Below are 245,783 nucleotides of genomic sequence, written 5' to 3'. Positions count from 1 at the left end.
CAATTTAGTGATCATCCTATAGCTAACAATAAATAATATTTCTATTCTATAAAATAGAGCACCAACAAGGTGTGCTAAATAAGAAGGAGGTCTGAAGACTAAATAAGAAAAGTTTAGCCATCTTAAGATGCTAGAAGAAGAATATTAGGGGTCCCCAAGACACACGCACACATACTGAATTCAGATATATGAAATGTCTTACCTACTAATCGAGCAGAGGGAAGGAAATTAGTGGCTGTTGCCCGAGAACTTGGGATATACGATTCTCTAAGTATGGAATAAAAGCAGACTATCAGTTGTTTTCTTTTCAATTTAATAAGTGTATTAAATTGATCTGTGCTCGTATCAGCTCTAAGCAGAGAGGAGACAGACCTTTAACTTCATTGGATTGGAGAATAACACATAATTCAAATGCTTCAGGGAGTGAGGTTGGTGATTACTGTTTGGCATCCAAATGTAAAATTAGGTGAAGGATCACTGTATAATCAGAAATACCCATGTGTGGGAGCCAGTGGACGTTCAAGCTGGAGGTGGGTGGAGCACCGCCCAGAGCAAGGTGACAGGACCCGAGATCAGGGCAGCCCTGCCTGTGGCCTTGGAGCCCGAGCCACGTGGGGTAGCTTTTGCACAGTAGCACAGCCCCACCCAGCGGAGGGTATCCAAGCCCAAGCAATGCTGGAGCCTGAACAGGGTGTTAAGTAGTCAATTTGAAGATGTTTGTGTTGCTTGGTATCACGCTCTCTGTTTCTAGGTATCTTCTCCAAACTCTAATATATATGCCCATGATGTGTGTGTGTGTGTGTGTGTGTGTGTGTGTGTGTGTGTGTGTGTGTGTGTTGTGTTGTGCAAGGCAGAGCTCTACTTTCTCCTGCCCTAGAGGATACTGGGGGTCAAATCCACATATTTCCAAGTCCATCCAGAGCAAACCTCTTTCTTATCTACTCCTCTCCTTTGGGATTGAAGTACTTTTAGGACTTTTGTGGATTGTGTCTGAATACGAGTTCAAATTATACTACTTTTCTAATTTCAGAAGTAACCAGAAGGCAACCATGAGCTGAGCTAGTTTTAAGGTGCCCCACGAGATCAGCACTGACTATAGGTGCCATCTTCAGCACCAGTGGTCTGGGGCAGGTGAAGTTAGCTGCCTCATCCGCTGGACTCGAGGAGCACTGTGCTCTTATTTGGTCATGTCACCTGGCAGTTCATGTGTGTATATGTTTGTCTCTGCCCTGAGGGCTGGGAGCTGCTTAACCAGAAGCTCTGTGTTTCATATCAGGGTATCCAGGCCTGGAACATAGTAAGTGTTGGATAAATGTGAGTTAATACAAGTCTACACCGGGGGAAATGTACAGTGGCCTAGTACATAGCATTTTTCTTTTTTGAGATTTTAGATAATGATGCTCAGAATTCCAGGTATGCTTTCATAACAGCAAAATCTGAGAGGTTCTTTCTAAATTTCGGCAATAGGTTAAAGGCATTTTTAAACTTTTCAATTAAAAAATGTTGGCAATTAGAGCCCTTCTTTAAGAAGCATACAATTTCCATTTTTCTTGTTCTACCAATTTATTTCCCAGTTTGTTTCCAAGTCCTGCGTCAAATAATGCTTTTCTTCTATGTTATTCATACATAACCAGGATAAGAGATAGAGCAGTCTTAAGTTGAATAGTATACCAAACAGACTTGCAAAACTTATGAATGTATATTATCAAGTTTCGTTCTGTGCATTTGTGACATGAACTTTTAAAAACCCATCATACAACATTATATAGCTTGAAACGTAAACTGAGGGATCGATTCTACAAAATCAATGAAATAAAAAGCTCCAAGTGACTACTTTTACAGTTGACAGTTTAAAAGAATAAGAAAAACTTCTACTCTCAGTGCACACATCAAATCTCACCCCAAAATACTGGGCAGCCCATGTGGAGAAGAGGAAGGGGTACATGATCAGCAAAGTTTGAGTCATGCCTCCTATAACCACCAGAATCAACATTGCTTTCAGCAAAGGAGGTTGGGAAAACTAGATATCCACATGCAAACTATGTTCCCTCTATACTACCTTTGTTGAGTTTTTATCATGAACGGATGCTGGATTTTGCCAAAAGCTTCTTCTGCATCTATTAAGATGATCATGTGATTTTTTAATCCTTCTTTTCGTTAATGTGTTGTATTATGTTGATTGATTTGCAGATACTAAACCATCATTGCATCCCTGGAATAAATCTCACTTGATCACAATGTACGATCCTTTTAATGTATTGCTGAATTTGGTTTGCTAATATTTTGTTGAAGATTTTCACATCTATGTTCATCACGGATATTGCCTGTAATTTTCTTCCTTTGTAGTGTCTTTGTCCTGTTTTGGTTTCACGGTTATGCTGGTCTTATATAGAATGAGTCTGGAAATGTTCCCTCCTTTTCAATGTTTTGGAATAGTTTGAGAAGGCTAGGTATTAACTCTTCTTTAAATGTTTGGTAGACTCCCCCTGTGAAGCCATCTGATCCTGGTCTTTCGTTTATGGAAAGTTTTTTGATTAATGATTCAGTTTCATTGCTAGTAATTGGTCTGTTTAGATTTTCTATTTCTTCCTGATTCAGTCTTGGAAGATTATATGTTTCTAGGAATTTATTCATTTCTTCTAGGTTGTTCAATTTATTGGCATGTAACTGTTCATAGTATTCTCTTAAGATTGTATTTCTGTGACATTGGTTGTAACTTCTCTTTCATTTCTAGTTTTATTTATTTGGGTCCCTGTCTCTTTTTTTCTTGATGAGTCTGGGTTAAGGTTTATCAATTTGGTTTATCTTTTAAACAGATCTTTTCATTGACCTTTTCTATTATTATTGATGGTGGTGGTGGTGGTCTCTCATTTACTTCTACTTTCTTTCTTTCCTTCCTTCTGCTAACTTTGGGCTCTGTTTGTTCTTTTTCTAATTCCCTTAGGTGGAAATTTAGGTTGTTTATTTGGGATTTTTCTTGTTTCTTGAGTAGGCTTGTATCACTACAAACCTTCCTCTTAGACTTGCTTTTGCTCTGTCCCATAGATTTTGGAAAGTTATGCTTGTATTTTCATTTGTCTCAAGGTATTTTTAAATTTTTCTCTTTGATTTCTTTGTTGACCCATTGGATTTTTAGTAGCATGTTGGTTAGTCTCCACATGTTTGTGTTTTATTCCAGTGTTCTTCTTGTAATTGATTTCTAGTTTCATACCTTGTGGTCAGAAAATGATACTTGATATAATTTCAATTTTCTCAAATTTATTGAGACTTCTTTTGTGGCCTAGCATGTGACCTGGAGAAAGTTCCATGTGCACTTGAAAAGAATGTGTATTGTTTTTGTATGGAATGTTCTGTAACTATCTGTGAATTCCAAATGGTCTAACGTGTCATTTAAGGCCACTCTTTTCTTATTGATTTTCTGTCTGATCTATCAACATTCATTGATGTAAGTGGGGTATTAAAGTCCCCTATTATTAATGTATTACTACCAATCTCTCCCTTTATGTCTGGTAATATTTGCTTTATATATTTAGATGCTCCTATGTTAGGTGCTTATGTTTATGAACATTATATATCTTCTTCTTGCATTGACTCCTTTATCATTACGTAATGCCCTGCTTTGTCTTTTGTCACAGACTTTGTTTTAAAGACTATTTTGTTTGATAGGAGTATTGCTACCCCAGTTTTCTTCTCATTTCCATTTGCATGGAACATCTTTCTCCATCCTTTCATTTTCATCTGTGTGTATCTCTAGCTCTAAAGTGTTTCTCTTGTAGGCAGCATATATATGGGTCTTGTTCTTGTTTGTTTGTTATTATTCATTCAGTCACTCTGCATCTTTTAATTGTAGAGTTACTTTTAAAACGATTTTAAAGGTAAAACGATTTACCTTTAAAACGATTATTGATAAGCATGTACTTATAGTCATTTTGTCACTTATTTTCTGGTTGTTTTGTAGTTCTTTCCTTAAAGTTCTTAATTTTTATATATTAAAATTTATCAATCTTATCATTATATTCAATGCTTTTTAAAATTTAGTCAAAAAAAATTTTTCCTAACCATGTTCATGTTTTGGCTTTTACATATTAGTCCTTAATCATTTGGAATTGATTTTTACATATGTTGTGAAGAAGGAATACAACTTCATCTTTTCCCATATGGACAACATTTTCTCTTCTCCTATTAATCAAATTGTCTCTCCTTTCTCCATTATCTGTCATGCCACTTTGGTCATATACCAAACTTCCATAAACATGTTTTGCTTATCTTTGCACCATGTCAGACAGTTTTAATTACCATAATTTCATAAGAAATCCTGCTGCTTGGTAAGGTAAATCCCCTCCTCCTGCTATCGTTCTTCAAAAATGTCCAGGCTATCTCATTATTGTTTCATGTAGACTTCAGAATAATCTCATCAAATTCTACCAGGAATACCCTGTTGAAATTTTGGGTGGAATTGTATTAAATCTATCCATTAATTTGAGAAGAACTGACATTTAATAATATAAAACCACCACCATTTTGTTGGTCAGAAATACGTGGGTCAGGATTCCGAGGAAGCACAGCAGAGACGGTTCTTCACATACCGTGACATCTGGCCTCAGGTGGGAAGATGGAAAGACTGAAGGGGACTCAGTAGCTCACAGCAGGACTCGTCTGAAGGCTCCTTCATTCACATGTCTGGCTGTTGAAGCCGGCTGTCTGCTGGAAACTCAGCTGTGGCTGTCATTCAGAACATCCATATATGGCCTCTCCATGTGGCTGCCTGGCTTTCTCACAGCACAGTGGCTTGGTTCCCGGAGAACCAAGAGGAAGCTGTATCACCTTTCACGGTCTAACCTGGGAAGTTACGTAGTATCACTTCCAGCCTAGAATCATAAACCCATTTCTGGAGGGAGAAATACCAGTCGCTTTCTAAGAAAGTAGATGGGATAGTAAATACTGCTGTGGCTATCTTTGGAAAACACAGTCTGCCGCATAAGTCTCCCTGTCTATTCACATGGTATCGCTCATTTTTATGTGTTTTTAATTATGACTTAATAAACATTTCTAATTTTCCCTGTAGAGATAGTGCATGTTTAGCTAGATTTACTACTCAGTACATTATATGCTCCATAACTATTGTTAATGATGGCTTCTTATTAAATGTGTTTTTAGTTGCTTGTGATGTAAAGAAATGCAACTGCTTTTGAATCCAGCCACCTTGCTAAACTCCCAACTCCTAAAATAATTTATTTAAAATTGTTTTGACTTTTTAATGTGATTATATCATCTGCAAATAATGATACTTTTATTTCTCCTTCCTAATCTTTATGATTCCAGTATTTTTTTAATCTCATTACACTGCATAGAACTTCCAATAAAATTTCAGTAGAAGTGATAATAGCAAGCCTCCTTGTGGCATTTTTTAATTGTAAGGGAATAAATACAGTCATCCCTCGATATCCACAGGGTATTGGTTACAGGACCCACACGGATACCAAAATTCCACAGATACACAAGTCTCATATAAAATGGCTTAGTATTTACATATGGACATACTCCCTCACAATTTAAATCATCTCTGGATTACTTACAACACCTAATGCTATGTAAATACAATGTAATTAGTTGCTGGTGTGTAGCAAATCAAGTTCTGCTTTTGGAATTTTCTGGAATTCTTTTTCCTAATATTTTTGATCTGCAGTTGGTTGAATCCGAGAATGCAGAACTGCAGATACGGCAGGCCAACTGTACTTCTACTGTTTCCACATTTAGAATGCTGGTGCTCTGGTTTTTAAACATACTCTTTATTGTTTAAGGTATTGCCTTCTACTTCTGATTCACTAAGAGATTTTGACATTAATTAGAATACTATCAAGTACTTTTTCTACATGTACTAAGAGAAACATGTAGATATTTTTCTTTTTTTATACACAATGTCTACTTGATTTGCTAGTAATATTGTTTAGGATTTTTGTCTCTGTTCATGAGATAAGTGGCCTATACTTTTCCATTCTCATACTGTTCTGGTTTGGTTTTGGTAGCATAGTTATACTGGCTTTTTAGAATGAATTGGTATTCTTCCTTCTTTTCCTATAACTCTTGCTAAGAGTTTGAATAAAATTGGGACTGTCCTTGGAATGTTTATTAAAACTTGCCTATAAAACCATTTGTCTTGTGTTTTCTTTGTGGGAAGATGATAATCACTACTTCAGTTTCTTTAATAGCTATAGGGCTATTGAAGTCTATTATTTTTCAGGTCAATTCTAGTAAATATTTTTCCAAGCATTTGTCCATTTATGCTTTCAAATTTGCTAGCATAGAATTGTTGATAATATTCCAGTAGTAACTCTTTATTCTACTTTATCTGTACTTATGTCCCCCTTTATATTCATTATAGCATTTGTGTTCTTCTGCTCTTTCAGTTGATCATTTGTGGCAGAAATTTGTCTACTATTTCTTTTCAAAGATCCAGTTTTTGCTTTGTTGATTTTCTACATTGTAATACCTTTGATTCTATTTCATTAACTTCTGCTCTTTTTACTATCTCTTCAACTTAATTTAGGTTTATTCTGTCATTATTTTTCTAATTCTTAAGATATACACATGGCTTATTCATTTTGAGGCCTTCTTTTAGACAGATTTAAAGCTAAAACTTTCTCAAGGATTAAAAAAGTGAGAGAACTTTCCCTTTTGCTGCATCTCACAGGTCTTTTTGTGTAGTTTTCATTATCATTCAGTAACTTTCCATTGTGGTTTCTTTTCATTGTGAGTTATTTAGAAGTTTGTCTTTTAATTTCCAAATACACAAAGATATCCTCCTTGTCTTTTTGTTATTAAATTTTAACTCAGTTACACAGTGGCAAGAGTCCCTTCTATATGGACCTATTCTTTGAAATTTATTGAGGTTTTTTGCCTGATACTTGAGTCAACTGTAAATGCTTCACGTGGACTGAGGAAAAAATGTGTCTTTTCTAATTCTCGGTTGCAGAATTCTGTATGTATCCATTAGATTAAGGTTATCAGTTTTGTTATTCAGATTTTCTATATCTTTTCTGAGTTATTGCTGACTTATCGAAAATCAAGAGCATGGGTTGAAAGCTGCTTCTGCAATACCAGGTAACCATTTTATCCTTATAGTTCTGCCACCTTGGGGTTCAAGTATTTTGAGGTTATTTTGTTAGATACATGTATTAAAATTGCCACATCTTCAGGGTTTCCCTGGTGGTGCAGTGGTTGAGAATCTGCCTGCCAATGCAGGGGACACGGGTTCGATCCCTTGTCCCAGAAGATCCCACATGCCGCAGAGCAACTAAGCCCGCGCGCCACAACTACTGAGCCTGCACTCTAGAACCTGCATTCCCCTCTCAATAACAATATAGCATTCTTTTACTTGCTTTGTTCTTCTCCTCACTAATGTCCATCATGTTGATATTATCTAAACTTTTTTTCTTTCAGGTGTCTTATTGAAGTATAATATACATATAATAACAGGTACACTTTTAAGGTTTTTTTACATATGCATACACCTGTGTTACCACACCCTGGATCAAGGAATAAAATGTTATAGATCAAGACACAGAAGCCAGATGCTTGCTTTGTGCCTTTGCAGTTAACACACCCCAAAAGACTACCGTTATTATAAACTCCTGTCACCAGAGGTTAGTTCTACCTGTTATTTAACTTCATATAAGTGGAATCAACCAGTATGTTCTCTTTTGTGTCAGGCTTCTTTTGCCCAGCTTAATGTTTCTGACGTTTATTCATGATGTTGTGTTTATCAGTATTTTGTTAGTTTTTATTGCTGAGCAATACTTCATTGCATAAATATAGCACAATAGTTTTTAGCTTCTCTTGTTGATGGGCATTTAGGTTGTTTCCAGATTGGGGTTATTATCATTTTTATTGGGTTGTTTGGGGCGTTTTTGTCTTTGATATTCTTAGATTTTTGCAATGAGTGTATATATATTTTTTCTTCCCTCTCTTCTTCAGCTTTCTATGAGCTGTTTAAGTATAAACTTTATCTTCTCTTTTTAGTATTAGGAAATTTACCGCCACATTTCTTCAAGTACTTATTTTCCTTTTATTCTTTTCCATTTCTGAGACTTCTGCCATCCAGATGTGAGCACTTCTATTCTCCTAGTTTTTATATTTTTATTTTGTATTTCCTACTTACTGTTGTTTTCTTCCTTCTCAAAGATTTCCTCAATCGTGTTTTCTGAGTCATTAATTCATAACTCAGCTGGATCCATTCTACTTGTCCTACCTATTGTTGTCTTTCTTTCAACCTTTATATTTGTTGTACATACTTTTTTGTACATTTTAAATGTTTTCTCATTTGGGTCTTACAGTTTTAATTTCTTTCCTTATCTCTTTAAATTTGGCTAATTTAAAATTCCTGCTTCATCTGTTTTAACATTTCTGCTTCTTTGGAAAATGTATTTCCAGCATGTGATTTTCCTTTTGAAGCGGTCGTATTCCTCTAATGTCTTGTTATTTTGACCAGTGAGCTCACTTCCTGTGGGAATGTCAGACAAGTACCGTGAAAGGCGGTGCGCTCGTCTGTAGGGGCCACGTCAGCTCAAGGGGTGGAGAGTGCGGGTCCAGGGCACCCATCGATCAGTCACTTCCACACTCCAAAAATCACCCCCTGCTTGGTGAGAAGCAGCGTTAGGAAGAGACACTTTTCCACTACAGTGCCCAGGCCTGGGGCTCTGAAGCGGCAGGGCACAGCAGGGCCTGATGGAGATCAGTGAGCTCCACCCGTTTTCTCAGCCCCTCACCACTGCAGGGGTTCTGTGTTGTGGCCTTGAGTTTGCTCATGCGCACCCTAGGCCCAGAGATGTGAACGGAGGGGCAGGCACTGGTTCCCTCAAGGCAATGGCTGGTGGGAGCGAGAACAGACCCACCGTGTGTGCTTTCCCTCACACAGCCCTGTGGGGCTGTCTGCTGCCCATGACCAAAGACACGGCCTCCCCCTACACACAGCAGCTCCAACAGCTGCCCCATGACACCAGGGTTTGCTCACCGTTCTCTCTCTCCATCCTGGGAGTGAATTTGGGAGGAGGGACCAGCAGTCCTGATGGTTCAGCATCATTGTTAGTACCAGCCCCCGTCTCCTTGACAACTTCAAATCTTTAAATCAGACAGAGCAAGTGCCATATACATTGGATCTACCAGTTTTTCTTTTTTTACGCGGGCCTCTCACTGTTGTGGGCTCTCCCGTTGTGGAGCACAGGCTCTGGACGCGCAGGCTCAGCAGCCGTGGCTCACGGGCCCAGCCGCTCCGCGGCATGTGGGATCTTCCCGGACTGGGGCATGAACCCGTGTCCCCTGCATCGGCAGGCGGACTCTCAACCACTGCGCCATCAGCGAAGCCCGGATCTACCAGTTTTGAATCAGACTCTGTACGCTTAAAGCTTCCCCGTTTGGGTCAAAACTCAAAATCACTGTGCAGGAGCTGTAGTATTATCCTCACCTTGCAAATGAACTGTGTATTATCAGCTGTGGATAGGAAATATGCATGAAAAATGTAAAGTGATGCAATCACAGACTTCTTTCCCTATTGCAATGGTACCAAGAGATTAAGCATTTTCCCCAATTTTAAGTCAAAGTATTAAAAGCTTCCTTTCGGCCTTTACTGCTGCCCCTCCTCTCTTTCTGTGCAAAGCAGTGTCACGTTTATTTTAGTCAGGTTCTCACAGTGCCTGCTGCTGCCAAATGTGGGCACTAAGAAACAGGAACTGGAAGGAAGCTGACAGGTTATCTGTTGATTTGTGCTTTTTACACAGGATGGGTAATGCAAACTGGCTTCTTCTGTTTGTTCCACACTGCTGGGGTTGCAGCTTATATAACTTTCAGAATTTAAGGTTCTATTTGCAAAAAGCTACATCCTGCCTCCCAAAAAGAATAGCCCAAATAAGGTTCTTAGTAAGCAATGGATCTTGCAAGTTTAGGCTAGAATCTTTGTTCCATGTCAGTGCTGGTTATATTTTCAAATCACATCTAAAATACTGCGGTTTTATTCCTACTCTGCTAAACTAAAAAAATATTCTAAGGATTTTAAAGTGTTTTTAAGCAGTGCTTTTTGGTTTCATTCTTTATTTTTAGAACCTAACAAAAATCTATTCTCATAAAAAACTACTTATAGTAGTGGCATTTTGACAAAGTCTACAGAATTTTAGCCTAATTTACATTATGAAATTCTGTAGCTTTTGTTAATAAAGTATTTTCCATATTCATCCCCTCATTCATTCATTCATGTAAATAAATATAAACTGAACACCTGCTTTGTGAGGCATTGTGGGAGGCATGGAGTCACAAGCTGAGTCAGAAGTCCTGTTTTGAAGCAGACAGTGGGAACAATGACTTTATGCAAGTGAGTATAATACAAGGTGAAAAGTGCAAGTGATATAAAAGTGAAAAGAAAAAAAAAAACACGACTAAAATTGGTGTGGAAACTCAAAGAGTAAAGACTTTCCTGCCAGCTGGGGAATCTGACACAGCTTCACGGGAGACGTGACATTTGATCTTAGCCTTTTAAAGCAGGCAGAAATGGAAACGTAAAGGTGGGTGGAGGCACACGGGTGGAGGAAAGTTAGAGAATTCAATCAAAGAGGCAGGAGAAGAAAGGGCACGGATAAGCAAGCCAGAGAATGTGAAGAAGGTACAAGGTAAGTTGAGAATAGTGTCCAACAAGGACCCGTGTCCTTTATCCTCTGGCCTTCTTTGTGTCTAATACAGGGAGCCAGGCAAGGATTAGCCACAAAAACAAACAAGAGGATGTTCAAAGTTTCAAGACATCTTAGAAGCTCATAGTATAACCTCTCTCTATTGGCCACCAGAGAACGGATTTGCTAAGCTTAAACAATTCTCTCCATTTTCCCAATAAACATACCGGCCAACCAACGCCAGAGCACATGAGCACAGGGGCGAGTGGACCTCCCTCCAGCACAGGCTTCTCTGGCTTCCACTCGGCGAGTTTCATACTGACCAGGATCTGGCTGTACTTGTTCCTAAAACATCTGTACCGCTTGGACTCCTTACTGTAATTATAGAATTTGGTTAAATACTAAGGACAGCGGTAAGATGAAAAATAATTATTTCTATAAGAGCTAAGTTGGATGCTTTGCAAAGAATTAGAAACAAGGAGTCACAAATTGCTATTGAATCTGGTGAGGTGAGTTAACTACAAAAGAAAGTCAGAAATAACAGAAATTTGGAAGAATTCTTGGATACAATGGTAAAGAAAAATCTGGAAGAGGTTGAGGTTTAGATCGCTTAGTAAGTGTCTTAGTTTTTGCTCCACTTCCAGAAACTGAAACTGGAAATTGTCCAGAGATGTGATTTATGCCCCAAAACATAACATCAGTGAAGGAACTACCTTCAAAAAAGGCCTCAGCCCTTATTAAGACACTGGGTAATGAACACATATTTACATATTTGAAATTAATGGTAAAAGTACATATATTTTTTAATCTTCCAATTAATTTTTTGATTAATTAAACTATCATTGAGAATGCTGGTATCTGCTCAGACCAACTACTCTGTCTTCACAGCCATATTTCTCTATGATAAGCAGGTGGGTTCTGACAACTGAAGGCTTTCATGTCATGGGAATAAACCCACACCAGGAAGTGATCTTACTTTATTCTCTGACAGTACTATTTCCAGTTCTAAACGCAACTAGACTTAATCACAAAGTCTAAACGCAGATCGAATAAATTCAGTAAGCATCTAACCTCTTATTTTTAATTTGGGAACATAATACTTTAACTTCTAGTTGTATCATGTTTTTCTCTTAAATCAGCTAGAACGTTGGCCAGTGGGGCAGGGATTGGTGGTTGCCTAACCGAACCCCTTGCTCCTTTCTGCCCGGCAGAGGCCTGTGTTACTAAACGTGCAGTGAGCCCCGCTGCAGGACTACAACCCTTCGCTTCCCTTGTAGTCAACACACTGTTCTGTCCAAGGACCTAAGGGCAAGTTGATAGGCTGCTCTTTTGGGAAGCCTCCTGAAAGGGGCAATAGACAGCTGGGGGAGTTCTCTTCCTTCCAGATGTCCACGTGGCAACTTGCCGAAGGAAGAATGCATCAAAGAAGGATGGGCACTTGAGCCCCTGAGGACACTGTCAGCCAGGGACTGCACCCCACCCCAGGGTGGCGGTGGGGAGCTTGCTGGCTGTGGAAAAAAACAAAAAACAGAAAAAGAAACTCTTCTCTCACTGAAGCCATTATTATTTTGGACTTTCTACTCTGCAATCATGGCTTTTCCTAAGAGATATAAGAGGTAACGTTTTATAAGAGGTATCATATCCATATACTGATTCTTTGCGATCCAATCTTTACAAATAACACCAGAAAACGATTAAAAATAGTTTTCCACTTTATAATCTGTCTCTTCCCAGGGTAAGCCAAGGGAAGAATGTTCTAACAGAGTATCTGAGGAAGTCATGTTTCCAGAACTGCAAGCAATCTGCTACCAGAACACCAAGCATTGCTGCCCAGAGGAATGAACCAAATGGGACGCAGACGCTCCAAAGGCACGGCTGCGGGCACGGGTAAGGCCACAGGGAAAGAGACGTCATTGGAAAAGAAGAAATGCATGAAAGAATTTTTCCCTTGGAGTCTACATTAAAGCACATACATTTCTCTTGGCTTTCATGTGAAATTAGTTAAAAAGAAATTTATTGAACGTTACCATATGGATCTTTTATGAAACACCGTTTTTTTAAAAAAGCAGATTTTTTTTCTGAAGCAGATTTCCCAAATGCAGAAGGAGCAAATGAAACACAAAGATGAACGTTGCTGGGAACAGTTAAAACAGTATCATGCCGAGCCCCTCGTGTCTCGCTGCCAAACCTAAGAATCCCAGGTCTTGGCATGGTCTTCCCTACATCCTGAGCCTATGTATGAGACTTGTTACCTGAGTTTTATAAGGAATTTCCTTGAGGAATAACTTCTGACTTAAGAAAAATAAGCTCTAAGTTCCCCAAAACTAAGTTTCCTAATTCACAATGGCCTTTTATCATCCATTCCCCTAACTTCCTGGATCACACAGGCCAACAACAGGTGGCAAGAGGAAAAGGTCTGCTCCCAAACTGATGGATTCTGTAAGCTAAGATTTTCTTCCGGCTGCTAAGGTTATAATTTCTTGTATTTTCCATTTTCATAATTCAAGTGGAGAAAGGGCAATATTTCACCAACTGACATTCAGTCAAGACAACCTGTTGAGCCGAAGAAGAAAAAGCATCAGGTCACCCAGGCGTATTTAGCACCTCTATGCAGTGCTTTGCGAGACTTAGACGACTTGCTCAATGTCTGTGCCTTTAGCGACCTCAGGACTGTGGATGTGCACCTCCACCAGAAACGGATGATCTTTTTGGAATGTGGGAGCCTTAGTTCTGACAACAAAACTCACTTTCCAGCACATCCCCCTCCCCAAAGGGAGAGAAGCATTGCAAGGACACAAAAGAGTTAATGCTTTAATGAAAGAGAGATACATTTCTGAGACTGTAAGAATAATCAATCACTGATAACATCTAATAGACAATGAGCTATGTACCAGGTACACAGAGAAGACTGGGCACTCAATCCTCTCCCCAACTTTACAAGGTGGGTATACTTATCCCCAGTGACAGCGGAAGATATGGCCTGGAGGCTGTCCCAGGTCCCTGCAGCTGTGCAGGGTGAGGCCAGGGCTGGCTCCAGGTCCATATGACTCCAGAGCCCTATGCCCTTAACCACTTCGCCACGTTCCCCGAAAGAACCGTGGTCACACCTCGTATGGCAGGAACAGGAATGCCAGTCATTATTCTTACTCATCAATCTGCCGAATTTGAGAAACATCATGGGTCAAGCAGCAGATCCCAGGAAATGGGGGTAGACAAGGTGCAGCCACAAGACTAATGATGGAAAATATACTCATCATCTGTATTAATCTAACACTACAAAGGAAAACTGGTGACCTGCAATTAAATGGTCAAATTCTATTTTTCACTCCATTATTTACAGAATACCAAAGAAAAGTACTTCCAGCTATTCACTTCTCAAAAAGATTTTAGGAAGAGTGGGGAAAGGCTCCAACTAGGTCAGCTAATTATTCTACTTGTTTCCTCTGTTTTCAACACCAGGGGCTGCCTCGTCCCCCAGACTGCTCAAGGCCCTAAATACAGACACCTCAGGATCAATGTCTGCCTGCAACCTCAACTTCCCTCTTCATCACCCACAAACGGATCACCTAGCCACTGCATTCACTCACCTCTAACACAGGTACAACAGCAGTATTTTAGAGAAAGACAGATTAAATAATAAATGTTTGGAGAATAGTGCCTGTGACATAGAAAGAGCTCTTTAAACGGAAGTTACAGAGAAATCTGTTCTATCAGTCATCAATGAGGGCTTAAAGGTGATACCAAGAAAATGACATAGAGTACAAGAAACCAGGAAAAACGGAAGAAATAATTCCTAAGATTCCTGCTCTTAGAATTCTTCAGAATACTGGCATGTCCATTGCTTCAAATTAATTTGGGCTATCCAGAAACTTCTGAACTTCCTAGACCTATTTTTCAGATCTCTAATGAATGACTTTCAGAAACTACAAATTTATCTGCTTCTATTTCAGCATTTAACACATATTTTGTCCCCATGCTTCTAGCGTAAATAACATCCCATGGCTTATTTTATTAATGATAGCAATTTGCTAACAGTACTTAATAAACAGTTTTTTTTTCTTTTTCTTGTTAATCATAGTTTAATTAGAAAACTTTTTCCTAAATAATGAGTGTGTATATATGTGTATGGTGTATGTGTAGGTATATGCAGGATCTTAGTTCCCCGATGAGGGACTGAACCTGGGCCACAGCAGTGAAAGCGCCAAGTCCTAACCACTGGAGCACCAGGGAACTCCCAATCTTAAGTTCTGAGTTCAGAACTACATGTTAGTTAAGAGTTATGTGAGGAGGTCTTGACAGAGTTGTTCCTGCTAGATTCTTCACATTCCTGTTCTTCATGATGTTCTGAGCTGAGACAGAATTTGAACCCAGGCCACGGTACATGACCATAAACACTATTTCTTCCTTTTTTATTACACAACATTTCAGAGGTTGAAAGGTGAAAATAATAAAATATAACACATTTATAAATCATATGGAAAGGAATTACTATCACTAAAAATTGCAAAAAGAAGCTAATCACAAAATTATACACGTTTACTACAAATATTCCTTCACTGATGTGTATGCTTTGAAAAATAAGGATTTGTATTGATGAGCCAAATTTCACGTAAAAATTTTTTTAAAAAAGGAAATCAGAACACAATGTCTTCTTTCCATTCCTAAAATTTATATTCATGAGACTGCTAAAAGCCTGTAAGCAGCAATTATTAGTCAATTTTCAGTTGCTAAAAATATTTTATTTTATTAAATAACTGATAAATAGGATTTTTACAAAACACATTGCATAGAAAAAAAAGAGTTTGTGTTCCCAGGACTCTCTATGCCCTTTGATGCAGAGGCTTAGCACGTCTTCAGGGACAGGTCTACACACAACTTGCTTCAAGGTTGGCTCACCTGTCCGGTGGCCGCTGGCTTTGGGGCAAAGCATCTCAGAGCGCTCATGAAGAGTTAAGTTGCTGCACAAGGTTTTCAAGACATTTCAAATAATAGGCATTTAGAGGAGTTTCTTCTGAGTTTAAGAAAGCTGAGACAGAAAAATTAGAGCACAGAAGAGCAATTTATTAAACTTTAGCACTGCACTGAACAGTAGACACACACAAACACATGTGAATAGGATTATCTGTGACAAAGTTCTATTCCAATTCTTGAGTGCTAGCATTATAAGAATATTTTTTAATTTAATATTTAAAATATTAAACATTTTAAAAATTAAGAAGTTATGGAATTTATTTTTAATTACTGGTTTAGCCACAGAGTGTAAACAAAAATCAATATACCTCCATAATGGATACTATTACCTACGACCCCAAATGAATGCCTTGCTCTTTTTACGGACCACCCCTCCTACCACATAAATTCAAACATTCACTGCCTCTAGAAACTCATGGTCATAGCTAGAAACAAACCAAAGGGGGGGGGGAACCCCAAACCAAACCACTTACAAAAAAATTACACTATAAAAACATAAAAATTAATAGCCAACAGACACAGTACAGGAAAGACACAGTTCAGTACCTTAGCAGAAAAAAGGTTTAGAGAATAATGCTCATTGAAAACTGGTATCACTTAAAATGAAAAATGCACTTTGAGAGGAAAACCCTGCCTCATATCATGGTCACATCACAGGACCGAGTGGATGCAGGGGCAATGGGATCTATTCTTGGAAGACTGTAATTCAACTCCCTGACGTTAGATCAACATTTTCTGTTCAAGGTCAGTTCTAATTGGGCCTAGTTCTTATCATGTAAGAACATACTTCAGCACAGTGGTGGCCACCGGCAAAAAGAAATGTGATACAAAAAAATGAGTTGGAGAAAGATCACTGACACGTCAAGAAAATACTGTATCTCAAACATTCATCTATTAGAACATTTTATTATTTTAAAAAATGTTACAATGAAAAACATGGACCAAGTATTGGCACACTTCACAATGCCTCAGCATAAAAGCTCCTCAAACTCAGTGTAGAACATCAGTGTAGAAAACTGCCATTTTGCTGTCAACTGTCCAAATGTATCATTAATCAGAGAACTCAGGGAACAGCTTCCAAGTTTAACTATAATCTCTTTAATAATAAAACTTACTTTTCTTTGCTGTGGAATATGCTTCATCCACTCTTCTTTTTATTGATGGATTTTTCAAAGTTGTTTTTGCCTAGGATAATATAGAGCAATCCATCAATTAGATTTATTCCCATGTGTTTAATTATCAGGATAGCACAATACTAAGTCTGCGCTTGTTGACTACAGTATTAAACAGGATACTACCGAAGAGAACGATGCAGCTGGAGAGTCTACACTACTCCATCCCACTGTGCCACCGCCCACATCCTTCCCTATCTGACTTGAGTTTTGCTCTACTGTCCCATGTTCTTCCTTCCCTGCCCTTTTCCCCCTTCTCCCCTGATCTCAATTTGCTATTTTAAACTATACCATCTCAGTTTCAGTATTTCATTATTTCCTCAAACCTCAGATTTCACATCAAGGATACACAATACTAGCAGTCGGTCAGTTGGTCAACAAGTATTTACTGAGCGATTCCAAAGTGCATAACCCTGTGCTGAGCCCTGGGGGTACAGGGGTGACAGTGACAAGAGCAGCCTCTGTCCTCACAAGTGCTGACACCAGCCAGTGCGCACCAGGGACGGCCAGCTGCGTGAGCACCGTTTGGGGATGGCCATCTATCCTAACACTGTCACCTGGCCACTACTCAGCCACTAGGTACACACAGGTATTTCTCTCAGGAGTGAGACGTCTGCAATCAAAGAGAAGACCAGAGGCCAGAGAGAGCAGGTGCAAGTCCCACCTGCTGGCCGTTCCCCTGGGGCCGGCCCTGTGTCACAGCCTTACAAGGACTGAGCTGACTTCAAAGTTCAGTGATGACGTGTCCTACAGAAAGGTGAATCTCACAACTGGATAAAACTTCATTGTTCGGCCTGATTTCAAGATGAGTTTTTCCTTGACACGTCTTTTAGAAGAAACAGTTCATACTAGCATTGTACCAATATGGCAAATCAAGTTATATTCACAGGGAGAATTCACTCGAGAGAGAAACACTTGAAACTGAGACACCTCCTATTGAAATGATTACATGAAAGACTTTGACAGATAGTTTACTAATGGTTTGAACGCACAAAGGCAACACTATCTTTGACTCTGATTTTTTCCTTTCTGACAGTCCTCTGACTTCCGGACAGCCTTGGTGTTTGCCCCCTAGGGACAACAATGATTTTAAAAACTGACCTTTTGGTAATTGTGAATCAACGCCCAAAGCGCAGCTGCTCCAATCCTCTGAGCATTTTGATTCTCACTTTCCAGACAGGAAGCTAGCACACTAATGACTTTTTCTAATAATAAGCACATTAAAAAAAAAGTTCAGTCCCAGACAATACATTGTATTCATATCTTAGACTGGTGAGATAACCCCTTTTTACCCACCAAACAAATAAAAAGTTGGCAAAAGCAATCTTTTATAACATGTGGTATGTGGGAGAACCACCTGGAAACAAATTGTTTTCACAGCAGGCACAGAACCGTCAGGGAAGCCACGGCTGCTTAACTTTTTAGGCCCTAATTCAATAAAGGTACATTCATTTAAAGACAACGATAGAGCAGAAGTAAGCCACTACACAATGAGTTTATCAATGAGCCGTTCAATCATATCTCACATTTTCACATGCAGGAAAATAGGACTTGGTCTTATGATAAATTATAAAGACATTACACAAACATATCAATAGCATGGGCTACTATATAAAACAGTAATCAAGAAATACCCTATTAGTTAAGCCTTGTAAAAAAGGACTAAACATTTCAAAGGCATGTTTGTGTATGTGTGTGTGAGAGAGAGAGGAAAATGTTTTTTAAAGGCGTAACAACACACAAGATACAGCCCCTCTGTGCAAAGCTGGCCAGAGGATGAAAGACTTACAAATTATCTGCAGCAGCCTACTCATTTTAAAGTACAGATGTCTAGCCCCAAGGAGATCGTCCAAGTGTTTCAGAACAATACATGAACCTATTTTACTACTTAACTGTATGGATCATTAAATTCTATCCAATTATTTTCCCTCTAAAATGTGTGATTTTAAAAACATGCTGCATTCTTAGGGGTGAAACACTTGTTATTGGGAACTCTCTCTATGCATTATCCCCACCTCAGTGAATGCACCTAATGAAACTGTAACCTAGCTGAGGGTACACTCTGTGTGTCTGCTCACTGATGAATATTCACATTGCAAGTTTATTGTAGGGGCTCAATAAATACTAGTTGGATGAAAGATTCCATAACTAAAGCAAACAAAAATGATTTCAAGTAATCTTATTTAGCATTTTTCGAGAAATTTTAAGAAATTTAAAATCTTTTACAGAAAAAAAAAAAAAAGCGGCTCCATAAAGTGAGCTGTGTGCAGCAGAGGGACAGACAGCGTGGAAGTGAGGTGTGGGCGCTGCCACTCTCTGCCGACTACCCCCTGCTGCCTCACCACCTGCTCTGCACTCCCCGCCACCTCTGTATCATAACCTACCCAGACCCAGGCTATATATATACAACTGTTACCTGATGCAATTCATCATGTGAGGTGATGGGTGGCAGCTGGTACTCTTAGGGACCATCATCAAATGGGAGGGTGATTTCTGTGTTCTCCAACTGAGTATCATCCAGGCATGTTTCCATACTTTTTATCAGACACTCAGAACATATAACCCATGATCTAAATAAGTTTATATAACTCCTTCAACCAGTTACTATCTCTTAAAATTTTTAATAAAGTACTGTATAGGTACTGTATAATGTATAGGTCACTTAATGTAGTGTCCCCTCTGATAATGCAAGTGGATCAATTTTTTTTAAAACACATTTTATTGTGAAATATAATATGTCTACAAAAAAGCATGTAAAACATTTTTAAGTTTAACAAATAGGTATGAACTGAACTTGCACAGAAACATAGAAATAACCTCGAGAACAGACGTGGATTTATTTTTATTTATCTGCTCGAAATTATCTGAGTCTCCTGAATCTATGGATTAGTGTCTGACGAAAACAGTTCTTAAAATGTTTAGCTGTCCTCGCTTACATTTCCTCTCTTCTCCTCTCCTTTGAGGACTTCAATTAAACATGCAATTAGACTATCCCAATGTATCTGCTATGTCACTTACCTTTTTTTTTTTATTTTAAACCCTTTATTCTTTTAATCCTTTCTCATCTTTTTTAGCTGTCTGTGCTGCATCTGGATATTGTTTTTCTGATCTATCTTCTAATACCTAAGTTTTCTCCTCCACTGCACCTAACTTGCTGCCAGACATGTATACTGAGTGTTTAATTTTGGCTATTGAAGTTCTAGAATAGTCCTATCTCATAGCACTTCCTACAGTGATGGAAATATTTATATGTATGTGGTCTAATAAGATAGCCAATAGCCACATGTAGCTAGTGTGAGTAACAAACTGAATATATAGTTTACACTTAAACACCTATAAGTGGCTAACTGATTATCATACTCAACAGTGAAGCTCTGCTTGGCTCTTTTTCCAAATCTTTCAATTTTTCAGTTTCCTATTCCCAGCAAATACTTTCAAGTTTGTCATTTATTTATCTAAATACTGTATAAATAAAGTCATTTCAAATCTGTGTTTTAGAATTCCAGCATCTGAAATCTAGGCAGATACGTTGGTATTTTTCCCCCTGCTCTTTCTCACTCATGTTGCCATTTCTCCTGACAAGCTTGGTCATCTTTAACTGTATACTGGCTGATGCTTTTGAAAAATTATTTGTGGAGGTTCCCTGAGGCCTAGTCCAAACTTGTCCTCCATCCATCAGAGGGCAGTTTGCTTCTGCTCAGCCCCCAGCGGCACTGTCAATCGAGGATCAGCTCCAACCAAGGTCATGGGCCACTTGTCTATGTGTGTCTGGGGTGCAGAGCTGTGAGGGGCAGTCTGTGGTGCCCATTCTCACACTTGTTTTTCTTTTCTTTCTAGTTGCCTGCATGAGGTTTGGGGCACCAATTTAATTCTGATTCATCCTCTTCTAAGAGGCTAGTTCTTTGGGATTCCTGCTCAATACCTGCAGGATGGTCCATAAGACTCCAGAGATTCCCGGCGTCTGTCCCCTCCCCTCTTGGCACTCCTGGACAAAAGTCCCAGCACACAAAGCTGGCAAATGGCCTGGGAGCTAAAGAGCCTTCTACAAACTTCTTACCTCTCTGGGCACACACTTTCAATCAAAATTGGCCTAGAAGTTTCCCACTATGTTTTCAGTTCTTTGATTTTTTAAGGTGAATTTTAATATATTTTATCTAGCATGTTCTTGTTTTCAGAGAGGAGACCTACCCTGACATGACCAGAAACAAGGAGTACTCTGGATCTGTTTAAACAGCAAAGTCAAGCCCCACTGCCCACTCTACTCCTGGCCATCTAGACTGGATGTTTGGGTGCTACTATCAGAGTTACGCAGCCTTGCTGGGAAGATTTTCAAGCTGCCTGACCCTGCCAAGCATTCCCTCTGGATCCCCAAGTGGAGACGGAGGCAGTGCCTGCGACACATCCATGTAGAAACGGCACAGTTGCTGCTTCCTACCCTGCCTTGAAGGCCCCTGATCTCACATCTGTGGGGCTGGGGAAAGCTACTTCTTTAAGCTAGTGAAGGAGAGAGAACATTGCTGATACAAGGAAATGTTTAAAAATAAATCCTGAGTGATCCAGCCTTTTGGCTCTCTGAGCAGCACCCTGGCAGTCAACAGTAACAAGCATCTTATGAAAGGCAGCAAAAAGGGAGCCCAGAAGAAAGCGGTTGACCAATTTTCTAAGAAAGATTGGTATGATGCGAAAGTACCAGCTATGTTCAATATAAGAAATATTGGGAAAATACTGGTCACGAGAACTCAAGGAACCAAAATCACATCTGATGGCCTCAAGGGTCGTGTTTTTGAAGCGAGCCCTGCTGATCTGCAGAATGATGAAGCTGCATTTAGAAAATTCAAGCTAATTACTGAGGATGTTCAGGGCAAAAACTGCCTGACCAATTTCCATGGCATGGATCTTACGCATGACAAAATGTGCTCCATGGTCAAAACATGGCAGACCATGATTGAAGCTCACGTTGATGTCAAGACTACCGACGGTTATTTGCTTCGTCTCTTCTGTGTGGGCTTTACTAAAAAATGTAAATTAGATTCGGGAAGACCTCTTATGCCCGGCACCAGCAAGTCCACCAGATCCACAAGAAGATGATGGAAATCATGACTGGAGAGGAGCAGAAAAATGACTTGAAAAATGTGGTCAATAAATTGATTCCAGACAGCACTGGAAAAGACACAGAAAAGGTACATGATGTTTTTGTTAGAAAAGTAAAAATGCTGAAGAAGCCCAAGTTTGAACTGGGAAAACTCACAGAGCTACAGGGTGAAGGTAAAAGCTGGAAAAGCTATTGGGGATGAGACAGGTGCTAAAGTTGAATGAGCTAATGGATATGAGCCAACAGTCTAAGAATCTGTTTAAAATTCAGACTTTTAATGCTGACAAATAAAAGATCTTATTTGTGGAAAAAAAAAAACAAAACCCTGAGTGATCCAGAAATGGAAAGTGCAGACTTTTCCTTCAGTTCCCTAAAGCCTGACCTTTTCCCAACTCTCTCAATAATAAAATTGCAGTTAGCAGTCCCCAAAGAAAACACTTATTCTGAGAAAGGTGAATGCTAACAGGTGATGGCAGGAAGAGGAACAGACGCCTCACACAGGCCGTCTCACTGCTCTCTGAGGTAAGGCCCTAACGTCACCCTCATTTCACAAACGTAAGGACTGAGGGAGACACAGCGAAGGAGGATGGAAACCTGGAAATAAGTCGCTGGAGCGCCCCCCTCCCAGCCCCTCCCCCATGGCAGCTACACAGAGTCAGCAGAGGGGCCACGGGAAAGGAGATCATCGTTCATTTAGGTAAGTTAAAGGCTGGCTGAGCTTCTAAAATCTTCCCCTGCATTTCTAGCAATTCAATAATTATTATCAGAAAAATAGAATCATGACTATATACAACAAAATGTAAGCAGAATCCTTTCCACTTGGAAAACTCCGCGTTTCATAGAAAAACACCTCTAAGAAAAGTTTAAGTGAAAAACATGAATGGAAAGAGAATTAATACATCTGGAGCATCTACCATGTACCACAAACAGTGCCAGGCAGTTTATGTGTTAACAACTGATTTCTACTGAAGTCAAGAAAGGAGAGACCATTTTCTAGATGAAGAAAGTGGACCCAGAGAAGCTGCCCCAGGCGACGCTGCGGGAGCACACGAGGGCCTGGCATCCGGCACCAGGTACGTGGGAGACTAGAGCCCACCTCTTGTCTTTTCATGATAACACACCTCCTCATAAAACTTGAAATTCACACACCCCTCACAGAAACAGCACATGGTTGCACAAACAGATGTTTCCATTTCGCTCCTTCTGTTCCAAAATTTTTCTGAATCCTCACCGATCCTCGTCTCCATCTGTCCTGAGATCAGAGAATGGAGTCGCTGTGAAGCTACTGTCACCATGTGCTGTTGGGTCCTGAACTCTGCTGACTGCTCAGTGTGGCTCTCAAGCTCACACACCCACTGGGCACCCACTAGTGACGGGCGTGAGTCTAGCTGCTCCAGATAAACATGAACAAAAGAGGCAGAAACCTCTTGACGTGTAAGAGCTTATGTTCCAGTGCAGGCAGACGAGGAACACACAGATATACACTGAAAACACAGTGTAGCAGCTGGTGGTAGTGCTATGGGGAAACGTAAAACAGGGGAGGGGGCAGAGGGTGAGAGGGCCGGGAGGCAGGAGGAAGAGGTGGGGTTACCACGTGGACAGGCTGGTCTGGGCAGGCTCCACGGACAGGGCAGTGCCCGCTCAAAGGCGTGGAGGAGTCAGAGGACCAGGACGAGGGACGGGAGGAGGGAGGTGGGGCCCAGGCCCACCTCGGTACCACCTCCTGGATCCAGCCTGGCTGTTGTGCGGCGACTTGTTAACCCGGGAGACTCAGCAGCAACTCAGGGGTGGGAATCACACCCGATTCAATTCGTCCCTACAGCTGCAGCCTCCCACAGTGCCTTGAACGTGGCGCATGATGAATAAGCACCTGGCACATTATTTATAAACTATCCTGTGTTTTCACCTGAATAACCACACGTATAAATGGACGCGTGTGGTGTACAGGCAGAATACTCACCATTAGCCAGGATCTTGGGCTTATTGGCAGGGCTGAAGCAAATGTTATGAAAAATAAGAAGAGGTAGATAAGGGCTGCTCTTATGCTTGAATTTGCTCATCTCTGTAAGTAAGTCTAAACAGCCATCGAGCCTCAGGATCATTTGCTGCCCATCTTCTCCAAACGATATGTTCAGGAGTAACTTCAACCAAAGAATGGTCAGATTACTGAGATGTTTATTTCCTCCTTTTGGCAATGTTAGAGACAGGAAGTTCTGTAAGAAGTTACTCTGTGGATAAATAGAGAGAATATCATTTTCCTCTTGAGTCTTTTCATTATTTTCCTAGTCCCTCAGAGATCACGTACTAGCATTCTGCTCCTCTTTTCCCCAACTTTAATTTCTCCTTCCTCCCAATACCTTCCAAATACTCCATCTATACTGTTTCCAGGTATAAGTGAAAAGGTTAAGGAGTGCTTAAATTTTAATTTAAATTTTAAGTGCTCAAATTTTAATTCTCACTAATCCTTTCCTGATGATGGATACAGTAACTAGTCAACTCCTAGTTATTTAGGGTTGATCATTCAGTTTGGGGATTATTTCAGGCTTCCTGAGTTTTCTCTTTCTGTCTGCCTTCTGGCAATTTTGCTCCTCATTTAAAGCGATCCTACAGGAAAGAAAAAGAAACAAAACCTCAGTCAGTCTTGGACACCAGTTAACAACTCTGGTAGTACCAACGACAAGTGTTTTTTAAAAAAAATCTGTGGGTACATCTTATATTCACTTTACCCCAGCTGCTCATCATTACAGATGATTTCTCGTGGCTACATGTCATTCTTGTAAACTTATAGATGAGAAAGCTCCATTACTTAACTGTAAGAGTCATTTCAACCTCCAAATAAAACCCCTTCTATAAAACCACACCAAACCCTGAACTATGTGAAAGACAATAACTTATTGCCTAGAATAATCTGTATGCAAACAAGGAAAGAGGGCATAAAAGTATTAGATCAAGAAGCAGCCCAGGACAGCATGGGAACCACAGGCATTTGGATCAGGGCACAGAAGTACAATCGCTTAACTTTCACAACTCTCCAGAGTAGCTCATCTTTCTTCCTGTTTAACAACCTATTCTGGCTTATTTCTTGGGTTCCCCTACACCTAAATCAAAATTTTGGCTTGAATCTATAAAATAAATTTGGCACTTTTACATAAAAGGACTGAGTACAAGAACGAAACGAGCTACAGAAACATTAGCAACACCACCCAAGCAACAAGTAAACTGCAGAACTGCATCCCACTCTGCCCTGCCCTTGCCATCACTCACATCTCTTCCCACCTCTCAGCCCAAATTAGTGCTTTTTAGATTCATCCCTTGTCTTTCCCATTCAGCTAGATTCTGCCATGATCTTGGGGATCTGGAGTTGACAACAGTGATAAAATATATGATAGTACTCTAAATTGTAAATATGCTCTGGGCAGTCCTTCTTTTTGCTGGGCCTAAAAACATTTTTAGACGATTTCTTGCACTGGGTAGGATGCAAAGAAATATGCTGTGGTAGAGAGAAAAGAGATTATTTTAGAATTTTAGTTGTACAATAGCATTAGCTACATTTTCTAATAACTACAGATGAGTTATGGGAGGTGTAGCTGAAAGTGTCCAGGGCTCTTCATAACAATGAGCAGAGGAAGGCTCGGAGGATTCCTAATTAGAGCAGAGGAAAAATAACCTGACTGATCTGCACCTGAAATGGAAATCTGATGAAATGGAGTCCGATCACACTTATATCAAAATACGCTTAAGGGGACTTCCCTGGTGGCACAGTGGATAGTACTCTGCGCTTCCAATGCAGGGGGCCCGGGTTCGATCCCTGGTCAGGGAACTAGATCCCGCATGCATGCTGCAACTAAGGAGCCCGCCTGCCGCCACTAAGAGCTGGTGCAACCAAATTAGTAAATTTTTTTTTTTTAAAAAAAGGAGAAAAACAAAATATGCTTAAGTACCTTACCAAAATCATAGATTGGGGGTTGAAATATCTTAGAGATCATTTTGTTTAATCTAAAATTTTTTTGAATGAAGAAACTGAAGCTTAAAAAAAATAAGCGTCAGCTCAGTCACACATCAGATCCAAGATTAGCATTTATATTCCACTTGGGAATTCCTACTTTGCTTCCTACCAGCGTGCTCTCCATAAGGAAGTGGCAGAAAGCACTGTCCCCCCCACCCCCGCCCAACAAAATCCAGTTGCGGATGACTTCACACACACACACAGCAAATATCCAGCCATGTGCTGAGGTGAGAGCAGTAGGTCCCTGATGTGCATGGCGTAAATATTCCCACCATGGCTGATTTCAAGATACCACCAAGATGTCAGCTGGCTTGCAAAATTCCTGAAAATTAACAAAAACACTCATGAACCAGCGTGAGTTAGCTCCAACATACCACTGAGAAGATCTTTGTTTAGTAAGACTGCTATTTATTTAGAGATTGCACTCAAAGTGTGTTTGTTTTTGGAGGGGGTGGTGGCTGGCGAGATGATACAATAGAGGAAAAGGAGACTCAATTCTTATGAATGTGGTCAACTTTTGTAATTTACCTTGGCCTTCATGTAAATGAAAGGGAAGCATTCAAATTACTATGTACTAGTAAGTAACAGATAATCTGATCATATTCAAATTTTAAGGAATCTTCCAAATTAGGGATCCTGTTTACACGCACCTAAATACAGCCTAAGGGAACACGTGTACTGGGTTTGCTTAAGCCAACCGTCCCTCTTAAAGCACCCAAGTTGAAACCAGCGGCGGGAAGTCACGTTCTGGCACAGGAGTCTCAGGGACTGAAAAGTCACCTGTGTGCCACAAAGAACTTAGGTCTAACTTGAGGAGGGGCCGTCATTTCATAAACCATTTGACAATGTAAATTGAACTAGAATTGTTATGCTCAGTTTGGTCTGTTTTTTGTTTGCTTAAAGACCAATATATCGCTTTTATGATCTCAAATAAATGTAACACAGTTGTCTTTCTAAAACCATCATCTTTTTTTTTTTTTTTTTTTTTTTTTTGTGGTACACGGGCCTGTCACTGTTGGGGCCTCTCCTGTTGCGGAGCACAGGCTCCGGACACGCAGACTCAGCGGCCATGGCTAACGGGCCCAGCCGCTCCGCGGCATGTGGGATCTTCCCAGACCGGGGCACGAACCCGTGTCCCCTGCATCGGCAGGCGGACTCTCAACCACTGCGCCACCAGGGAAGCCCTAAAACCGTCATCTTTGAGAGAAAGAAAATACAGTCCAAAAGCTAAGAAGACAAACTAAAAGGGAATGGTGTGATCATATTCTAGCTTCTGTCACTTTTCATGTATCATCTATCAACAGGCTTTAAACAAAGTGAACCTCCTGATCCTTTTACAATCCTTTAAAATACAATGCCTTAAAATCATAATAATTAATCCTAGAAACTGAGTTCTAGACTTTTCACACATGTCCTCGGTTGCAAGGATTATTTTACTGAGTCTCTTTTTTATGATAGGAAGGAGAGTTTAAGTACTCACTTTTTGAATTACCCCTTTACAGTCATGAGACAAGGCCAGGTTTGAAAGAAACATGAAAACCATCTGCTGGACTGCAGTGTTCTCGAGAGGCACCTGGGAAGCCATCTTCAGGATACACAGCATCAGGGAGCTGCCAGGGGCCCCTCGATGTGCAGTTTGAACAGGATATTGTCCGTAACTTGACCAACAGAGAGAACTGCAACCTTGAAAAACAACAGTCCATCACAACGTCATCTCAGCTCCACGCTTTAGTTCAACAACCTGAGTGGTAAAGCATGTCTGTCTATCAAAGGACTCGGCCATTAGCCTGTGAACTGCAATGGCACTGAAGGCTGGTGCTGATATGTCTGCATCTGATCTAATGGACTGAGGGCCTAATGACCTCAATAAAGCATTTAAAAACACTGTGGTCTAATGCCTTCATTTTCCAGAAGAAAAAAATGAGGACGATAACCCTGGGGTGGGAGGACAGGACAAACGCCACCAGCCATGTACGCTAAACGGCATCTCGGGGCTCAGAGGTGTCAGTGACTTGCTCAAGGTCACACAGCTCACAAGCAGTGAGCGCCAGCAGTAGCATCAACTGGTTTTCCAGAGTCCAGTGTTTACTCAGTAATTTAAACAACCATATGGGATTTATCAAAGGAGAAAAATAATCATAAAAGAATTAGAAATGCATTTTACTGTATTGTAACGTAAGCCTAAGGTGTGATTAGCTTGTGAAAGTCCATGCAAGGAGGCCAACTTAAGTACAACTAGATCTGAATCAAATACATTCTGTAAAATAAACTCATAAAAGTAAACACAAATAAATAGAGTGATCTTTCCTGTATTCACACTACATAGCAGTATCCAAATACCAAGGTTTCCGTTCATGTTACATAAAACTATCACTAAATGATGCAGGTTTGCTTGGAAACAAAAAAGACAGGAAAATAAAAAGCTTCTTCCTCAATTAGAACCACATTCTAATATTTGCATCAACTGTAAGTATGTAAGTAACATAGATTACGGTTTCAAAGATTTATCGTAAAGTATTGGGTTGGTCAAAAGTTCGTTCGGGTTTTTCTGTAGCATCTTATGGAACAACCCCAAACTTTTTAGCCAACCCAATATATGTTTCTTTTGCTCAGTATTTTGCAACGGATTCTTTTCTTCCCCTAAGCACACTTCCCTAAACCCTAAATTAAGGAGTGAAGGGTGGGGTAAAGAAGGATGATGTGCAGAGGCCACACTTCAGAGACCGCCGTGCCCCGCCGGTCACACTGCGAGAGGCCGTGAGCCGGGGTGGGGGGCAGTGAGAGCAGAAGTGGGGACGAAAAAGTCAACAGCAGCGGCCTGAAAACAAGGATGACGCTGCCCTGCAGTGCTCTCCATACAGCACAGAGCCTGAGGCTCTGTTCCCGCCAGCTCACACGGCCAGAGGCACACGGAGTGGGCGACAGGACGGGCGACAGGACAGGCGGCTCCAGGGTGGAGGAAAAAGCCACCCCCAGCACACAGCAGTGACAAGATGGCTGTGAATGTTCTCAGTTCCGGTCCTTTCTCTGTCTGTCTTTTGATACCGGGAGAATCCAATCGCTACGCTGCTGACTGTTGCTAGAAGAAGCACGCAAACCTTAAACTTGCTGACTAAACCTTAAATCTGTGACCCTAAGTTTACATGGAAAATTCACACTGCCCGCAATGCCCCCCACTTCCTTCCCCTCAAACAGTTACCTCACACCTTCTCCTCTCTTCCCAAGTCACCTCCCCGCTTGCTCTGCTCTCTCTTAGTTGTTGGCCTCTAACAATGCAGGGCCCCGGGAGGTTCTCAATAAAAAGTCTGTCAAATGCAGGAATGAAAGAGGCACCCCAATGATACCAACTGTCGCCAAGCCAACCGAACCCAGAACTACCTTTCACCACACCAGCCTCCTGTTCTAGAATCTCTTTAAGTTTTAACCTTAACCTGTTTTTAAGGTCTTCCATCATAATTTTCACTCTCAATTTTCCTCTTAAATTCAACGTTCCGCTGCCATATAATCGCGACAGTTTCTCCCTCTCTATTCCCTGAGCTGTCTAATGACTCTTCTGTCTCATCAAACATATACTAACGTAACTGCTCGTTCTTATAATACCTGTGAGAAAGCATACCTCTAACCAACATACCCTCAAATAAGTGGAAGAAACACTTCAAAATGTGTATTCATTTTTCCACTTTAACAACATTACATAAGATTAGTATTGTAGTATATTTTTGAAAGGCAGTGTTGGGTTCCATTTACCATTTGGAAAATTTGCAGTATAGACACAAAGCAGCTGCAGGGCAGTTTGCATCAGTGAATCATCCATCAGAAGCCAAGGCCAGAGAGAGTGCAAGACAGGGACGAGATGAGCTTCCAGGGCTGCCTCCTGCAGTAGGAAGGAAACAAGGGCAGCATTAGTCTGAATAATGAAAATATAAATTAAAATCAAAGCCAAAAAACTTGTCACCAACATGAGACAAAAACTGAATTGATTTTTGTTCTGATTAGAGAAAGGAATCCTATGGACAGATTCAGCACCTTGCAACCCAGACTGCCCTGACCACAAGCCTGACCAGTCTCGGAAGTCCCTGCAACACTGGGGTGACCAGGATACGCAGCTTAGGTCAGAAATGTAGAAAAACAGCTTCTGAACATGTAAATTAAGCAAGACAGTGATATCTTGCAACATTAAATAAACTCTTATAAATGCTATGATATGGTTAAGAAAAGGGATTTTCTGGTTAAGGAAACATTCTGATCAATTCTGAGTTCTCCCCTCCCCCCTCTCTCCCTGTGTGTATGTATATGTATATATATCTAATATGTGTAGCTAGACAGATAGATCAGAAGTAGATTACTGTTTTTAAATAAGTTGAATATGATAAATTTCAGTCAAAATATTATGCTAAATCAATAATTCTTAAGTAACTCAGTTTTTATTACAAAGATCAGTTACCGCTGGGACAATATTATGGATAAAATATAACTATTGGCAGTAAATGCAACAATTTTTTTAATGAACAGAGTTACTAGGCAATTTGTAGACCCATGTGCACACATGTGGGCCTTCACATAATGCCCTACACAATTTTATGGAGTATCAATACTCCGTAAAGAGAGTGGGCGGGTTATTCCCAATGTTACTCCCCACTCTCCACAGGCTTGGAGCACAGCCCTACGCCAGCCGCAGACGACCCTGCTTACTGTTTCACACAGAAGACAGACACGATGAGGTACGGGCTCCTGCTCTACTCCGCCGTTCCCTCCACACAGTTGATCTGTGTATCCCTGCGCTCACCCTTCCTGCCTGGCAGTGAGGAACAGGTGCTCTTTGGGCAGAGACTGATCCGCCCATCTGTGTTCTGGAACACAGCCCCGCGTGCCTCCCTCAGGGATCTTTACCCATCTATTAGTTCTTCCCTTCTTGTCTCTTTAATAACTAGGCCCCGATTTGCTCATTTCTGTTTATATTTAAGCACTTTACATGTTAGGAGTAAACATACAGACTAGCTTCCTTTGATGCTATATTCCTAAATTATAACTGCTGCTTTTCAGAACCAAGCTTCTAGGAAGAGTACTCTTAATGCTGTCATTTCCCAGCTATTATTTAATCTTCAGCTTACTTCAATTTCTTTTCTGAACTGATGAGGCTGGTAAAATCGCTCCTACCTTTATGGCTGTCAAACCCTCAGGCACTGTGGCAACTATTAAGGGCTCTTTGTTCTTTGCCTCCATGCAGTCCCTCTATCCTAGATCACCTCCAAACTCTCTCCAGCATTCCCTTCTCAGCTGTTTTCTGTCTCCTCTCCAATAGTTATATTTTCTGAGGACATGACCTAGGCTTTCACTACATGCCCTCTTGGGAAATGTCAACAATAGTCACGGCTACAAACACCTCTATGCACTGCTAGCTCCGAAGATCCCCAGCCTGCACCGCCCCTCAGAGTCCCAGAGCCGTGTAACCCGCCGACTACCAGCCATTTCCCACCCCGAGAGCCCGAAGACACTTTACACTGCGATGTGCGAACCCAACATAAGGATCCCTCACAGCTACAGGCCACTCTGTTAGGCTCGCCTGCGGTAGACTTGAGCCTGGACGTCGTTCTACATGTCTCTTCTTTCTCCTCAGTCTCTCGTATTTGCTCCCCTCCCTCCTTCCCCGCTCTCCCTGCCCGGCTAAGGTCTCGTCACCTCTTTCTGCACCAGCACATTCACCCCCTCTAACCTTGCCCGCTCTTCATTCCATCTACCTCACACCCCCGGTGACCTTTCCGGTATGGAAACTCCTCTGTGTCATATGTATAGACAGCGGGGTGGGGTGGGCGTGGGTGACTTGGTGAATCACCACAAGAGTGACCAACAGTTAGTGATGGGAGTGTGTCACACACCTCAGGTAAGCTGGAACAGGGAAAGAAATTAAGGATCTTTGCCCCCTAGAACTATGTCTATTCTCAAGAGTAATCTAAATATTCTTCTTTGGATTTATTCCTCATTAAACAACTTGGAAATGCAGAAACACATGACTTATGGAGAGATTACACTTTCATAGTTGGCTGATGTGTTACAAATGTGAACACTACACTTACAACCAGTACTCAGGCGAGCATCTCGGAAATCCACAGGCAGATCCTACTTGGAAAGTGTGCTGGCGTGTTGCCTGAGTGAGGTGTCACAGATGCATACTAACTGCACCCAGTCACAAGGACCCTAACAAACTCAGTAAATGACACCTCTATTTGGAGTAAAAAGTTTGTACCATTGGGAATCTTAATGAAATCTATCAATGCTTAACTCCCATCAAAATTGCTTTGAAATGTAAATTGTTAGTCATGTGTCTTGAACAAATTATTTTACAGTTTAAGGGATATGTGTTCAAGATGTTCATTTCCTAGATATAGTATATATTTTCCAGTTTTATCACAACTAAAAACAAAAAAGGTAAGAAATTTTTTTAAAAAACGAAACTTCTGTAATTTATCTTCATCTTACTCATTTTCCATAGTAATTCTGTGTGGAAGCTAGTTCTTCAAAAGTGTCGTATCACTATGACCGAGCAAATCAAAGTGTTCCAGACACTATATCCTGTATAACAGCACCAACGGCTGTGTTAAATGACAGCGTCAATGCTCACAGACAGAGCAAAACAACAGAGGGGCTGCAGCAGAGCTGGGAGTGAAGAACCTCCTGGACGTCAACAGGCCCACACTCGGCAATAGCAGTAAGCGATTTCTCCTCTGAAGCAGGAGACACCCTCATCTTCTTTCCTATGCATGCAGACACCTCTACTTATCCCCTTGGACAGTTGTCTAACAACCACCTTTGAAAAAATTCTGCCTTAAGATACATACATAGCCGTGGGACTTCCCTGGTGGCACAGTGGTTAAGAATCCGCCTGCCAATGCAGGGGACATGGGTTCGAGCCCTGGTCCGGGAAGATTCCCACATGCTGTGGAGCAACTAAGCCCATGCGCCACGCTCTAGAGCCTGCGAGCCACAACTACTGAGCCCGCGTGCCACAACTACTGAAGCCCACAAGCCTAGAGCCCGTGCTCCGCAACAAAGGGAAGCCACTGCAATGAGAAGCCCACATACTGCAAGGAAGAGTAGCCCCCGCTCACCACAACTAGAGAAAAGCCCACGTGCAGCAACGAAGACCCAACGCAGCCAAAAAAAAAAAAAAAAAAGACATACACAGCCATTCATTCCATCTTAGTTAAAAAAAAAACAACCGAAATGGCTACCAGTAGAAAAAAAAGAGGCTCAAGTTTGCTTTAGCTTTGCTTTAGACTTAAGTTAAAGTTTCAGTGATAAAGTTAAAACGCCAACATAAGAAATGTCATCAGGGTTGAGAAATTATGATAAGATTAGGTGCATCCATTTCTGAGAATGGACACTGAGCTTACAAACCAATCAACCGTGCATCAAAAAAAAAATTCGAAGAGTTTTCCATTTTCCCAAATTATCTCATATAAAATTTAAACTATTTAATAACAGCACTATCAAAATTTTGAAAAGAAGCTCTACTTACTTTACATTCTTCATTTTGATAAAGACAATTTCTTAGGAGCTGCATGGCAATGCTTAACTCTTTAATAAAACCATCTTCCTGTTTAAACAAAAAGCAGTTGAAAAATGTGAACAACAATAGCATATTCCACTTTTTACATACAGTAATTCCTTCTCCCCTGGGTCACATTACAATGCAGCTATGCTCTCACTGTGCCTGATCGCCATAGCTTTGAGGGAACTGACAGGCTAATGATCTCTGAAAGATGACCATATCTCGAGAAGTGCATCCACCAAGAAAAAGCTATTTCTGTTCTATCATGCACGGAGGAACTGAGATACATAATAAGCTCCATGTTTCATCTCGATAAAGTGAAGCAGGTACTGACTGGTTTTCAGTCATATCAGGTGTTGGCTGACACTCTCAATGATGAAGTAAAGGGCCTCTGCATGAGAGGAAAAAGGAAAAGAGGCAAGAAAAGAAACTGACAAACATATAAGCCCCTGGACCAATGAAATTATCAAATATGGCTTTTTCTTGGTTTCTTATCAAAGGCAGCAGAAACTAGTTATTACACAGACCGCTGCAATAATGGTCTTAGATCTATGTATATATATTATATATATATAAATATAATAGATATACTTATAAACATATACACATATTCATTTTCTCGATAAGCCTGTGTGGCAGATCTTTTTAACCATAGTTATTAGTATTAACCATTGCTATTATATAAAAACTGTGTTATTTCCAATAGTCCAGATATAGAAGCAACCTAAGTGACCACTGACAGATGAATGGATTAAAAACGTGTATATATCCAATGGAATATTACTCAGCCACACACACACACACACACACACACACACAAAGTCCTGCCATTTGCAGTGACACAGATGGACCTTGAGGGGACTATGCTAAGTTAAAGAAGTCAGACAGAGAAAGACAAATGCTGCACGATTACACCCACATGTGCAATATAAAAAACAAACAAACAAACCCCAAATAAATGAACAAACCAAACCAAATAAAAACAAACACGGAGATACAGAGACCAGAGCAGTGGTTACCAAAAAGGGAAGGGATGAGGGGGAGGGCAAAAAGGGTAAAGGGAGTCAACTCTACAGTGGCAGATGGAAATTAAACTTTTGGTGATGAGTATGGTGTAGCGTATACAGAAATAGAAATATAATGTTGTACACATGAAACATATAATGTTATAAACCAATGTTATCTCAATATAAAATATAATTTTTTTAAAAACCTGTGTTATTTCAAGTTTACAGTGAAAATGCAGCTTGAACATGAGTCCAGCAGACTCAACGCTTAAAAGAGACATTCAGAAGTCACGGAAGGAAATAAACACGATTAGGAATATGAGCTCTGCAACCACCCAGATATGGGGCAAACAGTGGCTTTATCCATTACCAGTTATGTGACTGTGGTGTCATGAGTGTGCAGGGGATAATAAATATGAAATGTTTAGAATAGTGCCTACCATATAGAAAACACTTAGGAAGTTATCTCATTCCTAGTGAACCTATGAGAGAAAGATTTTCTTTTTGTAGTATAAAAATGTATCATGCACACTCCAAAATGCTTATAACAACAACATATAATATATAAATCTCATTAAAAGATTTTCAAGTGAGAACTAAGACAGACAGACACACACACACACACACACACACACACACACAAACCCCAAATGCAAACCTGCTAATGTAGAAATCCCATTAATTTATTTGGCTGTACCTTTCTTCTAAAACAGACACTCATTTCAACCAAACATTGGTGTCATTTATAAGCACAAGGATACTGGAGAGACGGTCTCTACGTATGGCCATTCCTGCCTCCCAGAATTTGAGAATTCAGTCACCTTTTTCTTCAGTGCTGCCCTCCCAGGCCTCAGAGATTCCAGGTTCAGCTGTGCATGAACGTGCTTCATCTGCTCCACGCAACTGTCTATTAGATGGGCTGAGAGGGAAAATCCAAAACAATCAAAAGGATATTCCATTTCCAAAAAAGTTAAAACTACACATAACAAACTCTCAAAAAAATAATATTTTCTATTTCCAACCAACTTCATTTTTGCACTTTCAGTGAGACGTTAATGAATCAGAGGATAAAAACGTAAGAGAACTAAAATGCTAAAGCCCACTTGTTTTCAATTTAGTATGATACCACCCACGTCTCATTTACGTTGGAGGCGTGCAGAGTTTGTTTCAGTAGCAAAGTCACAACTCAAATTAGTGGGCTCGATGTTGCTGCTTGATGTTCTCTTTCATCTCTAAGACCTGTGTTCCCTGATTCCAGATGAGAAATTAAGACACACAAGAGGGGAAATTTCTATGAAAATATAGGATCATCTAATGCAGTTGTTATTACTATCAAAAGTACGTGATTTCTTCACGTGTGCAACATGTGCTTGTAGTTAGTATTATGAAATTGAGTGATGTGCTACTTTTAAAAGCTTCTCTAATATTTAGATATAGATTCTCTGGAGTCAGAATCATTACACAAAAAATAATCTACGTGTGTAATCTTTTTATTTTAAAAGTAATGCATGTTTACTATGTTTCTGTACAGGGAAAATAAAACCTGTATTTTTTTAGTGACACTAAAGTTCTTTACACTTTGAGTCCAAAGAAAATTAAAATGAACAGGGAGTAAAATATACGAATTGAAAGCATGCCATAAAAGGAGCTGATGTGCCAGGTGGCTCACCCTTCAGAGCGTGTTTCTGTGCTCTTCTACTGACGGCCAGAAGCGACATCAGCGCATTCACAGCGACTCTTTTCAGGACATCTCTGGAGGATTTTACTTCATAACACTGCAAAGAACATATATCAAACAGCCTTCGAGAAAAACTTAAGCTGGAGCAAAATGGTTGTGAATAAAAGATGCATTCCATTTAAAAGCTATGGTTAGTTTTCAACTATTCCATGAAATTCACTGGAATCTGATGAATTATTAAGATTTGAGAATGCTGTGTGGATAAGACTGAATAAGAAATTTATAATATGGAAAAGACCAAAAATCATTCTCAAAGACTCATCATCTAAAGAAAAAAGCTATGTTTAGTACTAACACATAGCAAGTTTATACACTTAAATTCACCAGGGAATATATGAACACGTGTAATTTATTTAAAAGGGCCCTTGGAAAACTGGAATTGGAGAACTGTTATCAAATTCCTCCTGTCTTCTTCTTGAGACACATTCCCCTCCCTCAATTTCTACTCAATGTACCCCTGTATTTCAGGTGATTTGGTTCTTTCCATCTTTCATTTCTATAGCAACATTAACCTATCATGTGGCATGTTTTTCAAAAAAATATTACTTAATTTTTTTACTCTCACATAAATGAAAAAATCACTTGTACTTTTGAAAATGCTGATATTTTGGTATATTTCCTTTATACATTTGAATTTATGAGTTAAAAATCTTTCATTATAAAAAATTCAAGTATGTGTAGGAGTAGAAAAAACAGGATAACAAACCCTCATACTCTTTTAAAACACTTTTGGCTGAAGTATTTTAAAGTAAACAGTAGATATCATAAAATGGCACACTCCAGTATACATAACCATAAACCCATTATCATGCCTAAACTACTTATCAATAATTTCTTGGAATCAGCTAATATGCAGTCAAAATTCAGATTTTCTCTTTTGTCTCAAAAACGTCTTCTCACAGTTGGCTTATTGGAATCGGGACCCAATGGAGCATTCACATCGTATCTGTACATTATATCTCCTACGATCACCTGCCTCTTCCCCCCACCCCACCCCACCCACCAGGGTTTTTCACTGTTGTTGTTGAGAAGCTGAATAAACCAGATCAGTCATCCTACAGAATGGCTCGCATTATGGAACAGTCTGTTTGCTTCCTTGTAATGATTTTAATTTGTCTTCTCTCCTCTGTTATTTCCCATTTACTGGGTGTTTTAGCTCTAAAGGGTTGACTAGATTCAGCTGAATTTTTCATGGTAAGATTCTCATGTGGATATATGAGTACATTTTTATTACAAGTTCAAGGGGTTCATAAGCTCAAGTTGAAGAATCTAGAAGTTCTTCATTTGGTTTATAAATATTAGATATCATTCAAATTCATAACTTTTCCTTCTACCAGTAATTTAAAAATGATCCAGCCTTACAGTATTATTAAAATTAAGCTTAAATGACATAACTTTACAGAAAATATAGCACAGCATAATTATACAGGTGCAACTCCATTTACAATTCCAGCCCGGCCTACACTTGGCAGCATGACACTGGAGGAGCCTGCAGAGTGGGGGGGCCTCCCAGCCCTCCCACCAGGGGCAGTGATTCCATCTTAAATATCTCACTTAGGTCGCTGCCTCGAATCAGGCAGGTCCTGTCTGGCCAATGTTAGATATTAAATGGCCAGGCCAGGGATGCTTGATAAAGACCATGCTGAGTGTGACCATGAGAAAGGGGTGAAAAGGCAGTGAAGTGTTATAGGATGATGAATATCTATGGAGTATAATCATTATAGTTAACTATGAGAATCCCAATTTGTCTATAAACAATCTTCACCATTAATAGGAAAACTGCTCTCACAAACACATCCTTATTGAACTTGCACATATTAGTGATTTGAGAAAAACAAAACTGAGCTCATTGAAAAACACTACTCATCTACTATCTGCAGCAATAAGGGAAAAAAGGAGGTAAGACTTCTAGGGAAAGAGCTGTGCACACAGATGTGTCTTTTATTCTCTCGTGAAATCTCATTAAAATGAGAGAAATGGGATTAAACACACACACACACATACACACACACACACACACACGTGCACGTGCAAGTCTGGAAACTAGAAAGTCGATGGATGAATGGCCAATGCATTCGCAGGCTTGAGAATTCTAAGCGGCGAGTGAGAAAAACTGAGTATCACCCCAGTCCATACACTGAATTGACAACGGCTGAGGAAACTTAGTACCATGTACCCCGGGAAGTGAGAGTGAAGGAGGACTGTTTGAAAAATCTCTGAGAAGCAGTTACATGGGACCAGATTCTTCCCATAAGGCTCTGTGCAGCCAAGCCACTCTTCCTCCCCAATCCTTGTAAAAAACTGGAGGTTTAGTCTCTGGAGAGGATGAGTTAGAAGGATTCTAAACTGGCAGAGATTCGGCACCTGTGTAGGTGAGGGTGTTCTACTGAAAACAACGAAGGATTAAGTGAAACTGTTCAAATTAAATTCTAAGACCCCAGCTCTCTCCAACTTTGCTGCAAAACAGTTGGCAGGTGGGTTTTCAACCCCAGGCAGGAGGTCGGAAGATTCTGCTCTCGGGAATGTGACAAGCTCACCGAGACAGGGTCACAAAATGACCCAGCCAGATCCCTCCCGCACAGAGCCTGCAGCTCACCAGCGCCGCTCACAGGCTCAGAGCATCCACCTGCTTTACGTCTCGCAGTTTGAAATATAGCAGACAACCAAGATTACCAGACATCTGACAAAAGCTCCCACAGCAGGGGATAGAAAACAAAATAATGAGAGGAACAAGAAGAAAAGAGAGATTATGTAGGAAGAAGAAAACTTAACAAAAGTTCCCAGCACACAGAGCCTATAAAGTGGAGGGAATGTCAATGAAGTAATTAAAAAACAGGAGTTTACAGATGAAAAGAACCCCCGAGAAAGCCCAGCACAACAGAAGAAAGAGACCCACACCTAGGTACTTCATCAGGAAAATGCAGAATATTAGGGACAAAAAATAAATTCTAAAAACTTCCAGGAGAGAGATACCAGGAATCACAATGACTTCAGAATTCTCTACAGTAACATGAAAAGTTAAAGGAAATAGACGAATGCTTTTAAAACTCTGAAGTGAATGTTTTCCAGTCTAGCATTCTCACTTGGCTAAACTATAAATTAAATGGAAGCATGGCTAGATTTCAAAAAACCCTCCTATGCACCTTTTCTCTGGAAGCTGCTGGAAAAGAGACTCTACCAAAAGAAGGCACAGGGCACAGAGGGTCACAGGAAAAGGCAGAGAGGTGAAGGAATTCCCCAGGAAGGAAGTGAATGGAGACCCCAGGATGACACTGGGCACCAAGCAGGTCAGAAGGAATTGGGAGTGATTTCTTCCAGAAGATGAAGCTAATATAAGTTCTGACATTTCTGAATATACTAGGAAGACATTCAATGGCTGGCAAAGAGCAAGGGGCTTTCCAGTGATAAGAGAAAACTCATCAAATGAAAAATAATACAATTACCTCTAAGGAAAAAGAAAGCTGGGCAGGAAAAGAAAGGTGAACACTGCAACATGGTTCAATTGTGTATAACGTTTTCACAGTTTAACACTACACCCTGCCTAATCCTAGTCAATGTGAAGCTATATAATACTGGGGGAATGAGAGGGGAACTCACTGCGGTTGGGCACGTAGGTGGCACATGGAAAGAGAGTTAAAAGTCTCATTTTCCACACCAGAAAATCAACAGAGTCCAAAACTGAATAATCAAGATAAAGAAATACAAGCATGTTATTTAGAGACACAGAAGGGAAACTATAAAATAATAAGCTAGGGCTCCCCTGGTGACGCAGTGGTTGAGAGTCCACCTGCCGATGCAGGGGACACAGGTTCGTGCCCTGGTCTGGGAAGATCCCACATGCCGCGGAGCGTCTGGGACCGTGAGCCATGGCCGCTGAGCCTGTGCGTCCGGAGCCTGTGCTCCGCAACGGGAGAGGCCACAGCAGTGAGAGGCCCGCGTACCGCAAAAAAAAAAAAAGAAAGAAAGAAAGAAAGAGAGAAATAACCTCTAGTAAATCCACACACTTTTCAACATAGACCAAAGGCCAGAGCACAGGATTTAATTTGGTCTCCCACTTAGCTCTTACTGCAGACTGACAAAGAGCTGCAGCATCAGAGCAGGACACCCTGTAAGGGTGAGGAGCCGGGCGCAGGAGGGGAGGCTAAGATTCCACATACGACAGGTGAAGTGACAGACGACTAGCTACTGGATGACGCAGACATGCAAAACAAGAGGATACAGAGCGAAAAACCATAGGCAGAAAGAAAATAAGAGGACTCAATGTAATTTGTTTAAATGTTACGCAGTTTTTGATATAACTCTTTCTATATACTAGGTGATCTAGGCTTTTTGCTTTCTTTCCACAAGGTACTAAAGTAGAGAAAAGCCTCTTTAATTACAGTGAACATTCACTGACACAGCAGAATCTCAAATATATAACAAGTCTTCTCTCCAACAGATTTACTGTTGAATTTTACCACTCACTAAGCAGTAGTGCAAAACATACCTCCTAAAATGTGACATAAGAGTTTGCTGTTTCCTTGCATTACTATCCTTAGATATCATATCAAATAAAAAGAGTAAAAATAATCCAACATATCAATTACAGACAAAACCTATTATAGAGATAGCTTTTACTAATCTTGTTATCTATATGTATTTGCAAATGAAACATACTGAGTATCTCACTAGAGAAGGCAAAATCTCCATTAAGTCAAATGTGTTCAATATTTTTTTTTTTTTTTTCGGTACACGGGCCTCTCACTGTTGTGGCCTCTCCCGTTGCGGAGCACGGGCTCCGGACGCACAGGCTCAGCGGCCATGGCTCACGGGCCCAGCCGCTCCGCGGCATGTGGGATCCTCCCAGACCAGGGCACGAACCCGTGTCCCCTGCATCGGCAGGCGGACTCTCAACCACTGCGCCACCAGGGAAGCCCAAATGTGTTCAATATTTTATGTTCAAAAGACAGCTAACAGTTTCTGAACCTGAAAGCACCTCAAAACAGAATTAGAAAAATTATGGAAAAATAAACATACGTGATTTAAGAGATGAGTACCAAATGCAAACTTTCAACATGTACCATCTGTAGGATACTGCTGTAAAGCAGCCATTACAAAAGATTCTCTGTCAAGACATTTTAAATGAAGTTACAACAGTATAATTTATCAGGAGACGGAGAATTTTAGAGCCAGCAGAAACTGAGCAATAATGTAATACAATCCAACCATTTGCATTGAAGAACAGAATCAGAAAAGGTTAAGTGATATGCCTACGGTCACACGTCTAATATTTTTTGAGCACAGTTTTACAGAAAATTTAAATACGCCTTTGAAGGGCAATTTCAGAATACTATTTTTTCTGATAATTTAAAGACTATAGTTTACTTTGCTTCATATAACTCCTGGCACAATTCATGGCTCACATGGATATATATTAAGAAACATATGTGATTTATTATAATGTATTGCTGCTTAATGCATTCTAACAATATTTTAATTCACATATCATCTTTATGCAGGGCACTGTAAAGAAAACACAGTATCTGCAGTTTAACAAGTTCATTAATAAATGCCCCATCTCATGTCAGGCATAAGTTTTTCTCATAAACTGTCATAGGTACAATTCCTTTCTCTCCTTTGTCTTAAATTTCTGTGCCCTCCTAACAAAAGTCACATATTCATATTCTACTGTTTACATGAGCAAGAAAAGTATGATTTATTAGGAAACACGATTTAAATAACTGGTTAACATATCCATATCCACACAGATCTTATATCTTTTGTAATGTGGAAGAAATGGGGAGGAAAGTCAGCTAATCATCAGGAAAACCACTGAGATACCCTCTGTTTCCCTGAAGAGGAAAACATGTTGGCACGAGCAAAGGCCCCTCGCCCAGGAGAAGAGTGTTCTGCCAAAGCCAAAGTTGGGAAACTAGTAATGATTTCTGATCGGGGCTGGGGAAGAACTCCGGTAAAGTGTAAGTTTTAGTTTCCTGCTTATAACACAGTGGTCCTTTGGTATCCACAGAGGATTGGTTCCAGGATCCCCGTGAATCCCAAAATCTGCAGAGGGTCAAGTCCCTCACATAAAATGGCGAACTATTTGCATATAACCTAGGCACATCCTCCCATTTACATTAAGTCATCTCTAGATTACTTCTAATACCTAATACAATGTAAATGCTATGGAAATAGTTGCTGGGCATACAGCAAATTCAAGTTTTGCATTTTGGAACTTTCCGAAAATTTTTTTAAAACCATTTTCAATCCACATTTGGTTGACTCCACGGAGGCAGGACCCGCAGATACGGAGAGCCAACCATATTCCTTAAAGTGCAAAATCGGACTCAGTTAATCATGGGGGAATAAAGCCTATTGTTGTGATGGTGACTGAGACAATCAGAACAGTGTCCAGTTTGGGTTCTAAACTAAGAAAAATCGAGTGGAATGAGTGAGGGAGGAGCTACAGGAAGTGGTGGCTTCCCAAGAATACGTGTCTTTGAGGAATACTTTGGGGACCTGTCCCCTAGAGCTCCAGCTCCTGAGGAAGCTGCTGAGACAGAAGACGACGTGTCGGGGAGCCCCTACCACGCTCTTTCCTGTGCCGTGAAGACCACTAGAGTCCTCTAGGCGAGGGGGACAGAAGTCCCCGTGCAGCCCGCGAGCCCCTCCACGGGCAGCTCAGGCGGGGCCAGGGGTTGCCCCTGCCTCGGCCACTTCCGCACCCCAACACAATCAGGCTGTCATGCCAAACACACAAGGGGCCATACCAGAAGGACCTGCGCGACCACAACGATCCCGGGCATGGGAGGAGCAAAGATCCCAGAACCCTAGGTAGGCCCCAGGGACGGCGGCAAGTGGGCAGAACACACGCTGACTGGGAAACGCGGCTGGCTGCCCGGGAAGCAGGAGCAAACCCTTCGATGTGCCCACCCACCACTGACCCACCTTTCAGTGAGAAGACAAAAATCATAAAACCGTATGATGATTTTCTTTTAATTTTAACTTTATTAGAGTATAGTTGATTTATTAAATGTGATTATTAAAAAGAATTCTTAATACTGAAAAATCTAGTAATATTCCTATTTGTAAAAAGCTGTGCAACTCAGGAAACACTTCCCGTTTTTTTTTTAACTGTTAATCTATATATAAAATAACAATACTTCAGCGGCTTTAGAAAGTTTTCGATGAAACAAAATTCTTGGTTCATATTTTAGGATTGCAAAAAATAAGTTTGCAAGATAAAATAGGCAGCAGGGTTTGGAAAGGGGGCATTTTCTCAGAAATATGCCAACCACGTCTACCTACCTCCATGGACATACACCTTAAATATATAGCTCATTTACAGTAGAAGCCAAATGCCATTGAGGTAAAAATATTTTCAAAGATGTAAACATGTCTTGAAAGTGGCGATAAATTATGAATTATAGCTGTATTCCTGAAACATGATCATTCTGGTCATGATCCGGCAAACTATTTTGATAAACAGCCGGATTTAAATTACTAATGTTTCATTTCGAATTTTTACATCACGTGTATTAAAGAAACCGATCAGCATCAGAGGAATGAGACTGGAGAGGAGATGGTTAATTTAACTTTATATGTTTTTCTATTATTTAAATGGTCATAATGAGCATTGTTTTTTAATTCAAGTGATTGAAAAAAACTCTTACAAGACCAAGACTGAAAGTCAATTCATTTAAAAACTAAACCAAATCTTGAAAAATTAAGAAATCACATACCTGAAGAATTACTTCATTAAGTTGTTCTAGAGATTTCTGACTTTCCTGGGTTTTATCAAGAAGTGAAGCCATCATTGGACTGTGGCATAAACTTGTTTTATCCTTATCCTGGAGATACCTTTTTGCTTCTTCAGTCAGGAGAATAGAAAGGAATTGCAGGCTGGCAGTACACAGAGTGCGGCAGGTGCTAGACAAACCCACACATTTGCAGAACATATCTGAAAGAGAGAATAATTCCATATGTAAATGACTGAAAACTTCTTCAAAATTAAAGAAGTTAATCAGATTTATTTGAGTAATGAAGTTTATAGTTTTTTAATTTCTAACGAAGTAAAGCTTATTAGCACACGAATAACCGTAGTGTTTAAAGGTAAGTTAAACAGTACTAAGACAACCTACTGATGAAGGAATCTAATTTTCATTTTGTTCTTTTTATATAGGTTCTTTTTTTTTTTTTTTTTTTTTTTTTTTTTTTTGCGGTACGCGGGCCTCTCACTGTTGTGGCCTCTCCCGTTGCGGAGCACAGGCTCCGGACGTGCAGGCTCAGTGGCCATGGCTCACGGGCCCAGCCGCTCCGCGGCATGTGGGATCTTCCCGGACCGGGGCACGAACCCGTGTCCCCTGCATCGGCAGGTGGACTCTCAACCACTGCACCACCAGGGAAGCCCTACATAGGTTCTTTTTTATATGAATGTGAGTGTGTGTGTACAAGTGTACATACACACAATATCTGCTAAGATCTAAAATAAGAGGATTATATATAAATGAGTACTGATCCCTCTGGGGTCTACTGGGGGACCCAAAAACACTCTAGAGTTTTTGAGTTTTTATTTCAGTGCTAACCTTAAAAAATAGTTAATGTAACTATACTCTGGATTATCTAGATTACTATTTTACAAATAAGTGTGATTGTTTTTCTGTTTTCAAACAAGTTGATGCTAAACAGTACTTAAAACAAGACCCAGCTTGCAGTGTTGACATAATGTAGGAACAAAGGTTTCAAAGTAGTTCAGAGAGAGAACAAGAGTGATTATGAAGTGATCTGCAAGTATAACAGAGAGGAAAGAATAGGCAAACAAACTCAAAAGAATCTAGACTAAAGCAGTCATTATTAATTTCCTGTTGTGAGCACTGATTTAAATTTAATCAAAAGAATGTCTGCTATATTACGTTAATTTTATTAATTTGACTGCACTGGTTTATAATTTTGTTGTGTTTTATTTTTATATTATTTTGGACTTATACTTGTCCAAGAGTTATAACCATAAGAATTTCTACCTAGATTCAGGCTTATAGAAATTATGTTCTTAAGTAACATAAGAAAAGAAATTTAGTCAGCAGGTTTCATGGGAATCATTTAAATGATGTCTAAATATTAGTCAGATTTGAGAAAAAACTGTTATAGATAACTTAAGTTACAAAGTGACTTAATATTTTTAAATGTATATGGGCACATGGGAAGGAAAATTATAAGAGAAACAGAAAACAGACAAAAACAACCCCTCAGTAAGGAATATCAATGATCATTCTTATTAGTTATATTTTCATCAACATTGCGATTATCAAAGCTAACAGTATATGTAGTATGTTGTTTTTTATTAGCACCATTATTATATAAAACCACGTGTATATTTTGTAGAAAGAATGTGAATTTAATATGTCTTTATTTTATCACTAGGGAAATAGTGTCAGGTAAACAGGCTTAAATCACGGGTCAGCAAACTTTTTCTGCAAAGGGTCAAAGGGTAACTAGGTATTTCATGCTTTGCAGGTCATGGGCCTTTGTCACAAATATTCACCTCTCTACCGCTATAGCAGGAAAGCAGCCATGGGCAATAAGGGAATGAATAAGTGTGGCTGTGTTCCAGTAGGATTTTATTTACCAGATCAGGCAGTGGCCAGATCTGACCAGCTGGCCTAGGTGCCCCATATGAGTGCCATAAAGCATGCTGCTCTGTACTACTGGTGATTCAGATGATAAAGTAGTTTCCCCCTGCCCCACACCATGGACACAAGAGGAAAATATTAATCACTCACTTGGTCAATCTCTTTCAGTTTTTATTTCTTTTAACAAAATAATAATCCCTAAATGGACATTATTCCCCTTAGGGTAAACTCAGAACTCCTATATCCAGATAACTAACAATTCTGTTTCTTGCTGAACATGTACTTCCCCATAACCTTTCTTCAAAACTATCACTCTGGTGACAAAATGTACCATACATGTAAGTTTACAGAATGACCAAATGATAAAATGAAATGTGAAAAAATAAGTCAATTGAATTAGTGGAAACTTAAAAGAACTCAATTTTGAATACATTTTAACTGGCTGTTTTTAAAAGGTAACAAATGTTATTTATATACATTTACGTAAAAAAAGGCTCTTGCTATGCTAAAATTTAGAAGAGACTTTATGAAAAATTAAAGACAGCAGTAATATAAAAAACAATCATTTGTTTGTTGTAGTAGGCAACTACTATATGGAAAACATCTTACAAAAATAATTAACTACAGTATACCCTTGGCTATCAGAAAATCCTCACGTCTCAAGACAAGACACCATTTTATTATAACTTTCTAAGTTATCATGTAAGCAGGATATTATATAGGCAGCTTTACCCACTCACAATGCATATGTGTGAGAAAAGAGGTGGGTTTCTACATCAACAGAAGAAAATCTATCTCACTGTTTTATAATCACATCATACGTATCTTCATAACGCCACAGGCTTTTCTTACTTGTTTTTATAGTATCTTGACACGTTTCATTTTTTTTTAAATGCGTTTTTTGGGTTCCTAAAGAGCATTGCAAATTTCTCGAAGCAAGTACCTTGTTCCTCTTTCATATACCATGCCATAACTACTTAAATTTAGAGAATACATATAAATTATATATAAAATCAGAAATAAGGGATTATCTTAATTTTTACTAGCAGAACAACCCCAAACCCAGCGAGACTATCTTCTTACCGACCATCGTCGGCCAGTACCTGGCCAGACCCATCGTAATAGATGGGAAAGAGGCAGGGCCAGCTTTCCTCAGGAGTGTAGCCAGAAGGTTAAATAAATGTGTCCATGTCTGATAAAAAGCCGATATTAACTCTATATCTATAAAATTAATCAAAACATTTCAAGTTATTAACACAAAGAAGAAAAACCTCACCGACACTTCATTACACATAAAATAAGAGGTATGTATTCATCAAATGAAGACAAATGTAATTCAGCATGATCCAAAATTTATTTCAATTAATTTCTCCTTTTCATTGCTTTTTAAAGATCTCTCTTCCACCCACCCTCCTACAGATAAATGAATACACACTCACACATCCTCCTCTTATTAAAGCATATTCAACAATAAGCAGAAACTGGCAAATTGAATATTAAGCCATAGCCTCAGAACTACATATTGGGCACATCATAAAAACATGTCATTGCTTGTGCTACTTCTATAAAAGTGAAGCTTCTCCTGTTTTCTTTATCCCCTCTAGCAGCTTTGTGTAGGGGTGAAAGGGGAAAACATAATGGCCAAGGTCACAGCAGTAAAGAAAGGAAACTTCTTTGAAGAACAGAAAAGAGTATTTCCCCAAAAGGAAAACTGTGATACAAAAGAGGATTCTGCAGCTTTGCCTGTGTATGGCTAAGGGTGCAGCAATTAACCTTCTAGAGGAAAAAACAGCTTTTCCCTTCTCTCTACTAGGCAAATGGGAGCTGGAGGGCAGTAGCTACCTTAGGACAGTCATCTGTGGCCACACCACCAGCAGTTATCTGCCAACTGTGTCAAACTCATTACAAGGAACTGAAGGCTCCCCGCTCAGTGTTCTTCAGCACCCATGAGGCACTGGGAAAGAGCATCTTCCAGGGAGTTTGGATTGTAGCAACCTTGGGTGTTTCTCAACCTTTTTGTCATTATCAGCTCTATAAATAGAAGTCTTTTTAATCATATGTCACCTTATCACAACCCCCATGAAATATTAACTTCACAGATACCATATATCTGTTTATGTAATATCTATATATTTGTACTTTACACATAAAAAGAGTAAATATAAAGCTTGCTAGCTTTATTTAATATAGGCTTAAGATGGTCAAATAAAATATTTAAGTTGAAAGTTAAATTAAAAACTAAAAAGCTATTCACATTTAACTTTATAACTGTGCTTGCTGAATAATTTTAAAGTAATTTATTTACACATATAAATTAAGATATATAAAATTATATATGAAAATCATCAAATCATACAAATATATACCAGAAGTATAATCAATGTTTTATAAAATCATTCAAAACTGTTATTTTTCCAGAAAAAAATTTAATTTCTTAAAAATTAATTATTTTAGTTAATGTTTAATGTTTGAAAGATATGAGAAAATAACTTTTAACTTAACCACCTGCTAAATACACATTCAGATATTACTGACATTTTTTCTTTTCAGCACTTGGTGTAATTAATTACGGGTTAAATAACTTTCATATACTTAGATATTAAAATATATAACATTTTTATTTCATTTTCAAAGCCCCAAATCAAAGCAAGGAAATCAATAAAACATCCACAAGGCAGCTGGTGGCAGCCAAAACATGCAGGCCACCTCTTGTCATGTGACTTTGGGATCAAGCATTAGATCAAAAGCACTCCAGTCACAACCATGCTCGCACTGGCTTTTTAGCACTGATCTTGCATATTTCTCATACATGTTCCATGAGCTCAATGTCAAAGCTTCTCAACTGATACCTAACAAGAGAAACTAAATACTAAGGAATAAGATTTTATTGAGTAGAGTTGAGCTTTTGAGGGCCACAAGCCACTCTAACAGCTAAGATTTTTCTCCCCCATCCCTTTCCCTCAAGAATCACTTTTTGCTCCTTGTAGGGAGACATCACCCTTGTAGAGAACACATGGTGTAACCTGATTAGCTTAGTCAGGACATCACTGTCACTTGTAAAATTTCCATGTAAGTAATTACTGCTGCTCTAGCACTGGGATAACTTAGTACTGATGAGACACTGAGGACCAGCTTTGTTGGGCATCATAAACCACTTCACTTACCAGACCTAAACCCTGCAAATCCATAAATTCAAAGGACTAAATAAGAATGAACTGATGGGCAAAGAGAATTATCACATGATCTATTACTTCATTATAAACTATTTTAGACAATTATCATATCTTAATTTTGACAACGAACCTTATTGTTTTAATTTTCTCCACTACTAAGCTCTATGTTCAACGTTTCATCAAAGTATGTTTTTTAAGAATTCCAGGACTTCCCTTGTGGTGCAGTGGTTAAGAATCCGCCTGCTAATGCAGGGGACACGGGTTCGAGCCCTGGTCCGGGAAGATCCCACATGCCGTGGAGCAACTAAGCCCGTGTGCCACAACTACCGAGCCTGTGCTCTAGAGCCCATGAGCCATAACTACCGAGCCCGTGTGCCACAACTACTGAAGCCCGTGCGCCCTAGAGCCTGCACGCCACAACTACTGAGCACACGCACCACAACTACTGAAGCCCGCATGCTCTAGGGCCCACGCACCACAACTACTGAGCCCGCGTGCTGCAACTACTGAAGCCTACAGGTCCAGAGCCCGTGCTCCGCAACAAGAGAAGCCACTGCGATGCGAAGCGCACGCACCGCAACGAAGAGTAGCTCCCGCTCGCTGCAACTAGAGAAAGCCCGCGCACAGCAACAAAGGCCCAACACAGACAAAAAATAAAAAAAAAATTCCAGACCTTAGGAAATTTCTGATACTGTATTCTAAACTTACTTAAACTTGTTATTTAGCCATAGACTATAAGAATAATTACTATCTAATACTTAGTGCACTTTCTAACGTTTCATAAAGAACTTTACCCTCATTTAAAATGACAGCACAGGGAATGGTCCTTTATTATACTACATAATTGCCTCAAATGGTCTCCTGGAACCACTTAAAATATCCAAACTATAAAACACACTATAAAAGGCTTCCAAAATACTGGCAAAGAACAACCCAAAATGTGACCTTGATCTGAATACCTGGTGCAAGGTAAGATACTCCTCCTCAGTATTATTTACTTTCATCCTAAACTAAAAAAATAAAGCTTACCTGATATATCTTTGGTGCATATGGTGAGAACTCTGATGATGTTTATGGTAAGAGGTTTCAGAAGCTCATCCTGAATCACAAGGTCAGGATCTACCAATAAACATGACTGAAGAAGCCTGGACAAAGAGGACAGGTATTCTAGGAGAAAGGATACCTATTCGAAAAAGGATATAAAGTAAGACAAAGCATGTCATATGAAAAGTCCACCTCAGTGATAAAGTATTTTAGTTCTCTATGCATTACAAGAAGTCACTTCTTTGTAACATAAGTTAATAAAAAAGTAATAAAATATTCACCATAATTTTTAAAGACTAAAATGAATACACAGAAAGCATTATTTTTCTCATAAGCTTGTCATTAATGGCCACATTAACACCGTCAATTATAATAATACCAAACAAAGCAATATTTCCAAAACCAAATTCTGAATTCTATTTAGAGAAAGAAAGTCTTCATATTTTTCAAGTAGCTAAATTGCAGAATCAATTCTCTGGAAGAAGCAAAAATGGCAGTCCAAAATCATAAAATCTACAATTTTGTAAAGAAAGATTATAAAATACTCTTTAAAGTGTACAACTGAGGGGTGGGAAAAGACAACTTAATAGCCTAGTTATTGCTACAAATAAAATGCAAACATGTCCAATGTTTGGCCTCAACTATCCTTCAGCATAAAAATACTATTCTTAGTTACAAAAGAAAAATTAAATCTTCCCCCAAATTACCAATAAAAACATCTCTGGAATGTTGCTTGATACATACTAATACCATAAGAAGTATTAACTGGCAAAAGTACTTTAAAAAAAATTCTCTGGATATGTAATAATTTAAGAATAAACTGCGAGGACTCATTTGTCCACTATCCCCAGGCAATGAGACAGCCCATATAAATGAACTTTACAGAGATATTCTGAAGCCTCTGTCTCGTTCTGTACACACGTGTGCGCGCGCACACACACACACACACACACACTCACAGTTTTTCCTCCCACCTTATTCGGCTGCTGTTGTGAGAGCAGGGACCATTGGGCGTTTGTGGAGGCATAGTGCCTCTATGGTAAATGGCCTCAGACTATTTCCAAATAGTTCTTCTGTCCTACTGCTCTTGATGAAAGGTACTCCCTTTATCTAATCTGCAGATATATTTTACATAAAAGTATAGGTGGTGCTACGCTTTTCCTGTTGGGTAGAATGCAAGCAGTTTGTGAAATTTAATTTCCTTATTGCTGTGAAGTATTTTTTGATCCCTTCATAGACTACACTACTGAAGTTACAGCGAGTCTCCCCTCTCCAGGTATGGTGTAACCATAAATAGATAAACCATGGGAGGTGAGGAAGCATTAGAGAGAGAACAACTGAGCTGTCAAAGATTCTTTTGTAAATTACCATACTGAAGATGTAATCAGCTATTGATATGGTAGTTCACAAAGTAACTCTTTTTTTATGTTTGAAACTCCTTCTTCAAATAAATAGACCAACCAACCGACCCCATGCTTCAGAACCCTCGTACCTTGGCTGCCTGCAGGCTCGCCGTGCAGAGTCCTGCCCACACACTCTGCCCTCGACCCACGGCCTGTTTCCTCACCTCCGAGGCATCTGCTCACATCTCACCTCCAGGAGGCCTTCTCTGACCACCACACAAGAAAAACATCAACCTGTCTCCCCTTTACCCATCCTCATTTATTTTTTCCACACCATCGTCACCATCCGATAAAAGTTAAATTTTATTTACTGTTTACTGTCTGTCTCCTGTACCGAGGACACAGACTTCATGTGGGCAGGGGTATGTGTCTGCTTTGTTCACAGATGCGTCACTAGCACCTACAACACAATGTGGCAAAGCAGATGCTCCAAAATTTTTCTGGAATGAATGATCTTCTATAAGGACAAAAAGGCAAGAACATTCAGTCTACATAAGGCCAGGGAGTGCAACAGTAAGAGCGTGGCTTCTAGAACCAGCCTGCGTGGGCTGGAATCTTGGCTCTGCCCCTTACTGTGTGAGTGACCCTGGGCAAGTTACTCATCTCTGGGCTCCAGTCACTTCCTTTATAAAACAGGGCCGCTAATGGTACTTCATGTGATTGATGTGAGGATTACATAAATTCACACAAACAAGCACACATGAAGGTTTGTTACTGTTATTATTCATTCATTCCACAGGGACTGAATGAGCACCTGCCATGGGAAGGGCACTGTGCCCGACACTCAGGCCCTGCCTTCATGGAGCCCTGAACCCTCTAGCCCCACCTCCGCCTCGCAGATTCTGCTCTGGCCACTGCTTTCTGCTTCTTGAATAGGCCAGCTCTCAGGGGCCCTGCTATGTCCCATAGGACCAGCTTCCTCACTAAGTTCAGGCCACACGTCACTGTCTGAAAGCCCCTCCCTCACTACCCTATGCAGAAAAGCCCTGCCCCCCCCACTCTGACCTCACTTCCTGTCCCTGCTTTAGTTTTTCTTCTTCGACGTCTAAGACATCATCAGGCACATATGTAGTTGCTCACTATCTACTCTCCCAACTTGAGGGAAAGGGTCTTTGCTTTATTCATTTAGGGAAGATCCTGGTGCACAGTAGGCCCTTAATAAAGATTTGCTGGATGGACAGACAGAAAAACGGAGGTGATGGCCATTATGCAAATAAGCACACTCACAAATGAAAACACTGCAATGGGACAGTGTTTGGAAGATGAGGCACAGTGTTACCCAACCTTGTCCTGGGGGTCTGCCTTATTCAGAAAGCTCAAAGGAGACAGCACACAGCAACAGAGACTGCTAGTCCACCTGTAATTACCTCTCACCCCAAATAAATCGTGTAGCCCTTCTTACAAAATCTGATTTTACGGTAACGTTTCTATTAGCAGCAACTACACTAAATATCTGTGAAGGAACAAACATAAATTTATTCTTATTGGACTGAGTTTTGAATATACACAGAATTTAGTCACTAAGTATTTCACAACTTCAATTTAGGTGGAAATGACAGAGACAGCCTAAAATCACAGAAGGGGAGGGTGGGCTATACAACATCCCCTTTTTTTAATACTGTGCTCAAAGATACCCAGACCCTTGATTAAACATTTCTAGCTGGTTAATGATGGAACCAGGAATACAATCTAGGTCTTCAAATCCCACTGCTCTTTTCTACCATCTATTAAGTAACCTATTCAAATAACCTCGTCATACCACGTATATCCTGAGAAATTTTCAACCTTCTCCTGTGGTTAGTATATCAGCAGAATTTACGTTTCTGGTATTTAAGGGTAAACGAACGCACATGCAGACGCAGGCGCTTACCTGAGCCTGAGTGTGTTCAACAGGAGGTGACGCGGGCAGCAGGGCCTGGAGCTCCTGGACGCTTGTCTCTATGAGGGTGGCATCTGCGATGCTGTGAGGGACAGAGAAGGAACACCCTTCAGATGATCAGTATGCTTATTCCTGAAGACTAATTCGTGAGAATTTAAAGTTCGGATATAACCATGAACAGAATTCAAGAAAAAGGATTTTTATAAAATAACGGAAATAATTGTTTATAAAAAGTTACCCTACAATATTTCAGAACACAGGAAAAGATCTCATCAGATAAATGTGGGAAACAAGGAATTCTAAGAAAAATATCTAATGAAACCTATTAAAAGCAGAATAAAATATCATAAAGCCCTTTCAGAAGGAAAAGAAACAAGAGCAAGACCTTGGTGGTTACGTCCCTATTTAAAACAGGAAAAACATTTGCCAGGAAATAAGTTCTGATTTAGAAAGTAAAAAATAAAATAATGAAAAACAAACAGGAAAAAAAATTAAATCAGAAATAAAGAAGAGGGATGGAAATATAAGCCTTTGCCAAGAAAGAGTCTTTAATACCTCTGTGCCCTCAATGTCACAACAGACTCTTAACTGACTCTGGAGAAGCAAGAATATTCCTAAAGCCCCATTCTGACCTTTCTGAGGCAGGACACATTCAAGAAGGAAAGACAATCAACTAGCAGTTTCCTTTTTTCAACTCTAGTAGGCATCAAAGTAGAAAAGATGACAAATGAATGTAAACAGAACAAACTCACACCCTGCTGCTTATTATAAGGGCAGAGTAAAGGAGTAATCACAACTGAGTGAAGGGAAGCAAGGCAGACTTCTTTCTTTTTAGACTGTCCTTATCCCAGAAAGAAAGCGAAAGCATTGTGATTTGGCAAAGAGGAGGAAGACATTTCAGACAGTGAATGTTCAAAGGGCAGAGACGGAGAAATGCAAATGAATATGTGGTGAACAGGAGGTAGGTACACTTGGCTAGAATAAACATATGTGAGGAGAAAAGGAACACTTAAGATAAGAGAGTATCCTAGACAACATCACTTTTAATCCTAACAGTAACCCCATTAACTAGGTGTTTATTTTTTTATTTTATTTTATTTTTTTGCGGTACGCGGGCCTCTCACTGCTGTTGTCTCTCCCGTTGCGGAGCACAGGCTCCGGACGCGCAGGCCCAGCGGTCATGGCTCACGGGCCCAGCGGCTCCGCGGCATGTGGGATCTTCCTGGACCGGGGCATGAACCCGTGTCCCCTGCATCGGCAGGCGGACTCCCAACCACTGCGCCACCAGGGAAGCCCTAGGTGTTTATTAATGACACTTCAGAGATTAAAGTTACTTTCCCAAGGCTGCAACACTAGTGAGAGAATGAACTCTAATTAGGACTTAAGTCAGACTGAATTCAATATCCTTGGCCTTTTTAACTATACCATATAGCCAATCAGAAAATCAGAAAAAGTTATGTCAGACACTGATTAATATTAGGTAAATGAAAGAACCAAATCATGATTTCCCTAAATTTTATCAGACTACTTTCTGATAAAACTCTCAGGCTCCCATAACTAAGTAACTCCAAATGAACTTTAAAAATGACTTTTCAAACCAAGGACATTATTCTGATATGACTGCTAGGGAGATGAACCCCAAAACTCCTTCTTCCATTCTGAATGACCAAGGAGACTTGCATCATGTTCCTTGAATGTGGCAGAGGACAAATAAGGTTTCAGAACTTCGGAGTTTAAAAAAAAATCAGGATGGGGAGCTGGGGAAGCTTAATAGTCAACATAACAAACCCATCCAAGTGCTTTAACATATCTAAAATAAAAACTGTCGAGACAGTTCTGGCAAAAGCAAAAACCTGCAGTCTACACGCCTCTCTGGGAGTATTTATCTCTTACCTACAAAGAAGCTCTATGAGACGAGCTTGTCGAAAAGCATTTGCAGTGTCGCCTGGAGTCGTTGCCAAGAGGCTGTCTAGGAGGCTGCACATCGCGGAAAGAAGAGGCGGAGTGACAAAAACACACTGTCTGGGCAGAGGAGCAGAAAGGGATGAATCATGAGGAAGCCGTGGAGATGCAGTTTCATGCTGACCTATTATTGAAATAAGTGTGAAAATTATCACCATTTTGTTTACCTTGTGGTTATGTACAATATTCACAAGTTTTGATAATCAGAGGAAGTTCCTAAAATTGCCAAAGAGAGATGGCTGGGAAATTCCCTTAACTGCTCAACACACCTCAACCCCGAGGCCAGGGAGTCAGACATCCAACTCCTCCAGAGTGTGAGTGCGAGTGTGTGTGTGTGTGTGTGTGTGTGTGTACATGCATGTACACAAGGGTGTGTGTGTCTACCTTGGGTAACAGTGTACTAGCCAAGACAAGAAGGGCAGGGCATGGTTTTGTGTCCCAAGCATTCAGACACTGAGGAACAAACAGATGCTCCACAATCCTTTTTTTGGAAACTCTAGGGGTCAGAAGTGTTTCAGAACTCAAAATATTTTTAGATTTTAGAAAAGTAATAAGGTACGTGTACCATATATTAATTAACACTTCCAAGGAATCTTGGGCATCAGCCCATAAGGATATAAATATTTCTGCAATGTAGCAGACACATAATCACAGCAAGCAGGATGAATACATAAGCAAATACAACCTCAAACTAGAATTGGTCAGATTTTGCAGCCAACTATATGCAGGTAAGGGCAAGTTTTACTGCCCCCTGTGTTCTGAGAAAACTTTCCATTTTCAGAGATTCTGAATTTTAGAATTGAAGATATGAGGGAACTTTCCTAGAAGACTCAGCAGCGTACTGCTAACAAGAAAGCTTAACCTGCCTCAAGATTCCCTCATGACCTTCATTTCTTATTTCTTTTTTAAAGAAACATTATATTTTGAATAAATCAAACTTACAGAAAAGTACAAGAGTACAAAAATTCCCAATATACCTTCACCCAGATCCCTAAATATTAGTATTTTACCACATTTTATCTACCTACCTACATACCTTCTTATGAACTGTGAGCTGCACACAAATGCCCCTTTAATCCTAAGTTAACTTCCTAAAAACAGGACTTTGTCTTTTATAACCACAGTACAATGATCAAAAGCAGAAAATTAACATTGATGCAGTGGTACTATCTAATCCATAGACCTTTTCCAAATTTTGCACTGTCCCACCAACATCCTTTACAGCAAAAGGAAAAAGTTCTTTTTCTTGTTTGGATCCAATTTGAGATCTGCTTTTCCTTTAGTTCTCATGTCTCTGGGTTTTGAACTGGAAGGGTTCCTCAGTCTTGCTTTGTTTTTCAGGACCCGGACATTTTGTGAAGAACACGAGCTAGTTCCCTTGTAGAGTGTGTGATGTTTGATGTTCCCTCATAATTAGATCTTCAGGACATTATATCTTCAGGACATTATATCAGGAGAAACATGATTCCTATTAGGCCCATTACGGGTGGTGTTAACTTTGGCCATTTGATGGATTAAGGTGGTGTCTACTAGGCTTCTCCATTATAAAGTCATAATATTCTCCTTTGTAAGTAACTAATTCCTTGGAGGAGGCACTTTGGAACTATTTACTGTCAAGACAGATTTGATATTTTAAACTAAATTGGGAAAATTAAATTTAGGGAATTCCACGGAAATAGTTCAACTGCTTTTAAGGGAAAATTTTATATATTCACAGAAGATGTACTACACGTCTTCAGGACTTCTAGGGCAGCATACAGAAGAAAAGAATACCAATAAAATAGGAGGGGCTTAACATTTAAGAAATTCAAAATCATTCAATATATTAAAAAAAATTTAGTATTTTATCTGGAGAGAACTATCTCAGTTATTTGTAATACTCAAATATACTAACATTTTTATTTTGTAATGATTCTTTTCAACTTTGTAGATCAAATGTATGCTTATAGATCATGAGACTCTGTTAAAGCTTTTCTTAAAAGATAAAAGGATTTTTCTTTTACAAAAGTTAGAAACTAAACTTAGGAATGAGAAGTTGGACATCTAAAGTGGCCCTGATGTACATGATAGGGAAAATTCTTGTCATCCTGCTCTAAACCACTTTGGGGCACAGTAATTCCCTGGTTAATCAAGAATTAACAGAACAAGAAATAAAAGGACTAACCAGCTTCATGGAGAAATCCTTCACTGAGAATTCCAGCTGAGGGAACTATAATCTCATTATCACTAAAAAAATTTTATCTTAACACTAACTATTTTAAAGAGATGGAATTTAGAAATATATGAAACAACAAAATTGCTTTAGTCTTAAGGCTCACTGACAAAAGATATTTAATGCTTTCCAGTACTATTCAAAGATTTGTTGGCAGATTCAACAAAAAGCAGTAAAATACTTTTTTGTCAAATACATACACTGAAGTAATTGGCAAACAGTAAAACTGTGCATGGGGGGCTTCCCTGGTGGCGCAGTGGTTGAGAGTCCACCTGCCGATGCAGGGGACACGGGTTCGTGCCCCGGCCCGGGAAGATCCCACATGCCGCGGAACGGCTGGGCCCGTGAGCCATGGCCGCTGAGCCTGCGCGTCCGAAGCCTGTGCTCCGCAACGGGAGAGGCCACAGCAGTGAGAGGGCCGCGTACCGCAAAAAAACAAAAAACAAAAAAAACTGTGCATGAATATATATTCTAAGCACAATCCTTGAAAATAAAATAAATCCAAGTCAAGAATAATGAAATCAAAAAACAAACAAAAACCGCACAACTGTATGTTCACATAAAAACCTGTATGACTGTTTGTAGCATTATTATTCATAAAAGCCAAAAAGTGGAAAAAATCCAAATGTCCATCAACTGATGAATGGGTAAATGAAATGCAGTATATCCATATATATCCATATAGTATATCCACATAGTAGAATATCATTCAATAATAAAACATGAATCACTGATACAGACTACGACACGGATGAATCTGAAAAATATTATGCTGAGTGAAAGAAGCCAGACACAAAAGAACACATATCGGATGATTCCATTTTTATGAAATTCCAAAACAGGCAAATCTATAAAGAGGGAAAGTAGATAGTGATTGCCTCAGGCTGGGGAGAATGGGGGAGATCAGGAGTGATTGCTCATGGGAACAAGGTTTCTTTTTGGGGTGATGAAAATGTTCTAAAACTGACTGTGGTAATGATTGCACAACTCTGTGAATATATTAAAAAACAACTGTACACTTAAAATGGGTGAACTGTATGAATGTGAATTATATCTCAATAAAGCTGTTTTAAAAATAGTAACGTAACACACTCTTAGAAATAAATATTCATGAAACTCATTATCAAATTTCATTTCATGCTCTGTGTCCTTAGCCACTTAAAACAACCTGAGTTTGCTCCTTTTGTTCTTAAGAGGACCAAATGAGTACTTTCTATAATTAAACTCTTTTGTATATTGTTAACATAAATTACTAAAAACCAAAACGAGACATTGTTTAGGAAGTTATGGAACAAACACTGTAATGAAAATTCAGAGTAAAGTCTTCCTTAAGCAAGTATCTCTGAAGTTTTAGAAAGCATTTTCTCTGCACATGCTTATATTTCAGTGTTTAAAATTACCTTTTTTTTAGGTAGTATATTCCATATAGGTTAGGAATTTAATGCTACTGAATAAAGGTCTATCTACCGTCTTAGAAGAAACAAAAGTTAGGCTGTAATCTATATAAATATATAAAGCGTAAAGCATAATAGAGTTGGAGGCAGTGCCTAACACAAAGAGTAAAATCGATATATTGTCATTAATAAAAATAAATCCTAGGCTACTCATCACACATTTCTAACAAAATAAAGACTCAAAATACTTTGTGTGCTTTCAAATGAAAGCACAGGCTTTGCAAAATACTTATGACCCCATTCCCATCACTTTCAAGTGGATTACTGTGGTAAATTGAGGTGTTTTCCCAAAAGGGGAAAAAAATGAAGCTAATTAATATTCATTAGTTCCTCAATTCAAACACCAAATATCTATTCTTACCTAATAGGAAACGATATGGCAATCAGACTGTTTATTTGATGGCCAAATTCCCATTTATTAGTTAAGAGTATTTGTTTTGTTAATTTCTGATATATTTATTCTATCATGTTCCGTGATATTTCGTTTTGTTCTTATCTAGACAGTTTGTTCTGTGACTTATTTAATTTGGTTCTTATCTAAACATTTACTTTTAACATATCTGCCTGGACCAACTTATAATTTTTATTTTTGAAAGTAGAATGTCTTCCTAAAAGGATACCTTGAGTCACAAACTGGTCATGTGAGGCTTCAGGGAGAGGCGCCGTGCAGGGCACTACCGGCTGAAATTCAGCACTTGCCGACGAAGCTGCCACCTGGGGATCAGTAAAGAAAATCATTCTATACTCGGAACAGTCACTCGTTAACATTACTAATTGGAAAATGAAACATGAGCAATATATATACAAGATATCCTTGAACAAAAAGGTATATTACAAAAGTACACTAGTTCGCATAACTGGAAAATGCTCCATATCTCGAGAGTTAAAACAGTGTTTTGAATGGCATTTTCTACTTCTTCTTATAGGACCTGTTACAGTTTATACAAATCAGTAACTCAAAGGAGCACAGTTTTGATTTGAAGCCCATCTAGAGTTTAAGGTCCTGATAAAGCCTCTTCCCACTTACGCTCAAATGTTGAAAGGCTAAAAAAAAAAACTACTTTATAATTCGTTGTGTCCTTCGAGATATTTTGCACTTCTTAATTCATAATAAAAGGGTTTTTTAAAGTTTCAAATGGCACACACAAATTGTAATAGTGCCTCTAAAAGAATCAGCAGAAGTATTAAAAGATTGTTCTCTACCCCTACCCATGTCACAAATGAACTGTTTTTAAAAATTAGGCAATATCTGACATTGTTCTTCAGAATACATTTTTTGGAAACATTAAACATAACAGAAATTCTGTAGAAAACAAACACAATTTCACACACAGGTTTACCAATGAGCAGGCTGTAAAAGCCTTAAAACTGAAAAAGCCCAAATTGATGTCAAGTACCTCATATGTGGAAAATACTGTATCTTCCCATCAATTTTCTTTTCTCTGAGACAGCATGAACTTTCCATACTTGGATAAGCTCCAGGCCCGTGCATGTACACAGGTAAGCTGTCAACAGAACTTATGAATGAACCCTACCACAAACCCAGATACTGTACAGCTCACGATATTTGCATATTGATTACATATCTATTCTAACGCTTAAAGTAGGTACCTTAGACTTGATATAACAGGATGAAAACAAAACCCAAGGTTATTTTCATTTGCAGTTTCTGATAGTAAAGAGAATATAAATTTGAAGAAAATGGCACACGAAATTAATACATAGTTTTTAAAAATCCCTCTTTCAACTTAGGACCTCAATCGCCTCTCACCACTTCAAATATGACATTACAATAATAAGAAATAAGTGACAGAAGCTGTAGCCAAAAAAGTAAGCTAAGCACATGAAGTCATCTAAAAATGAAGGCTGGATAAATCTCAGTCTAAATAAATCACTCATAAATAAGCATGTATAAAATGCCTTATTTGATATAACATTAGATCTACATAACAGGGAAAAAAACCTAAAGACATTTTAAAAATTATATTTACCTACAATTGGTTATAAGAGATGTGTTTAAAAAAAAAAAAAACAGTTCCTGTCAATAGACATCCAGATAACTTTTAGCATGTGAAGCAACAAGCACACACGGAGACTGACATCACAACCGTGCAGGAGCTGATGAACGAGCCTGGCTCCTGCCACAAGCTCCCTCAGATACACAAGAAAATTTAAGAGGACAAGGATGCCGGAATCCTTTATCTTTTCACTGAACATCCTTTCAGTTGGCAAACACTCACAAGCAGTCCCCACTACTGATGAAAACAGAGGTAGCATTCACTGCAGGAAAAGAAAGCTTCTGAGGGCCGCTAAATACCCGGCTCATTAGAACGCTAAGCTGCCATTCGTGACCAAGGTCAGGCATTAATAAACACCATGATTGTCCTCTGTATAGTCCAAGGAAGCGACACACAAAGTTTGAAAATTTGGTTTTAGAAGGCATCTAATGGTTGCATTATAACTTACCCCATATGGCTGAGAAAACACAAGAACTTCTTTCTATAGCAATATACTGTGTTTTAAAAATTGATTAGGGGTGATTTATATTTCTACTAGCCTATCTATATTTTTTAAATTTTCTATATTAACATATTACTATTTTAATAAATAAAGGTAAAAAAGTATTAAGCTGACTTGCTCTACTACTATGCTCAAATCCTGCTTGCTTGAAAATTATCTTCAATGGACACTCATTTGATTATATTTAATAATACACATCAATACATAAATGTATTGTCATCCTGTTCTATAAAACTTTTAACTACCATCAAATAAACGTCAATTCATCTTTCTCTAATGTCCTTTGTAATGCTTCATGACATTTTACTTTGCTGAAATGTTTTATATCTTTACAGCTGTTATCTCTTATCTCTTCAAATCCAAAACCGGACTCGGCTCTCCTGGCTAACCCCACCTGGTTACATCAGCAATCAAACTTCAGCCTTCTTCCCACCCTCAAAACAACCCCATCTTGCATCTTCTGAATATCTAAGGCATTCAGTACCACATAGCTTGGCATTCAGCTATTTCCTATTTATGCTTTATGTTCTCAAGTAGACTTTCAAACCTCATAAGTGGGTACTGAATTCTAAGACATATTTGAGTATCTTTTTAGTTCCTTGCAAATGTGTACATAATACAAAAAAGGGATTGATCCTTTAAAGCCCATTTCAATTGCCACTTCTTACACAAAATCACTGCCTATTTCATCATTCCTTCTAATCTAAGCTCACTGCACCCTGACTGTAACATCTATTTCGGGACTGATCACATCTTGCTCTGTAGTGAAGGAGCAAAACATCATGGCCAACGACCTGGGCTCTAGAGCCAAACACAATTCTGGATTCAAATAACGCTCCACCAGTTAGCAGCGCTGGAACCTTACACAAGACACTTATTCATTCCATGCCTTAATCTCTTCTTCTGTAAAACAGTAAAATGATTATCAATTTTTTAAAGACTAAGAGGACCCATGAGGAAAATTTCTCTATAAATGTTTAAATAAACTTAAAGTAAAATCAGTTTTCCTTAAATTAGTGCTCAAGGAAGTTTGAAAGAATCACATATTTCACAAAGAAAAGCTCAAAAGCAAATGACACACATTTCCTCTTTTTTGATAACTGATAAAACAGATTTTAAAAAATACAGACATAATTCTGCTCAAGAGCAGCAGAAAAGATCAAATTTTGTTCTTAGAGCTGCTGCTACAAACTGGTTTGTCCTGGGCATAAACACCTATCTAGTTTGGGTATTTCTGACAAGTAGAAATGTGATCTCAGGAGGAAAAACAACTGATACCTGACCCCTCCCCTGGGGAAGGAGACACTGAGTTGAGGGAAGCCATCTCTGAAAAGGCATTTATTTACCAGGGCAACACCCCCAAGGTAACAATGACACTCCTTACTCTACCTATAATTTACAAAACATACAAGTCACAATCAACTAAACTAATATTCATTAGATAACACCATTAAAGTCCCTAATGTGGCATTAACAACACAGAACGGATAATGATCCAGCAACAGCACACTGGATGATACGACCCACATCAAAAGACAGTGCTTTCCTCAGAAAGACAAAGTGGAAAGACAAACCAATCAACAAACTGTACCTTTTCTCAATTCTGGGAGACATACAAAATAATGATATTAATAACCAGATAAACTCATTAGCAAGATTTACATCCACTCAACTGATACCTCAATTTGTAACTTCAACATTTTCTTATACCTGAGAAAGTATTAGTTGGTCTAGGTACTGACAGTTTAGGTTTAAAGTAATACTGGTATAAGGGCTTCCCTGGTAGTGCAGTGGTTAAGAATCTGCCTGCCAATGCAGGGGACACAGGTTTGATCCCTGGTCCGGGAAGATCCCACATGCTGCGGAGCAACTATGCCCATGTGCCACAACTACTGAGCCTGCACTCTAGAGCCCGTGAGCCACAACTACTGGGCCCACAAGCCACAACTACTGAGCCCGAGCACCACAACTATTGAAGCCCGTGAGCCTAGAGCCCATGCTCCGCAACAAGAAAAGCTGCTGCAATGAGAAGCCTGCACACCATGACAAAGAGTAGCCCCCGCTCGCCGCAACTAGGGAAAGCCCGCACACAGCAACAAAGACACAATGCAGCCAAAAATAAAGAAAGAAAGAAAGAAATTTAAAGTAATGGTATAAGGAATAAACTCTCCATATTTGTCTCCTGCTGGAAAAAAGATATATAGTATATCTCATATGGTAAGGAAAACATGACAATTCGTAGAACTCGGGTAATTAGATTAATTTTTGTGAATAAAAGTCACCAATTTGGTGAGTAATTCACCAATACCAAAACTCTTCTGTTTGGAAAACAAAAAAGAAAGAAAAAAGTTGACTGTAAAAATTCTAACAGGTAATACTAATCTTTTGAGGAACTACAAGAAGGTAAATCTTACATAAGACTATATATATGAATTCTTAAAAAAAACAGATTTCACTGGTATGTATTTCTAAAAGTCTATGTGATATCCTAACATAAACAAGTTAAAGACTTTTGCATTAATAGATGTGCTTCTATTTTAATAATGATTATAATAAGTGACATATTTACAAAGTGTTTCTTGGAAAATCTAGTAGCTTAATCTGTAAGATTTATATATTATTATAGAGAAATGCAAGTTTGATTTGCTTTTGTTTTTTGTATGTAAGTTTCCTTGTATGAATAAATATAACTTGGGGACTTCCCTGGTGGTGCAGTGGTTAAGGATCCACCTGCCAATGCATGGGACATGGGTTTGAGCCCTGGTCCAGGAAGATCCCACATGCCGCGGAGCAACTAAGCCCGTGTGCCACAACTACTGAGCCTGCACTCTAGAGCCCATAAGCCACAACTACTGAGCCCGCGTGCCACAACTACTGAAGCCCACATGACTACAGCCCGTGCTCCATAACAAGAGAAGCCACCGCAATGAGAAGCCCACACACTGCAACGAAGGGTAGCTCCCGCTCGCCACAACTAGAGAAAGCCCACGCGCAGCAACAAAGACCCAACACAGCCAAAAGTTAATTAAAAAATAAATGTAACTTGATATCTACAAAATAGCTAACTCAAAAGTTATTTACAGCAATTACTATTTACCGCATACCTACTATAAGCAAAGAACTGAAGAATGTACAAAGATTTCAAAGTTAGTCTACAGCCCTTTAAACAAACAGGTAACCTAAGAAGAATTATTTTTAAGCACATATTAACGCTGTACTTCTGTGAACTAAATAACCAATTAATACAATCCCCTTTAGCATTGAATCATATAATTATTTCTCTTATTGAGACAAAGATACACACTATTTCTAGCTTGCAAAAGAAAGCATGACATCTAGTGGAACTGGAGCAATTATTCTGTTTTTCTAAATAAAGGTTCAATTTAGCACTAAACATAAACTCTTCTGAGTCTAGAGGGAAAAAAAAAAAAGTCTCTTAAAACTTAGCAAAAAGTACCAGTCTCTTGAGAAACTGTAGGAGGTGAATCTTATTAATTCCTGTTTAATTATTTAATTCTCATATTATTTTTGCTCCTGGAAGCAGTGGTGTCAAGGTTCTGCCTTCCTAATAGTTTCTACAACACAGTATATTGTTCCAAAAATACATTGCAATGCTTTCCAGTTGAGAATGATTTTGTATGCTTATAAAACAAATGAAACCTAGCATGTCATTATTTAGAAATAATTAGTGTCTCAAACTTTTTAGAACAAAGCACCTTATAAATTAAAAAAAAAAAAAAAAAGGGGGCTTCCCTGGTGGCGCAGTGGTTGAGAGTCCGCCTGCCAATGCAGGGGACACGGGTTCGTGTCCCAGTCCGGGAAGATCCCACATGCTGCGGAGCGGCTGGGCCCGTGAGCCATGGCCGCTGAGCCTGCGCGTCCGGAGCCTGTGCTCCACAACGGGAGAGGCCACAACAGTGAGAGGCCCGCATACCGCAAAAAAAAAAAAAAAAAGGAAGAAAGGCAGGCAGGTGTACATAAATTTCAGGTATTTCAGATAATCAAGACAAGCTTCTATTTGATGCAAGCATTTAGAAATGTGTTTAAAATCATTAGTACCACACTGGAATCATCTGAATGGATCAACATTCTTCAAACTGCCTTGTCCTTAAACAAAATTTCAGGGTAATCAAGCATTACTAATCATATGGGATTTGTTCTCTTTTTCTACTACTACTGATAAACATTTTAAAACATTTGAACTTCCGGTTCTATCAAAAAAGGTAGGAAAGAGGTTGACAATTCATCTAAAAGGATATTCAGGGCACTTATTTGAGCAAAACAGACACTAGTTCTGTTATAGACGGCACTTCAAATAAATCACAGTTGTTATGGTCATAACCTTATATTTCACATCTATTCTTATCCCTCCACTATGTAAATTCAAATTTTTTCAGAAATTCAAAATGCAGCACTTAAGCGTTCTTTGGAAGTACCATTGTTTCCAAAGTGGAGAGAGAACTTGGATCTCGATCTTGACTGGACATCCGAGATGGAGCCCTCCAAAACTTGAATGAGTCATCTAAACCTGTGACAACAAGAAAACCGTCAACGTGAATAGCCTTCTGGGCACTGTAACGATTAACAGAAAGAATACTCCTTACATGAAACCAATCCAGAACTAAAGAAGTGCGAAAGAAGTGTGCCTAATTTTTATTATTCTTAATTAATTTATATATACAGCATGTTTCACAAAAAAATTTAAAACAATTAGTTGACTGCGCTTTAGTTTAATCTAACACAATTTAGCAAGAGCACCAGCTCCCAAACTTCAAAGTGCAGAAGAATCATAAAGGGCTTGTTAAAGTGGTTTCCTGAGTCCTATTCCCAGAGATTCCATTCCCCAAGCCAAGGTCGGGGGTGGCGTAAATCTGCATTTCTAACAAGCTGGAAGCAGATGTCAGTGCTGCTGGTTCAAGGGCCATGCTTCCAGTAACACAGATACAGAGAAATCCAAACAATTAAAGTGGTCACTTTCCTCACAGGGACATTTGTTTAGAATGTTCAAAAACTTCATTAAATGTCATTCTCCTCTTAATGCCTCCAAGAAGTGAGCAGAAAAGTGAACTAGAAATTTACATTTAAGTATTTCAGGGTAAGGGAACTTCATGTTTGTAGTTTACTCTTAAATGGCTCAGAAAAAATATATATATGTATATATGCATATAAATAAATATATTTCACTTATACGCACATACATACACATGGTATAGGAGGGCAAATATAGTAAAATGTTAACATTTGGGAATTCTTTGTTCTATTCTTGTACCTTTTCTGTGGGAAATTATGTCAAGATTTTTTAACATTACTTTAAAATTTTAAAAATTTTTAAATTTTTATTATTTTATTTTTATCTTAAAATTATTTTTATTCTTACTATTAAATTATCATTTATTATTATGAGACATAATTATCATTTATATGCACTAAGATCTTATACTTAGGAAATCCAAGAGAATCTACAAACAAGTAGAAATGAAAAGATTTCAGCATATATTTTGATAAATGAGTAACATTCCAAAAAACAAATAGCTTTTCAATATACTAGCAAAACAAATTAGAAAATTTAGTAGGAAAGGTCTCATTCTTGTTTGCCTGGGAAGAACCTTCCAAAAATTTAAGACATTAATACAGGAAAAAACTGTAAAACTTTACTAAAGGGCATGAAATAACTTATGAAACATTAGTAAGATGTCAAAAACGGTTTCCATGAAGAATTTATAAAATAGAAAAATGCTTGGGCAATGTTTAGTGAAAGGAGGAAATACAAAAATGTACATAAGATATGAACACAATTATGTAAAACAAACAAGAGCTATACAGAGAAAGAAGACTGGAAGAAAATATACTGTAAGGTAACAAAGGCAACCTCTGGGTAATGGGACTAGAGAATGTTTTCCTGTGTACTTTTCATTATTTTTCAAATATTTTGTAACAAACACATAGGTTTTTAACAGTTTAAGAAATGTTACATTTTATTAAAAATATAAATATAATATTCTTACCATTTAAGTCATTGCCTTCAGAAGTTCCATTAAGAGCAGAACAATTCAAATCAAACGTATACCGTCCCAGGTAACAATGTTTTACCATCTGATTCAAATGTTCATAAAAATGGCAGTGGTACAAAAGAGCCTGAAGGGCAGGTTTTCCTATGAGCGACAGGCCAGAGTCCTCATCATGGACACAGGGGCCCTGTAGGAAAAGAGGGGGAGACAGTGATTTATCACTTAATTTCTTCAAAAAGACACATGTCTCCCCACATTCCCCTCAATGAAACAAATGGGTCCCAGATGTGACCATTCTCCTTTCACCTGCCCGTCCTTCCCCACATACACCAGCCTGACCCGGGCAGAGGATTTCACAGGACTCCAGGTCTCTGCTGCCTAAAAATCCACTGAAGGCAGAAGGCTGATCTAGTCTCTCTCTTGAGGGGCTAGAATGAAAAGCCTGATATCCACAGTAAAATCTGTTTGCCACTTTACTTCCCACTGAATTAACCCTTCTTCCAAGGGAATTCCTTGCATACATGCATGCATGCGTGCAAACACACACACACACACACACATACACACACACACACACCTTCCAGCAGGAGGCTGAGAAGGATCTGCCATTGCAAAATTTTAATCTCTTTGCACTTTTTTTTCAAATAATTTTTTGCACTGTCACTACTTTTCCTGGAATATCCAAATGGCAAAAATCAAGCAAGCCATTAAAAGTATGCAAAGGATCGGTTTAAAGTATGCAAATAATCACATCATTAGTTTATAAATATTTCTCTTTTTTGGAAAATGATAATCAATATAGTTAAGACTTTTCAAACAGACCATAATAGAGAGAAAAATAAAAGATAGAAAATCGAAATCTAAGTGCCAACAGGAAAGGTCTGGTCAAAGCCTATTCAAAGTTTACCATTAACTGAAATTTGCATACGTGCCCCTTCTCTCACGCCTCCTGGTCACCAAGGAAAGATGGATATTAAAACTCACTATCCAGGAAGATAAAGTAATAGTTAAACGTATAATTACAGTTAAAGATATAATTACATTAAGAAGATTATTTCCATTAACCCTTCTCTTTAAGAATATTATTAAAATTAAATGTCTTACTTCAATATTAAATACTTTTTATTTTTATGAATTTGTTATTGTTGTGTTCTAATAAACCTACCCAACACTGTGAGCTTTACTCTTTACAAATAGGGCAATTTACTTGTCCAAGAAGGAATAAGACTCTTTAATGAGCAGTCACAGACGCTGGTCACTGTGTTAACTTTAAATCCGGAGCTTGAGAAGCGGCAGGCGAAACAGAGAGGAGTACATGAACAGGGTCACGTGGCTCCCGTCTGTGAACCAGGTGCACATTTCAGGCAATGTGGCCCTTTCATGCATTACTTTATTTAAATATCTAGGACAAAGTAATTCATCCAAAGCCACAGAGCCAATCCTAACATTCAAAATGTTCTATCTTTTAAGCAACTTATAGCATTCATAAATGTAAAAAGCACATATGAGATCTGCAATAGTTGCTTAACATCACAAATTAAAGCCCCCATTATATTGATTCCAGGAAGGACCAACAACCAAGAGGAGAATTAAAAATAATTCAGCAAAGGTTACTAGCTTAATTGCAGCTGTGTAACACACCCCAATAAATCAATAAAATAAAATTATTAAACAAAGTACCACAAACACTATTTTTTAATTTATTTCATAATAATACTAAGAATAATTTTCAAATATTTTATTATACATATTATATAAAATTATTCAAAATTTTTTCTTGTGCAAAATTGTGTCTATATAATTGTTTCCTGGATGAGTTAACAGCCACAGTCCAAATTAACAAAGGTTTAGCCAAAATTACATGAAGGAATGTAAACTGTATAAATGCTGAAAACAAGTTCCTCAAGAGTTCTTAAATCTGCTGATTCTTTATTCGGTAAAGGCCCACTGAGGCTGATGGTTTCACCACGTGCTAGAAGGAGAAGTGTTACAAACCCACTGTCTTCTAAAATCCATCTTTTCTTTAGTTATAAATATTTTCAAAGTGAGAAATTACACACGTAAATATGATGCAGAACTATAGTAGTTATTCTATAAATATGTATAATTATCATGGTAATTATCATGGTATATAATTGACATAATATTCACCCTTTAATTAATATATTTAAAAATTCATTTTTTTCTCTAGTTCTTACTAATATAAAAAGAAAAAAGATTTAGAAAATAAAGATAACAAAAGAAGTCATAAAAGACATAAATTTAAATCAACCTAGTAAAGTTTAGAACCTGACTTTTTTTCTTCGCCTATAAGTCACAGTGAAAATTATTTGGCCTACCAAGATTGAAAAAGTTAAACTAATTCTGATATGAACAAAAAATTAATATCCCAGAATTTAAAGACCAGGAGATAGAAAAGATAAGGAGCAGAATATTAATTCAAGAGGCCTAATATAAGACTCATATAATTTCTAGAAAAATAAAGAAAAAGGAAAAGTCATTTTTAAAATAAATAAATATGAAAAAAAATTGTCAGAGCCAAAAGAAATAGAACATCTATGTCTCCAAATTAAGGAGCTTAATAAATATCAAGCAAGAGAAATGAAAAAAAGACATAGAATCATAAAATTCTAGAACATTAAAGACAAAGTGAAGATAGTAAAAGAAAAAGTCATCCATAAAGAGGTAAAAAGAATCAGATGGAAAAATTCTGAAGAGTGCAGGCATGCGCTCCCTCTTTCGTTTTGCCTCGTTGCAGCCGAGAAAGCAACATGGGTCACCAGCAGCTCTACAGGAGCCATCCGAGAAAATTCGGCCAGGGTTCTCACTCTTGTTGCGTTTGCTTAAACCGGCACAGTCTGATCCAGAAATATGGCCTCAATAAGTGCTGCCAGTGTTTCCCAGTATGCGAAGGACATCAGCTTCATTAAGTTGAACTAAGTGTGAACTTCTTGAATGGGTCATCAAGCATATCTACTTTCCTCAGAAACAATACTAACTCTCTGTATATAAATAAAAATGTTAAAACTTAAAAAAAAAAAAAAGAATCAGATGGGTATCCAACTTCTCATCTGTAGCACAAGATGTTAGAAGACAGTGGAGCAAAATTCTTACGAGGAATGATTTCAGCCTAATACCTAGTAGCCCAAACTATCAATCCAGTGCAATTTAAATACATTTTCAAACAAACAAGAACTCAGAAGTTTGTCACTCATGCATTTGTTTTTAGGTAGGAATACAATTGTTTTGAGGATGATTACTAGGAAAGGGGATTCTAAAAGAGAAAGGATGATTAAGAGCTTAGAAAAACTTGAGCTATGATACGGACTCACAATGCAAGAAAAAAATTAACAGAAACTCCAAGGGCAAAAAAATCACCCAACGCCCAAATCAAGTTTTTAAATCACACACACACACACACACACACACACACACAAATACCAGGAAAGTTTTCCTCTGAGTGCCAGAGGGGTCATAGCCCTGGAAGCATAGATAAGGAAGTGTAACAACAGCCCAACAAATAATGGCTCTGTAGCAAATTATTAGTTTTCACTTTTTAGAATCAACTTATAGATATAAGGAGACTGTAGAAGAGAATCTAACCATAATCAGCCTTCACAAAGTAAAAGTGGAGATGAAACTGGCAAAGATTGGCAGTAGAAGTGGGGGATGAGATACCGGTAAAAGGAACAACTTAGCCACATCTTAACTTCTAAATGGGGGCGGGCAAGAGATATGACCCATAGGTAAGGAGACCAGAAACAGCAGGGGTGACCAGGGGAGAAACTAAGACCACTAACAGAACTATATGGGCAGGACATTGTTTAAGTGAGCTAAATCCTATGTATTGACACAGTAAAGGAACAAACATACTCTATTACTGCAAACACACTATTTAGAGACAGGAAGGTAACTACCTGAAGAATTAAAATCAGTAGGAGGTAAAGCTGTCTCTGTGAATGAAGAGGGTAAAGAATTTCAGTATAAGCTCTATTAGCTTTTGTAACCATATATATTCATTATTTGAAAAAAATAATTTCTTCTAAAAATTCAAACATTTCACTCAAAATATTTTTAAATTTCTCAAACAAAACCAGATGATCTGGAATATGTACATATTACATAACCATTATTTATTTTTTATTTGATTTATTTTAGCTAAGCATTTAGCCTGAATCCCCAATCTCCATGTGCCAGAGCTTCCTAGTAGCAATGGCACATTATCAACAGAGCTTTAATCACAGCAGTGAAGCCAAGTCCAGCATAAGCGCAAAAGATGGTGTGGCTCAGGTTTTCCACACATGACTAATGTACAAGGGCCAGAACAATGAAGCCTTTCACGCATGTACTAGGCTTCGCTCCATAGATTCATCAGTAATTGATGGGGCTGTCTTCTGGTAAGTGGGGAAATCAGCACAGTCTAATTGCTCTGTCTCAGGACGTCTATATCCTTACCAGCCTTGCCCTCAGGTGAGCGCTCGGGCTGCCAGATCATCTGCAAAATTGCCAGGGAGAGCTGAGAAGGGCAGTATGCAAAGAAAGAAAACTCTTCAAATCACCAAGAGCCATAACAAATAAGTTTGCAAAGAAAACAGCAATTATGTCATAGAATACTCCGATTAATTTGAAAATATTGATCTCAAGGATGCAAGAAGCTACAGTATTACATTTAAGACATTTTACTCCTAGTGTCACAGTACTAACATATCCATTAGCTATGATTCAAAAGGAACTAGAAGCAAAACAAAATTGCATGTAAGAAGAATGGAGAATATTTTCAAGAAGAAAAAGGAATTATTTTGATACATAACAAATTTTTAAAATGCTATAATGTAATGCAGAGATTGAAAAAAATGACCCTAGTTACATAAGAAATCCCTAACTGCATATAAATTATGAATATAGTTAAAATGGTATTGTTTCTCTGACACCAAGTACTTAGCATTTTGTGAAATCAATATTCATAATGATCCATGATGAACACATTAGAAGATGAAAAATATGCATTGATAATTATAACATCAAATATGAAAACGATACATACTACAACTATAGATGAGTCGGCCATCTCTCTACAACACATATAAACACATATGCAGACAGTCTAGCTATGTCCACTGAGAGCGTATAGAAGCAAAGACCCCTCCCTCGGAGCAACGAGCATATCTAGAACTCATTTCTATATACATTCTCCATTGAAAGAAATCAGGGCTCTTTGAGCAAATATCTGATTCCAGGGTGGCGCTGGGAAAGTCAAGAACATCTTGCTATGCCAGGAAGTAAACGAGTACTCAAAGGTTGATAAAGACATGTTAAAAGGATATAGGAGTCTTTGTGAAGGAAGTCCTCCTAGCCAAATCTGAAACAATTTGAACATCTAAATAAATAATGATAGAAAGAGATCATAATCCATGAAACATACTAAGAATCCTTGAGTCCATATTGGTGTAAATAAATAAGTGAATAAATAAATAAGAAAGGAAGGCTCTTCCTTACAGTAAAATGTAATTAATGTGGAAGAAATAATGGAATTAGAAAATCATCATTTGGCAACCATTCTGTAATAACTGCTTCAGACAAGAATCACAAATGAAGTTAAAACTAATAAAAGTTGATGAGAAATAGATATTTTACAGTCTCAAAGCACCTCCTGGCAAAAGGAAAAATTTTAAGCCCACAATGGAGAAAACAGACCAACTCTACCTTAACCAAGTAAGCAAGGTTAATATCACCAGCAATGGGACAAAGAGATAGCCTATCTGCTGATATAATATAATAAGAAGCACAGAGCACTTCTGTGGCTTTTCTGCCAAAAATGCATAACCTGAATCAAATTCTGAGGAAACAGACAAACCTAATTAAAGAATATTACAAAAACTAAATAGGCTATGCTCTTCAAAAATGCCAAGGTCATAAATGTTAAAGATTTAGGAACTATTTTAGATGAAAGAAACTAAATAGACATGACAGCTATATGCAACATGTATTCCTAAATTGGATCCTAGATCCTGACTGTCTTCTTTTTGTTTGTTTTCTATGAAGGACAGTAGTGGGACAATTGGAAAAATTTGAATACTTGCCACATTTTGATAATTATTATAGTGATTCTGTAAGAGAATGTCCTTGTTTTTAGGAAACTCACAATTAACTATTTAGGGAAAATAGAAGTATATGTCTGCAACTCTCAAATAGTTCAGAAAAAAGACACTAGGTAGAGCTAAAGCAAATATGGTAAAATTATAACATTTGGGGAATCTGGGTGAAGGGGATATAAAAACTGCTATACTGTTTCTGCAACTTGCATTTAAGTCTAATTTTTTTTCAAAATAAAATTTAAAAAATAAAATAAAATATATGTGCCAACTCCTCTCACAAACATGGAAAGGAATGAAAGCATTAACAAGTGTATTTACACCACAAACTGACATCTCATTATATTACTTAAGTGCATGAAATTACCTTTACATTTAAATCTGTGACACCATTTTCAAGGGAAAGAACAACTTTAATATTGTAAAAAGTACACATAAGCTACCATGAGCATATATAAAACACTGTAGTAATGTTCTCTTGGTAGAACACTGTCTTCCCCCCACAGGCCATAAGCCCCAGAGCACTAAGTCAGATCATCTGTGAATCCCCAACATTTAAATACTCAACAAACATTTAGAGAAATGAACTGAAACAAACTACACAGATAATCCCTATCTAACAGCTTTCTTGTTATAATCAACTCTAAGATTCCATTCTGGTTGTTAAAGTTGCTGGGATATGGATTTGTGACATTAGTTCTCAAACTAAACCCAGAAACAGAATCTTCCACATCCAGGAATACTAAATCCAAGTCAGACTCTAGGAAACCAGTTTACAAGACGCTGCACAGCTGGGAACACAACATAGTTGAGGGTCCCTTGGACACTAATTCTGTTTTCCCTCCCTAAGAGAGGAATGTAACCTTGAACAAAGAAAGGCCATTATTATAAACGCTGCTGTTAAAAAACAGAATAGAAAAGGTCTGTGATGCCCCGAGGACCGACGCACCAGGAACGGGGCCCTATGAGGGCTGCTGGGCTCCCCGGGAAGCTGCGCTGAGAGGCTCTTTACCTGTTCCTACTCCTCGTGACCGCCCACTCCCAGTGCGCTTCTGTATCCAAGGAAATCCAAATGGGAATTTCACTACAAAAAGTAAGACCTGATTTTCAACTTTATTTACTTAGCAACATCAAGAAGACTAACAGGATAAATGGAATGATTTGCACATCTCTACGCATTAGCAAAGACGGATAGAGGACCACTCTCTGTGGATGGGGCTGCGAGAAACATTTTTTTTTAATATTAAAAACATGGTCCTGAAATACACATTCCACCTAGGAAGATTAAGTTAAATAGTAAGAAATATGCAAGGCAGTAAAGGTATATATGAGAAGAACCTAATTTAATGGTATAGACATTAAATGCTAGTACCTTTCAGAGAAGAGGAAGATTAAGATGGATTGTAGCAGTTGGTGAAAGTATTTTTTTAAAAATACTTTCTTTAAATTAAAAAAAGTTTTATTGTACAACACACGGAATATAGCCAATATTTTATAACTATAAATGTAATATAAGCTCTAAAAACTGTGGATTACTATGTTGTACACCTGAAACTTATATTGTATGTCAACTATACCTCAATTTAAAAAAAGAAAAAATAGTTTGCAAATGAAGTAAACGTTATCCAAAAGCCCCTTGAAAACACTGCTAAATTTTGGTAGCCTTATAAATAGACTAAGAAAAAGAAAAATTATAAGCTAAATCTTAAAACTTAAGGAAGAACTAAATTTTTATAAAATTTATAACTTTAATAAATTAAATATTCCTTTCAAACCCCCCCAAAATGTTTTAAGTGACTTAGGCCTTACCTTGTTCCAGAAAAGATTTAAGCCCTATTACAAGGAAAGGTAAATTATAACATGAAAAGTACACCAGAAATGAAAGAAAACAAAAGGTATGTAAACAGTGGAACCAGCTAAAAAGTATCTACCACATTTGATAAGAGAGCACTAAACTTTACTTAACAACAAAAGGAAACCCAGCCAGTTATATAACTCATAATTTATTTATGCAAATGATTCCCACTCAGAAGTACAATTTCAATAGTAACATGAAATAGAAATCTAGACCTGCTGTGTGGGGAAAGAATTGGGACAGAGGTAATAATCTTAAAGCAAACACTGCAGAACACCCAGTGGAACAAGAGTGTAAAGGGCATCAACTCAGACTTCAGGCACCAAGACAAAGTGCAAAGCAGTAAAAGCAGTTCTCTTTGTAAAATATTATTAATCAAATATCTACCTCAACCAAAATAAAATATTTACAAAGCTTCTATATACTAGTGCTACTTCCTGCTCTATCCTCCCAAACACTGCAAAACGTACACCAAGGCAAGTAAATGAAACATCTTATTGAATAAGATTATTACTCATCGTTCTACGAAAGACAGTTTTAATTTTAAATTACTGAAAAAGTAGCACCTTCTTTCTGGCTGTAGTAAACTGGCAAAGGTCACAACTTCTTGGAGATTATAAAATTCCATTATCTAGGCTTCCCTGGTGGCGCAGTGGTTGAGAGTCCGCCTGCCGATGCAGGGGACACAGGTTCGTGCCCCGGTCCAGGAAGATCCTACATGCTGCGGAGCGGCTGGGCCCGTGAGCCATGGCCGCTGAGCCTGCGCGTCCGGAGCCTGTGCTCCGCAACGGGAGAGGCCACAACAGTGAGAGGCCCGCGTACCGCAAAAAAAAAAAAAAAAAAAATTCCATGATCTATATTTGAAGAATATCTTCCTCCCTTACTAGAGCAGCTGTTTCCACTTTGGGATTTAAAGTACCACTAAACTTTTAAAAATTGGGGGACATATACTAGATTACCAACTATTTTATACTACCAAGTGAGGACACTTAAAAAAAAATAACCAAAAACAAATTTTCAAAAGAGAGGAAGAAAATGTGAGTTTATTAAAAATACACCAAAAAAAGACTGATTTTCCTAATTTTGCTTAAGACTAGTAGAAGTTTCATCATCAAGTACTATTTTGGATTAGAGTAGCTCTCAAATATTTTTGATTATGGCCAACATAGGTGAAGCAAAAGACTCTAAAAGCGTACTTAAACCACTGTTTTCAACTTTTTTTAGTAGAAAATTAATTCTGTGATGAAGAACTGGAAAATAACAAAATCAAAAAGCTGCACTAAGCATGTCACCAGTAGCAAAAAGGAGCTGTATACTATTTAACTTACTAGAAAAAAATGTGAACTTCTACACATGGTTTTATATTATAATGTCCCAAGAGCTTTAATAGAACCCAGAAAACTTATCACTCTTGCCTTTATATTTATTTCAATAATTTAAAAAAAACTCACTGGCAGTACATCACAAAGGTTATAGTATACAAATGTCACTACTTTAACAATGGGAGTAGAGATCATTTGCATTTGAGCCAAAAATAACATTTTTAAATGTAGTTATTGGATAACAGGCATCAAAACCACTACACTGTTAATGTAAATATTAATCCTGTGTAGTCTTTTCTAATTTGTCTCCTATGGTTTTATTACAACACAGACTGTGAATAACAACCATCATCAGAAGGCACGTTAAACAAATTAAAGGAGCCAGTGGACAAGCAGCCTGGGATTTTCAATAATTGGCAGCATTAAACTGGGTTTGCAAAGTTTGGAAAAGTGAAGCTTCCAAGAGTTAAATGAGATCCAGGCCTTAACGACCACCAGGATTCAAGCTCTAGGTGACTGCCCCAAAAGCTGCCCTCACTACAGCTCAACTAGATTCAGTAACTCCTCCAAATATATTCTAACGAAAACTTAAAAAGAAACCTTAGATCTTATCTAAGATCCTGGGGGATGAGATGCAACAGTGTGATACATATGCACATATAGGATGAGGACATATGGATAAAGACATGGGTAGAAAAAAAGCATGTCTCATTTGCCCCAGGTGAGCACTTTTCTATCCTCCAAATCACCTAAAAAGCACTAGGCTATAAAAAAAGGTTAGGTAAAACTATCTACTGACTTGTCATTCAGAACATGATACAAAAAATTAATCTAATAGAAAGCAAAGAAAGATAAATTATGACTCAGTGTACTTACCCAGAAAAGAAAAAAGAAGTTAACATCAATGCATATTTAACTACAAACAAATTTGTTTATTATTATTAAATTAGAGAGACAATAAGGTGAGTGCGAAAGAGAAACTGCCTGGACTGAAAGCAAAAGGGTGTGATTTAGGGCCAACTACTTAAACCTGCTGTGCTAAATTTTCTTAATCTAAAAAATGAGGATAATAATGGTTCATAACTCAAACCATTACACAAGCTGATATTTGTTATGTTTCTAGACGAGTGCCTAGTACATAGTAAACATGTCAGTGATTATTATTTCTGTTTAAAATTATTTTTAACACCACAGAGAAGAATTTGTAAATCTGATCAAGCATAAAAAAAAGTCTACATTCTCTTTCAAGAGGTCCTGTTGGCTTGTATAAAGTTTCATCAGTAAGGAAATATATACATATATATATATATATATATATATATATATATATATATATATACATGCTGAAACTTTATCATCACTTAATCTCAAATATCTACTAGGTTGATAATTGTTTAAAGTCACCTACCTGCCAAGTATAACCCTTTATGATTTCTGAAGGCATTGGAATTACAAGGAGATTTTGAAAAATAAATGCAGCCTGAAATTAAAGGAAAAAAATGTCAATACTGCCATCTTGTTGTCATGTCTGAAATAACCAATATAGTGTTATTTAATAACAAAAAAGCATATCCCTGGTCAGCTGCACATGCTGAGAGGTCATTATGAGAACTCCCCACTGCCCTTCCTGTTAGGTGATGACATAGTAGTGGGGGAAACTACTTCACAAGCAAAGATATTTTTTCCTATTTCAGAATTTTGTCTTTCCAAAAAATGATCTGTAAACCATAAACTGTTCTGGTAGTATTTAAGAAATCGACTTCATGTTTCTATTATCCTCCTACAGATCATATACACACACCTTTCTCCCTATCTTTTTCTTCCTCTCTCATACAAGCTCCTCCCAATAAAAAACTGCTAACTAGAAATACAAACCACAAATGTCCAACTTAACCTCCTAGGTCCTGAAGATGGTCAAATTAAAAAATCATACTAATTATGAACACTGATTATCTATTTAGTGAAAGATTATAACGGGAGAATAACCAGAGTAACAGAGGGGATCCAAAGGGAGTGAAATTTTCAACCACCTTAACTGGAAGCCAGTAGACAGTCTTTAAAGTTGGTAAATCAAGAGGAAGCTACAAGTTTAAGCATTATTATTAAAAAAAAAAACAAATAATAAGAAAACTACAGCCTTTGGATTTTGAAACTGGAAACTGGCTAATGGTGGGCCCAGGAGCTGCTGTTTTCTTTACAAGCTTCTAAGCATTATTTGATTACTGTTCTTAAAATGGTCTGCATCACTCATCACTTTGATAAAAGCAGCAGTAAAGAAAATAACAAACTATTTAGAAAGAATTAAAATAGCATTTACTTTTCCTCTTACATGTTATATAATAAATACTACAGAGTATTTTGACAGCCCCTTTTCTTAAGTAAAGCTTTATAAACTTACACACTGAGATCATATAAAAGTAATTTCTTTTCCTGTGAACTACTTTTCAATGTGTAATAAAATAGAAGAGTCCATTTAAAATGCACTGAATTCTGCTTTGATCTTTCAGAGTAAAGGACTCCTGTTCTGACTGTGAATCAATACCATTTTGTTCTCTATAACCATTTCATTTCAGTTGTTCGCAGGTCAAAGAGACAACGGTCAGTGGTGAGCCCACAGTGTTGAACAGGGAGTATGGTTCCTAAGAACTACCACAACAGGTCTCTGAGGGAAAACGGGTGGGGCTAAACAGACAGGCCTACCTCCCGGCGTACCATGCTACACTCCGACTGGTCCAGAAGAATGTTCACCACGGTTCCCCAGAGCCCACCAGAAATGTTTTGACAACTGTTTGCTAAGGCCACACAGCCAGTTTCAAGGGTAGTCAGTGCCGATCCTAATCCCAGTGAAGTGAACCTCACCTGTTCAAATTAGAGAAAACGTTGTGAAACCAAAGAACCCGATTTCACAACATGAATTCTCAATTTTTCTGGTACATAAAATATCACATTTTTATGACACTGTCTTGACGATCCTAAATTATAAGATACTTAAAGAATACCGTCCTATAAGTTTATGAGTGAATAAAACTCCTATTCCATGATTTAAGAAAAGTAATAATATAGGTTATAAAAGCTAAATAAAAGCAAATGTCACAAAAAGTCAAAACCAGCTATAAGTAAGACTAAAAATTATAGTTCAAAAGTCTTTTTCTAGGGAAAGCATAGGGTGCCTACGTATCTTTCATGAACATGATTCTTGTTTATTTCTCATTTTTAAGAGGATACTATTATTTTGTTCCACCTTCCTTAATTTTTCAGTGTTTCTTTCAAACAAATGGTTTTAACTTCTTTGAAACTTCTTTTCAAACAGAAGTAATTGAATTATCTTTTTAAAAGGTACTTAGTATTTTCCCCAAAATTCTTTTAAAAGAAAAATGTTTCAAAAGAGATTGACATGGTGTAACGTTTGCCATAGTACCCCCACTGCTCAAGCTACGTATCAGGTGAACTTGTGAATTTTGATTTCAGAACAGAGTTTCACTGATAACCACAGGGTAACAAACAGCAATGCAGTCATAAGGCAGTCAAGCACCAAGTCCAAGTTCAATGTGGCTCGAGAATGTATCTCTAGCTGTTAACAGCACTATATTATATACACAAAAATTTGCTAAGAGGGTAGATCTTATGGTAATTGTTCTAATCACAAAAACAAGCAGTAAGAGGACAGAAGAAACTTCTGTAGGTGAAGGATATGTTTACGGCATTGAATCTGGTGATGTATATTTCAGGGCTGTATACTTATCTCCAAATTCATGAAGTTGTACACATTAAATAGGTACAGCTTTTTGTATGTCAATCATATCTCAATAAAGTGGTTTAAAAAAATCAAATCAGTAGACAAATGGCTAAAACTGGAAAATTCATTAATATAAAACGCTGCATTGTAATGATACTATTCTATTACATGACACTCAAAAGTCACTTGGCTGCTATCCTTCTAAACTGTTTAAAAATGGCTGGACTTCTCCAATAATATTTTGCTGTTCTTTATAAAACTGATAGATTCTATAATAGTTCCTTTCTTACTATTTTTAATCTGTACTCTGAATCTGACTGAATAGGGGGTACCATGAACTGAATAATGTACCCCCAAAATTCATATGTTGAAGCCCTAACTCCTAATGTATTTGAGGAGAGGGCTTTTAGAAGATAATTAAGGTTAAATGAGACCATGAGGATTGGGTCCTAATCTGATAGGATTGGTGGCCTTATAAGAAGAGGAGGAGAGAAAAGGTCATATGAGCATGCAATGAAAAGGGAACCATCTGAAAGCCAGAAAGAGTCCTCACCAAACTTGACCATGTGGGTGGGCACTTTGATCTTCACGTCCAGCCTCCAGACGTGTGAGAAAATAAATTTCTTTGTTCAAGCTACCTAGTCTATGGTGTTTTATTATGCAGCCCAAACTGACCAAGACAGGGGGTAAATATAGCTTAAGGTATAGCACTAAAATAACCTCATTTTGGAAAATATGAACAAGTATATGCATACATGTTTTGTTTCATTTGTTCTTTAATCTACACATAATGGACTCGATTTTCCTTCACACTGACCTCTGGGTCTCGGTCAACCCACAACGGAATCAACCAAGCCAATCCCTGTTGAGTGGTAGCATGTTCTTCACTGTGACTACCCAAAGGCAAGAACCAAAGTGACATCCACTCCTAGAATGAAAAAAAGGGAACAGAAACGCATCAGGTACATTTCTAAGGATAAAACAGAGTTCAAAATAACTGAATTTTTAAAAATCAAAACAAAGTAGAAATATGCTTAAGACTTGGTTTTAATTCATTATTTAGCCAACACAAGGCAAACAACAATCTCAGCTCCTCCTTAAAAAGTTATACATAACAATTTTTCTTCAGAACAGCTACTTTCCCCATGATTTAGATAAAACATAGTTCTCTAGTGCATGCAGATTTCAATCAAAATAAATTTAAAATAAAATTCAGATTTGTGTAATATACAGCTTCTAAGAAACATCTTTGACAAAAATCATTTTTGTCTCCTAAAAAGACAAGTCAAAAGACATTTTCCTAGAGTAAACATATAGGCTTGAAACGTGTTAGACACAGCACATTCCCTTTCTAGCAACTGTGGGAAGACAGACAGCTTTGAAAGCCCTCACCGAGCTCTGGGCCTGGGCCATCATCTCATGGGATAAGTGAAGCAAGCAGAGAACCGTGCTCTTTGTGACACCTTTTCCCATGAAGGACATAGCATTTCCTCCACGCTCCACATAAAAAGAAGTAATGACCTGAAAAACAAATGCAAACAATTTTGTGGCAGCTTTACTCTTAGTGGCTAAATATATACCTTTCTACTGACTTGTCTGAATTGAATCCTAACCACATAAAGTATATTATAATATTCTTAGTTTATACATTTAAAAGTGGTTAAGAAGGTAAATTTTATGTTATGTGTATTTCACCACAATTAAAACAAACATTCTTAGTTTAAATTGTTTTCCTTTGGAATTTGTACAAAGAATGTGTAGTATCCTCCTAGAAGATTTTGTGATTTAAAATATGCTCGTAACATTCTTCAAATGTTATAGTATCCTTTAAGTAAAAGAGTTTATTTTATAAATACCTTGTTGAAAAGTATACTTAGAAATTGCTAGCTATATAAAACTCTTACTAACTACCAGATTTAGGCTAAGTTTTCTGGAAGTATGGTTTGAATGTAAATGGACATTTACATTTCTAAGCGATCTTAGATTTCTACTCCATATTTAAGCATATATTTATTACTTAAATCATTGCCTGTCAACTTTTTCTCTCCCACCTACCTGAGGGCTTTAACACATTTCCATCAGTAACAACAAAAGAAATGTTTCTTATCTGAAGCTATTATGCCCTTATCTGAGAAGCTGAATCAGAATGAACATGGGGAGTTAGGACACAGCAGTTTGAGAAAAAGTCCTTCCACCTGATTTAGAAAATCCTTTAAAATACGTGACAAACTCTTCTGGAAAATTTCTGTGTAAATCACATATTGTCCCCCATATAGGGGTGCAATAAATATTTGTTGACACTGAATAACAAGCATCATTACAGCTTTCAACTCAAAATAAAAAATTTAAAGTGACAAAAGATCACTTTATAATTCACAAAGTTTTAATAAAAAAAAGAATGCTAACTATATTTAGGTGCCAATACATTATGAAGGAAAAACTTGTGAATCAAAGCAATCAAAACCACATGTTATCTAATACAGCAGAAAGTATTTCAATTCAGCCACCCAAGGACTCAATGCTTTTATTCAGCACAGTAAGCCATTTTGTCTTATAACAGAGACTACTTTTTAGTTTGGATTCTTTTCAGCTCATGCAGCAAAGAAGATTAGTTTAAAAAAAAATGGCATAAATATAAATCACGTTAGGCACAGCTTATTTAACAAAAGCAATTTATTGGTAAGATAACTTGGGGATTTTGACTTAAATTAGAATTTTCATAAACCAAATAACTGTATAGTATGTCTGAAAATGAAACAGTTTGGCCAGGGGTTAACAACTACAGGTGACTGCTACAGGAGCCCTGCTCTACTATTCTTTCTGCCTATGTATATGTTTAAGGTTTTTATAATTAAAAGTTTAAAACTTTAAGGGACTATTTTAGAAGAGATCCAAATGATCAAGTCTTTATTATCTTCCTATATGTCACTGGAGAGAGCTATATTGTCATGGTTTAGGTTTTAGCTTAAAAGGGATAAGTCAAGAACGTTGATATTATCTCCTTTCAATTTACCGTCAGATCCCTGGAATTATACTTCATATATAATTTTTAAGGCTTTATTTATCATAGTTTATTCACCTATCATAATGAATCATGCTTAGTCTAAAAGTCTCATTTCCCAACGACAAAAGGCAAATACTGCATTCAAATTTCACTGTGCAGAAACAAAATATCTAATAATGAATTACAACTCCCATCTGAAAAGGAATCAGCTTTAATCAATGAGAAACTATGAAGCAAATCATTTGGACCAACAATGGCTTGTTTCAATGTCCAGTTACATGAGCATTACTTTATTCTCTAAAAGATCAACTTAGCCAGTAGTAAAATAAAGAAACCTGTTTAGCTAGCTAAGTAAGCAGAAGGACCCAAGTAAGATTTAATAGGACGCCGACACAATTTCTAACAAAAGTGACAGATTTTTTTCATATTATTTTCCTGTCATTTAATGTAAAGACATAAAGATTTTCTTCCCAAGATGTTATATGAAGCATAACATGTACTCCTCTGTTTATACCAAATAAAGATTTGTTATCAGATTTTCATAAGAGTGAAACATTATAAAACAAGCATCACACTTTATATCTATTCCTTAGCTAATAAACTGTATTGATTTTTATTACCTCAAAGACAACTGAGCTTAAAATGACAGTATTGTCTTTTTTCCCCCCCGACTTCTTACTGAGAACTAAGCCTTTTTGTTCTCCAATAACATAGAAAGCTCATTTTAATTTCAGGTATTTGAAACACAGGTGTGATCTGAAGTCTCTCCTGTTACACAATTTTACAAACAAAAGTACTTCTGAGGGTTTCTAAATATAAACAACGTAACACTTCTTCAATTACTGCTGTAGTAGGTCCTCACATATCCCTGATCTGAAACAGATAAAAATCACTTAACAGAGGAGATGTGTTCCAAAAGGTTTTTAAATGGAGTATTTATAAATCACATTACCAATAATGCTATAAATTAGGTACTTGTAGACTGAATTATATTAAATGCATTGGAGGAGCTTATTTCTTAAAAAACATTATGGTAAGTTTTTAGCTAATACATCTATTCTAAAAAATTCATATTATTTCTGATCATGGACACCTTGAAGCATGAGATAATTAATTTACTGACAGTTTGCTCTTTTTCAGTATTTACAAGTATTCAAGATAAAAAAATTATTTCACTAAATTGACTACACTAAAATTCATATTAAATTTTATAGTACAGCTGAGAGTATTTAGAATTTTGAAATATTTTTTAAAAAACAAGACGTACTTTTGGAAACAAATCCTAGATAATATCATCTGAAGCATGATTTACAGCTGAATATATAAACATCACCTAAAGTATGATTTAATAATGAAAATACAAAAATTAAACACACATCATTTACATTCATTTACATCACATTTCCAGTTATTCAAACTTTATTCTAATTTTAAAATCATAGATAAGATACAACTAAATTATTCACTATCTGTCCACTATGTACAAATCACTGTCCTAGGCCAGTGGGGAGCTGGGGGTAGCGGAAATGGTCCACAGATGATTCTCACAAGCTCACAGTCTAACAGATCAAAGCATAAAGCAAAATAAAAATACAATGTATTAAGTGCCATAATAGTGGCATATATAAACTGCTTGAGGTACATAACCTGTAGAAGAGATCAGTCAGTCAAGTAATACTTACTGGGTGACTATGTGTGAAAGAATAAAAAAAGGCTTACTAAAGGAAGGCAAATGAACAAGTGAGATCTTCAACTTTGTGTAGAGATTGCCACCCAAAGAGAAAAGAAGCTATATAAAAGAAAGACTTTTTTTTTTTTTTTTTTTGCGGTACGCGGGCCTCTCACTGTTGCGGCCTCTCCCGTTGCGGAGCACAGGCTCCGGACGCACAGGCTCAGCGGCCATGGCTCACGGGCCCAGCCGCTCCGCGGCATGTGGGATCTTCCAGGACTGGGGCACGAACCTGTGTCCCTTGCATCGGCAGGCGGACTCTCAACCACTGTGCCACCAGGGAAGCCCAAGAAACAGACTTTTTAAGCATGCTTTTTTATTTAATGAGAAGAACCACATATAACTGAAACTTCAAGAGATGTGGGGAAAATTTTAAACAGAGATAAGACTCAAAATGCTAGATTATAATGAGCCTTATGCACTTGAAAAAGGAGATTGGGAGTGAAAGGTTTCTGTTTTGAAGGATGATCTGGTGGTGGGTAGAGACCACTGGCAAGTAGAAACGTGCAGCACAAAAAGGAATAGGAAGTTACGGACATGATTTGGTCAAAACATTCCATGTCTAGAAAGCCCATCACTTCTGATCAGTTTATTCATCTTCCAAACCTCTCTCTACACTGCTTCCTACAGGAGCCTTGCCTGAATTCCTAACAGTTAAAGATGCCAACCTCTATAACTGAACCTTTCAAGGCAAGCAATGCTGGCAGACTTGGTCACTAAGCAAACAGTGATCCATTTATAGATCTAGACAGTTTATTACTTACATAAAAAGCATAAGCAAGAGTAGGCAAAGGTGCCAGCTCTCAGTGTCCCTTTTACAGGGTGACACTGAAACAAAGGGGCCAGATGACAGCAGTGCAATGGCAGCGCACTCTTGCTGAGGAGCTCAGGCCAAGCTGCAGCTGAGCCATCTATAGCCTGCTGCCGTACCCCAAGGGAGCGAGGCAGAAAGCCCGCGAGTGCATCAGAACCCAGGAGGTGATAAAAACAGGCCCGTGACACACTTCCTAAGAGAAAGTGAAGTGAATGAGCAACGGCCTTGTAGCAGTTCCTTACAGGCTTCTCACGTTCCAAAAGGATCACAGGAAGTTCTGCCAGAGCTTAGATCAGCCGCACCTAAGCCCTGCCTACGTGGCCCATGTGCAAACACACAAAGCTGCCAGGGTACCGTGGCAAAGCTGTTCTCTTACAGAAACCTATCACTGCTCTATTCACTGCAACATTCTTAAAATATACTGGACTAAATGATGATGAAAACAAGGCATAAAGTTAAGGCCATGATTGGAAGGTGATTAGAGCTAAAAATATATTTTTGAGAAAATTTTTTAAAAAATCAGTGAAATAAGGCTCTACCTTAAAAAGGTAGGAAAAAGCCATAAATTAAACCAAAATAAGAAGGATATAAATACAGGCAGAAATTAATAAAAGAGGGAAAAAAACATTAAAGGGGGATAAACAAAGCCAAAGATTCATTCTTTGAAAAGACTAATAAAACATACAAACCACTAGTAAGGCCAATCAACAAAACTGGAGAGAAGGAAAAATCAATGTCTGGAATGAAATGGGACCTCATACAGATCTGACAGATATTTTAAAAACAAGATGATGTGATGAACAATTTTAGGGCAATGAATTTGAAAATTCAGATAAAATTCAGTAAAACATAGCTTACTAAGATTGACACACAAAAAATAGGAAATCTGAGCAATTCTAGATCTACTTTAAAAATTTACTTCATCTATAATCTTCCCAAAAAGAAAACTCCAGTCCCAGATTGCTATACTGTCAACTTAACATTTAAGGAAGAAATAACACCAATTCAAGCCAACTATTCCAAAAAGAAAAAAGAGGAAGTTACATAAAGAAAAAGAGAAAATTATATAAGGATGGACTTATTTTGATATTAAAAAACTGACAGAAGTTTTATGAGAAAGAAGATAGATATAGTAATTCTAGAAACTTTTTTTGCCAATGAAAATAGGTAGAATAATTCTAAAAACATTAACAAACTCAATCTGTTTATATATAAAAAGAATAATACATCACAAACCAGTTGAAATTTTTCCAGAAATGTAAGGTTGTTTACCATTTTTAAATCAACCAATGTAATCCATCATCTTATGGAATACAAAAAAAAAACCCATATGATTATCTTAAAAGATACAGAAAAAGCAATACACACTTATGATTAAAAAAATTGTTAGCAAAGTAAGACTAAAAGAAAATGTCCTTAATCTGACTTTTCTTTAAGTAATTGAAAAAAGACTACCACAAATAGCTTGCTAAAAGATAAAACATTAAAGGCCTTTCCTTTGAGTTTGGAAGCAAGGACTGCTGGGTACACAATTAACATATAAAAACTGAATATATTTCCATACATCAGCAATAGTTAGAAAATAAAATTTCACAGAAGATATAATATACTCATTTTCAACACAAGTGTACAGTGGCAGTATCTAAAATTGCCCTAAACAGGAAGAAAAAGAGAAGCCAAATTGTCCTTCAGCATTGTAGTAGAGAGAATACTACACAAAAATGAAATTAAACTCCACCTACAGGAAGCAAAATGAGTTAACTCTCATAAGCATAATGTTAAAAAGAAATACAATTGCATTTAACAAAATCAAGAGAATGAGAAATTATTGTATATATGGACACATAATTAAGTGGTAAAACCATCAAGAAATGCAAAGAAGTTATTACCGTAAAAATCAAAATAACAACTACCTTCAGAGGAGGAGTAGAGACTGGAAGTCGTTATGACGAAAGCTTCTAGGGTGGTGGCTACTCTCTATCTTAGGATCAGGGTGGTGACATGTGTGTTCATTATGTGATAATCAATGAACTATGTATTTATGTTTTGTGTATTTTCTGCATGTGTTGTATTTTACAACAAAAGGGTTAATAAATGCAAAATAAGTTACCCAAATAAAGGGGCTTAATGAAGTGTAAGGCTTACTTTTCTTGAAAATGAGCTTATTCATAAAAGTAATCTTACTTATATATTTGCTAATAAAAATCATTAACACATTTAACCATTAATGAGCCATAAACACTGAATAATAATCTACATTCAATATAATAACACATACAGTGCACCTAATATTGTGCCTGGTACACACTGAGTGGTCAGTAAATAGTAAATAGCTATCATTTGGGGGTTTGTAAATAGCTATCATTTAGGGGTTTTATTATTGCTGTTTATAGTTATTGACTATTTTTACTTACTTCGAGGAGACCTGACAAGTACTTCACACAAATTTCTAGTGGCTTTGTGAAAGGAGAGTGTGAGCTCCATCCCGGAAATGCTGTAAGGTGGGCCATCCCTCGTAAGGTCCTCTCGAGGGACGGCAGGCCGTAGAAGCGAGGAGCGTCCGTGACTCTCAGACACTGGAGCAGCTTCAGAGCCAGCTGCGTTTGGAAAACGTAAAAAAGTTCCAAGCATTTCCTGTGTATGTAAAGGAGGAAAAAAAATCAACCACGGAGCAAACGTAACTGGCTTAATGGGCTTTCTTGGTGGTGGTGGAGGGTTACTAGCAACTTACTGTATCAAAAAAGTATGAACTGGTGGAAATGGCGGGAAATGGCAGAAAATACTCCCTCTTAAAACAAGACTTTTTAAGAAAAACATAGTTAATATACCATCCAGAGTATACGATGTAAAATATAAGTAACAATTACATTGAAAAATGCGTAAATGGGTATTATTATTGCCAACCAATAATGAAATTAGAAGTTAACATAGAGTTACCACATGAACCAGCAATTCCAGTCCTAGGTATATACTCAAGAACTGAAAACATATGTCCACACAGAAATTTGCACATGAATGTTCATAACATCACTCTTCACAACAGTGAAAGGTAGAAACAACTCATATGTCCCCCAACGGATGAATGGATAAGCAAAATGTGGCATATCCATACATGGACTATTATTTAGTCACTGTCATCTGCTACAACATGCATGGACCTTGAAAACATGATGTTAAATGAAAACAGCCAGACACAAAAGGTCACATACTGTTTCACTCCATTTATATGAAATGTCCAGAATACACAAATTCATAGAGAAAGAAAGAAGATTAATGGTTACCAGGGGCTTGGGTAAAGGGCAAATGGGGAGAGACTGCTTAATGGGTACAAAGTTTCTTTTGGGGGTAATGGAAATGTTCTGGAATTAAACAGTGATAGTTGTACAACACTGTATATATACCAAAACCCACTCAATTGTACATTTTAAAATGGTTAAAATTGTGAATTTAAAATTTTTAAGTCAGAGCTACAGATATACATTTGAAAATCATCCATGCAAAAATAGTTGTACAGTCATAAAATGGGTATGACTGCTCAGGCAGATGTGTAGAAAATTAAGAGAGAACCAAGAACTAAACCTAGAGACAACAAAATACTCTGTGTGTGTGTGTGTGTGTGTGTGTGTGTGTGTGTGTGTGTGTGTATGTGTGTGTGTGTGTAATTACAATCAGGCTATATCAGAAATTGATCTGAACTAAAAAACAAACCACCACAACTGATTTTTACTGAAGTCTTTTCTCCTCTTAATTTGAAACTAATGAAAAGTAAGACCCTTTAGAAATCAAAAGAAAACTAGGTTCTGTGTGAAGTTCCCAGACCTCCAATAATACAAATGGTACCTGTCGGTAAGTGCCACGGAACCGAGCAGCAGGGTGTTGAAGAGAGCGACCAGTTCTTTCTGGAGCTGCTGCCGGACGGCGGTGCGGATGTCATCTGCTTCCTCTCGCGCCTGGGACTCTGTCAGAAGCAGCAGCTCCAATAGTGGGTTTGGACTCTAAAAAATGGAATTTGTAAAACATATATTTACCCTCTAATGGAGCTGTATGCTGTTTCCCATAAAGGTTTTTTTTGCTGATCATGTTCTGGAGTAACTAAGTTATAGCGCCTAAATCGTAGGTTCCTACGGCATTAGTAGAGATGTTCTCAACTCAAAAGGTGCTTCATATGTTAACTCAAGAAAAGGAAAGCATATCCATTACAGAAAACTGAGGAAAATAGAGAGAAGCACAATGAGAAAAACAAAAGCCACCCATAATCACACCTCACAGAGGTAGCTGTTATTAGTATGTTGGTACATACCATTCTTTTTATGTGAGTGCAAACAGAATTATAATTCAATATTTTTAACAAAACTGAGATCAAGTGAAAAAATCCACTACTGTGACCATTTTTTTAAACAATGTTATTACCAATATTTCTTCAAAAACATTATTTTAGTATCTGATTGTTATTCAGCCATAAGGGTTTACCACAACTACTGGATAATCAGTGATTTCTAAGTTCAGTGAGCTGCAGCAGCATGCTCAACTCTGATTATACCCTACGTATGAATTCTAAGCAATGAAATCACTAAATCAAAACATTATAATAGTTTTAATGCTTTCAATGTATACTGCCAAATTGTCCCTGCAAAAAATGTACCAGTACATATGATTAAGGCCCACAGCACCCAAGCCAACGTTGAGTATTATTACTGTTGTAATCTTTGCCAATTTGACAGGCTGATAAACAAAGGAAACTAGTACTACTGAAATTTCAACCTGTTTTCCAACTTAAAAAAAAATAGCTAAAGGATGTATTAGATGATTTCTAGTAATATTGAGAGAGCAGAAAATGTTACATTAACCAACAGCATTAAAAATAGATGGAATATTTATCTATCATCCATAATGTCATAGGCACTGTGCTAAAAAAAAAAAAGAGAGAGAGAAAGAAAATAAGATTTTATTTAACTTTTGAGTTAAACTAGAAGAGCTGCATTTTCTTATTTTATAGATGGGCAAACAGAGGTTCATGAAGAGGGTAGGTAACTTAACCAAAGTCATATGAATGAGCAGAGCAAGAATTCAACCTCAGGACCATCTTACATCAGAGATAGTTAACATTCCACCCCCGGCATTATGTCACATCAATACTGCATATTACAACGTTCAAAAAGAGATAAAATCAAAATGTAATTACTGTTGTCATGGCATCCTTCACCTAAAGAATTCAATTCAAAAATAACTACATTCTTTTTAAGAAAAAGAAATTTCTTAAATGGGAAGAAAATTCCAAGTTGTTTACATTATGTAGTATGTACAGTATACTTCAACCAGGTACAAAGAATTAAAAATAATCTAATTGAGAGCTTTTGGAAAATACTGAGGAGAGATGCTTTACCTTTAACTTTACTATGTTTCACACCTAAGCAGCATTTTTTTTCAGCTTTTCCTTTCATCTTGAACAAGAAGTGTCTCACTTGGTTCAAGTAAAATTACATAAAACATAACTACAATTTCTAAGTTTCATACATGAATAAAATAACTAGACACACATTTAATAAAATCATAAAAATAAATATATATTCTATAGTATTCTTAGCCCCAAATAACCAAAGGCTTACACCCACACTCCCTCTACATTCCATAAATACTGACTAAACGAGCGAGCTGTTTTTAATGCAAACCCCATCTTGGTAAAATGTAATTTTACCATCAGCAATTATTAATTCTGATATACATATAAAAATTAAGTAGAAGCTACTGATTAACATATTAATATATTGAAGCAGTATGTAAATACCTAAAACTAAGACCCTTCCAAAGAATCTCATCCTATTAATAACTTATTTTTGCAGGTAAATTGCTGAGACTTTTTCCCTTTATAACATATCTTGGATTGACATGTTAACGTTAAGATTCAGTGAACCTCAGCAACACCACTTCTAAAATATGGGATTTATTACTATTCCTTAAGTACAAGAGGAAATAGATGTCTCTATTGATGCTTATTGATCTCAAGTACTTAATCATAGCTGAAGGTTTTGTCTTTAGATATTAGTATTCAATCCTAATTTTAAACCAACTATGTGGGCCATTATTTCATCAGTGCTGACCTCCAAAAGGCAACAGTTTCTGCAATGATGGTTCATTATCTTTATCTGCAGAGTTACCACTCATCATATCCAATTTTCCATCCATCAGCAACCTACAATAGTAGGATGGACAATGCCCTCTGTGAACTCTGAGTGCCCATGAGCCAGTGGAAGTCTGACAACAGACAGACACGTGCTGTGTAGTTCTGAATGGTCCCCCCGAAAAAGTATGGCCCCACTTCGATAAACTTCTATCAAAAACTCATTCTGAAAAGAAATGCATTCAAATTCAGCACTTCTCAGTTATTTTATATACTAACAAAATATCAATACATTAAAATATAAATTAGTAGTACAAAAAATTCCTTAAGTACATAAAATGCTTGTAATAAATGAAAGTTTTGATAAAACATGTAGACAAAACTTTCACAAGAGAAAGTTTCTGTATCTTCCCTCGGTAAGTTAGCTGATTTTTCTTTATATATCTTTTAGGCATTCTTCTGCTTGATCAGGTATTCATTTCTGTCTAATTTTCTTTTTGCCACCATCACTTTTGCACATCTTCATATGTTATGTCCATACATTCAAAACAATTCCTTTGGAAATGCTATTTTACTGACCTTCTTAAGCCATTTCTCATTTATTTTACCCATTTCAGATGATAAACTTAGTAAAAGTCACTTTTTGACTTTCTATTTTCATGCTTCTTTTATTTTGAACATTGGTTGTTACATACGCTTAATAATTTAATCCTCGTAGCATGATATTTAGAGAGTAAACTCTCCTGATAGTGGATGCTTAAGTCCACTTTACTCACCCTTAAAAGTATTACTATTATTTATAACACTAGTGATGATAATATATGAGACAAGGTAAAAGCTCTCCGAAGACAGCTTTGATACCATACAAAGTCAAACAAACTAATTATACCAAAAATCCTTTCCTAAAACTGCATTAAAATTACAGTACAATCATCTAGAGTCCTGTAGAAATTTCATTTTAATTTCAAAACTATGAATAAATTATGCAATATGTATCAGCATTCATGACATACTACAAAATTCATAATCGTTTAAATGTAAAGTTTTAACTATCTAATTATAGTTACACAGTTTAGGTACGTATATTTTAATTTTTCTATTGTTATATACGATTTACAGTCATATGCAAACATTCAACTATTGCACAGATTTTCAAGAAAAGATTCTAAAACTAAAGCCCATCACATATCTGCTATTTTCACAAACCAAAGCAACCACAGCTCCCAGTGTACAAGAACTCTAGCTGAAGAAGGAGACTGTTTTAGGGGTTATTCTTTTTTTAAAATGAGTAAAAAGATCATGAAGTTATACAAAATTTATAGATCAAAAATCAATTTATCAAAAAACTCATTCAGAGGAAAAGCTTCATGGACATTATTTTAATAATATTTTAATGTCTAATCTATAAAATATTTAAGCAGGCCTAAAAGCTGAAAGAACTATGACAATAGGTTTTCCTGTTCACTTTATTAAATATATCCAGAAAAAAACTGCCTCTGAATGCTTCCTTAATTTTTTTAATAATTGAAAGATAAGAGAAAATAGAAGTAAATACAGTACTTTGAAATCATCCTTGGGAAAGTAACAGAAGAGCAAACTTTACTGAACAATAAATCTATGTACCCTGGAAGTGCAATCATCTTAATAAGGACTCAAAAATTATAATTTAAGGAAATTAGTATGTTGTCTCTCATTTGTGTTATAAATAATTTTCTCAGTTTATCATGTCTTTTTAACTATGCTTAAGGTATTTCTTGCCATACATACAGAAACCAATAAAATTCACATATAAATGCCCTCTTACTGGACAAATGTTCTGTCATGTTTCATGAAATGAAAATAGAAGTGAAACAGCCAGAGAGGGCTTCCTTGGTGGCGCAGTGGTTGAGAGTCTGCCTGCCGATGCAGAGGACACGGGTTCGTGCCCCGGTCCGGGAAGATCCCACATGCCGCAGAGCGGCTGGGCCCGTGAGCCATGGCCGCTGAGCCTGCGTGTCCGGAGCCTGTGCTCCGCAATGGGAGAGGCCACAACAGTGAGAGGCCCACATACCGCAAAAAAAAAAAAAAAAAAAAGCCAGAGAAAAATATAAAGAATAAATTTTATTAAGGAAAAATTTGCTATGATAATTTAAAAATGTAGTTCTTCAGAAAAATACAGGCATATCAAAGGAACATAATACAACGTTCAAACAAAGAGTCATGCATATATAGGAAATCAGTTTATGGTTTTAAAAAATGGTGCCAATTCAAATCATGGGTAGACATGACATGAGAAAATTGCTAACCATTAAAAAAAATAATCTACATCATAAGAAATTCCAGATGAATAAAAATGTAAACAAAAATAAAACCTTAAGTATCATAAAAGAAAACATGAGAGTGTTTTCTCAAAACTCTGGGAAAAAAAAAAAAAGGAAAAAAAAAAAAATAAAACTCTGGAAAACAGATCTTTCCAAGAAGACACATAATTTAGAAACTATAAAAAAAACCTACGACTACACAAAAATAACATGGCAGTGAACGAAACAAACAACATAATCTGTCCTCCCACTGCCCACATTCTAGTGGGGTGGGGTGGGGTAGAAAGAAAATGAACAAAGATATTCTGCAAGTGGGAGCGATAAGTACAATGAAGAAACATAAAATAGGATTAAGAAGGCACAGAGAGTCAGGCACGGAGAAATGCTACATTATGATGATAAGGATGACTAACATCTGAACAGAGCACTGACTCAAGTGCAGTAGTCAGCTGTATAGATATCTAGGGGAAGAACATTCCAGCCAGAGAGAAAAAGAAATGCAAAGGGAGCTATGAGTGCAGTGTTTGAAAAACAACCAGAGGCCAATGTGGCTGGAAAAGAAGGAGTGGAGTATAGTGGTAGGAGGGAAGATCAGAAAGATACTCAGAATCAAGCTCAATAGAGCCTTGTAGCCTATGGAGCTTAATCTGAATGAGAGGAAGCTGGTGGAGGATTTTGAGAACAGGGACATGATGTGACTTAAGTTTAAGATCCCTGTGGCAGCTGTCTTGAGAACCACAGGCAGCATGGGTGGAGGCTGGAAGACCTAACAATAACCTGGGAGAAGGGCGGTGATGGCTCGGCCTAGAGTGATAACGGTCGAGGTGGTGAGAAGTCAGGTTTTTCACACACACACACACACACACACACACACACACACACACACACACACACACCCCTGTAGCACTACACCTAAATGTGGAAATTATGATTGATCATGGAACACAATTTAAGTACTATAAAAGATGAAAAGTAGAAACAACATAACTAACAAAAGCTAGGGGATGAAAGGGGTAGATAAAATAGGAAAATAAGTCCAAAATACAGTAAGGTCAGAAGACTAATGACAAAAAAAAAACATTTGCAACTCATATCACAGACAAAGGGTTAATCTCTCTAATTTATGAAGGGCTCCTCTGTTACCAAAAACGAAAGAGAGAGAGAGAGAGAGAGAGAGAGAGAGCGAGCGAGAGCGCGAGCGTGTTTGAGCACACACGTGCGAGAGAAAACTAAAAACCCAATTGTGGGGCATAACTAGCAAGGGCATCAAGGGACAATTCACGGAAAACAAAAAAACCCCAATCATGAAAATCATCGTATCATTCAAAATAAGAGTTACCTATTTAAAAAAAAAAAAAAAAAACTCAATACAAACACATATACACATGTATCTCTGCAACTTGTAACTGACTCAGCAATTACAGTTTTAGGAATTTATAGTTTCCATTTGTTGTATTTTAACATGTTACAAAATTAAGGTTATGTGCGTTTCTTGTAATTAACTACATAGCTTCCTTAAAGTGATATGTTTACTAGTGAGTTAATAAATGTTTATTGAGAGCTCACTATGTGCAAGGCACTATGGTAGACGCTCGGTATGCAACGGTGAACGAAACGGTCCCTATTTTCACCAATCCACAATAAGGTAGAAAATAATAAACATCTAAACAAGCTTTATACACATATAAACATTCATATACATATTTTTTAAATCTCTAAATACTTTTAAAAGTATTCTCAATTAGAATTTCTAACTTACATTATATTAGCTCCTTGCATTTTTATAGAAAATCACGTCTTTAAATGAGCTTTGCAAATATATTAACATATAATGAAATATATTTGTTTTATAAGGTCTATTATCTTCTTTTTCAGTTTAGGCCCTTTTTTCTAATTTTAATGTGTTTTTTTCGTGATTGTGCGAAGGTTTATCTTTACCAGATTAAGTAAATCCATATAGTATTTGCAAAAAAAAAAAAAAATACAGGCCAACAATAAAAAAACAAGCTAGCTTCCTGGGTTCTTGGCAAGTTTCTCAGAACACAGTCAGCTACAAAAAGTAGAGTAGTGGGGGGCAAACACAGGTAAACACTACAGTAAACTTACATGAAGCCTGAGCACAGTCTGACTGAGTCCTTCCAACCTCACCTCACTACCCCTCACTGCCCCTCCACATCCCTACTTGAACTCCGCCACTCCAAGATTCTCACTTAATACAGCTGCTGCTGAAAGCTCACATATAGAACAGGTTTCGTTAAACGCCAAGACTGAAGGTTCCATTTAGGCTACGGACTTTTAACTTAAACCTAGTAACAATCACGTCAGGAAGGCATATTGCTAAAAGCCATCTATTACAACATAAGGACTACTTGGCTAAACACGGGCTATGTAAAAATTATACTTTTCCATATTTTCATATACAGTATTAATGATTTTTACAAATATATCATTTGTCAAACCTAAAATTCAAATTCCTTAACAACACTTACATGTCTAAGAAGTAATTCGAGAAGCCAGTTTAGAAGTTCTACGGATACATTTTTTCTTTGTTCCTTCAATAACTTATTTAGAAAATGTATGACATCTATTAGCAGTTTCTCATCTTCGGTGCAAGCAGGAAGTACTTGTAAAAATCTACAATAAAGAAGACAGTAATCATGGTTTCTAGTTCTTTAAAGTAAGTGGCGTGTGGATAAGTATTTAACAACCTGCTGAGAAGTGGGGTGCTGATTTGCTGTGTTTGCCAATTTCCATAGTGTAAATACCCCGCCATGGCTGACTGCAATCCTCCAATCTACCACATAGCTGTGGAGACAGGCACTGCAGCACACCATTATACAGCATTTCCACAGCACAGACAGAATCCATATAAACAACATCGAGAGCACAGATAACAGGAAAATGTAAAATACTTAGAAAGCCATGACTCTGCATAACCATTACCTTTATTTTTAATATAATTTATTTAATTGTAAGTTTACAAAGTTCAATTTTAAGAGTGGTTGTGTTTAACAACTAACTTGCAAAAATCCAGATAATTTAACCATCACCTCTCTTACAAGGCAGTCCTAGCTGGCGACAGCACGCCACTGAAAAAGGTGAACTAGATATCCGAATTGTGAGAGCTACACTAAATAAGAGCCCACATTTTAGAAACTCAAATAACCTTGCATTTTGAAAATGGCACACTTTCCGTTTAATAGAGTTATACATTTTATACTAAAGTCACATGAAGACTAAAATGTAAAACTGCTGGCAGCGGCTGCTTATCAGTCTTGTTTCAAATGCAGCCATCTGCTACCAGCTAAACGTGTTAAATTTACAAGCCAGGGCCTTCCCAAAAACTACTAAAGGACCTCCACATGGCTATCAACTCCATGAAATTCAGAGGAAAAAGAAAAATGAGATAACTTACTTAAGAACAGACCGAAAGCAAAACAAAACAGCCAGAGTTACCAAGCCTTTAATCAGTTCCCTGATGTCTCAGCTCATTTATTGATATAATATGGACAGGAATAAACTTTCAGTTTGTTTACCCATGTCTTACCCTAATCATTTACTTCTGTGAGATAAAAAATAAGATTTGCTATGTTAGGATATAAAAATCTAATAATTATAATATTTGTAAAAATTATAACAATTTATTAATAATTCCAAAATGCAGTAATTATGTTAAAATTTTCTCTTTTGCTATTATTAGACCTGTATTACAGATAATAAAAATCCTTAAATTTTTCTTTCTAAAAAGCATTTCTCTCATGATACCAACAATAAGAACACACGCTCCTAACTTCAAACATGTGGAGATGAACCCAAATACAATTCCATCCAGGCCTCTGAAACCAGCAGGCTTGAGCTGATACTGACCTGTTTAGTGTGGTGTGCCAAGACAAGGACTTCAAGGTAATCCCACATGGGCCAGTGCCACCCTTGAAAGACAATCTGTCATTCAGAAGATAAAAACTCATCCTTGTGAGAGCAGCCCTCACTTCCCTGTGGGCTGCAGCCTGAACAATGGAGCGGAGACAGTCCTTCAGTCCACTTGCTGTGTGTGTCATCTTCAGAGTAAGGGTGTCCTCAGTGGATAACTTCAATGTATCTAAAAATCTAAACAAAAAGAAAAAAAGAAAGAGCAATATAAAGCTATTAAATAAAAGCTCACAATTATTTTTATTATAAAATGTCTCCCCCAAATTCTGTTTTGTTTCCTTTTAAGGGTGACTCACAGCCAAAAGAAAATCTGATGTGTATCTGTCAATATTAGGGTTTCATACTAGCATGAGGATGTTTATATTGACATTTTCCTGCTTACAGAAATATAATTTGCTTTCAAATGAGAAAGTACTGACAGATTAGAATACTGAGGTATTTAAAAGTCATCATCATCGTCATCACCCCAGTGACGATAACGAAACTCACATATGTATTTACTAAGCTTCTACCCTAACCCAGAGCACTTTTCCTAGTGAATTACATCTGTTAACTAACCAAACTTTATATAATCTCCAAAACAGCATAGAGCACAATGCTTTTTAATTTAAATTTCTTTGTGTGATAGTTTTTAAAAAGTAATGAATGACATGTAATCTTTAAAACAAAGTAAAAATTATAATCTTCACTGAGAAAGCAGGGTCAGACGATAAAAAGTAAGAAAGCTACTTAACCTAAAGGAAAAATAAGGCCTAGCTAATTAATCACAATTAGGTAGATGTGAATGCTTTTCTACTACATGTAACAGCTTACTCTTGGATTTTAGTTTCAGAGTTCATTTGCTTCAACAGATTATCACTCCCATGATACCATGATAGGTTCCAAGCTATTCTCAGCATATCTGAGACCGGCTTCAAGGCCAAACAATCAGCAGATAACGGCAAAACTATGGAGTAAGGACTCACAGCATGGTGGCCAAGTACATGTACTGGTAGATGATACCTAAAGAAAATGTACAAAAATAATTACATACTTTTAAATTCTTAAGTGCTACTCAAAAGAACAAGCCACAGATGAGGGCTAGTTCTACGCCTCCCATTCTACAGCAATACAAAGATCTCTCATGTGGTCCCAGTTTTGAACAGTTACCAGGCTTTATTCTTTTGCCATCCTCTAAACTTTCAAAAACACCTGATTAAACTTCTTTCCTGAGGACTTACCATACTCTGTGTTGTATTAGGGTTGTTTGCAGAGATGACTGACGCCCCTTGAAGTCGAGGCCCATGGCTACAGTGAACCACACACACAAGGTGTTCAGCTGAAACACAAATGTCTACTTTATGCTACACACTGTACGTTGTCTACCTTTCATTCACAGTTACATGGCATGGCACCATGAAATCCATTTTACAGATGATCAAAATGAGTCTTAAAGACGCTAAATGAATTGCTTATGTTCACAGGGGTCACTAAGTGACAGAATCACAACTTACTATTTTCACTTGAGAACACAGCTGCACCATCAATAAACTCAGTCACTGTGTGTCACCAAGAGAACCCAGAAATATTTTTAGATCTAAGAAAAGATTCAATGGCAGTACCTCTTAAACTAGTTAATGTTAATTTAATAGTGTTTAGCAGGACTGCAATGCCTAGCATCTCAAATGTTAAAGAATGATTTTGCTTATAAAACATATCCCAAACCCCTAATTCATGTATTTGTAACTAATATTAGAGAAACACAATTGGGTAGGATTTTTAAGGGGAAATTTAGTGTGCTTTTTCATTTCATGCATCTCAAAAAAAAGAGGCTAAGGTAGAGTTCTGTATATAAATGAAGCTGAATAATTTTTTAAAAGATAATAAATTTTAAAAATTGGAATTTTCCTTAGAAGTAACCAGGGCTCCTTAGAGAGATGGCTAATGCTAGGTCTGAAATAGGGAAATCAAAGGTGAACCGTGGACATCTCTTCATGCCAGAAAGCAAGAATGTACTAAAAGGCTTGTGAAGCCATGTCAAAAGGACACAAGAGCCTCCTTGAAAGGACTTGCACTAACTGAAAAGAGTTAAGGCTGTGAATCAATGGTCAAGCTTTTAATAAGTTATAAAATGTACTGCAAATTACACCTGAAGAACACAGAAGGAAGAAAATAATAAAAAGCAAAGGGTATTACATCAGGATCAGTTTGAGAAACCACTACACATCCACCATGTGGACAATTTTTAAAATGACATTATTATGTGTAAAGAAATTACTGTTGACATTTCTTCTGTATGGATAACCTTGATCTTGAGGTAACTCTCTGACCCTTTTCCCCAGGACAACCAAATAGATATGGAATGTCAACAATTTTACTAAACCACTTTGCTTATGGTGACAATCACTCCCTGCATCTGGACTGGGAGGTGTGGAAACAACCCACACCTGTGTGTAAATGTACAGTGGGAAGCCACAGCTCTGAGTATCCCTGAGTGCTGTGGTTCTCCTACATGATGTGCCTTGTGGGGACCTGGACATTATGCCCACGGCATGCTTCCTAGAGATCACATTTTCTATTGGGACGTGGGCCTCCTATGCCAGGACAGCCCCCAGCACCCACACAGGTAATCACATTTCAAGCATGACCTACTGTTGTGTGCGTTTTATTATTTAGCCAAACCTAAAGACCATAAAGAATGTGATGTCTACAACTAAAGAATTTCATTCCTAAGGATATATCCAAGAAGAACTATTGGACACATATCCCAGGAGATACATACAATAATGTTTACAGGGATGTATACAGGAGCAAAAACCCAGAATCAACCCAAATACCCCATGACAGGAGAATGAATAATCTGTGGTATCGTCTAACAAGAATATTATACAGTAGTGAAAATGATTATACTACATGTAATATCTAGCAAGCTATAAAATGTTATTTTTAAATTAATCATAGTTTTATTAAGATGTAACTTTCTTACCCTTAAAATACACAGATTTTAAGAGTACAGCCTGATGAATTTTTATATATGTGTTCATTTGTGTAACCACCACCCAGAATAAAACACAGAACATTTCCATCCCCTCAGAAAGTTTCTTTGTTCCCTTTTCTTGTCAATTACTCTCCTAGCCCTCCTCCAAGAGGTAACTATTATTGTTACCTATTCTGATTTCTCTCACTAGAGATCAACTTTGTTGAACTTTAAATAAATGGAATATACAGTATATACTCTTTTGTGGCTGTTTTCACATTATGTCTATGATTATGTCATAAACCCTATGTCTATGAGACTCATGTTGTTGTGTAAAAAGTAGTTTTTAAATGTTGTATAGTGTTTCACTGTGTGAGTATAGCATAGTTCATTTATCAATTCTCCTTGCTGTTGGACATTTGGGATGTTTCACGCTTTTGGTTACTATACATAAAGCTGTTATGAACATTCATTCACCTATATATGTATATAAAAGGATAGTGGGTGATGTCAATACCAAGAGCTGGAGAGGGCGTGCAGCATCTGGGACCACTACACTGCTGCAGGAATGTCAACCAGTACACCACTCTGGAATACTGCTTGGTAGCATCTACTAACGCTAAACATATTAATATCCTCTGATCCATATGTGTTCAAGAATATGCTTAGCGGTCATTATTCATCATAGCCCCAAACAGAAAACAAACCAGATGTCCATCAGTGATAGAATGGTAACTACATGGCTGTATATTCTTACACAGAATACTACACAAAAATGAAAATAAATCAAATACTGCTAAGGCAACATAATCTGTACCCTGTACCCAAGTTGAGCAAAAGAAGGCAAATGCAAGAATATAAAGTTCAAGAACAATGTATAATAACAGGAACGAAAACTGAATTATCTTTGTGGGCGCTGGAAGGTAATAAGGAAGGAGAAAAGTGGTTTCTGGCATGCTAGTGATATTTTGTACCTTAATCTACATGTTAGTTACATGGGTGTATTTATCTGGAAAAATTCAGGATTTGTAAACTTTATGTATCTTATACTTCAATGAAAACAATTTACTTTTTAAAAAGTCTAGAGAGACATGAAAACCAAATGCAATTCATAACCTTGACTGGATCCTGAATTTTTAAAAAAATCTATAGAAGAGATTTGGGATGTAACTGGAGAAACTGGATCATGTTACAGAATTATTTTTAATTTTCTTAGATGTGACCTTTCATGGTACAGTGGTTATGTAGGATAATGCCCTTAATTTAAGGAGGTACATGCTGGAATAACTGGGAAGGAAGTAAAATTATGTCTGAAACTTATATTTAAATGGGTTGGGGAAAAAGATTACGTAAAAATAAATAAATGTATTGAGAGAGAGAGAGAAAGACAGAAAAGCAGACCCATGTGTTAACAGTTGCTGAATCTAGGCTGAAGGGTATGCAAGTGTTCACTATATAGTTCTTTCAAGTTTTGTGTAGACTTGAACAATATCAAAAAAAAACTTGGTGACAGGGATGTACACTTACTGAACTTTCAGAAGCACCACCATGAAGGAAAGATTAAAGCATTACAAGTCATGTGATGAAACGCTAGATGAAAACTTTAACAAATCATAGATTTTGATTTCCCTTTCTGTAACAGTATTTTAACTTTGAGAAAATCAAAGAAATAAATTCTTTACCTTCTAGAAACTGAAACAGGCAAACTGAAGACTGATGGTGAAGAAGGTTTATTGGAAAGATTATCAGACCTATTTCACAAAAGAAACACAAAAGGAAAGAAACAACTGAGCAGACCATCGTTTTGTCTAAGAAACACAACTTGCTTCGCTTCCTTGACTAAAACTCAAATCAAGAGCTGCATTTGGTTCTATCATTTAGTATAGTTATAACATGGTGCCACTACCCAGATTTGCTTTTGAAGAGCAAATTATGCTTTTCTTTAAGAAGTCCATATAATAAATGACCCACACAATGCAGACGCTGTACTGGCAGGTGGCCTATGTGTCTCTCTCCCACTGATCCTGCTCAGGGTCAATGTTAATCAGATATTACATCCTAAACATCTTCTCCAAGGTTTTTTTAAATTAAATATTAAGGAAAAAACACACAAAATTGAGAGTATATATCAAAAAACGTATTAATGACAAAACTTACTATAGTAATTATCAAATTTTGTACTTAGTAATGTTCAACAATAAAAGTTCAGGGTGACTTTTTGAGCCAATGTGCATAATACTGCTACTCAAACCAAAAATCATACCATGTATATCTACTAGAGAAAGCATAAGCTTCCTAAGTCAGAAATTTCCATGCACTGCTATAAGACTGCATCAGAAACTCAGACAGACAATTCAGAGTAAAAACCTTTTAAAAGTCTTATAGCTCACCACATATCCATTCTTGATACTTCATCAAATAACAGAAGACAAAATAATGCTCCAACTTCAGTCACGACGGTACAATCTTCATGAAATATCAAGGAAACTGTAAATAAAAAGCAGCATAACTTTATAAAATATTTTTACCTCTAGAAAGAATGAACTTCAAATTTAAAATATCTTAACTTGAAAAGAAGAGATTCCATTCTCAGAGAAATGCGATGCTAACCCAGATAAACTGACATCGTTAAAACAGTGGCTCTCAACTTTCAAATCTATGCAAATCTCTGCAGGGCTTGTTAAAACAGAGTTTCTGATCTGGTAGGTTTGGAGCATACAGACACTACTGGCCTAGCACACAGTATGCACTCAATAAATGTTTGCTGAGGAATTAATTTTCCTTGTTGAGTACCTAGTTAAAAAACTAATTTTGCCCTAAATTCATTAATGAGAGATATTAAAATTCATTTTCAGGCTCACTTAAGTAATTCTTGGAAACATCAATGAGATCAAAAAAGTATTAAAAGGGTACAGATTATGTTGCCTTAGAAAATGCCTTTGAATCTAGTAGGTGCTCATAATTAATTGATTGCTTGAATAATTTAAATCAAAATTATAAATGAAAAGGTAAACTAGGAACTAAATTCTACTGAGTGAGGTTAACAGGAAGACAATTATTAACAAGACAAAAGAAAACTAGAGATCCATAACTGCTACTCTTCCACATCAATCTATAAAAAAACTTATAAAATTTTACTCACTATTCAAAATTTATGAAGCCGAACACATTGACTCTCTTTAGAACTTTACCTGGTTTGAACCTTTATCAATGTTACTTAAACTGTGTCCTATTCACTTGGCAAGCAGAAGCCATCAGAAGAGAAGAAAATGCTAAAATAAAATGACTCATAATATTTTGAACATAAATATCATTAATCTCTTACATGCCTGATAACTGACAAGGTTAGGCATATTGAGACATTTGATCAAGGTGTCTCTTGTAGAATATTTAAAAGCAATGGCCTACATTTCTAGGAAAGAAAATAGCACAGAATGTTACCAAGCTCTCTATTGAGAACAGTCAGAAAAGAAGAGAAAAAAATAACATGGAATTTTTCCACCTAAATACATTACTCAATTACAACCAAACTGAAAAAGGTTAAAAAAAAAATCACACTTTAGAAAATGTAATAAGTTAATGCTCAGAGTCATTCAGGATGGTCTAGTTCCCACTCCCCACAAGTTGAGTCTATACACTCTGAATGCCAGTTTAAGGACACAGTCAGTTATAACAGCAAAGCGTCAGATCTAAAGGCACAAACAAAACAAGAATGAGGAAACAGACACTGGAAACAAACAGGCAACAGAGACAGCAGCTGCAGCGCGCTCTCTCTCTCTACAGGTAACAACTGACCATCTGAGCACCAAACGACAGCTACATCAAGGTGCAGAGAGCGATCAGAGGCTTCAGCCCTTCTCAGCCCTAAGGTCTACTCTGTAACAGGATTTTAAGAAAATTCCCACAAAAGTGTTAAACGTTTTCCACTGCGATGGGTTTTTTCAGTGGCATATTCACTAATAAACTTTGTTATTGTGTTAGTAAAGCGGAAAGAAAATGTTACCTACAGTTAAAGAATAAACAGTTAAAGCTGAAGATTGCTCTTATTACTGTCAGAATGTATTTTATTTACCTCTGAACAGCAGGGTCAAGAGAGAAGGTTGTTGGGAGAGGGAAACACGTAGGACTGGGTCAGCACAGAGAACCTTCCTCAGGAGCGTGAGGCTTGGCTGTACTAGACACTCTATTACCTGGCCAGCAGGGGAAAACACAGTTATTTATTTTTATCAATTCTAAGGTGAGATAAAATATACTATAATCGTCTTATTCTAAATGTCATGCTTTTTCATCAAAATTGTGTGAAACTAAAATGCAAATATTAAGATTTTCCACTGAAAGTACGTTTTGTATATACTTCTGCTTATACATCTAATAGAAATGTTAAGGTTTTCCTTTAGAGATCTCACTTTTAGAAATTAAAAAAAAATGAACAAGGTAGTGGATGTTACTCAAGACTGAAACTCCAAGTACTTATCCAAATCCAGTTGAATTCATTTCAAATTTAATTGATTAAAAAACCAATCTGTAAAAATATGTCTTACCTCTCCATCCTGACTCACACATTTATTTAAATACTCAATTATCTTGTCAGTTAAGCATAATTTTTTCACCACAGCATGCATTTTAATATCTGTAGACCAAAAAAAAAGTTACTAAAAGTTAAAGAACATTTTCTATAGTTTTAAAAATAGAACAGACAGCCACACAACTTTTAAAAATAATTACACCTGGTGTTGAAAATTAGAGGATGACACTTTAAACTTTTTACTTTATACACATCTGAACAATTTGAAAACTTTTAAGTAACAAGCACATCTTACTTCTGTAATATTAAAAAAAAGCTATTTAAGAAGAATAATTAAATGAACTAGCTCAGATTCTGAAAAGGACTAGAATTTTAAATATACAAATGAACACTTTTATTTGTACATGGAAAATTATTTTATGTTCTTTCATGGACATTTCTTCTCTTTTCCAAATCTATCATCTCAAAATGTTTAGAATTCTCCACAAGCTAATATGTAAATATGACTTGCATTTTTCTATCAATATTAATACAAGATCTTTAACCTCAAACTGTTAATAGCAAATATAAAAGAAAGGGTCTGTAACATACTCTACATATTTCTAGAGAATATGACCTCTTTTTTTAATAAACATATACATGCGTGTGTGTGTGTGTGTACACTGCCACAGTCTAAATGTTTGTCCCCGCAGAACTCACATGCTTGAAACCTAATCCCCAGTGCGGTTGTACGTGGAGGTGGGGCCTTTGGGAGGTGATGAGGTCATGAGGGTGGAGCCCTCCTGAATGAGATCGATGTCCTTATAAAAAGAGGAGAGCTTTGTTGCCCCTTCTCCATGTGAGGGCACAGGGAGAAGACAGCCACCTATGAACCAAGAAGCAGGCCCTCACCAGACACTGAATCTGCGGTGCCTTAATCTTGGACTTCAAGCCTCCAGAACTGTGAGAATAAATTTCTGTTGTTTATAAGCCACCCAGTCTATGGTGTTCTACTTCAGCAGGCCAAATAGACTAAGACACACACACACACAAACACACACACACACATATACCAGATATCACTAGCACCAAAAACTCTAGTTGCTTATAGATTAGTGAAAAGTATTTCACAACTAGCAGACAAATTTTCTTAGTTTGTGCTCCGATATTCTCATTGAGAAAGACGTACAAATATAAAGTTGATATTTAATTTGTAGCTTTCACTGTAACTACCTTTAGCTGCCACTTTAAAAAGGTTAGTTTCCACTACCCTCCAATATAGTGCATATACCCAAATCATAAGCTTCATTTTTGAAATGTTAAACAATACTGAAAGAATACCCTCTAAAAGTTTTCTTTAATCTTCTTAGCCAAGGCTCTCCACATTTGATTGAGGCTTATTTCCTGTAGTCTCTATTATTGTTATTAAAAGCACAAATATGTTGAATATGATCTTTCAAATTACTCTCTCATCCCAGTTTCCACTAATGTCAGGATGGGAATATCCATCATACCCCACCTTCCAAGTTAAAAAAAAATATTTTTATGTAAATGCAAAATTACTTCTCTCAAACATTAAAGATAAATTACATACATCACATATAGGAAAAAATTAAAAACTCAAAGAATAACAACACTACAAACAAAGCTAAGAGTAAATTTTACTAGTTGTTTTTAAAAATAAACTTTTAAAGAAAATACATAGTTACGTTGCATTATTTTTATCTTACCTACCCACAAAGTACAATTTGATTGATTTCTCTAAGCAAGATGGAACAAACTGAATATCATATACTAGGTAAACTGAGAAAGGAACAAGCAATTTACTGTTAGAATTATATCAACATTTCAGAAGAAAGATAATTTTATCAAATGACATTCCACAGGTCAAACAACAATAATCTAGACCGGGGGTCGGCAAACTTTTGCTTTAAGGAACTAGATAGTAAATGTGTTGGGCTTTGCTGGCCGCATATGGCCTTTGTCGCATATTCTTTGTTAAAAATGTAAAAACCATCCTTAACTTGAAGGCTGCAAAATAAAAACAGGCCACAGGCCAGATTGGCCTACAAACCATAGTTTGCCAACCCCCAGTACTACTACACACAGCAATCTAAAATTCCATTCTCAGCAGCATTTTCCTTAAAAGATTACCTTGCATAATCACAGCTAACTGTTCTGCAGCTGACTTTCTCAAAATAAGATCAATATCGTCTGAGATAAAGATGTCATATACCTTTTCAACAGTCTCCAACTGAAAAAAAAAAATTTTTTTTTCATCTACTTCCAATTCTCCAGTAAAAGTCTACAGTTACAAAAACAAAAGCTCAAAGGCCAACTTATTTAAGTAACTGATACATTTACATTTGCAACAATGATGTGCTAGGTCAGAGAGGGAGTTAGGATCCAAAACAAAGATCCATGATGTCAAATAAGCCTCTCCTCTTAACGTACATTTCCGCTAGGAAGCCATTCATGACCCACTAACCATCCAAGTTACACAGCATCACTACGGGTAGTTCCAGGCTAGCCCGAGAACAGCAACCCCAGACACGTGACTTGGGATTTCTCTGCTGCTCCCCGAAACCACCAGCTGGAATTCCCTTGGCCTCTCCACTTCCCCCTCTTAGGGACCCCAAAGCGGACAGCTCTCTGGGGCTTGCTGCCCAGCACTCTGACCAAGCCCCCCACCAGCAGTCCCTGACTGTCACTTCCTGCCGGGACAGTCTGAGGAGGCAAAACACAACAGGAAATGGGGGTAGAAAAGGACCGAGAGCACACCCCTCCTTTCTCCCCCCCACTGCCACCTGCAGCCCTCATGTGGACTCAGGAAAGAGAGTTCTAGAACCCCACTCCACCTTCCTCCACGTGACACACAGGGCACAGTAGTGATACCAGTGGCTCAGTACGCAGGAATTCCCCAACAGGACCTGGTATGTGGCCCATGGAAGGTTCTCCAATCCTCCTGCCAGGGCCATCAGACGGCCCCGAACACTTAGGTTAGAAGAACACTGAATATGTTTCCCTGTTTTAAAAAATCCATTGTGTTGCATGTGGCTCTACCACAGGCCTCGGGGTCTGGTCTAAACTTAAAGAAAACTGCCAGACTGCACACTTGGAGTCACAGGAGAAGCTATAAAACACAGGAATGAAGCAATGAAGATAACGGACAGCTTGCTTTATCTGATCCTACATCAGTCCACGATGATTTGGGGGCAGTTCTGGGCAGACAGGGAGATGAAGGCTACACCTCTTAAAAGGGGGAAAAAGCCAAAGATTTAGAAAAGAGATTAACCAAAAAAATCTCAGAACCACTGTAACATTTAAAAGAAATTGCCCTTGCCTTCTATATTATTTTTCCTGTAATGAAGAGGATGAAAACTTTTATCATAATATTTTGTTTTAGTATTACAGGCAATTTCCAACAGAAGAAAAAGAAGAATAATTTTATGTCAGTGATGTTTGTTTTTAAGCATCATCAGAGAATTTCTTTCCACTAGATTAGCCTTATGTTGTATTTAAGATACTATTCAAATTAATTTGCATTTCCAGCATATATTCTGAATGAAAAGGGACATGATGGTTGGCATATAGTAGGCACTCAAGAAATATTTGTTCAATAAATAAATGTATCCAGGAGCCAGAAAAAGCCAGGACACAACTTCACACTAGGCAGGAATAACCACAGGTGAAGCCACCATTTCTCTCCCTCTCCCGTACATAACACAAATTGAAAAATGTAACATAAAATATATCAAATAACCACACAGTTATGAATAAATAAACTTGAAAGTTATGATCACCTTAATAATCAGTTCTCTTCTGTCATCCAATTTGAGTTCAATAGGCTTTTTCACAATAAATAAATTAGTAACTCTGGAGAGAACTCTGGCATCGATTGAAGGGCGCTTGGTATCCGCCCCCTCTTCCCTTGTAAGGTGACTTGCTAAAAGCTTTAATGCCAGCATCCGGACCCTGAAGAAACAAAGTCTTTAAGTCAACATTTTGTAATATACAAATGTATAGAAATTATAAAGGCCCATAACACAAAGAATTATTACAAATCAACATAATAATTAGCTATGCTTATACTGACGTTACTGATGACATTTTACCTTTTCTATTAAAATACTTAGTATTTCTATTAAAATACTTATTAATACTTTCTATTAAAATACTTTTCTATTAAAATACCACAGTTATTCCTGCATTTTACATTTATGAATAAGCAGCAGAAATAAAGAATAATCAATAATTACAAGTGAAGGTGCAGACTCACTGAGACTGCGAACTTCACTGTCAATATCACCTCAGCTCCAGTAAGTCGGTCTGCAAATTAAAAATCCTAGCTCCTGACTCCAAGTCTAGTGATGTATCTCAATCATAAAAGCTATCACAGACCCATGAGCAGAGCCCAAACAACAGGTCGAACCTCCAGGAGAGTAATCATACTAACAGCTAAAGCGAGATATTGGGGGTGAAATAGATCCCCTCAGATATGATATTTTTGGTTCCCATCAAAATTCTATTTTATCTGGAATGGATTAGCATCAAGGTCAGTTGAGCACTGAGTGGGGAGGTAGAAGATTTCAAGAAAAGGTTAAACACTGCATGCACGAGACAATGAAATGGAAAAATTGAAAGTGGACGCACAGCAATGAGTTACTGAGACAGGTTCTGGAACTACATGGACACTGGGCAAATTTTAAGCAGTAATACAAGTTCCAGGTTTTAGGTACTACTTGTGAGACTACGATTAAAACCTGCACACTCGGGGAGGCATCCCTACCACAGCAAAGGCTGTGTGCTGACCCCTGAAGTCCCCCATCATAACACTGATCTCGCTGTATTACAATTAATAATAAAGTATAACTGGTAAGATCTCTCTTCTCAATTACATGCCCAGTTCTGGAAGGGCAGCGTCATGTCTGTGTTGTGTGCTGCTAGGTTCCATTGCCCACCACGGTTCTCAAGTGCTTACCAAATCTAGAGAAAGCAGGAATTTAGTGTATTACTAATAGATATCATCTTTGGAGGGCAAATATTTACTCCAACATGGTGTGGGAGTCAGGCAAACCTCCCTCTCCCACATGCTGTGACCTCATGAAAGCTCAGAACAGCCAGACACCCACACGATGCTCTTCCTCTGTGCCAGCACTCTCTGTATTAACATCTCGGGTCGTCAGTGGAGAGACAGCCACCACCCCCAGGCAAAAGCCCAGAGTGGGGTATGTAAAGCATGTTTTTAATGCAGCTCCTCCTCTGGTAGATAAATTTAGCCGTTTTTTTAGGTTTAGCACGAGCACCATGGTGCGATTACTTCTCTATACTTATTTCTTTCAACAAATACATTTTGAGCATATTTATGCCCAAGGTACTCAATGAAGTTCTGAGGATGTAAAGATTAGCCAATGGATGGGGTTCCTGCCTAATGGAGTTTATGGTCTGGTGAGATGGGGTAGAACTAGTCAAATGATGAAAACAAATATGTAATTTGGACTGCTTTAAGTTCTGTGTAATCGAGAATTACCTTACCCAGAGAGGTCTGGCCTTGCCCTTGGCTCCTGGGAGGGGATCTCTAAGCCCTTAGAATGTCCTGCCTGATAAGACTGTTTTTGTTTACCTGGAGACTCTGGGCCCCCAAAGGTGAACCAAAAATATACACCTATTGTGTTACATCACCAAATTTGGGGTAGGGAATATTACACTAGCACATTAATAAAGACACTGCCGAGGGTCAATGGGAACATTTGCAGAAGCCAATCCCCAAGGAGCACAAACACACTCACCCCATGTGCCCCTCTGCTTCCTGCATCACCCACAACTTTCCTCTCTGCACGATGCATGAGCCCTTACAACCTCCTCTGACTTTCCTCTTTCCATTCTCTTAACGTTTTAGTTTATTTCACCTACTTCCTTAACTTTTAGTCTGATCATCTGTTTATAAATAAGCCACTGCATTATCCTGATGTAAGTATGGGGAAAACAATATTATCCATTGTCAAAAGAACATCTGTCTGTTTCTCCTAGCCTTTTCAACCGACACTTTCTCTTCATCACTGCTTATCCATCTTTACTCTAAGCTTTTTTTCTCTTCTCAGTGAGAGAAAATCCAACCACTGTTACCTAAAGAGAGTAACACAAGATTCATGTTGCACTGACAGAGAGGGAAGGAAGACAATCTTTCTCTCCTTCTTTTCTTTTAGTTAAAATGACACTTACACTAATGGTAGAGGAAAGGACACTTTTTCAGTTTCCCAAAAAAGAGGACAAGCTAAACAAGATTAAAATACATGCATACCCTGGTATGTGAGGCAACTGGTCCACTACACTTTCATGAAAAACTTTAATTTTCAGAACAAGTATTTAATTAGAAAAGTTACACTCCAGGAGACTAACAATTTCTAAAGAGAAGACAGTGCGAATGCCCTATGGTTTTGGCAATCTGTTTCTCTCCACGGCTCTCCACCCTGCCCGCAGCAGCACTATGAACAGCACTGAGGGCAGCGATGCCGTAACACAGGCTGATCTGACAGCAAGGCTGGAGGATGGACAGAGCGTCTTAGAAAGTGTCCAAAAGACCTTTACTGGGTTAGTTTCAGCCATTAGCTCCCCGTCTCTGTCTAGTAAGAGAATCACTTTCCTTTACTTCTTTTGGTTCTATACTGCTTGATACAATTACTACCCTTTCCTAGAACATTCCCGTTCATCTTTCACATTCAGTAGACTCTGCTGTACTTACGATGGCTTTTTCACCAGCAGGAGCCGTAGTATGGACTTTAACCAGGTGGTACAGGGGAGAATCCCTTCACCAGCCTCAGAACTCGCTTTGCTTAGGAGGAGAATGCAGTTACCCAAAGGATCCTCTGTGTCAGCATAGCCCTAACAGATTTCATAAAAAGAGAAATGACCATCTGATTGTATGCACATACTGCTTAATTTTTTAACTTGAAATAAGAATTGTGTTGACCTGTCAGGCAACTCACAAATTTCTTTCAATTCAGTTGAATATGACTTTTCAAAATAACCTACATGAGGTAAGAAGCCTACATACAACTGTATTTAAAAAATAATACTGGAGAACTTCAGGAAAATGTGCCAACCCTCCTGACACTTGCTAATTTTTCTACTTTCCAAGATTCTAGTAGTGGCACTGCCCCTAGATGAGGCCCCTCCCAGATCTTCAGACCTGTGCCCTCATTACAAAAGTGGAGTGCTGCCGGTGCGCCTGCAAGGAACTGAGCTGTGCAAGCGGCAGGGCCTGAGGCCCAGCTCTCTCTTCTAAGAGGACTGTTCCTATGATGGTGTTTCCCATCTCCACCTTCTCATGCAAGGGAGGGAAGGCCCTGCACTTCCCTCCCTCCTTTACCTAAGCCCAGAAGGACTGCTAAAAAAGCTTTGTTTCTAAGAGCTCATTAATCAAAGTATCAGGCTAATCCATATATGCACAGATAGAACTCATGAAGCCAGTTTCATGACATAAAGGCTGTTTAGAAAGCACTGCTAGCTTTGGCTAAAAGCCTTTATATAAGGCTGAGCTCTATTTTTCACAGTCAATGCTAAATGCCTGCGCCTCACTTCTTAACCTCCCACCCGGTGTACACAGACAAATTCGCTAGCCTGCTTTAACCTTCTGCCAGAAACAAGACAGCCGCCCACTTCCTGTTCCCTTATCCACAGCGCCTTCGTGGCTTCACTTCATTTCTCCCGCAGCATGATGGTTCTACTGCTTGCGTGCGTTTAAATCAATCACACTCACTAAAGAGAAATGGTAGCGTAAGCAGGTGAGCACAGAGTACCTGTAGCACTGGGATGACAGGACACAGAGACTCGATAAACTTGTTCCAGGTCAGTGCTGTCATCCTCAGTCGCCCCTGCAGCAGATGCATCAGGATGGCCTTGGCAGTGGCATTCACCTGCTCAACAATACGGGGGAAACAATCCAAGAGGAGGTGGCCCGTTAAGTCATCTTACATACCTGTAATATTTCATAAAATCTGGAAAGGTAATTAGCATCTCTTCCTTCAAACGCTCCTATTTCCACAGCATCATCTTACATTCTGTTCTCAACCAGTCCTTCCCCCTTAATGATTTCTTTTTTTTTTAACCTTTAAAGTATATTTTTCCATTGAATAAAAATGTTCCTTAAGGAAATACGCTGCTTATTATAACTACTGCATCATTCCTACATCTAACATGAAAAACTTAAGTTAACATTTTGATCTGAATTCTCTGAGATCAAGTATGTCCTGTATTTTAAGCCTCATTTGTTTTAACATTTCTTTTTAGTTAAACAACAACTTAACTGAACCCATACATCAAAGACAAGTTTCTTTTTAGTTTCTCATACTACCTTGTGACATTAGAATACTGTCTTGATTTAGCTGAGTATCTAAAGAATCAGAGTAGTCTTCTGTACTTCCTTCTAACATGCCATACCTCATTTTTGGGCTCTTGAATACCAAACGCAGAGATTTCATACAGAACTTTTGGGTGAAGCAGAAAATGAATTCCATTACAAAGGGAAGACACAGGTTTACTGACATTATGGACACCTAAACATTCCTGCAAAATAATCCAAAAAGTTTTTAAAAATTAGTGACAGTGATTTTTCCAAAGCATTCCTCTTTCTTCTGTTTATAATTCAAATCCAATTTTAGTACTTATGTTACTGAAACTTTTCTTTTAACCGGTAGAGCACAAAAAAAGATTCTCTTAACTAACAGTTTTTGACTTTGCATGAGATACCTATTACATTTCTTTCAGCCAACAAGAGTGGTGTTGACAAATTAAATAACCAAACTGCTGAGACAACCATAATCTTTTAAAGTTGTTCATAATAACAGACATATAGGAAATAAACACCACCATAAACTTATCCTAAGGTGTTTGTATTTTGCTTACTGAGGTTTGACAAAGAGAAAATTCAAATCAAAACAGACTTAAGTTTCTGGGTGAGGGGGAGGACAACATATATGTGGGATTTTCCTTATCAATACAGTGATGCACCTGCATATAAGTAATGACTCTGTATCATCTCTTCGACAAAATTAGCACAAATCCCACTCTGGATATGCACCCAAAAAACTGAAAGTAGAAACTCAAGCAGGCATATTTGTATACCTGAAGCACTGTTCACAGTAGCCAAAAGGTGGAAACAACCCAAATGTCCACTAACACACGAATGGGTAATAAAGTGTGGTATATATACAACAGAATATTATTCATCCTTAAAAAGGAATGCAACTCTGATATATACTAACATGGATGCTAAGTGATATAAACCAGACACAAAAAAGACAATTATATGATTCCACAAGTATGAGGTACCTAGAACAGTCAAATTCAGAAAGTAGAATGGTGGTTGTCAGGATCTGGGGGGGGGTTGGAGGGTAATAGAGAGTTATTTTTTAATGGGTACAGATTTCAATTTAGGAAGATGAAAAAGTTCTAGAGATGGATAATGTTGATGACTGAACAATGTGAATGCACTTAATGCCACCAAAACCTTAAAAATGGTTAAAATGGTAAATTTTACGTTATGTGTATTTTACCACAATTTTTAAAAAGCAAATTAGACATCGTTGAGCAAAGAATTAGTGTACTGAATGACAGTACTGAGCAATTCTATCCAAACAAAACAAAAAAAGATCAAATATAAAAGAGGGCTTAAATGACACAAAGGGTAAAATAAGAAGATCTAACATGATCTAATGAGAGTTCCACTTGGAGAGAACTGCAAGGCTAAGGGAAACAATAATGACTGAGAATTATCCAGAAGTGAAGGCAGACATGAGTTTTCAAACTGAAGCATGCTAAAAGAGATATGTTAAAAAAAAAAAGTGTATACAAAGTTACATTGTAATGAAACTGCAGAACTCCAGAGCTAAGGAAAAGACCTTAAAAGCAACTAGAAGAAAAAAAATACAAAGAAATTATAATTTAACTGACAGCAGCCTTCTCGACAATGATAAAAGCCTACCAAGAGCAAAGCAGTACTGGCGAAGTGCTAAGGAAAAATGGCAGTCAATCTAGAACTCTACAGAATTCTACAGAATTCTACAATTCCAGCTAATCTATCATTCAAGAGTAAGGTGAACTCAAGACATTTTCAAACACATGCACTATCAGTTACAGACTCTCATTAAAAATACTGAAAAACATAGCTCAGTAAAAAGGAGACAGAACCTAAATACTTATCAATAAATAGAAGAAAGTATATTCAAAGTAAAGAGCAGTTAAGATGAATCCACTAGGTAGATCTTAAACCTTACTATTAAAGGAAAAGAACAGGCAGCAAAAACATGTGTATGGTATGAAATTATATACGTTTTTAAAAAGACAAACACAGTAATATATATGATTTATAAAGATATGCATATATAAAATACATGCATGGGAAGGATAAACAAAAACTTTGTAAGAGTGGTTATCTTGGTGGCATAAAAAAAAGTGGAAGAAAAAAGAAAGAAGCTTCAGTTATAACTAATATTTTTATTTCTCTGAAAAAAAAGGATCATAAGTAAAAAATGGCAAAATGTAAACATTATATCTAGATAGTACTTATAAGAGTACTGAATACAAGAGGACACTTTCAAGAGTACACAGGAATATATATATTTTTCTATACTGTCCTATGTACAGTGTTCTTTTCAACATTGAAATAGTTAATATTTATGTACTATTCCATGCTGAAATATTTTATAATTTAAAAACGCAGGAAATATTTGTTTCAAAAGAAAGAAAAGAAGAATATTACTAAGAAAACAGATCTGAAACTATAAAATTTAAGCCATAATAAGCTAAAACTTTTCCTGAGCATAGAAATCACCTTTGAATACTTGATAGAAGTCAACTTTTCCTTACAATTTTTCCATCATTAAATAACACAACATAAATGTAATTCTTATTAAAACTGCTAATAAGGCAATTCAGTTGCTAGACTTACTAAGGGAATTCAATAGTATAAATTTCTTAGAGTTGACTAATAACTACCATCTATTTTTATGGTAATAACTCTTATATCATATCCAAAAGGTCAAGTAATTTAATTTTGAGTTATAATCAGAAAATCCACCGTTAATGCTCCCAAAAAAAATCAAAACCAAAAAAACCTACCTTAACAATTTCCAGACAACAGTGGTAAGTTTTAACTTTCACTTGTGGCAAAGGGTGAGACAACATACGTAGAAACACCTTCTGACTTTCTCCTTGTAATAATGGACTGGCCTGTGCAGATTTCCAGCTGGTAAAAAGGTAAACATACAAGACATCTAAGGCAAGTAAGGGACTAAACATGAGACTAAAAAGCACAGAGAAAGGGGTTTCTTCCTACTCCAGTTCCTACAACTGAGATCTTGTTTAACTAACCCAGAATTAATATTTACTCAAGCATTTACTTGTTTCAAGGCAGGGAATATTCTCTCTTAAAGAATACAAAACAACAAAATGTCTTTAGAAACCTATATTTAGAATGTAAAATGGTACAACCATTATGGAAAACAGTATGGAAGTTCCTCAAAAAAATAAAAACAGATTTACCATATGACCCAGCAATTCCACTTTTAGGTATGTAACCAAAGAAAATGAAATCAGTACCTCAAACAGATATATGTACTCCCATATTCATTCCAGAATTATTCACAATAGCCAATACATGAAAACAATGTGTCAATTGATAGATGAATGGATTTTTAAAAATGTGGTATGTATGTGTATGTGTGTGTGTATATATATATAATATATGTATATATAATATATATATAATGGAATATTATTCAGCCTTAAAAAAGAAGGAAATCTTATCATTTGTGACAATATGGATGAAGCTGAAGGACATGCTAAGTGGCATAAGCCAGGGTACAGAAAAACAAATACTGCATGATCTGACTTATATGTGGAACCTAAAACTCTTAGAAGCAGAGAGTAGAATTGGTGGTTGCCAGGGGCTGGAGGAAATGCAGAGATGTTGGTCAAAGGGTACAAAGTTTCAGTTATGCAGGATAGGTAGTTCTGGTGACTATGGTTGATAATGCTGTACTGTATACTTGATATGTGTTAAGAGAGTAGATCGTCAATGTTCTCACCACAAAAAAAAGGTAATTATGTGAGATGACTGACAGATAGATAGAAAGAAAAATAAATCCTGTATTTAATGGATATTTATCACCATGGATTTACTCTTTCCAAAAGCAATGAAAATACTAAGTTTTACAGAAAAATCTGTCCCAATGTCCCCCAAATAAATTAACCAATGCATGATGCTTTTCAAAAATCCATATAAAAGGTAGGAATAATGAAATTTACATTTAAAAAATCAATTCAAGTTATTAATTAAAATGTTAAAGATAAATAAACAAATGTGCTTGAATACTTGTTTGGAAAGACACCAAAACAAATGTATAAAAATCCAAGGATAATTCATGTTGATTATAGGCATGACATTTTTAAAGCTTACTCGTGAATAAAACAGTTAACTGTCCTAATGCTACTATATATATACAGTTTAAAGGTCAAAACATATAAAAGCAGTTTAAACTAAAAAATAACAGATTTAAGACAAGTTTCATTTTCATTGCTCCTAAACTTACACACACACACAACCTATAATAATATAATCATATTAAGAAAGAAAATATTACATCTTTGAACAAATACAGATGATTTCCTTTATTAGGGGGAAATGCTGATGATAGGAAAAGCTATGTAAGGCTTGGTCTGCCAGCTCCACTAATTCTAAGAGATTCTTCTCTCCCTAAAAAAAGAAGAGAATGGAACAGTAAATGTCAAGGTCATGTACAATAAAATTCTCAACAGCTAACAAAGCAGCTTCAAGAAATTAGATCATCCAGAGGCCCTGAGACTGTTCACATTTGCTTAAGTCAACCTGCTCAACAAGCAAGCCAAAAACGTCAGCCTAGGAGGAAAAATGTGGGGAAAATGCCTAACTCAACGCCGCTTAAGACTTTATATTATTTACCTCTGAGTGGCATGGTTCTTTGACTGCTCAATTGTGGCCTTATCCCCCTACTAACTGCAGCTCAAGGCAGGACTCATGTATTTTAAGATCCACCTCCCACTTCTAACATCCTGATTGGTTCTAGGGAAAATAGGGGTGATCAATACCTGTGTGATTAACTGACCATGCAGAATGCCACGGAAATAATTCAAATAAAAGGCAGTTCAAAATTCTATCATGGAGGAGACAAGATACAGTGGCATAAAGATGTGGGGAAAAGAAAATAAAAATAAACAATAGTGGGTAAATAAGGAAAATTTAAAATATGAAGTTCAAAAAACTCCACTGTAGGGGCCAAATGGAATAAAATTTTGCTCCTAATTTTTCAAGATCTTCAGGACCCATTTTGGTATTTTCAAACAGTAAACAACTATTGTAGTAATGTCTATTTTAAGACTCATTAACCCTTTAATTGATAACATACTAAATAATATCCTAAAAGGGATAAATAACAAATACATAATTATTGCTATAACATGGTATTGAAAGTCATCCTACTACCTTACAATCTAGTTCATGGCTTTATTTAATTAAAAAATCAGGCTCTTTCTGTGAATAAATAAAGGTCTATAAAGGGAAAAAATGTGTCTACAAATAACACTAAAATGGCCCTTATAATTGTTTACATCAATTGTCACTCTGTTCACCCACAGTAAGCCACTTCAAAGAGGAACTCACTAATAAAGATATTGATAATAATTATTGTTTTTTTTAAACCACTGGTCTCATGAATATATACCATACATTAATCTAAATCTTCATTTTACTTTTATATAAATCATACCCTTACTTTAATCTTATAATTGGGCCATTCAGTAATAATGGATCCCACCCCTAAGAATTCAATTGTTAAATGTCCATCAATTTGAAAACTATAGGTTAAATTTTCTAAATATTTTATCAAAGGAATTTTAAAGAGATATTAACAAAACTTTTTACCTCCTTCCCAACATCAGACAGGAAGTTACAGGTACACTCAAGTGAATAAACAGCCTCTGCAGTTCGTTTATAAATACTGTAGTTTTCAGAATTCAGCTGTTCCAAATAGGCCACAACAGCTTCATGAATATTTGGATATTCCAAAGAAAGAGGCATGTCCAAAGAAACTAGAAATAATGCTGCTGACATAGGCTCTGGTAAAAAGTGGCTTGCCTTGATAAATTAAAAAAAAAAAATTAACCATTTTTAGATAAATATAGTAAACTATAATATTAACATAGTTGAACTTTTTTTAGTAATTCTCTATCACAAAGTCTATTGCTTTTCCAAAGAAAATTCTATTCTCCAACACATCATTTATCTACACCTAGGTTCACTGCAATTTTTCTCTGCCCAAAATATCCCAAGTCCAAATTTCAACTCCTTCCCAAAGCCTGGGATTCAGGATACCTCCTCTTCCCCACATCAACACCCAGAACTGCTCTCCCTCTGGGCCCACACCTCGTTTATGCCTCTGCTACTGAACTGAAGGTACCAGGCCTTTTTCTCTAAGTTTTTCGTGCAGGTGCACACAAATCTCCAGAAAAATGCAATAAACCCCTGAGGATATAGCCCAAGGCTTATTAACTACATATTGAATTGAATATCACTAAATCAAGTACAGCTATAGACTAATTCGAACAGAAATTAATTTTTATTTGGTTTTGTTTGTGTTTTAGAGGGGAAAGGAGAAATTCAACATATTTAAAATAGTTCTAGAACACTCACAAAAGACTGACCTTTAATTAGTATAAAATCAAGGGGCCCAAATGAAATAGTGTATGTTTTATAACTTAAATCAATTGATTTAAGACTAAAAAAACCCTTTGCTGGGTTTTGTTTCTTTTAATGATTCTAGCTTTGTAATAGAATTTTATGCATCAATTAAGAAAATGAAAAGGCCTGAAAATTCAATGTTCAGAGAAAACCATTTGGCAGGGTTTACTACTACAGCTGAAATGCTGCCTTTATTAAAGTAGGTTTGGTCATAATTTTTTCATGGATAACCTATTTTAAGGATAATCATTAACTGCCTGAAAGTCTAAGAACTAAATCTGCTAAACAATGCTTTTTTTTTTAGAATTACTGTTCTTTATTTTTTTTTAATTAATTAATTTATTTTTGGCTGCATTAGGTTTTCTTTGCTGCACGTGGGCTTTCTTTAGTTGCATCGAGCAGGGGCTACTCTTTGTTGCGGTGCACAGGCTTCTCATTGTGGTGGCTTCTCTTGTTGCAAAGCATGGGCTCTAGGCACATGGGTTTCAGTAGTTGTGGCAGGTGGGCTCAGTAGTTGTGGCACATGGACTTAGCTACTCCCCGGCATGTGGGATCCTCCCAGACCAGGGCTTGAACCCGTGTCCCCTTCATTGGCAGGCGGATTCTTAACCACTGTGCCACCAGGGAAGCCCTAAACAATGCTTTTAAATGAAATACTGTTGCCAAATGAATATCAAAAGCTAAAGGAATCAAAATTTTAGGTTACTAAGCATGAAAAAAAAAACCCAACTATTAAGACAGCAGCTATTATAAAGTCAAGAGAAATTTCTCTTATTCTGTAAAGAACTCTCCTAGTGGGGAAAAAAGAGAGAGCGAGAAACTAAATTACCTAGTCACCAATTATTTGCTCACTCAGCAAATACTCACTGGGCCCCTACCGTATGCCAGGCACCATTCCAGATCCTAGGGACACAGCAGGAAATAAAACAGAACCTCTGCCCTCACGAAGTTAACACTCCAGTGGAGAAAGCATAGAGTAAACCATACTTGTCCAGTGTGGCTAGGAGTGCTAAGAAAATTTTAAAAACAGGGGATAGAAAAGATGGAGAAGAACAGAGAAGTTACAGGAGGTGGAAGCAGAGGAAGGCCTCTCTGATAAGGTAACATCTAAGCAGAGAACTGGAGGAGTGGATATCTGAGGGAAAAGCACTCACAGAAGAGGGAACAGCAAGTACAGAGGCTCGGACACAGAGTATATTTGACAGCAAGGAGGCCACTGGAGCTAGTGCTGAGGGATGGAGTCAGGGGGCAGTGGTGCCAGATCAGGTAAGGCCTTGGGTCATTATAAGGACTTGTCCTCAGAAGGAGCATTGGAAGGTTTCGAGCAAGCCTGAGGATGAGTCTGGAGAGAAGAGATGGAAAAGAGCAAGGGTGGAAGCTGAGAGACCAAGGAGGAGGTTACTGCAATAATCCAGGCGTGACAGGATGGTGGCTTAAACTCAGGTAGCAGCAGTGGGAGTGGTGAGAAGTGTTCAGGTTCTGGATAGACGTTCAAAGGAGAAATAACACATTTTGCTCAGGGATTGGATCTAAGTGTGTGTGAAAGCCAGGAATCAAGGATGACTCTAAGGTTTTTCCTGATCAACAATCAACTGGAATGAAGGTGCTATTTACTGAGCTCGGGAAGACTAGAGGAAAAACACATCTGTGCAGGGAAGTAAGACTTGGGGCATGTTCAGTCGGAGATATCAGCTGTCTCAAGAAGATGTCAAAAAGGATACTGGATATATACTTATGAGTTTGTGGTTCAGGTGACACGTGTTGTCTGAAAATATAAGTTTGGGAGGTGTCCGCAAATAGATGGCACTTAAAGACCAAAATGCGATGATATCTCATGAGGGCCAGGGCCAGTCCTGGGGTTCCACCCCTTTAAGAGGTTAGGAAGATAGAGAGAAATTAGCAAAGGAGACTCAGTGAGTGGGGCTCTGCGCTAAGATAGTAAATCCTAGTGGGTCTAACTCCAAAGGCACTGTGTTTTAGTTTAAAGGCGCTTTCTCTGACTCTAGGCAGAAAAATAAGAATAGCTGATGTGAGGATTAAATAAGCACTGGGCAGATGTCTGGCATATCACATTCAATAAGTACTAATTTCCTTTCTTTCCTCTTTTCATCCCATCATTAAGGAATTCTGACATTTTCACTCTGCATACCTACATCTGAAACTCCTCTCAGCAACTCAAAGCACCAAGGTAAGGTCATACGTTTAATCCTTGCATGGCCAATGGACCCATCACAGTTTACACCCCAGACTGAAGACGGTGGTCCTACATATATAAGCATTAGTCACGTGTCAGTTGGGACTGAAAGTGATGATGTTTCAGTGGAAAGCTATTACCAGTATTAGATAGAAAAGAGTCAACATCGTCATCTCGTGCATGCTGGAGGAGGAGGGGTATAATACTGTTTTCTCTAAACCTGCCACTCAGAGCAGCCAGGGCGTTATCCTGGCATGGCCTGTCAGAAGTAGGGATTCTTAGGCCCTATCCAGACCTTACAGACCAGAACATGCAAGATCGGATTAACAAGATCTCTGGGTGATCTGGGTGCACATTACACTTTGAGAAATGCTGCTCTGAATCAATCAGCTACACCCAATTATTAGATTTTATATACCTCACTAAAAAAGTCAAAATCTTGTGGTATAAATTCTTCCTCACCTTCAGTCTGCTTGGCTGAGAAAGGGTCACAGGGGTTCCTAGGATGCTCTGGGATCTTGTTTCTGGCACAGGGCCAGTATTTTTAGCTCTTATTTCCCAGATGGTTCCCCCATATGAAGTTAACTTCATTTGTCTTACCAATTTGATTTACCCAACCAGAACACTTTTAATTTTAATTTATAACATTGGTAATAACATTTACCAATGCATCATTTTAACCTATACATGGGTATTCTCCAAATTCATTTAAAATCAGCAATTATCAATTTCAGAAAAGGTCTTCAAGGCATTTTGTCAAAACATTCAAATTCAGGAAATCTCTACATAGATTCATACTATATCATTTTCCAACTTCAAAATTACATATTTGGTAAGTGGCAACTCAAACATTTAAAAGCCACTTTTAAGGTAGAAAGTTTCAGAGTCCAAATTCCACTTCAATTTTTGGTGGGCTAGCAACAGGCAGAGGGCAGCATAGCCTTGTATTTATATAAACTGAAGGAGAAAGTTAACAGCAAAGGAAGAGCATGTTTGTTTAGATCTCATTTTAAAGTTCTTAGTTAATCAATCAAAGCAGTTATAACCATCTATAAGCTGATACCTTAATTACAATCTCTTCAATGACCCCACTTACTGTTCTAATGAAGTTCCAAGCTACATATTTAAAAGAGCTCCCCAAAATGACAGATACTGATTTGCCTTCAAAAACAAAAAATAGCTACCTTAAAAAAAGACATGGAGAGTTGGCTTTACATTATTCTAACACTAAAGTAAGTCAAATAAAATAAATTATTGACTTCTATTTTGATTCCTCCCCAAATAAGCATATAGATGAAAAAAACTCTATAATCAAAAAAGCAATAAATAAGCTCTACGGTACAACTGACAAGTAACTTTTCCAAAAATACCTCAACCTATACATAGATTGATCATTTGTAATACTTAGTAACAAGTTATTGTAGCACTACTAATTTTTCAGTTATATAACGTTATCATGTAAAGTTGAGACACCTATATTTTAAATGCAATACCAGTCTTATATGACTGAAATTCTTCAATTTATAATGTTTATGCCTTGGAAAATTATCACTCTTTAACACAGAGTGTTATTCAGAAACATAATAATTAATAAAAAAGTTAAAAATTAAAATTAACAGAAATGTTATTTTCCCTAAAGTAAAATACTATATTTAAAATTTAATGTTCTATTCTTATTTTTCCAGATGACCTGATACTATTTTGCATATATTGCATATGTGTTATTAAAAACTGGAGTTTAGGGCTTCCCTGGTGGCGCAGTGGTTGAGAGTCCGCCTGCCGATGCAGGGGACGTGGGTTCGTGCCCCGGTCCGGGAAGATCCCACATACCGCGGAGCGGCTGGGCCCGTGAGCCATGGCCGCTGAGCCTGCGTGTCCGGAGCCTGTGCTCCGCAACAGGAGAGGCCACAACAGTGAGAGACCCGCGTACCGCAAAAAAAAAAAAAAAAAAATGGAGTTTAGACTACATGCTCTGCAGAATTCTACGGAGCAAAAGGGCAAGTGGCTATAACAAAGGACAACAAAAGGCACAGGAAATGGTTCTTTAGCTGCAGTAATTTTTCCCATACCTTCAGTTAAGCACGATGCTACACCTTTCTTTTTGCAATAAGTTCACTACACAACACTTGCATATGAGTCATTTGAGATATTTTTACCACCAACGTTCAAATTCAGAGATATAACCTCCACTTTAAAGTACAGTCAATAAGATGATTTAAAAGAAATATTTACACCTATTAAAATCACCTTTAACATACAGTCACATAATGGAATAGTATTTTGCAATAAAAATTAACAACTGCTACAAGCAACAACAAAAATGAATCTCAAAAAAAAAAAATATTGAGCAATTACATACTTTATACATCTATTTATATAAAGCTCAAAAACAGAAAAACCCCTTTATGGTGACAGAAGTCAGAAAGGAGTTTAGCTTGCAGGGGTGGGGAGAGGTGAGGTTAAGCGACGGGCTTGAAAGCCTTGAAAGGCTGGTCATGTTCTACTTCATGTTTTGGGGGGTGGTCACTTTCTAAACACAGATATATTCACTTAGTAAAAATGCACTGAACTGTGCACCTTTCTCAACATATTACACCACAGTTTTTAAAAGTTATCTTAAAAAATTAGTATTTTTTTCTATCAATTTATTTGTCAAAACTAATAAAAAATGTTAGCCATTTCTCAATTTCTGCATTTCCAATATAATCTTTGTACACCATGAAATGATCAGAAGGAATTTACAACAGGACAGTGATTGTAACACCCAGTAAACTACAACAAAGCCACGCTACCTGCCTTACCTTTTCAACAGGGAGAAGTGTCTGCAGCAGTCGGACTGCAAACAGCGAAATGCTGACAAAGGCCATCCTGTGGTGCACCAGCACCGCCTCTGGTTGTTCCAAACTGATGTTGCTTTTATGGTAGCATATGCTGTCTCCAAGGGACCCCAACACCATGAGCAGTTTCTTCTTCTGCAAACATTTAAACACAAAACAGAAGAAAACAATCAATTTTAGGGGCCAATATAGAAATATCATGGAGAACAATATAAAATGTTATCATTAAATAATATAAATGTATTCCTCCCTATAAGAATAACCAATACATGCTGAGATACTTTTAACGATAGGAAAGAATGATAAGTATACCTAAATTTTTTAAAAAGCTAACAATTTTTAAGTATTTAATATGAATTCTAACTAATAATAAACAAAAATAAACAAAATACAAAAACTTAATGATCCATTAGTTCCTTCCAGTTTCTAGTACTTAATTGTTCCAACTTTGAACACTGCATGTAAATCTCTCATCCAATATTTATTGGACTTAGTGTATGCTTAACACAGTGGCAGGTATATGGGGGAAAATGCATTAGTTCAAGAGACATGATCCCTGCCCTCAAAGTGATCCCAAAGTTACTAAAGAAATGAAACCGGGGAAGTCAAATAATTAAAAAACAATGAAATATTAAATTGTATAATCTCTCTTCAGGTAATAAGGTTGTTTCAGAGCAAATGTTCCACCATCATAAATTTCTAGATACCTTACTACTTAAATAGAAGTTATATCTTTTAAATTGAAAGGTATGCATAAAATATGAAAACTAAAATACAGTAGACTAACTGGCAAGTCATAACAACATAGACTAAAATATATCCTAGATATGTTGACATAACCCTATAAACTAGCTGCTGAAAGGACAGTATCAGAAAAAGGGTAGAACAAAAAAAGCACTGGGGTTCTCACTCTCAACTTTCCACGGAAAATTTATGAAAATTAAAATGAGAAATTACCTGTAAACTAAAGACAAAAATATAATGTATGTCAGAAATTTTTTAATTCAAGGATAAATAAACACGAAATAAAAAAGACATGGAGCCTATAAAAGTTACACAAAGTATCAAAGCCACAATAGATACACTTCACATCCATTAGGATGGACATTATCAAAAATAATAGGAAATAACAAATGTTGACGAGGATGTGGAGAAACTGGAGCACCTGTGCATTGCTGGTGGAAATGTAAAAGGTTCAGTCACTGTGGAAATAGTATGGCAGTTCCTCAAAACATTAAACATAGAATTACCATATGATCCAGCAATGTCACTTCTGAGTATATGGCCAAAAGAATTGAAAGCAGGGATTTCAAACACTTACTTGTACATCAATGTTCACAGCAACATTATTCACAACAGCCAAAAGGTAGAAATGTGTCTATCAACATATGAATGGATAAACAATATGCAGTAGATGGTATACATACAATGAAATATTCAGCCTTAAAAGGGAATGACATTTTGACACATGCTACAACAAGATGACTCTTGAAAACATTATGTAAAGTAAAATAAGCCAGATACAAAAAGACAAGTACTGTATGATTCCTCTTATATGAGGCACCTAAAATATACAAATTCATAAAGAAAGAAAGTAGAATAGTGGTTATCAGGGACTAGGGGAAGAGGAGAGTGGGGAGTTATTGTTTAGTGGGTGTGGAGTTTCACTCTGAGATGATGAAAAGTTTTGGAGACAGATAATGGTGACAATTGTACAACAATGTGAATGTGCCTAATGCCACTGAATTATACACTCAAAAAGAGTTAAATGGTAAATTTTATGTTATGTATATTTTACAAAATTTTAAAAATTATATAAAGAAGTAAACTTTTTTTGTTACTTACATGGATCATTTGAAAAATTTAAAGATAAACACAAATAACATTAAACCTATGATATTTTCCAAATCACTACAGAAGTAAAAGGAAGATAAAATAATCTATAGAGTTAAAAAAAAAAAGGAAACAAAAGAGATAGCAAAACTTCTGCATGAAAACCAAGTATAATAACTGTACTAAAAAAGGTTAAATTTCCCTGTAAGTGAAATATGATTTCATACTGAAGTAAAAATCAAAAATAATCTACACATACAAAAAAGACATTATCTTTGTACATAAAAGGTTAAAAATTAGTGTAGTGAGAAAAATCTCAAATAAACAATCTAACCTTACACCTAAAGGAACTAGAGAAAGAAGTACAAACAAAACCCAAAGTTAGTAGAAGGAAAGAAATCATAAAGATCAGAGCAGAAATGAACAAAATAGAAACAAAGAAAACAATAGCAAAGATCAATAAAACTAAAAGCTGGTTCTTTGAGAAGATAAACAAAATTGATAAACGTTTAGCCAGACTCATCAAGAAAAAGAGGGAGAGGACTCAAATCAATAATATTAGAAATGAAAAAGGAGACGTTACAACAGACACCGCAAAAATACAAAGCATCCTAAGAGACTACTACAAGCACCTCTATCGCAATAAAATGGACAACCTGGAAGAAATGGACAAATTCTTAGAAAGGTAATAACCTTCCAAGACTAAACAGGAAGAAATAGAAAATATGAACAGACCAATCATAAGTAATGAAATCGAAACTGTGATTAAAAATCTTCCAACAAACAAAAAGTCCAGGACCAGATGGCTTCACAGGTGAATTCTATCAAACATTTAGAGAAGAGCTAACACCCATCCTTCTCAAACTCTTCCAAAAAATTGCAGAGGAAGGAACACTCCCAAACTCATTCTATGAGGCCACCATCACCCTGATACCCAAACCAGACAAAGATACTACAAAAAAAGAAAGTTACAGACCAATAGCACTAATGAATATAGATGCAAAAATCCTCAACAAAATACTAGCAAACAGAATCCAACAACACATTAAAAGGATCATACACCATGATCAAGTGGGATTTATCCCAGGGATGCAAGGATTCTTCAATATATGCAAATCAATCAATGTGATACACCATATTAACAAACTGAAGAATAAAAACCATATGATCATCTCAATAGATGTAGAAAAAACTTCTGACAAAATCAACACCCATTTATGATGAAAACTCCCCAGAAAGGGGGCATGGAGGGAACCTACCTCAACAAAATAAAGAACATATACAACAAACCCACAGCAGACATCATCCTCAATGGTGAAAAACTGAAAGCATTTCTTCGAAGATCAGGAATAAGACAAGGATGTCCACTCTCACCACTATTATTCAACATAGTTTTGGAAGTCCTAGCCACAGCAATCAGAGAAGAAAAATAAATAAAAGGAATACAAATTGGAAAAGAAGAAGTAAAACTGTCACTGTTTGCAGATTACATGATACTATACATAGAGAATCCTAAAGATGCTACCAGAAAACTACTAGAGCTAATCAACGAATTTGGTAAAGTTGCAGGATACAAAATTAATGCACAGAAATCTCTTGCATTCCTATACTAATGAATAAAAATGTGAAAGCTAAATTAAGGAAACAATCCCATTCACCACTGCAAAAAAAAGAATAAAACACCTAGGAATAAACCTATCTAAGGAGGTAAAAGACTGTACTCAGAGAACTATAAGACACTGATGAAAGAAACCAAAGACAACACAGATGGAGAGATATACCACGTTCTTGGACTGGAAGAATCAACATTGTGAAAATGACTATACTACCAAAAGCAATCTACAAATTCAGTGCAATCCCTATCGAACTACCAATGGCATTTTTCACAGAACTAGAACAAAAAATTTCACAATTCGTATGGAAACACAAAAGATCCCAAATAGCCAAAGCAATCTTGAGAAAGAAAAACGGAGCTGGAGGAATCAGACTCTCTGACTTCAGACTATACTACAAAGCTACAGTAATCAAGAAAATAGGGTACTGGCACAAAAACAGAAATACAGATAAATGGTACAGGATAGAAAGCCCAGAGATAAACCCATGCACCTATGGTCAACTAATCTATGACAAAGGAGGCAAGGATACAAAATAGAGAAAAGACAGTCTCTTCAATAAGTGGTGCTGGCAAAACTGGACAGCTACATGTAAAAGAATGAAATTAGAACACTCCCTAACACCATACACAAAAATAAACTCAAAAGGATTAAAGACCTAAATGTAAGGCTGGACACTAGAAAAGTCTTAGAGGAAAACATAGGAAGAACACTGACATAAATCACAGCAAGATCCTTTTTGATCCACCTCCTAGAGTAATGGAAATAAAAACAAAAATAAACAAACAGGACCTAACGAAACTTAAAAGCTTTTGCAAAGCAAAGAAAACTACGAGCAAGACGAAAAGACAACCCTCAGAATGGGAGAAAATATTTGCAAACGAATCAACAGACAAAGGATTAATCTCCAAAATATATAAACAGCTCAAGTAGCTCAATATAAAACAAACAAACAACCCAATCCAAAAATGGGCAGAAGACCTAAACAGACATTTCTCCAGAGAAGATATACAGATTGCCAAGAAACACATGAAAGGATGCTCAATGTCACTAATTATTAAGGAAATGCAAATCAAAACTACAGTGAGGTAACACCTCACACCAGTGAGAATGGGCATCATCAAAAAATCTACAAACAATAAATGCTGGAGAGGGTGTGGAGAAAAGGGAACCCTCTTGCACTGTTGGTGGGAATGTAAATTGATACAGCCACTATGGAGAACAGTATGGAGGTTCCTTAAAAAACTAAAATTAGAACTACCATACGACCCAGCAATCCCACTACTGGGCATATACCCTGAGAAAACCATAATTCAAAAAGAGTCATGTACCCCAATGTGCATTGCAGCACTATTTACAATAGCCAGGACATGGAAGCAACCTGAATGCCCATCGACAGACGAATGCATAAAGAAGATGTGGTACATATATACAATGGAATATTACTCAGCCATAAAAAGGAATGAAATTGGGTCATTTGTAGAGACGTGGATGGATCTAGAGACTGTCATACAGAGTGAAGTAAGTCAGAAACAGAAAAACAAATATCATATGTTAGCACATATATGTGGAACCTAGAAAAATGGTACAGATGAACCAGTTTGCAGGGCAGAAATAGAGACACAGATGTAGAGAACAAACGTATGGACACCAAGGGGGGAAGTGGCGGGGTGGGGGTGGTGGTGGGATGAACTGGGAGATTGGGATTGACATGTATACACTGATGTGTATAAAACTGATGACTAATAAGGACCTGCTGTATAAAAAAATACATAAAATAAAATTCAAAAAAAAACTAGTGTAGTGAAATATGAACAAAAATGTATGAAATATAAATAATGAATAATTCAGAACAAAAAAAATTAGATAAATCAGGTAATTTTCTATTGATGAAGTGCATAATAGAGAGTAAAGACCCAACATGAATGAGTCATTGTGGTCTGAATAACATAAATATGAAGCAAAACCTGAAGTTGGATTTAAAGGTTTTAACTCAGTCTTTTTTACCTTAATTAATAAATTAAACAGATATAAACTTTGAACATTTCAAAGACTACAACTCCTCGAGTTTCCAAGGAACACTGACTAAAACTAGCCATTTACTTAATCGCAAAAAATGGTCAATGTATATTTAAGACTATGTTCTTTGAGCCCATGGAAATAAAACTAAAAGTTAAAAATTTCAACCAAACGTAGGGCCACCCTTACAAAATTAAAATAGAAAATTTTAATAGCACTTATATTAATAACCACTGGTCTAGAGAAAACAAATTAGAAACACAGTGACAGTCTTATTACATGGACAGGCAATTTTTCACCCAGTGCTTCTCCATTAAAATACTTTTTTACATCTACAAACAACATATCTCTGTTATTCAAGACTAACTTTGACAATTTACAACTTAAATCAATGAACACATTTAAGACCTCAGTATTGCAAGGCTTTTTGTAAAAATCTATTTATTTGTGAAATTGTTTCAAATAACCTTGCTAATTCTAATGATGAATTGACATACTTCTCAAAATAGTATAAAAAGGAAGTATTAAATACTATAAGAATCAGTCTTGCAGCTTTTACTATCTCCAACACTTCTTCCAAGCCAAAAAAAAAAAAAAAGCGTTTTTTTTGTTTTGTTTTGTTTTTGCAGTACGCGGGCCTCTCACTGTTGTGGCCTCTCCCGTTGCGGAGCACAGGCTCCGGATGCGCAGGCTCAGCAGCCATGGCTCACGGGCCCAGCCGCTCCATGGCATGTGGGATCTTCCCGGACCGGGGCACGAACCTGCATCCCTTGCAACAGCAGGCGGACTCTCAACCACTGCGCCACCAGGGAAGCCCAGTGTTTTCTTTTTAATGTTTTAAGAAAAGAAAGGATTTTAAAACAATACTATCTGGTCCACAGTTTTAATTTGCTGGGCTAAAGATATTTAAACAGCTGTAAAGTAGTTGATGCAGAAAAAAAAAAAAAAGAGCCAGTTTTCAGAGGATAGTCAAAGCTTTTACAAAATTACAGACTTAAAATACCAGATGAACAAAATATTCTAAATATTCCCAATAAAACAGAATTTATAGTGCAAACACAATATCTCCACTATCTGCACAATATAAAACAGGTTTTGGATTCTGTAAAGCATCTGAAATAAGTGACTCTCCCCCATATGCTCCCAGCTTCACACTCCCCACTCCCCTTCTACAAGGTAGCCAATTACTGTTCTGCGTGCAAGTCTCACCAGGCACTTCTATGTTTAAGAGCAAGCTCATCCTGCCTGCAGAATGACAGCCAAACTACTCAGCAGCACGTCAAAAGCCTTCTGTGAGCAGACCCCACCTGAACCCTCCAGCCTCTCTCCCACCACATCCACCTCACGTTTTATGCTCTGGTTGCTTGCACTCCTCCCAATAGCCCTAGCCTTGACCACCAATCAGCACTATTCATTCCTCCCCATCATTCTCTTCCCCTCCGCCAGACAAAAAGCCCTACCTTTACTTTCTTAGCCGAATCGTATTCGTAATTTAAACTCAGCTCAGCCACGATTTACACAAAGCCCTCCCTGAGATTCTCGGCTGGGAGTGTTTTCAAAGCACCCTTGGCACATGAGAAGATACTCAACATTACTAGTCAGAGAAATACAAATCAGAACAACAGTGAGATATCACCTCACACCTATCAGAATGGCCATCAACAAAAAGACCACTAATACAAATGTTGACAAGGATGTGGAGAAAAGGGATCCCCTGTACACTGTTGGTGGGAATGTAAATCGATGCAGCCGCCATAGAAAAAAGCATGGAGATTCCTCAAAAAACTAAAACGAGAATTACTGTATAATCCAACAATTCCACTCCTGGATTTATATCCAAAAAAAATGAAAACACCAACTCAAAGAGACGTGCCCCCCAACGTTTAGAGCAGCTCTATTTACAACAGCCAAGATATGGAAACAACCTAAGTGACCATCGACAGACGAATGGATAAAGAAGATGTGGCACATATGTACACAAACACATACACACATATACATACAATGGAATATTAATCAGCCATAAAAACGAATGAAATATTGCCAGTTGTGACAACACAGATGGACCCAGAAAGTATTATGCTAAGTGAAATAAGGCAGATAAAGACAAAAAACATATGATTTCACTTATATTTGGAATCTAAAAAACAAATGAACAAACTTCAAAACAGAAACAGACTCATAGACACAGAGAACGAACAGGTAGCTGCCAGAGGGGAAGAGAGGGGGGGAAATGAGTGAAATAGGTGAGAGAGATTAAGAGGTACAAACTGCAAATTTCAAAATAAATGAGTCATGGGGATGAAATGTACAGCATGGGGAATACAGTCAATTTTTTATCTAACTCCCACAAGAGTGAAAAGAATTGCTGTTTATTCATCTTGCACCCCCAGGGCCCAGGGTCGACTAAAAAATTATTCACAACCTAAAAGCTGAGAGTTATGTTTTATTCAGCAGGAATTTTTAGGACTTCAAGGCCAGGAGGCCGCATCTCAAGTAACCCTGAGAGAACTGCTCCGTGGAGGCGAGGTGGGGAGCCAGGATACATGGGAGTTTTGTAACAAAGGGCAGGGAGTCTGAATGTCAAAAGATTACTGTTAATTAAAGAAAACCAGATATCTCAAGTTAAGGAATTTAGCGCTTTTCTGTGCACGGGAAGATGCAAGAGTCTGGGCTCACTGAAATCATTGCAGTCTGATGGCTGCTAGATGGCAGGTATTCTTTTCCTTCCTGAGTGCCCTCAGGGCTCACCAGCTCACCATCAGAGGTGGCTGCAATTACTGATGACTGTGACATCCTTTGTTTACTGATACGGCAGGAAGTATTCCGTTTATCACTAGCATATAATGAGCAATCAAAGAATGTTTGGTGAACTAAAACACCTGTCTCTGGACTGGCGGCAGTAGCAGGAAAAGCATATGCTAATTAGAGATTCCACTCAGCCAATTATAAATTCACAATCTGGTTCAATTCCCCTTCTTGAGCCCTTACTGGATACCAAGCCCTTCTCTCTAGAAACTTTCATAATCCTCTCCACTTCACTTGAACTTCAACCAGCAATTCTTCCAACATGCCTGGAAATCTAAGTTACCAGCTCACAGCAGGTCAGATGGGAATTTAGAAGGAATCAGTCATAAAGAAGGAGAAAACACTGCTTTTCGTGACACTGAGTGACAGCAGTGACAGAAAGAAGAAAGGCAAAAAACAAACAGAAAACAGCCCCAAGAGTCTGGGGTTATCTGGCATGAGGAAAAGAGCCTTACTCCGTGAACCTAACTTACCATGTGAATAAGGAAAAAACAAACTTAATTTCATAGGTAGGCAAAAAAAGGATGACATACTTCAGGTCATCCTAACTTTTACAAGTGCTTACCAAAAAAATTTTTTATTTTAACAAAATATAATTTCAGTGAAAATATTTTTTCTTTTATTTATTTCAACTGAAATAAAAATATTCAATTTATGGAGAAAAAATTTCTTTGACTATGCTTACATAAACTGAGTTATGGAATTCCAGACATGAATGCTATTAGCACTATTTGGAAAGAGCTAGAGAATTGATTACATATCTACATGCATTTAATTACTGAATTGGTCAACATTTATTACTTCGTTCCTTTAACGACACGACAAAAATATGCTTCTGCCTTCTGTGTAAACCTCACAAAAGTAGGGACATTAAGGAATTCTACTTAATTGTCTGCTTCTATTAATATATAGCCCAAAGGGATGAGATTTTTCCTAGGAAGCATTTATTCTTTTAAATAAGTAAGTCAAATATAATTTCCAGCAGTACTATTTAACATTTCTAACATACCAATTGGCACTTGCACAACAGATTTAACCTTTAAAGTAAAAATAATTCATTGAATCATAAAAGATCAGCAGCCAAAAGTTAAAAATGAATGACTAACTTTTACAGATAAATGTTCTGGCCAAGAAACTTGAGCTATTTTAAGAAGCAACTGATAAAACATTCTTCACACTTCTCAAGGAAAACTCACTTGTTGAAAACCTTCAATATGTGAAAACCTTCTAAAAGTACTACAGAATAATGTGATAACCTTAAGGACCAACGAAAAACTAAGATAAGAACTATTATCCCTATTTTATAAATAAATTGTAGGACTTGAAACAATATATTACACCTACTGTAAAATGTTTCAGTTGTGTTTCTTTTCAAAAGATTTGTGTAGATAAAAAAAATTGGGGGAGGGCTTCCCTGGTGGCACAGGGGTTAAGAATCCGCCTGCCAATGCAGGGGACACGGGTTCAAGCCCTGGTCCGGGAAGATCCCACATGCCGCGGAGCAACTAAGCCCGTGCGCCACAACTACTGAGCCTGCACTCTAGAGCCCGCGAACCACAACTACTGAAGCCCACGTGCCACAACTACTGAAGCCTGCACACCATAGAGCCCGTGCTCTGCAACAAGAGAAGCCACCGCAATGAGAAGCCCACACAATGCAATGAAGAGTAGCCCCCGATCACCACAACTAGAGAAAGCCCGTGCACGGCAACGAAAACCCAACGCAGCCAAAAACAAATTAATTAATTTTTAAAAATGCACATTACTCATTTCACATTTTTGTTAGCAATTATGTCTATCAATATGTTTATTGAGTGAATAAATACACAGTGAAGCAGTCGCAGCCTGTAAAAAAGATGAAGATCTTCACATATGAACACAGAATAATCTCCATGCCTACGTTTACATCCATCCATCTATCCAGGATGCATTATTTTCTCTTCCAGTTTTATTGAGATATAGTTGACATATAGCACTGTATAAGTTTAAAGTGCAGAGCTTAATGATTTGACTTACATACATCATGAAATGATGACCACGTTAAGTTTGGTGAACATCCATCATCTCATATAGAAACAAAATTAGAGAGATAGAAAAACAGTTTCCTTTCCTTGTGATGAGACCCTCAGGATTCACTCTCTTAGCAACTTTCATACATAACACACAGCAGTTGTGCATTACATCCTAGTACTTATTCATCTTAAAACTGAAAATCTGTACCTTTGATCACCTTCATTCAATTCCCCCTCTCCCTACTTCCCACCTCTGTTAATCACAAATCTGATCTTTTTTTTCTCTGAGTTCGTTTCTTTGCTTGTTTTTGAAGAATAACTGACTTACACAACATAGTGACTCAATATTTCTATACATAATGGTCACAACAATAAGTCTAATTACCATACAGGATTTACTCTTACATTGTAAAAACAAGGTATGAAACTGTATATGATATACCACCTTTTATGTAAGATGTGAGAGGGGGAATAAGAATCTACGTATTTTCTTACATTTGCAAAAACTAAAATAAAAATGTAAAAAATAAACTAGAAAACAGGATGGCAGGGAGACACCCCTGAGTTACATTTTTATGAAGAGAAAACAATTCCCCAAAATGAAAACAAATTGAAACAAAAATCTAACTGTATACTGAATTGGTAACAGAGAAAATAATTCTTTTGAGTGACTTTAAGGCACAGAATTTTGACTTTATATACTTAGTGAGATTTAGTCTAAGTCAAAAAGAACTGCAAGAAAATCCTGAACTTTATTAGTTATTGACCACAGTGATACTAATACTGCTACTGTGAAATTACTTACTTTATGCTGAAGGTTAAAACTAATAAGCAATTATGTTGATGTTGCTAAGAATCTATGAAGGACAATAAAGTCCAAGCAAAGAAATACAAGTTGAAGTTCAGAAGTAGCAGAGTCTGAATTCATGAGTTTTTTTTAAATACAGATTTCCTAGGTTCTATTACTGAAGGGAACGAATGATATCACTGTAACTACAAGCAGCCCTAATGGCCTGTTTTTGGTCTTGATATACATTTCCCGCATTAAAAGTAACCAGAATCTCTGGAGAAATGGCCTATTCCAGACTATGCACAAAATAAGCCTGGGATCTATTGTGTCTAAAACAAAGAAAGTTTTCAAAGACTAATGAGACAATGAAACCAGCTTACAAGGACCAAGATAAAATAAGATACTAATATTATTACCCACATCCCAAGGAAAACCTTGATTCTCACCATATCTATAGCAAAAAGACTGCTGTCATCCCAGATATCTGCTGAAATTGCTTCACCAATAAGTACCATATCCTCTGCAAGCAATTCCAGAACTCTTATTATCATCTGTCTACTACCTAGGAATACAAATAGGAGAGAGAGAGAAGAAAAATAAAGTTAATTCAAATAAAGCTGAACATCATATTGCTCAATCCTCTCGTTAGCTAATGCCCCCAAGTTCCTATTTCTCTTTTTATTTTTTGATGTTTTTAGAATTGTTTAAAAGAGACGAATAGGGAAGTCACAATATACAATCACCATTAGACTTCTGTTTCATTCATAACACTATTTAACTACAAAAAATCAAATGTGCTTTTAAGTGGGAAAGATAGGAAGAGTATAACAATAATCTAACTAAAAGCACTGTGAGATAGATTAAAATAACTTTTCAGATTGAGAGACCATCGATGTTACATGTAATAGGTGACAAAGCACAGGTTTAGTTGAGAAGATGCAGTCTAATAAATTTCCCACTTAGGACTAGAAGGTTTAAGCCTTGTCATGAATTAGTAGTTTCCTACACAGGAGTTGCCTGGGAAACCTACACTCACCTTAAACTCTAAGAACATTCCGGAGGAAACTGTGCTGTCAGAGTCACACCCACCTGAGCAATCTCCCTTCTCCACAGAGATAGAATAACAAAGGAATTCCACCACCCATAATTCTAAGTAAGGTGAATGTTCAATCAAGACTTTCCTGTCCCACATACCAAAGGTCAATTTCTAATGAATAAAAGTAAAACAAACTACCAGATCATAAGGGTCTAGATTAATTGTTTCATGAGAACAGCTGGAGCAAATTCTCTTAGAAATCTCTTACGACACTGAACAAATGCAAATTATGCAATAATTTCCCACAAAAGGGCAAGAGAACATTTAGAAAATTTTATGTACCATGATACAGCTCTATAATTATCAATCTGACTTTTTACAGCAAATTAAGAAAAGGTTAAATGCAAAATCATTAAATCTAAAACTGTTCTCCTCAGTACACCATGCAGACAAACATATACACTTGATGATGCCAAAGTTCAGATCTTCCTTCATGTCACATTATTAGTACATGAATTAATATGTATTCCTCACTCCTGGAAGCAGAGTTCTTCAGTCAGTGAGAAGTTAAGGTATAGAGTTTTCTTCAGAATAAAAAAAAATTGTTCATGTTCCCAAATATACACCTACCTCCGGCCTTCTTCCCTATCACTTCCAAGCAGGCAAAGAATAGTCATAGGACTTAAAGAACCATCAGCATGGGACAGATTTTTTACTCAGCCAGTATAAACGAAAAAAAGCAAAACCTGTTTATCTTGTATTTTGACGTTTATCAACTACTTAAAATGTATATATTTAGAGAATAAAAATCATTATTTATTCCAAACCTTTCTTCACCTTGCAAAATGCATGGACTTTGGTCTCAGAACCGTAGTTCAAGCCTCTGTTCTTCACTGTTTGACTTTGGATAAGTTTCTAAAGCACTCTAAACCTCAGCTTCCTCATTGTAAAACAGGGAGAAAAGCAGTAATTACCACTAAGGGATGTATAAAATGGGTTGGTGTGAGGAGTGCATAAAATAATGTGCACAAGACCACATCCTGTAGCCGAGCACAGCAGGTACTCAATGTGTGGTAACTTGTTTGATTACTAGGCTCTGTTGGACACTGGCCACATTGTTATCCTTCTTATCACTCTCCACTAAAATCACAACAACATCCCAGTGTACACTGCAGTACATCTTTGCAAACTTACCCAGCACATTTGAGAGAAAATGTAACTCCAGAACATTTGGGTTTTCTGAGTTTTGTTTTGTTTTTTAAGAAAAAGAAATTACTGCAAAGGTACAAATCCAGTGTTGGGTCTGTTACGGTTTTTAACATGTTTCATAGCTCAAGTAAAAACCGAGTAGGAGGAGTGAACAACTGAAAGCAACTCAAAAAATTTCTAAAGAGCAAAAGCCAAAGAGTTTTTTATTCTGGTCTATTCATGCCAATCCATCTTCTCTAACTTACTCCAGTTGCATTGTTTTTTCAGTGCTTACCTTTAAAATAGCCACACACAAATGGAAGTCTGTGCAATAAAAGGCCAGCAATGGAAGGGGATACTCTATCTGAAAAGTGCTCCATGGCATCCACGTTTAATTAAGGGATAATAAAAGACCTTACTAAGTTCTTAGGAATTTGTACCCCAAAAGATAAGTAAATCCAGATTTTAAAGGTCCTAAGACAGATAGAAAGCAGAAACGAGAAAAACTAGAGTCCTAGAAAATAGACAAAACAAACACAAAGTATACAAAAGGAACTACTGACTTCAAGCACAACCAACCTGTTCTTAAGAGAGGAACGGCACACTCCAGGATGGAGACACAGAGCTGGGGCAGGCTCAGCTGCTGGAACTGCAGCTCTAGCGTGTCCTCAGCCTCCAGCTCTGGCAGGTCCAGGTGCACCATGTCCAAAGGGGAAGGGATGGAGACCCTTGAGTTGACATGAGCGTGACTACTACTTCCACTGTAAAGTAGACAAGGATAATAATAAACCTTGAGTATGGAAACAGCCCACAAGCAGATTTACTGCAGAGCTGCTGCCTGGAATATTAGGAGACTCATACCGTGCACAATTATTTTGCTCCATGAAACAATTCTGGTCAGATTTACAGAAACCTTGACAAATTTATGAGATTAAATTCCATAAAGATGGCTCAAAATTGTAAGTGAAACCAAGAATGCTTTTTTTATACGTTGCTTTTCAAACTGATGTTCTCCAAACGTGTCAACATTCCTATAGCAGCAATCAACATGAACACTGATAACCCATCCATTTCTAAAGGAAAGCAAACAGATTCATAGCAAAGTTCTTCCGTAACTTATAAAGGCAAAACTAAATAGTTCGTACGGTTTCCTAGATTTTCTGTGATTTTCACCAAATGTTCTAAGTAAGCCAATGTTAGCAACTGAAGAATGCTAGAAAATGCCAGAAAAACATGATGAGAAATGGATTACTTTATTTAGTACAGTCAACATCATATGATTTTGAAAATGTACCCCAAAATGGAACATCCCTTCTTGGCTTACTTTATAAAAAAAATTACCTTGGGTGTAAAGGAGTGGGGTGGGGATAAAAGTGCTATAGAAAGGCTTGAACTTCCCATTTACAAAGCACCTCAAAATGTTGACTTTTGATGTTATCCACAACTGAAGCTGAATCACAGAGATGCACTAACACTACTGAACATGTAAAACTCCCCAATTTTAATACATTTTGTCATTTCTTCAATTCCAATATACCAAGCATCCCAAAATATGGAAATAAGCTGGGCTTCTCTCAAACTCTGAAAGGGCCCAGGAGGACGTTCACTCAGGAGTGAAAATCTACAAGCATGTAGCGCACTAGATATAGCTCAGAGAATGAGGTAAAGAGAAAAGCCACACCTGATCGACAGCAGCCACCCGGTAAGGACGAGGAGCACAGGCTCCCGGACCATGTACTGCCCACACCCCTGCCCCCCTCTTCACCAACTGTATAAACTGGGGCTTGGCTCCCAGCCTCTCCAAACCTCAGGCTTTTCTATAAATGATGATAATAATACCAATTCTATTATAGGACTGTTACGAGGACTACCACAGGAGGCAAAGCACATGAAGCACTTGACGTAACACCAAACACACAGCAAGACTGAGTCAGTGTTAGCCTGGAGCAGCAGTAGCCACGTCACAAGAAAATAATCAAGCCAACAGACAAGTGCTGGTCTCACTGAGCATTTAGCAGAATGACAGTAAAGAAAAGACTTAAAAAGAGCTTTTTAAGAGCTTCTCTGGTGGCGCAGTGGTTAAGAATCCGCCTCCCAACGCAGGGGAAACGGGTTCCAGCCCTGGTCCGGGAAGATCCCACATGCCATGAGCAACGAAGCCCATGCGCCACAACTACTGAGCCTGCGCTCTAGAGCCCGCGAGCCACAACTACTGAAGACCACGCACCTAGAGCCCGTGCTCCAGAACAAGAGAAGCCACCGCGACGAGAAGCCTGCACACCACAAACAAAAAGTAGCCCCTGCTCGCCGCAACTAGAGAAAGCCCGCACACAGCAATGAAGACCCAATGCAGCCAAAAATAAATAAAAATAAAATAAATAAATGAAAAAAAAAGAGGTTTTAAGATGCTTGGAGCCTAATGAGATAACACACAAATACCACGCTAATCCCTTTAAGAAAACTAGATATATAAATATCTTTCTTTACACCAACGAATAAAATACCGTAACTGTGCACCTTGAAGGGGACTTTGTTTTATAGATTCTCCAATCATTCCCTTTAATAGTAAACACCAATGCATTTAAATTATGATTAAACTTACAAAAATGGGCTTAAAATGTTATCAAAAAGTATACAGCATTTAAAACTATGCTTTTAAACTAGATAACACTCCATTTGTGGCTGCTAAAAACAATTCAGTGGGTCAGAATCACCATTTTTTTGATGAAACAGAAATGCACTGTGTAACACAGAATGAGAGAACAATTTTGTGAACATTTTTTCAGTGGACACACACAGATGCACACGCACACATACACAGAGTATATGTCTGTGTACTGAGTACCGAGTTGCAGTATAATACTTGTTTCTTACTGGGGGTCATGGTCAAAAAAGTATGAAAGTCACTGGTTTAACACAAGGCCAATACCTGTGTTAATGTTTCAAAAGAAAAGACTAAAGAGCAAAACAACAGCAAAACAACAATCTCCCTCTAAAACTGAAACACACACACAAGTTAACCTGGCTTTCCTACAGTCACCTGGAAGACACGGCGTCCCAATCCTGGCCATCTCCTCTGGGTCGCTGGCCTGTGCGTCCCACCACAGAAGGCCGAGGGCTGCTGCTTCCTGGAGAAGGATTCTGGGAATGATGAGTGACTCTTGCTTCATGACAATAAGACAGAGAAGAATTTTGGGAAACTGTATCTGGGGGGAAAAAAGAAGAATAAAATTATTCCTTGGTAGAGACAGATTACTGATTATGTAGTTCTTGTCATTCTTCAGGAAAAAAATTAACAAAATTAAGACAGTAGAAATGCTTCTATGAGGTAAAAGTAAAAGTCAACCTTTTCTGCAATACTCCCTTAGCACACTTAGGTTCATGTCTAATTGACCTGATTACACGGAACCTTTTAGCCAACACTGTTCATTTACAACATTAGAGACCGAATCATGCACTCTCCCGCTTAAAACCCTCCCAGAGACCCTACCTCAAACCTTGTGCAAAAATTAATTCAAAATGGATCGACAACCTAAATATGAGTTAAAACCGTAAAGCTCTCAGCAGAAAACATAGGGGTGGGTCATCATGACCTTGGATTTGGCAATGAATTTTTAGATATGACACCAAAAACACAACCAACCAACGAAAACAGAGATAAATTGGACTTCAACAAAGTTTAAAACTTTCATGCATCAAAGGACATTAACAAGAAAGTAACAACCGGGACCCTGGTGGCCCAGTGGTAAAGAATCTGCCTTATATAATGCAGGGGACGCAGGTTCGACCCCTAGTCCAGAAGCTAAGATCCCACATGCCGCAGGGCAACTAAGCCCACACACCACGACTACTGAGCTCACGCACCTCAACTAGAGAGCATGCATGCTGCAAACTACAGAGCCCACGGGCCCTGGAGCCCACGCACCACTGCTAGAGAGAGAAAACCTGCACGCCACCGCTAGAGGAGAGAAAACCTGCATGCCACAACTAAAGAGAAGCCTGCACGCCACAACAAAATATCCCGCATGCCTCAACAAAGATCCCGTGTGCCGCGACGAAGACCCGACGCACCCAAAAATAAATAAAATAAATAAATAATAAATAGATCTTCAAAAAAAAAAAAAGAAAGTAACAACCTACAGAACGGGAGAAAATATCTGCAAATCATATACCTGATAAGGTTTTAGTATCCAGGATATATAAATAACTCCCAAAACTCAACAAAAACAAGAAGTCAACCATCCCAATTTAACAACGGGCAAAAAACTTAGACATTTCTCCAAAGATATACGAATAGCCAGTTAACACATGAAAAGTCACTAGAGAGTCACTAGTCATTAGGGAAATGCAAATCAAAATCACAATGAGATACCACCTCACACCTACTAGGAGGATTACCGTTAACAAAAAAGAAAGAAAAAGAAACAAGTTTTGGCGAGGCTGTGGCAAAACTGGAAGCCTCATACGCTGCTAGTGGGAATGTCAAACGGCGCAGCCGCCGTGGGACACGTTTGGCGGTCCCTCAGAAAGCTAAACGTAGAATCAACGTATGGCCCAGCGGTTCTGCTCTGGTATACACCCAAAGAATCGAAAGCAGAGGCTCGAACGGATATGCCAGCGTTCACCGCAGCATCACTCGTAACAGTCAAAAGGTGGGAACAAGCCCCACGTCCACCAACAGATGAATACATAAATATAATGTGGTGTGTACATACAGTGGAATGTCATTCGGCCGTAAAAATGAAGTTCTGACACGTGCTACAACATAGGTGAACTTTGAAAACATTACGCTAAGTGAGATAAGCCAGATAAATACTGTACAATCCCGCTCTCAGTCTAGGGACCTAGACAGAAAATAGACGAGAGATTACCAGGGGCTGCAGAGGGAAAGGGAAATGGGGAGAGCCGCTTAATGGTTACAGAGCTTCCACTTAGGATGACAACAAAGGTTTGGAAACATGTTGGTGAGGGTCGCACAATACTGGGAATATACTGATCAAATCCTTACAAAGGTCTGCCAGAGCCACTGCACCCTGGCCCCGGGCCACCTCTCTGACCTCACCCCATTCCCCTCTCTGTACCCCCAGCCCACTTACTACGCTCCACCCACACCAGCCTGATTTTCGTTCCTCAAGCGTGTGGCCCTCAGGGCTGAGGCCTCTGACCTTCCTGGAGTACTCTTCCTGCCGCTTTTCAAGCGGAGGTTCCTTCTCACCCTTCAGCTTGCCTCCTGTCAGATACCTTCCCTGACCATCCTATCCGAGAAAGCCACATCCCCAGTCACATTCTGTCACATCACCCTTCTTATTCCCTTTGAGCACTTCATATCTAAAAACTTGTTTGTTTACTACCTGTCCCAACCTTCTACAATACAAGCTCATAAAGGCGGGAACCTTATCTGTTTTGTTCAGTGTTATACCCCTTAGAGTATCGGTTGGCACAGAGTAGGTGATAAATAAATATTTATTTAATACACGAATAAATCTTCTGATTTATCCACTATTTTTACCCACATTATAACTCTCTTTCTGATGAAATATGGGGTACTCACAAGCTCTCAAGAATGTTAATGAGAAAACCCCATGCCCCCTGAGGTCTATAATAAAGCTAACATAAAGGATAAATATTCAAGTAGCACAGGGATCAGTGAAACTCTCAACAAAACAGGGCTTAACTATGAAGCATGATGACAAATCACTACAATTTAATATTCGACTTTCAATATATATTGCATTATATAAGTGCACAGAAGTCCTAAACTGTAAATGCTGGTTTGATGAGGCCAGCCTAGTGCTCTACTTGGCCATTAGGTGGTGCTTCTTCCCTGAGAAGTCTGGCACTGCTAGCACATAATAGCTGCCTACATCACAAGTTGCATAAAAATAGTTTTCATAAAATACAAATCGGTATTTTTCAAACCAAACAATTTCTTAACACAACATATAACTTGCTAAAATGCCCAAAGTCCCACATGAATAGCTGCGCTCAGAATCCTGGTCCTTAGCTCCCAACAACACTCAGCATATGTGGGAGAAAAACACCTTGCAAATGTCTCTTATCAAAAAAAAAGAGGATGGGATCATGAGTGCTTCTGTCATTCATACAGTTTGTTTTCAAAGATGATAATTTGATTACATTTAGGAATGGGGAATTTATGTTGTGAAAATGTATACACAATAACCCTGACAGTAAATATAATGGGGAGTTCTTGGAAGAATCTACAAATACCACCAGTGACCAAGGAATATACAAACATAATACCTTGTTTACTAGAGAAAAAACTTGGATCTCGGTGAAAGTTAAGTCTGTTTCTTAAATACGTGCACAGCTGCTGCAAGCAGGACACTGACTGCAATGCCAGGCGATGTTTTCCATCTCCTCCAAAGGCCAGTTTCAACAGAGATAAAAGGCTCTGCAATAAAGAAGAGCTATAAAAATTATCAAGGGAACAAAGTGCTCGACTTTCAAAGAAGGATGTGGAGCTTAAGTGAGGTTAAATGAACAGTCAAAGGAATTAAGATAAGGTGCAAATATTTATAAAACATAAGAAACAGAAACAGGCAAAAATAACTTGGCATAATGCAGGAAGATGGGTCAAAGTAAGATAAAATTTAAATACAACAGTCAGCGTTTCTCATATCTGAACTGTTAGTTTAGTACCTATCGTGAAGAACACGGGAATTATTCCCCATTCAGGACATTAAGTTATACAGTACTTTTTAAAAACCACAAGAAGCCTCTTACATCTCAAAGAGCTAAATCATTTTGCATGTTTTGATAATTTACAGCTTTCCCTCTGCTATCACTCATAGCTGGGACAGTATGAAGTAACAGCTGCCACTCACTGGCACCCATCTCAGCCCCGTGATTGCAGAGCAAGGGTACCAAGGCTTACCAGATGCCGTGGACACACCACAATCCCAGCCCGGGACCCAGTCTCTCTGCTATACACGTATGCAATAAACTGCACTGCAAAGAATCCACCTACATTGCTCACCTCTGCCATATTTCCGCAGCATCCAGCACCGTGCCTTAAACACCCAGATACCCAAAGTGATGCAATTTTAACTATTAAGATTGGTCACTGCTGCCCAACCTCAGTTTCCCAGGTCTAGTCTCCCCAAGTGATCCATAAATGGTTAAGCTCAAGGTCGTCAAACTGGACTGCATGTGTCAAATGAGACTACTTCCTATCAGGAGAACAACCACTATCTAAGTAAGTTACAGAGTAAGTGGTCTAAATAACCAAATACTTCATTATTTAACTATGGTAGTGCAAATTTCCTTCCCAAGGACTCCTACTTTGCAAAATGTGTTTCATTGCAAAAACTTCCCTGTTTCAAAATCTAAAACTATTACAGAGGAAACGCACCTGAACAATTTTTGGCCTTTGAAGGAAAATCTCAGCAGGAAAATCTTGCATGATAACGTCTTTCAACAGTTCACAGGTGTTCCAGATTAAAGTGTGGTTACTACTTCTTAAAGAGCTACAAAATATACAAAATACAGTATTATTTATTTTTGAAAAGAATTTACCTATACCAGATTCTAAGTAACCTATTCACAGTCCTTCAGGTCTCAGCCAAGACACCTTGCCCTGGGAAGCCTTCCCAAATCTCCTCCCTAATCAATGAACAACCCTGGGGTAGGTGTGTTCTTTCATGTGCCCATAACCTGTGCTATGAAACTGCCTGTTGACTTCGTAGCCCCACTAGACCCTCCTCAAGAGCAGGGACTACACAGTATCCACCAATGTATACCCAAAGGCTATCACAATGCCATGAAATGAGATCAATGAAATCTGCTAAATGAATCAGGAAATAAGGCAGAGGAGATCATACTAAGTACAGAGTTAAACTCCAGAAATTAGATTCCTTACTGCTCTTCCCTACTCGAGGGGAATGAAACTGGTACTCCTCTCTTATCTCATGGAGAGGACACCTCTGAACTTCTCTGAAATATGTGCCCTCCTAGGGATGTCACAGTCGTTCACCTCTCACCCCAAGAAACCAAACCTGCTCTCAGCCCAGCTCCAGTCCACCCACAGGCGCCCAATGGAGACCATACCTCCTCCTTAGCGACTGACTCAGAAGTGACAGATCAACACCACCCCTGCCCCATCCCCGTGGGCACGCTACCTCTTCAATATGTTATTCCAAGAGAATTTACTGACGCCCATCAGTAAAAAGGGCCATCATCCAAAGCCATTTAATAGCATCCCCCTGTACTGGGCCCTAACTCTAGAAGTTGGTCTTTATTTTTCACATTCTCACCAAAAAAGGGCAGACAACTCATTTGATGTGGCAGTCACTGAAATTACGTTTCAGCAAAAAGTGAAACTAGACATTAAAACAGTCTCCAAACTTCTAGATATTGGCTCTCTACTTTTGGGGGTGATGATCAAATAAAATCCAATACATCAGATCAGATCAGTGGTCCCCAACCTTCTCCTAACAGAGTCCACGTTTTGAAATACATTGTCTACTAAAAAGACTGCATTTATGTTTAATTTCTCCATTTTTATTCACCAAGGGCCTAAGCAATGGCCACCAATCTGGTTGATAAGAGATGACTCACATCACCAAGGAATGCACAGGATTCTAAGCATAAAAAAGAAACGATGTGAAGCCTGATTCAAGACAAATAGGAATTTTCTGGCTTGATTTTTGAAATACTGAAAATCATTCATATATTCCCACTGCTACCTATCACAGCCACTCAGTATCTTTTTTCCTGATGAAAATGTACAGTAATAACTCTCAGACTTCATGGTTATAAATATCAATACCAAAAGCCAAAACACCTGAAATACATCAGGTACGTACCTTTCATTAGAGGAGAGAACATGCCTATCAGCTGTGGTCAGGGGGAGCCAAGGGAAGGTAGAAAACTTCAAACACTTCGCGGTCGGATTTGCTGCTAATGGAAGAGCAAAACTTAAGGCATCAAAGGAGACAATGCTGACAGATGCACAATGTTCAGAATAAGGCTTCACCTTTAAAACAAGTCCTCAAATAAAGTCACAGCCTACAGTACCCTAAAATATACCGAAAAGATCAGCTGCAAATTTCTTCCCTCATAGAATAAATAACAGAGCTCTCTTCTCATAATTTAAACAGAACTCATATATTATTATTAGAAAGGTATTAAACACAAACCAATATTGAATGACATTTAGAGCATCAATTAAATTTTCTATTTCACCATGTGGCTAACCAGAACATAGAACATAAACAAAAAAGGAACTGGCATTTGGAGATCTCTAACTGTAGAAATTAAAAACAATATAAACGTAATCATATACTACATTTAATTAGTCATGTTCAAATATCCTAAATCGTGTTAGATATTTAAACCTCTTTGAAGATGACTCAAAGACCATAAGATTAAAGTTCAAATATCAGTGCTCAGACAAGATTAAAAGAAATCCGAGAAACCAATGCAATTTTATACTACCTTCCTTCAAATTATTTTTAAACACATAGTGTACAGGTTAAGGTGGCAACACATAAGCCCTTCCAAACGGGCAACAGTCTTTCTGCAAAATGCTCTGAAAAGAGCATGGAATTGTTAAATTCAGATAATAGTATTATTAAATTCTCAAACATAGTAGTTGCTTCCTTCAAAAGTGCTAACATAAAAGCAGGGTTTACTTTCTAAGGGAAAAACAAGAGGTGGATGGAGGGAAGGACAGGCTTATACTGCACACATAAAGATGTGTCCAAAATAAGCCATACCATCAATCCACAAACTGCAACTCACATAAAAATATGTTACCATCTCAATCTTCCTGAATGTTTCAACCACTTCACTGAAATACCCATGATTCCCAGCCCTGAAGACACTCCGTTCAGATGTCTCTCGTTGTCACTCAATTAAGCCTCTCAGCCACAAACACAAAGAACTACCATGTCAAATCCAAAGCTCCCGGGGCTTCCCTGGTGGCGCAGTGGTTGAGAATCTGCCTGCTAATGCAGGGGACACGGGCTCGAGCCCTGGTCTGGGAGGATCCCACATGCCGCGGAGCAACTAGGCCCGTGAGCCACAACTACTGAGCCTGCGCGTCTGGAGCCTGTGCTCCGCAATAAGACAGGCCGCGATAGTGAGAGGCCCGCGCACCGCGATGAAGAGTGGCCCCCCCTTTCTCTTGCCACAACTAGAGAAAGCCCTCACACAGAAACGAAGACGCAACACAGCAAAAATAAATTAATTAATTAATAAACTCCTACCCCCAACATCTAAAAAAACAAAACAAAAAAAAAAAACATTGGTTGAAAAAAATAAATGCTAAAAAAAAAACCACCAAAGCTCCCTATAAGCCTAACAAAACTTTTCCAGAAAGGAAAGGTCAAGTATTTTAACAGCTGAACAAGTTTTCTGTTCTTTCTTATGCTGCACTCAACCTGAGAGTTTCTACGAAATCGTTTTTATAACAGAGGGCTACCAAACTGAGTCACATTGGATGCTTGACGTCCGCATATATATCCTTGGAAGCAGCCTTTTAATTTCAACCATGCAGGCAGTAAGATGTGAAGTACATGCTTACTTAACCATGCCCTAACTGTGTCGCCTAGTACAAAGGTTTTATCCTTTCTAAGCCCCAGTGTTCCCATCAGTAAGATGGCGTTAATAATAATATCAACCTCACTGGGACTCCATGAAGATTCATTCATTCATTCAAGAAATACATACTGAGTGCCTAATACATTTCTGGCACTGTTCCCCACACCCACACAGGTAAAGCAGTATTTGCAGCTGTCATTAAGCTTATAATGAGGGAGACAAACAGGAAGTAAATGAATACATAATTTAATAAATACATATAGGAAGAAAACCAAATGTAGATAAAAAGTGATCACTGGCTAGAGTCCTCGGGAAGGTCTCTTTGAGGAGGCGGCATATGACTGACCAGAGACCAGACGCAAAAAGACCTGGATGACATTCCTGAGAGAGGCTCTAAATCAGAACTCTTCAGTCAACTGAATGTTGGAGTAAAGATAAATGAGGAAACAAATTTGATCCTGAGCCTCTGGCTTGAGTCACTGGGTTGACAGTACCGCTTAGTGAGCTGGAGAATTAATGAGGTGGTGTGTACAGTGCACAGCTCAGCTCCTGACAAAGACTCCCAGCTCGATAAGCACCAAGTACCACGGCCACCATTACCACCGCCTACAGAGCTGGTCAAAGGCACTTAGAACAATACACAGTTTCACCATTTAGACTCTATATCCTAATCTAACTTGAGGGAACAAACTTTCAGTTTGGTGCTTAAACATTTAACTCTGACCACAATACGTCTTCACAACAATGAGGGAAAGTACATTAATTTCCAACTTCCCAGGTAGACAGGACCCACGTCCCTGTAGATACACACCCACAGGTCTCGGAGGCACTTCCATCTGCTGGAAAGTACTTTTGTCTTGAGGAAAATATCCCGTTAAGATTTCAGGTTGCTGTGGCAATTCTGAAAAGAAAATATATATTACTGTTACTGATGCATTATTTGCTGAAAGTGAAACTTGCTCTTTTCAAATACAAATGGTTTATCTTAAGTTTCTGAATCACTTTAAAAACTAGAAAAATAATCCAGTTATGGTTCTCTGAATAATCTGTCCTCCTAAAGAGGAAAAAAATGTAGATGCCGAGTCAATTTTGAATTGAGGGGTTTTTTCCCTCTCTTTTACTGTTACGTAACTACAATTATTTCTTAGAATGAAAACATCCACAATGTACATAAAGAATCTGTTACAAGGTATTTATTCAAGAACTGTTCATCTCAGCTTCTTAGTCCATCTCTCTCCTCTCCCTTACTCTACATATTTCCTGATCACTTCGATTTTCATGTTTTTTAAGAAAAAGTTGTCAAAAGCAAGAGTCAGACACTATCTTTCAATAACTCTGACGATCCCCTATCATACATGATTACATATTCAGCACTTCAGTTGTCATGAGATTGAGAATGAAGAAAAGGCTAAAACCAAATTTTGTCATTTTCTGTTTGAAGTTCTCATGCCAGTAGTTCTAATGTTAATACAGAAAACTAAAAATTAGCCCTAGACCATACCTCTAAACTCACCTGCAAGGAACTAGGTGGAAAATTCATGATTTAAGATTCTACTTTATTTGTTATAGCTTAGACAGAAATTGCAAAATACACTGTTAAAAATCACAATCACACGACAAACTCAGTAAACGGCAGCTGCTACTGTTGTTCTTGTTAACAGCGGGCCCGAGGGTCACAGCAGTGGCAGTACAGCACTGGCATAGAGAAGAATAGGGTCTAACAGATTAAATGAGCAAAAACACAGTTTTTTATACTTTTACTACTCAATCATTTAAATTTCAAGAGCATTTTCTTTCCTTCAAATCAATTTAAATGCTTTCCATGAGCAAGGCACTATACTGGACATCAAATAATAACAAGAACAACAAGTAACAGTAGCAGACAAGGATTCTGTGCTTAATATACACCAGGCCCTATGCTGAGCACCGTCCAGACATTGCCCCACTTAATCCTTACAAAAATCCTATAAGATGTTCTTGCTTATTGTACCAATTTTTGGATGAGAAAACTAAAGCCTGGAGGGATTAAGTACCTTAGCCATGGTCACCCAACTAGTGGCAGAACTGGGACTTAAATCCACGTCTCTTTGACTCTGATCTTAGCCAGTATACCATGTGTAGCTCATTTTGATTGGACCCCATAACAAAATCATAAGCAGGGCAGACATCCTCCCTGTATGAAGAACACAGCCCCAAAATGCAAGTATAAAATATTTAAAACAACGTCTGGCACATAGTAAAGAGTGCTCAATGAAAATCTGTTGTTATTGCTAAAAGAGATAATCTGTCAAACTAGTCTCACAAAAAGAAAGTCACTTCATCTTTTATGCCCCTTGACCAAAACAAAAACACACAAGTATCCTCCTCTCTGTAACATTACAGGAGGGGAATTAAGATCAAATTCATGTAAGTTAACATAAGAAAAATAAGAGTTGCGGGGGGGAGAGGAGGAGGATTGTTTGCTTTTTTTAATCTAAGGTTCCTTTCCTTAGAATTAACCATTAGAACCAATATATTATATTTTAACAGACTGATTGACTGATTGATTTCATCAGAGTGATTCCAAAGAGTTACCAGTTTGATTGGTTTGGTAAGATGCAGAATGTAGTTCAGGAACTTCTGAAGGAAGAATAAAAAGTCCATCCAGAATGCCATCAATTTCAGCCTGTAGATTCGGCTCCACATTAGAACGAAGTTTAGATAAGAATTCGACTGCACCAAGGTCAACCAAATGCTGGACTGCTGGGGGATACTGAAATAAGAAAAGGAGTGTCTTGAGAACAACTATAAATATCAAAATCTCCAGACTTTATTTTACAGCAATCAAAATATGACATTATTTTTGGTATACCAGATGTTCATTTTTAAAACATAATTTTTGCGGTGATATACATAAGACGTAGATTTACAGAGACATACGTAAAACATTTAATAACACTTATGTGAGAAAAGCCCAGACACTGAACACTAAAAATACACACTATCCATTCCTTCTTTTATTTATTAAATTGATTACTTCTCTTCACTGACACTCACTGTATCCTCTTCTACCTCCAGTCACTCAAAGGATGCCAAAGTAATAAGTATCTCCTACAACTGCACAGTGATTCACAGTTTGGAAAAGTTAAACCTGCCACTTTGATATCTGACCCTGACAACTAACTACTCTCAAGACAGACTGAGAAACATAAATCTGAAAAACAGATATGGGAAAAACAGGTTAACATACTTGTGCTGTTTAGTATCATGGTCTGTAACTTTATCTTTAAATGTGTTCTCTTTTATACAAAGACATCTCATTTTAACATGTAAATAACAGAACCATAAGGGAAAACAGAATGACAAGTATTAACCTCCAAAGACGATCCCCCAAATCAGAACATACCTGAACTCAGAAACTGTGTTACTTCAGAACACAGCAGAGACAATGTGAGATTCAACATTACAAATAAGAGAAAAGGAGAATGGAGCATTACATACCCAAATGAATTAAAATTCAACGTTCACATTTGTTTCTTAAAAAATTAATAATTTAAATTTTCAACAAATGCTACACTTAAATGACTACGAAATACTCACTTGTTTGATTATTTTATTTCAAAATGATCCTACCTTAACCAACCTGTTCAACAGACTCAGAACCTCTTCTTTCATTGGAACGGACGGGAAATTGAACCATTCCAGCAAATGGAGAAAAAGGAGCCTCTCCTGAACCAGATCAGCACAGCAGATTAAACTGTGCTCAATCTTGCAGAGAATATTCTTGAGAGCGCGCGCCCTGATCTCGGCCAGCTGATGACCTGTCAAGACAGCACAGAGCTATTTCCCGACTCCAAAGAGACGCCCACAGGGAATTTACCCTAAAACTTCGTTATCTACGCTGGGGGCGGGAGCAGGGTGAAGAAGTTAATAAAGAAACCAGTTTTTTCCACACGCAGGACGCTGGTGCATTCACGACGCGAACTGCGGAGTTTACACAAAGTCCGAGGTGGGCCCCCGGGGGCTGCCCCGCCGAAGCCCGGACAAGACAGGAAGCCGTCGCGGGGTGGCCCGGCCTCGGAAACGTGACACAGCCATTCTCAGCATGCGGCCACGACGGGTGGGCGACCCGGGCGAGGGGCAACTCAGACTGTTACCCAGTTTCCTGATGAGCCCCGTCAGGACCATCTCTTCCCGCTCAACCAGCCGCCGCCGGAGAATTAAACTGCCGCGCCACAGCGTCCGACCACAATTACTGTCCCCCTAGAAACCCGGCCGGTCCGAAAGCGAGTTCCTCAACGCCTGAGCGAAGGACCCAAAGAGTGAGAGGCATTCCGTGAGCTGTGCCGGTCCCCGCGCCAACAGAAAAGCTTACAGTCTCGCTATAGTGACTACTCTGCAGTTCCTAGACAGCGGACTCCTTCGTAAGAACTGGAAAGAATGAGGAGTCAAGCAGGGATAGAACGCGTTTTGGCCGCCGTGCACGTCGGGAGTTGTAGTCTTCGCCAGCTCGTGCTCTCCTCCCGGAATTCCGGACCCGCCACCGCTCCCGCCTGCCTGGGGTTCCGGCGTCCAAGCGCGGGCTGCGGCGCGGGCTGCGGCGCGGGCTGCAGAGGCTCGCGCAGAAGCCCAGGTCGGCCCTGCACCCTCCCTCTGAGAGGGGTTCGTTTATGACCCTGTCAGTCTGAATTCTCAGCTCCCAGAACTTTACAACTTAGAGTGCAGCGTTTTGTTAGGATGACGTACCCCGTTCCACCCCTACCTCCCTGCCGTTACTAAATGGCTTAACCTCTTTAACTGAGATGCACCTGCACAATCATGCAATGACCTTGGATACCTGGGTTCAGAGTAAACAACCCGAAACAAAAATGAGAGCGGCGGCGGGGGCGGGGGGGAATAACTTAACAGGAGAGAAAAAGGGGGCTGTAGAAAGAAAAGGGGGTGAGTAGGAATTTGAATTCGTATTTGAATGCCACTAAAGTTGCCTTTTGCATTGTGATCGGTCTGAACTAATAGAAAAAAATCTAAGCAACGGTAAGAGCAACCACAGCAAAACTAAATTTGTAAAGTGATTTGCATTTTAGAGAACATTTTGTCTCATGGATTTTTTCATCCCTGGAGAAAGGATGTCAAGGCAGCAATTCCCATTCCTATTTTGCAAAAAAAAAAAAAAAAAGGGAGTGGGGGACTATGTAAAATCGGAGAAGAACCTGGCCCACAGCAGCTAGTAAGTGGCTGATTGAGGACCCGACCTTATGTTTCTTTGTCCCATTGTTCGGACTTTGCTGCCTCTACAAGTGTGTAGGTAAAAGAGTGGTGACATTTGAGCTGGAGCTTGAGGGATAAGTAGGAGTTTGTTTGCCAGGCAAAGAAATGGAGTAAGGGAATTTCTGCCAAAGAAAACAGTACATGCAAAGGCAAGAATTCATAGTGAGTCTGTCAAAGTCAGGGAAAATGAGAAAGTCTGTGTGGCCAGATTACCTCTGGGAGGAAGAGAAGAAGGGGAAGGGGCAGCTAGCATTCTGGTTATTCTCCATGTGGCCCTGCAGTGGCTCCTTCCCACTCTGCCGGCCTCTGCAGGTAACTGACTTGTACACAGGAAAAGGCTGCACCACCCAGGCTCCCTGGCCCTCAGGCATCCAGGTGACTGTGGCTAATGGGAGAAACCAGAAAGAACTCAGACGGGGGAAGAAAGAGACTGTGGATATTTAACCAAGACTCTGACAGCCCATACCTAATCCTGCCTGGCCAAGAGTGTAACAGTGGCTGCCTTGCTCAACCCTAGGACAATAGTTCCTGATGCATAAGTGTCCCAAATGGACCAAAAAATGGAAACTGTGGAGGCACTTATACCAGCTGAGAAGTATCTGTAGTTATACAGGTATGAAGGATTTAGATGTAGATTTGAAATGTCAAGATCAAAAGGCACAAAACAGTTCAGAGGAATAAGAGAAATAATTTTTCAATGATATTTCAATGATATTTCTAAGTTGAATGATATTTCTAAGTTGATATTTCTAAGTTGAACAGTCTTAGGTGATAATAAACTGAGGATGTCGTTGGTATGGGGTGATGATACCTGTGGGAGAAAAAGAATTTAAAACAGCCATTTTGTAAGTAAAATGGGGGATCAAACTATGAAATGATATAATTTGCATTGCTTTTATATTCTAACTTATTGTTGAGCATATATTGCTTTTTAATTAGACAAAAATCATTAAGTCCTGCTTATTACATTCAAAGCAAAACAGTTATCCATCATTTTCCTATTAGACTAAGTATTGATTTGCCAATTTTTCCTCAAAATATCAACCTTCAATTTATTAATTCTACTGTTAAAAAAACATACATAGGGACTTCCCTGGTGGCCCAGTGGTTAGGACTCTGTGCTTCCACTGCAAGGGCAAGGGTTCGATCCCTGGTCAGGGAACCAAGATCCCGCATGCCAAAAATATATATATATATTCCAATGTATTTGCTGTACTTTTATTTAATATCAGTTGCTTTCTCCTTCCTTCCTTAGGTTTGTTTTGCCATTCCTTTTCTAACTTCTTGAGGTTAAGGTTTTGTTACTTTACTTTTATTCTTTCTTATTTAGTTATAGTGAATTTTAAGTCCATGAATCTGCACCTAAGAAAATTATCAATCATATATCATGAATTCAGATTTATAATATTCTGTTATTATTCTCAACCATCCTGAAACTGCTGTTTTGATATTTCCTATTTCACCCAAGATCTATTTAGAAGGGTGGTTGCTGTCTTTGTTGCATATAATTTAGTTATTAATGTCTACTTTTTTATATCCCAGTCAACAGCTGGGGCTTTTGTAATTTTGAACTTCAAGGTCAAATATTTTAAGTGATGCCCAAATACTTGAAAAAAATGGACAATAGGTATCTGCATAGACGTATGGAGAACTGTATGTGTATGTATCTTTGTAATTTTCTATGCGTACTCTCAACAGTTTTTGTTATATTTATTTGAGTGCGAACAAAATAAATACACGTCGAATTTTACATGATGGTAAATGGCAGTCATTCAACTGGCAGTACATATGTGGATCAGGAAAGGGGTGAAGGATGAAGATCTTATGTGTTGAGGTCTGCTTATCAGCACAAGCCATGCAACATTATGGAGAACCACATGTGGACCCAGAGCACAGGTCAAATTCTACTAATTACTCCCGAGATCCACTTAATTCTCAATTGTTCTTCAACCTTACAGTCATACCCATAAATCACTCATTGCCTCAGTCTGCTATATCAGATCATTCAGATTAGATGAAAATATTTACACAGGAAATATTCAGTTGCCCTCCTAAGAACTCATATGACTACTATCTATGGTGATTTATTCTAGGAGAAAAAGAAATGCTTACTTTTGTTTTCTCGAAGAGATGTGCAGTTTTACTCTCCTCACAATTTGGACATGAATTTTAACACTTGGGGTTATGTACAGTAGGTCTGCCGGTTGTGAACCTGAGTCTTTCATACACTTTATTCCTGCTGCTTGACTCACTTGAAATATCTGGCTCAGAGCTGTATAACCAAAGTATTGCATGAGCACAAACTTTAGAGCCAGACAGGCAGAGATTTAAAACCAACTTTGCAACATTAGCTGCATAATTGTGGATAAGCTTATGGTTGCAAATGACAAAACTCTAACTTGAACAAGTAAGCAAAAATGAGTTTTTATTATCTCACTATAGAAAAGGATCTGGCCTCAGAGACTCAAAAATATCACGATTCTTTTTCTCAATCTCTTTGCTATGCTTCTCTCAGTGTGTTTCATTCTCTTATATTACTGGCAAGATTCTCCACAAATGTAGGAAAAGCAAGGATTGTGATCCAGGCTTCCATCTTTCCATGTAATGACTCTAGGAGAAAAGGAAACCTTCTCCCTCAACATCTGGATATCAAATCCATGATAAGAACTTCATCAGAATCATTATTATGAGATTACCTGATCCTAGGTTACTTGTTCACACTCTCTGAACAGTAGGGCAGGATATTTTAACTAGATCTAATAACAAGATACTATATTAGGGTCACAAGGAGGTGGGCGGAAGACTTCCACTAAGGAAAAGAATGGTATTAACAGAAAATGGGGGGAAAGAATTTTGGGTAGGGGGAAAAACAACCTGATGCCTCTATAACCTCAACTTCTACAAGTAGACATTGGGATTAATAATAGTACCTACTGATAGGACTGTTTGAGGACCAAAGGAGAAAACTCAGAGAAAGCACTTATCCCAGGACCTCCATAATAGGTAGTTACAACTAATAAACATTTGAGCAGCTGTCAAAGTGAAGGATGCCTTTTTGCTATGGACTGAATGTCTTGCCCCCATCCATCACCAAAAAAAAATTCATGTTAAAATCTAATCCCCATTTGTGATAATATTAGGAATTGGGACCTTTGGAAGGTGATTGGGTCCTGAGAGTGGACTCCTCATGAGTGGGATTTCTGGTTTTGTAAAAGAGGCTCCAGAGAGTTCCCTCCTCCCTTCTGCCATGTGAGGACACAGAAAAAAAGAAACCACCTATGAACCAGGAAGCAGGTCCTCACCAGATACTGAATCTGCTGGTGCCTTGATCTTGGGCTCTCCAGCCTCCAGAACTGGTTTGTTTTTTTACAAACCATCCAGTCTATTTTGTTATAGTAGCCCAAAGGGACAGAAATAATCCTCTTTCTAGGAATCCAATGCAATGTCAGACCACATCCCAGTGTTACCTGCAGGTATAACCACAGGGTAGGAGCTCCCTTCATAAGAGGGGTCCTGGGCCCCAGAAACAACCTTGCTGCTCAGCGAGGGAGGCTTCAATGATCGCAGGTCACAACCTCAACCATTTTTACAGCCATATCAAGGCGAAATTTCCAGGAAAAAAAAGCAGTACTCTGACCCCTTTTCCTCATTTTTCAGAGAGAAGAAATTTATTGGCCCAAAGGGGCAATCCTTTTACAGGCTACTTTTATATTAATTGGGATACTAATTTATTTATGAAGACAATGCGAGCGGGATTCCTAAACAAAAGGGCTCTAACCAATAGCTGTGCACAAGTAACTCATAGTCCCCCAGGGCAGCAAACATTCTGTGTGCCTTCCAGGAAAGTCACCTGGACCCCAGCCTGCCTTATTTAAGAATAAAGCTCACGGGCTTCCCTGGTGGCTCAGTGGTTGAGAGTCTGCCTGCCGATGCAGGGGACGTGGGTTCGTGCCCGGGTCCGGGAAGATCCCACATGCCGCGGAGCGGCTGGGCCCGTGAGCCATGGCCGCTGAGCCTGCGCGTCCGGAGCCTGTGCTCCGCAACGGGAGAGGCCACAGCAGTGAGAGGCCCGCGTACCGCAAAAAAAAAAAAAAAAAAAAAAAAAAAAAAAAAGAATAAAGCTCACGATTTGTTAATAATTCTGATCTCTAAGAGGGAAAAATGGTTGAGGCCTAAGGTTTCATCCCCCTCTCATGAATTTTCCTAATCATGCCCCATAACTTTGTCCTATGAATTTACATAATATTTAATTTTAAGGGGATTGTCAAATTCTAATTTATCCTCCCAATACCAAGATAGAAAGTTAATAAATAGTTTATGCCATTTTAAAATGGAAGGATGGAACCAAGATATATTCATGTTCCATTTCAAATAGCAAAGCAACATAAATCTGAACTATGCCTTTTTTGCACAATTTAATAAATACGGGTCTTCATTATACATGTGGCAAAGCAGACAAGGATGTCTGCTGTCACCATTTCTGTTCAATATTGTACTGGAAGTTTTATTTAGGGTAATTGGGCAAGGAAAAGAAAAGTCATCCAGATTAGAAAGGAAGAGTACATCTATTTCGGTTTGCTATTGACATGATCTTATATAGAGAAAATCCTAAGGAATCCACAAAGAAACTATTAGATGAAAATAGACCTTAGAAAGTTTAGAGAATACAAAATAAATACACAAAATCAATTCTATATCTATATACTAGCAATAAACAATCCAAAAATTAAATTAAGAAAATTATTCCACTGCTGTGCAACAGAGATTGGCACATTGTAAATCAACTATACTTCAATTTAAAACAATGAAGAGGAAAAAATTATTCCATTTACAATAACATCAAAAAGAATAAAATATTTAGAGATAAATTTAACACAATAAATGTAAGACTTCTATACTGAAAACTATAAAATATCATTGAAAGAAATTAAAGAAGGCTTAATAAATAGAAAGACAACCTGTTGTTAAGACGGCAATATTCCCGAAATGAGCTACAGATTCATAGCAAGCTACAGATTCATAGCAATTTCTATCAAATACGCAACTGCCTTTCTAGTAAAAATTGACAACCTTATCCGTATGAAAATAATAGTCACGTGGAAATCAGACTGACCAAAATAATCTCAAAAAGAGCAAAGTTGAAGGACTTATACTTCCCAATTTCAAAGCTTACTACAAAGCTACAGTATTCAAGAATGTTTGGTACTGACATAAGGACAGACATATACTCTAATGGAATAGAATTGAAAGTTCAGAAATAATCATTCACATATATGGTCAACTGATTCCAAGACAATTCAGTGAGGAAAGAATAATTTTTTTCTGCAAATGGGACAGGATACCCACATGCAAAACAACGAATTTGGATTCATACCTCACACCATTAACAAAATTAACTCAAAATAGATCAAAGTCCTAAATACAAGAGCTAAAACTATAAAATTCTCAGATGAGAACATAAGCATAAATCTTCAGGAATGTGAATTAGGCAATAGCTTCTTAGACGTGACAGCAAAAACACAAGCAAAAGAAAATAGATAAATTAGACATCATCAAAATTTAAAACTTTTGTGCTTCTAGGGACACTATCAAGAAAGTGAAAAGACAACCTGAGAGTGGAAGAAAATATTTGTAACTCATATATCCAATAAGCATCTATTAATCAAAATATGTAAAAAACTTTTACAACTCCACAATGAAAGGACAAATAACCCAATTTTAACATGGACAAAGGATATGAATACATAGTTCTTCAAAGAAGATGTATAAATGGCCAATAAACAAATGAAACAATCCTACACATCATCAGTCATCCAAGAAATGCAAATCAAAAAACAGAATGAGGTACTACTTCATACCCTCTAAGATGCCTATAATCAAAATTGGGGGCAGTAACGTTGTTGGCAAGGATGTGGAGAAACTGGAAACCACATACACTGCTGGTGGAAGTGCAGAATGGTACAGCCACTGTGGAAAACACCCTGGCAGTTTTTGGAAAAGGTAAGCACAGAATCAACATATGACCCAGCAATTCTACTCCTAGATTTATACCCCGAAGTATTGAAAACAGGTATTCAAGCAAATACTTGCACATGTGTTCATAGCAGCACTATTTACAATAGCCAAAGGTGAAGAGAACTCACATGTCCATAAATGGAGGAACGGATAAACAAAATATAGTTTATCCACACAATTGAATAATATTCAGCCATAAGAAGGCATGAAGTAGTGATACATGCTACAATATGGATGAACTTTGAAAACATTCTATTAAGTAAGAGAAGCCAGTAACAAAAGTCCACATATTTTATGATTCCATTTATCTGTGTGTTAGTCTGCTCGAGCTGACATAACAAAATGCTACAGGCCGAGGGGCCTAAACAACAGAAATTTATTTTCACACAGTTCTGGAGGCAAGAAGTCCAAGATCAAGGTGCCTGAAAATTTGGTTTCTGGTGAGACCTCTCTTCCTGGCTTGAAGACGGGAGGGGGGAGTAGGGAGTAACTGATAAATGGCTACAAAGTCTTCTCTTGGGGGTAATGAAGATGTTTTGGACCTAGATAAAAACGATGGTCGCACAAACTTGTGAATGTACTAAATGCTACTGAATTGTACACTTTAAAATGTTAATGGTATGTGAATTTTCCCTCAATAAAAAAACTAATTGAAACTTTTATAAAAGGTCAGAGAATAACAAGTTTCCGCGAGGGTGTGGAGAAATCGGAACCCTTATACAGTACGCTGCTGGTGGAATGTAAAATGTTGCAGCAACTCTGAAAAATAGTCAACAGTCTCTCAAAAGGTTAAATATAGAGTTACTATATGACCCAGCCGTTCTGCTTTTAGGTATTATACCCCCTCAAATGAAAACATATGTACTCACTCAAGCTTGCACATGAATGTTGGCAGCAGCATTAATTCATAAGAGCCAAAAGGTAGAAACAACCCAAACGTCCATCAATTCATGAAAAGAGAAACAATGAGTGTATGGAATGGATAAATCATATCTATAACAATAAAACATTATATAGCTAAAAACAGCAATGAAGGACTGAGACATGTCATAACATGGATGAACCTTGGAAACATGATGCCGAGTGAAAGAACTCAGACACAAAAGACCACGTATTATATGATCTCATCTATATGAAGCGTCCAGAACAGGCGAGTCTATAGAGACAGAAAGTGATTTCATGCTTCCTTAGATTTGGGGAACGTTGGGGCATAGAGTGGTAACAGCTAAGGGGTGAGGGGTTTCTTTTATGAAATGATAAAAATGTTCTAAAATTGCTTGTGATGGTTGCACACATCTGTGAATATATTAAAAGCCATGGAAATGTACTCTTTAAATGGGTGAATGATATGGCGATGAATTATATCTCAAGAAAGTGTTATAAAAAGAAAAGCAATAAGAAGACATTAACTTGAGAACAAGAATTTATTTTATAAAGGACTTATTTTGTAAAGACACCAAAATAGATTGCTGAGGAAAATCACAGAATGTCCTTTCCTGTGAATTTGTGAGAGTATTTTTCCCCTGTATCTGGTGACATTTAGATGCAGCCCTTCGAAAGTGATAGATTAGAGATGGGTGGTCCTCCCGTGAACCTTTGAAATTCATTACATTTATCGCCTACATTATTCAGTAAATGCAAGACATACCTGCCCCGTTTCCCTATTCCTTTCAGTTGGGGTAACTGCCTATCATTTAACTTCCCCAGAACATTCTCTTTGGTAAAATGAGGTAAGTATACACTTTCATTTCCAAACTGTGAGATTTAATGAGCTAAAGTCCTTGGATGAAGAGTGCAGGGAAAGCTCAAAGTAATATTGTGATTATGTTTAGATATTTTTTTCAATGTGTAAAGTCACATAACCTCATTATTGCAGTCAGATATATGATGCTGGGCAAGTGTTACTTCCAGGAAAATGTAATAAAACCCAGCTCCTTTGAGATCCAGCACAACGATACATTTTCCTGTAATCTTCAGGTGATTCCCGTGTGGGTAACCTCCCTCAACTCAACTTTAATAATAATGACCTCCGTTTGTGCTCCAGCCAAAAGTAATCTAGTTAATTGACAATCAGAAAACGACCCTGACTTTCAGGCCTGCCTTGCCAGTGATACAGCTGTGCTGAACGTATCTTGGACCTGCAAATAAAATACTGATTCCAGTCGCTGCTACAGAATGTGCGTTGATACCGTGGATATTTTCCAGGGCTGGCTCCGTTTTAAAGTTAGGTATCTCTACGGGAAAGTGGGATATCAGTTAAGACGAAAAGGTAATCCAGAGCTAACCCTGGTAATTTTTTTTAATGTTTTTGGTCTTTTAATTTGGGAAGGTAACCTTGTACAGCAATCAGGTAGATTAAACACTGTGTCACTTTGACTTCCAAATGAAGACAAGAGTCTTGGAATTCTGAAGGACATGTCTCATAAGGCAGGTGTCCACAATCAATAGACTTTTTTCTTGAATTTTATTTTTTTATACAGCAGGTCCTTGTTAGTCATCAATTTTATACACTTCAGTGTATATATGTCAATCCCAATCTCCCAATTCATCACACCACCACCACCACCACCCCTCCCTGCTTTCCCCGCTTGGTGTCCATACGTTTGTTCTCTACATCTGTGTCTCTATTTCTGCCTTGCAAACCAGTTCATCTGTACCATTTTTCTAGATTCCACATATATGTGTTAATATACGATATTTGTTTTCTCTTTCTGACTTACTTCACTTTGTATGACAGACTCTAAGTCCATCCACGTCTCTACAAATGACCCAATTTCGCTCCTTTTTATGGCTGAGTAATATTCCATTGTATATATGTGCCACATCTTCTTTATCCATTTGTCCATGGGCGTTTAGGTTGCTTCCATGACCTGGCTATTGTAAATAGTGCTGCAGTGAACATTGGGGTGCATTTTGAATTAGTTTTCTCAAGGTATATGCCCCGCAGTGGGATTGCTGGGTCATATGGTCATTCTATTTTTAGTTTTTTAAGGAACCTCCATACTGTTCTCCATAGTGGGTATCACTTTACATTCCCACCCGCAGTGCAAGAGGGTTCCCTTTTCTCCACACCCTCTCCAGCATTTGTTGTTTGTAGATTTTCTGAGGATGCCCATCCTAAAATAGATTTTTTACCTATAGTATTTTAGGACACCTCGTATGGCTCAGGGCAGGGTCTCAAAGGGGTCTGTGGTTGACTGCTCAAAAACTTCTCCATCTTTGCATTTCTGTAGGAATCTAGCCCACATTATCTGCTTAATAAATATTCTGATTGAATAAATGAATGAACTTCCAGATAATGCTTTAGATCATTGTGCTGGTAGTTTCTGACCTAAATTTGTTCATCGTCAGTGTTCCCCCTTCTAGAAGTTCATATCGCCTGTTTTTTGTTCTGGTGTGTGCCTGGTAGTCAGAATAATGTTCCCCCCAAAGACATCTACATACTAATCCCTGGAACCTATGAATACATTATTTTACATGGCAAAGGAGAATTAAGATTCCTAATCAGGTGACTTTTAGAATAAGGAGATTATCCTAGATCATCTGAGTGGGCTCTGTGTAGTTACAAGGGGCTTTAAAGGTGGGAAAGGAGGGCTTCTCTGGTGGCGCAGTGGTTAAGAATCTGCCTGCCAATGCAGAGGACACAGGTTCAAGCCCTGGTCCGGGAAGATCCCACATGCTGAGAGCAACTAAGCCCACGCACCGCAACTACTGAGCCTGCACTCTAGAACCCGTGTCACAACTACTGAAGCCTGCACACCTAGAGCCCATGCTCCGCAACAAAAGAAGCCACTGCAAGGAGAAGCCTGTGCACCACAACGAAGAGTAGCCCCTGCTCACCGCAACTAGAGAAAGCCCGCATGCAGCAACGAAGACCCAACGCAGCCAAAAATAAATAAATTTATTTAAATAAATAAAAAATAAAGTGCACAGTTCAGTGATTTTAAAAAAAGAAAAAGTGGAAAAGGAAGATAGAAAAGGAGGTCAGCGTGAGGCAGTGTGAGAAAGATTCACATGCTGTTGTGCTGGCTTTGAGGATGGAGGAAGGGGCCATGAGCCCAGGAATGCTGGCAGCTCTAGAAGCTGGAAAGAAAAGGCAAAGAGAGAGATTCTCCTCTAGAGTCTGCAGAGTATACGGAACCCTGCAGACACTTTAATTTTAGCCCAGTGAGACCCATGTCAGGCTTGCAACCTACAAAACTGTAAGATGTAAATTTGTGTTGTTTCAAGCCACCAAGTGTGTGGTCATCCGTTATAGCAGCAAACAGAAAATGAGTACCGTTCCCTATCTTTTTCTTGTCAACTGACTAGAGTTCCTTATATAGTCTAGATACTGATCTATGTAGTCGTTTTGCACATTGAAAATAACTTTTGATCTTCTGTCACTCATTTAGCATTTTCTATGTTGTCCTTCATTCAACAAAAATCCTTACTTAATTTTTATGTACTCAAATCTCTCTCATTGTGAGTCCCTGTGGATGGTACTTTTTGGGGTCTTATTTAAAACACCTCCTCCACCCCAAGTTTCAAAGACATTTTCCTTACCTTCCTTGGTTTGTGTCATGGCTTAACCATGTCCATTAGGCTTCCAGTTCACAGGGGTGGAGTTTATCTTGTAAGAGATGTGAAGTAGATCTCTGTTGGTTGGGATATTGGCTCAGCTGCCCTAACAGAGCCCAAACTATCTGTGGCTTAAGAAAGAGAGAATTTTTTTTCCTTCTCACAACAGTCCAGATATCAGGAGGCAATACAGATGTGTAGGGCCTGTACGTGTGCCTTCCAATTCAGAGGCCAAGTGGCTGTTCTAGTACATGTTTTATCTCAAAGGACAGGGAAGATTTTGATTCTCATTTGCTTTCTGATCAATGTATCCAAAGACATAAACTTATGTTATTCTGCTCTAGATTTGTCCCCAAATTTTTAGCATGTAATGCTTTAAGTATCATTTATCTCTGAGTATTTTATAATTTTCCAAGGGATTTCTATTAACACTTGGCAGATTTAGCCAGTTTTCCTGTTTTCATTACATTGCCTGGCATGTAACAATATTCTGTGAAATCTTTGTCTTTTAGTTTCAGTGTTACATCATGGTGTAATTTTTTTGAAGAAATTTAGTTAATAATTAGTGATCCAAGTATTAATTAAAATTTAACCCTGTGGGGCTTCCCTGATGGCGCAGTGGTTAAGAATCCTCCTGCCACTGCAGGGGACATGGGTTTGAGCCCTGGTCCGGGAAGATCCCACATGCCACAGAGCAACTAAGCCCGTGCGCCACAAGTACTGAGCCTGCATGCTGCAATTACTGAAGCCCACGTGCCAGAGCCTGTGCTCTGCAACAAGAGAAGCCACTGCCACGGGAAGCCCATGTACTACAACGAAGAGTAGCCCCCTCTCACTGCAACTAGAGAAAGCCCACACACAGCAACGAAGACCCAACCCAGCCAAAAATTGAAAATAAATAAATAAATAAATAAAATTTATAAAGAAAAATTTAACCCTGTGAAATGGTACCAGTGGAAATAATTAAGCTAATCTGATAGATGCATAGAATCTTCAAAGTGTGTCTACATTAGTAGGTGGGTAGGCACTGAGAATTATGTCATAATTGAGAGTAGGCAAGTTTCTTTTGATGCTTAGTTTTTAGATTCATTTCAATTTTAGGAACATAAATGCAATAACAGTAATAGTAATAAATAAGAGAAAACTAAGCAGTTGTTCCTCTTGTTTTTACACTCAAAACTACCACACAATTAAATTATGTGTGTATTTAGCACCACCAACTGAGCAAAAATCTAAGACAGAGAAAGACGGGAATAAAGCACAGAAAAAAATATAAATGTATGAGTTAAAAAGAGAGAAATGAATAGACATTTCTCCAAAGAAATACGAATGTCAAATAAACACATGAAAAGAAGCTCGACATCACTAATCACTAGGGAAACTCAAATCAAAACCACAATGAGATACCGTCTCACATCCACTAGGATGGCTACTCTAAAGAAACCAGAAACAAAAAACAACAAGTGATAACAAGTGTTGGGGAAGAGATGGAGAAATTGGAATGCTTGTGCACTGTTGGTGGGAATGTATAATGTGAGCGCTGCTACAGAAAATAGGATGGCAGTTCCTCCAAAGATTAAAATTGAATTATCATTCTACTTCTGGGTACATACCTCCAAATAAGTGAAAGCAAGTACTCAAACAGACATTCGTACACACCTGATCATAGCAGCATTATTCACAGTAGCCAACATGCAGAAGCAACCCAAGTGTCCCTCAACAGATGAATAGATAAACAAAATGTGGCTCAAATATACAATGATATATTATTTAACCTTACAACAGAATGGAATTCTGATACATGTTACAACATGGATGAACCTTGGGGACATTATGATAAGTAAAATAAGCAGACACAGGACAAATACTATATGATTCCGGTTATATGAAATACCTAGAGTAGTGAAATTTAAAAAGAAAGTAGAATGGTGGTTGCCAGGAGCTGGAGGAATGAGGAGTTATTGTTTACTGAGTACAGAGTTCAATTTCAGATGATAAAGAAAGTTCTGGAAATGGATAATGATGATGGTTGCACAACAATGCAAATCTCTTTCTGCCAATGAGCAGTACAGTTAAAAATGGTGAAGATGGTAAACTTTATCTGATGTATATTTTACCACAACTTAAAAAATAATTTTTAAAAAAGAGAGAGAGAAAGTTCAAAAGTGAAAAGAAACGGCCAATGATAGGGTCCTGTAGTGTCTCATCACAGTTTCATAATTTTGCCAAAAGGTGTCCCTTTACAGTTAACTCATGGGAAAATGAACATGTGACAACATAACACAGAAATGAGGCATGAGGGACACGTCAGTGCTGAGGACATTCCAGGCAGGTCAAGAACGTGGAAGGAGGAGGCTGGAACCGCAGAATGTGAGATGTCAAAACACAAACTTAGAGATTGTGTCTCTGGTTTTGTTTGTTTGCTTCTTTATTTTTTATTTTAACCTAGTGGCCTTGGTCCTCCAGGGTGTCAGTCAATCCCTAACTTTTCATCATTTTTCTTATTTGTACACGTGCACTGTTTAAAGAGAAATTCCGTGGCTTTCATCAGATTCCCAAAGCGTTGATCAACTTGCAGGAAATAAAGAAAGAGATCCAGTTCACTCTCACCCTTTTCAGGTGTGGAAACTGAAATGTGAAGAAATGAGGCTTCAAGCCCAAGGTCACAGAGTTCGTTATAGGAGATTCTGCTTCTTTTTGCTCAGGTGCTTTTGAGTTTCAGGTGATTTCCCCTGTGGGAGTATTTCCGTTTTTAAGCCAGCTCTGCTGGAACCAGCTGTCCTGGAACAAAGGGACAGATGGTAGCACAAACCCTGACTTTGCTGGCCCTGCCCCTACTGATTCCAATGGGAGTCCTTTAATGAGGGAGGGAGGAGGGTGACCAGAAAGAGGAACAGAGGGACCGACAGTATTTGCTGACAGCCGTGGGGGAGGTGGAGGTGCAGAATGTAACTCTTTGGCCGTCCTTTGACCCAAATGACTCCCCTGAGAAGGTGGCAGGAACTAGAACCATTGTACTCATATCGCGGCACAATCTCGCTGCCGGGCTGGGCACAGCACGATCTAGCTTCCAGGAGGGAGGATGGAAAGTGATTCGTAGCAGTACCTTCCCAGAACAAAAGGAGAAGGAAGAAATTTGGGCTGAACACAACAAAGACCAAACAAGCAGTCTGATCAAGCATCGAGCCAGCCAAAGAAACGTAAGTCCTCTTCTTGGCAAGAACTATGTTTTAGTAATAAGATCCTTTCTCAGGAAAGCAGGTGCTTTGTAGACAACTGGTCATAAGGAGCGCACATCAGTAGGTCTGGCTGAACACCTCATAACACCAAAGAACAGAAGGGTTAAATCAACTAAGGAAGGTGCCAGACTGGTTCAGTAAATGAAGGCACACTGCCTAGAAACTGTACACTTGTCCATTAAGGCTCAAAAATGTCTCTGCAAGGGACACAATACTCAAAAGAAGTTAAATTAGCAGATTAGAATGATCAACTAATTAAATTATGGGGCACAGTCTTTCCAGCATGAAGTCAGCAGCAAAGAACCTATTGCGATTAGCTAGGGAGCAATGGCATTCACAGGATAAAGAGCAGCTCAGACAGTGCTTACATGTGCTCCAGCCTCTGCACAGCATCAGCTCAGAGGATTCACTCAGTGCTGGTGAGAGACAAGTTTTACGAATGGGGAAGATTCAAGTAATAAATCATTTTCCTGTGCATGACTCTAAATCTGCTTCAGGCAATGTGGACAGCAAATATAAGAGATGCTGGTTTGTTTTTTCTTGTATGCATGAAATGACCAGTCAGGAGGTCTGAGGACTGTCATGATAATGGCCTGTATGCTGCAGTCAGAATTTGAATTATTTAACCCATGGAAAATAAAAATCATTTCCTGTGATGTCAAATGCACAATTTGCTGCTCATAACCTTTTTTTAAACAACATATACTAACTATTGAGCTATGTAAGGATTCTCTATGTTAATATATAGCATGAATAAAATTCAATGAAGAATAAAAAAGAAACTGAAAACCTATTTTGCAAAAAAAACTGATAAGTAGAAAACAGAAATGATTTACACCTAAACAGTATATAAATGAAGGCTACAGGAGCTACTTAGCATTAGAAATTGCAGAAAATATATATATAATTAACTAGTGTCAATTTGACATCAAATACAACAACTTTATTTTGAGCACTGTAAAAACAAACATGCAATAAAACTCTCAAAAAGGATGTATAGTCCTTTTTACAGTTTAGTCTGGGTATTTCCACTACCCAAATAATTCTATATCACTGGATTTTTTTAATTATATATTTGGAGTTTTCACTATAATCATTGTCATTAAAGACATGTTTGAAATTGCAAAAAGGTAGAAAAAGAGAAAAATTACATTTTACTTTTACTTTAGGATTTCTATGTACAAATTTATTTACTTAATAAACTAAATGTATGAACTAAAACCATAAAATTCTTAGATGATAATAGGTCTGAATCTTTATGACCTTGAATTAGGCAATGGTTTCTTAGATACGACACCAAAAGTGAAAGCAACCAAGGAAAAATAATCCAGACTTCAAAATTTAAGATTTCTGTGTGTCAAAGGATACTATCAAGAAACAAAAAGACAATCTACAGAATGGGAGGAAATATTTGAAAATTAAATAAATGTCTAGTACCAGAGTACATAAAGAACTCTTACACCTCAACAATAGAAAGACTAATAAACCAATTGAAAAATGAAAATGGATTTGAATAGATTTGCACATGTTTTCAAAAAGATGACTAATCAACACATGAAAAGAAACCCAATATCATTAGCATTTAAGGAACTGCAAATCAAATTACAATGTGCTCCATTTATGATAAAAACCCTCCAGAAGGTAGGCATAGAAGGAACTTACCTCAACATAATAAAGGCCATATATGACAAACCCACAGCCAACATCGTTCTCAATGGTGAAAAACTGAAACCATTTCCTCTAAGATCAGGAACAAGACAAGGTTGTCCACTCTCACCACTATTATTCAACATAGTTTTGGAAGTTTTAGCCACAGCAATCAGAGAAGAAAAAGAAATAACAGGAACACAAATTGGAAAAGAAGTAAAGCTGTCACTGTTTGCAGATGACATGATACTATATATAGAGAGTCCTAAAGATGCTACCAGAAAAATACTAGAGCTAATCAATGAAGTTTGTAAAGTAGCAGGATACAAAATTAATGCACAGAAATCTCTTGCATTCCTATACACTAATGATGAAAAATCTGAAAGAGAAATTAAGGAAACACTCTCATTTACCATTGCAACAAAAAGAATAAAATACCTAGGAATAAACCTACCTAAGGAGGCAAAAGACCCGTATGCAGAAAACTATAAGACATTGATGAAAGAAATCAAAGATGATACAAATAGATGGAGAGATATACCATGTTCTTGGATTGGAAGAATCAACATTGTGAAAATGACTCTACTACCCAAAGCAATCTACAGATTCAGTGCAATCCCTATCAAACTACCAATGGCCTTTTTCACAGAACTAGAACAAAAAATTTCACAATTTGTATGGAGACACAAAAGACCCCGAATAGCCAAAGCAATCTTGATAAACAAAAAACGAAGCTGGAGGAATCAGGCTCCCTGACTTCAGACTATACTACAAAGCTACAGTAATCAAGACAGTATGGTACTGGCACAAAAACAGAAATATAGATCAGAGGAACAGGCTAGAAAACCCAGAGATAAACCCACACACATATGGTCACCTTATCTTTGATAAAGGAGGCAAAAATATACAATGGAGAAAAGACAGCCTCTTCATTAAGTGGTGCTGGGAAAACTGGACAGCTACGTGTAAAAGAAAGAAATTAGAACACTCCCTAACACCATACATAAAAATAAACTCAAAATGGATTAAAGACCTAAATGTAAGGCCAGACACTATCAAACTCTTAGAGGAAAACTTAGGCAGAACCCTCTATGACATAAATCACAGCAAGATCCTTTTTGACCCACCTCCTAGAGAAATGGAAATAAAAACAAAAATAAACAAATGGGACCTAATGAAACTTAAAAGCTTTTGCACAGCAAAGGAAACCATAAACAAGACGAAAATACAGCCCTGAGAATGGGAGAAAATATTTGCAAATGAAGCAACTGACAAAGGATTAATCTCCAAAATTTACAAGCAGCTGATGCAGCTCAATATCCAAAAAACAAAAAACTCAATCCAAAAATGGGCAGAAGACCTAAACAGACATTTCTCCAAAGAAGATATACAGATGGCCAACAAACACATGAAAGGATGCTCAACATCACTAATCATTAGAGAAATGCAAATCAAAACAACAATGAGGTATCACCTCACACCAGTCAGAATGGCCATCATCAAAAAATCTAGAAACAATAAATGCTGGAGAGGGTGTGGAGAAAAGGGAACCCTCTTGCACTGTTGGTAGGAATGTGAATTGGTACAGCCACTATGGAGAAAAGTATGGAGGTTCCTTAAAAAACTGAAAATAGAACTACCATATGACCCAGCAATCCCACTACTGGGCATATACCCTGAGAAAACCAGAATTCAAGAGTCATGTACCCCAATGTTCATTGCAGCACTATTTACAATAGCCAGGACATGGAAGCAACCTAAGTGTCCATTGACAGATGAATGGATAAAGAAGATGTGGCACATATATATAATGGAATATTACTCAGCCATAAAAAGAAATGTAATTGAGTTATTTGTAGTGAGGTGGATGGACTTAGAGTCTATCACACAGAGTGAAGTAAGTCAGAAAGAGAAAAACAAATATTGTATGCTAACACATATATATGGAATCTAAAAAAATGGTTCTGAAGAACGTAACGGCAGGACAGGAATAAAGACGCAGACATAGAGAATGGACTTGAGGACACGGGGATGGAGAAGGGTAAGCTGGGACGAAGTGAGAGAGTGGCAAGGACATATATACACTCCCAAATGTAAAATAGATAGCTAATGGGAAGCAGCCGCATAGCACAGGGAGATCAGCCCTGTGCTTTGTGACCACTTAGAGTGGTGGGATAGGGAGGGTGGGAGGGAGATGCAAGAGGGAGGAGATATTGGGATATATGTATATGTATAGCTGATTCACTTTGCTATACAGCAGAAGCTAACACACCATTGTAAATCAATTATACTCCAATAAAGATGTTAAAAAAAATTACAATGTGTTTACATTTACACTTCATACCCATTATGATGGCTATACAACAACAACAAAAAAAAGGAAAATAACAAGTACTGATTGATAAGTGTGTGGAGAGATTGGAAATCTCATACATTGCTTGTGGGAATGTAAAATGGTGCTGCCACAGTGGAAGACAGTTTAGTGGTCCCCCAAAATGCTACGTATAGAATTACCATATGACTTAGAAATTCCACTCTTAGGTGTACACCCAAGAGAAATGAAAACCTGTTCATGTAGAAATCAGTACACAAATATGTATAGCAGCAGTATTCTTAACATCCAAAATAAAATGATACAGTGCAAACATCCATCAACTGATGAGTGAATGAATAAATAAAGTATGATATATCCATTCAATGGAATATTATTTAGCTGGTAAAAAAAGAGAGGAAAGAAAGAATACTAATATATGCTACAGCATAGTTGTATCTTGAAAACTTTTTGCTAAGTGAAAGAAACCAGGTACAAAACACCATATATTTATGATTTCATTGATATGAAGGGTTCAGAATGTTCAAGTCTATAGAGACAGAAAGTAGAGTATTGATTGCCAGGGTGTAGGAGAATTTGGGGGGGATGGGTTGGTGAGAGAATGGGGAGTTGCTGCTAATGAGTATGGAGTTTCTTTTGGGGGTGATAATGTTCTGCAATTACATCGTGGTAATGGTTACAGGACCTTGTATATAGAGTAAAAATAAGTGAATTGTACTATTTTTAAAAAGTGATTTTATGGCACGTGAATTATATCTCAGTAAGAACAATTTTTCTTAAAATATTTTAAAATGGGTGTGGGGGTTACTTTTTTGTGCCAATTTGGCTAGGCCACAGTACCCAGATATTTGGTCATACATGAGTCTAGATGTATCTGTGAAGGAATTTTTTAGATGAAATTAACATTTAAATTGGTAGACCTTGAGTAAAGTAGATTAAGCTTCATAGTATGGGTGGGCCCCATCCAATCAGTTGAAGACCTTAAGAGAAAAACAATGAGGTCCCTCAAGGAAGAAGGAAATCTGCCTACAGACTACCTTAGACACAAGCTGAAACATCAACTCTTCCCTGGGTCTCCAGCCTACCAGTCAACCCTGCAGAATTTGGACTTGTCTGCCTCCACAGTGCTGTGAGCCAATTCCCTAAAGTCTCTCTCTCTCTCTTTCTCCATGTATACACACACACACACACACACACACACACACACACACACACACACACACACACACCCTCTCTGTCTTTATATCTATATATTACATAAACGCACCCTATTGGTTCTGTTTCTCTGGAGAACCCTAACTAATACAATGGACAAAGGATTTGCATAGACATTTCTCTGAAGAAGATTAATGGTCAATAAGCACATGAAAAGATGCTCAGTATCATTAGTCATTAGGGAAATACAAATCAAAACCACTTCACACCCGCTAGAATTGCTATAATCAAAACTCTCTCTCTCTCTCTCTCTCTCTCCCTCATAGTTATAAGCACCAGAGTTGAAGTTAAGCAGTAAGTGCCTGGGATCAGTAACATGCACTTCCGCCATTAGAACATAGAGCCATGGACACCTGGCCTCCGCTATAGCTTGCCCGTTGGCCTGCTGAACCGCCAAGATACTGACTACTGGAACACAAATGGGGCCAGCAGGATGGGTCCAAATGAGTAGCCAGCTTAGGGATGACTAGCTCTCGATCTGGAAAGGACATGGTCCTACCTTATGACTTGATCGTTCTCATATTTTTCTTTCTATAAAACAAACAAGTTTTCTGGTTTCATTCTATTCATCATATACCTCTAGAATGTTATACACTATCTATATTTAACATATGAATTCTGTTTATGTTTCTCAAGCTACTTGTTGACTCATTTTCCATCTTTAACACATCCTATGAGTTCTACCTATAACACATAAGCTACTAGCTTATTTATTAGCTGTGCTTAACACCCATGAGTTTCATCCATCCTATTTATGATGGCTAATTTTGTGTGTCAACTTGACATGGCTACAGGACGCCCACATAGCCAGCAAAACATTAGTTCTGGATGTGTTTGCAAGGGTGTCTCTGAAAAGATTAGCATTTGAATCAGTAGACTGAGTAAAACAGATCCACCTTTACCAACGGGGCGGGCATCATCCAATCCGTTAAGGGCCCAAATAAAACAAGAAGGCAGAGGAAGGGCAAATTTGCTCTCTCTGCTTACCTGGGACCTCCATCTTCTCCTGCCCTCAAGCAGCAACATCAGTGTTCCTGGCTTTCCGGCCTTCAGACTAAGGCAGGGACTTACACCTCCGATCCTCAGACCATTGGTCTCCAGCTGAACTGTATCACCAATTTCCTGGTTGTCTGCTTGCAGATGGCTGTTCCTGGGCCTTCTTGGCCTCAATAACTATGTGATCCAAATTTCTACTTTATACACACACACACACACACACACACACACACACACACACACAACTCCTACTGGCTCTGCTTCTCTGAAGAACCTTGACTAATACACCATCTTCTTTCTTGCCTTCTGTAGCAGAATTAAATATTCAATAAAGATACAGCAAAATGATATTAAAACAACTGAGAAAAACCATCGGATCTGGTCAATTTTTAGAGTACTTTCACATTACTCCCTCTTAATAAAATATTATAAAATTTAGCCATTTGACCTTCCAAGTAAATGTGGACCTCTGTAAAGTATTGAATACCAGCCCTATTAGATGACTGATTTTTCTAGTTGAATTGTTTTCACCCCTTTCCTCCAAATACAATTGTATCAGTCAAGAGACAAAAATAACGTGTTATTTTAACATAGAGAATTTAGTATAAAGACATGTTTGAAGCACTAAAAAGGTAAAAAAGAGAACACTTACCCTCCACTGTGGTAACAAGTGTAGGAAGAAGATGGTCCCTCCTCTTTGAGGAACTAAAGAGAAGCTTGGAGGAAAGGTCCCTTAGAGTTGAATCCCAGACCCCTGAGAGGCGTTGCTCTTTGGCACTGGAACCAAGACTTCTGGTCAATGCTGGGGTATCGTTTTTTTATATATATACATCTTTATTTGAGTATAATTGCTTCACAATGCTGTGTTAGTTTCTGTTGTACAACAAAGTGAATCAGCCATATGCATACATGTGTCCCCGTATCCCCTCCCTCCCACCCTCCCTATCCCACCCCTCTAGGTCATCGCAAAGCACTGAGCTGATCCCCCTGTGCAATGCTGCTGCTTCCCACTAGCTATCTATTTTACATTTGGTAGTGTATATACATCAGTGCTACTCTCACTTCGTGCCAGCCTACCCTTCCCCCACCCCACGTCCTCAAGTCCATTCTCTATGTCTGCGTCTTTATTTCTGCCCTGCCACTAGGTTCATCAGTACCGTTTTTTTTAGATTCCATATATATATATATTCATTAGCAGCTACATGTAAAAGAATGAAATTAGAACACTCCCTAACACCATACACAAAAATAAACTCCAAGTGGATTAAAGACCTAAATGTAAGACCAGACACTATAAAACTCTTAGAGGAAAACACAGGAAAAAACACTCTTTGACATAAACCACAGCAAGGTCTTTTTTGACCCACCTCCTAGAGTAATGAAAATAAAAAGTAAAATAAACAAATGGGACCTAATGAAACTTTTGCTTTTGCACAGCAAAGGATGCTGGTGCATCTTGAGGCGGTACATTGAGTCTAGTCCTTCATGGATTAGAAGAGCTGCAAACTGGTTCATCTTCTGCCCTCATAATCAGCTGTTGTTCCTGGGGTGGGGCTCAGAGCAACAGGACTAGACAGGAAGCCCACAGGAAGGAGAACCTTCTTCCCCAGCCTGGCAGCATCCCTCCAGCCCCGCTGTATAGGCAGGACCCACAGGGAGCCAGTAGGCAGGGCTGAAATGTGGTTTGCAGAGACACCAGCCCCCATGTCACAAAGCTCAGAGAGAGGGTAGTTCAGAGCTGAGAGCTAATGACTCAGTAACTGGCACAACCATCCTATCCAATGTAGTTAGATAATTTGTCACATGTTATTATTACTAAAAAGCAGGCGGCAATTCCTCACTGACATCAGAACTATGTATGGACTGAAGCCACAAGGGCCAATCTTTATTTCTGTGTGTGATAAACTGGTATTCTATTCTGGGTGAAGCCTAAGAATAGGTCCCCAAAGGAGTAACATACCTTTCCTCTCTCGAATGGGGAAACTGTCATGAATTATCAGCTAATGGTCAATTCTCTATCCTCCTGAATGTTTAATTTATAACCTGTATTACTTTCAAGGCTTCAGAAAGGTTTATTTGGTGGCTCCTGCTAGGATATAATGGTAAGATATTTCTAAGCATTAAACCTCTAGTAATTGTCCCCATTTTCCACAAATCTATAAAGGGTCACTCTCAATTGCCCTGTGAATTTTTATCTCTGTCCCATGGGGTATTAAATTTGGCTGTAAATTCTTTCTTCAGTGCCATCCTTCTACTGAAATACTTAAGCTATGATTCAAAAGGAGCTCCATTTGAGGTATATCATTATACCCGTTATGTTTAGTTATTTACTTCTGTAGTGCAAAGCTCAGTGTAACTATCGAGAGAATTACACCAATATCAATAATCAGAGATCTGCAGCTTGAATTGTTTTTGAATATCAGTAGAAATTCAAGACTCTATTGAAATTTTAATAATTAATCAGAAATATGCAATGTTAATGAAGCCCCATATACTCTGTATGACTTCTTATAACACAGCATGGGCATAGAAAAATATACATCATATTTAAATGAGGCCACAGAGTTGGGAAAAAAACCCAATGAAAAAACAATTTATTGAGGTAACATCTTCCTTGTTTTAATTTTAAGCAAGTTTGCATCATATTATTGAAAGCAGAGTAAAATCAAACCTGGGATTTGCCTCAAAGAGCTATTAACTGCATACTCTACTTACCATAAATGTTTTCAAAGTAATATTAGTCATGTCAATAATAATACTCTGGGACTTCCCTGGTGGCGTAGTGGTTAAGAATCCTCCTGCCAATGCAGGGGACACAGGTTTGTTCCCTGGTTCGGGAAGATCCCGTATGCCGCAGAGCAACTAAGCCCATGTGCCACAACTGCTGAGCCTGCGCTCTAGAGCCCGCAAGCCACAACTACTGAGCCTGCGTGCCACAACTACTGAAGCCTGAAGCCCGCACGCCTAGAGCCTGTGCTCTGCAACAAGAGAAGCAAGCACAGTAAGCCCATGCACCGCAACGAAGAGTAGCCCCGCTCGCTGCAACTAGAGATAGCCCGCGTGCAGCAACGAAGACCCAACGCAGCCAAAAATAGATAGATAGAAGTCCATAAATATAAAAAAGTAAATAAATAACTTATTAAAAAAAGATACTCTTCTTTAGTTTTATATATCTGTCAACTAAAATAATAATGATTTATCACCTCTGTCATAATAGAAGAATATGCAAGAATTGTGCACTATAGCAAGAGATATTGTTTTCATGAAGAATATTGTTTTACTAACGATAAATGTAGTGTCAGTTGTGAAAATATTTTTTGAAAGATACATGTCCAGACTTTAACCATTTTAGGGAATTCCCTGGCAGTCCAGTGGTTAGGACTTTGCACTTCCAATGCTGGGTGCATGGGTTCGATCCCTGGCTGGGGAAGTAAGATCCTGCTTTTCGAGTGGCACACAAAAAAAAAAAAAAAGATTTTATATATTTGAAGTAACAATTATCATGTATTTATCAATTATCCATTAGAAATATCTTTTTTGTAGAGATACAAAAATAATGTTACTGCCCTTGCCCCAATGGAACTTGGAGTTCAGTAAGATCTAGGATTTTAGGTCTATCCTTCATGTACATTCATCTTCTGCAATCTTTGAATCCAATTATTGGCTTGAGAAAGTACCTGGTTTCAGATCGAGATGTAATATTCGCAAATTTTGTCACAATGGTACTCATCCGGTCTAGTCTCTGCATCCTGCCTTAGTGAGCAAGTGCCTATTTAATTATCTATTTAATTATCTATTTAATTAACATCTTCAACCACTGTTTATGGCATATACATGGGGTTATAGAAAAGGTTAAAGCGCTTTTTCAGACAAGTAAAGTCAAACAAGAATTTTTTGTCAGATTGCATCATTGATCAAACTCACCAGATCATAGTCACTAGATAATCTACAGTTTTCTCCTCTGCTTAACCATTGAAATTAGTTTTTTGTTGGTGTGGTTGCAGTAGGAACTTTTAAGAGCTTGTTATTGCTGATTGCAGTAACTGAATTTAAGTTTTAGCTTAAAAACATAAACATAGACGATGATTGTGCCAACAGATGAAAGGGTTTTATTTAGGATACTTTAAAGACTGTACCTCCTTTACAATCAGAAATTCCTTACAATTTTTAGATGACTGATGGGCGTGCAGGTTGCTCAACCATAGCAGTGCAGTGAGTAAACCTGAATATATTTAGTTCAGTAGCTGGGCTTTAGGATTTCAAGAAGATTATGGAATGATTAATAAGATCACAGAAGGACTCTCCATTTTGAAAATGCTTGTTTTTAATAATAATTATGACTTAAAGTGAATATATGTGTGTCCACGATTTAATCCCTCATTTAATCTCCACGATTTTGAGGAGATTGTTTACACATGAGGAGAATGTGTTAAAAAGCTTAAAGACATTAGTCTAGGATTACATAACTAATAAGTGACACAGTTTCACTCTTCTCGTAAAAGTGCCTAAGAGCTGGCGTTCCTTAGAACAGTTTTTTTTTTCCCACAGTTTCAAGGGGACAAACTCACAACTGTGTAAAACTCTGGAACTTGCCAGGAGCAAGAGAACCTCTTGGTCCAAAGTCTGACATTGGCCTCATGTTGAGAACCTACAAGACCAAACCAAGTCATGGTTTTTTATTTGGCATCTCCAGGGACAGGAACTCCATTCACTGTACCTGTAACCAATCACCATCCTTACAGTGTGCAATCCAGCCTCATGCTGGAGGTCCTTCCATAGAAGTTTCCTCTGTGCTCCTCAAATTCTGAAAGTGAATCTTGAAATCCAATTCCCTCTTCAGGCGTCAACCTCATCTCTGCTGAGGTATCAACTGATAATGTCAAGTATGTTTATCATTAGCTCACGAAAAGATCTCCACTAGTACCTGACACAGAGTAGAATGTGTTGAATGGATGCATAAATAAATGAATAAGTGAATGAATGAAAGTGTGTCCCAATGACTAGGGGGAAGTTATCATTTTGGAATTTACTCTGAGGTTGGCTTGGCAACCAAGGCTAGAGACAGAAGCAACATCTCTACTGCACTGGAATTATCCATCTCCTTTTGGTCATCTGCTCTTTTTTTTTTTCCTGCTGGAGCTCTAAGACAAAAACACCACTCTCAGCTCTCTCTCTTTTGCCCACTCTCCCCAGTAGACATACCTTTCTAATTAGCGAGTTAGCATAAAAATCAGTACATCACTTCTAGGCAGTGGTGGGTGGGAAAATGCTGAACAACTGGCTCGGGGTGGCAAGGCACGGTGAGGTCGGTTCAGACTGCCGAAGACTCCTGAGAGAATGCAAGAGCCTAACATTCTAGAACCGAAAGCCCTTTGGAAGTTATCTAATCCAATGCCTTCTCTATTTTACAAGAAAAACCTGAGACCCAGCAAGAAGTAACTCCTGAAGGAAGGTGGCAGAGTTAGTGACAGAGGGAAGGCTAGAAACAAGGTCCCGCATCCCTCACCCTTGTGGGTGGTTCGCAAGTGCTGGTCTACGGATATCGTACACTGGACTCATCTTTCCACAGCATATCAAAAAAGAAGATAAGTGTGTTCACTTATTTTCACTTATTTAGCGCTTCTCTTGTTCATAAACAACATAAAATGAAAATGCCCCAGCCTCTTCACATTGCCACGTACTCTAATTCCATGCCACCCTGTAGCATGCCTATCGTTATGCTTTTAATTAAAGTGACTACTAGGTCTGAGGTCGAAGTCAATTGCCTAGATGGAAAAGGAATAAACATCACCAGTGTCTGGTACTAGTATCTTTCCTTAACTTTAAGTAATCTAAGGGGGGGCCCATCCATGATATTTTTCAAGACTCTAAGATAGCTTTCATGCCAAAAGACGCTCAACATCACTAATCATTAGAGAAATGCAAATCAAAACTACAATGAGGCATCACCTCACACTGGTCAGAATGGCCATCATCAAAAAATCTACCAACAATAAATGCTGGAGAGGGTGTGGAGAAAAGCAAACCCTCTTGCACTGCTGGTGGGAATGTAAATTGATACAGCCACTATCGAGAACAGTATGGAGGTCCCTTAAAACACAAAAATAGAACTACCATATGACCCAGTAATCCCACTACTGGGCATATACCCTGAGAAAACCAGAATTCAAAAAGACATATAATAGTTAATAATACCATTAATACAATTTTAGAAAAAAGAAAAATTTAAAGTTAAAACCAATGACTTGTTTGAAAAACACACACAAAAATTCAGGTGGTCCCTCATAATTTATTATAAGAGGAATATACAGTATTCCATCATTTTTAGAAATAATAAATAAATATCCTAGGGAATATTTTTATGAAGGCAGCTCTTAGATAAGTTGATCATATATATCATAGAAGCCTAAGATAACTGGACACGAACCTTTCCAAAGATGGTGTGCTTATTGTTAAGTTCATCTGCTCGACCCAGTGTAATAGTTCATTGCAGCACTATTACAATAGCCAGGACATGGAAGCAACCTAAGTGTCCATCAACAGAGGAATGGATAAAGAAGATGTGGTATGTATATACAATGGAATATTACTCAGCCATAAAAAGGAACAAAATTGGGTCATTTGTAGAGATGTGGATGAACCTAGAGACTGTCATACAGAGTGAAGTAAATCAGAAAGAGAAAAACAAGTATTATATATTAAAGCATATATGCGAAATCTAGAAAAATAGTATAGATGATCTCATTTGCAAAGCAGAAATAGAGACACAGATGTAGAGGACAAATGTATGGATACCAATGGGGAAAGGGAGGGTGGGATGAATTGGAGGTTGGGATTGACATATATATACCCTCTTGATACTATGTATAAAATAGATAACTAATGAGAACCTACTGTATAGCTCAGGGAACTCTACTCAGTGCTCTGTGGTGACCGAAATGGGAAGGAAATCCAAAAAAGAGTGGATATATGTATACATATAGCTGATTCATTTTACACCTGAAACTAACACAACATTGTAAAGCAACTATACTCCAATAAAAAGTAATTTAAAAAAAAAGAAAAAAAAAACCAAGATTGTTTTCATGCCTTCACAGAGAAAGTAAGGATCAGACTACATATCAAGAGTAGGTATGAGAGTTCCCAAAGTTATCTCATTACCTTCCCCAGCAATCATTTACAGATTTAGGAAAGAAACCTAAACGTTTACTTTTGGTATTTATGCCAACATTCCTTCTGGTTTGATGCACATTCACTAATTCAAAAAGAACAGTTTACTGAGGTCAAAAGATCTGAATTCAATGTCTAGCTCGGCCATGGCTGGGTTGGGAAATTCGATCTCTGGAGCTCCACCTCCATCTGTAGAGTGGAAATGATATGAACACTTCTTTATTTTTCAGTGTTATGGAAATCAAAAGTGGTGATGTATGAGAAAAGGCCTGGTAAATATATTGCTTTAGCATTTACCAATATATCTTCCAGAGAGGAGAAGTAATATATTTAAAAGAGATCTGCCTTTAGAAAATAAATCAAAACAGTTTTGTCGATAACCTCCTTGTGAAGCATGCTAATTTCCAATTTTGAGAATTGATCATCACAGAGAAGATAAGAAAAATTTGATATATTTACCCAAATCAAAGATCAACGTTAGATGAATTTACTCCCATTTTGTCAAATAGAGGCAAATAGTAGTAAATTCCTTAGAAGTTTCTGAATTTCACAAAGATCCTACAAAAACTAAGTTTATGAAGAATTGCAGTGTGGTTAATTTATTGCTTTTCCCACAGTTATTATATTTTTAGACTTGAAAAAAATCACAGAAAACATCCAGGAAATAAAAAATGACATTAAGATTTTTTAAACTCTGAGTAACTGTGTCGTGAATAATGCATAAGTTCCTTTGCGGTTACATCCACAGTTTATTCAGCATCTCTTTACATTAGGGAACTGAAACGGCTGTATTTCCCAAATCACAGTCACTAAAATTCTGTGGCTATTTTCAAGTTAAGTTTTACATCGTTTATTCACTTTTCTCCATACATAGTAATAAGGTAATGAACAAGTGTTGTTCTTAATTGAAAAGCTGCCTCTGAAAACAGTATTGAAATCAATGTCTATCAAGTATTTGAAGAAGGATTCATCTTTTTTAAGTTTCAATGATCCCATTCGTTTCATTTAAACTAGGTTTTCCACTTGAAAGTATTTATCAGTTTGGTCAGGGAAATCTATTGTGCTGGGGTGTTTATTTTACTGCAGAAAAAGACACCTTCCCGTTGGAAATTGTTAGCCTTTTTCCTGAAGCAATCTAAATTGGGTAACACATGGTTCTGCGGAGTTCACCAGGTGTGAGCATGCTGCCACATAAGACTTAATCACCATCTATTTTAATAGCCTGTTCTTATTTTCTCTACTCTGGGACATACATAAGTGTCAAGATGCCTGGCTAATAAATATCCCGAATATGTTTGAGTGAATAGCAATGCTGACTAGTCTCTGTTTTAAAAAAAGAGAGAGAGGTAGTTTCTTTTACCCAGATGAAAGAATTGCGTAAACCACTGTGACAAAATCTCTTGGGAACCACCTACACCACTGACAGCTGTGCTACCCTGGGGTTGGTGCTTCGTGTCAGACCTTTTCATGGGGCCAATGAATAAGACTCACTGTGCATTTTATTCCTTGGGTTGTAGTCAGTCATCCAGGAGATGAGCCCGTCCCAGTCCTGGGTAGGGGTGAACCTCCTTTGCTCATTTCGATGGCAGGTGATGGAATACCAGCCAATGAGACAGGAAGGGGGGTTCCACAGGGGACCCATTCTAAAAACAGGACACGGGAGGGAAGGTGCTCTTCACTGCCCATCCAGCTCCTGGATACTCTCGTGTGAGCATGTGATGTTGGAAGCTTATTGCAGCCAACTTGCAACCGAAGGGACTGGTGAGAGGTAGCTCAATGCTGTAAGGAAGGCAGAGCAGAGAGATGAAAACTTTATCCTCTGTGATGTCTTGAGCCTCTGATTTAATGACCCAGGGAGCCACCCTCTCTCCAGACCGCTCGTAATGGAAGAATTTCTCCTTACCTTTCCACCTGGGTGTTCTGTTACCCGCAGGCAACATTAGCATAGCTGATACTTGATACAGCCGACAGTCAATGAGTCAACACATGGATTTTTGGAGTTGAGTACCAGCAGGCCCAGAATCTAATTTTTTTTTTAGGACTTTTTTGATGTGGATCATTTCTAAAGTCTTTATTGAATTTGTTACAAGATTGCTTCTGTTTTATGTTTTTGGTTTTTTTTGGCTGTGAGGCATGTGGGATCTCAGTTCCCCGACCAGGGATCAAACCCACGCCCCCTGCACTGGAAAGCGAGGTCTTAACCACTGGACCGCCAGGGAAGTCCCTCAGAACCTAATTTAATAATAAATCGTTACCCTGTTCTGGTTCAAGCTCTAACAGAACATCAAACTAACATCAAGGGCGGTGGGAGTTTTTTTGTTTTTTGTTTTCTCTTTCTGCAGTTCAGTCTAGACAGACATACACCAAGAGCCTTCACCATGCAGGTAAGCAGAGGAAGAAACAGGTCTGCCAGGCATCCCCTGCCTTTCCCGCAAACCCTTCGGTCCTTCACACAAGCGCCTTGGGTACCTGGAGTGTGCTGACAAGCCCACTGCTTCTCGAGAAGGGAAACCAGGTGCTGCTTACCTCCGTGTGCTGAGGGGAGGCCCCTCCTGCTGTCCGCCCATTTCCGTTTCCCACACCATCGCAGCCCTGATCCTACCGATGAAGTGAATTCATATATCAGGATGCACAAAATGAGGGCGTCCCCAGTGGCCCGGCCCATGTCACAGATCTAAACCACAGTCAGCCTGCACTTAGACGCAACTTCCGTTAAGGGAACCTAACAAATACCAATCACAGTCCTCCAGCTTAGCTTTACTGGCTCACCTTACCCTGGAAAATAGGACCTGTTGCCTTAGAAGGAAATCCCCTACCTCCTAGCCAATCACGCCCTGTTTCTGAGTTGCCTCTTCTAAAGCTCCGTAAAACCCATTCTTGCCCCAAATCTCTCAGGAAGTGTGCTCCACTGCTCGTGGGGCACTGGGCTCCCCCAGTCCATGGGTTGCATTCCTTTGAATAAAGGACATCAGACTCACCACTACATTGTCTTAGTTTTCTCTTTTGACATAATTCATCCTCCCCTTGTTTCAGATGGAAATCCTGAGTGGACCTAGCATCTGGCTGACCACACTTACGTTGTGTGTAGGAAATTGTCACTTTGCCTCTTTTATCTGGATTTGATTTCTGCTCAGATCCTGATAATGGGGACTAACCAGGGCAGGTGAAGGAATTTGAAGTCACTAAATGGGATGAAAAGCCACGGGATGGCTTTCCACGGGGAACCTGACACAGGGAGCAGCTGACCCCCAGGGCTGCTCGTCTTCTCCACTCAAGTTGGTTTCTGTCACTTACCTGACAGGTCCCTGAGGCTTTGGAGCTCGTGACTCCTGGTGCAGGACGAAGCAGGGCTGGGGAGTCAAACCCTCAGTCAAATGCTTGCTTTGAAGCTCACTGGCTGTAAGCAACCCGGGCAAAATTACTTCATGTCTTTCAGCCACAGTCCCGTTTAAATCAGATGGGGATGGAAGGGAAGTCTAGGCAGAGGAAGGAAACCAAACCACAGAATCTTCCATTCCCATTCCTAATAAAAAGTGAGTGGAAAAACTAGTGAAAAGAAAAGGGCAAAACACACCCGCAGGGCTTCCCTGGTGGCGCAGTGGTTGAGGGTCCGCCTGCCGATGCAGGGGACACGGGTTCGTGTCCCGGTCCGGGAGGATCCCACATGCCGCGGAGCAGCTGGGCCCGTGAGCCATGGCCACTGAGCCTGCGCGTCCGGAGCCTGTGCTCCGCAACGGGAGGGGCCACAACAGTGAGAGGCCCGCGAACCGCAAAAAAAAAAAAAACACCCGCAGCAATCAAAAAGAGCATGACTTCATGAAAAAGGGTAGCAGTTTAGTTAATAAGCAAGTCCTGGAGAGACACCCACCATGAAACTCGGTGGAAATCTCATGAATATATGTCCATCACAGAGAAATACGTTCAGGGAATATGTTTATCTTTCCTCTGCTGTGTGTATCTCTGTGGGAGTGACTGTTAAGAGGAACTTCTAAAATAGTGCAATGGAAGGAGAGGTCCTGTTCTCTTCGCCTGAAGCAGAGCCTCAGGTTGTCGAGCTAGATTGGGCAACCATCCGAATCCCAGGGGCATCTCCCCATGGGCTCAGCGTACATCCTGCCTGCTCTCTCTGGGTAAAAGGAACAAGTGGATAGGACATTCGGCAAAATCTGATAAGAGAGAGTGAAACTCTGTAAATTCAGTTTGTAAAGCATTCCATTTGGCCATCTTAAATAACCCCAACATGGGAGGGAGAAAAACAAGGGGAATCTGAGATAAAAATCTCTTTGAAGGGCGTGTTCAATAAATGAGTGACGGTCTTTGGCAAGGACGATTTTCTATTTGAACATTTATAGCCGTTTCCAACCACTGCACTTTCATTCGAATAAACAAGAAATGACTCTTCCTTCATTCTAGCTTTATGTAATTGCTTAAACATCAAGAGCATCGTTACTCAATGGTAAGATTGTATAACAAGGAAAAACTGACAGCACATCCTGCATACTTTTCAAAGGTGTGTCTCTCTGAGTAAAAACTAGCTAGGGTGTGGTGGAGCCCACAGTTCACATGGAGTTAAAGACTTATAAAAACAGAAGCCTCAGAGGACACCTAATTCACAGAAAACGAAGGCTCACAAATCAGTGCGCTGCTTACTCCAACGTTCAGACAGAAACCAGCAAAACCGACAAAAAGGTCTTGTTGAAAGTTCTGAAGTAATTCTTTTCAAAAAGGCATTTTTTTCCTGTTTACCAGTGATGTATTTCTTTACACAAATTTGTAGGGCATTACAATGCAAGGCAAAACATTGACCGAGCTTGCAGGAATTACAAATCATTGCTTCGATTTGTGTGAAGACCAATAATTAACAGTGAATATCAGCAAATAACATTGTTTGCTAACTTGGGCACGCAGGAAAGCTTAACGGAATCTGCCTCATAATTGTAAGAGGAACTGCCCTATTTACCTTTCCCATCTCCAGAAACAAAAGATCCACACGTGATTTAACTGTGCTTACAAATAAAATATTGGGTGCTTTATTTCTTTCTCAAAATTATTTTTCTCAAAATTTAATTACAATGGTGCATAAGACAAAGGTCTACAGCATAATATTCACTCCCTTTCACACTAGCAAAGAATTAAAAACAGAAAAAAAGACTACCCAGGAATTTCTGACAATGTTTCGGGGGAAAAAAATGTGACATTTTTTGAGTAGCAATGGAATGTTTTTTTAGCGGGTGGAAACAGTAATAACAGACACTCAGAAACATAATACTTTATTTTTTTATTTAATGGAAAAATACTTTTCAAGCACACTGCAGTTTATCTATTAAAAAAAATCAGTGTACAGAAAAGTGAAATGTATTGAAAAGTGAAATAATTTTCAGAATCATAAAAATCAGACAAAAACTTAAGAACCTTTATTTACATGGAGAATGTATCAAAACCTCTAACGTAAAGAAATATTTTTTTAAAATAGTCATTGTGTTAAGGTGGTCAGGTAATTAGTGCTTTTCTTTGTTTTTACAAATATTCCAAGATAGATAGATACATACATACAAAAAGATAGAGATATAGAGATACAAAAAGGAACCAATTTATATCAATTTCTCATATGTATATTTTAAGTATAAGAGAACATTTAGAACAGAATCATTTATTCAACTTAAAGCTGTATTCCATCATCTTTTACAGCAGTGCTTAGGATCACAGGTAGATTGTTGAGATAATTATCAATACCTATTAAACGTACACAGTACTCTGTAAAACAACTACGCAGACACTGTTATGCCCAAAATGCATTAAATAAAAAAAACTATGAATTCCAAGCTTACCATTTCCTTTTTGCAACACCCACGTTCCCATAACGTCATACAGGAAGACTTCTGCAAAATTTCTTTCATCTGGCCATGCAGCCTTTGCTATAATTCCTATCACAGCCAATATTCCAACACTCTGATTAGAGGGGAACCAAGAAATTAGATAGCTGCCAGTGGTTCCGTGTCTAGATGGACATCGGAATTACACCGGGAGCTGTTTTCGGAAGTCATTATAAAGCCATGAAAAGTATAGAATTGTAAGAACTAAAAATTAGAAGTCCCCACTCTTTTCCTTCTCCCCACAAACCATTTCCTAGAGATAACCCTGTTAACAGTACAATGTATATTTTTCCAGATATTGTGTATGCCTATATAAACATATAGGAGGTATGTGGAAATAGAATGTGGGCACACTGATTTTTAGATAACTTGAATCCTATTGTACATATTAAATACTTGTTTCCTCCCTTCATCTGTGACAAAGACTGGAGGTTTATTCATTGAATACACTGAAGTAGAGGGTTCTGGGCTACAGATTTATGGCACAGCCAAAATTATATCAGGCTGGGTCTTGGCAGGAAACAGATGCACACTTTCCCCTGTACTGGGAAGTGGGGGGGATAAGTGAAAATCCTCATCATGGAAAGTGTGTCCTCTGTCCCCTTCCCCAGAATGCAGGCAGCCATGTCTTCCTTTCTGAGGAAACTGACCAGTGAAAAAAGAGAACACAAACACGCAGACAAACCAAAAACAAACCTTAAAGGTACATCTGTGTCTCAGTAGACCGACATGACACCCGCAAGACAAAAAAGCCCTGCTCCAACACACAGAGCTTCCGAATAAGTCTCCTAGAGCCTCATTTTAAAATAGTAATAGACCAGGAGGGACCATTAGACATCTGAAGAAACTCAGAAATGAAAGAACAAAGCAAAAACACAACATTGTAAAACAACTATACCCCCCCACACACAAAGAAAAAAGAACAAAGAAAAGAAAATTGCAAAGGACAGAGAAAGTTTGGGAAGCAGAGGAAAAAAAATAGATTCTCGAAGTTATACAAGAATATATTTCCTCCATGAAACAAAGCCTGATCTTACATCAAGGGGAGCATGCAGAAAACGAAAACAGCTGTGGGAAATTAATATTATGATAGCAGAAATAAAACATGCAATAGAAGGATTGAGAGATAAAGCTGAGCACATCTCTCAGAGAATTAAAAGGAGAAGAGAGAGAAAATATGAGAAAAAGCATGAAAAAATAAGGTTACAACAGAGACCCATCATTCAACCGGTAAGAATTCTGGAAACAGAGACCAGAGAAAATAGACATATCAAAGGTATAACATGAGAACATCCCCACAAACTGAAAAGTAAGAATGTTTGGAATAAAAGTCCCTATCAAGGGCATAACACAATGAATTGGGAAAAGACCAATGTCAAAGAATATCTTTGTGAAATTTTAAAGCAACAGGGATAAAAGGAAGATCCTAATTGCTCCTTGAAGGAAAAAAACAGGTCATATGTAAAGGCAGAGGAACAAATATCTTGAAGACCATGGGGCCGTGCGGTCACACTTTTGAGGAAAAATTCCAGCCCAGAATTATAAACCTACCCCAAACTCAATTAAGAATGAAACCATGATGGTTAATTTTATGTCTCTATTTGACTGAGCTAAGAGGTGCCTTGGTGAAACATTGTATCTGGGTGAGTCTCTGAGGGTGTTTCTAGGAACAGGTGCGAGGGTGTTTCTGGGAACAGGTGCGAGGGTGTTTCCTGGAAGAGATTAGCATTTGAATTGGTAGATTAAGTAAAGAAGATTGCCCTTGCTCTGGGAGGTGGGCATCCTCCAATACGTGGAGGGCCTGAACATGACAAAAAGGCAGAGGAAGGGTGAATTTGCTCTTTGCTTGAGCTGGGACATCCACCTCCTTCTGCCTTCAGACATCAGCGATCCTGGTTCTTAGAACTCTGGACTTGAACTTCAGTTTACGCCATCAGCTTTCCTGGTTCTCCAAGCTGTACATGACCATGGGACTTTCCGTCTCTGTAATCACATGAGCCAATTCTTATAATAAATCCCACCCCCCACCCCCCCACCCCCCCACCCCCCCTACCCTCTCTCCTCTCTCTCTCTCTCTCTCTCTCTCTCTCTCTCTCTCTCTCTCTCTCTCTCTCTCTCTCTCTCGGTTCTATTGGTTCTTCTTCTATGGAAAACACTGACTACCAAAAAAGTAGTTAATAGATCTTCGCAGGCTCTCAGTCACCTCCCGCATATAATCTGTAAGATGTAGCAAACCTCCCGATGGCCAGTGACAAAGTACATATTTGACCTCCAGAGCAATGTTCTTATCTTGTTTTCCCTGTGGCTCATAACCTGCTACTTCGTAGGAGTTCAGGATCTTGCAACTGTGGCTTCATATTAGAATTACTCAGGCAGCTTTTAAAGTATATGATCCCCAGAATCCAATAGATCTAGGTTTGCATCCTGGCTCTGCCTTTTACAAACTGTGTGACCTTGGGCACATCCCTTAACCTCTTCTTAAACTTGGGCATTAATACCATTATGGGACTTCCCTGGTGGCGCAGTGGTTAAGAATCTGCCTGCTGATGGAGGGGACACAGGTTCGAGCCCTGGTCTGGGAAGATCCCACATGCCGCAGAGCAACTAAGCCCGTGCATTACAACGACTAAGCCTGTACTCTAGAGCCTGTGAACCACAACTACTGAGCCCACGTGTCACAACTACTGAAGCCCACGTGCCTAGAGCCCGTGCTCCACAACAAGAGAAGCCACCGCAATGAGAAGCCCACGCACCACAACGAAGAGTAGCCCCTGCTCGCCGCAACTAGAGAAAGCTCACGCACAGCAACAAAGACCCAACACAGCCAAAAATAAATAAATAAATAAATAAATAAATTTATTTATTTTTAAAAATACCGTTATGTACTCACTTAAATTTTGTAAGCATTAAATGGGATAATATATATGAAGTACTATAGTGCCTGAGTAAATACTTAAAAAAAAAAAAGCTTGTGTTTTAAAAATTGTTGTTTTTGCTAAATTATTTAACCCCTCTATACCTCATTATTGTTATCTGTAAATAAGAATAATAATAGATTCTACCTCATAGGGTTTTCCTAAGGAAATAAAGTATTTACAACATTATGACTAGCATAGAGTGAATACTCAAAAAAGTTTGTTGGGCTTCCCTGGTGGCGCGGTGGTTGAGAGTCCGCCTGCCGATGCAGGGGACACGGGTTCGTGTCCCGGTCCGGGAGGATCCCACATGCCGCGGAGCAGCTGGGCCCGTGAGCCATGGCCACTGAGCCTGCGCGTCCGGAGCCTGTGCTCCGCAACGGGAGGGGCCACAACAGTGAGAGGCCCGCGTACCGCAAAAAAAAAAAAAAGAAAAAAAGAAAAGTTTGTTGTTGTGATTACTCATAAGTTTACGAAAAGCAGTAAAACAACACCTGTCTTGTCTACCCTGCTGTGTTTTGTAATATTCAAATTAGTTCATGTGAGTGAAAAGCACTGTTCTTAAATATATATATATAAATACTGTACACACGTAAGATACGTGCATATGAACATGTGTACATATATGTGTGTGTATATATGCATAATGTATTTATAACAGCTGTGGAAATCCCTTCCTGTTGTTGACTGTATAATTGCCCACCCCAAAGATTCACATCCTAGCTCTCCGGACATGTGACTATGTGATCTTACATGGTAAAAGGGATTTTGCAGACGTGGTTAAATCAAGGCTTCTGAGCGAGATTATCCTGGATTCCCTGAGTGAACCCAATGTAATCACTAGGGTCATATAGAGGACGCAGGGGGATCAGAGTGAGTAGCAGGTCACGTGATGATGGAGCAAGAGATGGGGGTGATGTGAAGAGGGGGTCATGAGCCAAGGAGTGCAAGGGGCCTCTAGCAGCTGAAAAAGTAGGAAAATGCCTTCTCCCCTGAAGCCCCCAGACGGAACCAGCCCTGCAGACACCTTGAATTTAGCCCCATAAGATTCATTTTGGACTTCTGACCTGCAGACTGTAAGAGAATAAACTTGTCTTGTTTTAAGCCACTGAGTTTGCTTAATTTATTACAGCAGTAATTGGAAACTACTACATTTCCCTTGAAGTCAAGGACAATGGGAAGTAAAAATTAAGATGGGTGATCTGATGATTATTTTTAGACACAGTATGTTCGTGATCTTTATTTACTGGTATTTTACTGCTCTTCTGAAGTAGGGACATGGACTGATTTAAAAGACAGTTTTTAACTCTTCTAAGAAAGAAGAAAATTGCAGATCAATTAAACAAATGTTTGTCTAAGACAGATATGCAAAGTTTTGTGTACTTGTTATCTGACAGATATGAAATTAGATAGCAAGTATTACATGGTTTTACACAATGAAAAGTTGGAAAGATAGAACATGATTCTCTCAACAGCAAGACCAAAAGCGAAAGTCAGCACCGTGTCCTGGTACTACTAATAACGTTATTCAAGATAGATAAGGCTATTTATATTTTATAGATAAAGAAATTTGATAAGACTTATCTAATTCCAATAACGTAATTACTTTCAAAATTATAAAAAATATATTTTAAAAGGTATTCATGGTTAATAAAGGAAAGCCTTGTTGATAGCAGACAATTGTGTCGTTATTTTGACTTTGTATGTAGTTGTATATACGTATGTACTCAGAATTGCCAGGTTTAGCAAATAAAAATACAGAGCACCCAGTTAAATTTGAATTTCAGATAAACAATGAATATTCTTAGTACAAATATGTCCCAAATATTGGATGTGTACTTATATACAAAATTATTTGTTTTCCTGAAATTTAAATTAATGGGGCCTTCTATATTTTATCTTGCAACCCTAGTTGTACAGTTATTGGTAAAATCAGCTTAACATATAAGCAGTCCCTACTTTTTACTCTACTACATTTATGAAAATCACATCGGAGAATTGTCAAATAAAGATCATTTTAATCTTCCTAAACATAAGCTTTTACTTAACCAGAAATCACCATGTGTATTATCAGATACACTATACATTGATCAATTAAAATGCAAATTGAGGTTATTTTTCCTGATGAACATACTTCAGACATGGCTAAAACTCATGAATAACTGATTAAGGGTGAAAAATGATACATGGGTTTTAATGGCACAGTTAGATAAGTTAATCAGTGAAATTGGGAGCAGGAAAAGGAATAAATAATTATAAGATGCTCTGTGGATTATACAACAGCAAGCCATCTCCTTAGGGGAATTTGGTCCACAGAGCTATTTCTAGGAGGTATTGGGGCACACATAATCATATTATATGCTTCCTTCTCTCCCTAACTATCAATTTTGTCCAGCTGAAATCTAGTTAAATAAATTTCTGTCTCCCTTGAGGAAAAAGAGAGGCACAAAAAGGCAGATGTGGGAAAAGATTCCTCTTTTGCTTCAGAAATTTGGTGCGGAGCATGCTGAGCGAGTATATGTGCCGGTCAATTCAGTCGTGATCAATGGGGAGAAGACGTGAGAAAGATCGAGCCAACTTCTTTCTTTCCTCCAGCACTTCTCCAAGAGTGAGCCCTTCGAAGACAGAGAACTGATGCCATCCATGGTCTAGGTATGGCTTCCAGCGTGATATCAAGAAACTGCAAACTGTGGGGAATTCTCTGGTGGTCCAGTGGGTTAGGAGTCCACGCTTTCAGTGTTGTGGGTTCGATCCCTGGTCGGGGAACAAACATCCCGTAAGAGGCGGGGTGAGGCCAAAGAAAGAAAGAAAGAAAGAAAGAAACTGCAACTATGACCAGCTATCAGTTAAAACTGAGATGTCAGAGTTCCAGGAGTTATAGATTTCAGGGTGAAAGAGAAAAGTCATTTGGCACTCAAAAATTATAGACGTATCTTGACCATCAACCATGGTGCAAAAGAATCATCCCCACGATGTATGCATTCACCAGTGTGTGAAATGCACCAGTTCTCCTGGCTTTTCGAGGTTGTCTCCTAATCCTGTCTTTCTGTGCCCTAACACCCTGGCCTCAGACTCAGCAGTGCAGACAGCCCTTATCACTCCCGGGTCACAGCCCTTATCACTGCCGGGTCACAGCCCTTATCACTCCCGGGTCACAGCCCTTATCACTCCCGGGTCACAGCCCTTATCACTCCCGGGTCACAAACCTTATCTGGAGTCTGCTCTTCTGAACCCAGGCACGTGTTCGAAGCCTTCTGTCTCATTCACCACCCACAGGACCGAGAATCTAGACCTGGTTCCCATCTTTCCACACTTCTCACCCTCATTTTTTCACTATTCTTCTCCATAAGAATTAATTTTGCTCTGGCCTGTGACCCTATGAGACAGAGGTCAAGTCTATTATATGAAAGTTTTGTTCTGAGTAAAAATTAGAATGTAACAATTGGTCTTGTAATTTTGATATACTGATCATCAATTTTCAGGTTTGGGAAATCATCTAATATTTAAACGGTCTTAGATTTATGTAAATAAAATTTACTTCCTTCCCATTGATAGAGAAAATGTATGAAGATTAACAATTCAGAGAGAAGCCAAAGTATAGAAAAAGCAAAGCTCTGTCAGTGGTGAAGAGCTGTAATAACATCACAGGTGACTGCCGTGTGACCATAGTTTATTACACTTGGTTCTGAAACTAAAACAAGAGTAGAGTCGGATTTATGTAACATAGGCCACATGACTGATACTTTCCCCTAATGAGTTTGTCTTTTTTTGCTAGTTCAAAAAGAATCTGACTTGTTAAAAACTTGAAATTGATTTTACTTAAGATGAACTTATATAACAGTCGTTTCTCTGACAAAACCAAAGTGTGTTTTTTTTTTTTTTGCAGTACGCGGGCCTCTCACTGTTGCGGCTTCTCGCCCATGGCATGTGGGATCTTCCCAGACTGGGGCACGAACCCGTGTCCCCTGCATCGACAGGCAGACTCTCAACCACTGCTCCACCAGGGAAGCCCCAAAGTGTGGTTTTAAAATAAGTGTTATAGCAGGAAGTAATCTGTGGGTTGATGATTTGATTCCATATGAATACCTTGTTCCTCACCAACCTTTCTCTCTCTGGTTTTAGAATCCATTGATTATCCTTGCCCAAGGCAGTGATTTCAGTCATAGTGGTAAAGTGGTGACTTGATAATTCCATCAATCCTTCTACATTTATAAGCTAACACTGATATGCAGGAAGAGCTTTTCCTCTTCTATACGGAGGATGGTCAGTGTTCCCCCTTTGGACAACACAGGAATCTAATCCTTCTTTTCCTGGCCATCCTCCAAATGTTTTAAAGCCTTGATTTTAGATTCCTGCAGTCTTCTGGTCTCCCAATTAAACATCCCCATTTCTTTAGCTGTTTCCCATATCACACGCTTTGGAATTCCTTCACCATTCTCGTCACTTTCTTTTGAACAAGCTCCCATTTGCACACAGATAGTATAATTCCCAAGTGGGGTCTGGTTGAGTGGATTGAAACAATTGCCTTCTTCACTCTGGACATTATAGTTCTGGTAATGCAGCTCAAGGTCAATGTAGCTTTGCTAAGGTCACATCATACGGTTGATTCGTATTTTCACTAAAATCGCTGAGATAAATTTCCTCCAATCACACTTGTTCAAAAAAATTTTACAACCAAAGGTCAAGAACTTATTGTGCTAAATTCCATCTTTGTAAATTCAATCCAATTGTCCAGATCATTCTATTCAGTTTTTTATACTAGCTGTAAATCTAAGGGGCTCTACATTTTTATCTAAGCCATTAATAAATTCGATCAGCAAAGGACCAAGGACAAAGCTTGCCCTTGACAATGATCGTTTGACATTTCTTGATGGTGGTCATTCATCCAGAGCTCTAACTAGCAATCTGTCCTTGCCTCTAGCTAACATTTCTCTATCTAATCCTCAAAGATATCATGTGAGAGAACTTAGATGCTTTGCTGAAGTCCAGATACCCTGGGTCTACAGTATGCCCTTTAACTTCCCCTTTAGTCACACTGCCTAAAAAAGAAATAAGGTTAGTGAGACATCACTTGTTTTTAGTGAAACCGTGACATAGCCTTATGATCCTGGCTTTCTTTCCAAGCAGTTCACAGACTGCTGGATATCAAGCAACTCATTCATCAATGTAACAAAAGATGCTTTTAAAAAGTAAACATGAAACATGCTTAGGGAGAATTCTCTTAAAACTCAGATAAAATATTAAGTTGCAACACTTGATTATTTAGAATTTTCTAAATTTCTACTGTGCTCTGACCATGGAAGAATTTTGTAAAAGCATGAAAATATAATAAATGGCAATAAGTATGTGATTAATTTCAAGAGAAAGCTTTTCATGTATGTTTTTGATGCACTGTATTAAGTTTGTTTAATTTAAGTTTAATATATTTTTAACAAGTTCTCATTATTTTCAAGTGATTGCAATTTTCTAAGGAAAAAAAATGTTAAAGCCAGTCCTATTCTCTAAACCTGCTTTTAAATTTTAACATCATAGTTTGTAACACTGGCTGTGCAGCCTCATTAAATAACATTTCTACATTACAGGCTTTATGTAATGTTTAATAGGTCTATAAATCTATCTAAACAGAGAGAAGAAATCAGTTAACAGGGTCCAACCAAAGGGATCAATCAGTAATTTCATGGCAGACAATTCTACAGATAGATTGGTCTGTATTAAAGTTTTAACATTGCAGTTATATTCTGGAGTAGAAATTCGGGCAGTAGAGTCAACATAACATTACTTCATAAAGTTAAAATATGAGTGAGAAAAAGTCCAATGATTATTTTTGTATAGACCTAAAATACTATAGACGTGTTTCTGGCAACAACATTTCCTAGACTTAAACCACCATCTTTGCCTTTGAATTCGTGTAGGAAAATCAGTCAGTAGTGCAACACCCAAAATTTCTCTTGTAACTTAGTGATGTTGAAACCAACAGAGTGAGGAATGTGGTCAAAATTTTAGAGACATATAAATATGCTCACACTGATGCACTTAATGTTTGTTCTGCTTATTTTGAGATATTAAGACAGTTAAAGAGCTAACATCCATGTGTAAGGTATCAGGAATTGAAAGTGAATATATAAATAACTTTAATATGAACTAGAATGCTAGGCATCTAGTACAAGGAAGATAATATGCTTACTATTGTCACAAAATGTGAAAGGATCATTTCAGTGTTACAAAATAGAAAATATTGAAATCAACTTATATCAGTTCAAAAGGAATAGAAAAAATCAATCTTATTTATAAGAGGATAATTTAATTACTCTGTTTTCCTGAAAAGGAAAGTAGCACTTCACCTTTAATTTATGTATTGGAATTCCACTAGGAGTTCTGTATCTAAACATTACTTGGTAATTTTCATCTGTTGTTGAAATATTAATCTTTTCTTTTTTTTCCAAAATGTCCAATAACTGTTCCATTAATCAAGGAATAAAATGCATAAGGCAGATGATCCTTTCCTTTCTCTCCACATTGAAAACAGAACAGAAATTGCTTCTTTTTCAGTGATTTTTCTAAATCTAGGTAATGAATATTTTTTGGTACCATTGTTGATCATACTAGCCTATATTTTAAAGAATTATGGAATATGTATCATACAAATAAAATCAATTTGTTAGTGGTAAATTATACAAAATATATTTCACTGTGGAAAGTTTAATGTTAATTTCAGATGCCCTTGCTATGAATTTATTTATTTCTCTCCCCTTCCCTCAGCCCATCAAAACAAACTCTGTGTTAATTACAAACTTAGTTCTGGCTCGGTACTGACCATGCTTCGCATCTATTTGTAGTGAGCTCCCCAGGACTATAAAATTAATGGAATAGAACACTGTCCAGGTTTGGTGCCAATCACTTTTAAAATAAACATCTTTTAACTAAAGTGATCACTGTGCCAATATACGTATTTGATTTAGAAAATAATTTTTAAAGTTAGAAAAAATTCTTGGTTTAGTTTCTGTAACGGTCTAACATTACCCAACTCCATTATCCCCTTCAGATTGATGAGTTCCATTGTGGGTGGCACTTAAATAAGATAATGCATGTTCTCGTTAATATGAATGGTCTTCCTTATATCTTAAGAGGAAGTTCACACAGTAAAGAGAATGGTTGCATTAAATAATATTTTTCAGGCTGGTGAATAGAAAAGATATTTAAAGTATAATTTTTTCCAAATAATTATTGTGCTATACTTAGTTAACTTCATAAATTGACAAATTAAGATTCTACTTTTGCTCTCTTACCTTCCTTTATGAAATAAACAAAAGGTCTTATGATTCTTAGATATGCTGGTCATATTTATTACACTTATCTTCATAAAAACAAATTTTTCCCTTTTTTAATATAAAAATATTTGGATACAATCCACAATATCACATAATCCATAAAAGCAAAGATGTTCATAAAAAAGAAAGTCCCAAAATAATTTGTTCTGAATGTTATTACCTAATGTCGTGTCACATTTTCTACCAGATGTGGATATCAGACAATGAATAAACTCTATGCATTAGAGTCCTAACTTTGAAGAATAAATTCCAAAATAAGAAAGAAACTAGGAATGTAGCCACATCTAGAATTTTTTCTTAGTATACTAATTAGGACCCTTTGTTTCTTACACACACAAAAGACATGGATGACATCATAAGTTTCAAATATGTGGAAAAAAATTCTATAAGAAGAATATGGAAAATGTTCCTGTGATTGCAAAGAATGTCACAATCAGAAATGTGTTCACATGGAGGGATTTTTATTGGCCCAATAAAAGAAGGTCTTTACCTTCCACTGATAAAACATGGAATGAAAGGATGCTGCTTCCTAGGAGTAGTTTAATAAAAGAATAAATAACACCCATTTTCTGACAAATTTAGACATGCATAAACTAAAGAGAAACAAGGCAAGAGAGAAAGAATGGGATTAATACAGATAAATGAAACGTACAGATCATTTCAAATTTAAAAGTTAATGATTTTTAAAATATTTTTGAAAAACCTAATAACATACAATAGTTTGAGAAGTGTGAAAAATAGCTAATTTGAATTTTATTTTAATTTCCAAATCTTAGCTTCTGTGAGGATGCTAATGGCCTCAAATCAGGCATCCAGACTGATGTTAATTAGTTAATTATGTTCTCAAAGAGAATACAATCTCACAGTGCTATTTCTAAGATATTTTAGAACGTAATGAGGCTCTGAAGTAAGAGTTGAAATGGTGTTAATAGAGAGATAAATAACAGAAAGTATTTGAACATCTAATGTACATATGGGAAGATAAAAGAATTGTTGTGTAAATATGTGAGGGTTTTTACCAGAGAAGCAGAACCACTATATATATATATATACTTGATTATTCAAATATTGATATGTTATAAAGATTGACCTCACACAATCTTGGGAACTATAATTAGTTAGGCAGTCTCTGTAAGGCTGCAGTTTTTTCTGCCTGGTGTTTGGCCTTCAGTCTGCAGGGCCACAGGCAGAAAGGGAAGAAGGTATAAGGTTGGAGAACAGGAAAAGGAACTGGGTGCGTGAACTTGAGCTGGAACCCGCAAAGACAGACTGGGACCTGGCACTTTTCATCTTAGAGCTAAACACACACACCTGGTGCAGGCATCACAGATGTGAAAAGGAGGAGGTGGGTGGTGATGGCACAGCTGCAGGGCTCAGGTACTGCTTACATCCACTGGGTGACCCAGCAGGTAAATGACACCAGGAGGGAGCTGCCACATAACCTGTGCCTCTCTACCGATCTTCTGAGCATAAGAGTAATATAAGTGCTACTTCACTTCCCCTTCTCAAATGTCATTGTAGCCCCCGCCCTAACCAGAAATATACAAGGACGAGAATTCCGGGAAATGTTGGCTAGCTCAGCCAAGTTAGCATATTGTCAGGCCACCAGAGGATGCTTAGGGATTATCCAGAAAATGAAATGACAGCATGGTTCTAAGATGTATGCTCCAACAAAACTCCTCCAAGCTACAAAGCTGAACTGCAGCCATTGAGAAGAGGTGCTGTATCACTCAAGAGTGCTGGCAAAACATAAGGCAGACCCAAAAGGTTTAAACAAACAAAGCATAAGTAAGGAAGAGTACACAGAGTGGTGAGCACAGGTAAGGACTAACATGGGAAGATGACACCCAGGAACTAGCCACAGTGGGAAGTCCATTACCACCCAAAACGGCAAGTGGAGGGAACAGCCCCTGTGAGCGAGGGAGTGGTGGCTGAGAGGCATGTCTACAAGACCTAGAGCCAAGGAAGGCAGCCTCTGTCCACACTCCAGCCCCGCTAGGACGGACCAGGGGAACAAGCACTGGAATTCTCTCTGCTCCGGGTCTCCACTCATACTCTTTCCTAACGTTGCTGGACCTACTTGGACACCAGCGGGCAAGGAAGCCCAGGGGATGGGGCCAGAGTGGGCAGCCTCCTACCGCAAGCGCAGACAGGAGAAGGGTGAGCATGGATTTCAGTGGAAAAGAGAGCAAGCAGCACAAGTGATCAATCTAAACCAAAATGGCCTCTTTCATAAGCAAATATCTACATCTATACCTATATAGACATTTGCTTATCCTACTGAAGTTACAGTCCATAACAGACTTGTGTAAATATTACTAAGGTTGACAAATTCCTGGGAAATACTAAATTGCTCAAAAGATATTTGTTCCTAAGGGTCTGTTTCTCTACCATCACGGTGTTTCTTATTTGCTCTTTGATATTATGCTCCCTCAGGTACCGGGACACTTGCAGAGCAAGTGCAGACCCTCACGGCTGCCCCTACTTGGTGCGAGTGTAAGTCACCGACTGTTGGGTCCCTGCTACCTCTCCAATCCCTCCACCCTTCACCCTCGACCATGTCAAACCAACGCGCCTCACCCGCATTGTCGGGCAGTAGAGGCAGCATCTCTCCTGCCCGTGGGTCTGCTGCCTCTACCCAAGGCCAAGGGTATTGCAACTTCCGCTGAGGGACGCACTAGGTACCTGGAAGGAGGGAGGGCAAGCGCCTCGTCCTGCCTGTCATCCAGGATGAGACAAGGTGCTGCCGGCCCAAGGTGAGGCACGCCCCATGCCGAGGCGGTGCGCATGCGCTTCTGGCCCGGTCCCTGAGCGAATCAGCGCTCAGGTGGACCCTAGGCAGGGACCAGGCGGGGGTGAACAGGTGGGCCTGGAGCCGAGCTCATGGAGCAGGTGACTTAGAACCTGACGGGAAGGCAGGGGAGCTGGACTACGTGTGAGCTGAGGCTCCAAGCCTCCAGAGCATGCTCCGCTTAACAAAACTCAAATTCAAAGAGAAAGCGATTCAAAATTCCTCCGCAGAGCATTAACCCACAGTTGTGGGACCCTCTGCCTGTGGAACGCCGGGCAGCAGCGCTGGTCCCAAGCCCAGGAAGCGAGCCCAGGGAGGGTTTTAGAGTATTTTTTTCCCTAGAAATTCTCTCAGGGATTTTAACCATGGTTCAAATGAAGCCAGTTTCCTGAAGCGATCTTTTGTGTCTGGAACATCTTACAAAAATATTCATGAAGCGAGGCATAATTGTTGAATTGTTGAATGCCTTAGACCTTGAGATAAAGTTTTTCTGTTCTTTTTTCCCCCCTAATTTGGTGATGGGGTTTTCTATTTATTAATTATCATTAAGTGATGTTTTCTTATAATCTGGCTATATTTTCAGTAACAAGAAATTTTTAATACTGACGTAGGATGAAGAGAATTTTATTTTGAAAGACACTCAGGATTCTTGTGAACCCAGGGTAGCTTTGATAAGCAGTTAGAAGATATTTTACAAAGCTACAATTTTAATTCTCACTTCTTAAAAAAAAACTCACTATTTTGTTTCTTTCTAGATGTTAAGATTTTGGATTGTTTATTCTTTCACTGATAAAGTGCATTACTACTCTTGGACAAATATTTGAATCTTTTTTTATAGAAACACGAAAAATAGAAGATCTTGTACAAGCATTTCTACAACCTACCTGAGTTTCTCAAAGCTGAGCTATTGGTATCAATTAATTTAATTAGAACTGAATGTCAGTTTCAGTGTGTCTATTTCCACTGATTTGATAAACTGAAAGGAACTGTCAAAATTTTTCCTAGTGTTCTTCGATTTTTAGTTAGTTTAAAAAATTAACAGGGGGCTTCCCTGGTGGCGCAGTAGTTGAGAGTCCGCCTGCCGATGCAGGGGACACGGGTTCATGACCCGGTCAGGGAAGATCCCACATGCCGCGAAGCGGCTGGGCCCGTGAGCCATGGCCGCTGAGCCTGCGCGTCCGGAGCCTGTGCTCCGCAACAGGAGAGGCCACAACAGTGAGAGGCCCCAGTACTACAAAAAAAAAAAAAAAAAATTAACAGGAAATCTCTGATCTTGCCTTATAAAGTATGAATTAGCGTAAAATAATTTGAAAATTTTTCTTTCCTCTCTTGGAAATTACTTAGGAAATAAGTAATAATAACTATTACTTAGGAAATACTAAATAATTACTTAGGAAATACTTCATTCTTGTAGTTCAGTCTTGAATTACAAGATTGGATTATGTATATATATATATATATCTCAGGTAACTGATTTGAAAGCCTCTGAAGTAGGAGACTAAAAGGTATAAATAAGATTAGAGAGGAAAATGCCTTTTGGATTCTTCTATACACATTTAAAATAAAACAAAATTAAAATTCAACCAAAATATTTTGAAACAATGAGTCATTTTAAATGGGCAGCATTCATGTTAAAATATTTAATCAGAGTATTTCTGAAAATTAGCTGTTATTTAAACCTGCATTTGCATTTCTTAATTTTTACTATATGGATCCTCACCTCCCCTTTCAAAATAAGAAGGTACACTAACGTGGATAATCAACAAGAAGAGGTAAAGAAGTTTAGAAAATATAAAGAGAATTTATTTCATCTCGTAGAAAATGTCTGAGTTTTCTATTGCTTTACAAATGTGTTGGGGTAAAAGTTTTTGCCATGTCCAAGCACGGCTTTGAACTATGGGGCTTCCGTTACTTGTCAGGATGACAGAGCAGAGGTAAGATTGTTAAGGGTTATTTTGACCCTGCCCTCAAGAAGGCCCTGGGACAACCTGGGAGCCAACGTAGGAAGAATCTTCTATTTAGCTCTATCCTCATTTGCTCCCTCAGCTTTCCGCTGTGTGTGTCTGGCCTGGCCTCAACATGTCCAAAAGTTAAGCCTATTTCTCTGCACCAGCGAGAAATAAAGACTTAAATACACGCCAGCCACTTGCTGGGAATAAAATCTTTATCCCGCTCCCTCTCAAGCTTAGCAGCAACGAAGTTGAGAGATGTATCTGTGGCAGTGACCCGTCAGGGCTCCAGTGAGTCCTCTGGAAAGAAGCGCTAAGTAGTTGGACTGCTATTGTTTGCTGCACCATCCCAGGAGGATTGGTTCAAACAAAACTGAACCTGAAAATAGTCAGTGACAGAAGGAAGTCTGAGTCACACTGATGTTTCCTTAATAGCTCCCCAGGTCTTCTGTTGCTTTCTCTTTTCAAGTTAAATCCTGGAGGTGCCAGATTTTTCCTGAGTTTACACACACTCAGCAGTATTTTAAAGGGAGAGTCTGTGAGGAAACTATTCCCAGATATCTGTCAAAATTATTCATTGACTATTTTTATTTATTTATTTATTTATTTATTGGCTGAGTCGGGTGTTAGTTGCGGCAGGTGGGATCTTCGTTGCGGTGTGCAGGCTCTTTGTTGCGGCACTCGGCCTCTCTAGTTGAGGTGTGCGGGCTCAGCAGTTGTGGCGCGCAGGCTTAGTTGCCCTGTGGCATGTGGGATCTTGGTTTCCCGACCAGAGATCAAACCTGCATCCCCTGCATTAGAAGGTGGATTCTTTACCACTGGACCACCGGGGAAGTCCCTCATCGACTCTTTTTAACAGACATTAGTTTGCTACTATCATAAAGTACACACTATATGCTAATGAAAATATAATATTCAAATAGGTATTTATTGCTAGACATTTACGTAGTTCCTTACGTAATGAAGAATTTTTTGCCAAGTGCTTTTCTTAAGTGAGTGCACAGCCTTTTCTACTTCTGGGTTTCATCTGAAGTCATACTTTTTCATCATGACCACCAAAGAGTAAGAAAGGGAGAGAGGAAAGAAGTGCACAGGTGGCTGACCTAGCATTTACCTTGTTGTGATCATTATTAATATATAACTACACGTTAACTCTCCTTTCCAGTTATTCCCAACTCCTCGTGATCAAAAGTTTATCAGTGAGATGACATTGAAACCTGATTTTTTCGTATCATTGTTGCATCATTTCTTCCCTACAAAATATGGTCACCATGGGAACGGCAAGGGGAGGATCCTGATGTCAAGAGTAAAGAGAAAACAGGGAGAGAGATTAGAACAAGAGCACGGTCAGGGTGTGCCTTTTTTCTTTTCTTTTTTAATGAGAACATGCGGTTAAGTAAGCAGTTTATATATTTTGAACCCTCACAAGTGGATGTTGAATGATATTTTCTTAAAATGTTCATATTTCATTGGGTTATTTAAATTAAACATCCAGTCTATTACAAATTAAATTTTCTAACCCAGGTTCATATGAATGGAGAAGGGAGGTAAATCAGGGTAAAAGAAATATATTCCCTCCACAAAAAATTTTTTTCAATGAAAAGAGCACAGAAGAATCTTTATTATAAAATATTCAGTCATTATCAGCTTCTGAATATGTTCAAATACATGCAAAGCCTTGATGGTTAAAAAATAATCAGTATTTTCTTCTCTAAAAAATAAAGTTTATTTGGGCTTCCCTGGTGGCGCAGTGGTTGAGAGTCCGCCTGCCGATGCAGGGGACACGGCTTCGTGCCCCCGTCCGGGGGGATCCCACATGCCGCGGAGCGGCTGGGCCCGTGAGCCATGGCCGCTGAGCCTGCGCGTCCGGAGCCTGTGCTCTGCAACGGGAGAGGCCACAACAGTGAGAGGCCCGCGTACCGCAAAAAAAAAATAAAATAAATAAAAAATAATAATAAAGTTTATTTAAAATTCTGAAAAAAATCATATAATACAATAGTATCATTGGGATATTCAGGTACCTATTGGCCACTTAGAAATCCTATTCATCCCCAAGGTGAACATCACACTTCACTTTCTTTCAGTGGCAGAGAGATTGTATGTAATGGTTAAGGAAGGGTGCTAAACCATACTATCCCAGTTTCTTTGGGTCAAGGATTCAGAAACAGCTCAGCTGGGTAATTCTGGTTTGGGGTCTCTTACGAAGTTGCAGTCAAGGTGTGGGCTGGGCTTCAGTCATTCAAAGGCTCGTCTGGGACTAGGGTTCCCAATGAAGCTCACTCATGTGGTGCTTGTTTTGGGCAGGAGGCCTCTGTTCCTGCCCACCTTGGGCTGCTTCTCCTCGGGTTGCTTGAGTCTCCTCACAAGATGGTGATGGTTTAGCAAGAATCCCTCTGCCCTTCATGATTCCTCTTAGTAATTTTCCATCCACTGACCCCCTTCACCCTGCTTGTTATAAATAAATCCCTATAAATTCCTGGATGTCTTTACTGTTTCCAGAGTTAAGCTCCATCACTTTCCCCTATTGCTATAGTCTTGACCCTACCAAAATAAAGTCTTCTTTACCATGATAACAAGTGTCAGAGTACTTTCTTCTTTAATACCCTTTAGGACAGGAAGAAGTCCTTCGGGAATTTCCTGGTTCCAGCTCGCATCTACAGGTCCACAAAGCCCACGGGTGGCTCCCTTGTCCTTGGCCTGCCATGCTTGGTTGGGGGGGGTGGTATTGTCTCTTCTTTCTGCTGCTGGGTCAGGGCAGCTCTGGTCAGGCTATACTCTTCAGCATTTTCCTGTGAGGGTCTGACACCAGGTCCTCCATAGCTCAAATTCCAAGGGCATAGGTCAAACGCTCTGGTTTTCTTGAAGTTTTCCATTACTTGGCTTAAAATGGGGAGGAAACAACTCCTTCCCTCCCTCATTGGAGGATGGGACACACAGCCTCTTCTCTTCTGTACCCTGAAGTTAGGTATGTTGGCAAATTCAGGCAAAACAGGTTTTGAAGCCACTCCTTTTGCTAGTCTGGCATAGATTAGCCCCTAATGTCAGGGTGTTTAGCACCTATGGTTCCCATCTCCACCAAAACTCAAGGTCAAGGGGGCATGAAAATGGATCCTGTTGGAAAGCCATTCACTGGAAACACTTCTATGGCATGTACCGTCTCAAAAAGAGTGCCTTTTGGTCTCAAGTTCTTTGCCAGCCAGTGCTAAGATGTGACTAAGGATAAGAAATGTATGCATTACCAATTACAGATATGTTCATTATTGTTTTGTGACAAGGCGTTTGAATAACAGATATTTTTTCTTGCCCTAGGAGAAATCTCACACTTTTTAAATATGTCTCCTGTTAATTGAAGAGAGTAAAATTAGTTCAATATAAACTATAAGTGAATGGGGAAACACAGATATGAAAAGTTAAAAATGCTGCAAGAATCACGTAACCATGTGATAGCAATATACAGGCCACAGAGTAATAAACAACTGATGACGTCTAAAAGTGCTATTGCTTCTAGGGAGTCACTTGTGCTTTTTTTTTTCCAGCAGAGTGTCTAACCGCTGGACCACCAGGGATATTCCCAATATTTGTTCTTTAATAACTCCAAATCTAAAGGAACAAAGCTCTAATATAGAATTTTAATCCATGCCATAGAAGGTACAGTAGTTTTTTCATTTTTACAGATTGTCAGGTCTTCCTAATGCTTTAGAATCACAAACATGGGTAGAAGTTTACTTTTCTGTAAAATCCTACTTTGGATTTCTAGCTAGTGAATGCAGAGAGCTATCTTGCTGTAGAGAAGGGTTCTTTAAGAAATGGGATTCTACCCAGCTAGAAGTCTCAAAGCGAGGGAGAGTAGCGATGGTATTTCAAGACCGTCCTGAACTTGGCCATAGGAGTTCTGACTCTCTGCCCATTAGGGAAGAATTCTGATTCTTTCTTCCATTGTTGGGTTAATTGTGAGGGTGGGGGTGTCTATCGTGTTATTCTCTACTACAGGACCTACGCACACCATCAACTGCTCATAATAATGCCTATTTGCTAGAATTTTTTGCACTAAATCAACAGGGTTACCTTACAGAGTGAAATACCCGCTAAGCAGTCAGTGGGGCTCTGGATCCTGGAAGTGGAAAGGGCAGGCATGAGTGAGATACTTCTTTTAATTGTCTACAAGTAGGAATCTCTGATCCGAAATGGAGAATAATGGAAGCTGAGCCTATGAGGGACTCTTACCATGTAGGAATGATATTTTGCTGAAGTGCTACCTTTCTCAGCAAAGAAACACGTATCCAAGTACCTTCTGCCAGGTCTTAAAACCCCTCAGAATCCCTTGTTCTGAGAGGTAGGCACCATTCCTTTGCTGTCAGCGTGTCCCCAGCGAGCAGAATCTAGCTGCTGATTGAAATAGCCCAGACATTTTCCCTTAATAATTGTCAACTGAAGATAGTTGCGCAACCTAAAAGTTGAGAATTATGTTTTATTCGGTGGCCTACTGAGGACTATAGCCTGAGGTTCAGCCTCTCAGATACCTCTGAGGAACTGCAGCAAAGAGTTAAGGGAGGAGCCAGGATATATAGGAGTTTTTGCTGCAAAAACCTGTAGTTGAACATCGAAAGATTACTGCTAATCACACCGAAACACCCAGACATCCCAAGATACTGATTTTAGTGCCTTTCTGTATATGGGAAGATGCAAGTGGCTGGACGCATTGAAATTATTCCTTTGATACACATCTTAACGATCTAGGGGCAGTACCTTGTTTTTCTCCAACCTGAAATCCCCTCAGGGTGCACCGTCAGGGCTGCAGCTGTGGCGGAAGGCTTCATGGTGGGTAACGTTCATTGTTTACTGAAGGGGCAGGCAACATTTTTTTGTCCGCATAATTATGCTCTGGAGATCAGGTATTTGTCACTTCCCAAAGGACAAACCAGCCACCCCTATATCTTAAAGTGGATCTTCTTTTAAACAAAATAATTAAATAATTAATTAATTTTTGGCTGCATTGGGTCTTCGCCGCTGCACGCGGGCTTTCTCTAGTTTCGGCCAGTGGGGGCTACTCTTCGGTGCGGTGCACAGGCTTCTCATTGTGATGGCTTGTCGTTGTTGCAGAGCACGGATTCTAGGCTCATGTGCTCAGTAGTGTGGCACACAGGCTTAGCTGCTCCCCAGCATGTAGGATCTTCCTGGACCAGGGCTCAAACCCATGTTCCCTGCATTGACAGGGGGATTCTTAACCACTGCGCCACCAGGGAAGTCCTTAAAGTGCACCTTTAAGGACTGTTCTCAGATGGATGGAGAGAGGAATGAAATATTCATATTTATTTATCAAAGATGTCTTGAGTCCCTACTGTATGAAAAAATCTCATTCAAGGTGCTAGTCGCATAACACAAAGATGAATAAGACAAAGCATCTGCACTCAAAGGAGAAGAGAGAATTGTTGCAATTCAGGGTAGAGTATGACCTGTGCTGTAAAACCCAAGGTGGGGTTTCTATATAGAGTGACATCGTTTCTGACAATCTGAACATTGACTGATGATGAGTAAGGTTTTCAATATATAGAAATAATCAGAGGGTGTGTGTGTGTGTGTGTGTGTGTGGTGGCAGGGGTGAGATGGAAGAACATTCTAGGCAGAGAGAAAAGCACGAGTTAAGGCACAGGGTGGGGACCGTCTGGAGATGGACTTACCCAGCTTGGCCGGGCAAAGTGTAATATGAGGAAGCAGTGGACTGCCGGGCGGGAGAAATGGGTTGGGTCCAACTCTCTCTTTGAATGCCAAGTAACTGAGTCACTCTTTTGTACTTTATGGGGAAGGCAGGGTGAACACAGAATTTATTTTCTGAACAGGAGCACCTCTGGGATGAAAGGTGGCACTATTCACATTTGTGCCGGAACAATAGTTATAACCTGGTACTGTCCTGGGCAAACTGGAACCATGGTGACTCTAGTAATAGGGGAACTCTATAAGGAGGAGCTTTGATTGGGAGGAGATTTCAGTGACTTCATTCCAGAGAACAGGCCCTCCAGGTGGGTGGATGGGAGGGGTGGGAGGGGTGAGGACGGAGGGGCGGGCAGGCCTAGGACTCCTGCACTAGTTCCCTGTGGCTGCCACAACAAAGCATCACAAGCTGGGTGTTTAACCCAATAGAAATATCTCCTTTCCTGTTCCTGGAGGCTAGAAGTACAAAATCACGGTGTGTGTAGGGCCATACTCTCCCTGAAGGCTGTAGGGGAGGATCCTCCCTCGCCTGTTCCACCTCCAGGTGTTGGCAGCAGTGCTGGCAATCCTTGGCTTGTGGGCACATCACTGCCATCTCTGCCTTCCTGGGGTTTCCCCCTGATCGTCTTTACACAGTCTTCCCTCTGCATGACTGTCTCTTGTGTCTGTTCTCCTCTTATAAAGACAACGATCAAATTGGATGAAGGGCCCACACTACTCCACTCTGACCAACTTAACTACATTTGTGAAGACCCCACTTTCAAACAAGGTCACACTCTGAGATTCCAGGAAGGACACTCTTCAATCCAGTACAAGTACCAAACAGGGAACCTCGAATGAGTGGAGGACTTCTGATCCTCAAAGGCAGGAAGGCAGGAGGCAGCAGAATGGCAGCGGGAAGGTGACAGGGGTGTTGAGAGCGTGGAGTGTTGCTTACTTGGACAGCTTTCCCGCAGGGGCCCAGAGGGTGCTTTTGGCGAGGATGTACGTGAATATCAGGACAAGGTTGGAAGGCTGCTTGCCGTATCCCATCCTGCTTCCTCCCAATTTTCTCCAGTGTGAGCTCCTCTCCTGGAAGAAGGAAGATGTTTAATACTAGAAATCAAACCAGACTTGAAATTGGGAGATGGCAGTTCAAGTCATGACTCAACTATTTTTAACTTTGTTGCTTGGGCAAGTCAGATGATTTCTGAGTCTGTTTCCTCCTCCATAAAATGAGGATGCTGAGGATGATCCAGAAAGTTCTTTCTGGCTCTACAAGCTATGACTTTAGGAGGAAGAGGTAGAACTATGCTCTTCTGCCCCTGTTAAGGGGATAGACTTTCAATAGGACCTTTTGCCATCACCATCTTTTTTTTTTTTTAATTAATTAATTTTATTTTTGGCTGCATTGGGTCTTTGTTGCTGCGCGAGGGCTTTCTCTAGTTGCGGCAAGCAGAGACTACTCTTCGTTGTGGTGCACGGGCTTCTCATTGCGGTGGCTTCTCTTGTTGCGGAGCACAGGTTCTAGGTGCACAGGTTTCAGTAGCTGTGGCTCGTGGGTTCTAGAGCTCAGGCTCAGTAGTTGTGGTGCACGGGCTTAGTTGCTCTGTGGCATGTGGGATCTTCCCGGACCAGGGCTTGAACCCGTGTCTCCTGTATTGGCAGGCGGATTCTTAACCACTGTGCCACCAGGGAAGCCCACCATCTTTCAGCAAGTGTATCTATCAGACAGCGTTGTCTGTAGCCAAAGTATTGGAATTCAGCCAAGCATGGAGATTTTAATGGTATATTTAGCCACTAGTATCTCTACACTAAAGTTGTTATATTATTCACGTAGTTATCACTATTATTTCAATTTCGTGGTTAAGAGCTCATATTGCGGAGTCAGAGAGATCTAAGTCTGAATGCCAGCTCCGCCCCATAGTAGCTGTGTGTCTTTGATAAAGTTATTTACCACTTATACACAAGAAGCCACAGTTTCCTCACCTGTACTGTGGGGATGATGATAACACTGACCTTACAAATAGATTATTGTTAAAATAAAGTAGATAATATACACCAAAAACTACTTAAATGCCTTGCCTGTAAAATACACATTATGTATATAAAATGTACATTACATATGTACATAAAATATACATTACCTAGTAATAACAATCATTATGGACCACTTTTGTGCATTATCTTCACAACTATTTAATATACTTAATATCAAAATATCAAAAACATATCAAATATCAAAACATATGTACATAAAATATACATTACCTAGTAATAACAATCATTATGGACCACTTTTGTGCATTATCTTCACAACTATTTAATATACTTAATATCAACATATCAAAACCCCCTCCCCCACTCCCACCCCCCTCTTCAAAGACATTGAAGTTACAACTGAGAAACTTAAGGTCACATAACTATATGAATTGTCGAAGCTGAGATGCCAGACCAGCTCTGCCAAACTCAGAAGCCCGTGTCTTGATCCTGTCTCCTGGGAGTCAGCTCAGTCCACTGCTAGCTTAGTGCTTATCAAGCCCTGCTGACGGCCCCCAGCTGGCCTTCTTTAGATCATATAAGGAGACACCAGCCCCCTGATACTCCAATCTGTCCCATGTCTTTTCCTTCTGAAGGGCTTACAACAAGAGGGGTGGGTTGAAAAGTTTGCTTCTTTTCTAATTACCACTTACGATTATCACTGAGCTCTCTGACCATTCTATTTCAGTCAACATTAACTGTGATTAGATATTTGAGAATTGAGTTGTATCTAAATCAGGGTAACAATAATGGTAAATTCAACTAAGAACTGAAGATGACAGAAGGTCTGGTGAATCACATATAACAAATGACATAACCTTATATATACTATTCAGTCATACAAACCAACTGAATCACCTAGCAATCCAATTTTTAAATTATTAATCATTTTGTGTTTGGATGAGAATTATATATTCAACATTTATAGGAATTAAGATCAATTACTTGCACTTTTTTAAAGATAACAGCTTAACTGAGGTATAATTCAGCTACAAATTCACCTTGGAACAACTTTAAGACTTTTTTCCCTAGCCTTGTTTCCTCCTTAAAAGGTCCATACTATTCAAGAAATACAAGTCTTAAAGCCAACAATTATTAAGTTAGATTTTTTTTTTCCAACAAAAGGTTTCACATATTTATTACTGAGCTACACAGTGAGCAGTGGTGAGGAAAGATCAAGAAAAGAGGAGATTTGTTATAAAGCAGAAACTAACACACCATTGTAAAGCAATTATACCCCAATAAAGATGTTAAAAAAAAAAAAAGAAAAAAGAAAAGAGGAGAGAGCCATTCCATTTCTCCCATCAAACACAGGCAGCTGTTCCAGACACTAGTGATGTTCTGATACGGTAAGAATTGACCTTGATAGAGTAAATGTGTGCCACTTCATATGTGAGGCTCCTTATAGACCCAGCTTGGTTCTTCTTCAATGCCTTCTCTTGGAGTTGTACCTGATTTTATTACCAGTTTTCATTGGAATCCACTGGAGAATGGGACGATTCTGCTTTTGTTTCTTGGCCAGGAATCGCTTGATCCTGAAGTCTTGTGGGAAGACATGGCGAGGAGCAAATTCAACCGCACATAGGATGGCGGACAAGAGAAAAGAGCTTAAGTTAGATTTTAATGCACTTTAATCACTTTTCTTTGATGAAAAGAGAAATAAAAATGTTCCTGTTGCTTCTCATTGGCAAAAATCCAATTTGCTGTTATTGCTATATGTTGGGACGGTTCAGCCAATTTCCAAAGAAATGAGTCAAGTCACCAACACGCAACTTTACGTCACACTACCTTGGAATTCGGCGGCGCAAACAATAGTGAACTATTCCTGCATAAAACCCCACTAACAAGGACTCAATGGAAAAGCAGATGGCTTGAAACAAGGAATAGGTTTTCTTTTAATAAGCACATTCTACGGTTAAGCTAGACAAGGTGTGGGGAAGGGCTTCCCTCCCTGGCCCTGCTCGGGCGCGCGTGCTCGCCCGTCCCTCCCTCCCCGCGGGGACCGGGCCCGGGTCACCGCGCCAGGTGAGCGGACCTCGGCCGCGTGGAGGCCGCCGCCCGACCGCAGGGACAAGGGCAGGGCCGGCGGCCGAGGGCCGAGGACATCTTCCTTTCCGCGTCGGCCCGGCCGCCGAGGCGGGGAGGCTGCAAAGGCAGAGGCAGCACCGGACAAGCGTCCGAGCCAGCGGGCGCGGGCGGGGCGCGCCGGGCGGGCAGATGCCGGGACTCCGACTCGAGCCGGGGACCGGCCCCCCGGCCCCACGGCGCCCCCGGCCCCGCCCCGCACGCCCCCACCCCCGCCCCCACCGGCCCACCCTCCCGCGCCGACGCCCGCCGGCGCCGCGGGCCGAGTGGTGGGCGCGGAGCGGCCGGCTCGGCTCCTCGGCTGCGGCTCCAGCTCGAGCCGGCGCCCGGCGCGCCCCTCCTGGAGGAGGAGGAGGAGGAGGAAGGAGGCGGGAGGAGGAGTTGCGGGAAGGAGGGCCGAGCGCGGCAGTCGCGCCGGCGCTGGGCGAGGAAGCGGAGCGGGCGGCCGCCGGGTGAGCGTCTGCGGAGCCGAGTTGGAGGCTGGGTCCGGGCTCGGCTTCCCGCCCCCTCTCCTCGGCGGCCCGGGGAACCGGCCACGGCGGTGCCCCTTCTCCTCCGGCCGGCGGGGCGGCTCCGGCGCGGAGGGGGTCGGGGAGGCCGCCCGGCGGGGAGCGGCGAGGGTCCCGGCGGCGTGAGGCCCTGCGCGCCTCCGCGGGTCCGCGGGCGGGGGCCGGGCCGGCGGGGAGCGGCGTCCGGGAAGCCGGGCTGGGGAGGACTGAGGCCTGCTTCCGCCGCGCGCCGGCCGGACCCCTCGGCCTCTCGTCCGCCGCGCGCGCCGGGCGCGGGCCGCCGCCTTTGTTGCCCGCAGTCCGCCGGGGAGAGGCCGGGGCTCGGCAAGGCCTGGGGCGGCGGCGCGGGGCCTGCGCGCTCCGCAGCCCCTCGGCCGCGCTCGGACCCCCGGGCTGTAGGCCGGCGGCCGCAGGGCGGGCTGGGGGCCGTAGGCCGCGCCCGTGCCGTACCCCGGGGGGTCGCGTCTGGCCGAGACCCTGGTCTGTTCCGCGCGTGGAGGCGCCGCCGGACCCTCACGGGCTCGCGCGGGCGTGGGGACTAGAGATGTCAAGCCGCCCCCGAGACGGGCCTTGATTTTCAATTTGCTTCAGGTGTTGACAACTTCAGGTACACCTTTGTGGTTCATTCTGGGTCAGAACTACTGACATTTCTCGGGGGCAGGTCCTGGCGCAGAACTTGGAATGTGTGCGGTCGCCTGTAGGCCACCTTAGCATTTAGTCGGAATGTGGAATTTTGGGTTGCCATCCGTACTTTTTGGAATTCAGGGCCAGGTGGGAATATGTGGCGGAGCTCAGACTTTCGGTAATGAAATATATAATGTTGAATTCAGTTCAGCAGATGTTTCGTGAACGTCTACCCCGGAAAAGGCGATATGCCGCTTTACTGGGTATGAGGACGGAGAACGTAGTAATCACAATTATAATGTGAATGGTTTCCGAATATGTTCTTCGTGGACCGTGTTCCTTGGAATAAAGATATATGTGTATTCAAGCAAAAGTAAACTGCTATCTACTTCAAGATGAAATGTCTGAGGTTTTGTCAACCGTAGTAGGTGTACATTTATCCTGACCTTTTTTGTTAACCTAACAAATATCACAACATAAAATCTACTTAGCTTACTTGAATGAATGAATCTTAAGTGGACTGTTTAGTGCTGTGGGGAATCAGTTTTGTTTAGAAACATGAACGGCGGTTGTTTATCACGTTTCACAGAGAAAACCCGAAAACATAGCCTGTGATCCGTTCCCCACGCTTTCTTATTTATTTCTCAGTGCCGCATCAGGTAGCATGGATGGGGTAAGTTTCGGAAGCCATTCCAGAATATAACAGCACAGAAGATGTGGCCTCAACCCTCTGGTTCCGACATTGTCCCTAATGTTTCCTTGTTGCCTTGGGGGAAGCTGGCCCACTGACCTTGGGCTTAACTAGGACACTTTAGAAGAACTCACCTGTGACTTGGCAAGTGCTTTCCACTGGTCTGGGTACGATCACCCAGATTATTCACCTGAACCTTTACCCTTTTTACAGCTCCCTTCATCTCTTCTGAAACATTTTTGCCTTTTTTTTTTTTTTTATGATCTTTAAATATCTCCTGAATTGATGGGAAGTACATGGCGCTGCCCCTTTCCCTTCTTTTAGTGGGAAGATGGGCAGCCCTTAAACACGGCGTCTGCAGGACCCAGGGGCACACTCTTGGTGTCACCTAGCACCCTCCCCATAGCACCTTGCAGGGAGTGGCAGAGAAAGGGTTTGGGTGCCACTGACCTGGGCTGCAGTCATCCTGGGCTGTGCCATGACCTGGGAGGGAAACTCAGCTGTACTGCATGGATTCCTACTCATCTCATGGTCCCGAGTGCTCCTTTAAAAAAAAAAAAAAAAAATTATCTATCTAGTTGGTTGCACCGGGGCTTAGTTGCAGCAGGCGGGCTCCTTAGTGGCAACATGTGAACTCTTAGTTGTGGCATGCATGCGGGATCTAGTTCCCTGACCAGGGATTGCACCCGGGCCCCCTGCACTGAGAGCACAGAGCCTTAACCATTGTGCAACCAGGGAAGTCCCTGAGTGCTCCTTCAATGGCCCTCTTCTTAGGGAACAGAAGGAAGCATCTTCTTAAGCCTGTCTTGTTGGGTAACGTCACTCTGCAGAGAAAACTCTGGTAGTTTTCTCCATTGTGGTCAGTTTTCAGGAAACTTTTGTGTTACTAACATTATCTTTTATTTTGCTCATAGAAGTGCCTGTGTGATCTTATTTAAAAGTCATAACGTACTCCAGAAAAGGGAACTGTTACGCCCATTTCTGAATTTGTGGCAGTTACTGTTATCGCTAGCTTAAAAATACACAGTCATGCGAAATGGATCGGTGCACACGCACATACACACACAAATATACTGAAGTATAAGGTCAAATACCCCACGTTATTTATAATCTCGAATAACTAATGAGTGTGTATGCATCTATTTTGATACTTAATAAGGGTAGGTAGGTAAATGACCAAGAGTTAAAAAGATCACCTTTTGCTGTTTTCTGCTTGTTGCATTTTATGGGAAACGAAGATTGTCTATTTCAGTTCTCTGTCCTCATCCCTGACCTCTTCCACTTTTGGAAATGACACATCTGTGGCGCCTGGGTAATTTTGTAAAATTATTGCTTTTGCAAGGGAGAAATTTATAATATTAATATGTGTCATAAAAAGGGGAAACTTTCTTGTATGACTAGCTTGATTGAAAGAGTTGTCCAGGTAGAGAGAGAGAGAAACAGCAGTGGGACATGTTTTAAAGTGTATTGAGAGTGAGATTGTCATTAATATTTTTATGGTTAATTTATTATGCTGCACAACACGTTGGTTTAGCTAGTAAGTAGGGAAGGCTTTTGGACTGAGGGCACATTTTACCTTAAACCAACTTCAGAGTCATCTTTGATGATTCATACAGACATTACGTTTTACTTTGTTGTGACGTTTGTTTTGGGTGACCGTTGGTCTCCTTAATGTTTGAAGAATAGACAGACTTAGATAAAGTCATTTAAGACTTCCATTCTCCCTTTGCACACAGAGGACGTTTTAGAGGTGTTAGGTCTTTAGGGAAGAGTGTACATTACTAGCTTTGTGACCTTGAACCCATTATATAACCCCTTTGAGCCTTACTCCTCATGTGGGGCTAAGGTGGGGATGATCTATCTGTCACAGTTACTGTGAATACATGTATATTTTGTTTAAAGTAAAATCCAAACTCTTTACCATCGACCACAAGACTTCTGCCTGGTTCTTCAGCACACTTTGAACAACCCTCTCTCCACCTTAGCACAAAGGTGTGGTCTAGCCTTTCTGTTCCTCAACATTCCAAGCTGCGTCTGGCTTCCTCCCCTTTGAATTTTCCTAGACTGCTCTTCAGTGGTGCCCCCTGTGGTTGGTTCATTCTCAGGGTCACCCTCTCAGAGAAGCCTTCTCTGACCACCCTTCCTTCCAGCTCCTTCAGTAATCCCATTTTATCAATTCGTCTGTTTCTGATACAACGTTCATTACTAAGTTCCTTGTGGAGGGCGTGGGCTGTGGTCTTCCTCCTTTGTCTCCCTCACACATGGCATGGAGCCTGGCCACTGAGTGGGGACATGGTGTACAGAAAGCACTTGTAGCTTTTACACGTTTGTCTGCCTGTTAAAGGCAGAGATGTGCTGGCTGGATCTTAGACATCCGTTGGGCTTTTTGTGTTTTTTATTTATCCCTGGCTGAGTTGATCTTCTCAACTGAATAAATCATAGCACTGATAAGGCCAACGTTCTTGACACTACATGGCCCCAAATCCCCACACAGGGAGAACTACATCTTCTTGTAGAACCGCGATGTGTGTCTGAGTTCACTGACATGCCCCACCGGCTGGTCGTGAAGATGCACAGGCCTCTTGTCGCTTCTGGAAGCACAGTTAACTGCAGTGTGAGGAGAGTAACGGCCCCAGAGCACATTTCCCTTGATGCGGCCTTACTGAGCTTAGCAAGGTAAAGCTTCAGTTGTCTGGAACCTCGGGCATCCTCAGAATTAAGCAGGAAGGAAGAACTCGTTAGGAATTAGACAAGCCAGAGACCTGGGTGACTGACTGCAGCTGGTGAAGGCAGTCTCTCATAGGGTTGCAGATCGAAGTTTGAATTTCAACACTGTGATTTTATAGGGTAGGTTTTTAAAATAAAATCAAAGTCTTATTTGTCTTATCTGTAAAATAATCATGGTGCCTTCCTCCTCATTGGTGTAATAATTGAGATAATGCATGTAAGTGTATGAGTTCAGTGCCTGGCATATAACAGGTGCTAACAGTAATAATTAGTTTAAAATGTACTGTGATTAGTTAAAAGGAGTATTCTGGTTAATCAGCAATATCTGCATAAGACTTGGTTTTTCTTGTTGAGGAAGCCCCATGTGGGGAGTCGGTGTGAGACCAAAGAGACGAGAAAAATGGAAGTAAAAGAGGAAGGAGAATGGGAGTCTACAGAAGTATTACTGGTGCAGCTACTAGAATTGTGAGGGCTACACATGGGTGCAGTGTAAGCAGCGGTGGGTTGACTGGCTCTGGGTCACTGCGGTCAGTTGGTGGGAAACCTAGAACAGAAAGGTACTGCATGTGGCCACCTGCAAGGCCCTGGGCGCTTGTTCTCCTACTGATTGTTTTAATATTGTCTTATCACTCTCAACAGCCATCACACTGAAATTTTTTCTTAAAATTATTAAAAGGGCATCACACTTGGAGACTATGTTTGGGGAGCGGTGGCTATCCCATTGTCCTTGGGAGCCGACTCTTGAGTAGTAGAGAAGAAGGAAAGAAGAAAACACCCATCTCTCTGAAGGCCTGGGAGACGAAGTTTCCTGAGCATCAGTAAACCCTGCAAGCGTCACTATGCCGTCCTGAAATCTTCCAACAGGTAAATTTGATCATGTGAAGAGGCATCTGTCTATATACAGCATGAGATTAATGTACACACTTGTGTTTAAAGTGTCTCTTTTAAGAAGGCAGAGGAATATATGGCTCTTATTAGATAAAATTTCTATCAAAAACCATTTTAAGACTTTAATGTTACTCTTTAGAACTATTTAGAAAAGATGTATTCAGCATGTGCTCTAGATGACCTATTATTCGGTGCTGCTCGCTGTTGTACTAACAGTGATAGACATTATTCTGGCCACATCAATGACACACTGGGTGGTGTTAGCAGCAGGGTTAACACACTTTTAAAGTAAGATGAATTCTTACTGGTAGACTTGTTATTTCGTATGATTTTCCTTTTGTTTTGATGTTTATAATAATGAAGGTGTTTGTTATTAAACCTGAGTTTGGGTTTTAAAGGAAATATCATCATCCCTCTGACAATAGTCATTTTTGTCTGTTGACATTGCTTTTAAAGTAAAAAATATATATATATTTAGGGAATAACATTATTACCAAATATCACTGACTGTCAGAATATGTAAGCATGTACCAAACATAGAATTGTATTAGGATTTAGTGGTTTTGTACATTGGCAGAATTACTGCCTTTTAGAATTAGAAGGAACCTTCTGATAACCTCATCCTTATGCAGATGATGAGGAAATTGAGACTAAGAGTGGTTACGTAATTTGCCCGAGTCACAAACCACATTGCTGACAGATTTTAGAATGCAACTCTTTCCTTGCTATTGCTGCAAGATGTTTTCATTTACTTCTGGTAGCCAGGAAATTTGGATTTCTGTCTTCATGGAGGATGTCACAGTTGAGCTGACTCTTGGAGGGTGTTTGGGAAGAGCTATAGAGGGCAAGGACAGTATCCCAAACAGGCTGAGCAGTACGAGCTATACCGTTCTTTCCTCTCCTCTCCTAAGTAGGGTTACCTGTTTTCGATTTCTTGGTTTACTTCCTTGATGTGATGGAGTTTAACCTCCTGGTAGCTTCCTAGTAAGGTGATGGGGTGTGTGTGCGTGTGTGTTTGAGACCTTGCATGTCAGAAAATGTCTATGTTCTAAATATTTGCTTTATAGCCTGACTGTATAGAATTCTAGGTTACTGTTTTAGTCAGCATGGAATAGGTTATGCTGCAATGGCAGATTAACTCTGAAATCTCAGTGCGTAAGTAAATGCTTATTGCTTGGTTTCACCCAGTCTGCTGGGGGCCTGGCGCTCCTCTGGCATCTTCCTGCAGTTCCCCGTCATATCACCCCATGGCTCCAGGTTGCCACAGCAGGTGCAAAAGAGAGCTGACAGGTCACAAGCTGGCGTAAATATTTGGCCCAGAAGTGACGCATGTCACTTGTGCTCACAACCCATTGGCCAGAACCAGTCACGTGGCCCTGCAGGGGTGCGGGGAAACGTGCGTGTGCTCAGAAGGGTTGCTGACTGTAAACGTGTGCCGCATCGGAAGCAGACTTTCTCCTGGCATTTCGGAGACATTGCTCCACTAACTTCCAGCTTTCAGTGTTATCACTATGTCAGTTGCCATCTCTTTCCCAGTCATTTGTATGTAATTTTTTTCTCTTTCTGGAAGCTTATAGTATATTTCTGCTATTGTCTAGATTTTAAAATTTTACCACGATGTGCCTGATTATTATTTTTTCTTCTTTGGGTGGACTGAGCATTCCATGGATTCTTCAGTGTGTAAACTTGTGTTCTTCAGTTCAGGGGAAAATTTAAATTTTTCTTCTGTAATGCTTTCCCCTTCATTTTCTCTTTTTTTGTTGGATGTTGGACCTCCTGGATTGATATATTAATTTTTTTAGCCTTTTCTCAAATATTTAAGTCGGTTAATTTTCTGGTTCTTTTTTGGGGGGAGAATTTTTTTCAGTTTTTCTTCCGTTGAATTTTTATTTTGGTTTATAGGAGTTTTTGTTTTCTAACTGTTCTACCCCCACTTTTTAATAAATAGCATCTGACTCTTGTTTCAGATTTGCGATATTTTTTCTTAGGCTTGTTTCTGTTGCCTTCCCTTCCAGTAGGCTTAGATTTCAGCTTTCTCTCATTTGTTTAAGCCAGTTAACTCTGTTGTCATTTGTTTTCCAGTTTTCATTGTCCTTGTGTTTTTGTGTGCGTGTGTGTGGAGATAAAAAAGTAAATGTTTCATTAGAAGCTCATCCAAAGTTTTTTTCTTTTTAATAGTTTTTGTTTGTTTTGCTAGGATCAGTGAATATTAAAGTCTTTTACTTTGGGGGAAACCCAAATCTAATTTTTCTTTAAATAAAGCTTTTCAGTGTGTTTTCAGTTAGTGCTGTCATGAAACCACACCTATGTCACTGAACTTTGTGCAACTTAATTTATGAAATGCCTGCTGATCTATGGTGGGTAACATGGATTATTTTTAAGTTGGATCATTTTAAAAGCGTCAAGAGATCCCCTGTTTGGCAGCCTATAATAAGTGATTACTTTTGATAATTAAGTTATCATTTTACAGTGTGTATAACCTTTTCCATTTTTTAAGATTTTTATATTTGCTTAATAGGACTGTATCGTTCGTTTGAATAATTATTGCTCTGCAGGATGCCCTTTATCGCTAATGATCAGTGAATGTGGTTTACAGTCACTCTTAATATACATTTGATAAATCTTTTGTGGATTACTTTTTGTACCCCAGTCTGCTCTTCTTTATTAGGTATACTTATATAAAATGAGGAAAAGATTGTTTTAACTAAAATCTCTTATTCTCTAATGCAGATTGAATGAAAAACTCTTACATATTCTATGCAAAAGCACTGGAACACATAATTGACACATTTCATTTTAAATTGGAGCTTTGTGTTAAGACCTAAAGCCTGAAAGCGGTCAAAGCAATTGTTTTACTTTTCAATTATTTTTATGTGCATGTTGCCATTAGGAGTTAAAATTTTTTGCTTTGGTAGTTCATTATATTTAAGAGACTTTATGTATGAACAAATTTTGAAGAAAGAAAAGTAGAGAAGGAACTCCATCATTATACTATTTGGTACAGCACCCCTGTCCCAGAATAAAAATAAACAGCAAACAGATATTTGGGCCCTACTTAATTGTCAACAGTTAGTCAAAAAATTCTCAAAGGAACTTACCTACTTCGTAGTTTAACCAATGGTTTAATACTTTCTTATAGGCAGTGGAAGTGGTGAGACTAGGGATTTACTATGTTTTTAGCTAAAACATTGGTAAGTTCCTGGAAAGGTGTAAAAATGTATACATTTTAAAAATTAGCATGTATATACATAAAGACAGTAATGAATTGGTAATAGGTGTACTACTTTTTAAATACAACATGTTAAAATCTGAATCAAAAAATTGACAGTGAGTTTATTTCATTAATCAAATCTTATAAGCCAGCTCCATTAACAGTTTAAATGATTGAATTTATGAACATTTGTTTTATATTCAATTTAATAGCAATGTGTTGAACACAATTATAGGAAAAGATACTTAGAAGTGCTCACAAAACTTCTCTACAGGTTAAATTTCTAAGTCTCTGCATATTTTTGTTTTCATTGAATCAGATAATTTTAGAGCTTGATGTGTTTTAGAGATCAGCCTCTTTATTTTATATGGGGAATCTGAGACTCACGCAGTGTCATGTAGCGAACTTAGTGCTACATTGTATTTTTGTATATAGCCCACAAAGTGGGATTTGAATCACTTGAAAATTTATTAGGCCTAGAGTCTGTCATACAGAGTGAAGTAAGTCAGGAAGAGAAAAACAGATACCATATTGCTAACATATATATGGAATCTAAAAAAAAAAAAAAGTGTTTTTGATGAACCTAGGGGCAGGACAGGAATAAAGATGCAGACATAGAGAAAGGACTTGAGGACACGGGGAGGGGGAAGGGTAAACTGGGACGAAGTGAGAGAGTAGCACTGACATATATACACTACCAAATGTAAAATAGATAGTTAGTGGGAAGCAGCCGCATAGCACAGGGAGATCAGCTCAGTGCTTTGTGACCACCTAGAGGGGTGGGATAGGGAGGGTGGGAGGGAGACGCAAGAGGGAGGGGATATGGGGATATAAGTATACATATAGCTGATTCACTTTGTTATACAGCAGAAACTAACACACCACTGTAAAGCAATTATACTCCAATAAAGATGTTAAAAATAGAAAATTTATTAGAGCTTTTGCTGTAATTATAAATTCATTCTTAATTTTAAATTATATGGCAACTTTAAGTCTACTTTTCTTAATTTGATTATGTTTAAATGTCTCTGTCTACCTTTTGTAGCCATGCAAATATTCATATTGCTTTTTTAAAAAAATATATTTATTTTAAATTTATTTTTGGCTGTGTTGGGTCTGTTGCTGCACGTGGGCTTTCTCTAGTTGTGGTGGCTTCTCTTGTTGCGGAGCATGGTCTCTAGGCGCGCAGGCTTCAGTAGTTTTGGTGCGTGGGCTCAGTAGTTGTGGCTCGTGGGCTCTAGAGCGCAGGCCTAGTAGTTGTGGTACACAGGCTTGGTTGCTCCACGGCATGTGGGATCTTCCTGGACCAGGGCTCGAACCCGTGTCCCCTGAATTGGCAGGCGATGCTTAACCACTGTGCCACCAGGGAAGTCCCCATATTGCTTTTTAAAATAAAGCTTATTATGTGAAGATCCAGAGGATCTAAAAGAAGTGAAAGCAATTCTATTACATTTACTACATTTCAGTTATTTAGTGAGGAGTTGGAGATTTTACCCTCCTTGCAAGCTATCAAGTTAGCCAGAAACAGTTTCATGGTTGCTGCCAGAAGACATGAGACTCCTGGGTCAGAGATACAGGACTTTGTTACTCAGGGTAGTGACAGGCATCTGGTGCCAGTTCCCTGAGCACCAGTGCAGTGTTGAGAGAAGACTGGGGTGGGGGCGGGGACAGAGGGGAAAGCAGGAAACTAATTAGGAGGCCGTTGCAGTGATGCAGGCAAGTTAGGACAGCAGCTTGGTCCAGTGTGGAGATTGGACCCCAAAGTGATTGGATTTTGCATACATTTTGAAGATAGGAATTGAGATTTTGTGACCTGTTGCAGCGGTCCCCAACCTTTTTGGCACCAGGGACCGGCTTCATGGAAGGCAGTTTTTCCACGGACACAGGGCTGGGGCTGGCGGTGTGGGAGGTGTTATGGTTCAGGCAGTGACGCGAGCAATGATGATGGGCAGTGGCAGATGAAGCTTCGCTCGCTCGCCCACCGCTTACCTCCTGCTGTGCGGCCCGGTTCCTAAGAGGCTGAGGACTGGTATCAGTCCGAGGCCCGGGGGTTGGGAACCCCTGAGCTATTGGATATGGAGTGAGAGAAGGAAAAGCCATGGGTGATTCTGAAGGTTTTGATCCGAGCAGTTGGAAGAATGGAGCAACCATAAGTGAAAGTGGGAAAAACTGCAGGTAGAGCAGGTTTGGGGGTGGGATGGGAAAAATCCAGAGTTTAGTTTTGAACATGCTAAGTCTCAGATATCTATAAGATAGCGCAGCAGCAAAGTCAAGAGGGGAGTTGACTATAACTGGGCTAAATAAAGAGATAAAAGTTTGGGAGTGGATGACGCATCATTGTTCCATGCATGAGAATGAATGACATTGCTGAGGGACGTGAGTGTAGATAGAGAAGAAATGACCAGGGTCTGAGTGCAGGGTGCCCCAACATTAAGAGATTAGAGGCTGAGCATCTGAGGAGTGACCAGCTGTATCAGATGCTGCTGGTAGAGTGTGTAAGATCAGGACTGAGAGCCCGTGCCGGATTTGCAATGGAGACGTTATGAGTGACCTTGGCAAAAGCAGTTTCTGTGTAATGGTGGTATAGTAGGTCTCTGGCTTGGGTTTAAGAGAAAATGGGAGAAAGGGAATTGTAGATCTCAAGTATGCATGATTTTCCCAAGGCGTTTTGCTGCAGGGGGATTGAAGAGGTAGAACCATAGATTGTGGGGAAAGTGGGGTCAGGACAAGTTTATTTGTGTCTATGAGAAGTGACATTTTTAGGAGTGATCCAGTAGAGGGAAATTTTTGGAAGCGGAAGGAGACCAAGCACACCAGTGGAGGGGGCCCGGTAGAAAGGTGCGTGGATGTATATAATAAAGGATGGATGTGGGTTGATGTGGTGTCAGAGTCTGCAGTTTTCTTCTGAAGTTCTTAGTTTTCTCTGTGAAATAGGACACTGGGCCATCTGCTGAGCTTGAAGATGGGGGAATAGGTGTTGGAGGTATGAGGAAAGATGTGACATCGTCGGCAAGGAAAGTGAGAGGTGAATGGACCAGGGGAATGTGGTTTGATTTCCAGGCGGCATTAAGGCTCCATCTGAGGTTCATGGTGATGACTACGAAATGAGACCAGCCAGAGTGGTCACGTGTTTCTCCAGCCACGTTCCCTATAAGGGTGCAGGAGTGTCGCAGGGAGAGTCAGATTTAACGGGTGTTGTGGTTTTGCCAGGGGAGTTTTTCAGAGTGAGAATGGGGGAAGGGAATTGAAGGTAGGAGCTGTGGAATGATGGTGATTAATCATGGGATATAAGCTGAAGTAGGGAGGGAAGAGGGTCATTGAAGAGCTGGTGGGGTTATTACTCTTAGCATTTAAACTTTGAATATTTCATACACCAAATAAAAAGTAACGTCAGATTTGCAAAAAGTTATTTTAAGTGGGCTGAGGAGGAGGGGGCTGTCTAGTTTGTAATAAAACAAAAATAATGCAATATTCTTAACTATTGATTTACTTTTCTGTTTGGTAGTCATGCCATGTACAAAAGCCAAGAAAAGACCTTGCATTCTGCTCTGACCTGATGGATCTACTCAGCCATTCCCTTTTAAAAAGTACCTTAAGAACAAACAAATTTACAGACTTTATTCTTATAAAAACACTCCATGTTTATTATAGAATATTTTGAAAATAAGGTATTGAAAATAATATTTACAAAGTCTTCTATGACCCGGTTGACAGTTACGCTGTATTTCTTTCTGGTCTGATTTTCCTCCCTATTCTTTCCACATAATCGAGGCCACACTTTACATAAGATTTTGTTTCCTGTGTTTTTGCACTTAACAAATGAACAATATGAACTTTTCCCCCATGTTATTTTTAACTGTATAAATATCAATTTTAGTGGTTCCCTAAAGTTCCATTGTGTAGATGTGTAAGAATTTTGTTTACGGTTCTCATATGTTGGAAATCAGAATGTTTCTGGGTTTTTTAATTTAAATTTATTTTTCACCACATAATAATGCAGGGGACATTGTTATGTTTTGTTTTCATATTCAAGATTTATAAAACTAGCATTATTGGGTCAAAGTATGAATATTTTTAAGAGTTGCATATAGCCAAGTGATTTTTTACAACTATATTAAGACATTTTTAAGTAGGGAACATCATCATTTAGAAAAATCTTTGCTGATTTGACTTGTGAAAAATCACTACTATTTTAATTTGCATTTCTTTGATTCTTATGAGGGTCAGTATTTTTCTGTTAATGTGTTGAGCCAATTGGTTATCCCTGTGGAAAAATGCAAATTAATCCCTACCTCACACATAAGTCAGTACTAACCAAGTATTAACCAAGGACTTACATGTGAAAGGCAGAACTTTTAATACTTTTTTATAGGAAATAACAGGAGATACATGCTTTCATTGTTGGAAGAATTTTCTTAAGACAATAGAATCGGCCTACAATGAGGGAAGACTTAACAAATTCGACTAAAATGCAGTGAGAAACTTAAGTTCTCCAAGACACCACAAAAAGAATAAAACGTCAATACACAAGTACTATACAGCTGTAGAAAAAAGGAAGTAGATGATCTGTATAAACTGATACGGAGTGATTCCTAGGGGTCTGAAATTACCTGCCTTTCCATAAATCTTTGTTTTCTGTATATCTAGTGAAGCATTTTAATCATTCTTTCCTGTAATAAGGAAAAAAGAAAAATGTTTAAAAGCCAACTCATTTTACGTCGCCACCAGTGATGTAGGAGGGTTCCAGTTTCTCTACATTCTTGCGAAGGCTGGGTCTTGTCCTTCTAGTGGGTGGGTGGTGGTGTCTCATTGTGGTTTTCATTTACATTGTTCTCACGACCAGTACTGTTAAGCACCTTTTCATGTGCTTACTGGCCATTTGTATGTCTTTGGTAAAAGGTCTTATTTAAGTCTTTTGCCCATTTTAAAACAGGTTATTTGTCTTTCATTCAGTCTTAAAGAGTTCTTTATATATTTGTTCTGGGTACAAGTCCTTTATCAGATATATGGTATGCAAATATTTCCTCCCAGTCTGTGGCTTTTCTTTCCTCTTAATGATGCATTTTGCAACACAAAAGTCTATAATTTTAATGAAGTCCCAATGTTCACTGGTTTTTATGAATAAGCTTCTCAGTTGTATGCTGTTAGTTTATCTCCAAAATGCTGAAATGGTTGCTTTTGACAGTTTGGCCCAGCTTTATAGTTACTTTTTACAGAGAGGATTTATTAGCTTCCCTTTCCATCATGCCAGAAGTGGATCCCCTTTGGTATATACTTTTTAATTCCTATTTTCAGATGAGGAAACTGAGGCATGGATGCCCAAGATCATTGGGCGGTGGTGGCTGTGATTTGAACTCGGGCAGGATGGCTGCAGAGTCTCTGCTCAGAACCACAAGGCTCTGTCCTCCCAGGCTCCATATTGTGTTAACACAGATAAAGTGACACGTGACGGCTCTTGTGTCTATTGCTTGGCAACTTCCTTTGTGACTTTGGGCCAGTTGTTAAATATTCTAAGGTTTCGTTTACTCTTCTATAAAATGGAGATAAAGATAGGACCTTCCAAACAGAGTTCTTGTGAGAATTCAAGGAGATTAGTGTGCATTTTAGTGCATAATAACCTCCTAGTGGGTGGTGCTTGTGGTGGTGTTAGTAGTCGTAGTGACAGGACACCTCCCCTCTTCCTCCTGGTGTGAGTTAGGTCTCTCTGAATGATGGTCGCATCCTAATGTGTTCCTTTTACAACCCTTCTGCAAATGCTTGCTTACTTAAATTCTCTACTAGAATCTAAGGGCCTGGAGGGTAAGGACTTTATCTTTCATCCCTGTGTTTTTACTGTGGTTTGCAGCTATCTCCTTATACTGTTCAAGGAAGTGCAGTGTTTTATCAGTGTCAAGACAAGTATGTGAGCTGGAGTGATAAATACTGTAGGAGAGGGAGGCAAAGAGGTGGGCATAGTTAAGGAAACATACAGAAATTGTAGTGAATGATGAGAACCACTTGTATGGAGTGAACTCAGTGGTACCGAGGTGGTTTGATGTCAGGGATTTGGCTGGATCAGGTGTTCATTCCTGGTCTTCATAGGGATCAGAGCTGCTGGGAGAGTCTGGGTTGTGAATAGGAAGCAAAAGACTGAAAGAAGAGAGTGCGGTATATGGAATGAGACAAGGCAAGGTGCAAAGGGGAAGATGGATCAGGAGATAAGAAGCTGGGGAGAACTGGGAACAGTTTAAGCAGGTTTAGAGAGATGGATGATTAAGGAAAGCTGTTGAGACCTTACCTTTGACCCTGAGGGCATCAGAGTCCTGGTTTTCATGACACCAGGTGGCTGAAACACACAGACACACATTCCTTTACACAGGCTGCAGATTTTCTTTTGTAAGGGGAGAGGGTGGTCATTGTTCTGTAGTAAAGTGAAACCTGCTCCATTGCCACAGGAAGATCTACTGTAGAAAATGTATGTCTTGCATGTAGGGCTTCCTGATCCCATTTCCTGTTCACTAGAAGTGTAATCACTGATACTCGGATATTCTTTGAGACATTTACTATACATATTTAGGCATATAAATAAGTACACAAATGGGATCATATTTGCATTTTATTTTGTAACTTGCCTTTTTCCAACAATATATCTTAGACCCCTTTCTTTATATAATATTCCGTCGTATTGATGGATTATAATTTATTAAACTAGTCCACTGATTTTTGATGTGTATTTTTATTGTTGCTCCCTGATATTTAGATTAATTCCACATTTTTACCAAAATGAATTATGCAGCAAAAGTCTTGTGTAGTGATTAAGTGGACTCGTTCTGTAGAATCAGTTCTGTGATCTTAGGCAAGTGCTGTGATCTCTGCCTCAGCGTCCCCATTTATGCAATGGGAATGTTACTATTGTTACGACTGCCTTTAGCTGCAAGCACCTGTATAGCTTACTGTGTGGTCAGCATTTTTTAAGGACATCGCATTTACGAACACATTTAAATCTCACAACTAACTTGCATGATTGATACTGTTATTTCTAAGATAACACACCGATAAAAGGTGGACCTGGGGATATACGTGAACTCGTGCATTCTGGTTTCAGAGGAGTGCTGCCCACCGTGCTATATACTTCTTGTGCCTAGTACCGAACTCACTGGGTTCTCAGGATTAAATGAGACGCAGTGTATTCCAAAGGCTTAGCCCAAGGCCTGGCACATATTAGGCCAATATGCGGCCTATATTTACCAATAGTAGGCCATTACTAGGTAAATGATCGAGTAATATTAGTTTTCATTTTTTTAATTCTGTAGCGAACATCGTTTTCCATATGTTCCTGTTTTCGGCATGAATATGGATCCAAAAGACAAATTCCTAATAGCATAATTATTGGTTAAAGCATATGTGAATTTTAAGATTTTGATAAATATTTTCAAATAGTCCTCCACAAGTTGTAGCCATTTGCACTTCAACGATTAGTTATCAGTGCTAGTTTCCCATACCTTTGCCAATGTTGTTAGTTTTTTCAAACTCATTGGTGAAAGATATTATCTTGTTTTGCTTTGAATTTCCTTTTTAGTGAATTTTTAAGGTTGATATACAGTTTATGTACAGTGAAACACCCTTTACAGTGTACAGTCTGTTGAGTTTATACAAATGCATTCCGTCATGTAACCACCATCACAATCTCATTGTAGAACAGTTCGCATCTCGCCCAAATTCCTTTAATTTCTTTGTGGTGAATGAGTTGAGAATCTTCTAGGGTGTTGACTGGCCACTTGAATTCATTTTCTCCCTCTCCTGCTTTGCCTGATTTCTCTCTTACTTGTTTGCTTGACTTCTTTTCTTCCATCGTTCTTTTTGTGTGAACTGTTCCTTTGTATATTTTGCCCGTTTGCTTATAGGATTGTGTGCCTTTCTCTTACTGATTTCTAAGAGCATGGTCTATGTGACAGAAATTAATCCTTGGTCATATGTGTTGGCAGTTTTCCTCCAGTTTGTTTTTTGGCTTTATGCCATTTTTTGGCTATCCAGAAATTTATGCATTTTGCATTGTTACATCTGTCGATCTTTTTCTTTATGGAGTCAAGATTTTATGTTGTGCATAGAAAGTCTTTCTTGCAGTGCAAGTTTTTTAAGAGTTTCCTTCAACTTTCATTTATTTATTTATTTTGTTTACATATTTGATCCTTCTGGAATTTATTTTTACATAAGAAATAAAGTCAGAATCTTCCTTTCCCCACCACTCCCAAATGGTTTTGCAACCTACTCTCATCGTCTCTTTAATAACCCACCTTTCCTCCGGTAGTTCCACCTGTCGTAGTTACAGAGCCTTTCCTATGTGTCTGGTCTGTTTCTTGACTTCCTAGTCCTTGTCCCTCCAGGTTTAAGCGCTCACAGTATGTTCTGACATCCAGTGCAGCTCATCCTCCTTCATTTGTCCTTTAGGATTTTCCTTACTTTTTTCATTGTTTATATGTCAGAGTTAACTTCAATATCATTTTGTCAGGTTTCTGGCAAAGACATCCTTGATGTTTTCATGGGATCTTGAATTAATATTTTGACAGAATTGAATTGTTTTATTGAAGAACAAGATAAGTCTTTCTATATATTTAGATCTCTTATGATCCTTTGAGGAGTTTTAGAGTTTTTCATGAAGTTCTGGACATTTAAAAAATTAATTTCATCTTTTTAAAAACTGTTATAAGTAGAATCTAGTCTTTTATTGTATTTTCTTACCAGCTTTAAAAAAATATAGAATTACTAGTGATTTTTACATATACATTTTGTAAGCAGTTACTTAACTGAGTTTTCTTCTTTCCCCCCTAATAGTTCCTCAGCTGCGTCTGTTGTATTTCCAGATATTCATTCAATCATGTCACTTGTAAATAATGACAATTTGTCTCCTCCTTTCCAATATTTATACTTATTTCTTACTCTTGTCTAATTAATTGGCTAATATGTTGAAAATAATGCTAAATAAAGTATTGATAATTGGCATCCTTGTTGCCGGCTTTCAGCATTTCTTCATTGTTCATTATGGCTCATAATTTTGTTATATGTATCGTGTTAAATGTCCATCTATTTCAATTTTACAAAGACTATTTTTGGGGGAAGTCAGAAATTGATGTTATTTTTTCAGATCTTTTTTGTTCTTTATAGCTATGCTCATATGATTTTGCTTCTTTGATCTATGATAAATTATACTAATAAATTTACAAATATACAGCCATGCCAGCCATCCTGGGATGTACCTTATCTAGTTGAATTGTTTCCCCCACTGCTCTGAACATTTGCTGCTGTTTAAGATTTCTGTTTCGGTGTTCGTAAGTGAGATTTTGGTGTTTTGGTTTTTTAGAATTTGTTGTCTCTGTCCAGTTTCGGTATCAGTGTTCTTTTGACTTCAAAAATAAATTTGGGAGCCTTTTTTTTTTTTCCTTGCTATGCCCTGAAGTAGTTTAGTGAGTATTGGACATATATCTATAGTGACTTGTTACTTTTTCTCCCCAAGGGAAGAGAGGGCCATGGTAGTTCTTGGATAACTTTCTCAGGTTCTTTGACAACTGTCAGCCTCTTTTGGATTCCTCCCTCTTCTGATACAAATTTTGGTAATATGTATTTGCCATAAAATTATCCATTTCATCTGAGTTGCAGGTTAATTTTCATAGCATTTCAAAGTACTCTTAACATATTTTGATTTCTCATAGATCCATAGTTATTGCTCTTTCCATTTCTAATTTTGTGTAAACACATTTTCCCTTTTTTCTTGATTATGACAGCCAGTTGTTGTTAGCTTATGCCTTTTTTCATTCTTTTCTATTAGAGGATTTTTCCCCAAAATAATTAGGATTGGTATTTATCAGTTAATGGAAAAACTGCACTGAAGGGCTTCCCTGGTGGCGCAGTGGTTGAGAGTCCGCCTGCTGATGCAGGGGACGCAGGTTTGTGCCCCAGTCCGGGAAGATCCCACATGCCGCGGAGCGGTTGGGCCCGTGAGCCATGGCCGCTGAGCCTGCGCGTCCGGAGCCTGTGCTCCGCAACGGGAGAGGCCACAACAGTGAGAGGCCTGCGTACTGCAAAAAAACAAAACAAAACAAAAAAAACTGCACTGAAACATACACTCATGTACTTTTAAACATTTTATTTTAAATTAAAAGAAGTAAATATGCACTCTCATTCATTTCCAAGTGTAGGGCCAATGTCTTTTCTTTAAATAATCAGTGACTAAAAACTCTTATCAGTTTGAATTATGTCCTCTCCAGCCTTCCATAATGCATCATCTTTGATTTCCAGTTTGGCACTTCTTTTAAGTAAAATTATAATCACACTTGCAAAGCAACCTTCGTACGAAGGCTGAGATATTTTTTGCAGTAACGTTTTCATAGTCCTTTAGAGCGGTTTTGCTTACACCTAATTCCGCAGAAAATTTTTTTAGCCATCTGCATTTATTTAGTGTTTACAAATCGATTAACTTTTTTTGTAGGAAGAACTTTAAAAAAAAAAAAAAAGACTCTAAGTTCAGAAAAGTTTGGATGAGCATCAGCAATGCCCAGGAACTATTTCAGTTACTGGGGTCTAACAAGTGACCAAGTGATAGTGTTCCTGATCTCAAATAGAATACAAGTAGATATAATTCAGCTGATAGAATAAGAAAATCACAGGAATGCTGAAGAAGAGGAGAATCGGAAAGAGGTGGCTAATAGAAATTTTATGATGTTTTGAAACTTTATGAGGCAGTTGGTTTTAGTGTGTTGTTTTTATGTAACATATGATTGGATTTTAAAAACCAGATCTGAAAGTCTCTTTATTTTTATGGTTGGGTGTATCCCATTCATATTTATTGGCATAACAAACATTGGGACCTAAATTCCATCTCCTGTTATATTGGCCATTGACCTTATTTTCTTTCTTTATATGGTCTGTTTCTTTCCCTCATTTCTGCTTCTCCCTTTATGGAAAGGCTTTAGTAGTCTCTTTTTTATTTTTCCTTTTTTATAAAGGTAATGGCAGGTAGTGACCTGACAGATTCAGGAGCAGTGGAATAGAATTCAAGGAGCTGACCTGGGAGGGCATGAGCCATGTCACGCTCAGAAACTGGCTGGAAATTGAAATGCAGAGAGATGGTTACAACAGTGAACCTCCTATCTTGCTGACTTTTAATGTGGATGCTTTGCTTACATTAAAAGTCTTTCTCTTTGTTCTTTTAAACTGTCTTCACAGGTAGTTTAAGCTATCAGTTCTCAAAGTATGGTTTGTGGATCCCCTTTCATAATAATGCTAAAGCATTTGCCTTTTTCACTGTATCGCCATTTTTGCCGAGGGTGCAAAAGCAATGTGAATAAAATTGATGGTGCCTTACCACGAACAAAGCAATGGCACTAACTGTGTAATAGTATTAAACTTTCATAGTAGTCATATGTTCTTCACCTCCAAGCACTTGTAGTGAGAATAAAATTCCAGTTACCTTTAAGAATGTCATTGATGAAGCTATAAAAATTATTAATTTTATTACATTTTGACCTTGAGTACACACCTTTTCAAAATCCTTATGATGAAATGGAAGTGCGTAGGAAGCACTTGTACCACATGCTAACGAAGGTGCCTTGTGCGAAGCCTTGTGCCATTGTTTGAGTTACTTACTGAACTAGCTGCTCTTTCATGACACACCACTTTTACCTAAAAGAACAATTGACAGACAAACTATGGTTAATCAACTTGAGTGTTCAGTCGATATTTTCTTATAAATGGTCAAAGTAAAGCCTTTCTCTTCACTGACAATATCGTTGCCCATGTTAGATTCAAGCAAAAGTCAGAATTGTGGAAAACTTCTATCTACCACTGTTTGCTTAACTGCTTCCCAGTACTTACAGACTTTTCTGATGAGATCAGTGGTGATATTAAATGTAATTTTTTGATATTGTATAATGAAATAACTAATACATGATGTTAAAAAATCATGCCTGCATAAAGGATTCATTCAAAATGTCACCGAGACCAATGGATTTAAATGTAGTAGAGTAAAAAATTCTTGATATGGCTGTAGATTTCTTAGCACTACTAACTTTCAGGAAACTAGCACTTGATTTTGTTCTAGTATCACAAGAAGACTATCCACAGTTATGAAAAGGTTATTAAATAAAATATCCTCCCCTTTCCAGTTCTATATCTGTAGGAGGTTGGATTTTCTTCTTACACTTTAACTGAAACAACATATTGTAACAGATTGAATGCAAACACAGACGAGTGCAGTTGTCTTGTCAGACAGAGAAAAGATTCACAATAATGTAAAACAGTACTACTTCTCTCACTGAATTTTTGTTTTGGGAAAATGTATTTATTTTTCTTGAAAAATTATTTATGTTAACATGTAATGAGTAAATTGTCATTTAAAAATGAATTAATAAATATTTTTATTAAATCTCTAATTTCTAATAGGGATTAAATGTAACAGAGTAAAGAAATTCTTGATATGGTTTCAGATTTCCCAGGGCAACTAACTATTTTTTTTGTTTGCTGTGTTGGGTCTTTGTTGCTGCGCATGGGCTTTCTCTAGTTGCTGCCAGTGGCGGCTACTCTTCGTTGTGGTGCGCAGGTGGCTTCTCTTGCAGAGCACGGGCTCTAGGTGCACGGGCTTCAGTGGTTGTGGCTCGCAGGCTCAGTAGTTGTGGCGCACGGGCTTAGTTGCTCCGTGACATGTGGGATCTTCCCGGACCAGGACTCGAACCCGTATCCTCTGCATTGGCAGGCGGATTCTTAACCACTGCGCTACGACGGAAGCCCAGGGCAACTAACTTTTAAGAAACGATTTCAGTAGATATAACCCACAGAGACAGAGCTTTATTGTGGCCTTCAGTAGTTTTAAAAAGGGCAAAAAGGTCCCAAGACAGGAAAGTTTGGGAACCACTGACTTAAGCACGAGCACGACCAACAGGGCAGCTTGTTATAGGGGAAACGTGAGCTTTGGCGTCAGCATCCAGGTTCAAATTCTGGATCTGCTAGTTTTCCTCGTGGCAAATTATTTAACTTATTTGGGCAAGTTCTAATCTCTCTGAGACTCAGTTTCCTCACTTTTAAAATGGCAATAATAACGCTATTTTGTTTGTTGAAGGTTAGGTAGTTGTTTTGATGTTGTCCTTTAAGTTTTTTCATTTTACAATGGCAAGCATGACTACCTCCAATCATTCCTTAAAAAAGAGATTGTGAAATTATTTGAAGATATTATCTTCTGCCTGTATGGATAAAGTATTCATGTCTAAAACTTCCCCTTGAACCTTTATACACATTTTCAAGTATATGTGTAAACTTAAAATTTTACAATTAGAAAAGCAGTGAAACTAATTCAGAACATTTACTTCGGCATGATGAGACAGATGGTAATCCTATAAAAAGATGGCGTGTATTTTTAGAAGTGCAAACAGAAAAACAGATACTCTTAAAAATTCCAGAGTAATCTTTGCCTAGAAAATGAAGGGAAGAGATAAAAGACCATATGGCCTACTAGAACTTTTTGTGGTTTCTAATGTTTAGGATTGAATTTTGTTTATTGAATGTTATATTAAGTTGCATATGGGTTGGTAGTTGAAAAAGGAATAATTATCAAGTAGATAATTACCAAGTACTTTTACTGTGGTTATCAGTCTTGTTTTCTATGAAATGGATGTGATAGTGGGAAGCAGAACCATTTGAACCCCAGATCTACTAAGGGTAATTTAAATGTAATACTTACCACGTCAGAGGCAGTTACTGGTTCTGCTCTTGAGGCAATTAAATACATCAGCATCAAGTCGCCTGTCATTGTGGGCCAGTGTTCTCATTCATTTTACTTTGTTGTTTATTCAGCAGATATTTATTGAGTGCCTTCTTTGGGCCAGATACAAGCTAGGTGCTGCGATAACATGCTGGGAAAAGAATGGACATAGTCTCTGCTTTTGTGTCAATCATAGTCTGATGGGGTGATAGGTATTGATCGAATAATCATACAAACAGATGTAAGTATACATCCCAGATAAAAATCGTAGGCCAGAGAGGTGTGCAGTATTCTGAGATCATGTAATTGGGGGATTTCACCTGATCAGGAAGAGTAAGGTATGTTCCCTGAGGAACTGACAGATGAGCTGATGTGTGAAGGAATTAGTCAAGGAGGAGAATGGAAAAAAAAAAAAAAAAACACAGTTCAAATGAAAGGAGCAGTATGTTAAGAAGTTGTGTGTTGAGTGAAAATATGGTGAATGTGAATGGAGCAGAAATCATCAAAAATAGCCAGATTGTGTAGAATTTATTGACCATGTTAAGGAGTGTTGTAACATTTTCCCAAATGATGGTGAATTATTGCTTGAGGTGGGGAGTGAGGAAGGTGAAGATGGGCAGGGGATCCGTTCACCATACCTGATTAGGTTTGCATGTCTAGCATTTATTGACTCCTAGTTACTGAGCACCTCCTGTGCCCGTGCTGTGCTCCTGGATGCTTGGGACACATCAGTGAGTAAGGCAGAGTTAATATCCCTACTTTTGTAAAGCTTATGTTCTTTAAAGAGGTGGGAGAGTGACGGAGAACCTACTAAGACAGTTCTGTTGTCTGCCAGGGAAAATGAGTGAGCATGGTAAGCGGGTTTGTGTTGCAGCCTAAATGGCATGATCAGGGCAGGTCTCACTGAGAAAGTGACAGTCCTGAAGACTTGAAAGAAGTGGCGGGGGCGGAGTTGGTTGTGTAATGTTTGCAGCCAGCGCCCAGGCCCTCAATGGCAGCACGTGTCTAGTATTCTCAGAGCACCAGGACGCGAGTGGAGAGGGCAAGGGAAGAGTGGTATAGGAATGGGGGCGTGACATCATGTGCGGCCTTGCAGCCCACTGTAAAGACCTGTTTTTCACTGGGTGAGATGGAAAGCTCTTTCGGGTTTTACTCTTCCTGCAGTTTGGCAGTTGGATTCGAGGAAGACCAGAGTGTATGTGGGCAGGAGATGAGGCTGTTGCCTTCTTATAGGCTGCCTGGATCCTGCAGTGTGTTCTTTCTTATTCAGGCCTCCTTTCCACTTCATGTTCTGAATCTTTCTTCGTCCTCTGAACCTACTTTTCAGAACTTACCTAGTTGTGAATCCCTAAAGCTTGGGCACGTGCTGCAGATGTTTTCCGTGCAACCTCGGGATGAGTCTGTATGTGTTCCTAGCTGCATTAACTGTGTCTACACACCTACACACACACACACACGTTTCTAATGACTGGCCTATCCATAAATGGTGGACCCTGAAGGGTTTGAAACGACAACTATTTCCTACCAGAATTGAAATTGAATGTAATTCACTAAAATTATATCACAAAATTGGGGCATTATGAAGAATTGCTTGCAAATGGAAACTAGCTATGAATAAAACCTTTATATGCAGTTGACTCATGTTTGAGTCTCTCCAGTGCTTTATGTTGAACTTGAACTCTCCCCACCCATCCATTGTTAGAAGAATTTTAGAGGCATGCGGCCTGTGAGGAGGACTGGGATAGCCTCCCCGAGATCTCCAAACAGCTCCGCGTGGTTAGCATCTTACTGTTATTCAGAAACTGTTCGTCTGTTTTTCAGATGAGGCAGTTTGAGACCCCTGGGTTCTTTGTGGGCTTTTTTGGTTGGTTTTGTCAACAAAGGTACACTCCTGATGGGTTTGTGTCTGTGTTGGAGAGGATGATGTGTGGTCTCAAAACTGGGAAGTGCATATATAAACTAGACCATGTTCATATTTGAAACCTTTTAGTTCTTCTCATTGCACTTCGAACCAGACCCAGGTACCTTGCCGTGCCTGTCTTGTGCCCACTCATCCTTCACGCCTTGGACTTCGGGCACACTGGGCTTCTCAGTTTTGCATCTGCAGTTTCCCACCTCAGGGCCTTTGCACATGCTCTTCCCTCAATCTAGAAAGTTGTTCACTCAGCCTTCCTTTGCACGACTGGCTCCTTCTCATCATTCCAGCCTTAGCCTAAATATTTGGCTGTCAGAGAGGCCTTGGATACGTGTCTTATGTGTTTATGGAGCCTAAAGTAGGAACCCTGGTGTTCTCTGATAGCCTCCCTTTCCTTCATGGTATCTGTCACAGTTACCAACGATTGTCCTCTTTGCTTTACTTGGTTTGTGTCTGCACGGCCCAGGCAGCCTCTCCCAGGAAATGGTGAGTACCGGGACCTTAGGGCCACTGGCTCTGTTACCACTGAGGTGCATTCTTCCCATGTACAGTTTTCTCTGAAGACAGAAGACCTTTTTTGTAGGTCAGGACTCCTTTGAGGGTGTGAGGAAAGTGACAGGTAGAGAAAGAAACATAGAGTATTTGGTCTGTGAGTTCAGCAGATTGGCAGAACCACTAAGACCCACTCGTGAATTTTACCCACACGCTAGCATGCAGCTGGTTAGGGTACAGCTAGGAAGCAGAATCAGGAATCACTATGCCCTCCCCTGTGTCTTTATTTACAGTCTGGTCTGACTTAGGGCTTTTAATCGTTGGTCATGTTCGTAGTTGACTGCTTAAAGATACTCTATCAGATTGTGTCTGTCCAGTTTCTTCCTATCGTTTTTTTTTCTTTTTTTGAATTTTATTTTATTTTTTTATACAGCAGGTTCTTATTAGTTATCTATTTTATACATATTGGTGTACCTGTCGTTTTCTTTCACCCATCTTGGAGCTCACAGATTTCATCTCTTAGTTTTGAATCACACATCTTAACTCCTCTTGGATCCAGTAGAGTATCTTACAAATGGGAGGGGGAAAGGGCAGTAGAAGACTTTATGAAAAGCAGCTTACAAGCAGAAAGGACAGTCTGTAGCACCTACTGTAATATTCTGAGACTGAGGACAACCTTATGTTTCTTTTGGACCTGATGACAGCGTAGTACTTATATAGGTAATGCCATTGTTATGCTACTTTTCACCCAGCCTCAACTTGTGAGATCAAAGATACTTTTTATTTTTAGATGTACTTATACAACTACATGGTACTAAGTATTGGGGGGTGGGATGTAATTTAGTATATTTACTTCCTTCTCTTTACTAGTATTTATTTGGTGGAATTTCTTCAGTAGTTTTCACATGTCTGAACACATACCATGTGAAGTATGGGAGTAGACACCCATTACCCGTATGGTAGAGCTTGCTAACAGATAGACACGTGTTTTTCTGTGTGTCTTTTTTTACGTGGAATTGCCAATCCTTGATCATTTGTAATAATGACTTTTGATTCTTATAGGAGATAGAGTGCTTTATTTTTTTATTAGATCTTTATTGGAGTATAATTGCTTCACAATACTGTGTTAGTTTCTGTTGCACAACAAAGCGAATCAGCCATATGGAGCGCTTTATTTTGATAAGAGGAGATTTAGCCAGTTTTGCACAGTGTGGATTTTTCTATCCATTTACTTGACAGCTAAGGAATATTTATTTGGTATCAAAGAGTTTAAGCAGTGTATATTAAGTATCTAATGATAGTTCCTGGTTAGGAATATAAAAAACGAATAAGACATGGTCTCTATTTTTTAGTACTACAATCTGGTTGGAGAGATAAGACATGAATAGAATACAAGCAGTTCTAAGTCACTGTGTGACATACTGTTAAAGAGGTACAGGTTGAGTATTTGGAGTCCAGAAAAGGGAGGGAACTCCTTTCTGGCTGGGTGATCAGAGAATATTTAAGGAGGAAGTATATTTTTTAAGGAATTCCCTGAAAGGTGGATTAGGAAAGAAGAAGAGAACATTTATCAGGAGGAGGAAAATAGCATAAACGAGGCACAGCAGTAGAAAAACAAAAGGCTTCATAATTAAGATTGAAACTGAACTTTTCTTCTTTTTTTTAATTGAAGTACAGCTGATTTACAATGCTTTAATTTCTGCTGCACAGCAAAGTGATTCAGTTATACATATATACATTCTTTAATTTTTTTTTCCATTATGGTTTACCATAGGATATTAAATATTGTTCCCTATGCTATATAGCAGGATCTTGTTGTTTATCCATTCTATATATAATGGTTTGCATCTGCTAATCCCAGCCTTCCACTCCATCCCTCCCGCAACTCTCTCCTCCTTGGCAACCACAAGTCTGTTCTCTGTGTTCATGAGTCTGTTTCTGTTTCTTAGATAGGTTCATTTGTGTCATATTTTATATTCCACATATAAGTGATATCATATGGTATTTGTCTTTCTCTTTATGACTTACTTTACTTAGTATGATAATCTCAAGTTGCATCCATGTTGCTGTAAATGACATTATTTTGTGCTTTTTTATGACTGAGTACTATTCCATCGTATCTGTGTACCACATCTTCTTTATCCATTCATCTGTTGATGGACACTTAGGTTGCTTCCATGTCTTGGCTATTGTGAATAGTGCTGCTATGAACATAGGGGTGCATGTGTCTTTTTGAATTAGAGTTTTGTCTGGATATGTGCCCAGGAGTGGGATTGCTGGGTCGTATGGTAGTTCTATTTTTAGTTTCTTGAGGACCCTCCATACTGTTCTCCACAGTGGCTGCACCAACTTACATTCCCACCAACAGTGCAGGAGGGTTTCCTTTTTCTCCACACCCTCTCCAGCATTTTTATTTGTAGACTTTTTAGTGTTGGCCGTTGTGACAGATGTGAGGTGGTACCTCAGTGTAGTTTTGATTTGCACTTCTCTAATAATTAGAAATCTGAATTAACATTTTATACCATTCCTAGAAAGTCAGCTGGGCCTGACCGTCTATGTCGAGCTTTAAATAGATTTACATGCTTGGGTTTGGGAGGCGGTGGGGGTGACGCTCCAGACAGACCAGATACAAGCCATTTTGGATACCGATCCATTGATCTCGTTTATCGAGAACTTGCTGATGTTCGGTTATTATTGTAAACGTTACTTCCTTTGCAACGTCCCTGTTGTTGCGGCAAAACATGTTTGTTTTGTCTGGTTTTCACAGCCTTTGGTTTTATGGATATTGGTAGTTACGTTTTCTTAATATCTGTGTGAACTGATGCCCAGTTTTTTGGTGGACAAAATTGGGTTCATTGCTAGTGAGCCAGAAAATTATCACTTAACACAGGGAGGCTTTTATTAGTCTTCAGGTCACCAATTTCTACCTGTTAAGACAAATAAATGCAGTTTCTACTACTATGATGAATTGTACTTATCTAGTTGTTAGGAGTGTTCCCTGCAGGTGAAAGTGTTGAAGCTGCAAGTACCCCTCTCGGGGCGCTCTTGGCTGTGCAGGGTACTGGCAACGCGAAGGTGGATGGGCCCTGTTCTCGCTGAATTAACTCATGGCTATAGAAGGACGTTTCTAGGCTTTTCCTAGATAACTCATCACAGATGATGGGACTGCTTTAATTCATTTTTACAGATGTTTGAATATTTAAAAATACGTTATAGCTTGTTGTAGAATCGATGAGGCTTATTACGGATGTGGGGCCTTCTCTGTTGAGTGCTGGCCGTTTGCAGGACACAGGCTGGTAGCCTGGTAGCTGGAGAGGCCGGGGACGGTGTGGATCAGTGTGAAGAGGATGAGTGGCTCTGTTAGAGCTGTGTTAGGAAGTAAGGAACACGAACCGTAATTAGGGTAAAATCAAAGTAAGGTGCAGAAAGGAAAGAGGTAGAGTCGGGGTTGCTCTTTAAGCATTATCAAATATTTGTCCAGTGCTGATCAGGTAGTAGGCAGTGATGCATTGTGCTGTGTGAAATGGAAAAAATATGTCTTAATGGAGCTTACCTTCTTATAAACATACTCAGGCATCCTTGTTCAGAAGCTAAAGGATTGAAAGTGACTAAAGTAAAACTTTTTGTGGAGATATTTTTTAATGTAGCCTTCTAACATTTTTTATTTTTTGCATTTTTTTAGAAAATGGCTCCAAAGGGTAAATGAAGCGGGAAAAATACATAGATGCAGCATTGCGTGCAGCCTCTCCAGATGTTCGAGGATAATATTCCAGAGAGAAGTTGATTCCCTTGGATTAGGTAACTAGTCAGAATGAAGAAGATTAGTCTTAAAACCTTCCGGAAATCTTTCAACTTGAATAAAAGTAAAGAAGAAGCGGATTTTATGGTTGTACAACAACCGTCACTAGCCAGTGACTTTGGAAAAGAGGATTCCTTATTTGGTAGCTGCTATGGGAAAGATATAGCCAGCTGTGATCTCAACAGTGAAGATGAAAAAGGCGGAAAGAGTAGATCAAAAAGTGAAAGCCTAATGGGTACGTTGAAAAGACGGCTGTCTGCGAAACAGAAGCCGAAGGGCAAGGGCGGCGCGCCCTCCGGGGGCTCCGCGGACGAGGACACCTTCTCCTCCTCCTCGGCCCCCATCGTCTTCAAGGACGTGAGGGCGCAGAGGCCCATGAGGTCCACCTCGCTGCGCAGCCACCACTACAGCCCCACGCCGTGGCCCCTGCGCCCCACCGCGTCGGAGGAGACGTGCATCAAGATGGAGGTGAGGGTCAAGGCCCTGGTCCACTCGCCTGGCCCGGGCCCGGCCCTGAACGGCGTGCGCAAGGACTTCCACGACCTCCAGGCCGACACCGCGTGCCAAGAACAGACGAACTCGCTCAAGAGTTCTGAGTCTCAGGATGGGGACCTGCATCTCCACCTGGAAGAACATGTGCCTGTCGTTATCGGACTCGTGCCTCAGGACTACATTCAGTACACTGTGCCTTTGGAGGAGGGGATGTACCCTCTGGAAGGACCGCGCGGCTATTGTCTGGACGGCTCCTCCCCCATGGAAGTCTCCGCGGTCCCTCCTCCAGTGGGAGGGGGCTCCTTCCCCGAAGACGAGAATCAGGTAGACCCGGACCTCGTGGTGGCCCCAGAGATCTTCGTGGACCAGTCGGTGAACGGCTTGCTGATCGGCACCACGGGAGTCGTGCTGCAGAGCCCGAGGGCGAGTCCCGACGACGCCCCGCCACTCTCACCATTGCTACCTCCCCTGCAGACGAATCAGATCCAAAGGAACTTCGGCGGGCTCGCCGGCTCCGACGCCCACGTGGCCGAAAGTATGCGCTGTCACTTGAATTTCGATCCTAACTCTGCCCCCGGGGTTGCCAGAGTTTATGACTCAGTGCAGAGTAGTGGTCCCATGGTCGTGACAAGCCTTACGGAGGAGCTGAAGAAACTTGCGAAACAGGGATGGTACTGGGGCCCCATCACTCGCTGGGAGGCAGAAGGGAAGCTGGCCAATGTGCCGGATGGCTCTTTCCTCGTTCGGGACAGTTCTGACGACCGCTACCTTTTAAGCTTGAGCTTCCGCTCGCACGGCAAGACCCTTCACACTAGAATCGAACATTCAAATGGTAGGTTTAGCTTTTATGAACAGCCGGACGTGGAAGGACACACGTCTATCGTGGACCTGATCGAGCACTCAGTCAGGGACTCCGAGAACGGGGCCTTCTGTTACTCCCGGTCTCGCCTGCCGGGCTCGGCCACCTACCCCGTCAGGCTGACCAACCCCGTGTCGCGCTTCATGCAGGTGCGCTCCCTGCAGTACCTGTGCCGGTTCGTCATCCGTCAGTACACCAGAATAGACCTGATTCAGAAGCTGCCTCTGCCAAACAAAATGAAGGATTATTTACAGGAGAAGCACTACTGAGAGGCTCTGAGAACCCTGCGTCTTGCACTTGGGGAGGAAGGAAAAGAGATTGGAATACAGTTTACAGACTTTCCATTGCTATCAAAATCTTTTGCTGCCATACTGTTTCAGTTTTATGTGTAAAAGAGTAACCAGTTCGTTTAGGGGTGGGCAAGTGTCGGCAAGGTGTCTTGGGTTTACTTTGGTTCTTTAAAAAGGGAAGTCTTGAGCTTTTAGAAGAGTGAACTATCTTCCATCAGTGTGCAGAATAATCACAATGTGAATTAATCAGATTCTCCTTACCCACCCCGCCCCCAGTCCTTTGCTGCTATCCACTGTGATTTTTATGCATTAAAAGCACATTTCATGTGTATTCAATCCTAAGTAAAGTTAAATGAAACTTATAGAATGAACATTGTTATGTCTCTTTCAATGGCCCGTTTTCAAAGATAGTGTTGAGTAAACATAGCCGTGTGATAAGTCACAGAGGTCACACCTACACTGAAAATGATTTTTAATTTCATACTTCAGAAGGATTTATTTAGAATTATGAACTGACATAATCTTGGGTAATGGAACAGAGATCTGCTACATATCTTTTACAACATTCAGTTCTAAATTATTTTAAGGTTGTGCTGTTATGTTGGTTGTGAGAAGTTGGACTTTTCTGTTGCCTTCATTTTCATCTTGTGGTTTGTCTGTTTTAATAAATGGCCTTACAGAATTGTAAAGAAATGTATACCACCAATTTAGAAATTGTTGCCTTTTCTGTCATTAAACTCTGGTACAAATTGGCATAACATATAAAGACCTAATGGAACTAGAACTATTAAAGAAATACTAGATGATCATAGTTTCCGGTGTTAAGCAGTTTTATTGTTATCTGTACTTTCCTTTGGTAAAATGTTTTATCTGTGATTTCTTTAGCTTAGTCAACATTTTCTTGGGTGAACTTGATGTAGAAATGATTTTCATAAATGGACTAGATCCTCTTGCAACATAAAGTTTATATAAAGTTTTAAATTGATTTGAATAGAAAGAAAACACTGTTTTAAAGTTGGGTTTATATTTTTCTTTTATGCAGTCACTATTGAGATGTGCTAGATTTGACCCTTCCTTCCCCCCCACCAAAAAAACAAAAACAAAAAACCAAAAAAACCCAGTGACTTGAGTTGACAAACTGTGGAGATTGTGGAGCACCATGTAAGAACAATATTAAAACCCAATCAGGTGTATGGAAGTGTTTGCCTACCGTATATACTGACCTTTAAAAATAGGTTTTCTATTTGTTTCTTTTTAAGTCCTTAGTAAATTGACATCATTAGTCTTTTCATCTCCTCTGAGTCAGTCCTTTGGGCGGGGGTGGAGTATGTTACCTCCAATACTTTTTATTTTGAAATGCAGTGTTTATTTACTGCATGATTCTTTAGTGTTTCAGAATTGCTCCATCCAGAAGATGTTTCTAGCTACATAACTTTAAAGGAAATGTTTCCCTCTCAGACGAAGCATGTAATTTAAGATATTTCTTCCTTTGTCCCTCGGTTTTCCTATCTCTTACCCCCATTTAAAAACAAGAGTAAAGGTCTCAGATCAAATGTAATAGCGTTGTCATTCAGACGTAAACAGTATCCCCATTTTTTTCTCTCTTTGTTTTTTAGAGTCAACTGAGAATTACCAAGAAAAGGCACAATGCCATAGTATCTGTTATGATATTTTGACTTAAAGGGGAAAAGGTACTTAATTTTGGTGGAATGTTTGATTGTACCTTGTGACAAAGACTCCTCTTTCATTTTCTGATATGTTTTCACCTAATAAGATGGAATATGGAGTATACTGTAATAATATAATTTAAGTGTTCATTGTAAGCTATTTGGATTAAGAACTATTACAGAGTTGTAAACTTATCAAATTAATGCAAGACATTTAAACTATTTTTTTGCAAAACTATTTATTTTTAAACAATTTAAAATATATCTAGGGTGAGTTAAAAGTCCCTGTGCATCTATATTAGATGGCAGGTATTGTCACAGAGTCACTGTGTATTAATAATAAATGTTGAGATGGCTTCTCCATGTTTCTAGAAGCATTTACATGTACTCTTTGTGAGATCATGGTGCACAGAGGTCTTTGGACTGCCCTGAACCCCATCTTAATGTGGGCGTAGCCTGTTCCCCACGCCTTCCTCATGATACCATGTGTTTAAGATCTAGCCATTTGGTTTCAAGTTAAGATCATTCTGATTTCCATATAAATGGTTTTAAAATTGTATTTTGTGTTTTTATGGAGGGCAAGTCTTGATACTGTTCTAATTCAGAAAGCCAATCTTTAATGTGCTTTTTTATGTTCATAATATAAAATACTTTTAAGTAAAATGCCCTATTCTAATCCAATTTCAAATTGCTAGGGTCTGATAGTGTATCAGTAAAAATAAAAATATTTGCCAAGAAGTTATTTACAGAGAAAGGAGTGTTGCAATATTTTCTGCTTTTGTTTAAAGAGAACCATTTGGCATATAGGCAGTACAACATAATGTGAAAGACTGGCTTTGTAGGGTAGTAAAACAGTCTGGTTAAAATTGGAAAGGGGAAAAAGAGAAATCATCCTGTAGTTTTGTCTAGGTAGCATTTGGGTGAATTTCTGGATTCTGTTGAATGGTAGCGTAGATGACATGGGCACTACCTGTAAGTCATTTCTTAAATATGTGTTTCTGAAAATCTGAGCTCAAGGCAAGAAAAAGAAGACAAGAAAGCTGTATCTTTTTGCCATAATAAATGAATCAGAGTTGCTTTTTATCAAATATCTCGTCACAGAAACATGATGGAGGCCAGAAGCTATTTCCAGTGTTACTAGGACACTATTATGCAATTTTACAAATAATAAGAAAGCATAGAAAGTACTTGAAAAAGTCTCTTTCTCTTTCTAAGGAAAACTGTTCTGTTTGGTGCAATAATGTGAAAATTTTGGAAGGTCAAAAAATATCACAGGAAACGATCATAGAACTAAAAATAGTTTTTAAGGAAACCAGCTACACAGGGC

At 38.7% G+C, this 245,783-nt stretch overlaps 3 protein-coding genes and 1 pseudogene across 11 annotated transcripts; 2 read left to right on the top strand and 2 right to left on the bottom strand.

The window, feature by feature from the left end:
- Positions 1-7,820: 7,820 nt before the first annotated feature.
- Positions 7,821-153,792, bottom strand: RTTN (rotatin). Of its 3 annotated transcripts, XM_049697998.1 has the most exons (50): positions 153,613-153,792; positions 153,089-153,276; positions 152,051-152,228; positions 150,288-150,377; positions 147,739-147,832; positions 146,286-146,400; positions 145,175-145,325; positions 141,954-142,119; positions 139,493-139,674; positions 137,136-137,251; positions 125,579-125,749; positions 119,768-119,980; positions 118,452-118,564; positions 116,929-117,055; positions 114,250-114,375; positions 113,610-113,726; positions 112,553-112,692; positions 109,614-109,785; positions 107,965-108,064; positions 105,848-105,936; positions 105,379-105,496; positions 103,697-103,793; positions 102,989-103,057; positions 99,164-99,352; positions 98,288-98,527; positions 96,910-97,054; positions 89,843-89,997; positions 88,417-88,636; positions 81,848-81,976; positions 81,273-81,383; positions 79,420-79,578; positions 78,128-78,199; positions 67,448-67,637; positions 65,879-65,970; positions 59,543-59,636; positions 55,188-55,380; positions 53,286-53,376; positions 49,998-50,151; positions 46,879-47,016; positions 43,909-44,126; positions 36,119-36,224; positions 35,271-35,368; positions 33,410-33,487; positions 29,641-29,767; positions 27,374-27,576; positions 23,848-24,115; positions 17,897-18,000; positions 16,739-16,808; positions 15,549-15,678; positions 7,821-11,027 (listed from the first exon to the last, which is right to left on the bottom strand). In XM_049697998.1, exons 1-49 carry the CDS (start codon positions 153,641-153,643, stop codon positions 15,593-15,595), a joined length of 6,693 nt encoding a protein of 2,230 aa, XP_049553955.1. In that variant the 5' UTR covers positions 153,644-153,792; the 3' UTR covers positions 7,821-11,027; positions 15,549-15,592. The 3 variants fall into 3 exon arrangements, with proteins under 3 accessions (XP_049553955.1, XP_033261979.1, XP_004280049.1); XM_033406088.2 differs by lacking the exon at positions 7,821-11,027 and having other exon boundaries at positions 13,450-15,678; XM_004280001.3 differs by lacking the exon at positions 7,821-11,027 and having other exon boundaries at positions 13,450-15,678; positions 147,739-147,829.
- LOC117196666 (40S ribosomal protein S29-like) lies at positions 70,069-70,484 on the top strand (annotated as a pseudogene).
- A 52,534-nt stretch (positions 153,793-206,326) lies between the features above and the next one.
- LOC125961279 (translation initiation factor IF-2-like) lies at positions 206,327-213,820 on the bottom strand. Its single transcript, XM_049698137.1, has 4 exons — positions 213,718-213,820; positions 212,517-213,587; positions 211,933-212,023; positions 206,327-209,533 (listed from the first exon to the last, which is right to left on the bottom strand). Exons 1-4 carry the CDS (start codon positions 213,818-213,820, stop codon positions 209,458-209,460), a joined length of 1,341 nt encoding a protein of 446 aa, XP_049554094.1. The 3' UTR covers positions 206,327-209,457.
- SOCS6 (suppressor of cytokine signaling 6) lies at positions 212,456-245,198 on the top strand. 7 transcript variants are annotated; one of them, XM_049698008.1, is made up of 3 exons: positions 212,456-212,506; positions 217,794-217,981; positions 241,032-245,198. In XM_049698008.1, exon 3 carries the CDS (start codon positions 241,161-241,163, stop codon positions 242,766-242,768), a length of 1,608 nt encoding a protein of 535 aa, XP_049553965.1. In that variant the 5' UTR covers positions 212,456-212,506; positions 217,794-217,981; positions 241,032-241,160; the 3' UTR covers positions 242,769-245,198. The 7 variants fall into 7 exon arrangements, with proteins under 7 accessions (XP_049553965.1, XP_033261991.1, XP_004280050.1 ...); XM_033406100.2 differs by lacking the exon at positions 212,456-212,506 and adding an exon at positions 212,879-213,018; XM_033406101.2 differs by lacking the exon at positions 212,456-212,506 and adding an exon at positions 213,159-213,682.
- Positions 245,199-245,783: the final 585 nt, after the last annotated feature.

This window comes from Orcinus orca, chromosome 15 (assembly GCF_937001465.1).
Source record: "Orcinus orca chromosome 15, mOrcOrc1.1, whole genome shotgun sequence".
Lineage (NCBI taxonomy): Eukaryota > Metazoa > Chordata > Mammalia > Artiodactyla > Delphinidae > Orcinus > Orcinus orca.
The sequence above is the reverse complement of the archived record's forward strand: the minus strand, read 5'-3'. Positions and strand labels throughout refer to the sequence as shown.

What these genes read in the sequence shown, in the direction of transcription:
- RTTN (XM_049697998.1), bottom strand. Translation starts at nt 153,643, where the DNA reads ATGGTCCTGACGGGGCTCATCAGGAAACTGG. An exon ending in GGGTTGACCGAGACCCAGAG is followed by an intron (nt 79,579 to 81,272) that starts GTCAGTGTGAAG and finishes TAATTTGAACAG; the next exon opens with GTGAGGTTCACTTCACTGGG. An exon ending in GCCCAAGATCCTGGCTAATG is followed by an intron (nt 18,001 to 23,847) that starts GTGAGTATTCTG and finishes GCTTATTATTAG; the next exon opens with AAAAAGTCATTAGTGTGCTA.
- LOC125961279 (XM_049698137.1), bottom strand. Translation starts at nt 213,820, where the DNA reads ATGGCAACCCAAAATTCCACATTCCGACTAAATGCTAAGGTGGCCTAC. An exon ending in GCGGCCTCCACGCGGCCGAG is followed by an intron (nt 212,024 to 212,516) that starts GTCCGCTCACCT and finishes TCTTCCCACAAG; the next exon opens with ACTTCAGGATCAAGCGATTC. An exon ending in AAAACTGGTAATAAAATCAG is followed by an intron (nt 209,534 to 211,932) that starts GTACAACTCCAA and finishes TCCTTCTTCCAG; the next exon opens with GAGAGGAGCTCACACTGGAG.
- SOCS6 (XM_049698008.1), top strand. Translation starts at nt 241,161, where the DNA reads ATGAAGAAGATTAGTCTTAAAACCTTCCGGAAATCTTTCAACTTGAAT.